This window comes from Leopardus geoffroyi, chromosome C2, assembly GCF_018350155.1.
Source record: "Leopardus geoffroyi isolate Oge1 chromosome C2, O.geoffroyi_Oge1_pat1.0, whole genome shotgun sequence".
Taxonomy (NCBI): Eukaryota; Metazoa; Chordata; class Mammalia; order Carnivora; family Felidae; genus Leopardus; species Leopardus geoffroyi.
In genome coordinates this window covers 156510178-156777500 of record NC_059333.1, presented here as the reverse complement: position 1 = coordinate 156777500, position 267323 = coordinate 156510178, and the positions used below count along the sequence as shown (strand labels likewise).

Below are 267323 nucleotides of genomic sequence, written 5' to 3'. Positions count from 1 at the left end.
TTGTTGCTTTTTCTTGCCTTTGTTTCCCTGCCGAGAACCTCAGGTACAACATGAATGGAAGTGGCAAGAGCAGACATACTTGTCTCGTTCCTGATCTTCTGAAGGAGAAGGCATTCAGTCCTTCACCATGAAGTACGATGGTATGAACATTCTAGAATAGAGCTTTTTATAGACTGAGATCTACTGAGATCTTCCTTTCACTTGAGGAAATACCTAGGTGTAGACTCCCTGATTGCACAGTAGGTATACGTTCAACTTTTAAATAAGTGTCAGTTCGTTTTCCCAACGTAGCTCTTGTATGGGACCATCTTTTTTTTTTTTTTTTAATGTTTGTTTATTTTTGAGAGAAAGAGGGAACACAAGCTGGGGAGGGGCAGAGAGAGAAGGAGACACAGAATCCGAAGCAGGCTCCAGACTCCGCGCTGTCAGCACAGAGCCCGACACGGGGCTCGAACCCACGAACCGTGAGAACATGACCTGAGCCGAAGTCAGACACTCAACCGACTGAGCCACCCAGGCGCCTCCAAAACCATCTTTTGAATCTCTCTTGTTGCACGTTATCTGTCGTCTCGGTAAGTTTTGGAAAGCAGGAGGACCCCCAAACTGTGAATTTTTGCTGCACCTTAATTAGAAGGCTTCCAGTGAACTGCTCAGCAGTTCTGTGACCCCAAGAACGCACAGTTCAAACGCATTCCCTCATAAGTTCCCTCCTTGTCCACTGCGTGAGCCCCGTCTGACTCCTCCTCAGTTATCCCCCCGAGAAGAGCCCAGCTGGACCACAAAGCGCATCACCTGAACCACTGTTCGCTTTATTTGCATGTGATGTTTTCATGGTGGTGTCATCAAAATTAGGAAGCATCCCTCCCTCCAACCAAGGCAACCATGGAGAGGAGGCTGCACAGTTCTCCTGCCTCGCTGGGCCCCAATCAGAGTCTCGTTTATCTCCATGTGATCAAAAAAAAACGTTCTGCAGGCTTCTAATGCCAACTTGCACACACCGCACACTGTGAACCCTAATGCCCATTCCCAGCGCTGACGTCAGCATCTTCGGCAAAGCACCGAGACCTCTGCAGGCAGGTGTCGTGTCAGGCTGAGCGTCCCCCTGCTCACCTCACCCGTGAGCCCTCTTTTTAGAATCTCTCTCTGCGGTTCCTTAGCTTCCCATAACCACAAAGATCTCCTTTTATTTTCTAAAATGGAAATATGTCCATTGTTCTGGCAGATTATGAAAGTGATGCGTGTTTGTTTAAAGAAACAAAGAAGCCTAGAAAGTATAAAGTGTAATTCTTCCTTCTATGAAATGACTAACATCAATAATAGCTCGATAAATCTGGGGAGAATTTTTTTTAATGGCTAACGATTTGGGGGCTAAGTTCGAGGTTTATCCTTCCAGGTTTTAAACATGCTGTTAGTAGTTCGTGTAGAGAGTCGGGGACTGCCATTGCCTTGGCCCCCCATCCCCCTCCGTGGCTGAGGAGCTCTCGGCGGCCACGTCCTACACTGAGGATGATTTCTACCGCCCTGTTGGTCAGCAGGTGCACAAAACACCCGCAAGGACCCGGCCAGTCAGCAAGTTTTCTGTAGAAAATGTTTCCTGACTGCAGTGAGAGAAAGCAGAACACATTGTCCCCTCTGTCGTGGAAGTGTGACTGGAAGAGAGAGAGAGAGAGAGACTGTTGGTCCTAAATGGGCCATAGACCTTCAAATTGTCATGAGGAAGTTTTCCAGTAGCTGCAGATACTGTGCAAACCAGATTAAATTCTGAGACATGAGACATCGTTACATATCTGGTAAGAAATACCAAGATGAATATGGTGTTTCCTCTATCATTCCAAGCTTTCAGAGCTCTCACGATTCAGTAGGGAACAGTAATAGGAGTGAAACGTCTCCATCTGACAACACAGAAACTTCTCAAGAGAGTACAAGTTCCTCTGGGCCTCCCACCTTTAAGTGCCCCTTGTGTCGAGAATCAGATTTTACCTGATGGCGTTTACGGGATAATTGTACCAGTAATCCCCTATTTCAGAGAGTTCCTGTGATGTGTCCTATTTGTGTGTCTCTTCCCTGGGGAGATCCCAGCCAAGTTACTAGAAATTTCGTTAGTCATCTAAATCAAAGACACGTTTGATTATGGAGAATTTGTGAATCTTCAGCCGGATGAGGAAACCCAATCTTTTCTGGGCGCCTGGGTGGCTCAGTAAGTTGAGCGTCTGACTCTTGATCTCGGCTCAGATCGTGATCCCAGGGTCATGGGATCAAGCCGTGCGTGGAGCTCCAAGCTGAGTGTGGGGCCTGGTTGGGATACTCTCTTCCTCTGCCTCTGCCCCCTCCCCCCGCTCTCCCTGGGGGAAAAAAAAAAGAATCTTTTCAAATAAACAGCTGAAAGCTCTACACATCTCTGCATCTTTGTACCTGCGGGTGCCATCTTTAAGGAAAAAACTACATCTACATGGAGTCACCATTTCAATAACTTGATATATATATATATATGTAATTCGGTCTAAAAAATAAATACATAAAATAAAAAGCTATTAATATATCATGGACATTTCTGCATGATAATAGGTATGTAGCTGAAAAGCATTCTTTTTTTTTAACTTTATTTTTTTTATTTTTTAAAATTTACATCCAAATTAGCATATGATTTCAGAGGTAGATTTCAGAGGTAACAATGATTTCAGAGGTAGATTCCTTAGTGCCTCTGACCCGTTTAGCCCATCCCGCCTCCCACAACCCCTCCAGTAACCCTCAGTTTGTTCTCCATATTTGAGTCTCTTCTGTTTTGTCCCCTTCCCTGTTTTTAGATTATTTTTGTTTCCCTTCCCTTATGTTCATCTGTTTTGTCTCTTAAAGTCCTCATATAAGTGAAGTCATATGATTTTTGTCTTTCTCTGACTGACTGATTTCACTTAGCATAAGAGCCTACAGTTCCATCCACGTAGTTGCAAATGGTGAGATTTCATTCTTTTTGATTGCCGAGTAATACTCCATTGTATATACACACCACATCTTCTTTATCCATTCATCCATCAGTAGACATTTGGGTTCTTTCCATACTTTGGCTATTGTTGATAGTGCTGCTGTAAACATGGGGGTGCATGTGTCCCTTCGAAACAGCACACCTGTATTCTTTGGATAAATACCTAGTAGTGTAACTGCTAGGTTGTAGGGTAGTTCTATTTTTAGTTTTTTGAGGAACCTCCATACTGTTTTCCAGAGTGGCTGCACCAGCTTGCATTTCCACCAACAATGAAAAAGAGATCCTCTTTCTCCACTTCCTCGCCAGCATCTGTTGTTTCCTGAGTTGTTCATGTTAGCCATTCTGACAGGTGTGAGGTGGTATCTCATTGTGGTTTTGATGTGTATTTCCCTGATGATGAGTGATGTTGAGCATTTTTTCATGTGTCAGTTGGCCATCTGGATATCTTCTTTGGAGAAGTGGCTATTCATGTCTTTTGCCCATTTCTTCACTGGATTATTTGTTTTTTGGGTGTTGAGTTTGATAAGTTCTTTGTAGATTTTGGATACTAACCCTTTATCTGATATGTCATTTCCATTTGTCGGTTGCCTTTTAGTTTTGATGATTGTTTCCTTCACTGTGCAGAAGCTTTTTATTTAAACAAGGTCCCAATAGTTCATTTTTGCTTTTGTTGCCCTTGCCTCTGGAGACGTGTTGAGTAAGAAGTTGCTGCGGCCAAGATCAGAGAGGTTTTTGCCTGCTTTCTCCTTGAGGATTTTGATGGCTTCCTTTCTTACATTGAGGTATTTCATCCATTTTGAGTTTATTTTTGTGTATGCTGTAACAAAGAGGTCCAGGTTCATTCTTTTGCATGTCGCTGTCCAGTTTTCCCAGAACCACATGCTGGAGAGACTGTCTTTATTCCATGGGATATTCTTTCCTGCTTTGTCAAAGATTAGTTGGCCATACGTTTGTGGGTCCATTTCTCGGTTCTCTATTCTGTTCCATCGATCTGAGTGTCTGTTCTTGTGCCAGTACCATACTGTCTTGATGATTACAGCTTTGTGGTATAGCTTGAGGTCTGGGATTGTGATGCCTCCTGCTTTGGTTTTCTTTTTCAAGATTGCCGTGGCTATTCGGGGTCTTTTCTGGTTCCATACAAATTTTAGGGTTATTTGTTCCGGCTCTGTGAAAAATGCTGGTGTTACTTTGATAGGGATTGTATTGAATACGTAGATTGCTTTGGGTAGTATTGACATTTTAACAATATTTGTTCTTCCTATCCAGGAGCATGGGATCTTTTTCCATTTCTTTGTGTCTTCTTCAATTTCTTTATAAGATTTCTTTAGTTTTCAGGGGCGCCTGGGTGGCGCAGTCGGTTAAGCGTCCGACTTCAGCCAGGTCACGATCTCGCGGTCCGTGAGTTCAAGCCCCGTGTCAGGCTCTGGGCTGATGGCTCAGAGCCTGGAGCCTGTTTCCGATTCTGTGTCTCCCTCTCTCTCTGCCCCTCCCCCATTCATGCTCTGTCTCTCTCTGTCCCAAAAATAAATAAAAAATGTTGAAAAAAAAATTAAAAAAAAAAAAAAAGATTTCTATAGTTTTCAGTGTATAGATTTTTCACCTCTTTGGTTAGATTTATTCCTAGGTATTTTATGGTTTTTGGTGCAACTGTAAATGGGATCGATTCTTTGATTTCTCTTTCTGTCACTTCATTGTTGGTGTATAGGAATGCAACCAATTTCTGTGTGTTGATTTTATATCCTGCAACTTTGCTGAATTCATGAACCAGTTCTAGCAGTTTTTTGGTGGAATCTTTTGGGTTTTCCATATAGAGTATCATGTCATCTGCGAAGAGTGAAAGTTCGACCGCCTCCTGGCCGATTTGGATGTCTTTTATTTCTTTGTGTTGTCTGATTGCAGAGGCTAAGACTTCCGATACCGTGTTGAATAACAGTGGTGAGAGTGGACATCCCTGTCTTGTTCCTGACCTGAGGGGGAAAGCTCTCAGATTTTCCCCATTGAGGATGATATTAGCGTTGGGTCGTTCATATATGGCTTTTATGATCTCAAGGTATGCTCCTCCTATCCCTACTTTCTTGAGGGTTTTTATGAAGAAAGTTGCTGTAGTTTGTCAAATGCTTTCTCTGCATCTATTGAGAGGATCATATGGTTCTTGTCCTTTCTTTTATTGATGTGATGAATCACGTTAATTGTTTTTGCAGATATTGAACCAGCCCTGCAGATGCTTGGTCGTGGTGAATAATTTTTTAAATGTATTGTTGGATCCAGTTGGTTAATATCTTGTTGAGGATATTTGCATCCATGTTAATCAGGATGCAATTGGTCTATAGTTCTCCTTTTTAGTGGGGTCTCTGTCTGGTTTTGGAATCAAGGTAATCCTGGCTTTATAGAAAGAGTTTGGAAGTTTTCCTTCCATTTCTATTTTTTGGAACAAAAAATATCAAGAGAATAACTGTTAACTCTTCCTTAAATGTTTGGTAGAATTCCCCTGGAAAGCCATCTGGCCCTGGACTCTTTTTTTTTTGGGAGATTTTTGATTACTAATTCGATTTCCTTACTGGTTATGGGTCTGTTCAAATTTCCTATTTCTTCCTGTTTCAGTTTTGGTAGTATATCTGTTTCTAGGAATTTGTCCATTTCTTCCAGATTGCCCATTTTATTGACATACAATTGCTCATAATATTCTCTTATTATTGTTTTTATTTCTGTTGTGTTGGTTGTGATCTCTCCTCTTTCATTCTTGATTTTGCTTATTTGGGTCCTTTCCTTTTTCTTCTCGATCAAACTGGCTAGTGGTTTATCAATTTTGTTAATTCTTTCAAAGAACCAGCTTCTGGTTTCATTGATCTGTTCTACTTTTTTTTTTTTTTTTTTTTTTTTGGTTTTGATAACATTGATTTCTGCTCTAATCTTTATTATTTTCTGTCTTCTGCTGTTTTTGGGTTTTATTTGGTGTTCTTTTTCCAGCTCTTTAAGGTGTAAGGTTAGGTTGTGTATCTGAGATCTTTCTTCCTTGTTTAGGAAGGCCTGGATTGCTATATACTTTCCTCCAATGACCACCTTTGCTGTGTCCCAGAGGTTTTCGGTTTTGGTGTTATCATTTTCATTGACTTCCATCTACTTTTTAATTTCCTCTTTAACTGCTTGGTTAGCCCATTCATTCTTTAGTAGGATGTCCTTCAGTCTCCAAGTATTTGTTACCTTTCCAAATTTTTTCTTGTGGTTGATTTCGAGTTTCATAGCATTGTGGTCTGAAAATATGCACAGTATGATCTCGATCTTTTTGTACTTACTCAGGGCTGATTTGTGTCCCAGTATGTGGTCTATTCTGGAGAACGTTCCATGCGCACTGGAGAAGAATGTATATTCTGCTGCTTTAGGATGAAATGTTCTGAATATATCTGTTAAGTCCATCTGGTCCAGTGTGTCATTCAAAGCCATTGTTTCCTTGTTGATTTTTTGATTAGATGATCTGTCCATTGCTGTGAGTGTGGTGTTGAAATCTCCTATTATTCCAGTATTACTGTCAATGAGTTTCTTGATGGTTGTGATTAATTGATTTATATATTTGGGTGCTATCACATTTGGTGCATAAATGTTTACAATTGTTAGGTCTTCTTGGTCTATAGACCCCTTGATTATGATATAATGCCCTTCTGCGTCTCTTGATACAGTCTTTATTTTAAAGTCTAGATTGGGGGCACCTGGGTGGCTCAGTCGGTTAAGCGTCCGACTTCAGCTCAGGTCATGATCTCGCGGTCCGCGAGTTCGAGCCCCGCGTCGGGCTCTGGACTGATGGCTCAGAGCCTGGAGCCTGCTTCCAATTCTGTGTCTCCGTCTCTCTCTGCCCCTCCCCCGTTCATGCTCTGTCTCTCTCTGTCTCAAAAATAAATAAACGTTAAAGTCTAGATTGTCTGATATAAGTATGGCTACTCTGGCTTTCTTTTGTTGACCATTAGCATGATAGATGGTTCTCCATCCCCTTACTTCCAATCTGCAGGTGTCTTTAGGTCTAAAGTGGGTCTCTTGTAAACAGCATGTGGATGGATCTTGTTTTCTTATCCATTCTGTTACCCTATGTCTTGTGACTGGAGCATCGAGTCCATTGATGTTTAGGGTGAGTACTGAAAGATATGAATTTCCCTGAATGGCTCAGGCGGGTGGGGCTGGTAGGGGCACTGATCGCCCCATCGTACTTTGGGATAGATTTATTTGTATTGCCACCTATTTCTTCAGGGTGGAAACCTAGAAGTAGACTTGCCGAGCTCTCCTATGGGCTCATCTGCTTACCTGCCAGTGTGGCGATGCCCAGCATGGCTGCTCCGCCCACCCCCAGCACTAGCCTGGCATTGGAGAGCACAAAATCAATGGCCGTGCCCATGCCATTGTCATAAAATCCTTCTTGCCTTTGCGCTCACCAGAGCCTGCCATCTCTCACCCGTGGACTGCACGCACTACCACTCCTCCCGATTCGCCTCTCGCCTGGTACCTTTCCCAGGGTCACCCACCAACATGGCCCCTTCACTTCCAGGACACCAAAAGCGTTCTTTTTAATCACATTCCATAGTACGAATATCCATTAATTAATTAACTTTCCATTATTAAATATTTCCACCAGATAGAAAAGTACTGAGAATCCATGTGTCACTTGAGTTATTAGAGAACGAGTTCAACTGCATAGAAATATTTTCGCCTATTTGTTGTCTGTCTTCCGATTTTTCTTTTGGTGATGTCTGTGTCGTGCACATTTTTATATTCACAAAGCTGAATTTATTAATCTGTTTAGGTCTCCTGAATTTTCAGAAAGGCATTGCCAATGTCAAATTATGAAGAAATTCTCCTGTGTTTCCTATTAGAACTTCTATAGTTCCAATTTTTACATTTAAATACTTTATCTTTTTTTTAAAACTTTTGCCCATTTTTAAAAATGTTTATTTGTGAGAGACAGAGAGAGAGAGAGAGAGACAGAAAGAAAGGCAGAGAGAGAAGAAGAGAGCAGACCAAGCAGGCTTTGCACTCTCAGCCCAGAGACCAACGTGGGATTTGTATACCACGAACCAGAAGATCATGACCTAAGCCAAAATCAACCTCAACCAACTGAGCCACCCAAGCGCTCCTAAATATAGGAATCTATATTCCTATCTTTTGGAATCTATATTCCAATCTTTTGGAAGTTTAACCACGTATGGTGTGACATAAGAATCAAAGCTTAATTTTTCTCCCCCAGAGGGCAGTCCATTTGGTTGACTCCTTAAATAAGAAATTTAATGTATCCCTCATTTGATTTAAAAAGCCATCTTTAATATAGGCTAAATTCCATCCCCCCGCCCCCCCTTTTTTTTTTTGAGAGAGAGAGGGATAGAGCCCCAAGCAGGAGCTTGCTTGGGATTCTCTCTCTCCTCCCTCTCTCTGCCCTTCTCCCCCTCTTGTACTCGATCTCAAAATAAATAAACATTTTTTTAAGTGGGGTTTTTCCAGATAAACATAGAGGAAGGGAGGGGAAAATAAGATAAAAAGAGAGGGAGGCAAACCATAAAAGACTCTTGAATACAGAGAACAAACTGAAGGTTGCTGGAGGAATTTTGAGTGGGCTAAATGGGTCATAGGCATTAAGAGGGGCGCTTGTTGGGATGAGCACTGGATGTTATATGTAAGTGACGAATCACTAAATCCTATATATTTCAGATATATAATATGTATCTTAATTAGGAGTTTTTCATGCTCTTTCAAAATGCGGGTCTGTTTTTCCCTCACATCTTCTAACTAATGGTTATTTGCAAACGTAAGTGTAATTGAGTTTTATGTATTAGTGCTTTCACCTATTAACTCAATTATCTTGTGGCTCACAATATTTTTTCTGGTGATTCCCTTAAGTTTTCCAGTTATTCAATACTATCATTACAACTAGAGATACTTTGTCTTTTCCTTTCCAATTTAAAAAATAAACTTTATATTTCACAACAGTACTAGGTTTATAAAAAATCGTGTACAGAGGGATCCCATATACCCTACTTGCAATTTCCCTTATTATTCATATCTTACAGTAGCATGGTATATTATGTTTAATGAACCGATATTGATAAATTATTATTAACTAATGCTTATACTTTATGCAGATTTCCTAAGTTTTTAGCTGATGTTCTTTTCCATTCCAGAACTAGTTACATCTAGTTGTCTTATCTCTTTAGGCTCCTCTTGGCTGTGACAATTTCTTAGACTTTCCTTGTTTTTGATGATGCTCAGCTTTGAAGGGTACTGATCAGGTATTTTGGAGAATTTTCCTCTTTTCCAATTTTTAGACCACGAATTTCTTTCTCTTATAGCCATGGAGGTAGTGCATCCAGTGCGATGTTTCGTAGAAGGGACAGCCGGCTTCCTTCTCTTCTTTGGTTTTCAGCTGGAATACCTCTGGACTGCCCCAGTACGCATTTTGAGCTGAGGTAGATATATTTGATGATGGTAATAGAATATTATATTCCTACGCTTGTATAGTCTTCCTATCCTGATTATAGTCAATATTATTTTTCTCAGTGTCTACCTTTGAATCGTTAAGCATGTTTTGTGTGTATGTGTGTGTGTGCATGGGGCGGGGGGAGGGTGGCGGGGAGGGTGTGGTATTTTGCAGGCTGCCTGTTTCCACAACCCAGCGACTCCCTTCTTGTTTCCGCCCCTGACCTTTGGAAATTTGGCAGTTCTGCTTCCTCTGCTTCTCCGAACCAAACTGGCACCAGGAGGGTTTCTGCCTCAAGTCCTGTCCATATCCACAGCTCCCGCCCTCAGGACTCGCATGTCTGCCGGCCATCTGAGGTCTGTCCCGCTGCCCCTCTGACTGCCCTCCTCTTTACTTGCTCCCACATAATTCTTGCCCGACGGTGGCCGCGTTTAGTAGCCCTCAGTGTGAAACCTGAAAAGTCTGTCTCTCTCTAAGTTTGGTTGAAAATGGAGTTTGCTTCTGAATTCATTGTTCTTGCTGTTGTTTTATGGCTTCCTAGAGACGACGAGAATGCAGACTTCTGCAACCACGCTCATAGCAAAAGTCTTAACGAAGTAATTTTTGGCCCAAAGAACACCCACTGATTTCTGGAACCAGGAGACAATTCAATCAGTCTTTGAACTCTGTCACACGCAGTTTTATTAGAAACATAGGGGGGATTTTGGAGAGAGGACAGCCGAACTTTGCGTAGTGAAATAGAAACTTGAATTGCCAATATAGAGAGCTTAATGAAGAGATAAGGAAATTCACTCATTCATTAGAAAATAATGGAACGACTGCTTTGTGCGAGGCATTGTGCTAGGCAGTTGGGTGGGGGTTACTGTTGCTGGAGTTAGTCTGATTCATGATTAGAATGTTGTGTTGCCTTAACCTCAGTTTCTTGGGGTAATAAAACCCAACCTTATCTACTTTGCGAAGATGCTGAATTGAGTTTCGATATATGAAACCACCTGGTGGGTTTCGGCTTTTCTGCCAGGGGAATTTGGAGCCGTTATAAACGCTTAAGGAGTAAAGTGTTGTGAACACAAAAGTGGGTGGAGCTTGTGTGTGGTTCACCTGAGCCCAGGAAGTCACTGACCGGTACAGAATAGAGGATGTCAGGTGGCTGTAGCACAGCCAAGGATAAAGATGGTCCGTGACCTTGACAGAGAGTAGTGTACAGGGAGATGCCTCGGGGACTGAGGCAGCACACGAATAACGGGAGCGAAGGTGCAACTGACAAAAGGAAGCGGAAGCGAAGCGGAAGCGTAGGGACCAAGAGTCAGGCGGGGCCTGTGGCCAGAGGCTGATGAACGAAGGACGTCCCTGAGGCAAAGATTAGGCCTTCTCATTTCCCCACACCCGGGGGCAATTTTCATTCGTATTAGGGGCCCATTTGCCCCCATTTGATGCCAAAGTCCTGCTCTGAGACAGGGGTTCCTGAAAACAGACTCTGAGATTCGCATACAGGGGCTTTCGTGGGGAGTCGACTTGGGAACAACACCTATGAGGGCATGAAGGAAGCAAGCCTGGACAGCAGGACAAACTGAACTGCAACGTGGTTGCATCAGAGGCCCCGGCCGGCCTTGCGGGGGGCTCTGGAATGGGAGAGGCCGCTCAGAGTCCTCCCACGTTGAAGCAGGAGCGCGAGCATTTGCTTCTGCGCGTTATCCAGTAGGAGGAGGGTAGGAGCTGCTCCAGGGAGGACGGTCCTGAGAGGAGACTGGCTCAGAGCTGCCGGCTGTCAATGCTCCTGGCAGCTGGTGTGGCGAGTGCGTCAGTCCCGGACGGGGCCGTGTGGACGGGGGCCGTGTGGACGGCACACCACGGCACCCGCTAGGCCCCTCAAGCCCAGCGGGAGGCAGCTCAAGACCGCTGCCCCTCAGGGCCCCACTTTCCCTTCGGTATCGTCTTCCCTTCTCTGCTGCTGTCCCCCACACCCCCCTACGTGGTCTCTACAAAAACTCCACAAACCTCTCAGCACTCCCTGATCATGGAGTGCCCGTAACCCCACCTACCTTTCATCGGCCTAGAATGTCCTTCCTCACGTCTTTTTTTTTTTTTTTTTTAATGTTTGTTTTCAAGAGAGAGATTCAGAGCATGCGTGGGGGAGGGGCTGAGAGAGAGGGAGACACAGAGACCGAAGCGGGCTCCAGGCTCCGAGCCATCAGCACGGAGCCCGACGCGGGGCTCGAACTCACCGACAGGAGATCGTGACCTGAGCCGCAGTCGGACGCTTAACTGACGAAGCCACCCACGTGCCCTTCCTTCCTCCCTTCTGTTTGTGGAAATCGTGCTCCTTCCGCAGGCCCACTTCACCGGCTCGTTGTGTTGTGAACTTTGAAATTGAATCCATTTCTCCTTCCCCTAAGGTCCCAAAACGTTCTGTTGTGTGTGTCCGGCCTGCGTTACGGTTGATCTGACGTCTGTCCCTCTAGCAGATTAGAAACCCCACGAGCGCAGGACTTCCTCCTTTATCCTGGTCCCCTCCCCATAACCTAGCATCCTGCCTGGCGCAAAACAGACACCCGCCACGTCGGACTTAATGGCGTCAGATGCTCCAAACTGTTATGAGGGTTTCTCGAGGAGAACCTCCCCGAAGGTCTGAAGAGCCTTTGCCAACGCCCTGTGTTTCCCCTTCTTGTTGGAAGAAGGACAAATGTATTTGTTCGGTAGGATCCGAGCGCCTGCTCTAGGTCACGTATGACAGAGCGGTTGCCTGTTGTTCTTGCCGTGGGGGTAAAATTCACACAGTATAAAGCTAATCTTTCAAAAGCACGCGGCTCAGCGGCCGTCAGTACGGCCCCGGGGCTGTGCCGCCACCACGTCTGTGGTGTGACGTCCCAAAACGTCACCCTGTTTCTGTCGTCCCCGCGCAAACGGCACCGAGCCCGCTCCCCGGAAGCTGGGCGTGTTGCAACGAGGAAGGGACGGGCTCCGGCGGGGAGAACGTGTAGCTGGACTCACCTTTGTGTTCCTGCCTTTGCGCAGCAGTCGTGCTGGCTTGTTTGTCGTGTTTCTGTCCCCGGAACGGGAAGAAACTTTCTTTGTGGTGTTCCGAGAGGGGCCCGTGTGAGTTCGAGTGTCACCAGGGGTTCCAAATCCCCCATCCCGAGGGGATACTCCCCAGCCTTGGGCCCGGGGAAGGAAGGCCTGACGGACTCGGGCCCACGGGTGACCGCGAGCTCGGGAGGAGGGATGGCAGCGGGGGGTCGACCGCACCCCACCCTGTCTGCCCCCGTGCGCGTGGAGGAGTCGAGGGGCAGCGAAGCCCCTGTGACCGGCCTGTCCTCCGGTGCCCTAAAATTTGATGAAACGAATACCGTCACAAGCTGTACCAGGAAATACTCCTCCTCTTTCTCTCTGGAATGCACTCGCTTCACAGAGGAAAGGAAACTGAGGCCGAGAGGAAAGGAATGCGCTCAGGCTCACAGGGGAACACAGGGCTGGATTCGCAGGCCGCCGTCACCCGGCGGAGGGAGGTCTCCTGGGGACGCTGCCCAGGACGTGGGCCGCCTCTCGCCGCTGTCCACCCCCGCACCCCAGTGCCCCCTTCCTCACCCTGCGTGTGCGCATGTGGTGGCTCCCCCCGCCGGGCCGGTCCTCCACACCCACGGCAGCATGGGTCCCCACCCCCATCAGGAAACGCAACACAAACCGGCTCCGGAGAAAAGGCTCTGGCCGACTATGTACAACTTTATTTTATCTTTCGTCTATAAAGGCAACATCGACTTACCCCCTTTAAGATCCCTGTTTTAAAAACACACTTTTTGGAAATGCACCCTTTATACAGGTAGAGCATGTAACAAGGTGTGAACTTACAGAAGCATTTGCAACCGGTGACTCGGTGAATAGTTTGCAAGACAGGTTTTTGTTTTGCAAGGGACTGTAGGTCTCTCCCAACTTGATTAAAGTCTTAATTCTGATTAAGTCTGTAAGAACAGAGATTTAACTTAACGGTGTCAAACGATTAACTACATGATTACAATGACTTGTGAGAAATGACTCAGTGAAATTTTGAATCGTCCAAAAGTTAAGAAGGAGGCCGGTATTTTAAAAGAGAGGATGACGTTTTTCACAACTTCGTAGATGCTTGACACTCCTCTTTTTTTTTTTTTTTTTTAATTTTTTTTTCCACGTTTTTATTTATTTTTGGGACAGAGAGAGACAGAGCATGAACGGGGGAGGGGCAGAGAGAGAGGGAGACACAGAATCGGAAACAGGCTCCAGGCTCTGAGCCATCAGCCCAGAGCCCGACGCGGGGCTCGAACTCCCGGACCGCGAGATCATGACCTGAGCTGAAGTCGGACGCTTAACCGACTGCGCCACCCAGGCGCCCCTTGACACTCCTCTTTATGCCACATCAGTAATAGCTTTTAGTTGCTTATTCTTGCCTCCCTTGACTGCAGGCACTTCACTGTCATACTTTATCAGCCCTTGTTATTTTTAGTTTCGAAGGCTCTGTTTGTAAACAAGTAAAAGCCCCCAAACGCCAGTATCTGCACCTATGTATCATGTGAAATCCGGATATCATCTGTTACCACAAACACAAAACGTGCCCACAAGCATATGAAAGTATGTTTGAATTTCCACAACTATGTTTGGATTTTTTAATGCCTTGTATTTCACGTTTGGACATCAGACCTTGCTAATGCCTTTGCACCACATCCTCACACTTGGAACCAGCATCGAAAGTTTGGCTTCCATGAACAAATAATCCTTTAAGATAAAAGAATCAAGATAGAGGTTCATTACTTCACTCTCTGTTTCTGCAGACACCCGGCTCCAGGGGATCTACCAACCTTCAGCTATATTATTAGAAAAACTCTAGGACAGCGTGTCAAAGTTTTCTATATTGTTCCACAAAAGCTAGAAAGTAATTAAAGGGCCCATTTTTCATAGCAAGAAGGAGCGATAGACTCCACCATTCAGTTCTGCGCGGGTCCCCCTAGACAGCTCCATCAGTGCAAGTTAGAGGGGAACGAATGGTCCTTCCCGCACAGTGTTATGTGTAACCTCGTTGAGATGCGGGTCAGAATCCTGCTTCTGCTTACTCAGCCCTGCAGGCAAGCCTGGGGGGGCGGGGATGCGGGGGCCCGGGTGTGCTCTCGCCCCCCACGCTCGCAGATGGCAAGAGGAGGAGCTGACGGTGGGGTGAGAGGCCCACGCGCGGCAGTGGATGGAAGTCCTCCCGCCACTGGCTCAGGAACCCTTGCTATAATACAAGTTTAAGCTCTTCCTTCGGGAGGCTTCGATCCGACTCGTGCCCCTTCGTTGCTCACAGAGCATCGTGGAGGTCGTGGTCCCCGGTGGACTGCGTGTAGGACGAGCTGGGAGTGTCGGGCGAGTAGAGCTGGAGGATCCTGCAGTATTGGCAGGGCACGAAGGGGCCCCGGCAGGTCTTGAAGAGCTGTACGAGGTACTTGCGGAATTTCTCCCCGAGGAAGAAGTAGACGACCGGGTTGAGGCAGCAGTGAACGAAAGCCAGGGTCTCCGTGGCCTGAACGGCATAGTCCAGGTGTCTCTCGAAGGCGCAATCCTGAAGGACCTCCAGCTCCACCAGGGTCTCCAGGAAGAGCACCACGTTGTAAGGTGCCCAGAAACCCAGGAAGAGGGCCACCACGGCGAAGACCATCCTCACCGCCTTGCTTTTCTTCTCGTTTTTGCAGTGCTGCAGGGTCCTGATGATCATGGAGTAGCAGAACAGCATGGTGCCCAAGGGGATCACCAACCCCAGAATGTTGATCTCCAGGGAGCTCAGCACCTTCCACGTCGTGGAGTTGAGAGAGTACTTGGTTTTGCAGTAGGTGTGGTTGCGCTCCGTGTAACAGGTGCTGAATAAGAAGCCTGGAAGAGAGGCCAGCACGGCCACGGACCACGTGGCCAAGCTGGTGATGACCCCGTAAGTCAAGGTCCTCGCTCTCAAGGAAAACACCGCGTGCACTATCGCCAGGTATCTGTCGATGCTCATGAGCATGACGAAGAAGATGCCACTGTAAAAGCCCACCAAGTACATCCAGGAAATAATCTTGCAGAGACCCAGTCCAAAAACCCACTGGTCTGCAGCATAGTAGCCCCAGAAAGGGAGGGAGAACACGAAGAGCAGGTCTGAGATGGCGAGGTTGAGCAGGTACACGTCAGTCATGGACTTGAGCCTCTTGTACTTGAACAAGACCAAAACTACCACAGAATTGCCCAGGAGACCGAACAGAAAGACCAAGGAGTAGAGAGGGGGCAGGAAGAGCCCCCCGAACGCCTTGACGCCTTCTTTGGTGCAAGGCTTGGGGATGTTTTCATAGAGATAGTAATTGTGATAGATGCTTTCATCCATGGTGGTGTCTGCTGTGTCCGTGGGGTTCATTTTCAAATCTCCAGGCTCCTCGACGCAGGTCTGAGCCCAACCAGAAGCTAATGAGGGAAGAGCAGACGCGATCTCTGTAGAAACAAAAGCAAATCGAAAAGGTGCTGACTACAGAGCATAGCGCTGAGTATTGTGCCCCGGCTCATGACACCCCCTTCCCAGCCTTCCCAAGTTGAAGGGCTCTGTTCCTCGCAGGGCAGTGCAGCCAAATAAAACAATCCTGCTGTTTGGAGTTAGCAGATTCCAAGTCCTAGCTCTGTCACTCCCCCTCCTGCTCTGGGGGCGGGGGGGGGGGGGGGCTTGAATCCCCACGCTTGTACATGGGGACAGTAAAACCTCCTTCTCAAGGAGGCGTTTTCAAGGATGCATTTCGAAACGATAGTCTGGGGTTACTGAATCATCTGCAGGACAGTTGAGATTCCCAACAGCCCCACATCCATGGCCGTCTTAGTGACTTAAAAGCAAAACAAAAACAAAACAGAAAGATTGAAAATCTGCGCGTGTTTCCCCTTCACATTAGAACTCCAAAAATTCAGTAATTGCTTAGGTAATCATTGGGCTAGAAGGGTGGCTCGGATTTTATATAAAAATTCCAATTCCTCCTGCAAGCTTGACATACATTTCGAAGCGTGCTCCCTGGTATTGTGCATTTAATCCCACTCCCCTGCTCCTGCCCGCCCCCCACCACACTCCCAACAAAGTCGGGTGCTCTAAGCCAAGCAAGCGTACTGAGCCACGGTGCAGGTGCCTCACGAAAGCTTCAGAGAGGTTAAGCGACTTCTGAAGGCCACACAGTTGCATGCAGAGCTCGTTCTTTGGTCCCCAGATCCCAGTGACGTGCTGGCACACCATGTCCGGGGAGGTCAGGAGGGGGCTCTGACTTCTGGTGCTTGCTGGCGTCTCTCGTGCAAACACTTGCCCCGGGGCGAAACCCCAGCCACCAACGGCCTCGGCCTCGCGAAATTCCCGAATCTCTAACAGCCTTTACCAGCCCCTGGGAGTTGGTGCAAGTCGGCTCTGGGACGCGCTCCCAAGTCCCACGCCATCCTAGAACACCATCTTCGATGGGAACGCGCCTGGCTTCCCGGGCCTGGTGGCGAGCTGCTCCCGGGCCAGTCGGACGCTAACGCAGCAGATGCGTGTAGAAGGCCCCGCGAATGCGGGAGCACTCAGGTAATTGCACTGTACTCAGACGGCAACGTGAGGCGGTCTTTTCGTCAACGCTGCACGCAAAAAATCAGTCCCGCGCACTGAATCCTAGCACAGTGGGAATCAGCCTGACAGATCTCGAGAAGGCACATCATGGCCAGAAATGAAATCTCTCCGCTTCCCCAAACACCCTCCTTTCCTATGCGAATTGGCAGGTGAAGAGGTTGAGACCTTCTTAAAGTTACATGCGTGCTCACATGCGGATCAGAGCAATTTAGGGATGACGGGCTTTCTGACTCAAGGCTATTCCTCTTCCTTTTTTTTTTTTTGTAAAGATTTTATTTTTTTTTAAGTCATCTCTACACCCAATGTGGGGCTCGGAACTCCCAACCCTGAGATCAAGAGTCACACGCTCTACGGACTGAGCGAGCCAGGCACCCCCTCTTGCCTCCTTAATGGCCCCCAATATTCCTGATCACAGCCCTTTCACATTGTTCAGTAACTCACATCTACTCCCTACCTTTTTCACCACCCTTACCACCACACACCCAGACACTCCAACCATATTTGGTTTCTCAAGAGAGGGATTTGAGTTTACTTCTGCAAACAGATGCAGAGGCATCTGAAGGATCTTGGAGAAAGTGTTGTACGATGACTATCAATCCTAGTTCGATAAATGACAATCCCGGTCTCTCTCCACCACTTTACCAGTGAAAACGGAAGGAATAGAAGAGGCTGAGGAGTTGGGAAATTGCCAGGAGAACAAGACAAGTAAACACAGCTGGTAGATGTTGGGGATTATTCCGTCAGCCTCATTTGATTTGTTGGTGTTTCTTGACCTGGGAGTCCTGACAGAAGCAAGCAGCAGAAAAAACTGTGTGTTTGATAAAAATTATCTGTGTCTTCTGAGCGTGTGGATTCGGGCCAGAGGTGTGCAGGGAGAGAGCCCCGCATATGTAAGTGCCCATCAGGCGAGGGCTTGGGGGTGTAAGTAGATGGGATGTGAGCTCTGAGCTGAGAGCCAGCAGCGAGCCCCAGGATGCCCGGGAAGCCCGAGTTGGAGGCACCGGGTGAGCGGCTGGCCCCCTCTCAGCACTTCCAAAGTCCACACAGCCTTCTAGAAAGCAGTGCGCGGCCTGAGGCCCCAGGAACGGCCCCGTCCCCACTTACCTTGCTTGTCCGACAGTGGTTCTGGGCAAGGTCCGTGAATCAGTGCCAGGCTTGTGCGAGAAGCTGAGCGCTAAGAAGGATGCCTTTGAAGGCGCGTGGCTTCCTGTGAGTGTGAGCTCTGTCCCTCAACCATCTATAACGAGTTCAAGTGGGTTTTTTTTTTTTCTGATAGAAGTGAGAAGCAGAAAGTGAGTGACTCGTAGTCACTTCCCCAAACTGAAAGCTAGGAAGATTTGCTGTCTGCTAGATCAAAGAGGAAAATGAAGTCAGTTTTCTTTTAAAAGAGAAACGTTGTTATGTTTTTAAAAGTGTAGTCGTTGGATTTTTAATGTAAAGAATTTCCTTGCGTAGAAATGATCTTTATGTTCTGGATCGGTGAGCTGTTTGTTATTTGCCCGTGGTGGGTGTGCGATGGCAAAGCGGCCGTGATGTGCCGATCCTCAAACAGGTGGGATCTGAGGGGGTCGGGGTGGGGGGAGGCCAGATCCATGCAAGAAGGGTCATCAGAGAAACATGTATCCAGATGCCTGTGTCTCAGAGAGAGGGCTTTAGTCAACCCCGCTCAATAACTTGTGTAGAGTGAGGGCCAACATAGCTTCAAGCCCCCTTTGCAGAAGGAGGACCCCTCCCCAGGCCCCTCCACCTAGAAATCGAGGAGCTTCCACAGACAGTGATGTCGGCAGAGTCCCTCTGGGTTTGTGTAGCAGTCACAGCTGAGGGGCTGACATCAGTCCTAAGTCTTTTGAGTATCATATCCTCAGCTTCTGCCAGCTTCCAGTGCTTTCCCTCTGTATGTCTACAGTTGCTTAACCCTTAGGTCTGGCTTAAAAGAGCCACAATGTCAGGGCCCCTGGGTGGCTCAGTCGATTAAGTGACTGACCTCGGCTCAGGTCATGATCTCACAACTTGTGGGGCCAAGCCCTGCGTCGGGCTCTGTGCTGACAGCTCAGAATCTGGAGCCTGGATTCTGTGTCTCCCTCTCTCTCTCTACCCCTCCCCCACTCATGCTGTGGGTGGCTCAGTCGGTTAAGCATCCGACTTTGGCTCAGGTCATGATCTCACCGTTTCCAAGTTCGAGCCCCATGTCAGGCTCTGTGCTGACAGAGCCTGGAGCCTGCTTTCAGATTCTGTGTCTCCCTCTCTCTCTGCCTCTCCCCCACTTGTGCTCTGTCTCTCTCTCCCTCTCAAAAATCAAACATTAAAAAATTTTTTTAATTAAAAAAAAAGCCACAATGTCATTTTTCCTAAGGAATTTGCATGAATAGGAACTAAAATATTGAGCCAGAACACTGTTTTATTGCCCTTTCATTATTACCCCTCCTAAAGAGTCTTTTCAGATATTTTTTTTCCTAATCATCTCCCCATGAAATTTTAATACCACAGCCCAACTACATATCGTTATGTAGTATGTGTACATCAATGCTTTATATATAAAAAGAGTAAGCTTATTTTCATCCCCAAGAACCAATTTTTGCATCCTTGAGGGCAATACTGCCTTTACTAAGAATGCATGAGTTAGCCAGTGGTTTCCCAGGGGTTCTTTGCCCCCAGGGCACCTGGCCAGTATCTGGAGACATCTTCTCTGGGGATCGGAGGAGTTTTTCCTGGCTCCTAACAAGAAGAGGCCAGGAACCCTGCTGAAATCCTACACGGCGTAGGACAGCCCTCCACAGCGAAGCTCTCCTGCCCACAATGCCAACAGTGCCGAGGCTGAGAGAGCGGAGCGAGGGCAGCATCCCCGGACCCTGAGAGAGAGCACCGATCCGTGGCCGAATTGGGGAACTCTGGGCTTGAGTTCAGGTGAAACACGGTTCCTTACTGGCGCACTTTTTGGGGGCTTTCCAAGGCCAATCTTGTGAACTCTGGAAGCAGATAAAGTACAAAACAAACAAACAAAAAAAAAAAACAGTCCCTAACCTATTTGATGGGTGAGTCTATGCCCACTATATAGGGTAACTTGTAGAATAAACACAGTTTTGGGTCCCGTCACCCTCTTTCTCTTCAGCGGTTTGCTGGTGGACGCCTTGTGGCAGAGATTACGGGTGTTTGCGAAGACCCTAGTGGGCAAGACCGTCACCCTCAAGGTCGGGCCCAGCGACACCACTGAGAATCAAAAACCGAAGTCCGAGACAAGGAGGGCATCCCGCCTGAGCAGCAGCTTCGGGTTTTTGCGAGCAGATGGCTAGAGGATGGCCTCACCCTCTCAGCCTACAGTAGCCAGGAGGGGGCCACCTTGCACTTGGTGCTTCACCTGTGCACCTGTGGCATCCCTGCACCTCCCCTCCGCTGGCTGGCCCTGGCCCGGAAATACAACTGGGGCAAGGTGACCCGCCACAGAGGTTCTGTTCACCTGCACCCCCGCGCTCTCACCTGCCGCAACACCAACAACCTGCACCCCGCGAAGGTCAAAGGAGGGCCCTCCACCGGTCCTTCCTCTGCCGGCAGGGCGGCCTCCTGCCCAGGCCCCAAGGCTCTGGGGCCTCAGGAAAGTTTCCCTTTCATTGACGTGAGCAGCAAAAGCAAAACAAAACCCATAATTTTAGAAATGCGGAGCCAGAGGAAGCTTCTATCACGGAATCACAGGCCCGGAGGGACAAGTCAGAGAGCCCGGGGCGCAGTGTGTGAATTGCGACAGCCCTGGACGAGCCCATCTGAGCACCCTGCCTCCAGGGTCTGGCCCGGGGGAGGAGCGTTGGGGCATCAGGGTCCTAGAACACGTGATGTCTGGAGGTACACATGGTCGTATGCGGTCACGGGCATCATTGGGTCTGCAGAGGCTCCCTTGAAGGCCAGCTGATGATGGGGCGCCTGGGTGGCTCAGTCGGTTGAGCATCCAACTTCAGCTCAGGTCACGATCTCACGGTCCGTGAGTTCGAGCCCCGCGTCGGGCTCTGGGCTGATGGCTCAGAGCCTGGAGCCTGCTTCCGATTCTGTGTCTCCCTCTCTCTCTGCCCCTCCCCCGTTCATGCTCTCTGTCTGTCTCAAAAATAAAATAAACGTTAAAAAAAAAAAAAAGAAAGAAAGAAAGCCAGCTGATGCTCCCCGACTGCACCTGCGTGGTGAGCATGCCAGCCCCGAGCGAGGAACGGCAGCTCCCTGTTGGGCTTGGATCCCAGGGCCGCTACTCGACAGCCATGTGAAGCTCAACCTTCTCATCTGTAAAAAGGGCTGTTACTGCGTGAGGATTGCGAGAGGATTCACGAGCCAATGTTTGTGAAGCACTTTGCACGGCTCCTACGACAGACAGGAACCAGTGGTGAAAATGAGGATAAAAGGCACGGTAACCGCTTTCTCTCATGAGCTGGCTGAGGTTGGCACGTTGCCCGTAGCCACACCTAGGAATCCAGGAGATATTTGGGTCTCGCCTCAGTGGGCCACATTCAGTGTCTGCGTGAGGGTTCGGGCGAAAAGCGGGTTTCAGGTGTGCACGTTGCAGAGGCTGTTGCCCTGGGGGAAGTCGGTCTTCAGGTTTGCAAAGTAATACCATTACTGTCCTGGAGAAGCACGAAGTAGGTTTCCCCTCCAGAAACGGTTTCAGAACTAAACAGTACCCCCACCCCCAAAAGGATCACGTTCTCAGGAAAGCCTGTCTCATAGATGGGGAAGCAGGAACCCAGAGAGGGCGTGCGGGACGCTCAGGGCAGCGCGGCCAGGGACAGCGTCAGGGCTGACACCTATACTCCTGACATTTTCGCGGACACCATCTCCCGCCAGGCCGAATTTCTGAAACCTGACCAGAGAGGCGCAGACCAACAGCACGCACGCAGGGCAAACCCTCCCGCAGGGCAGGGTGGGGTGCAGGCATCCAACGAGAAGGAATCGGTGACACGAGATGACAGCGCCCTCTGGTGTACCAAACCTGACTTCAACCCCAGACACAGGAAAGTATACTCCCCAGGCCAGGCACACCATGCCGACCCACAGGAACCAGCTTATCTGACACTGGACTCGGCTCCCAAGGCCTTCGGGAGGAGCTCCGTGGGACTCAGCTGCAGAGCAGTGGCAGTAAAGCATCGAAGATTCGACGTCAGATCTGCTGCACACTTTTCAAAAGAGAGAAGGCTACCAGGCAGGGCCACATGGGGCGCTGGACCCAGGGATGGTAACAGCAAGCTGGGGCTCTGGGGGGGGCAGCTTATGTTTGACAAGCAGGGTGAGTTAGTTTTCATGGGTCCTCTGCTGATTGGGTAACTTGGATAATTTGGGATCTTGGGCTGTCCTTAGTTGTCTGGTACCCGGTCCCCCGGTGATGAGGGCGTTCAGTGAACAGTGGCCCCAGAGCAGAGGTGCTGAAAAGGGGGTGCCTGCTTAGACAGGGGGACTGGTTGGCCTCTAGCCAGGGCCTCAAAACCGGATCAAGACAGCACTTAAACAAACAAGCTGTTTCACAGGGGAGGTCTGGATACACAGACGAAACTTTGGTAAGGAAAGAGAAAATTGCAAACAATTAAATTACAAAGTGATTTTTTAAAAATTTTTATCCTTATTTTTGAGAGGGACCGAGAGAGAGAGAGAGAGGGAGACAGAGCGTAAGCAGGGGAGGGATAGAGAGAGAGGGAGACACAGAATCCAAAGCAGGCTCCAGACTCTGAGCTGTCAGCACAGAGCCTGACACGGGGCTTGAACTCACAAACCATGAGATCACGACCTGAGCTGAAATCAGATGCTTAACCGACTGAGCCACTCAGGCGCCCCAACTACAAAGTGATTTTTAACGAGATAACTAAAAATCCCTGCACATTTGAAAATTAGAAAACACATTTTCATGTAACCTGGAATATATCATAATGGAAAATAGAAAACACTTGTAATTGAACAATAATAAAATATCACTTATCCAAAATTGTGGTAGGCAGCTGAAGCTGTCCCGAGAGGGAAATTTAGTCTTTAAATATTTACACCAGAAGAGAAGAAAGGATGAAAATTAATGAGAACTGTTCAACTGGAAAAAGAAATAGTAGAAAAAGGAATTGTAGAATAAATTCAAAAATGGTATAAGGAAATAAACAATAAACGTAAGAACAGAAATTAAACAAAATTTGAAAGTAAAATAAAACTCATTACAGTGTTTGAAAACACCAACAAAACTGACAAACCTCTAGGAAGATAGGTAAAGAAAAAAAAGGAAACAATCTTAGAATATAAAGGGAGATATACTGAGATTAGAAGGATAAGAAACATTATGAATGATATTACCACAATAGATTTGAAAACTTAGATAAGATGCATAAATTCCTAGAAAACGTATTTACCAAAATTGGCTCAAAAATAAATGCAAAATCTGACATCTTTTTAAAAATTGAATCAGCACTTTAAATGCTTTAGCACAAAAAAGTAAAAAAAAATATTCAAGACAGATGATTTTACAGGCAAATTCTAGCAAACATGCAAGGTACATATAATTCTACTCTTATGTGTCTCCCCTCGTCCCCCGGAATTACAAAAATAAGACTACTCCTTATTTTATGAAGTTAGCATAACCAAACTGTATGAAAAAATAAAATTACTCAGTTTCACTCATGAATATACTGATGCAAACATCCTATATAAAATACTGACAAACCAAATACACTAAAGTTGAAAAAGTACATAATGGCCAATTTAGTTCATTTCAGAAATGCAAAGTTGGTTTGATATTATAGAACCTATTAATGTAACTCACCACATTAACAGAATAAAAGAGAAAAGCGCTGGCACGGAGCACTGAACGAGAATAATATTCATGATTTGAAACACACACACACAAGCACTAGGACATTAAGAACAAAAGGGAACTTCTTTAAATTGATAAAGGTAGCAATTTATAAATTGTAAATAGCAAAAGCCATTCCTTTTAATTTTTTTTTAAGTTTTTAAACTTATTTTGAGAGAGAGAGAGAGAGCATGAGCAGGGAAGGGGCAGAGAGAGAGAGGGGAGAGAAGAATCCCAAACAGGCTCCCAGCTGTCAGCACAGAGCCCGATGTGGGGCTCAATCCCACGAACTGCGAGATCATGACCCGAGCCAAAACCAACAGTCGGATGCTCAACTGACTGAGCCACCCACGCGTCCCAAAGCCATTCCTTTTAAAATCAGGACCATGACTAGAGTGCCCACCAGCACCAGTTCTATCAGAGCTGGTAGAAAAGGACAAGATTTTAAAATAAAAGATAGAATGATGGGGTGCCTGGGGGGCTCAGTCGGTTGAATGACAGACTCTTGGTCTGGGCTCAGGTCATGATCTCGCAGTTCGTGGGTCCGAGCCCCGTGTCGGACTCTGTGCTGACGGCTCAGTCTGAAGCCTGCTTTGGATTCTGTGTCTCCTTTTCTCTCTGTTCCTCCCCTGCTCACGCTCTGTCTCTCTCTCTCAAAAATAAGTAAAGATTAAAAAATTTTTTTTTAAATAAAACAATGAATTCAACAAACTTGCAGGATACAAAATCAATATACAAAAAAACAGTTGCATTTCTATACACTAACGATGAACAATCTGAAAAAAAGTTAAGAAAACAATTCCATTTACAATAATATTAAAAAGAATAAAATACCTGGAATAAACTTAATCAAGGAGGTGAAAGACTTGTACACTGAAAACTGTAAAGCACTGCTGAAAGAAATTAAAGACGACACAGGTAAACGGAAACTCACCCCATGTTCATGGATTAGAAGACTTAATAATAAGATGTCGAACTACCCAAATCAACCTACAAGGTTAAGGCTATCCCTATCAAAACCCCAAAAGTGTTTTTTGCAGAAAGAGAAAAATCCATCCTAAAATTCATATGGAATCTGAAGGGACCCTGAAACGGTCAAACAACCTTGAAAAAGAAGAACGAAGTTGGAGTTCTCACACTTCCTGATTTAAAAACTTACTATAGGGGCGCCTGGGTGGCTCAGTCGGTTAAGCGTCCGACTTCAGCTCAGGTCACGATCTCGTGGTCCGTGAGTTCGAGCCCCGCGTCGGGCTCTGGGCTCATGGCTCAGAGCCTGGAGCCTGCTTCCGATTCTGTGTCTCCCTCTCTCTCGGCCCCTCCCCCGTTCATGCTCTGTCTCTCTCTGTCTCAAAAATAAACATTAAAAAAAAAAAAAAAACAACTTACTATAAAGCTACAGTAATTGGGGCACCTGGGTGGCTCAGCTGGTTGAATGACAGACTCTTGGTCTGGGCTCAGGTCATTATCTCATGGTTTCTGGGTTTGAGCCCCCCACCCCCTGTCGAGATCCACCCTGACAGTATAGAGCCTGCTTGGGATTCTCTCTCTCCCTCCATCTCTGCTCCTCTCCCTGATCCCTGATCGTGCTGTCTCTCTCAAAATAAATAAACACTTTCTAAACAGATGCAAATAATGTCATACTCCCCAGAAACCCCATGTGTGACCTCAGCCACCCTCACCTGCAAAACCCTAACATAACAAGGTAACTAGAGAAACTACTATGGGTTAAAGCCCAGAGGAGAGCTGTCTTCTTCAAATGCCTGAAGAGCTACTCCATCATCCGAGGTTACAATTCTTCAGGGCACATTCTCTGCATCACCTTCTACCCCACCCACCCAACACATACACAAACCACCAAATCCTGTCTCTGGAATAACCAATTATCTTCTTTCTACCTTTTTTTTTAAGTTGATTTATTTATTTTTGAAAGAGGGTGAGTGCACATGAGGCGGGGAAGGACACAGAGACAGGGAGAGAGAGAAAATCACAAGTAGGCTCCACACTATCAGCACAGAGCCCAACACAAGGCTTGAACTCATGAACCTCGAGATCATGACCTGAGTCGAAGTCGGATGCTCAGCCGAGCCACCCAGGTGCCCCTTTCTACCTTTCGGTCAGTCCTGGCTGAGTTTCTTCCTCCCGAGCTCAATGTTCTATCCCTTCTTTGCTACACACAATTGAGGACACACAATTGAGAAGTATAGACAATGTTAATGTCCCAATTTTATACACGAGGGGGATGATAAGTGAAAGAGAGTAACAGACACACAGTTACTACAGCCTTGGAGAGGCTGACATGAAGAGTCACCTTGAGGAGGGAATGAGAAAAAAAACATCCTATTCCTGCTGTCCCGACAACCCTCGGGGGGGACCCGGGAATCAGGAGGTGGCCGTGGAGACTAGGAAACAGGTTGCTGAGGGCACCGTGCTCTGTTGCTGCCATCTTTTTTGGTCCAGGGGAAAAAGGAGAAACCTTGTCAGAAAATAATGGCATCACGACGACCCCGACAGTGGGGCTTGAACTGCAAAACCCAGGCCTTTCAACAGGGAAAAATGAGACTGTTGAGAAGCAGTGGGAGAAACCCTGGGCCATATTCCTTCAGGGTCCCTCCCTCCTCACTGTTCCCGGATGTCAAACACGGTCTCCCCCATCCCTCAGGAACAATAACCCTTTCCTCACTCTCACCCAGCGTCCTCCAGCCCTGCCATTTCCCTGACACTCCCGCACCAACACCCAGTCCCAGAATCTGCTTAACTATGAGCACCGCGGGGCTACGGTAACGGTTGGGATGTATTACGCCTCCCTGAGTGCCAGAGTCAATGTGGAGAATGAACAATGTGGGATGAAACACCAATGGCTGAGCATTCACCTCATATCCATGTTGCCACCGTGGTTCTCTGGTGCCAGGAGATCTGAGACCATTCCGAGACAAAGAAGTGAAACCTAATATAAAACAAAGTGCATTTTTAATCAAAAAGCATTTTTCAGGGGCGCCTGAGTGGCTCAGTCGGTTAAGCTTCTGACTCCTGACTTCAGCTCAGGTTCATCTCACGGTTCATGAGTTCGAGCCCTGAGTCGGGCTCTGCTGACAGTGCCAAGCCTACTTGGGACTCTCTGTCTCTCCCTCTCTCTCTGGCCCTCCCCTGCCTCTCTCTCTCAAAATAAGTAAATTACTTCTAAAAATACATTTAAAAACCATTTTTCATACATTATTAATGGTACTTCAAAACATTATGTAGAGGCATGCCTGGATGGCAGTCAGTAGACTCTTGATCTGGGGTTGGCGAGTTCGATGTACATTGGATGTAGAGATCACTTAAAAGAAATTAAAATATTTGAAAAAAAGTTATGTAGAAAATAGTAACTTTTGCTTTTTTCTGAAAATATTTAAATTTTAATAACACAAAATGATAGTGAAGTTACTGTCAAGCAAAGATGCATGTTTGTGTGTGTGTGTGTGCATGTGTGTTAGCTTATATGTGTGTGTGCGTGACTGAATACATATACTTTGGGGCACAAAAATGATTACACAATGGCCTGAACTAATAATAAGCAAATACAATGAGAGCTATCCATGGTACAACACTATGTCTTGATCACGAAAGCTCTGCTCCTTCGTACCGTTTTGAAACTGGGCTCATTTCACTTTATGAGACAAGCACACATCATTAGCAGTTTTTTTTTTTAATATGAAATTTATTGTCAAACTGGTTTGCATACAACACCCAGTGCTCATCCCAAAAGGTGCCCTCCTCAATACCCATCACCCACCCTCCCCTCCCTCCCACCCCCCATCAGCCCTCAGTTTGTTCTCAGTTTTTAAGAGTCTCTTATGGTTTGGCTCTCTCCCTCTCTCTCTCTTTTTTTTTTTTTTCCTTTTCTTTCCCCTCCCCCATGGTCTTCTGTTAAGTTTCTCAGGATCCACAGAAGAGTGAAAACATGGTATCTGTCTTTTTCCGTATGGCTTATTTCACTTAGCATCACACTCTCCAGTTCCATCCACGTTGCTACAAAAGGCCATAGTTCGTTCTTTCTCATTGCCACGTAGTACTCCATTGTGTATATAAACCACAATTTCTTTACCGACTCATCAGTGGATGGACATTTAGGCTCTTTCCATAATTTGGCGTTTGTTGAAAGTGCTGCTATAAACATTGGGGTACAAGTGCCCCTGTGCATCAGTACTCCTGTCTCCCTTGGGTAGATTCCTAGCAGTGCCACCATTAGCAGTTCTAAGATGTATTTGAATATCTTGGTTTATTTAAGGAGAAAATGAAAAGGTTCTGTAATCAATAACTGAGTGCTGGAAAAGAATCACTCCTGCATATAATCGAGAAGTAGAACTGGTTGCTCAAGCTACATTGAACAGTCAAGTTTATCAGTGTCAGTCAAGCTACATTAAACATATTTTAACATACAAAACTGATTTTAGAATCATGAAACAAAGAAATGGATTTTCCACTTTGAGTATAACATCATTTGTTCATGAGCAAAATCTGCTCAACAACTAATTTTGCAAGTAAAGGAATAACCATATTAGAGTTATACTGTTAAAACTCGCCTATCTAATATGCTTGTTTTAAAATGCTTCTTTCCTCTAAAAGTTTCTGTTTGACGCTTCTATTGCCTCCAGAGATGACTGTCGCTCCAAACTGTCACATCTTCATCTGCATACTAGGGCCTCTTATGGGTCATGCGCTATGAAGTAATGTAACCAGTTTTCAGTTCAATCTTATTTTCTACCTAACATTTAGATTCAGAAGTTCAAAATGAGTTTGGACGATCCAAAGGATATTACCATTCTTAGATATGTGGGAAATTTACATATGAAAATATATTCCTTCTCAGGAAATTGAGAGTTAAGTTTCAAAATTCTTACATATGAGAGTGCTCAAGATAATCACCAACAATATCATGCCCACACAGCTTATGGTTTAGCAGTGATGGTTTATTATGACAGAGCTTGGAATATTTGGGGAGAATGTCTTACTGTAAGCTAAAACCTAGAAAAATTCACATACTTAGTTTTATGATAAAGGTATTACCCCAGTTGTCACATCATATGGCAGATCTTTATAACCGTTATTGCCCCCAAGCTAAAATGTAATGCTTCATTTCGGCAGTTATTTTAGGGACCACAGCCTAATTGATTATATGCATATATAGCCTTGTCATCACTGAGTTCAGAATTAAAAAGTTAAAATCAGATATAGTATACTCATCTGGAATAAATTGGGGGCACTTGGGTGGCTCAGTCGGTTGAGCACCAGACTTTGGCTCAGGTCATGACCTCACGGTTCCCGAGTTCAAACCCCACATCATGCTCTCTGCTGCCAGTGCAGAGCCTGTATGGGATCCTCTGTCCCCCACCACCACCCCCGCCTCTCTGCCTCTCCCCTGCTCGCTCTCTCTTTCAAAAATAAACATTTAGAAAACAAAACTAAAAAAATAAACTGAAGGGCACCTGGGTAGCTCAACTGGTTAAGTGTCTGACTCTTGATTTTGGCTCAGGTCATCATCTCACAGTTGTGAGATTAAGCCCCACGTTGGGCTCTGCGCTGAGTGCTGAGCATAGAGCCTGCTCGGGATTCTCTCTCTGTCCCTTCCCCCTTGTGATCTCTCTCTCTCTCTCAAAATAAATAAATAAACATTAAAAAAAAATAAACTGAAAGTCATATATGAAAACTAAATAAAATATTGATATTGGGTTGGGCCAATATCTAAGATTCTTTCAAGGAATCCAGTATTTTTGTAATACTACTAAGTTAAATAATTTTAACTATTCTCTATCCAAAAAGTGTACATTGAGGAGGTGCCTGGATGGCTCAGTCAGTTAAGTTTCCAGCTCTTGATATTGGCTCAGGTCATGATCTCACTGTCATGAGATTGAGCCCTGCATTAGGCTCTGTGTGCTGGGCATGGAGTCTGCCTGGGATTCTCTTTCTCCCTCTCTCTCTCTGCCCCTCCCCTGCTTATTCTCTCTCTCTCTCTCAAAATAAACATTTAAAAATAAAAAAATTAAAAAGTGTACAGTGAGGGGCACCTGGCTGGCTCAGTCAGTGCAGCATGTGACTCAATGTCAGGGTTGTGAGTTCGAGTCCCATGCTGGGTGTAGAGATTACTTTAAAATAAAATATTTAAAAAAAATTTTAATGTTTATTTTTGAGAGAAAGAGAGCGTGTGCAGGGGAGAGGCAGAGCGAGCGAGGCGGGCGGGGGAGGGGGGCAGTGGTGGACAGAGGATCCAAAGCAAGCTCTGCACTGACAGCTGAAAGCTTGATGTGGGGCTTGAACTCATGAACCGCGAGACCATGACCTGAGCTGAAGTTGAATGTGTCACTGACTGAGCCATGCAGGTGTCCCTAAAACAATTTTTTTTAATTTGTTTTAATGGTTATTTAGTTTTGAGAGAGAGAGAGGGCAAGAGAGAGTGGGGGAGGGGCAGAGAGAGAGAGGGAGACACAGAATCTGAAGTAGGTTCCAGGCTCCGCGCTGTCAGCACAGAGCCCAACTCGGGGCTTGAGCTCACGAACTGTGAGATCATGACCTGAGCTGAAGTCAGAGGCTTAACTGACTAAGCCACCCAGGCGCCCCCGAAACAAAATTTTTTTTAATGTGTACAGTGAACTATCACAGATGTGATGACGATGCCAGTGGTTTTCCCTGCCAATGCTTTTTTATACCACTAGTGCAAATGTCAACAGAGTAAAAAAGACAAATAACGTTTTTATATTATTACAAAAATAGTTTTGGACTTCCAAGCACACTAAACACATCTCTGGTTCCCCCAGATTTCCACATTGCACACTTTGAAAACTGTAGTATTAGGGTAATGAATTGTGTCAAAAGGTAATACAAGGTATAGTGCGGCATCTTCAAATTAATCCTGGCCACAATTTACAACATTGTAAGTAATCACATGTAATCTTGGGTTAGGCGAAGGCTTCTCAGATATATCACAAAAGCACAAGCAAGAAAAAATAGGTAAATTGGATTTCATAAAAATTACAACTTTTGTGCTTCAAAGGATACCATCATTAAAGTAAAGAAAGCCCACAGAATGGAAAAAAATTGCAATTCATATATTTGATATGGGACTTGTATCCAGAATACAGAAATGCTTATGACTCACTAAGAAGACAAGTAACCAAATTTGAAATGAAGAAAGGAGCTAATGCACATTTCTCCACATAAGAGATGCAAATAGCTAATAAGCACATGAAAAGATGTTCAACATCATTAGCCATTAGAGAATGTAAATCAAAACTGCAATGATTTACAACTTCACATCCACTGGGTTAGTTATAAACAAAAAGACAAATAGTACGAAGTGTTGGCAAGGATGTGAAGAAATTGGAACCTTCCATATATTGCTAGTGGGAAGGTACAATGGTGCAGCCACTTTGGAAAACAGTCTGGCAACTCCCCAAACAAAAAGAGTTACCATACAGTCCAGCAATTCCACTCCTAGGTATACAGCCAGAAAAAGAAAATCATATCCACACAAAAATGTGTATGTGAAAGTTCATAGAAGCATTATTCATGGGCGCCTGGCTGACTCAGTCAGCAGAGCATCTGACACTTGATCTCAGGGTTTTGAGTTCAAGCCCCACACTGGGTGTGGAGCCTGGGAAGGAGGGAAGCCAGGAAGGGAGGGAGGGAGGGAGGGAGGAAGGAAGATCATTCATCATAGCCAAAAAGGTGTAAACAATCTAAAAGTCCATGAAATGATGACTAGATTAAAATGTAGTATATCTACACAATGGAATATTATTCAGCTAATAGGAATAAAATACTAGTACAAATTATGTCATGGATGAGCTTTTAAAACATTATGGTAAGAGAAAAAAGCCAGTCACAAAAGACCAGACATTCCATTTACAGGAGATGTCTACGACAAAACCTATAAAGGCAGAAAGATTAATGGTTGTATATAGGCTTGAGGCAGAAAAGAATGAGAATGGTGAGCAACTGCTAATGGATATGGGGTTTCTTTTGGGGGTGATGAGAATGTTCTAGAATTGTGATGATGGTTACACAACTCCGAATATTCAAGAAACCACAGAACTGTACACTTTAAAAAGGTGAATTTTATAGTATGTGAATTGTATCTAAATGAAACTTAAATATAGGGGCGCCCTGGGTGGCTCAGTTGGTTGAGTGTCCGACTTTGGCTCAGGTCATGATCTGGCCGTCAGTGAGTTCAAGCCCCACATCGGGCTCTGTGCTGACAGCTCAGAGCCTGGAGCCTGCTTTGGACCCTGTGTCTCCCTCTCTCTTTGCCCCTCCCTTTTTCACGCTCTGTTCTCTCAAAATGAATAAACGCTAAAAAATTTTTTTTTAATAAATGAAACTTAAATATATACAAAAGTCAGCACCCTTATTATGACTTTAAGACACAACACAATCTACCCTTAATATTCCAGCCTCATTTCCTACTGTCTCCCCCTTTCTCTCTCCAAACTAGCCTCCGCCTCAAAGACGCCAAGCATGTTCCTATCTCAGGCCTGTTGCATTTGGTGTTTCCTGCTTCAAATATTCTTCTTTCATATTTGTATAATAAAATGTTCATTCCCTTCAAGTTTTTATCAAAAAATTACTTTCCCGATGAGACCTTCCATTGTTAAATTTCAACCCCCTCTTATATAAGATTCTATCAATCTCCGCTCCGATCTTTTCTCCTTGACATTTCTTAATATTTCAAATACTAAATATTCTATTTTCCTACTTATTTTGCATCTCATACTTTTAAAAACACTTTTTATGTTTATTTATTTTTGAGAGAGAGAGAGTGTGAATGGGGGAGAGACACAGAGAAAGGGAGACACAGAATCCCAAGCAGGCTCCAGGCTCTGACAGCAGAGCTTGAACCCACAAACTGAGAGACCGTGACCTGAGCCAAAGTCAGACGAGTCAGACTGAGTCACCCAGGCGCCCACGTCTCATAGTTGTTTTTTTTTTTAAGTTTTTATTAATTTAGAGAGAGAGAGTGCATGTGTGCACAAGCAGGGTGGGGGGCAAAGAGAGAAAGAGAATCCCAAGCAGGCTTCACACTGTCAGCATGGAGCCCCATGAGGGGTTCAAACTTATGGACCATGAGATCATGACCTGAGCTGAAATCAAGAATCAGGCGCTTAGCTGACTGAGCCACCCAGGCAGCCTGTCTCACACTCTTGAATAGAAGCTAAATGAGCACAAAAATTTTTGCCTGATTGTTAAATACCATACATCGAGCACATAGAATAGCATCACACATACAGAACCTCAAACTTGTACGTGGAGTACACATCTTTACCATATAAATGGTTTCTACATAAAGGTATTAGGAAAACACTAAGACTTCAATATTGGGCAAAGTGAAAAAAAAGATAACTCACAGAAAAGGAAATGCAATTAGTAATAAATGATTAGTAATAAATCACGATAGGATAATTTCACTATTCTATCCAGTGGACAAAGTAAAAAGTGGTGGCCTATCATTTTAGCTTACCATATTCACTATATTTTAAATGATAATGAAATCATGCTAATGCTATGTATCAACTGTCCTAAAATGATCCAGTAATCCCATTTCCAGGTATCTTTTCTTAGAAAACAATCCAAAGAGAAACAATTTTATGTGTTTACATGCTCACTGTAGTTTGACGTGGAATGCTAGAACAGTGAAATTCTAACAGTAGTGAAACACTTAAACTGAGGAACAACTGTATTCAGTGATTAAAATTATGCTTCTGGGGCACCTGGCTGGTTCAGTAGTAGAGCACACATCTCCGTCTTTGGGGTTGTAAGTTCGAGCCCCGTGTTGAGTGCAAAGATTAGTCAAAACTAAAAAATCTTTTACAAAATTATGTTTCTGAAGATTATGTGGTAGTAAATGAAAACGTTCATGTACGTAACGAAACAAAGCACACCATAAAGCTGTACTTGGTGATCACACTATATAATTAAACGCTAGCGACTTGATGGAATATCACAGAGCCACAAAGAAGTCGTGATATTGTACAGGGCAATTTGCTAATTTAAAACGTGCCTATGCTTTCAAATATAAATTTCTTCCCAGAAATCCAAGGGGTGACCAATTCTCCTACCTAAAGACTTCACTTTCGTTCACTGATTCAACACCTTATACTGAGCATCTTCTATGTGATTGGCAGTGTGCTGGGCAATGGGATTTAAAGAGGACTATCATCTCAGGATGAGAGTTCAGACGTTAGTGGGGGCGATAAAGAGACGGTGAAATAATACGGTATTCGAAACAGAGGCAGATAGAATCTTGTTCTACAAGAGGAGCTGTTTGTTGGAAGGCACAAAGCCTTCTGAGACCAGCTGCTGTCTGCTGGCTATATGTGCCCGATGAAGAGTGCATAAATAAAGACTTTCGCAAGGAAAAGACAACGGTGAGGCCAGAGGCAAGGAGTGGAGGGAGGCCAGACATCGTCGGGAGACGGTAAAGAGCTTCATGCGGCGGCAGGTACCCACGGCGACCGACAGGCTGAAGTTATCACTGGCCATCAGTATCCTTTTCGGAAATGGAAAGTCCTAATCCAGCCAGGAGATGAAGAGCACGGACAAAACCAGAATTCTGGCGGATGAACTACCGAATGCTTGCTTGGCGGCAAACGCCCTACTGGGCGCACATCTGCTGCCTGCTCCGATGCTCACAATGGCTCCGTGAGGTGGGTTGTCTCACCGTCTCCCGGACGTTGGCAGAGACACCGAGATACAAGCATAACGGCAGCCGCGGCAACATCACGAAGCTGTAAGTGACGGGAGGTCGACGCCCAGGGCCGGAGCTCTGAACTCTCTCTTGCTCACACGGGCTCTGGCCAAGAGGAGTCAGCCCGGCTTAGGGCTCTAGTTGGTGGTCAACTCCCGGCTCCTTGCTGTCCTTTGAGCTCCTGACGGTGTTCTTCTGCCTCCAAGGTCGGTCGGCCTTTTCCTCCAAGAATGCTGCTTCCTGGAACTGAACCCGAACAACTCTTCCAATCAAGGGAGGACAGGAGACCCCAGCCAATCGTCTCTTCGCACCCAGGGGGCCATACATCGGCCAACAGTTTTGCTCACACTCTGAAGAACTAAATAGGCATTATTTTCTAATTATGAACAAATGCGTCAGTGTTTAGTCAAGAAGAGGCCAACGTGGGGCGCCAGGGTGGCTCAGTCGGCTGAGCCACCGACTCGGGCTCAGGTCGTGATCTCAGGGCTGTGGGGTTCGAGCCCCACGTGGAGCTTTGCGCTGTGAGCACAGAGCCTGCTTTGGATTCTGTCTCCATCTCTCTCTGCGCAACCCTTCCTCCCGGCCCCCCGCCAGCTCGCTCTCTCTCAAAAATAAACATTTAAAAAACATTTTTTTAAGAAAAAAAAAAAAAAAAAAGACCAAAGTATTCATCGAAGGGCAAATCCAACCACTGCAAAGGGGATCGATGGCTGATTATTGATCTTAGTCCTCCCAGCCCCGTCCATAAACCCCCCGCGCCACGTGAAACCTGGGCCCCAACAGCCTCGTCCCCACCCCTCGGCCCGCCCCCAGCTACCGTCAGACACTCACCGGTCGGGGGACGGCTCAGGATCACGGGTCAGGGGATGTCTAGGTCCCGAGGCGGACGGGGGGGCCCGGGGAGAGAGGAGGCCGGGTCGCTCAGCGGCGGGCCCCCAGCAGGGCTGTTCTCCCGCCTTCCAGCGCTCCAAGGCCGGTGAGAGCCGCTGCCCAGGGCCCGGGGCCCGCCCCTCCCCGAATCCCGGGGACTCGTCACCCGCCGCTCCCCAGCCCCGTTGCCCGTCAGCAACCCAACGAGCCCGAAAGAGAACATGGCGGCGGTGGGCGGTTAACGGGCCGCGCGGGCTCTCAGGTCGCCGGGAGGAGCGCGGCTGAGCACGTGCTCAGCACAGCCAATCAGAGGCAAGGGAGAACTGACGGCCGCGTCTGAGTGGCTGGCCGGGAGGCGCGAGTCTCGCAGCCAATCAGAGCCAAATGAACGCTCAAGCCACGAGTGGGCCGTGGGCGGCGTCCTTCCACCTGCTGCGGGAGCCTCGTCGGGGGGACCTGTCCAGGGCCGCCGGCCTTGTGGCCGTGAAGGCCAAGAAAAGGAGGCAAGTCTTGGGAGTCGATCCGAGGCCAGAGCCACGGGAACATCTTCAGGCCCCACCCTTGTGCCCTGTCTGAGAACTACGGAAGTGCCCCGCCTGACCTCGCACTGTTCCTTCCGCCACAAACGCCCTCTTGCTTTCCATCCCAGTTGACCTCAGTTCTTCGTTCGAAGGCCAACTCGGTGCCACCTTCTCCTCTAAACCTCCACCAGCCTGGGAGCATCTGACCTGTAGTCGTCCTGCATGGAGACTGCCCTGCTTTGGGCCCTCTCCCATCAGACTAGGAGTTTGTGACACAGCCAGGAAGTGGAGGCAGGATTGCGAGGACTTTGGAGGTCGAGGCCAAGCTTCATTCACGCTGGGCTTCACAACCACCATGATGTGTGACCTCAGGGAAGGGAATGGACCTCTCTGTGATCAGTTTCCTCGTCCCCAGAAGGAAGATGGAAATGCCTCCAGTAGAGTTGTTGGACAAATTGAACTGTAAGTAAAGAGGCAGATAAACCTAACACAGGTTCTTATCACTTCCCTAACCTGAAGATTGGGAGAAGTTCAGGGGCTGAGGAGTGGGAGGGGGACTGATGGCACCTTCTGTTACCTACAGGCTCCTTGGGGAACAGGCACTTCCAGATTTGGGGCAGCTCAAGATGGCCTTGGCAGGACTGGATCCAGCAAATGGAAGCCCCAGGAAGTGTTCCGTAGCATGAAGAAAGTGGCTTGGGTAGGGGTGAGGTCCCCGTACCAGGAGGGTGCCGGCAGGAAGGAGGGCCCTCTGCCAGGTAGAGCTGAACAAGACCCCCTCAGACTTTATCCCAGACTCAGAACCTGCGAGTAAGAAGGGAACAAGTTGCCCCTCTGGGCCCTGAGCCCTCTTGGGTCTGAAATGAGAGAACAGGGCTAGACCTCTCAGGGGGGCAACTGGGTTACGGAGGGCAGCTCAACCTTGGAAGAAAGCCCCACATTCCCACACCCTTCCCCTGCACATCCTTGACCTCATGACCTTTCATCAGGAACACCTCCTCCCACTCCACCCGTCTGTCCCCTACCATTTGTCTCAGTGTTTCCTTCACTTTCCACCTACCAAGTACTAAATACTAAAATCCAGCTGCCCCCTCAGGACATTGACTTTTCTCTTCTCTAGAGTGGCTGTGCTTTTTCAAACACTCCTGGTTCTAAAGGATTTAGAGGAGAAAAAGATGGCCTTCTTTGCTGCTCATTTCCCCTTCCCAGTCATGTCCCTGTCCTCCTCCCTCCAACGTCCATCTCCTCCGAAATGCAGCCCGTCGGACTGTGCCACCTCTAGATTGCCGTCACATCTACCCACAGTCGTTCACGGAGGACTCTTCACCTGGCTTAAGCCTCACTCTCCTCCCGTTACTGTCCGTCAGGCTTTTCAGCCGTGAATGCCGACGTTCCCTCCAGTACCTTGGACCCGGTTCCTCAGCCTCATTTTCAACAATCCTTTCTGCATTTCACCCGGTCATTGTTAACTTTGCTGCCTCCCACACGTCCATTTCAAGCGTCCTGTTCTCCAAAAACCACTTTCTACTTTCCTGCCACGTGTCTTAATAGCTCTTCTGTCCGCCAGTCATTTTTCTCTTTTTTGAAAGAGAACTTTCTATTACTTCTAGGTACAGAAAATTCCACAGCATCCGCTCAGCCCAGTTTGGGGGCCAGTTCTTCAGCCTTGGCCTTTTCCAGCTTTCCAGTGGCGATGCAAGCCACCGACTTTGGACCCAGCACGCTGCCTCCCCAGGGACAGGGGATCGCCTCATGTCTGTCACTGGACTTGGTCCTGATGGGTTCCACCGGCTCAGCCAGAGCTCCTTTGTCTCCCAGGCTACCCTGCGTGAAGGCAACAGCGGTGCAGGTCTCCCCATGGACCCGATGTCCCAGCCTGGCCTTCCCCTTGACGATGCCACGGGGAACCCCCATCTTACCACACAGGGCAGCCAGGAAGCAACCAGTTGCATGGGATCCACATCAGGTGCAGTGACCAGCAGCTGAGCCTTCCTGTTTTCCACTAAGGTGGTGACAGTATTAACCCAGCTCAAAGGACAGGCAGCCTCTTAGCAGGGACATCCCCTTTGCTGGTAGCTTTCTTCTCAGCCCTGCCCAAGTCTCTTCTCTTGCTTTGTCTCTGGTCTGTATCTGTGGGTCAGCTTAAGCAGTTGAGTAGCTGTTTGGCGGGGCGGGGCGGGGGGGGCGGGGGGGCGGTGGTCCTAAGGCCTGGGCGAACTGGTAAGTCATCAGAGGCACTTTTAGACGTTTATAGAGAACAGCCCTTTGCTGCTGCAACCTGATGTAACGGGGCCATTTGACAAAAGGGTGAGGTCCCTTTTGGGCTGGATGTCCTGTCCGATGCTAAAATTCTTGGTCTTTTTCTTAAGCAGGGGATTGACCACTTTCTTGGCCTCCTGCTTCTTCACAACAGGGCCACCTTCTTTCCTTTTGGGATATGGGATGGCTGGAGAAGGGAGTGGTTCCCCACCCTTGCTGCCTGGAACCCTCTTTGTTTCTCTGCCTCCCTTCTGCCTAGTTATGATGCTGTGGCCTCATCACTAGAATTCACTTCAGTAATCATCAACTCCTTATCAACTCCTAAATCCTCTTACTTGGGAGAACCCCAACCGTAGTCAATTTAACTCTACTTGTCTGTCACCTGAGTCTGCTCAGCTTAATGTGGTGGGAGAAGAAAACAACAACTAGATCTGCGCAGACTGATCTCACATCTAGTTGCTAACTGTGAATCTTACATAGGCGCTTGCCCATGTCTAGCAGTCTCGGTAGGTTTCTCCCATCAGTTTTCTCCTCCATTCTCTGAACACCATTTCCTACCTTCTCTTACATCAGAATTCCGGCCTTCCTCCCGGTTCACCTTTGACCCTTTCTTGATTCACTGAGATATAGAACAGAGCCACCTTACTTTCCACATCTTCCAACCTCTTACACTGCATCCACATCACGTCCTCGTAAAATGCATGGCCCTCCTCCTCTCTTACTAAGGTCAACAACTGCTTTGTCTCTCTTCTCTGCTAGATCACTGCCGTGTATAAAAACAACTTTTCCTTGGCCCATCCTCCCCTGCCACTGCAACCAGTGCCTCTGCTTTCCTTACAGCAAAGCTCTTCAGAAGAGCTCTCGGTGTTTGTGGTTCTCCCTTGCCATTCTCTCTTTATCCAGTTCTGGCTTTATCTCTACAACTCGACAGATTCGGTTCGCGGGTAAATCACCAAGGACCACCATTTTCCCCAATACAAAACCGATTTCCAAACAAGTAAAAACATGATCAGCAAAACTGGAAAGTACAATGAAATCTTAGTTTCTGGGAAGTATGAAAGAAAAACTTATGGCAAATGTTCCATCAAACACACTGAAGTAGGGTAACATCTGCCTAACAAATTGGCAAATAGTCTTTTTTTGCGGGAGAGAGAGAGGGAGGGAGAGAGAGCACAAACAGGGGAAAGGCAGAGAGAAAATCCCACCCAAGCAGTGTATGGGAGTCACACGCAGTGTGGAGCCCGACACGGGGCTCGATCTCAAGACCGTGAGATCATGACCTTAGCCGCAATCAAGAGTCAAAATGCTTAACTGACTGAGCCACCCAGGTGCCCCACAAATAGTCTTAAAATATGAAAATTCTCATTGATACAGAAGATACAGGCAAATAGGCACTCATACACTTGTGGGAGGCCTAGGTGAGTCTATTTATAGGGAAATTTGAGGATATGTATTAAAAGCCAGAAAATGTACTATTTGACCCAAGAATTCTACTTCAAAGTAATTTTTCTTTTGGACTGAATCAGAGCTAATCCTTAAGATTAATGTAAAGGAAAGTCATGGCAGCATTCTTCTTCTTCTTCTTCTTCTTCTTCTTCTTCTTCTTATTATTATTATTATTTTGGAGAGAGAGAGAGAGAGCGAGAGAGAGAGAGAGAGAATGAGAGCAGGGGAGATGGGCAGAGGGAGAGAGAGAATCCCAAGCAGACTCCACACTCAGTGCAGGGCCCGACACGGAGCTCAATCCCACGACCCTGGCTGGGATCATAACCTGAGCCGAAATCAAGAGTCAGACTCTCAACCGACTGAACTACCCAGGCATCCCACAGCATTATTGAAACAGTGAAAAATCATTAATAATTTAAAGGCCAGGCCGAATAATATAAGAATGAATCAATTAATTATGGAACAGAACATAGAATGTTACAGCCTCTAAGCTGCTGATTTGGAAGTGCTCTTAAATGAGAACATTCTCCAAAGTAATCAGTACGTTCTTATACTATGTATATAGTATGATTCTAATTTTGTATCCTGTTTATGTATATATAAACTCAGACTCATTTATTTTTTATATATTATACACATTTACCTATACTATATAGAAACTAAATGATAATCTTGTGAATTATAGCTATTTTTCTTCTTTAAAACTTCTTTTTAGATGTTCTCAGGTACTGAAAATATCAGTGATGATGTGGAATGTCACTGGAGAACAGTCCCTCTGAGTTCCACGTGTGTACTCTTGTATCTCAGTCCTTCCTTTCATTGCCAAGTTCTTTGAAATAGGGCCATGCTCACTGTACTCACTTGTTCCGTCTCCATTCGCTCCTCATGCTGTGGTTATTCCCCCACTTTTGTCCGAATAGTGCTATTAAGAAGAGCCTCGGTCTCCTAATTTTCAAATGAAATTTCCACCTCTAGGTCCTTCCTTGAACCCAAGACATTTTACACTGTTTTCCATCATTTAATTCTCCAAAATCTGTACTCCTTTGCTCTCCAGGGCACTTGACCTCTCCTGGGTTTCCTCCCACCCGGGGTTTCTTCTCCAGCCCTTCCCATTCAAGGGGGTCCATCCGTGCTCGTTTTTCTTCTCATGTTGCGCACAGTGTCGGAATTTTTCGTTCCAGTGGAAGATTTACCATGAAGCCCGTAAAGTTCATCCTGTGGCCTCTCACGTGCAACTTGCATGGGCAACTTGGAGGGCCCTGGGAAGGACCTTAGTATTAAAGGATTAAGTATGACTTTCATACAGATATAAAGTAAACGTATCAAAGATTTCATTTTAAGCGTAATGGGGGAACCAGGCAGATGTCCTATGTGGTTCAAAGGAAAAAACAACAGACACATTTATAGATCAGAAATACTGAAATGAAGGTACAAATGGAGACAAAGGTCCCCGCACGGGGCAGGATTGGTTTGCATTTCAACATATAAAAATTCTCTTGCCTTGGTATCAGTTGTCTACAATTCAGCCTTGTTAAGTAGCTCCTGTACAATCAGAATCAGCTGATGCAAAAGACGTGTTGTGAGCAAGTTTTCTATGAAGCACAGATTTTTCTCTCCAGTACAGCAGTCTACACATAACAGTCATATTTAATAAAACAGACGCCAGTAAGATACCTAACTACACTTGGTTAAGGCTGCTCTCTTCCCACTTGGAGTTGGCACATCTCATGTCAGGAGCTCAGGGGTGGCCACGGAGGTTTTGGGGGACCCAACTAAGGGAATATTGAGGTAGGGATACACTTAGATTGGATTTAACAGGATATATTTACGTGGTCCCTCATCACTGTCGTGGTAGACGAACGGCTTCCAGCAATAGTCTTACTTACCTACCCTGAAGCAAAGGTGCAGGGTCCAACCCGGAATTCAGGATATTCCACGGCAACATCAACAACCCATTTGCCACCGACTGTCACCAACTTAAATAATATTTAAGGTCCTCAGATCTTACCCCTCAAATGAAAGAAGTGTGATACAGGGGTTTTTGTTTTGTTATTTTTTTCATATTTGACAGCAATTCGACAAATCTCGAGTATTTGCAAGACACATTATAAGGTATAAGCTGTGGTGCTGAAAGAAATTTATTTTTTTTCTTTTTTTTAAATCTTTATTTTTGGGAGAGAGACAGAGCGTGAGCTGGGGAGGGGCAGAGAGAGAGGGAGACAGAATTGGAAGCAGGCTCCAGGCTCTGAGCTGTTAGCACAGAACCCGACACGGGGCCGGAACCCACAAGCCGTGAGACCATGACCTGAGCTGAAGTCGGACGCTTTACTGACTGAGCCACCCAGGTGCCCCTGAAAGAAATTTTTCTAAATTATCAGTAATGAAAAGGTTTTGACCAACCATGCTGGAAGGAGGATTGAACTATCTCTCTATTCTCTCTGTAGAAAACATTTTAAGCATTGTTAAATGAAGAAGGAATCAGAGTATATGCAGCAAAAAAAAAAAACCCAAAAAAAACATAGGGGTTTTTATAAAAACACTGCGAACAACACAAATGATGTATTTTGAGGATTTTGTGACGTTTGTGGCATTTTTCAGCTTTTTCAAATTCATCATTTATTATGATTTCCTGTAACATGCTAAAGAAATATTTCTTTTTTGAGAGAGAAAGAGAGCACAAGGTGGGGAGGAGAGAGGGAGAGAGAGAGAAGAGAATTTCAACTGCCTTCCATGCTCAGTGCGGAGCCCGACGTGGGGCTCTATCTCAGAGCCATGTGAGATAGACCTGAGCCAAAATCAAGAGTCAGATGCTCAACCGACTGAGCCACCCGGGCCCCGCAAGAAATATTTCCTTATAACCTAATTTTGTACTTGTAGTTTTGTATTTTTTTCTCTTAAAGAGGGCCCCCCAATTGAATAAACTTCAGACCTACAAACCTACGTCCGACGCTGACCTCCAAATGGAATCATACAGTATGAAGCTTCTCAGACCGGCTTTTTTCATGGCGCGTATGCATTTGAGGTTTATCCGTGTCTATTTGTGGCTTGATAACTCATTTCTTTTTATTGCTGAGTAATAGTCCACTGTCTGGACGTACCACAGCTTGTTTCTTTATTCACCTCTTGAATGTCATCATGTTTTGGCAGTTTAAAAAAAAGAGGGCTACTCAAGGTGCCTGGGTGGCTCAGTCAGTTAAACGTCTGGCTCTTGATTTCGGCTCAGGTCATGATCTCACAGTTAGTGAGTTCGGGCCCCACACCGGGCTCTGTGCTGACAGGGCCAAGCGTGCTTGAGATTCTCTCCCCCCCACCACCTCTCTTCTCCCATCTAAATAAATTAAAGAGTTTGAATTTTTTTAAAAAAAAGGAGGAAGAGAAAGGGGCTGCTGTAAACATTTGCATGCAGGTTTTTGTAAGGACATTGGAGTTTGTGCCAGGATCATGTGGCAAGAGTGTATTCCGTTTTGTAAGAAGCTACCAAGCCGTCTTCTGCGGTGGCCGTACTGTTTTGCGTTCCCACTAACGATGAATGAGGGTTCCTGTGGCTCCACGTCCTTGCCAGCATTTGACGTGATCAGTGCTTTGGATATTAGTCGTTCGAATGGGTGTATGTGATGGTGTCTCACCGTTTAATCTGCATTTCCCGGGGCGCCTGGGTGGCTCAGTAGGTGAAGCGGCCGACTTCACTCAGGTCACAATCTCGCGGTCCGTGAGTTCGAGCCCCGCGTGGGGCTCTGGGCTGAGTGCTCAGAGCCTGGAGCCTGTTTCCGATTCTGTGTCTCCCTCTCTCTCTGCCCCTCCCCCGTTCATGCTCTGTCTCTCTCTGTCTCAAAAATAAATGAACGTTAAAAAAAAAATTAATCTGCATTTCCCTAATGACACGTGACGCTGAGCATATCTTTATATGCTTATTTTCCATCTGAATGTCTTCTTTGGTGACTGGGCGACTGCCGTGTCCCGACTGTCAACTCCAAGCCCATAGGAGTCTGATTATCTTCTCATCTCAAGTGACCAGTGAGTGGGTCCTTGTGAACCGTGATGCAGCCACCAGGGTCGGGGGTGAAATGGGTCCCTACTCCACCAAACCAACACTGTCCTTAAGAGGCGCCTGCTGAACGTGAGCAAATTACAACCCTCCTACTGGTAAAGTGGCTGTCCCACTGCCAACACCAGAGGGGGACAATACCTATTCCCCATCCAGCGGGGGTTTAGACGCTCAGTAAAGCCCTTTCCATCCATTATTTTACTTATATCTCACAGTGACCCTGCACAGCAGCGACTACAGCTCCCACTTTGTCGGTGAGGACACAGACTGAGACGTGAAATAACCCACCCAACGTCTCTAGTAAGCTAGCAAGTGGCGATGCCAGGGTTTCGTGGCCAGCGGCTGGACGGGGCCTCTCCTCCCCCTCCTTACGGATGCGGTTCACTGAGCTGCGGGAAGGACTGGAACACGTGACTGCCAGCGCGTGGCCACCTCAGGCCACTTCCCGCCGTTCGAGCCCCACAGCAGTCCCGTGAGGTAAGGCAGGGCAGCGCTCGGGGCCTTGACTTGCTCGCAAGTGGCAGACCCAGGAGAGACGAGACACAGGACAGGAGACGGTTTTTGGGACATCAGGAAGGTCCAGTGTCCTAGCATGGAGTGGATGAGAAAGGACAGCCCAGGAAGCGACCACTTCACTTAGTGGAGGGGCAGCAAGGCTTGCCACGAGGTAGGGCCTCGGAGAGCTGGGTTTGCTGGGCCTCAGCCCTCGGAGGTCCTTCCTGCAGGCCGATGACAAGATCTGGGAGAGGAGAGAGAAAAGCTTTCCCTGGATTCGCCAGCACCAAAACAGAGACGAGTTTGAGCGCAGGTTGGATCAGACCTCCCAGGGTTTGGGCTCCTCTCTGACTCGGGCAAGTTGCTGATCCTCTGAGTGAGAGGCAGAATGTCTCCGCCTCCGATTCCTCCACCAACAAGGCTTCCAGACGCCCACGGGCACGTTTTCCCCTCGGGATGTCTCAGCTCGAGCGTGTCCCACCTACCCCTGTCTCCCCCGGGCCTGTCTCTTGCTTCTCACCCTGGCCTGCTGCCCCTGCCAAAGGAAGCAGGCTCCCAACCTTTGGCCACCTCTGCTCCCTTATCACCCACCCACCCAGCCACCAGGGGTTCCTTATGGGCAGGGCTGATGGGCTCTGAGGGAGGGGGAGCGGCCTGGAGCTCAGCTCAGCTTGGCCATGTGTGTGTGTGTGTGTGTGTGTGTGTGTGTGTGTGTGGCAGGAGGTGATAAGAAAGCCTGTTGCCACATCCACCTTGTTCACTGCGGCCTCCCCAGCATGCCGAACAGTGCCCGGCTCATGGGGGCATTCAAGAAAAATGTGTTCTAGAGCAGGCAATGCATAGAGTGAAGTGACGGCAGAAGAAACCAAATACACAGTTAGTTGAAACTTATCTTGCCTACAAAATTCTAAATTCCTTACATAGACTTGTTTGTTCACTTTTCAACTATGTGCTGAGTGTTTACTTCATGCTGGACACTTCAGGCGCTGGGAATAGGGCAGCGAATGAGCCCAAAGGGGGAGGAGATGAAAACAAAACAAAACAAATCAATCATTCAATAAGCTAACTTAAGCTAATGATAAACGCCAACAAAAGTTGAAAAAGAAAACACAGGAAAATTCGGCAAATATTTGGATATTTGACCATTGAGCGAACCAACGGATGAATAAAATGGCGTGGCCAAAGCCCGTGGCCTGAGAGTGTGGCCATGGAAGTCTCCCCGGCAGGCATGGGCGGGAAAGAGAACATGCGTTCAGTTTCACAACGTGTTGAGTTTGCTGGTGACACAGATTCCTGGAGAACCGGTAAATGCAAACGTGAACGTTCAGGTTCACAGCCACATACACAGACGCGTGCATATCCGGCACGATCGAGAATAAAAACGCTTCAAGCAGAGGAGGAAAGAACCCAAACGAGGCGGGCGTGGCTCTTCGAAACTGGAGGGTGCTACGCGGCCCACGTCCCCACGGGGCACGCCGGCACACCCTGGGCCCCCCACGGGCCGCTCCTCTGTCTCCAGCACGATTTCCTCCTCTCGGTCTGCCTCGCCTTAGGGAAAATGTCCCGCTGGGAGATCTTTCCGGAGAGTTTACGTTGTGGTTTTGTGGAGGGTGTAGCAACACCACGGGGTGCTGGAGTCCCGACAGAGCCTGTTTCTCAGGGATTCGGCTGCAATTGGCTGAGAACCTCGACGTGCCGGCGCCTGCTCGGCGCCCCCCGCCCTTGCACGAGGGGCGTGGGACGCTGTGTTCCGGGTGGATCCCTCAGCCTTTCTCTCCTCGCTCCCATGACAGACCCGAACACTGTGGGCACATTCCTAAACCGAGCTCCCGAAGCTGACGGCACGAGCTCAGGCCAGCCGAGAGGCCCCGTCCTCCCCCTGTTCTGGCCAAGCGCTCGTCCCCGCGACGGCCCCCGACGGGCAACCGGTGACTCACCCGGCAGAAGGTGGTCCATGCTGCTGTGGAAATCCCTGCCCGGTGGCTCCTCCCTGCCCAGAACACGGCGCGAGAAATCACAAATTTCAGAGTCAGTGGGAGTTAGCACAGGTCAGAGAAAACACCGTGTCTTTAGCCTTCTGGAGCAAGCATAGTGCGTTCGACCATAAATGGAACTCTGGATGGATGCAGCCGTTTGAAAACGTGTTGGGAACGCCTGCCTGTAAACGTTGCCAAGATGAGCCTCAATCACTAAAATCGAGGTTGACATCTTCTGAGTGGAACACAAGGAAATTACCCCACCCAAGAAAACCAAGTTGTCAGGTCGCCTGTCCTAGCAGGCCCCAAAAGGGCTTGGTTGAACAGAAAGTGCATTCACATCACAGAACCCACCGGGCATAAATGTGCGAATACCACCCCCCCCCCCCCCCCCCCCGCTCCCCCGACCAGCCAAACCGATGTGTCTGTATGACTTTGGACTAAAAAGGTCACGTTCACATTGCTCAACGTCGCTGGAAGTATTTGTTCCCAAACCCAGCTCCAAACTCCATACATCTTCCTCTCCACCAAAGGGTTACCTTCTCAATCTCCTCATTTCTTCCAGAGGTGCCTTCATTCTAGTACCAGGCCAGGCACAGAGGGTCAAGAGTGAATGTAAATCATAACCCTGCCTTAAAATAGCGAAAACGATCTTCAAAAAGAAAAACAAAACTGGAGGTATCACAATTCCAGATTTCAAGTTACACTACAAAGCTGTAGTATTCAAAACAGCATGATCCTGGCACAAAAACAGACACATAGACCAACAGAACAGAACAGAGAGTCCAGAAATAAACAATTCTATGGTCAACTAATCTTCAACAAGGATGGCAAGAATATGCGATGGGAAAAAGGCAATCTCTTCAACAAATGGTGCTGGGAAAACTGGACAGCAACATGCAAAAGAATGAAACTGGACCCCTTTCTTGTACCACACACAAACATAAACTCAAAATGGATTAAGGACCTAAATACGATACCTCAAAGCAGAAAAGTCGTAGGAGGGAGCACAGGCAGTAATGTCTCTGACATCAGCTATAGCAACACTTTTCTAGATATATCTCCTGAAGCAAGGGAAACAAAGGCAATACTAAACTATTGGGACTACACTTCTGCACAGCAAAGGATACGGTCAACAAAACGAAAAGGCAACCTAGTAAATGGGAGAAGATATCTGCAAATCTGATTAAGACATATCTGATTAAGAGTTAGTATCCAGGGGTGCCTGAGTGAATCAGCTGGCTAAGTGTCCAACTTCGGCTCAGGTCAGGATCTCACAGTTCGTGAGTTCGAGCCCCATGTCAGGCTCTGTGCTGACAGCTTGGAGCCTGGAGCCTGCTTCAGATTCTGTCTCCTTCTCCCTCTGCCCCTCCCCTGCCTGCTTGCTCTCTTTCTCTCTCTCTCTCTTTCAAAATAATAATAATAATAATAATAATAAACATTAAAAAATGTTTTAAGTTAGTATCCAAAATATATAAAGAACTTATAAAACTCAACATCAAAAAACCTCAAATAATCCAATTTAAAAATGGGCAGAAGACATGAATAGGCATATCTCCAAAGAAGATATCCAGATGGCCAACAGACACGTGAGAAAATGCTCAACATCACTCATCAGGAAATGCAGATCAAAACCGCAATGAGGTATCACCTCATAGCTGTCAGAATGGCTAAAATCAAAAACACAAGAAACAAGTGTTGGTAAGAATGTGGAGAAAGAGGAATCCTTGTGCACTGTTGGTGGGACTGCAAACTGGTGCAGCCACTCTGGAAGACAGTATGCAGGTTCCTCAAAAAATTGGAAATAGAGGGGCGCCTGGGTGGCTCAGTCGGTTGAGCGACCGACTTCGGCTCAGGTCATGATCTCGCGGTCTGTGAGTACGAGCCCCGCATCGGGCTCTGTGCTGACAACTCAGAGCCTGGAGCCTGCTTCTGATTCTGTGTCTCCCTCTCCCTCTGCCCCTCCCCTGCTCATGCTCTGTCTCTCTCGGTCTCAGAAATAAATAAACATTAAAAAAAATTAAAAAAAAAATTAGAAATCGAGCTACCATATATGATCCAGTAATCACACTACTGGGTATTTACACAAAGAATACAAAAACACTAATTTCAAAGAATACATGTATCCCTATGTTTATAGCAACATTATTTACAATAGCCAAATTTTGGAAGCAGCCCAAGTGTCCATCGAATGATGCATGGATAAAAGAAATGTGATATAGGGGTGCCTGGCTGGCTCAGACAGTGGAGCATGAGACTCTCGATCCTCAGGGTCATGAGTTCAAACTCCATGTTGAGTGTAGAGATTACTTAATAAATAAAAATGTAAAAAAAAAAAAAAAAAAAAAGAGGTGGTATATACATCCGATGGAATATTACTCAGCCATAAAATAGAATGAATCTTGCCTTTTGCAATGACTTGGATAGAGCTAGAGAGTATAATGCTAAGCAAAATACATTAGTCAGAGAAAGACAAATACCATATGATTTCATTCGTATGTGGAATTAAAGAAACAAAATCAACAAAGGGGAAGAAAAAGACAAACCAAGAAACAGACTCTTAACTATAGAGAACACATTGATGGTTACCAGAGGGGACTTGGGGGATGGGAGAAATAGGTAATGGGGATTAAAGAGCACACTTATGATGAGCTCTGAGTAAATGTATCGAATTGTCGAATCACTATATTTACCCCTGAAACTAGTATAACACTGTATGTTAACTATACTGGAATAATAATAAAAAAAAGGATATAGAAGGTCCATAATGAGAAAACGAAGCCCATAAATTTATATACAAAAAGACAACAGTATATTTTTTTCTAGGAGGCATAACCATAGAGGAGGAGGTCCCTTTGTGGAAATGGCCCACAGAAGGCCTCGGCGAGATGGAAATTCAGTGAACACATGACATTAAGCTTGAAGAAAGATAATCTTATTTGATGGCTCTTTACAATCAAGAAAATAACATACTTTTTTTTGAGAGAGAGTGAGCTGGGGAGGGGCAGAGGGAGAAGGAGAGAGAGAATCTCAAGTATGTTCCACACCCAGGTGGAGCCCAACACAGGGCTCAACATTGAGATCATGACCTGAGCCAAAATCAAGAGTCGATGCTTAGCCGACTGAGCCAGCCAGTGGCCCTGTCATACTTTTTAAAGGACTGGGATGAGCACTGGGTGTTGTATGGAAACCAATTTGACAATTAATTTTGTCAAAAAAATAAATAAAATCAGTTTTGGCAAAAAGAAAAAAATTACTAATTTCTATAAGAAAGAAGTTGGAAGGGCGCCTGCCTGGCTCAGTTGGTAGAGCGTGTGGCTCTTGATCTCACAGTTGTGAGTTCAAGTCCCATGCTTGGGTGTAGAGGTTACTCAAAAATAAAATCTTGGGGCGCCTGGGTGGTGCAGTCGGTTAAGCGTCCGACTTCAGCCAGGTCACGACCTCGCGGTCCGTGAGTTCGAGCCCCGCGTCGGGCTGGGCTGATGGCTCAGAGCCTGGAGCCTGTTCCGATTCTGTGTCTCCCTCTCTCTCTGCCCCTCCCCCGTTCATGCTCTGTCTCTCTGTCCCAAAAATAAATAAACGTTGAAAAAAAAATTAAAAAATAAAAAATAAAAAATAAAAAATAAATAAAATCTTAAAAAATTTTGGCTTTTTACAATTAATGATATGGCATTTTGTGCATCTTAGGGGGAGCAAATGGCTGATGTTGAAGAGCAAGGCAATGAGGAGAGACCCCTTTTCTGAGCTGCACAGGCCAAAGCCAAGGCCGTCCCATCCTGGACACTATCATTCTCTACTTCAGCCCACCAGGCCCTGGCATCTCACCCCGGGTTGTTCTCGTATTTATTTTGGCCAGTGTGATATAAAAGGGAAGAAACTTCGACATTTTTTCCTTCCTTATTTTGTTTGCCAGGTTTTTTTTTTTTTTTTTTTAATTTTTTTTTTTTTCAACGTTTATTTATTTTTGGGACAGAGAGAGACAGAGCATGAACAGGGGAGGGGCAGACAGAGAGGGAGACACAGAATCGGAAACAGGCTCCAGGCTCTGAGCCATCAGCCCAGAGCCCGACGCGGGGCTCGAACTCACGGACCGCGAGATCGTGACCTGGCTGAAGTCGGACGCTTAACCGACTGCGCCACCCAGGCGCCCCAGTTTGCCAGGTTTTACTGATGTTTGTTTGGTGATCAGTGTGCAAATACCATAAATAATTTGTGTATGATTCTTAACATAAGCACCAACTGCTAATGTCATGTTAATACAATTTTTCTCTAAAGCATTATTCTAACCACCTTCCAAATTAAAATTTAGAGGCAATTTCCCCCCAAAAATGAAAATCGCAAGTCCTAGTATATTAAAATATTGGTAAGTTTTTAGGTCTTTTATGGAGAATTTCAGAATTTGATGACATAGCCAGTAAGAACGTTAATAGGGAAAACAAGACTGCCCAGTATAAAAGAGAATGTCATGGGTTCACAATTCCTATGGGTAAAGCCAAGACCAAATAGGTTTTTTTAAATTTTTTTTTTAACGTTTATTCATTTTTGAGAGACAAAGACAGAGCACGAGTGGGGGAAGGGCAGAGAGAGAGGGAGACACAGAATCCGAAGCAGGCTCCGGGCTCCGAGCTGTCAGCACAGAGACTGTTGCGGGGCTCGAACCCACTGAACGGTCACGACCTGATCTGAAGTCACACGCTTAAACAAATGAGCCACCCAGGCGCCCCAAGAGTTTTATTTAAGCAAACTTATACTTGGGGCGCCTGGGTGGCTCAGCCAGTCAAGCGTCCAACTTTGGGCTCAGGTCATGATCTCACAGTTTGTGGGTTCGAGCCCCGGGTCAGGTTCTGTGCTGACAGCTCGGAGCCCGGAGCCTGCTTCAAATTCTGTGTCTCCCTCTCTCTCTGCCCCTCCCCTGCTTGCTCTCTATCTCCCTCTAAAAAAATAAACATTAATTATAGAAATTATAATAATCTAACAAATTATGGAAAGGAAAATGTAGTAACTTTATAGACACCATCTTGACCCAACGATCAAAGCTAGTTGATAAATCATGTTGGTAACATGAGCCTCCTGTTAGCAACAATAGCAATGACAATGAAAAGAGCATATAATCTCTGAGATCGTCTTCCCGAAGAGTTCGAAACACCAGTTATTCATGAGGAAACCGAGCAAATCCCGAGTGAGGAATATCTGACCCAATATTCCTCAAAAGTGCGAAAGCCATGAGCAACAAGGAAAAATTGATGAACTGCTACAGATTGGAGCAGATGAGGGAGACAGGATGACTAATACTAGAACTAGTCCCAGGACAGAAAAAGTACGTTAGTGGGCGAATTGATGAAATCCAAAAGAAGTCTGTAGTTTAATGGTATTATACCAATGTTAATTTATCAGCTTGATCAATATGTTAATAGTAGCAGAATTTGGGCGAAGGGTATACAGGAACCATCGGTGCAATCTTTGCCATTTTTCTGTAAATCTAAAATAATTTCTAAATAATTTTTTAAAAAAGGAGGAGGGGTGCCTGAGTGGCTCAGTCGGTTAAGCGGCTGACTTCGGCTCAGGTCATGATTTTGCGGTCCGTGAGTTCGAACCCCGCATCGGGCTCTGTGCTGACAGCTCAGAGCCTGGAGCCTGTTTCGGATTCTGTGTCTTCCTCTCTCTGACCCTCCCCTGTTCATGCTCTGTCTCTCTCTGTCTCAAAAATAAATAAACGTTAAAAAAAATTTTTTTTAAATAAATAAAAAATAAAAATAAAAAAGGAGAAGGAAAAGGGGGAGAGAAAAGTAAAGGGAAGGAGGAAAATGCTGTTGGTAGGATTGTAAAATGGTACAAGTGTTACAGAAAACAGTATGGCAGGCCCTCAAAAAATTAAGAATAGAATTGCCACATGATCAAGCAATCCCAATTCTGGGTATATATCCAAAGAATTCAAAGTAGGACGTCAAAGAGATATTTGCATGCCTACGTTCCTTTCAGCATTATTTGCAATAGCCAAGAGGCAGCAACCCAAATGTTCATCAGTGGATAAAGAAAGAAAGAAAATGTGGTTTAGGGGCACCTGGGTGGCTCAGTTGGTTGAGTGTCTGACTTCAGCTCAGGTCATGATCTCATGGCTCCTGGGTTCGAGCCCCACATTGGGCTCTGGGCTGACAGCTCAGAGCCTGGAGCCTGCTTCGGATTCTGCGTCTCCCTCTCTCTCTCTGCCCTTCTCTTGCTCATGCGCTGTCTCTGTCTCTCAAAAATAAATAAATAAACATTAAAAAATTAAAAAACCAAAAAAGAAAATGTGGTTTATGCATACCGTGAAATATAACACAGCCATAAAAAAGAAAATCCTGTCCCGTGCTAAAGGATATTATGCTAAATGAAATAAGCCAGTGACAAAAAGACAAATACTGTATGATCTCACCCGTATGAAATATCTTAAGTAGTCAAAATCGTAGAAACAGAAAATGGAAAAGTGGTTACCAAGGGCTGGGGGAGAGGACAGGACGATTAGTGTTGAATGGATATGGAGTTTCAGTTTTACAAGATAAAAAAGTTCTAGGATCAGCTGTACGATAATGTGAATGTAGGGGACTTGGCTGGCTCAGTTGGCATGAGACTTTTATCTCCAGGTTGCGAGTTTGACAAGGTCCACACTGGGTGTAGAGATTACTTAAAAATAACATCTTAAAAAAAAAATAATGTGAATACACTTAACACTACTGCAGTGGACACTTGAAAATGGTTAAGATGAGGGGCACCTGGGTGGCTCAGTTGGTTAAGTGTCTGATTCTTGATTTCGGCTCAGGTCATGACCTCACGGTTCATGAGAATGAGCCCCCCGTCCGCTCTGAGCTGATAGCGAGAAGCCTGCTTCTCTCTCTCTCTCTCAAAGTAAATGAACATTTTAAAACATGGTTAAGATGGTCATTTAATGTGTTGTTACCACAATAAAAAAAAGATCTAGCAGATTAAAATTTCAACAACTGAAAAATATACAAACTAAAGATCAAGAACTCAATATATGAGTTTAAGAGCAGTGTAGACACAACTTAGGAGAGATTTTGTGAACTGGATTTTTAAAAAATCCAAAAAGGGACGTCTGGGTGGCTCAGCTGGTTAAAGGTCCAACTTTGGCTCAGGTCATGATCCCACAGTTGGTGAGTTTGAGCCACACCACGGGCTCTCTGCTGTCAGTGCAGAGCCTGCCTCAGATCCTCTGTCTCCCTGTGCCAGCTCGCTCTCTCTCTCTCTCTCTCTCTCTCTCTCAAAAATACATAAACATTAGGGGCGCCTGGGTGGCTCAATTGGTTAAGCCTCTGACTTCAGCTCAGGTCATGATCTTGTGGTTTACAGGTTCGAGCCCCTCATCGGGCTCTGTGCTGACAGCTCAGGGACTGGAGCCTGCTTCGGATTCTGTGTCTCCCTCTCTCTCTGCCCCTCCCCCCTCATGCTCTGTCTCTCTCTCCTTCAAAAATAAATAAACATCAAAAAAAATTTTTTAATACATAAACATTGAAAAATAAAAATAAGTAAATAAATAAAAGAAAAAAAACAAAGCTAAGAAAGACAAAAGACAGAAATATAGAAGCAAAGGTAAGAGATATGGATGATACAGGAGAAGACCTAACACTCATTCAATAAGACCCTAGAGACAGAAGAGGGAATGAGGCAGAGTCAATACTTAAAAAGATACTGTCTGGAGCGCCTGATTGACTCAGTAAAGCATCCAACTCTTAATCTCAGGGTGGTGAGTTCAAGCCCCACACTGGGCATTTAGAACTCACTAAAGAAGGAAGAATGAAGGAAGGGAGGGAGGAAGGAAGAAAGAAAAAACTGATAATTTACCAGAGGCAGTTTTACCACGAAGCTAATGAGATCTTTCAAAAAGAAAGAAAGAGGGGCGCCTGGGTGGTTCCCGTCAGTTAAGCTTCCAACTTCAGCTTGGGTTATGATCTCACGGTAGGTGAGTTTGAGCCCCGTGTCGGACTCTAGGCTGTCAGCGCAGATCCTCAGAGAGTCTCCCTCTCTCTCTCAAAAATAAATAAACATTAAAAAAAAAAGTTTTAAAAAGAGAGAGAGAGGGAGGGAGGAAGGAGAAAAGAAAGGAAAGAAAGAGTGAGGGGGAGGGGGAGAGAGAGAGAGAGAGAAAGAAAGAAAGAAAGAAAGAGCGAGTGAGGGGGAGGGGGAGAGAGAGAGAGAGAGAAAGAAAGAGAGAAAGAAAGAAAGAAAGAGCTGATAATTTTTACCAGAGGCAGTTTGACCACGAAGCTAATGAGGTCTATCAGAGAGAAAGGGAGGGAGGGAGGGAGGGAGGGAAGGAAGGAAGGAAGGAAGACAGAAAGAGAGAAGGAAGGAAGGAAGGAAGGAAGGAAGGAAGGAAGGAAGGAAGGAAGGAAACAAACCAAACAAACAAACAAACAAACAAACAGATAATTTCCCAGGGGCAGTTTCAGCAGTTCCGGCACGAAGCTAATGAGGTCTGTCTCCTGTCTCCTTCGAGAAGGAAGTCAGCCTCGGCGTGGTGGTCCTGAAGCTACAGGCAGGCCCAGGTCGGCCAGCGCTGTTTCTATTCAGCCACCAACACCCCGCGTCGGGTCTCGCTGAGCGAGCACGCATCTGACCGCAGGATGCGTGGACCGCATCTTCCCCCTCAACGACCGCCTTGGAGTTATTGACCCTCGTCCACGACCAGGTAGGGAGGATGCAGCCAGACAAGAAACCCCAGGAGCAGGGGGACCTAGGCTTGCGTGCCCGTGTTCCCTCGGGGTCTGTCTCTCTCCCCTCAGCACCCCAAACACACTGAACAAGGGACAGGAGGCAGTCACGACAATGAGCGATGAAGCTGAAAGAAATGTCCCTAAATGACCAGTAATCAAAACTAAAATTTAAACCAATCCTTCCAGAGGGTTTTTCCTTTCCCTCTGAATAATACGAGATTATAAAATATCGTTGCCCTACGAAGAGGCAGTTAAAGGGCCTGGGGACAAAAATGTATGGGGGAAAGTATTACAGAGATGTGTTGGCAGTTAATAATAAATGTTTTCATTAAATCTTGTTTTGTTTTGTTTTTTATTTTTTATTTATTTATTTTTTTTCAACGTTTATTTATTTTTGGGACAGAGAGAGACACAGCATGAACGGGGGAGGGGCAGAGAGAGAGGGAGACACAGAATCGGAAACAGGCTCCAGGCTCTGAGCCATCAGCCCAGAGCCCGACGCGGGGCTCGAACTCACGGACCGCGAGATCGTGACCTGGCTGAAGTCGGACGCTTAACCGACTGCGCCACCCAGGCGCCCCTTGTTTTGTTTTTTAAATGCTTATTTTTGAGAGAGAGAGAGCAAGAGAGAGCGAACGCACGTGCAGGGCAGGGGCAGAGAGAGAGGGAGACAGAGGCTCTGAAGCGGGCTCTGCACTGACAGCACAGGGCCTGACGTGGGACTTGAACTCACAAACAGTGAGATCATGACCTCAGCGGAAGTCAGACGCTCAACCAATTGAGCCACCCAGGCGCCCCTCCCTTTAATTTTGTGGTAACTGTGGTATTCATCCACATTTTAAAAGTTATAATTGGGGCGCCTGGGTGGCGCAGTCGGTTAAGCGTCCGACTTCAGCCAGGTCACGATCTCGCGGTCTGTGAGTTCGAGCCCCGCATCGGGCTCTGGGCTGATGGCTCAGAGCCTGGAGCCTGTTTCCGATTCTGTGTCTCCCTCTCTCTCTGCCCCTCCCCCGTTCATGCTGTGTCTCTCTCTGTCCCAAAAATAAATAAACGTTGAAAAAAAAAAAAATAAAAAAAAAAAAAATAAAAGTTATAATTAGTTGTGACTCCTTTTCCCTTTCTCCATATTCACTTTTACATCCATTGTACTCATAATTTTGGATCCTTGAAAGTTGTACCGGGTTCGGCCTCCACAAGTTTGTCACTAGTGGCCACTACAGGAGTAAGAAAGGGAATATATAGTTTCAGAGGTAGTGGGACAAAACAGAATAGTTTTCAAAAGCTTTAATCAAGCCGAAAGAAGTATGAAAGGAAGGAAAGGCCCAGGAGGACCGAGGAGCTAGAACAGTAACAAAGCACATAGTAAGGAAGGTTGAAACTCACTCAGCCAGCCTACTTCTAGGAATCTCTTTCAGTTCAACTGAAAGATTCTGACTTCGTAAAACACGACAGCAGAAGACAGACAGACAGGAACAACGACAGAACTTTGCTTTTCTAGAAAGAATAGAGTGGTACAAAGTGGGGGTGAATGGCTTCAAGAGATTTCCTTTCCACGAGAGACCTAAGCACTTACCCCCCTCACCCCTCCTTCACGCCCTTGTCCTCGGACACGTTGAAAAGTTTGGTTTTTGCTTCCCTGTGACAACTCTTTCTCCCCGAACGTATAGTGCTACGCTTAGAAAGGGATTTGATGTCTCCTAGACGACAGTGCCACGAACTAGCATTTAATACACCCAACAAATGCAACTGTTTTTCGTGCACATTTCTGTGAGTTTTGAGAAAAACTAGCAAAAAATCCAACCTGCAGCCCGCCGAGGCGCTTAATGCTCCCCGAACAAAAATTTGTAACAAATACCTAGCCCTGTTTTGTGCTTTTCTTCAATTACGTAAAAGGTACACTGTCCAGTCGTTCTGGAATTTGCTCTTTTCACTCAATATTATGATTTTCAGATGCATCGACACGGCTCCCAGTCACTCAGTGTGACTTCCACTGAGTAAACAGACGAAATGTACTCTTGTCTCCCACCATTGACAAGACACTTGGGGTGACCTCCTCCGAGCAACAGGGTCACCCTGGATGTCCCGATGTGCTAGAATCTCTCCACAGCGGATTCCTGAAGGTGGGACTGCTGGACCTAAGTGTACCCCCCGATCTCCAGCTTTAGAAGATACTGACAAATTCCGCCGGGAAGGGGCTATACTCCCACCAGCTGTGGGCAGCCCCGATTTCTAACCAACACTTGCTCTAAAAGGACTTACGTTTTTATCAAGTTGAAGGGCATAAAATTGTACCTTAATGCTGCTCGAGCCGGTATTTCCCGGACTCCTGGTAGAGTTGAGCGCTGTAAATTATTTAGCCACATCCTTTATCGGCTTGTAAAAACGAGGTTATGTTGGGACACCCGCTGGCTCAGTCGAAGAGTATGCGACTCTGGATCTTGGGGTCCCGTGAGTTTGAGCCCCATGCTGGGTGGAGAGAATGCTTCAATAAAACTTCAAAAAATGGTAAAAAATAAAAACCAGGCTACGTTCCCTTATTGATTCGTAGTTCTTTACGCTGGGTATCAGTTCTTTGGTTTGTCACACCCTCCCCCTGAGGCTCTTCTTTTTCTTGCAGTTTTTGGTATTGTTCACTGGGCAGGTTTCTTAAACATTAAAAAAAATGTACACACTTTGGCCGTAAGTACCGGCTGGTTGGCTGGGTGTGCTACCCTGGGTCGGCCTCACTCCCGGATTCTGGCTGCCCTTCAGCACAGTACTGCCTGTGGCCACGGGAGAGGGGCCAGAGTCCTGCAATGAAACAACTTTAGCCAGCAGGTGGCACCGCGTCTGTGACTGCAGCCCACAGCCTGCGGGGCAGAAGTACCCACACTGGACCGTCAGCACAAGGAGGCCAGGAAAGGCGATCCGAACTTTTCATTTAACGGAGGTTTTTAACGTAGTCACACGTATTGACTTCTCTACCGGTTACCTGTGCCTTTTCATGTGAAGATTCATGGATCATAAAAGTCACCTACTTTGTTAGAAAACCATCATGATTATCTAATTCCGGACCGTTTCCATCATCCCCAAAAGAAACCCCAGGAGGATGTTGATGATGTAGGAAGTCTCTGTACCTTGGGCTCATTTAAAAAATGTTTTACCTGGGCATCTGGCTGGCTCATTCAGTAGAGCATGCGACTTTTGATCTCGGGATCGTGGGTTCGAGCCCCACGTTGGGTGCAGAGATTACTTAAAAATAAAAGCTATAAGGGGCGGCTGAGTGGCTCAGCCCATCTGTGTCTGACGGGCTCACGTCGTTATCTTGCGGTTCATTGTTCGAGCTCGCTCTCCGGCGTGGAGGCCACTTCGGATCCTGTCCACTCCCCTGTCCCTCCCCCACTCGGGCTCTCTCAAAAATAAATAAAACCTTAAAAAAAAGACAAAAGGTTAAAAACCTTTTTTAATAAGTGTCTTACAAAAACAAACCCACAGCAGTCACTGCCAATCCCCCCCAAACTCCCAGCAACTGGAAACCTGCTTTGTCTCTGTAAGGTGCCTACTTCGGCTGTTTCGTGTAGGGGAAATGCTGTCCAGCTGGCTTCTGTCACATCTCCAAGGCTCACCCACAAAATAACGTGTACCAGTAGCTCATTCTTGTCTACGGCCGAGTAACAGTCCGTTGTAAGAGTACACATTTTGTGGACGCAGTCATTGAGACACATTTGGCTTCTTTCCACTTTCTGGCTACCGTGAACAGCGTGACGATGAACACGCACGTGCTGGTTTTTGCGTGGACGGGTCTTGTCTCGGACGTGCACCCACGAGGGGTCCTGCTCAACACCCAGAACCGCCAGATGTGTCCCAAAGCATTTGTAGCACTTCACCATCTCATCGGCAACGAATGCAGGTTCCAGTGACCTCCTATGTGGTATGGTAACTGGCTGCCAACATTCCAGAAGGGCTGCCTCAGGGGCCAGCTGCCTGCAAAGGAGCCTAGTCACCCCCAGGTTTGGGTCCCTCCAGCTCACCTCACTCAGTGGAAGAGACGGAAGGCCATGGGGGGCTAAAGGGAAGGTGATTTGTTCTAGTGCTTTCCTTCTCGGCACTCCCCGCAGAAATGGGTCCTGCCTCATTTTATCAGCAACTTTTCCTAGATCCTCCAGAGGATTAAGGAGATTCCTTTCCTTTAAAAAAAAAAAAAAAAGTGCACCATCCAACTTTTTACATTTGAAGAGCTTCCCCCATTGTGTTTGGCTAGAGGTCAAATGATAGAAGTGAGGGACCTGGAGAAGGAAACGGAGAAGAGGGGCTGGGACCCAGGCTCCACGACATTCTATTTCCATCTGGAGTCTTCAGGAAAGCTGCTACTCGGGAGGTGTCAGTTTTGAAGACGGGATCACTGGGGCAAAACCCCCCACTCTTTTATATTTTTAAATGTTTATTTTTGAGACAGGGCAAGAGTGAGTGGGGGAAGGGCAGAGGTCAGGGTAGGGGGAACCGAGGGGCTGAAGTTGGCTGAGCCGACAGCAGAGCTTGACTCACGAACCGTGATATCGTGACCGGAGCTGAAGTCGGACACTCAACCGACTGAGCCACCGGCACAAAAACCTTCCAATGGCCACTGCTAACGTGAGGTCAAGCGAAGGGAAGAGCAGAGGTTCCCTATGGCAGGCCCTCGAACAAGGGGAAGACCCAGCCGCAGCGGGGCCTCTGAACTCTCCCCACGGCGGGAAAGGGACACAGGACAGGAAGAACCCTGAGGAACACAGCAGATCACGGCGCACTGCCCAACTCCACCCAAAGGCCAAAGCTAGGCTGTTTGAGGAGAGACACAGAGCAGGTGAGTCAAGTTGGGGAGCACTCAGTTCCAAGGGAGCTGTGAACACACTGAGCTCAAGAAGTCTCTGTCCACCTGGGGTCTCTGGTCCTCTGCCGATGACGGGCCACTCGAGTGAGCTGCTCACTTTTTTCTCAGGGCGAAAGCTCAGCCCCCAGAGTTGGTTCCCATCATCCCAGGCAGAGGAGGCCGCCCCCTCCCTCAGGGCAGTGGCATGTGTGGGGACAAGGGGAACTGTGGTCACTGGGAAAAAACCCTTGTCCCTCTATAGAGATGTCTGCTCCTCAGCTCTTGAGAAGGCAGACCTGGGGCTCCCAGACCCCAAATCCCCCAGAACGCAGAAGTCCAGCTGTGAAAACATCTGGGCTACCTCACATTCCCTTTAAAAACAAAAAACAAAAAACAAAAAAACTAGGACCCACCCTTTGGAAAACCCTGCGTGGACCCAATCTGGCCAGACTGCAACTCTGGGCCACCCTCCTCACAGATTTCCTTTCTGTGGAGCACCGCACCCCCACACCCCCCGTTTATTCTGGATGCAAAGATCACACAGACACAGATTTCCATGGAAAAACCCTCTTGTTTATTTGATTCAACAAAAATAAAATAAGCTGCATAGGAACAATTTTAAAGTCCAAAGAGACACCAACTTTGTTTTAAGGCTGTAGTAGCTGATACAGCATCTCCTTGCTACCTTCTCCAGCCTTCTCTGTGGACCACAGCGATACATTCAGAAGCCTTGGTAGCTAACACACGACTTTTCGAACACTTTCCCATTGGCTCTTCGCCTGCTCATTGCCTGTCATGCCTGCAGCCTGCAGGATAGCATCTAAGATTTAAAAGTAAAAATTCAGAGGGTGGAAAAACCCACCCCAAGCAAAAACCCACTTTAAAGGTTTGGGGGGAAACCTTGGCTTCCCCACGCTTCACTTAATTGACGGGTTCTGCAGCACCCCTGTCACGCCCGTTCAAGAAAGTGTCAAAAGGCAGCTCCCCAGACAGGCTTGCAGGATGGTTTCTGGTGGGGAATACTCCTTTCATTAGGTCTGCCTTGGACAAATTAAAAGAGGAGAAAAAAAAAAAAAAAAAGTTTAACTTAGTCATTCTAACATCTGGCAACACGCCCATATTAATCTCTCCAATTCCGCATTCAACCTTTTTCACAAAAAACAAAACAAAACCAAAAAAAAAAAAAAAAAAAAAAAAAGTCACGTGTTCTACACTGAATTATTTTGCTGACTGGGCATGACAGCTAATGGACAGTATTAAGCAAGATTCATTAAAAAAAAAAAAAAAAACTACCCTCCCACCCACCCAATTATAACTAACATGCTAGTTTAAAAGCAACGTCCCGTACCCACCGCCCACCCTCGCACCTGCATTGATTTTAAGGGAAAAGAATGGGGGGGGGCCGGGGGGAGGAAAGAAACCTTACCACCCTAGAAACAAGAACATCCCAGCAACGTGAAAAATCTTCCTCTGAAGAAAACCAACTACAGACTGCTAGACACATAAAGGACTAAGACAGAGGTGGTTATTTAAAGAAAGTAAACGCTTTGCTACACACGTTAACATTCAGTCAGTGTGCTCCGAGACAGAGCCTTAAGGAAAATACTACCTGAGCTTGGGAGTTAATACAATCATTAAAAGGAGGTCTAAGACCGTGTGGATACACAAAACTTTTAGAACCATTACTGGTTAAGTGATGATGGAAAACATCCCACCAGGCTGGCTTGTGAACCCGTAAGATCGGTTTTAAAAATAGACATCACTGAGGTATTTCTTCACCACGACATTTTTAAACCCAATTCGTAGCAATTACAGTGGTCTTAGGACCCTCTCTTCCAACCGAAACAAAAATGGACTAGGGGAAGGAGAGAGGTGGAGACACAACACAGCATATCATGGTCATGTGCTTCGACTTCATCAAGTATTTAATAAACAAAAAAAAAAGAACAAAGGAAAGAACAACCCGTCAACATGTTACCTTTGGTAGGAAAACAAAACAATTAAACACAAAACAGAAGAGCAACACACACTTCACCCAGTCACTGTTCAGTAAAGCAGTGGCCGCTGCAAGGTCCTGGTGATGAACATCCCGCTGGGTCCGGAAAAGGTACACGTACAATCGTGAAGGCTAAAGGATTCCTGTTCCCTTCGAATATGTGAGGTTTGCAACTAGATCCTTAGAATTGCTCCTAAAAGGGTACATTTGCAGACATTCAAACTATAGATAAAATATTTTTCTCTTGAAGAGAGAAAGAGACCTAAAGGTCTTCATTTGCAGTTAAGTCCTCACACAGGTCAGGCGGACCAGTAGTTTCATAATACTGAGCGACCAGGTAATGGCGCGCGTACTTTCTACTGGGGTGGAAAGGCCAGATCGTAAGTAATACTCGGGACTGAGGACTACGCTGGCCTGAGTACGGGAATAACTGGTCTCAAAGTTTCTTTTCAAGGTCAATCAAACGTTTCTCCTGGGAGAAATCAGTTCTGGATTTAGAAAAACGTTTTCTTCCAGAGGCAGCTTCCCACCGCCTCCCCCTCCCCCCACCCTCCCAGGGACTAATACTATGCCTTTCAGAGACCCGTCAGATGCTAACATGAGGTAGATGACTTTCGCCACAAGTGAGGTAGCAACTAAACACGAGCAAATGGTGTGGTGTGGAAGGGGATGTGCGTCCCGTGCCGTTGGCCTGCAGGAAGCCAGAGAGAGCTCGAGTTCCAGGAGGGCCTGGCTGTAGGGCATCCTCACACGGAGTACAAGCGTTTGACTTTCATACAGCCCCAGACTGTGGGAAAATCAAGGAGAGTGATGTTTTCAATAAATACCCTAAGTACTTTTTGGCACCACTGGATTTTTGTTTTGAAACAGACAAACAAGCGTAGAACTTTGGCGTATCTTTCGCTATCTACCAGAACACAACAATTGTAGAATCTTCCAAAAGGGAAGACAACACATAAACAGTATTCTGCTGCTTCAAGCCTCAAAAGACTTCCCTCCTGAAATCATTAAGCTTTGGCTTAACTAGAACGAAACCGAACGAGCCAATCTCAAGCCATTCTCTTAGAACTCCATCAAAGTGCCTCAAATCTGGCGACTCTTTTGGCCCAACACACAATTTAGATTGTTTATGGTACCCTTGTAGGTGTTTCCCCAAATAAGTTAGACTTAAAGGGCATCCGTCAATCAAGGAGCTCGCGTGCACTTGGGGACCACCCGGGACCACGGGCTCCGGCGAAATCACCTGCCACCTGCCGGCCACACTAGAGCACAGGTTTCCCAGACAGCACTGCTTCTCGTGACCAAGTTTACAGAGAGAAGACTTTTTTTAATTTTTTTTTAATTTTAAAGACTAACACTTCTGAAATGTCAACTCTGTCAACCAAAAGTGGTTTTTATCCACGGTTTATTTAGCCATCTCGATACCCAAACTTACATACCCAAATCCAATTGGGATCTTGTCCAAGCATAAACCGACCTTGCGCCCCATGCCACCCTGCCACCTGACCAGATCAGACAAACATGGGGATTATTGTCTGAACAGCACATTTACTCATTAGAAACAGTTTATACTCCTTCCTCCTTCGCAGCACCCACGACCTTATCTTTTCACCATGTTTAAGACTCCTCTCCTCCACCCAATTCCTACCTACCCTAGCATCACCTCATAAACGGGCAGGAAATATCCAGTTAAAAACCCTTATTTTGAACAGCCTCACTCACACCAGAGTTCCAAATGTTGGCTCTTCTCCTCACTCTTTGATTTGGAGCATTCCACCTTGTACAACAAACACACTCCAAAGTGCTTCGCACCGATCCCTGTGGGTCAGGAGTCAATCATGGGCAGCCACAGATGGCCAGTGTTTTAGAAACAAAAGCTTCCCAAGTGTGACCATGCTTCTCAAATGGCAGCGATGCCCAGTTTTGGGTGCAGGAAGGTAAGGAGGTGTCCCGCCCCCGAGGGCAAGAGGCAGCACCTTGTACCTCCACACTGATTCCGGAGGGGGGACCTACTAGCTTTGAGCCTGCAAACTGGTCAGTCTATTAACTAAGACCCGATCATTTCGGTCCCGTGTGGAAACCCTGGCTTTACAACCAAATCCACAGAGAAATGCTAACTTAGCAGTTTCCCGTTACCGCCACTCACCAAGAGAAGTTCTCACTCGGGTCCCGCGAGCCCCCCACTTACGGGGGCCCCGGGAAGGGCAGATCAGAACACAGATGGGAGACTCAAAGGTAGTGACTACCTGAAGTAACTCATCCCAGGTTTCCGAGAACATTTCTAAGAATTTCCAAGACCCATTTCTTTAGAATAAAGTTTCGTAAGCATTTAAAACCAGTTGTCTTTGGTGTTTAAAGGGTGGTTTGTTGGGTGGTTGGGGGGAGAGGGCGAAGGGAGGAAGGTCAGCACCAAGTTATTCCAAAATAAAAAACAACAAAAATGTTTAATTATACAAACCCTTTACCAAAGGACTTAGAACCTAGGGACAAATAAGAGGCAACTGAATAGGAACTAGGGAAGGACTCAATACCAAATGCTTCAGTACAAGGCGGTTTTCCAAAACAGGATTTCCTGACGCCTCCTCCCCCTGAAACACAGCAGCCGGGAGGCAGCAGCTGGAAGCTACTTTCCAATTTTTGGATCCTTTATTGCATGCGGTTCTCCTTTATGAGTTTTTCCCCACATTGGTCATTCAGAAACCCTGCTCTAATGCGACGGGGAAGACCTAGGGTCCCCTGAAAGTGGCACATGTCCAGGAGACCATTGATTGGCTCGCTACGCTGCCCCCGGCACCCTTTCTTCCTCCGGGAGGAAGAAAACACATTTCTGCACATGTTAGCTCTTCCTGTTCGTTTAAAACTACGTCCATATTGCAAGGGTAATTTTCTCGTACATACGGGGACAGACGCTGACCCGTCAGTCCTTCTGTTTCGACAAGAGGTGTCCCCGTGAGCCCATCGTCAGAGACCACCTCTTCCTCCCGAGGTGCGCCACTCTGGAATTTGGTTCCTACTCAGCATTTGGGGGAATGCAGGGACCCACGTGGGTCCTCACAAGCAGAACGTCAGCTATACCTACTTCCCACCTGAAAGACAGGTAATGCCCAGATGCACAAGGCTCTGTACCCGAGTCCGGCTTACAACAATCCAACCCTGTAAAGTGACGGACGCCATCCCACAGTTCTGCAGTGGGAGCCTGGCTTAAGTGTTCATTCTTTGGTACCGAGAGAGGTTTCACAAAAGGCATTGCATCCTACGTGTTGGGTTGGGGCAATTTGGTTTACAAATCCTTTACATTCAAAGGCCTTTGGGGGAAAAAAAAAATCCACGTGAACCACGAGGTCCTACTGCGTGGCTCGGAAGCAGACCGCTCTGCAAAAGCGACCCGGGCAGAGGGTGCGGGGGTGAGCTGTTCCCGTCTGACTTTCAAACATTCTATTTCCCTGAACTTCCAAAGCAGGAAAAAAATTGTGCTTTTAAAGGAAAAGGTCGTTTCTTTGCCTACTCTTCTTAGGAAAAGAAACACTTCGCATTAACAGAACGACATTCAAGCCGGGGTCGGGGACTGACCTCCACCCTCCCTCAGAGTGCCGGGGTAGCCTGTTTCTTTCTCATGCTCTAGGTGGACTACCTCGGCACTCGCCTGCCCGCCCGCACACAAGTCAGCCGGTCAGGCAGGCCGGACACCCTCTTTTCTGAGAACGAGGTTGATTTTCTTCTTCCTTCCACTGAACTTTATAACCAACAGCAAACTAAGAGTACTTAACTTTTGAGAATACTTTTAATCCAAAATCCTAAGCTACATCTATTTTTTAGAAACCCAAGCGTGAGAAGAAAAGTTTCTTCGGGTGGTGGTTTATCACCCGCAGCTTTACTATTCTGGCGTAAGATGACTCGGACCCACAAACACGCAGGTGTACCCAACGTCCCTTAAAGGAAACAAGGGTCACATATCCTAAAGTATGAATAGAACAGTCTGCTTTTCTTGGCTAGCAAGCCACAGACACAGCCACAGTTTCTAGGAATAAGAAAAGATGCTGAACAGGATGATAAACACACTGAGGTATAAAAGGAGAACACAGAAAAGTTCTCTGTTGCAGCATTTAAAAAAAAAAACACACAAAAAAAATCAGAAAGTCTCCCAAAAAGATCAAGATCACACAACACAATCTAATCCCCAAAACACAGTATTCTCCAGAACACAAATACTCTATAATTAAGCATTTTTAAATCTTATTTTTCCACATTTTATAGTTTTTCATTTTTTTTTTTTACGTAGTTTTTTCATGTTTCCTTGGCTCAATCTACAGAATACACCCCCACCACACACATCCAGTGCCCCCCACCCAGCCACAGAGACGCCAGGCTTGTGCATATCACGCCCCACGGAGGGTCAGAGGGAAACGTGAACTCCACTGAGTGAGGGTGGGGAGGAGGGCAGAGGGCCTGCTGGGGAAGGAAATGCAAAGATTCATGAGGTAGATAGAAATTATCACGTCACAGGCTCAATCCCTGCAGAAAAGAGAAGTACATTCATCTGTAAAAAAAATAAAGATGAGGTAGGACTCAAGCAATGTTGTACTCTTCTTGTTCTCTTTCAACAAAAGAAAAAAAGAAATTTCCCTGAGACTGTTTCTTCTTTGAAATTCCAACGGAGACAGAGGGAGACGCGCACACCCCAACACAGAAGCCCAGAGAGCGGGATTAGAAGATGAGGATCCGATTGTTGCCAAAGTCCACCACCACGATCATCCCGTCGGGGGTGACGGCGATGCCGGAGGGGCGGTCCATCTGCCCGAAGCCGCTGCCCTGGGCGCCAAACTTGCACAGGAAGCTGCCGTTGGACTCGAACATCTGCACCCGGTGGTTCCTGGAGTCGGCCACGATGATGCGCCCCTCCTGGTCCACGGCCACACCCTGCGGGCGCAGGAACTGCCCGTTGCCCGTGCCCTCGGAGCCCAGGAAGCGCGCGGACTGGCAGTCGGGGTGGATGACCAGGAGCCGGTGGTTGTTGAAGTCGGTCACCACCAAGTGGCCCTCGTGGTTGAAGGCCACGCCCCGGGGGGAGTCAAAGTGCTTCCAGAGAGCCCCCTCGAAGCCGTACTTATTCAGGAAGACGCCGTCGGGCCCGAACAGCTGGATCCGGTGGTTCCGGGTGTCTGAGACCAGGATCTTGCCCTCCGCGTTCACCGCCACGTCCCAAGGGTAGTTGAACTGCCCGTTCTTGGTTCCCTTCTCGCCGAACTTGAGCAGGAACTGGCCCTCGAACGTGAAGACCTGAATGCGATGATTGTCCTTGTCGGCCACCACGATCCTGCGGGAGGCGTCGCAGGCCACGCCGGCTGGCCGGTCGAACTGCCCGGGCCGGGAGCCCAGGGTGCCGAACTTGTGGTGGAAGGCCCCGCACGGCTTGAACACCTGGATGCGGTTGTTGCTGCGGTCGGCCACGACGATGTAGCCCTCCTTGTCCACGCTCACGCCCCAGGGGCGGCACAGCTTGCCGTCGCCGTCGCCCTCGCTGCCGAAGCTCAGGCCCGGGAGTCCGATGCCCACGTAGCTGCGGCCCGACTTGACCACCACCTTGAAGGGGCTGTTCTCGATGTGCTGGTTGCACATGGTGACCGACACGAGGTGCTCGCCCTCCAGCTGCGGCCGGTAGCTCACCACGTACGTCCCGTTCTGCTGGTCGCTCACCTCGGCACCGAACAGGTTGCCGTCGGGGCCCAGGACCACGGCCGACATCAGGTCGCCCCCCGAGAGGCGAGGCTCCCCGTCGTGGTCGTAGCCGACGACGGTAAAGGAGGCCACCTTGCCCTGGAGCGCCCTCTTGAGGCCGTCGCCCGTGGCCTTGGTGAGGGGCGCGAAGGCCCCGCTGCTGACGAAGCCGAAGGACTTGATGGCCAGGTACAGGGCCTGGTCCGGGGGCGTGAACATGACCCGGTCATCCTCCTGGGGCTGCAGGAAGCCGCGCACGGTCTTCAGCTCCTGCACCTGGGCCAGCATGCGGTCCCGGGCCAGCAGGACGTCCAGCGCCCGCCCCTCCTCCAGGACCTGCTGCACAGCGCTGATGGTGCTCTCCAGCTTGTTGAGGCTCTGTCGCAGCTTCTCCACCTGCAGGTACAGGGACTTGGCTTTCACCTGGCGGATCTTCTCCACCTGCAGGGACAGAGCACGGAGGCTTTGAGGCAGGCAAGGGAGCGAGACGCACGGCCCGGCACCGGTCACTCCGACCCACACCTCGTGCGGGCGCCCGAGGACGGCTGGCCCGTGCTCTTCAGAAACGGCCAAACTCCCGGGACGGAGGGAGGCCGAGGAACTGTCCCAGATCACGAGAGAGGACTGAAAACGGGACTACGGCTTGCAGTGCAGGATCCTGGACCGGGGGGAGGGGGGGGGCACTGCTCTTAAAAACGGTGCTGGGGGGGGGGGGGGCGCACCCGGGTTAAACATCCGACTCTCGATTCTGGCTCAGGCCATGATCTCAGCGGTCGTGGGACCAAGCTAGGGCTTGAGGGCTCAGGCTAGGCATGCAGCCTGCTCGAGATCCTCGCTCCCTTCCCCGGTCCCGCCCGGCTCCCTCCACCCCTCCTCCACCGGTGTGCTCTCTCTCTCAAACAAAAACAAAAAGACCCCACGGAACACGGAGCAGGGACCGGGGGATCAGATACTAGCATGGTTCCAAGGTTGAACTTCCTGATTTTGAGTAACTGTGATGATGTAAGAGAATGCCCTTGCTCAGAGGAAATAAACACAGAAGTGTTGGAGGGTAAAGAGGCATCCTGTCCACAACATGCCAACTGGCTCTCGCTCGAATCACACACAGAGTGCACACGTAGAATGGCGAGAATGGGTCAAAATGTAAAATGATCAGTAAATCTGGGAAAAGGACATATGGAGTCCTCTCATTATTCCTGTAATAATAAAATCAAAATCAAAAGCCAAGAAGAGCCACAAAACAAATGCTTACAGAGCACCTGCTTTGTGCCAGGCACTGGGGGTGCATAATGACCAACAGAGAGTAAGGTCTTTGTCCTCAGCAGCAGGACCTCCCAGTGGACACAAGGCCAGTCTTGCACTCCCAAAGGGCTGAATTTTCAGTGCAGCCACAGAGCCTGCAATCTCTTCAAAGACTTCTCCCTCTCTCTACGGCCCCCGCCCCTGAGAGGAAGAAGGACTGTATGTGGAGGGAGTGAAGGGATTTGTTGAGAACCTAATTCAAGATTACAACCTGTACCCCCTTGCCCGGCCACATATCCCATCTCCACGGTTTTCTGCCTCCACAGAAAGGCCCCACACCCCAAATTTGGAGAGAAGTCTTTGGAAACCACTGGCCTGTATTTCCAAAGGAGCCCTTTAAATCCAAATTGCTGTGACCTACAAACCTGAAATCAGACCTGCCCCAAATAATCCCTGCTTCTGAGGGTCTCAAGCCACTCTACTTGGGGGCGTGGGGTTCACTCTGACCAATGAAAGAGCCACTTCTCCATGTTTCTGCATCAGATCAGCAAAAGTCCTCCAATTTAAAGTGATTTCCCCTGTGATGGGAATAAAGGTGCCACCCAGCTGACTCGTGCCATTTTGCAGACAGAATCACGACTTCTGAGAGCTCTGCTGATGACAATACCACAGAAAGACTATTTCAGAAGAAGGATCTCCTGCTGGGGGGAGGGCCTGGATTTCAGTCCGATCTTCCCTTGGTGGGGGCAATGATGTGATTTTTGACCCATTCATGATTTTCCATCTGTCGGCTCTGGGAGCAGGACACGTGTGGGGACAGATCCAAGAGCAGCTTTCTCCTTTGTTTTTGCGCTGGGCCAAACCTCTGGCCTTTGGTTTGGATCTCTCAACGAGGTGGCTGCAGCTAATCCCACAAGGTAGCCGAATCCCCTGGAAATGTGTAAGCCACAGGCATGAAAAAACATCTAGATACACAAAACCGGGTCACCTGGCACTCAAATCCCTTCAGTAATGCGTGATGCAAGAAAATTAGATGTTGTATAACAAAGACGTATCCGAGCAGAGACAGGCAGGAAAGCTTTGCTGGGAGGGGCGGAAAGGCAGTAATTAGTAAAAGAGAGTGGGACTCCCACAAAATCTGGAGGGCGAGGCATAAAAATAAAAAGTAAAGACAAATGGGACTTAGGTACCTGTGCTCCGAACGAGTGAGCTTGTTTCAGAGGTTATCGGAGAATGAGTTTTTAGAAATGAGGTAGAAACAAAGTATATTGCGAAAAGAGACTGACTCTTCTTCCAAATTTGCTTCTCCAAGACTAAAAACTTGCTTTCCAAGCCCCCTGAAAGAGAACTGCCTTTAGGGAGCGGGCAGGAGTCGGCCTCACAGGAGGGAGGGCACCTAAGGTGCGATGCGCAGAGAAACTCCTTCGCACAAAGGCCTTTTCATCAGCAAATCCTGAAGAGCGATTTGTGGCAGCGTTCCCCAGAGAGCTCTCAGGTTGCACAAAGCGGGCCCCTTTCAGTTATAATTACCAGTCGTGGGTGGCATGAACCTGGCTGACCATGGGGGCACGTGAGTGTCTGGAAACCATGTCAGGCCCACAAAGGTGCCTCCAGAAAATATGTGCTGAATAAAATCTTGAGACTTCTTCTGCCCAAGGATTCTTCACTTCTCATCAAAAGGCAACTGAGTCCTATTTCCTGAGAAGCCAGCAGAGGCAGAAAGCAATCGGCTGTGAGCTAACTAAATGGAAAATGCCATGCACAACTCCAACGCAGCCTTGCAGAACATTTTAGGGCATAGTGACTGGTGAGGATCACTTTCAGAAACTGAGATCCCATGTGTACCTTCACATAGTTCAGATGATTAAAACGAGCACGCACACACCTAAGTGCACCCTTTTTACTCAGCAACGTGTATGGTCTCATTCATGTATTAAGAGAGCGTGATTACAGCCGAACTGGCTTGAAGTTCAGACCCATTCACAGGCAACAGATTCTCTCCTCTTCCAAGGGCAGAGGGAAGATCAGAGGAGACAATGTTGGCATGAAGACTTGGGTGGGGAGACGGCTCCTTCCAGCTGATTTCATCTAAAGAGCGGGCACACGCGTGTTGCCCTCCCAAGTGGGAGACAGGGGGTCACTTAGTACAATTAGGCAGGACCCCAAAATTAAGGATGCTTCCCACCTGCTTGCTTTCATAACATTCTCGACCGTGCCCCCTTCTCTCGGTCTCCTTTTGAGGATACCCAACCACCTTCGTGGAGAACCTCCCGGCTTCCAGCTGGGGTCTGGAGGCGAGCAGACGCTCAAATCCTCACGGGTTCTCCGCAGCTCACTGAAAACCCACCGGCCGCGGAGGCCGGGGCAGGGGTGCACGAGCTCCCCTTACCTTCCACAGCAGCTCACACTCCCGTTCCTCCAGGGCCTTCTTGTGCCGCGCAGTCACGGCTTTGACCTCCGACTGTACCACCTTGGCCTTCATCTCCACCTGTTCCGCCACCGTCTGGGCCTGCTCGATGCTCAGCTGGAAAACCAAGAACAAGCTCACGGCGTTAGGAGGACCTCCGCTGCTCCGTGCAAGTCAGAGACCCAAAAAGCTCGCAGCCTGGGCCCCGGGACCACTTGGCCCGCTTCCCTGGAAAGAAAGCAGGCACGCAGGGAGAGAGCGCACCTGTCCGACATGGAACCGAGGAGGTGCGGGCAGGCACTGGATTTCCTCGTACGGGAAACGGCACCTGCACAGCGAGCGTCAGGACCCTTAAGAGCCACTCTGACACCGGGAGCCCAGGGTAGCGGGGCCCCGGCCGAAAACCGGGAAGGAGGATCGGACGTGACATGTGCCACTCCCCACAGACTTTCTGGCCTTACTGGCCACCAGGGAAGACCCCGCAGGCCGGCACGGCCCTCAGGCGAGGGTGTGGGGGAGCTGCAGGCCTCCCGTTACCGTCAAAGCATCAGCAGCTCAGCTCACTCTGGCCAGCACCAGCCCCAAGCGACCCAGGGGACTGTCTGCTCTGCCAGAGAAACCGTGCGCGCCCTGTGGTCAAGTCAGCTCGCCAGACCATCTCCGCACCACCCTGTGCCCCACCCTGCACCAGCAGCCCTAGTAAAGCAGCCAGTTTAATCAGACGTATTATTGTTCATAAAAAATTAATCAAGACAGAAGGCCCAGTGTTTTCATTAATATTACATGATGTGTCTTGAAAAGCCACAAGGATTTCTTTGAGATACCGAGCTATGAAATCAGGGATTCCAAACCGCTGACGGTGCTCAACAGGTCTTAGGGTGGGTGTCCCAAATTAAGAGGGGCCTAGAGGAGCACCAAGGGTTTGGAGCCTGGTCTGGGCTCAGGAACCGAGCACGGGCGCACCCTGGACCAAGGGAAAGGCAGGATAATCCACAGAGGGAGCTCAGCACAGCCCCTGGCCGAGTAGGACATCGTGTTTACCTTATCAACAGTGCTCAGCAGACCAACACTTGCAGCGGAACCTCAAGCATGCTTCCCCTTCATCCCATGGGCCTCCCGGCTCACAGGCACAGTCCTGCACCTAGGCCCACGCACACTGCCTGCCCAATTTTGTTTTTAAGTTGTGGTAATAGACGTAGGCCATAAAATGCAGTGGCATTTAGCACCTTCCGAGTTATGTAAGCATCACAGCCATCTAGCCCCGCACACTTCCACACCCACCAGGGAGTCCTCCACCTCCCTTCTCCCCACGGCGCCCATACTCTGCTGTCTCCACACCGCTGCCTCTTCTGGAACCCAACAACACATATGAGCACCCTTATGTGTAGGACTAGGCTTCCCTTTAAACAGTCGCTTACAACAGGGAATCCCCCCGTTAATGCTCTCAGTCTAGGTGACGTGCCAATGGCATGAAAGTCACACTCACATCGCAACTGCCTCCAAAGCACCCTTGCTTGACGTGGCTGACTGCTCATGGCATCCTCTGCCCCAATCCCTGTGAGGCCTAACAATCCACTGAGCTGATCAGAGGTGGCACTCGGGCAGATCTGGAATGCTCAGAGACTATCCGTGGCTTGGAATGCAGTCTCTTCCAAATTCAGCCTACATTTTACAACCCAGCTCAGATGCCACTTCCTTCCTGAAACTGGCAGTGAACGACCCCTTCCCGTGTTTCTGTTCCACCTTTCCTACCTAAGTGTCATTGCATTGCTTATCAAACGAAATGCGGGGCTAGTTACGCAGTCCATGATATGTTTTACCCGTGCTAATGTCTACGGCCATGGCCATTATTTTAACAAAGCACTAGGTAAGTATATTGGGTTCGATACTGTCTCCCCCAGGGGCACCTGGGCACTCAGTTGGTTAAGCATCCAACTTCGGCTCCGGTCATGATCTCATGGTTTGTGAGTTCAAGCCTGAGGTCAGGCTCTCTGCTGTCAAAGTCCACCTTGGATCCTCTACCCCACCCCCTGTGCCCCACCCCTGCTTGCATGCTCTCTCTCGCTCTCAAAAATAAATCACTATTAGGGGCGCCTGGGCAGCTCAGTTGGTTAAGGGTCCGACTTAGGCTCAGGTCATGACCTCGCACTTTGTGAGTTCGAGCCCCGTGTCCGGCTCTGTGCTGACAGCTCAGAGCCTGGAACCTGCTTCGGATTCTGTGTCTCCCCCTCTCTCTGCCCCTCCCCTGCTCGCTCGCTCTCTCCCTCTCTCTCTCTGTCTCTCCCTCCCTCCCTCTCTCTCAGGGAGCCTGGGTGGCTAGGTTGGTTAAGCCTGACTTCAGCTCAGGTCATGAATTTCATGGCTCCTGAGTTCGAGGCTCTGTGCTGACAGCTCAGAGCCTGGAGCCTGCTTCAGATTCTGTGTCTCCCCCTCTCTCTGTCCCTCTCCTGCTCACACTCTATGTCTCTCTGTCTCTCAATAATAAGTAAATGTGAAAGATCAAAAAAGGTTTAAAAAATGTAAATCAATATTTAAAAAAATATATTGCGTCCCCCAATTTCAGGCTGACGAGTTACGATGTGGTCATGTTGGACTAGAGGGAGTCCCAAATCCAATGAGGGAGCATCACATAAGGCCACGTGAAGACACAGACACGCAGAGAAAGACCACATGACAACAGGGACAGGAATTAGGAGCCGTGCAGGTACAAGCCAAGGAAAACCAAGCAGTGCTGGTGACTACCAGAAGCTTGGAGATGGCAAGGAGTGGTTCTTCCCTAAAGCCTTCAGAGCACAGCCACATTGACACCCTGATTTCGGACTCCTAGCCCCCAGAATCCTGCACGAATAAATTCCTATTTTAAGTCACCAGTTTACAGTAATTTCTTATAGCAGCCCTAGGAAACAGCAGCCAACAAACTGAAGCAGATGGAAATATCCAAATTACCAAACGATCAAAATTTAGACCGATCAATCACTGAATGCATACATACAGGTATCCTAAATGCGCGAGGTCGATTTCAAAGGTCTCAGGTGGTCAGGATGGACTCAGAAAACGGGAAACCTCACCAGACTTTTTTAAACGGAGATGATTTAGTGTAGAGAATCTGGTTAAACAGGAAGTGGAGAACTGTCAGGGCAAAGGGCATACGGAGGCCGAGAGGCAGACCGTAACTGGTAAGCGGCCGCCACCCCTGGGCCAGGAGGACACAGAGAAGAGACACGGTTACAAGCAGGGACCAGGGGCCAGGCCCAGCTCATTCTGGGAGTGGCAAAAGCTGGAAACTGGAACTAACCTCTGCTGCCAGGGCGAAGAAATGCCGCTACGAGCAGGAAGGCAAACGGAAGAAGGAAGTCCCTTTTCCCGACCTCCGGACACGCGGTTTGCAGGGCCGCAGCCCAGCACCACACGGCACAAGTGCGAAGGGGTCAGATTCCGTGCAGAGTATACCTTAGTAACCCACACACCCTGTTTTCAGACACGTTACCTGGCGTCCCAGTCAATACATGACCGAGGCAACCAAGCCTTTGCCCATAGATTTCTTAGCTTCCTCAACGGAAAGCAGAGGCGGCAAACTGCTATTTATACCAACGCCGTATCATATACTGACTGGTTCTCCATAAAAACCACAGGAAATGGAAGTAGCGGGCTTACGTTCCCGCAGGACAAGAACCTCCTGCAGGACAGAGCAAGGACCACCCTCTTTGGCTACGAGTGTCTATTCGCCTCTCTCCCTACAGTCTCCTAGCCAGGCCTGCTCCCTGCCAGGTCCCTAGCAGGCCCTCGGGTCTCGATTTCCCTTCTATGACAAGGACGGTTTCTTCTCTTTTCCCATCAGCTAGAAGGGGTACAAAGCTCTTACTGTAACTTGAGCGATCCCCAAGTGCGCAAGGATAGGCTCATTCCCTGGGCTGAGAGTCATAAAAGCCCTACGTGCAGAGACAAAATATAGCGTCCTTTTCCTAACCATGTGAAGTCCGGTCAAGCACTGCATTCCAAGATGTGCAGACCAGGACCTGCTGAACTACTTTCCATTATCTAAACAGGGCATTTGAAGGAAACAAGGGGCAGGTGGGAGGGGGGAAATGACAGTGGGTAAAGGGCTGGGTAAATTTCAAAAACAGAAACATTCAATTTACAATCAAGAAGGGAAAACAAAAATTACCCAACAAGCATGCAGCTAGAGAAGGAGGTTATTATTTTTTTTAATTTATTTTTGAAAGAAAGAGAACAGCGTGTGCACAAGCAGGGGAGGGGCAGAGAGAGGGAGACAGAGGATCTGAAGCAGGCTCTGAGCAGACAGCAGAGAGCCTGACGTGGGGCTCAAACTCACCAACCATGAGATCATGACCTGACCTGAAGTTGCACGCTCAACCAGCCGAGCCACCCAGGGACCCCAGAAAAATGTTATACTTTTAATTTAAAATGTTTATTCATTTTTGAGAGAGAGAGAGGGAGGGAGGGAGGGAAGGAGGGAGACACAGAATCCGAAGTAGGCTTCAAGCACTGAGCTGTCAGCACAGAGCCCAACGCAGGGCTGGAACCAATGAGCGATGAAGTAACGACCTGAGCCAAAGTTGGATGCTCAACTGACAGAGCTGCCCAGGTGCCCCTCATGTTATCTCTTAAACCTTTATTTTGAGAGACAGAGAGAGAGAGAGAATGAGTGCTCAGAACCATGTGTGAACGAAGGAGGGGCAAAGAGAGGGAGAGAGACAATCCCAACCAGGCTTGATCTCATGGGACCTGAGCCAGATGTGTAACTGACTGAGCCACGCAGGCATCCCAATGTTGTCATTTAGAGCTGGCAGGCTCAGTCTAACATCTGAAAACTGAGGGTCTCCATCTGGGTAGGCAAATCAGTGTGCCAGCCGAGTGCTGGTCACTCAGTGTGGAGGCCAACTGGGTTTCTGAGGGAAGAGTACAGAAAGCGATTAATGATGTCTGTTAGGGGAAACAGGGGTGGCCAGGTGACTGGTATCATTAGTGTCCCAACAGGCAGAAGAATACCAGAGAATGCCAATGTCACCTGCAAACTCACAGAGCACAAAACTGGACATGGGAGATACTGTAGTTCACTCTAAAATGTAATTTTATCACATTTAATACTTTGAAACTAAGACTTATCTTGGGGCGCCTGGGTGGCTCAGTCGGTTAAGCGTCCGACTTCAGCTCAGGTCGCGATTTCGCGGTCCGCGAGTTCGAGCCCGGCGTCGGGTTCTGGGCTGATGGCTCAGAGCCTGGAGCCTGCTTCCGATTCTGTGTCTCCCTCTCTGCCCCTCCCCTGTTCATGCGCTCTCTCTCTCTCGGTCTCAAAAATAAATAAACGTTAAAAAAATAAAATTAAAGTTTAAAAAAAAAAAAAGAAACTAAGCCTCATCTTAAAACTGCCAGTGGGGCTTTCCCTTTGTGAGGTTCATCTAAAATAAATGTGCGTATTACAATCAATGGCATCTTAAGTGCGATAAATACATTAATTGAAAAATCAAGGCTCCCGTTCTGAGAGCAACTTGTGTCTTGATCCTGATTATAGACATCTCTCCCACCCCAGGGGAGTCAGTGCACCTTACGACACCCTCTAATTACGTAAGTGACCAAAAAGTTTTACTTCCAGGAAGAGTCAAAGTTAAAGTAATAAAAGGTTTTAAAAAGCCCTAAAAATTGAGTGATCAGTCTTAAAACATCGATGAGGTACACTACAGACATCTTTCATGCTTCCTTCGTTGTAGATAACTCTAGACCCTTTGTCAGAGTTAATTCTCTATACAGGATTAAATAGAATTAATTGAAGGATTTGCTTCTGGGTGTTTTTTTTTTCTGGAACTAAGTGTCTCAAGCTAAATGAAAACAAGTAGTGAGTCTCTCAGAGTTATATCTCAGGAACCGTGGTCCACAGTCAACTGTACATCCAATACTTGTAATTTAATAATGGATAAATGTGCCTGTTTGAAGAAAGGGAATGGAGCTCTTAAAAGTCTTTTTATAAACAAAAGCTGGTAAGAAGGAAATGAAAACACACAAGTCCCAAGTTGTACGGAGTGCAGATATATTGTGAACGGTCATGGATACTCATGCAAAGGTAAGTAAGGTTGGTAAGAACTTAAATCTGACTGCAGATTTGGCTGTAGTATCCTTTACTTATGGGATGTGTTTGTGCTCATTCATTTCGGCCAAAGGAAGTTTCCAATCATAGTGCCTCCAGGTGCAGTGCCCAAGGAGGAATGAAGGATGCCAGGTCGATCAAGGGCCCTTCCCCGCAATTTTACAAATGGAGGTTCCAACCTCTCCCCAACAGGGAGAAGAGAGGAAAAGGAAAACTCTCCCCCTGAGGATAGCTTGCTGCAATACTGCAAGACTGGAAGGCATCTCCGTGTATGCCCACCACGTTCAACAGCAAGAACGAGGCCACCATGGAGAGAGGCAGAGCTAAGAGACCGAGTGCTGGCACCAAGGTCTGAGTCCCTGGACACCTGAAGCCCGATCCATCCGTGTTCCACCCGGTCCCCTGAGACTATTCATCTCCTTTCATTCAACTGCAACCAAGGATCCTCATGAAGACAGCCTGGGAAAAATGTCAATTAGGTCACGGTGCACTCGAGTCCCTCACATTTGTGTACACTGAGTGCACATGCACAAGAAGGGAAGGCGGGGGCACAGCTGCCTCCCCAATGAGAGGTCGTGACCATCAGTTTTGGACTCAAACTGCAATCCCCCCACTCGTTGCCAGTGTGACTTCTGGGGGGTTGCTCAGTCGCTTTCAAGCACAATTTTCTCTCTGCCAAATGGAACAAACACCCAAACCTCGCATACTGGAGAAAGTGTCTGTTCCAGTGGCTAAAGCAGAGTAGAGCTCAGGAAACAGGGACAGTTCATTTGAAATTTTTCTTTTAATGTCTATTTGTTTTTGAGAGAGACAGAGTGCAAGCTGAGGAGGGGCAGAGACAGGGAGACACAGAATCCTGAGCCAACACCAGGCTCTGAGCTGTCAGCACAGAGCCTGACGCGGGGCTTGAACTCAATAACCATGAGATCATGACCTGCGCTGAAGCCGAACACTTAACCGACTGAGCCACCCAGGCGCCCCAGGACTGTTCATTCTTACTAGTGAAAAGACAAGGCCTATGGCTGAGGAGATCTGGGATCTTAAGCATAACGACGAAATTTTGTTCTTCTATTTCCAGATCTGTAACAGAAAAAAATGTTTCTTTCATCTACTTTCTGCGTTCATTTGTATAAATTCATATAAAACAGTAGCCATCCTCAGCATTCCTTGGGATAGACTTTCCATAGCGTCAGATAGGGATGCGGCAGGGTGCATGGTCTATTAAAGTGATCAAACAAAACAGAAGTCAGGGAACCAAGGTAGTCCAGAAAGTCTGGATTAACTTACATTTATCTTCACTTATGCAATTTAAGAAAGTCATGCTTAGTCATCAAGCTCAGTCCTTCTAATTTTTGTGCTAAATGGTGCGGTATTTATCACTGTAGTTTAACACGAAGAGCGTTTACCCTTTCAACCAGGTAGGCAACTCAAGTCCAATAACGGAACTCAGCAAAAGGGTAGGGCAAAGATAGCCAGTGTGCACAACACCCACTTTACTCTTATCGCTACTACTCACTAATACTAGTTATCAGATGAAGAGTAACAGAAGCTCTAGCGAACGTGAATCAAAACGCCCCTGCAAATGGCTAAAATTAACAGCCCAGGAAATAACAGATGTTGGCGAGGATGCAGAGAAAGGGGAACCCTCTTGCACTGTTTGGTGGGAGCCAAACTGGTGCAGCCGCTCTGGCAAAGTGTGGAGGTTCCTCAAAAAAATTAAAAATAGAACTACCCTGTGATCCAGGAATTGCACTGCTAGGAATTTACCCAAAGGATACAGAAACACCGATTCAAGGAAATATACGCACCTTGCTGTTATACGTAGCAGCATTATCAATGATGGCCAAACTATGAAGAGTCCAAATGTCCATCGACCAATGAACGAATAAAGATGTGGTGGGTGGGTGGGTGTGTGTGTGTGTGTGTGTGTGTGTGTGTGTGTGTGTATATATACACACACACACACACACATACATATAGTACTCAGCCATAAAGAAGAATGAAATCTTGCCATGGATGGAGTTAGAGCCTATTATGCTAAGTGAAATAAGTCAGAGAAAGGCAAATACTATATGATTTCACTCGTGTGGAATTTAAGGAACAAAACAGGTGAACGTGTGGCGGGGGGAAAGAGAAGCCAACCATAAAACAGACTCTGAATTATAGAGAACAAACTGAGGTTTGCTGGGGGGAAGGTGGGTGGGGAGGCTAGATTAAATGGGTCATGGGTATTAAGAAGGGCACTTGTGATGAGCACTGGATGTTGTATGTTAAGTGACGAATCACTAAATCCTAAACCTGAAACTAATATTACACTGTATGTTAACTAACTGGAATTTAAATAAACACTTGGAAGAAAAAACACCCTGGCGAATGAAGCAGTCAAAAGCCTGGATTTTGACCAATTGAGAAGTGCCATGCAGCCTTCTAGGAAATCCCTATAAAAGGCGGGAGCATGCCTGTTTCAATTGTCCAGAATACAGATGCTATATCATGAGTTCCAGCGGCCATTTGTAGCCAAAGGTATGAATGTCAACACCTCGGAATGGCGAAGCAAAGCTGAAGGATTCCCCAATGACTTTCTGCACCTCTACAATAACTTTTTGAAACAGGAGAAATTAACGCCTTGCATATTTAAGCTACCACATTTGGGAGCAGAGTGAAGGCCTGTTACTCATGGCTAAACTCATTTCCTCCCGGGTTAAAACGAACAAAATCCTAAACTATGACAGAATGGGGATGAATAAATTGCTTGGGACCTGGAAAGCAGGTACTATCACAAGAATTTAAGAAAACACTTGACGGTGATAAACATGTTCCTAACCTTGACATAGTTGTGTTTTCATGGGTGAAATACACGTTGAATATATATGTGTTCATATGCTTTAAATACGTACAGTTCATTGAATATCCATTTCCCTCAATAAAACTGGGGGAAAGAAAACTGCCTCAGTCCCACCATAATCAGCAAAACACCACTATTCTTATTTTGGCTTATTTCTACTTCCTCCCATGATTTTTTTTATGCATCTTTACTTGTTTTGCATAATTTTTCCTGGACCAATTTCAGGGTTTCCTAGTTTTAGTTAACACTATATTATAATGTGATCCCAAACTCTATGAATGTAAGGGGCTGAAAAACCTTAATTCCTATTGTTGACCTTTCCTACTGGTACAAGCTGTACCTTCAGGATGTAGGACATGGCCTTGGAGATTCCTACTAAGAGGACGGAGTTCCTTCCATATTTAAAGCTCTGGATATTTTTCAAAACATGCTCTCCCACTCACAAAGATTACGTGTGGTGTAGTTACTCCGTCACTTATCCAAAATAGTGCTCTGGTGTCATTATGACTGGTTACTGCTCAGGCTGAATACACTTCTGTACTTTATATGAAGTGGTCAGGCTGTGTCTTTGCAAGGTGTCTGCAGTCCTTTCATTCCTTCACCTGTGTTGTCCTTCCTTCCTAAAAGTTGTGCCTACTGATTATGATCTTTTCAGAGTAACTATTTCTCTGCCCCATTTGCTAGTCTGCTGTTCTCCTATTAACATGCATGCATTTTGGGGGCACCTGGCTGGCTCAGTCAGAAGAGCATGTGACTCTTGATCTCAGGGTCGTGAGTTCAAGCCCCATGTTGGGTGTAGAGATTACTTACAAAAAATAAAAACTTTAAAATTATGCATAAGTTTCTTGTATTGCTTCTTTTAAGTGTATTTTGAGAGAGAGAGAGAGAGAGAGAGAGCGAGCATGCCAGCCAGCAGGGAAGGGGCAGAGAGAGGTAGACAAAATCCCAAGCAGGCTCTATGCTATCAGTGCAGAGCCGAGCACAGGGCTCAATCTTGAACCGTGAGACAGATACAGCCTGAGCTGAAATCAAGAGTCGGACGCTTTACCGACTGAGCCGCTCACGCACCCTCCTCGTTTCACTTCTAATATATCTACCTGCAGTTTGCATTTTCTTTTTTTAAAATACTTGTCCCCTTCCTTTCCATGTAATAACCCTTACTAGGATTTTATTTTGGTGTTTGCTATCATAATTTAAATCTCTTACAACTTCTCACTCAGTTTGAGGCCTTAAGTTATTGGCAAAAATAAAGCCGACTTCCAGAATATCTCCTGCTTCTTGAACCTGCTGACTTGCCAGTACACACACAAAGTATTTAAAAGCTCCCAAATGATGCATTTATTCAATAATATTATGAGTAAATGAACAACAACAAAAGAACAAAGAAAGGGTAAATGAACAAGTTGAGGACAGTTTCTTAGACCAACGATGTCCAAATCAAACTTAGCAACTTATTTTTTTATTTTAAAAAATAGTTTAAACACTTACTTCTTTTTGAGAGAGAGACAGAGCACAAGTGGGGTAGGGTAGACAGAGGGAGACATAGAATCGGAAGCAGGCTCCAGGCTCTGAGCTGTTAGCACAGAGCCTGATGCTGGGCTCGAACTCACGAACCAGGAGATCATGATCTAGGCCCAAGTCACCCCCTTCTTTATTTTTTAAATGTTTATTTTTGAGAGGGAGAGGGAGAGTGCATACACGAGCAGGGGAGGAGCAGAGAGAGAGGGAGACAGAGGATCTGAAGCAGGCTCTGTGCTGAGAGCAGAGAGCCCTAGGTGGGACTCAAACTCATGAATCGTGAGATCATGACCTGAGAGGAATCAGATACTTAACTCGCTAAGCCACTCAGTTGCCCCTCAAGCTTGCGATTTAAATGTCCTTGCAAAAGAAATGAGAATCTCTTACCCTGTGACCGGAATCATTCTGTATTTTAGTTTAAATGGAGTTAAGGGATGTATAAAAGGGTGTGTGTGTGCACCAGTTAGATGTCTACTTTAAAATAGCTTACCACTCCCCCAAATTTTATGTTAATTATGTTCCTCCTTCCTTCTCCAGTGTTCATATTAATAACAAAAATCAGGGGCATCTGGGTGACTCAGTTGGTTATGTTCCAACTCTTGATCTCAGTCAGGTCATGATTCCTGAGTTTGAGACCCGCATCGGGCTCCAAGCTGATAGCACAGAGCCTGCTTGGGATTCTCTCTCTACTTCTCTCTGCCCCTTCCCCACTTAACAACAAAACAAAACAAAACAAAACCAGCCTTCATACTACCTGCTGTATTCTTTAATATAAACGCTATTAAATGGCAGTGTATGAATTATGTGGTTAGGCCATTTATTTCATGAACTTGACCAATGCAAGAAACCAAGTGCCTGAAGCACCATGCACCCAAAGTAGTGTCCTTTCCTGGCATTCCAAGGCTGCTTCTTTACCCTGTGGGGAACCTCTCAGTATCCGACATCCTTTCCACTGCTTAGTGACCAACAAAGGAAAAAACACTTGTATACTTGCACACAAGTCTTAATTCTTAATTATGTCTTTATGAAAATAAACCAGAGCCTACCCTGTGCTAGCCAGTGATGGATTTTTCCAACATCTTCCAGGCGTACTTTATAAATGGTTTTTAGATTCATCACTGAGACAGGAACTCTACCTGAAGCTTTCAGAACTGTGTTCTTCCTTAAATACAAAAGCAGGGGCTCAGTTAAAAGCAAACTCCTCCTTGTTCTCACTAAATCAGTTTCAATGATGTCCTGACCTCCTAGAAGGAACCCATTTGCAAAACATTTGTTCACAATGAAGAGTGGGTCCCTACCAGTCTTCTGACGTTGGAGACGGTTTGTTTCTAAGGCTCACATGGGAACAAACTGACCCTTCAGCAAATGACTTGAGCAAAACTAACTTGTTCTCCATCTTTACCTCAGTTCCCCCTCCCTCCCCCAAAGGCATCACAGAGTTAACTCAGAGGGAAAAGAAGGGCCGTGTTTTCTAACACTCAGGAGACTTCTTAGCAGGTATGAACCTCTCTACTTTCATTAGAGGGCCACGACATAGTTTTAGGAATAGTCAATGTACTGAGAACCTGATAAGAACATTCAGACAGAAATGGTTGTCCAATCATACCCCAATCTTTGGATCACTGGCTGAGAGTAGGTTCCGAAGAATTGCAACCAAGAGCCCCAAAAGGGTGCGTTCCCCGCCCCCCACTCCCAGTTACACAGGGACCTTGAAGCAGTCAATTTACAATCTATGCAGATGATGTTCAGCAGGTATACCTAGATGTGGCCATGCAGATGATTAAACAAACTGAGCTTCCCATCTCATTCCTGCCACTTGGCTCCTCCCCAAAATGCCCCATTGAGCTCAGCAGTACTGCTGCTATTTGAATCTCACCCCTAGGTTCTTCTTATTACTCACAGCAGACCGTCTGCTAACAGTGACTGTATTCACTGCAGGAAGTTAAGCATGGCACACAAAATCCTCTGTCCGACTACTTCTCTCGCCTCTCCGTGAAATTCTCAAATTTCCAGTTCCTTGAGATTTCATCATTGCACTCACAGATCACAGGTCTCTCTTTATGTCTCTAGCGAATCATGACAACTCATTTTTCTTTCCAGAGTGGCTGATCCCAGAAAGTGGAGAGCACCAGCAATTCTGTGAATCATGTCTCAAGGACCCCAGAGTGTTCTCAATCTCCAAGGACAGAAAGGGGTTAATAAGATGAAGCCACAGTCTGGGGGGCAGGACCCACACGCAGCAGGTCTTGGGGCTCCCCAGGTGACGCTGACAGCAGCCAGGTCCAGGAGACACCAGCAGGGTAAGGCAACGGACGAAGTCCCCACTGCCGTAAAAAGGGGAGCCAGCAACCACTGCATCCTCAGGGATACAAGCTCACCAAAATGGAACAGAAATACAATACAACTATGCGCTAAAGGGGATGCTGACAACCAAGAATTTAAGAGCAACCAAGAACCACTCTGAAGGCATAGAGAAGAAAGTAGCCCGCTCTGGCGTTAGAATATGCCAGAAGTAGTCACTGCAGAAACAGACGCTCAAACCTCTAGTCACAGGGCTTGAATAACAGACAATCTGACTCTTCAGAAAGACCACTTCAGTATCATGCATAGGAACAGGATAGCTGCTGAGAAACTTATTAAAACCCAGAACTATCCTTCTGCCCCTTCCTGATTTTAACGTTATTTATTTTGAGAGAGAGAGGGGATGAGAGAGACAGAGAGAGAGGGAGAGAGGGAGAGGGGGAGGGAGAGAGAGAGAGAGAGAGAGAGAGAGAGGGAGAGGGGGAGGGAGAGAGGGAGGGAATATGAATGAATGAATGAATGAATGAATGAAGATGTGAACAGGGGAGGGGCAGAGAGAGAGAGACAGAAAATGCCAAGCAGGCTCTGCACTGTCAGCACAGAGCCCAATGTGGGACTCAAACTCCCAAACAGCGAGCTCATGACCTGAGCAGAAATCAAGAGTTGGATGCTGAATCGACTGAGCCAGGCAGGCGCCCCCCTTCTGCCCTTTCTTTACAGCACATGATCAATTCCTTACCACTTCCAAAAAAGGTCTTATTTTTTACACAATTCACTTATTCAAATGCTCTAAGAATGTGAACTTTCCATTCAATTTCTGCTCGATGATTAGCAATGTTTCCTTGACTTTCAAGCTTTTCCTACAAGGAAAACATGTCATGATTTTTTCTTAAAACCTTGTCTGGACCAGGCAATAAGATTTTAAGTCAATTCAGGTATGCTATCACTCAACGGTAAGAGAACTTTTCTATGGCCCAAAGTTACATGTGTCCCTTCCTAAACCCAAAGGGATGGAGACTCAACAGAAACAAGGGACTCAGTTACCAGGAAGTGACTTTTTATTGCTTGGGAAAGACTCTGAGATTCTGAACCTTATCTTAAACTTCTGTTGCTCACCTCTGTCTCACCTATAAATAAATAAATCTGAGCAGCGGAGAGATCTGCCTGGAAAGCATTAAGCGCCCCGTCTTTCTGCAGTCCCAGCTGAGGTATGCTAACGCCCACTTGTACTTGGGGAGGGGGCTGGATGAGAAAAAGGCAGATGATGGGGAGGGCAGAGGAGGGGAGGGAGCTTAAGCGTGCGCAACAAGCCCTGACTGGCTAGTCAACTTTGGCCACATCCCTCTTGGTGAACCCTCCCCCTCCCCAAGGGATTACTGCTGCATGGAGGTCACAGGAGCTCGGTGGGTCATTGTTCCCAGGCCCCCACACACCGGAGCCTGCCCAGTAACCTACACATGCCATCTGAGAGGGAGTGGGACAGGTCTCACGTGCAAGAAAGGACAGGGAAAGGGGGGGACTGACCTGGATGGCCTGGCGGCCCTGCTGTGCGTCGGCCAGCAGCTGGATGGTAAGTGCCCTGGAGTCCTGCAGCGCCTCCTGGAGGTAGATGAAGCTGTGGCCGCCGTGCCGGCCCATCGTGCACTCGCGACAGATGGGCACTGAGCAGGTGTCACAGTACAGATGCAGCACCTGGGGACCAGAGAGGGGACAAGCATTAAGGAGATTTGGGGCTAGCGGGGAGGGGGGCAGCCTCAGGGGTGCTCTGTGGATGCCAGACACCAGACACCCCCTTCCCACTTAGCAAGCACACCCCTGCAGCCAACCGCGGGCAGCGTGTCCTCCTTTCTTACCCCCTCAAGGAGAAAACAACCAATTCCCTCTTTCCACTCTGGTTTCATTCAGAACTTTAACCGAGACTCCAAAGGCAAAGACGAAACAAAACAATCCTCCTGGCATGAGATTTTCCCTAGGTCTCAGATTAATTGCCCAGAAAAGTTCTAAGACTGTACCTCCCTGGTCTGAGATTGGTGGCCCGAATGAAAGAATATACCAGAAAAATGTGCTTTGCCACCCCACCCTCTGGGTGTGTGAAACACAGTTAGGAGCCAGTATTAATCACCCTCACAGGGCAGCTCGCAGCCACAGTCCCCCCCCAATCGAGGAGATTAGCGCAAAGTGCAAAGCATGGTTCTCCCAGGCACTCGGGCAAGCTCTGGGCTTAAGCTTCTGGAACGAAGGCAAAAAGCTAGTGGTAAGGTCAGCCAGCTTCTTGTCTTTCTTCTTCCTGCCAAGTTGTTCCAAGGAGTTGACCCCGAGAGGCAGCCCGTGCTGACAGAACTGCTTTGTGATGTTCTGTATCTCCCTGGGGCCCAGCCTGCCGGGAGGGAGACACGGCTTGGCACAACCTTCACCTGCTGATAAATGAGGAGCTCTCAAGAGCGGAAGCTCCTTGGCACAGAAACTGGGCCAGTCGAGCTGTATCCTTCCACGGAGCAGGGCACCGAGCACCGCTCTCTGTCAACGTCTGGTGGACGGCTTTCGAGAGCAGGGCTTCCATTCACCGCCGGCATACCTGGGCTTGGGGAAAAGCCAGCCGACACGCAACAGGCAGGGAAGCGGTGTCGAGGGGCTGCTTTTCTGCACACAATACGCTTAATCCCCAGATGAAGACCAGAGGTCGAGGAGTCTTAGGGCCACACAGAAAGCAAGGGCAGAACAGGGCGGCCACCTCGAGCCTTCTGGAAGACCCGCCAGATGCTGGCTCTTCACCAGAGCACCGAGCACCTTACGAGGTCTTGTGGCGTCCAGGGTGGGAGACCCGAGGCCAGGCGGTTCTGCGCGGAAGCCCGGCCCAGAGCAGGCAGAGCGTTACCCGACTCGCAGACGGGCAGGGAGGGCCGCGACGTTCCCAGGAGAAAGACCCTCGCAGAAAGGAGCCCGGGCGAAAGTACGGATGCTGACTGTCTACTCTTCAGGTTGTTTTGTTAACTAACCAGACGCTGCTCCGAGCACATCCGCTGGGAGATGGTGTCCCCAGACAAGCTCAGGGCAACAGGCGACTCTGCTGAGGGTGCAGGGAGTCAGAAGGGGGCTGTGTGGTCCTGCGTGGTTTAGGCTGCTTCTCTAGGGACCACTGGACTCAGAAATCGGGGAAAGGCTTAGATTATGTTTCTTTTTTTTTTTTTTTTTTTTTTTTCAAAAAATTCTTTAAAGTTTATTTTTGAGAGAGAGACAGACCGCGAGCACGCACACGCACAAGCGGGGGAGGGGCAGAGAGAGGAAGACAGAATCTCAGCAGCCTCCAGGCTCTGAGCTGTCAGCAGAGCCCGATGTGGGGCTCGAGATCGCGACCTGAGTCGAGGTCAGACGCTTAACCGACTGAGCCACCCACTTCCTTTTCTAAGAAATGGTTCCGATGTGGTAAGTTTATGGGCCCCATTTTATAGGAGAGAAATGGGATCAGCTTTGTGACCAGACGAGGGCCAGTGCAGTACCCTCCCAGCAACCGAGGGCGACTGAAATTTGGTGACTGTAATTTGCCTCCAAGACCAATCGCTTTTTAAAGCGGGTTCACCATTTTAGAAATGATCATCTGTCTAATCTGATAAAGCTAAAATTTTCAAGCTGACCTTAAATGCTAACCAAAAGATGCTAAAGCGGATAAACTTGGGGGAAATTCCTGGACAGCCTCTTTTTATGATGTGGGGCTAAAGCACCCTCCCCTACCCCGTTTCAACAACTCAACCTCCTGCCTTCCCGTTGGCTCCCTCCATTTGTCACGGGAATAAAGGGGTCACTCCTATGCTCATGTGAAGTGTGAAAACCTTCCATCTGTAGGCTCCTTTGAAATTCGAATGGGACATGTCTCTGAACCTTCTGTCCTCTCTGCCCCTGCCAAACAGTAAGCAATCCCCTCTTCATCCCTTCTCTGGACAGCTGTGTGGACTGACCAGGGTCCCCTGGCTTTCTTCAGTCTCTGTGAACGGCTTTCACTCGCAGTGAGTAGGAAAGAACCTGAGGCTGTTAGCCCAAGCCTGGCACCATCTGGCCGTGGACGTCTGTCTATCCAGTCACCTGACCGGGCTTGCCTCGTCTGTGAAACACAAGCAGTCCAGCGAGGTGCCTCCAGAGACTGCTTCCATCCCTGAAATCCTGGGAACCCTACCTCGGGGACTGAACACCAGAAACCAAAAGTCCTTTGAAATAACTCTGGGCTGAGCAAGGAAGCCAGGCTCCAGGTGCCAATTGTGTGCCTGCAAGAAACCAAGGTGGTTCTTCTGGGTTTTTAAAATCCGGAGCCTGCAGTCCGTTAAGCGTCCGACTCTTGATTTCAGCTCAGGTCATGATCTCAGTTCGTGGGATGGAGCCCCAAGTTGGGCTCTGTGCTGACAGTGCGGAACCTGCTTGGGATTCTCTCTCTCTCCCTCTCTCTGCCGCTCCCCTGCTTGCCTGAGCGCACTTGAGGGCGTGCTCAATGGCTCTCTCGCTCTCTCTCAAAATAAATAAACATTAAATTTAAATCCACAGCCTGAATAATGCGCATAGGAGATACCTCGCAAATGGTAGGCTTTAAAGCATTCTGCTGAGGAAGAGGCCAGAAGAGAAATCCTGGTCCGAACAAGCAGCGGCAGGGTGCCCCAGAGCCCCTGGCACTGGGCCCCTCTTGATGCAATCCTGCCTGGCATCGGTTCCCCGGGACTGTGCCCAGAACACACCTGATTTCGGTCCTGGACCGTAGGCACAGCACAGCGGTGGGGCTGGCCCTGGGGGACACCCAGCTTGTTGGTAATAAAAAAGCTAAGGGCGAGAAGGGCGAGTAGAACAGCACAGCTCCACTGGTGCTTATAATTCATGAGCTATTGATTTTTCAAAGAACGGTATCCAAAAACTGGAAATCTGGTCGATTTTTATCAACTGTCTAGCTGAAGTTCGGCATAAAACTCTGGGAGGATTTCATGCTCCATTTAGAAGCTCCGAAGGTCGAAAACCCACAATTTTGGAGTCAACAGGTAAGCGTGCACATGGGTGCAATTCTCTCTGAAACAGCTCGAAGATTGTTTTAAAAGAATAAACTGGAACCCACGTCTTCCAAAGGACCAGAAGAGTGGCAGAGGCCATGAGGGGGAGAAGGAGTGGTCCTCTGGCGGCAGGAATTCTAGGGCCCTGGAGCTGCCTGTTAGGGGTTTCCCGGGCAGATGTACAACACGGCCCCTCCCACCCCACCCCTCCTCCTCCTCCTCTCCTCCACCTCCTCCTCCTCGGCCCCTCCCACCCCTCCCCCTCCTCGGCCCCTCCCACCCCTCCCCCTCCTCGCATGGCGACAATCTGGCTGCCCCAGCTGAATGGAGCAGGCTCGACCTCTGACCTTGCAAGTGACCACCCTCTTCCCTGCCCCCAGCTTCCAGAACGCCCCACCCACTGCCTTCCTCTCCCATAATTTCTAAAATACCAGGCAGAGACAAAGACCTAGGAATGTGGGCCCAGCGGGAGAGGAAGGAGAGAGGTTAAGGAAAAAATAAATAAATAAGAATACTCAGTAGGCAGGTTGGCCTTAGCCGGTACTAAAATAAAATGCTGTTAATGAACAAGACTGGGTGTGCACTTCTAGAATCTACTTTTTATACCACCTGTGTGATCCAACAAGAAACGAAGGAACGGAACGAACGCGCGCGCGCACGCGCGCGCGCGCACACACACACACCCACATGCGACTCCTATTAGAGCACCACGCATCTGAAAGGAGATTCCAGTTTAAAATACAACGACCCAGATCACTGAAGAATAGAAACTGAAAGGATGTCATCAAAACGCCCCAACCGAAATACAGAACTGCTGTATGCTGACGTTTCTGAGATTTTTTTCACATCCCTTAAAACGACTGGGGACCTCTGGCCTCCCACAAACTCCGGCCTGGACAAAAGGAGGTCACACCAACCACCCATGAGGGTTTCCAAGTTTCCCAGCATAGAAATCAAGGGGAGGATGGCTGGGCCACAAGCCTTACCTGTGTGTGTATGCCAATTAAAAAAAGGCAAAACATTAAATCAAGTTCAAGGAGTAGAGTCCAGCTCTTCTGAAACGAAGTCTATTAAGTAACATCAGAACCAAGTTTTACTTGATGTAGGGAAAATTATGCAGAATGCCAGTGCTCCCAAACCCACAGTCCAAACCTGAGGAAGAAGTCCCTCCTGCACCCTAGCCGTGTGCTGCAACCTGGGGGCCCCAGGGGCCCGGGAAGAGGGGGAAAGAAAGGAATCTGGACCGATTTTCATGCACAATCACTACCAGCTCCGGTCAGCAGAAGCCAGCTGAGGATAAGCTAAGGTGGCCAGGGAGGGAGGAGGAGAGGCATGAAGCATTTAAAAAACAAAAAACAAAAAACTGGGGGAGGGGGGTCTCCTGGCTGGCTCAGTCCATAGAGCATGTGACTCTCGATCTTGGGTTGAGTTTGAGCCTCACGCTGGGTGTAGAGATTCCTTAAAAATAAAATCTAGCATGAAGAAATTTTAGGGAACATATATGCCATTTTACTGCAAAAAATATGTAAGTGCAAATCATTTTTTTAAATCTCCCCCATTTCTCAATGTTTCTACTTTATGCAACCATCCAAAAATGTTACATTCTGTGCATAGGTGAATTGTTTTAAAAGACAAACAGAAGCATGTTATGCTAGCTTTTTTTCTCTTAAGCTGTATTAACTTGGAGAATGTTCTGGCTCAGGCTGCCCATTTTATAAATGCCTGCATGGTATGTTGCCTGTGGATATACCACAGGCTTATTCAATTAGTACCTGCTGATACAATTTTAAAGCCATTTCCTGATTTAAAAAAAAAAAAAAAAAAAAAATCCCGAGCAACTCAGTGTTGCACTTTCTTGTTCTTTATATACCTCAATTTCTTCAATTTGGTAATACGTACAATTGCTACATCACTTGATGTACAGGAAGGCAAATGTGCTTGCAAGTGTGGATAGTAAGGATTCTCCACCTTGCTAACTGTTAAGTCAAGTGAAGAGAGAAAGGCTGTCGAGTACCAGTTTCTGTTCCCGATGAGACCAAACGTACACAAAAAGCCAGCAGGGGAACACCAGATGAGACGGTCCGTGTTGGGACTGGGAGTTAAGATTCCACTTCTGCTTGGCTGGAAGACTTCAGTAGACACTGAGATTGAAAAGCCCAGAGAATTCTGCATCCTCAGTAACGGCTGCTAAGGAGATTGTCCTAAACACAAGGGCATGGATGGGGGGAGTGGGGCTGCTCGCTGGAGACACCTCTAGAAGTGGACAGTGAGGGGTCTCGGGCGATGGGCGAAGTACGGAGAGAGGTGTTAGGAATAAAAACGGCACTCAGTAGTCTCAGGGGTTATCATTCCAACACTCAGTGAAACAGACACTGGGGGTCCCGTACAAATCCACAATGCCCTTCCTGCAATTCCAAAATCCAACAGGCTCTCAAAACTGAAAGTTGTTACATAAGCTATTTGTCAGCAAAACCCAAACAGGCATGCAAATGATTTATGATTTTAACCTATACCATTTAGTATGAGAGTTCAAGCACTTGGCTGGAGAAATGCGAATGCCCATTATCTTGTGTTGTTATACAATATTTACTTTCTAAAATCGGAAATTTTAAATGTTGAGGCACATCTGATCGCACGGGTTAGGATATACGATCTGGACACATACTAGTGCCTGTCTGGCCAACGAGGTGAATGAAATCCATTTCCAAGTTAAATCAGCAACAGAATGAGTCAAGACTATGCCTAGTGGTGGGGCAGGTATCCAAGAACAGCCCAAACTGGGGTCAGAGCAGCCTGCTCAGCTCCAGACCAAAGTTTGTAAACTCCGTGGACAAGGCAAATTTGGAAAGGAAGCGCTGAAAGCAGAGGAAGGCCATCAGGCTCTAACAGCTTCAGACTCAATGCTGGTGCTGGTGCCACCACAGAAATTTGAAGATCAGGACGAGCTGTGTGCTGCTCAGCTGAGCTTTCTGTGCTCCCCCCCCCCCCCGCCCCCAAGCCACATAAAGGTTCCTTTCCCCATTTGTTTTAAAGTGATCTCTACCCCTGATGTGGGGCTCGAACCCACAACCCCGATGTCAAGAGTCACATGCTCTTCTGACGGAGCCTGCCAGGCACCCCTAATTGTTTAATCATGATATCACATTGTGTGAGAAAACATACATGGCAATTCTGGGGGTGAGGATGAGGAGAGAATGTGGCGGTGCTTCTGTTCGCCCCACTTCTGTCGCCTGCAGTATCTTCCCTCTCCGGGCTCTATCCCTCATGTTTCACACAGACAGTCAGGCTCTGCCTCAGGTGCCAGTGACAGACATGCCCTTGCTGGGCCTGCCTCCATCCTGCTTCCTCCCTGCGTTACACAGGGAGCTGCTCATAAACTCACTCGTCAGCGTCCGCCCCTGGGGAACCCAACCTGCACTCCTGGACTACACACGTCTCCAGGTCGGACTCCAGCTTGCAGGCTGGGCCTTGTTATCTCTGCCCAACCCATGCGGCCTGAGGCACATTCCCGGCTGACCATGCTCACCAAGACCACAGGCTTCAGTGCCCACAGCCCAGTCTCCCACACTTCCCGAAGGCTTTAACAAGGGCCCGCAGGCAAGGAGTATCTTCTCCACACTGCCAAGGGACACACCTGTGCTTGGGGGGTCCTCCAACAGATCCAAGTTCCGTGACATGGCACTGAGGGACACTTCGGAACACGCCAGAATCAACATGAAAAAATGTACATGTGATTTAAGGAATGCACTTGTTGTGATGAGCACAGGGCATTGTATGGCATTGTTAAATCACCAAATTGCACACCCGAAACTAACATTACACACTGTATGTTCACAGTACTGGAGTTAAAATAAAAACTTGAAAGAAAAAAAACACACTTAAGGAAAAAAAAAAAAAAAAAGGAACAAACTAGGTATTAAAGGGTGATGGGGTGCCTGGGAGGCTCAGTCGGTTGAGCACCCAACTCAGTCGGTTGAGCTCAGGTCATGATTTTGCGGTTCACGGAGTTTGAGCCCCACAGTGAGGTCTGTGCTGACAGCTCAGAGCCTGGAGCCTGCTTCAGATTCTGTGCCTCCCCCACCCCTCCCCCACTCTATCTCTCAAAAATAAACATTAAAATAAACGTATAAATAAAGCCACGTTTTTGGGGGAAAGAGGGTGATACAGAGAATTTCGGTGATCTTTTATTAAGCTTTCAAAATGTTTATTAAGCATTTAAGACATTAGAAATGTTTTATGAAGCATTTAGAAATGTTCGAGTACATTTCTAAAACTTTAATAAACTCAGAAGTGTTAAAAAATAGAATATACTGCATAATTTCATTTATACAAAGGCAAAACTAAGGTCAAAAAAACCAGAAGAGAAGCTGCAGGTGAAAGTTCTTCTATTATCTTGAGGAAAGGGGTGGTTACATAGGTATAGAACTGTCAAAATTCACAATGTACAATTATGTTCATTTTATGTAAGTTACACCCCCCCCCCAAAAAGGGGGGGAACCCTCCCACTGACCACCTAGTATCCTGGGGTGGGGTTTGCAGCCTAGACTTGGTGGTGAGGCGCCCATTGCTGAGGACCTAACAAATTCTCGCGCAGCCCCATCCATGAGGCACTCCAATGGCCCCCCACATAATTGACTTCTAATAGGTTGCTACCATTCTTCCCACAATGTTCCCATTAGGTATTGTTTTTCTTAAGTTCTATCTAGCAAGAGGCAAGTGTTGGAGTAACTCCCCCAGAGGTTTTGAAAAAATTAGAACTCTGAGCCCGATTTACAGCACCACAGGCGGCCAGCGGTCATGCAAAGCCATATGAAATCATCAGTGTCCCAGCTGCTGCCCCGGCATGCATCTGACCTCTGATGTACTAATGAGTGGCCCACACAGCTTCCAGCAGCAAATAAAAGAGATTTGTGCCAACACTGAGATCACTGCCCACGTAAATTATAGATTTTTAAACCAGACATGAAAAGATAGATTTGGTTGCCTCCAAGGTCACAAAAGCAAGGCACAATTTTAATCTGTTGTGTTCTGGACCCAAGTAGGTAGTGCTTGGGAGGCCGACTTAATAAAATGGCCAGACTCTGTAGGTGGTCATGTAACTCAGTCCTCACCTCTTAAACAGTGGGCAACATTGTGCACCTGAAACCTTTGCACTCCCTCAAGTAGCAAAAGGGGTTTCAATTGCCTCTGTGGCTGAGATCATGTGGACAGGTGAATTTAAAGCCAGGAAAGTCACTCATCAGCCGGGGAAAATTATCCCAGGGAGGAAGCAGAAATAAAGATTCAGATAATAACAAAAAAGGTTTTTAAATATTACCAGTCATATTTTCTCCCTCCAACACAACAAAATAAAAATTTCCCATTCTCTCCCCATTCCATCAAGTTCTATATTCCTGAGTAGCTGGACGAACACATTGATTGCTCTGCCCTGGGTAAGAGAGGCCCAACTCTCACTTTTCCTGATGGCCCAAGGTTACAGGGTCACGATCACTGACAATTTTAAGAGCGGGGTTTCGCTAACCAGGCACTGCCTCCAAATCGAAAGGTTAACCAAGTATTTAATCACTGTAGAAACTCCGTTTTCATCCAGACTTGTTTGCAGGCAGGTGTCATCTAAATTGGGAAGGAGACCAAAGAAGAAGGCAGCCGATGGCTTCTGAATTGTCAATGCAAGTGCCCAGGGCAACAGTGGCTAAGGCGTGCATGTCTGTGAAGCATGGGGATGTGTCTCCAGGCGCAAGCGTGGGCTTTTCCACAGGGCTCCAAAGCATCCCCGTTAAAACAGACACAACTCACAGCACCTCTTCTCCCCCCACCACCGCAGGAGTCACCAGAACCTTTCTCCACGGTTTCCTCTGAGTAAAAGGCACAAAGAGAGCATGAGCATGAGCAGAGGGGGTGCAAGCCAGGTCTCTAGTGGAACAGCAGGGGGCAAAGGGGAAGGGTTAGTCTTGCCAGGAAATGGATTTCCTTTTTAAACCCTTTTCAAGGTAGCAGTTTGTTAGGTAATTAACTTAAGCCATCCATTCCTTCTTCTCCAACAATAGGAAACTTGGTCCCAAGGACACCCCCAAAAGGCCAAAGGGGCCCTGGGCTGGCCAGAGCCAGGCCTAGCTAGGTGACGGACTTTAACGAGCCTCCTGCCAGGACACCTAGGTGGTTCTGGGGAGAGACCGTCTGACTTCAGCTCGGCTCACGGATCCTGTGGTTCATGAGTTTGAGCCCCACGTCTGGCTCTCGGCTGTCAGGGCACAGCCAGCTTTGGATCCTTTCTCCGACCTGTCCCCAGCTCGCGTGCTCGCGCGCTCTCTCTCTCTCTCTCTCTCTCTCTCAAAAAGAAACATTTAAAAACAAAACAAAACAAAAAACCCTATAGACAGCCTCCTGCCATGTGGGCTGGGAGTCACCCAAGGAACCAGGGATGGTTCTGTGATTCCCAGTTTAAAGGGCAGGCCTTCTCTTGGAGACTTTCTATCAATGATCTAGGGGCCCTAGGTAGGGCACAGGTAGGGCACAATGATCTAGGGGCCCTAGGTAGGGGCCCTAGGTAGGGCAGGAGAGCTACTGAAACAAGGTGAAGCAGAAATCTCAGATTGAGACCACTAACAAATATAAGGCCTTAAAAAGAAGGGTGTGGGGAACAGAAACCAAAGGCAGCAAAGGGTGGGACCAGGAGCCTAGACAAACCAGTAGAAACTGGTCCAACAGGGAGAAGAACAGGAAGGCCAGATTCCTATCTTGAGTAAGAAGGGCCCAGCCTGTGCTGGAACCACAAGGGACAGACAGGGATAAACCTTAAGGACTGCTTCGGCTGCCAAACCAGGACCGGCCCCTAGACCAACAAAGCCCTAGTCCCTTGGAAAATCACCCAGTCCTCTTTCCCACAAGTGTGCAGAGCTCTTCCAACAGCTGTGCTCTTGAAGAAGCACTCCTCACAGCAGGATTTGGGGATAGTCAAGGAACCACTGAGACCTACGCCGGCAGGATCTGGGGCAGAGAAATACCAACTAACTAGGAAGAAGATAAAAATCAGGAAAAAGATCCAGGTGTGGGGATGCTGCAGGTAACACCACTGGAGTCAAGCTCCGCTTTAGAAGCCTGGTGTTTTTGTTTTGTCCCTTCCCCTGATGAAACAATTTCTCATTACCATCATTTTCTCAAGTCTCAAATACGGAACTCCCTCAGAAATCCCACTTTACTCCAATAAAGGAAATCTTGTGGGAATGAGGCAGCTCTTCACGCTGTACCTGTGTGCGGTTAGCACAACCTCTGGGCAGCGAGCCGACCCCGACTCGGCAGGTAACGCAATCGGGGGGCCCCCACCTCCTGCCCTACACAGTAGTGAGAGACAGAACCCCCCGACGGGCCCACGGCCCAAGCAGACACTCTCGAGTTCAGCAGATGGGGGAAAGCCAGGCCTGCACGGATGAGGGAAAAGGAAAAAAAGAAAGTCTGCAAACTCTAACACTGAGACAAAGCACCAGGGGGTATCGGTTATGTGACCTAAAGTTTCAGGAGGAAAATAAAAGGAAAGAGTAGCCCTTCAATTGGTCTCTACTTGGGTCCTGAAATTCCTGGCTCGCTTGTCTGGCCTGGTGTTGTTGGGTTTTGGGTTGTTTTTTTCTTGTTGTTGTTCTTTAAAGTCACTCATATTCTGGCTAGCACCTACACCGGGCAACTGTGAGCTTTGAGGCAGGAGAAATCGAAATACAGTTGACCCTTGAACAATAACGGGGCTCAGGGGCACTGATGACTCACACGGTTGAAAATCCACCTCTAACTTCGGACTCCCCAAAAGCTTAACTATTAATATAGCCTACTATTGACCAGAAGCCTTCCAGTGGATTAACACATATTTTGTACATACAAGTATTAAATACTGTGTTCTTACAACAAAGGTAGAGGGGAAAAATCGGTATCGAGAAAATCGTAAGGAAGGGGCAACCTGGGTGGCTCAGCGAGTTAAGCATCTGACTCTTGATTTCAGCTCAGGTCGTGATCTCACAGTCTGTGGGTTCGAGCCCTGCGTCGGGCTCCACACGGACAGTGAGGTCTGCTTGGGATTCTCTCTCTGTCCCTCTCCCACTCCCTTTCTCTCTCTCTCTCAAAATAAATAAACTTTTTAAAAAAATCATAAGGAAGGGAAAATATTTACAGCACTGTACTGTATTTATTGGGGGGGAGCCCGTGCAGTTTCGTGTTGTGCAAGGGTTGAGTGTAACTGGCTGCGATGTGCTGTTACACATGTTACACAGGTTCTGGCCCGGGGGGCTTTTATTCCTTTTCTGTTCTACCACAGTAACCCCACCGCACTGAAAACTCTGCGTGAGGCACCGCCCAGAGTCTCGCTCGGGCTGGACTGTCCTCCTTCCTGTCAGCTGCGGAGAGCCTCCTGGTCTCCCAACACTTCCCTCCTGGTCTCCAGAGGAAGCCTGCACTCAGGCTGCAGACTCGAGTCTGAGTCCACAATACCCTTATGATGTGTGCTGTGTTTACCGCTCTTTTTTTACTATTTACACTGGATTTAAGGCTCTGGGCTAAGAGCTTTGGGAGATTAAGACAGACGAAGAAACTGAAGAAGCTTCCAGTCTCCTACAAATCTTGCTTGGGCCAATCTGGGCGGGGCCAACGTGCACGTGTCCAGGCACCCCCTGTAAATCTCCAACGTGGCTCAGTTTGGAAACCCACTAGAAAGGATCAGTACAACAAATAAGGAATCAACCAGATTATGTGTACTTGGGGGGCAGTTTGGAAAAACTGCCATCCAGAAAAGTTGTACAAAATAACTCCCTTCGCGGGATCTATTGTGGTTGCGTGGCCTTGGAGGTGGGGCAGGTAACCCTGACAAGGCTTCTGGGAAAGAACGGGACAGGAGGACAGAGACAGAAGATTTACGAATCCAACGAAAAGGAACAGCTTTAGCAAAGAAGCACGGCTGCTCTTGGCCCGCACCCAGGGAAGAGTCTGGAGGAGACGGGAGGGGAACACCAGCTGGAGGCTCATGGGTCGGAGGAGGAGGAGACGGGGAGCCAGGGACACAGGCTACGGTGACTGTCCAGGCATCCATCCAGACACGGAAGGAGACCAGGGCACAACTGGGGCCGCCTCATGTCGAGGAGCTCAAATGTCAAAGTGGTCCTTCCTTCTTCAACTCTTTCGGTTTTAAGCTGGCTCACTGAGCGCTACCTCTGCCCACAAAATGGGGATCACACAATCTCACAGCTGGTGGCTCAGAACCCGTAAGAGAAAGTGCATGAGATACAAGTCGTAACACAGACGACAGGGAAGGGAGCCTGGTGTAAGGGTTCTGGCCTGGCAAGGGACAGGGCAGGTTAAATCAAACTCCAGGAACAGGTTTGCAAGGCAGGGCTGTTAATGCCGTAAAGCCACTCAAACATCTCTGCCTGCTGAAAAGAATGTGAGAGATTCCATTCTCTTGGAACTGGAGACTGGAAAAAAAGTGTTCTGGACGATAACTGGGACCTGTAGAGATCCCCAACTTCCTGTGGGGCCACAGTGCCTGGCCACAAGGCCGGACAGCCAGTCAGATGAACCTCTTTCAACCCCCATCGGCAGATGTCATTCTACATTTCACGTGAACTCCCAGCCCTCGCACTGTGCCCTTGTCCTCAAAGAGGTTACAGTCCAGTAGGAGGGGTGAGTGAGTAAGAGGTCAGCAAGGACAGGACTGGGGGAAGAAAACCAGGAAACACTGGGCCTGGCATATAATCCCAGCAGACTTCCTGAAGGAAGGGAAGTCTGAGACTTTAGTCTAAAAGTGTAATAATGGGAATGGGTGGAGGAAAAGTTCCAGACAAAGAATGCTATCACAGGAGAGAGCGAGATACCTTCTGACTCTACCTTCCAAAGCCAAGAACTGCAGGCCCCGCCCGGGACGGGGCCTCTAGGGAGTGCCAGTTACCCCAACCTTTACACTTGGGTCCTCCACCTGTGTGCTGCCTGTACCGCAGGGTGGGGGTGGGGGGGTTAATGCCAAGGCGAGAAGTCAGCACTGAGCCCCAACTGGCCGGCCCGTGCTACTCAGCATCCCTTCCCTCTCCTGGTAAATCTCTCGTCAGGGGCCTCTCTGCTGTGTTCCCCAACACCATCATCCCTGAACCTGAACCTGAACCCGAACCTTCACTCTGGGACAGGGCCCGCCGCAGAATCCTTTCTCGCAGATTCTCCTGGGCCTGGCCTGCTGCCACTTTCCCAAGTAACCAGCAGGCTTGAAACGGGTTTCTCCCCAGGCAGGGAGCACCTTTCATAAAAGTCAGAGCCGATCGCAGCTGCCCCTCTGTGAAGCCCCGCAGGAGCTCCCCTCACCCACCGTGTCTGGCTGGGCCATCCTCCAGACTCCTCCGCGCTCCTCGGACACAAGCTATGCCTCTGCCCGAGAACGATGCCCTCACCCCACCCCTGCCTACCCCTCGGTTTGCTATTTTTCTCATCAAAATATGGAGTCTGTTTCCCCTCTGGCTTGAGTCTGGGCTGAACCTGTGCCACTGCCAAGTCAGGCTATGAAACAGCGAGGGGAGCGGCGGGGAGGGGAGAAGAGCCGATGTTTCCAAGGGCCCAGAACACCCTCTCAGAACCAGCAGCCGCACTGTGAGAAGCGCAGGCCCTCTGGCTGACAACCCCCACCGGATCACCACCAGTGAGCAAGCCACCTTGGCTAGCCAACCTCCAGTGACAAATAGGATGAAAAGACTTGCTCCACGGAGTACAGTACCTACAGAAGAGTGAGGAACAACCGATCGTCAAAATTCCATTAAGAAAATTTTTTTTGATGTTTATTTTTGAGAGCGAGAGAGAGCCCGTGCACAAGCGGGGGAGGTGTAGAGACATAGGGAAACACAGAATCCGAAGCAGGCTCCAGGCTCCGAGCTGTCAGCACAGAGCCCGACGTGGGGCTCGAACCCACGAACCCCTGGGATCATGACACTTATCCGACTGAGCCACCCAGGTGTCCCATCCAAACACCATTTTTATTTTATCTATTAACAAAGATAAAACAACTTTTCAGTTAGGTAAGAGCTGATGGCTAGACAGTTACTTCAATACCTTCAGCTACTCAATACCTTCTTTCCTCCTTGACTAAGGCCTAGGGGATTGAATAATAGGACATTCGACTTTCCTTCCTCACTCTGCCCATAGCTGATTCCATCAAAATTGAATCCACGGGTTCCATACCAAAGTCGTGGTCAGGCAGCAGCCACACAGGGAGAGCTAAATAAAAATTAAGATCCCCCAAACCCCAAGAGCTAGTCAGTCTCTCAGGGCCTCAATGTAGTAAGCATGTCCAGAAGCATTTTTCCATGTCAGAGACGGTGTCTATGAACCTGGTGGTCCTCCAGAAGTAACTATCCAGGAGAATGTGGTGGAAAATAAAACCACTAAAGTGGGAAGGGGAGAATGCAAAACCTCCAGTAAGTTTCCAAAGGGGCCAAACCTCAGACATCTTTCCCTGGGTCCTCCCTAAGCCAAAAGCCTCTCCTAGACTTTTGACAGAACTCCAGGGGCTCCTGGGTGGCTCGATCAGTTAACTGTCTGAACTCCTGATTTCAGCTCTGCTCTTCTAGTACGGAGCTTGCTTGGGATTCTCTATCTGAAACCCCCTCTCAAAAACAAATCAATACACTTAAAAAAAACCCTTAAAAGAAACAAAGCAAAACTCCAGACCTGACGTGCTTGTGGTCCAGAGCGTATCATCTTATTTCTCACCACTGGCCCAATGTGATCTCAGGAAAAGCTTTAACCTCCATTTCTTCGGGGCGGGGCGGGGCGGGGCGGGGTGGGGCGGGGTGGGGGCAGGATCTCTTCTCCAGTAAATAAGAACCTTCACAAGCTCTAAGCGGTATCTTTCTATGTTCAAGCCATCCAGCTAGGAATGAGACATTTCTTTGAAAAGACAGATGACTGGAGCGCCTGAGTGGCTTGGTCAGTTAAGCGTTCAACTTCAGCTCAGGCCATGATCTCACGGTTTGTGAGTTCGAGCCCCACGTCGGGTCTGTGCTGACAGCTCAGAGCCTGGAGCCTGCTTCGGATTCTGTGTCTCCCTCTCTCTGCCCCCCTCTACCGCTTGCACTCTGTCTCTCACATTGTTTCAGAAATAAACAAACATTAAAAAAAAAAAAAGACGGATGATTTATGGCACCATCTTTGAGATGGGAAACAAACTAAATGTCCATCATTAAGACTGGTTAAATAATTGTTAAGCAGATTGATTACTGGGCAACCACGAAAAAGAACGAGATGCTCTACACCCACGGAATGACCTCTAAAGCTACAGAAAAAATAAGGAAGGAGTAACATACATAGTATTGTACTCTTTGTCTAACGGAAGAAAATCGGTGCGAGTATTCCTTGCTAATCAAATCTATAGTGAGGAGTACCTGAATGTGCTTGGACATCACTGAATACTACTGTGTATTTTTCATCCCACGCCAAACTGCAGCATGTTTGTGTAGCTACTTAGACTCAATGAAATCGAAGTACTTTTTGCTATTCCCCTCACATCCCTAAACTAATTGCTAAGACAAGCTACGGATTTAGTTTACTACTTATATTAGTAACAAATAATACCCTATATTTACACAGTATAATGTGAAATGGAAAAGAACAGACAGAATACAAGTCAATACTCACAGTATGATCTCAATGGACGAGATCGGGCGCGTTCAGGGTGGTGTGGCCGTAGACCAGTATGATCTTAATGGAAAATGAAGGCATGCGCGGACTTTTCTTTTGAGCCACATTAACAAGAATGACATATATTAACATGTTGATACTTATCTCTGGATTAGGGTGACTAGCAATTCTCTATATGTTCGAAGTCTCCGCACAGGGCATACATAGGAGGCTTCAACGAAGCACAGGGCTCCCTCCCCTGAGGTTCATTTACCCAAACTTTGCCGGACCCAGAGTTTAATAATGGCAAATGTTTTCCTAGCTGTGCATTAGCGTCCGGCCCTATGACAGGTGCTTTACATACATTAATTTGTCCTGAACACATGGGGTAGCTACTGTGATCACCCTCTTTTTCCAGATGAAAAAACTAAGGCGTAGTTAGTAACCTGCCCAAGGACACAAGCAGAAAGTGATAGAGCCTGGCTTCAGAGCCAAGGTAGAAACCAGCGGGGCTCTGTGCTCGCTGCCTCTGTCAACAGTAACAACACTCCCTCCCCTACTGTTTTGAAAAGCTCACCTCTATCAACTTCCACCTAGCCTGCTAGGGTCTCATAAGCATACGGCATGGGGATTTTTATCTGTGTGCCAACAACCACTGCCAAAAAAAGTCAATCCTTTAATTGATTTTTTTCATGACTCCCTAACTCAACGACCCTCAATAGCTCCCCATTGCCTGAGAGTCAAGAATAAATCCCTCAAGTTTAACATGCTGGACTTTATAGCAATTCCCAAGGGACCCGAAGATGAACCTAGTATGATGAAACCTCTAGCCAAATGCTCCTAAGTGCTCACCTCTGAGGGCTCCACCCTCCTCCTGGCTCTTATGGAAACTCTTACCCTCTTCACTGCATTTATTCCAACCATTCTTCCTGGCCCCTAATACCTCGCATTTCTGTACAATCCCACCAGGCATAACCCAGAAATGGACACTCGCAAAGCTGGAGAAAACCTATTTATCTCCCAACTCCCCCTCCGGCCCCCCCCCAGAGGGAAGGAACACAGCTCTCGGTGTCCTTCTCCAGGATGTGCCCCCAGGGGCTCCAGTGTAGGCCACAACACTGTCCCTGTCCCTAATTTCACTCTTGGCCCCACAATCCAAAGGCTACCCCCAGGGGATCTGTGATCAATTTAGTCCAAGAGTGAGGGCCAATTGTCAAAGAACTGGGTCCAAGATGGCAGCTGGTCCAATACAGAGGCTTTGTTGTTACAGGTCCCTCAGGCACACTCCAGCAGGAAGGTTCCAGGCATCCTCTCTCCTGCTGAATAGCTTCTTGCAAGTGGGGAAGTGGGCAGAATATTCCTCACCCACTCCCAAACAAATCAGCTGTGGATGACGGTCAAACGAGCCTTCCTTTCTCTTGTTTGCAACTTTCATACACTCTTCTCTCGCGCTCCCTCCCCGTCTCTCTCACGTGCACACAACCACACACCAATGTTACTATCCTGTAATCCTTAAATTCCAAAAAATAAATTTTCTGTAACTGGCGCACAAGAGGTATTACTTTAAACTCCATCGCTCCCAAACCGGCCAGCTCTATTATCATTAGTAAAACTAACCAGAAGAGAAGGTGTGGATGACAACCGACTAAGAGGCTTCCAACAACTTTATACTGTAGCTGAGGGACTTCAGTTGAGGAGGGAGACCTACGAAGTCAATTCTGCACATACTTGTTACTGACTCGGCTCTTTTGCTAACTGCATCAGCTCTATTATCAACTGTGTCCCATTCCGAGTTGGAATGGGGGTGGGGAGGGAAATGAAACAAACCGAATCCAAAAGAACTTTTTCCTGTTGCCCCCAGGAAACACTGTCAATCAAAGGTTTTCAAATGTATTGGGCTGAACTAGTGACATTTCCAATCACAATTTGGGGAGTTTAAAGGTCTGTTTCACAAAAGTCCTATTAAAGAAAAAACAAAACAGGAAAGTGGAGGCAACTGTTTTTGAAAATAATTTGAAATGGATAAATAACGTTTCCTGCACCTCAGGTTTTTCTGACTCAAATGGGGCCGTGGGTGGGGGGTGGAGAAAAGAACTTGAGATTTCGGGATTTGATCAATGCAACATGTTAGGGGCAGAGCACAAGGTCAAAAGGAAATGATTAATCCCACAAGAGAAACAGGGACTGGCTTCCCTACAAAATCCTTATAAACAGGTCAAAAGATACTCTGTTTAGCAAAGTTTTCTCCCAACATGTATGTACTGAGTATCTCCTGCTAAAACACATCATTTTAAAACTCCAAAGAAAAGCTACACAAGCTAGTTTTCCTTAGAGGTTATTTTTATTTGCTGGCTACACTGCAGTTATTGCCAAAGGGGACCCAGAACTGAGAGAGAGAGAGAGAGAGAGAGAGAGAGAGAGAGAGAGAGAGCGCGAGAGAGAGAGAGCGCGCGAGCCAGCGCGAGTGAGTGCAAGGCAGGGGAGGGGGGAGGGAATGACCTCAGGCATCTGGATGAGTAGTACATTCTATGACAATATTCATTACTACAGGGAACCATGCTGATCATTAATGGAGAAGGGGATATTTTAGGCCTACTTAAAAGAAGTTACCACTCAAGACATACAATATCCCTTTGAAATGCTATGACATCAACACTCTGAAAGTACATAAATAGGTCAAACACAAGAGGAGGGGGAAGAGAAATGCCTTACAAAAATCCTCTGGGAGACAATTTTCCTCTTAGCTTTTCTCCTTCCCAATGCCTACTTGCTTTCAGAGAATTACGTGCAAAAATTTGCATTCCTAATCAATGATACAAATTTCCCTCTATATTCATCGCTTTGTACTACACAACCCCCGCCCCCCCGACCTGCCACAGGGTTGGCATTTTAAACAAGCTCAGAACTGCCTCAACACCTTTCTGCCCCATTATGTACCTCACCCCCCAAAGTAGCACAAATACAGAGAGTAGAACAGCTTCACCACCACAGGCCTCAGGGCCACAGGGACTCAATTCTCAAACCATCCATGCTAGGGGTGGTCTTGCTCTGCTTTTTAAAATTCGTAATAGCAGATGACTATCTTGCTTTTGAAAGGCACTGGAGACATCCCCCCAAATGTTTTGAGCCACAAAATCTTAACTAGATGGGAGCAACCCTCGATTTGTTGCAAAACTGTGAATGCGCACATCTTTCTGGGAAGAAGGTGAGCACATCAGATTCTCAAAGGAATCTCTAACTTCTTAAAAAAAAAAAAAAAGGTAAAGAATCAGCAGGCAATGCACTCTCAACTTCTAATTCCAGCAGGCAAAAAGTAGAGGAGGACGTCTGCTTATCTAGCTAAAACAGGCACAGGTTTAATGGAGGAAAAAGGGTTAGGACTCGGCTCTCCAGATCTCTCCAGGCTCCTGCCTCTAACCACGCTGTTTACAAATCAGTGGTGGAGGGGAAGGAGATCACAATGCCAAGTTTACAATCTAAGACAGGGAAGAGGACTGAGTCCCCTCTGCCTTCCCTATAAAAACAGGTTTAACCATCAAGACTTTGCGGCAGCCCCACAAGATCTGGTTCTTCTGACCTTGTCTATCCAAACTGAGGTTCATTTTCTAGTGGATAGCTTTTAAATTTAAATGCACATATGGGGCGCCTGGGTGGCTCAGTCGGTTAAGCGGCCAACTTCGGCTCAGGTCGTGATCTCGCGTGAGTTCGGGCCCCGCGTCGGGCTCTGTGCTGACCACTCAGAGCCTGGAGCCTGCTTCGGATTCTGTGTCTCCCTCCATCTCTGACCCTCCCCCGTTCATGTTCTGTCTCTGTCTCAAAAAAATAAATAAACGTTAAAAAAAAAATAAATGCACACAGAAGGCTCATCCTCACCCCCTTCCTGCCCCAGCTCTCTGCATAAGACCCCTCTGACCTCCCTGGGCCAGGATCACCAGAATACCAATTCCTAAAACAGGAATTCTTGAAAACTTTTAGATTTTTTAAATTCACGCTCAATGACTGAGCCACCCAGGCGCCACCTTGAAAAAACAATTTTTTAAGGTTCTATTTGAGAACGAGAGAGCACACAAGTGGGGCAGGGGCAAAGACACGGGGACAGAGGATCTGAAGCGGGCTTAGCGCTGACAGCAATGAGTCTGACGTGGGGTTCAAACCTACAAACCGCGAGATCATAACCTGAGCCTGAAGTCAGATGCACAACAGACTGAACCACCCAGGTGCCCCCACCTCCGCTCGAAAAATTGTAAAAAGCATCTTAACCCCTCCCCAAACCCAGACTGTAGCTGGAGGGGGAGCTTTCTGACTGGAGACGGGGGTGTGCATCCTAGGTTAAGCAGGGCCCCGGCATCTCCAGTGGGGCTTGGTATAGCCAGCAGGGGCAGGGCGGCAAGCTGGCTCTGGGTTTTCCTGCAGCCTTGAGTCCCAGCTTTTCCTCCACTGGACACCTCGGTCTGGCCAGGGCCCCAGGCTTCATTCCGCCTACCAGGACTAAGGGGCAAAAAGGAGGCGGATACTGGTATTTAAGAACTGCCCGGCAAGGGAAAAGTGACCCTGGGCTCCTGCTCACGGATGAAGTCAAGTGTAATTCTGGAGCCTCCTTTCCCAAAAGGAGCGATGAAAGAAGCAAATTATTTAAAAATACGCAGTGATGAAGAAGGGGCAAGGAATCAGCAAAAACCATCTCCTAGTTTCTTTGGAGACGCCCTCCCAAGCCTCTGGCCCCCATCCCTCCAGGGAAGACGAGTGGTTATCAGGGACAGAAGTGAGCAGACCAGCTGACTTCTGGAGGAAGGATGATAAAGTTTATGGGCCTGACCTGACAGAACTCCCTTGGCAGGATTCCTGCGTCCTTAGAGCCAAGAGGGCAGAGGACCGCACCCCACCCCCGAGGGCACCCCACCCCGAGGCGCACCTCTGTCAGAACTCCGGCATCTCAGATCTTTGCACACAGGAACCTATCACCGCTGTCACTATTCGGCAAAGAGGGAAGCCAACGCACAGAGGACCGGCGTGCGCAGGGTCACAGAATAAGTGAGCGGTATTGCTCTTTGCCACTCGTACGTACACCCAAACACCTCTCCGATACGTCCTATCACGAGTGCAAAGGGAAAGACAGAGCCCCATACAGAGAGCAACCTGAGCCAGAGAGACTCAGAGGCCAGTGTGGGAGGGGGCAGACCCCAAGCAAATCTGTTTGGTTGTCAGCACACTCATTTGTCACAGGAGGAAGGGGCCGCGCGGGGCTCACGTCAGAGCCTCCGTGCACGCTTGCCAAATGCACGGATACAGCGAGTCGGGCTCTGGGCCCAGGGCGTCCCCGGATCACCACGTGTCAAAAGCACAACTTATCGAGCCACAGTCCCACCTTCATTTTACAGACGGTGAAGGCCGAGGTTGCGCAGAGGTCCCACGGCTGGCGGGCGACAGACCCAGAAACCTCACAGAGGTAAGGAAAGGTTTGTCCCCGTGAGTAACCCCGAACGACTCCCCTACACCCTCGTGAAGAAAAGGCCAAAGCCACAAATGCTGACTGGTGAGAGAGCTAACTGCTTTGCGGGGAAGACTTAAAAAGAAAGGAGGGAGGTAGGGGGGAAAGCGGGCACCCCAGTGTGGTAGCAGGAAGAGGTGGGGACAGCAGCGAACCAGCCTCCCCACATCTTTGCAGGGCTTTTGTGGGTCTGGTCTCCCGCGTCTCTACCAAAACAGAATTCGCCCTGGGCGGTGGAGAGCAGCCCTGGCTGGCTGGGTCTCGGGGAAACAGCCGCGAGCCCAACATCCCAGCTTGGTCTTAGCGTTGCCGTGTTCCCCTCCGCAGCACGGTGGCAGCTGTTTTACTATGGTCGTCAAGTGAAAAGGGGACGCCGGGGAAAGATGTGTCCCATGTGAACCTACCTCCCTGCACTTGTCAAAGGCGGCTGTGGGGGAGGGGAAGTAGATTGGTTCAAGACGGCCTTTGCCACAGTAAAGCATTCGCATGAAACCACTGGACTTCGGGGGGAGGGACCTTATTTACAGACTCAGTCTATCAAAGAAAGACGGAGATGAGAAATACAGCACGATATTCACAAGACCAATTTTCCAAGGGAGAGAGAAAAAAACACAACAGTGTATCTCTGGGGGCCCCTGGGTGGCTCAGCGGTTAAGCATCCGACTTCAGCTGAGGGCATAATCGCGCAGTTCGCGATTTCGAGCCCCGCACGGGCTCTCTGCTGTCAGCGCTGTTCTCTTCCCCCTTCTCGCTCGGCCCCTCCGCTGCTTGCGCACTCTCTCTCTCTCAAAAATAAACATTCACCAAAATTGGCTGATGTTTTTAAAAAAGGACAGTGTAGCTCCGGAAGGATTATTTCCGAACCCCAAATGAGACCTGGGCGTGCGCTGCATCTACACTTAGCCACACAGCGAGAGGAAGGCCGGGCTGCTTTCTCGGAAGGGCGACAGTCATTTCCGCCTCGGCAGAGAGAAGGCACCCTTCCTCTCTCCTTGGAGCGGCCCCGAGACCCCCACGGCCTCCCAGCAGCCCCCTAAGTGCCCGAGCAGGCCCGGTGCGCCCGGGCTCTGCACACAGGTGCCTGGAGTGTCCCCAGGCGGCTCCCGCAGGGCTCTCTACGCGGGGGACATGCCAACTGGCAGCAGGACCGGCACCCAAGACCTGGCCAGGGACGGAGCCTGACACGCGTCAGCTGTGTGGACAGCGGGATGTGGAGCTGGATCCGGTCCCAGAGCGGCTAACCTAGTTCCAGCCGCTTTGTCTGTGGCGACAGTTTCCCTACGCGAGGACTGTGGGGGGTCCACTCCAACTCAGGCCCCCCAAAGTCACTGTCTTCATCAATGCGTCTAAGCTGGATTTTCTCCCCAATGTCATGGAGACTGGAGAACTCTGGAAATACAAAGTCACTTCTGAGAATGTTCTCCTTGACACTCTTTTACAAAGGCAGCTCAGAGGAAGGGGTGATACTACGGCCTGAAGTTGAATATACACCAAATACGAAGTTAAAGCGTCACTACAATCAAGGGCCACTTTATCTTTTTAAATTTTGATGTTTATTTTTGGGAGGCAGAGGGGAGAGGAAGGGCAGAGAGAGGGAGACACAGAATCCGAAGCAGGCTCCGGGTTCTGAGCAGTCAGCACAGAGCCCGATGTGGGGCTCAATCGCACAGACTACAAGATCATGACCTGAGCCAAAGTTGTATATTTAACTGACTGAGCCATCCAGGCGCCCCTCATCATATGCCTCCTTTAAAAAAATTTTTTTAACGTTTATTTATTTTTGAGAGAGACAGCGACAGAGTACAAGCAGGGGAGGGGCGGAGAGAGGGAGACACAGAATGGGAAGCAGGCTCTAGGCTCTGAGCTCTCAGCACAGAGCCCGATGTGGGGCTCGAACTCAGGAGCCGTGAGATCATGACCTGAGCTGAAGTTGGCCGCTTAGCCCACCAAGCCACCCACACGCCCCAATCAAGGGCGACTTTAAATCGGGGCATCTGATGATACACAGGTGTAATGACTCAGGTGCTATCACTGAGACAGGATAAGCGAGACATAATTTATGATTGACAACTGAGGGTTCCAATGCCGATACGAAAACACAAAACAGTGTGCTCAGGGACTCCCGTGACCTTAAATTCCCTCTCCTGGGCCGTCTTTTAAACCTTTTTCTCCAAAGGGCCACCTGCATTAGAACCCTGAGGCACTGGTTTAAAATGCAAATCCGAGCCCCGCCCTAGTTTTAAATAATCAGAATCTCTATGGGGTAGGGAGCCCCAGGGTTAAGCAACTCCTCTGTCCCTGTTAAATAGGGAAAGGCTGATTTAAACACAAAACAGAATGAAACGAAGAAATAAAACGAGCACTGGCATTCAGTGGGCCTTGACTAAAAATGCTTTTTTGCAGGAAATACTTCAAAAAAACACTGGGACTCTAATAGATGTTTGTTTCGTTTTTTCTTTATTTTGCTTCCAGGCACCTTGAGTTCTTAACAGAAAAAGTGCATTATCTGCAATTATCTGTGTACCATTAAATCTAGGTGGATTTATGGAGATCCTCCACAAAGGAGGGCCAGTGCTGCACGGGCAGGAGGGCCCAGGTTAACCCTTGCCTAAGTCCTGGTTGCTTTCTAGTTGATTTCCGGGTTGACTCTGCAACGTCCTAGCAAGCAAGACAGCAGAGAGAGAGAGTTCAGGGAGGTTCCAGTGGCCCTTGGGCCAAGAAGAGCCCTTCTCGGAACACTCCTTGTCCCAGGCTGGACTGGAACAGAAAACCCAGCAGGTAACGGGGACAAGCAGGCAGGCGGGAAGCTTCCCGGGGAAGATTAAACACAGTTAATTAAAACCCTGCAGAACGGGGGGCAGGGGATTAGGAGGGAAGGGAAGAGAGGGGCCTGCTAGCAGGAGAGGTGAGGCCTGCCCAGAGATTTCCTTCCCGGAGCTGTTTGGCAGCCAATCAGGACTAAATGCGCTGTATACCCCAGCCTCCATTCCAGGCTGACAGACACCCCATTATTCCTTACTTAAAGGCCACTCTGCAAGCCCATCCCAAGGGCTGGGCAACCTCAAGATGTTTTTTGTTGTTGCTCTTCATCAAAAATTAAGCCAACAAATGGGGCGCCTGGGTGGCGCAGTCGGTTAAGCGTCCGACTTCAGCCAGGTCACGATCTCGCGGTCCGTGAGTTCGAGCCCCGCGTCGGGCTCTGGGCTGATGGCTCAGAACCTGGAGCCTGTTGCCGATTCTGTGTCTCCCTCTCTCTCTGCCCCTCCCCCGTTCATGCTCTGTCTCTCTCTGTCCCAAAAATAAATAAACGTTGAAAAAAAAATTAAGCCAACAAAATAAAAATTAAGCTTACCGCTATCCAAAGACTCTGGTGAATGAAACACGGGAAACAGGGTAGGGCGAGATCACTCGGCCCTCAATGAGGGTCAGCAGCACACCTCTCCCTACCCCCATCCTGGGGCAGGCCAGATCAGGGGGGCGCACACAGCAGCTAGAGTGCCTCAAGGAGAGAGAGGCCCTGCCCTCTAGGCCCCTCAGTCCAACCCAGCTCTGGCACCCAGGGACTGCTTGCTCATTCACAACGCCTAACTTAAGCCACCACAGCCCAGCAATCCTACACAACTTCCCACCCCACCTCCCAATTACAGAAGACCAAGGCATCACCTTCAAAAAGCATTTATTAACCACCCAAATGCCTAGAATCTGGGTAAAGATTCATAGGGGCCTGGCCCCTGCCCTGGGAGAGGGTCATTTATGACCATTAAGGCCAGAGGAAGGCAGGCTCCCAGAGGCCCATAAAACTCCCAGGGAAGGAAGCGGGGATTAACCACTTCCTCCCGCCCCCTCTAGAAGGGGTTTCAAGCTCTACCAAATTGCGAGTGATTGGGGGTGGGGGGCGGTGGGGACGGAGACTTGGGCCAGAAGACCCTACACCCAGCCATGGCCCTCTGCCCGGTGACAGGACTAACTCTGGGGTTTCTCAAATTGCTTTGATTTTTACAGACGAGGGCTTTGTCGTCCTGCTGCCCCAGCAGCTCTCAGGCACATCCTAGCTGTGCAAGCCTCTCAACTCCTGGGCACGGGTCTGAACTCTGTCCAGGGAGGGACAGGGCACACACGAGGATTATGTGTTTGTCTGACAAGTACTATACTGCTACAATGGCTTAATTCTTTTACATAGTCATCAGCGAGACTTATTGAATCAAACACTGTCCCTACCCTGGGCACTTTACAACCCCCTCATCAGTCACTCAGAATTTATACTGAAATTCATTTCAGCAACTCTTACCCAGATCTAAGAAGAGCAGCTTACAAAGAAAGCCAATAACATCCCGAAACAAGTTTAGGTCAGGAAGGGAGAAGCATGTCAATGAGACTTCCTGGATGGAGTTTGGCTCTGAGCTTCCTGGCAGTCGAAGCAAAAATGAGCAACACTATGCAATTATGTCATTGTCCAGCCATCAGTTTGAGAGGGCCAACAACATTCCTGGCAGCAAATCCAGACACAGTAGAGGAACCTATAAATTCTCCCCTCCCCGGCAGCCCCAAGTAAAGAGCTACCAACACACAGAACCTGCTCTCCGAACTTCCCTTCTTCCCGAGCTGTGGAAATCACTGAAAATCCTTCCTTCTTGTGCTGGAGCAAAGTACATAGATACAGGTGCCCACAACCAAGTCGGATGTCTCCATGGTGTCTGTGTGTGGCCAAATTCCCCAAAACTGTACCCAAAACTCCTCTTCTAGAAAACCAAGGAACCACGCTGCCTATATTGTTGCCCAACCCCCCGAGGATGGTAATGGGGAGTTGGGGTTGGGAGGCGTCTCACTGCGAACCCTCACCAACACACCGGCCTATGGGGGGCACTGAGACCCCAGTGTTTGCATCAGTAGAAAGGAAGAGCTTCCTCCAGGGCTGGCATGTGGTTTCCACTGATGAGACTTGGCATTCATCTCCCCACCCCCTTCTGGGCTAGGACCTACAGGGATTAGGCGGTGCGGGAATCACAGAGGTTCTGTTCTGGGTGTTGTGTGTGTGCCTGTGACAAGCTGCTGTCACCTAGGAGGAACCCTGTGACAAGGATTTATAAGGACCCAAGCGCAGAGAGGAAGGGATCCTGTATGGGCCGTTCGGTCCTTCCTGATAGCTTTCAAAGGAGTGTCAGAAATAGAACTGCCATGAAAAACACGGCACTGTTCACTTAATTTCAGACAGACAGCAATATTTAGTGTAAGTATGTTCCAAGTATCGCGTGGGATAGACTCATACTAAAATTTTATTTACTGTTTACGAATTGGGCATTCTGGGGGGCTGGGCCAGAGCTGAAGCTGGCAATGCGGGTCAGGAGGCTTTCCGGTGAGTCCTGAGGGTCCCAGTGAGATGGGAGCTTCACTGGGAGTTTCTCATTGGCTTCTCATGGGGTTTTGTTTTGTTGTTTGAATGGGGGTGAGGGGGATTCTTCAGTTTACGGTTAGGACAAAAACTGGTTCGTTTAATCAACCAGGGGTGACTGAACCAGGAGGTGCTCCCCTGTCCCCACGCCCACTTGACCCCAGAGAAGTCCCCAGGAGCAGACACACAAGGCTTCGATGGCACTCCACTCAAGCCTGGGCGATCCACATTCCAGGAGGCGGCCATTCCCGCCCTTCAGGAGGAACAAAGAACCGGGAAGAATTCCGGCTGCCCCAGCCTGGGGGGTGGGGTGGTATCCAAACAAACCTGGGAAGAGAAAAGCGCCCCCAGCAAGGGGCTCTAGGAAGCCCACTCCTGCCAGAGATAAGGCCCAAGTAAAAGCTGCGGGGCAAGTATTAAAACTGGACCCTATAAAAACAGGGAATGTGATTTGGGGGCTGAGTCTTGAACCACGATGGAGTAAAGGTCAAGAGAGAAAAATCTCTAAAGGAAACAGGCCGAAACCTCCGAATGTAATCATTAACTTTATCTTCGGGGTCTTTGTATTCATGCTCCATACTGGCGTTTTACTGTAACCAATGCAAACAGTTTACCGTCCTTCAAAACACAGGAGGCGGGTTTTGTTGGCTTGTTTCTTAAACTACAGCCCCGGCCTCACCATAGATGAGGATTCCAGGCAGATTCCAATCAGGGGTCCCCAGCATAGAGCACGTGGGGAACAGGACCAGAGGGGAGCAACCTCTCCTCCCTCTGCATGCTGATGCACCCACTTCTAGAGGCACAGTGGACAGGACCTCCCGATGGCCTCGATGGGGCTTTCAAAGCAGCTCTGGGAGAGCCTGAGACAACTGCAGGATTCTCTTTCGCTCTAAGGGTAGAGGTGGTTCCAAGGGTGACTGTGTTCCCATGAAAGTCCCCTTTCACCATCCCAACCGCAGGTTTTAAATGGGGCCCTACAGCTCCCTGGAGCCTGTCTGAACTCTGGTAAACACTGGTTGAACATTTGCTTTGCAGATAAAGTTCTAATCACCAATGGATTCCTCGGCAAAGTGCTTCCAAGCTTTTCAAACGCCCACCTCACTCCTCAAAGGCCCCTGGGTCTTTCTTCCTGAAGTGGTCCTCCCTCCCCTGTACCTGGGGACCGCCCACCGGAAACCCCCCCCCCCAAGCGCACGGTGGGGAGGGGGCAGTGCGCTTCCACGCCTTGCAGCCTTGCCACCCTTACTCAGTTTCGACTCCAGATCAAAACTACCTCCTTCCACAGACCCAGTTCTCACTGGGGGCCAGAGACCATGCAGGTGTGTGAGCTAGACACGAAAAACAGAGGAACGTGAGATGGTGTCAGGCCATGAGGGACCCCTCCCCAATACAAAGCGCAAATAATCAGCTTTCTAAACTGAAGACTAAATAACTCTGCACAAAGGAAACTGCCTAAAACCTACCGCAAAGTTTTTGGAGAACATGTCCTCCAGCGAAAGGCAGTTCTGAATGGTATTTACAACTGGCCCATGAACTGCCCTGTAAAATTAAAGTTTCCAGGAAGCTCAAAACCAATTTTTTTTCCTCAAAGGAAGAGTCTTGGGGAATGGAAGCCAGCAACTGTCAACCTCCAACTGACCTGGCAGGCCCTGGAAAAGCCATGAACTTTCTGGAAGTGTTCACTACCAAGGGCCTAGACTCCAAGGACAAGACAGCAGTCGTCCCCCCGTAACCACCCCCTCTGGAAGAACACAGGAAGCCGCCGCTGTGTCATTAAGAATTCTCTCCACTGCATACCCTTTTGCAGTCCCTGAATTTAAAAATCAAATCGAATGAAAAAACTTTTCAAGCACAACAACCTAACCAAAAACACGTTAGCACTTTTACCATGTACCTTACTCACCATGATACCCCAAGTCCCCAGCAATTCTATCTCCCTTTATAGTTATGTTTTTAAGGGTCCCCAGAAGGCAACCTCTGTTCTGGTCCTTTGTGTCCTCAAACACCCGGAGAGAGCCAGGCACATGGCAGCCGCTCAAAGAGAAATGTGCTGATTGGATGGAATTCGCTTCCACATTTTCCAAGCAATCCTTGAGGAATCTGCCTCCCAGCAGGCATCTGCTCCTTGGAAAACAATGTGCCCTGACCATTTGCATTGTGGCCCTGAAACAGCAAAGGTTTGAAAGAGAAAAGGAGGGACTATGGGCCTTCGGAGGCTAAAATGCTTCAGGGTGAGGATTTTAGGGAGTTTTACGGCTATCCCTGCATCAGCAATAGAGCAGGGCATCAGACACTGCAACCTTCCATCCTTAGAGACTCATTCACATCCAAAGTCCTATGCCTTCCTCTAGTTTCGGTAAATCATCAATATCCATGACCAAAGCAGCAGGCCAAATTCTCCAAAGATTAGCACTAAAAGCTACTGCAGCAGGGGAACTTTCTGGGACCGTAGAAATGTTCTATCTTGATGGTGGTGGTGGTGGGGTATATAAATCTGTCAAGACTCATCAAAACGTGTGCTGACAATGAATGCATTTGTGCCTAAACTGTACCTCAGTGAAGAGGAGTAAACGACTTGTACTGTTTGTTCTACAAAGACACGTCGGGTTTACTATTAGACATAAAAAACAAAGCAGAATGTGGAACCATAACTACAGTATACAAATAAATGACACCTCAAAACACCTGCATCATTTGTGTGATTATGTTAACTAAATGATAGAGTCCTAAAGATAATGTTGCACAGGCATGATGCAACCAGTGATACAATCCAAAGTGTTAAGCAGCAGTGACATCTGAGGGGTGCAATTAACAAGTTATATTTTTTTTAGCCACTTAGGAGGAACAGCAGAGTCCATTAAAGACATCTTTAAGAGATCACCGGTAAAGGAGCCCAAAGCACCACCACTCAACCAATACAAACTGTGAGCCAGTTGGCTTTCACAGGGTAATGGCCTTCATATACCCTCTTCACACCTAGCCAACAGCTACTCTCAGAAAGGTTTTCCACAAATGTGAGGTTCACAAAAGAAATGGGACATAAGACCATTTGCTAACAAGACATTAAGCTCATGGGTGTAGATCCCACCTCATAGGATACACCAAGAATGCGTCCTAGAGTGAGATTAGAGACACAAAATGTAAACAAAGTAAAAGACTATCCCCAACCACACAAAAATGTAAAATGTCTACTGAGCTAAATAAACAGGGACTCAGGGACTCGGAGAAATCCTCTGCATACAGCTAATACTCAGTATTTATCCAAAATGCCAACAAATTGATTTTCTTGAAACCCAGGAGAGATAGGCCCCGGACCCAAGGCAATCCAAAGAGGAAACACAAATGGCCAATAAGCATATGAAAAGCCGCTCGCCTCTCGGCAATCGCGGAAATGCAAAGTACATGAGGAGGAGCCATTTCTCTCCCATTAGATTGATGGCCTTGGACGGTGGGGTGGGAAGGAAATGGGACTGGTGGGAGGCAGGATCTCAGGAGCAAATTAACATTTCAAATACACCTCTCACGGTGGGAGCAATTCCTTGGCAGGGGGCGGAGGGGGTCTTCCCTTTAGAAGCCACAGGGACTGGAGGATGTTCCTGTTGAATGCAATGGCCAAATGTAGAGAAAAATCCAAGTAAGAGGACAGCTACATAAATTCCACACCATGAACACCAAGTTCAGAGCACTGATGACCGCTGGTCAGTACAGGAAAACGTGCACAAGTTTTTAAGACTACATTCCTATAGGCGCGCGCATGTGTGTGTGTGTGTGTGTGTGTGTGTGTGTGTGTGTGTTCGTTCAAAAGTTTGGAAGAAAATGCACAGAAATCCAGGTCATACACTTGAGAAAGAAGGAGTGGGCACACACCTAAAACCATTTTTACACATAAATCACAAAGGTATTTATGTTCTTCTACAGTTATATCAGAATTAGACTTAACCAGTCCAGACTGTTCCTGGGAACAGAATACAAGGTAGCGCTGAGGAAAATTTCAAATCTCAATTTTCCATTCATCCAGCAACTACAAGCTCAGGATGGTGAAGGAGGAAGGAATGAAAAGGTCACACACAGTCTCACAGGCATATCCATATTCGCAAAAATTACAGCCTCAAGTGACAAGTGCTGTGAAGTTAAAAAAAAGAAAAAACAAATTTTGTTTTTCAGGGGTGCCTGAAACCCAGTGCCTTAACCCCGTGGGTTAAGCGTCCGGCTTCGTCTCAGGTCACGATCTCACGGGTTTGTGAGTTGGAGCCCCGGAGTCAGGCTCCCTGCTGTCAGCCCAGAGCCCACGCTTCGGATCTTCCGTTCCCCCCCGCTCCTGCTCTCTCAAAAATACATAAAGCATTTAAAACACATTGGTTTTTAAATTTAAAAAAGTCAATGTTGTTTTAAAAAAACAAATTTTAAAAACCCTGTTATCTCCCCTCTTCCCTTGTAACCCATCAAGCGTCTGCAAATGTTCCACGGTTTTTATTAATACGCACGCGTTCAGTCGGTTCCTGGTTTTCGTTCACGGGGGCAAACCGGTCTGCCTCCAGCACCAGGAGCTGGGGAGGAGCTCACGCAGTGAGGACCCTTCCAGCGCTGCCTGCGAGTCAAGGTACTGAACTGAGAAGGGCCTGGCAGGCAGGACAGGGACCTACAGGCTGGCTTTGTAGACTTTTGTTTTCTTAATCTGCTGGACCACCCCCCCCCCTCCAGGGCTTTACTTCAGACTTTCTGGGACCCCACACACAACACCCCTCTCCTCTCCATCGTGAGGCACAGAAGAAAACTGTCACAGGCCCCCAATGGGGACCCAAGAGCCTGAAACCCAATCTCTTCCCAAACCAGGGTCAAACATCCGCCCCCCATCTTCATAATTGGATCTTTGCACATGGTTTCTTAATTTTATTCCCACTTATTTATTTGTTGCTTTTCATACTTTTTTTGGTGGGGGGGGGAACTGGTTTTGCATCCACACACACACACACACACACACACACACACACACACACACACCCTTGGAAACAAACTCCATGGGGCTGGAACCAACAGGCCCGATGAACTGGGCAGACTGTCACTAAATTCAAATTTTCTGCTTGCTTTTGCAGCAGACCTTACACAGTTGACAGTGGGTTCAGCACCGACAGGAAGGCTAGAAACACCAAATATGAACGCCACCCTTCCTTGAGAGGAATTCTGCTTTCAAACTTCAAACCTGAAGCAGAACTTTCAGTCTGATGTGCCCAAATATTCGTACCGCCTTTCTTCCCACGTATTTGTAGGTTTCCAACACTGACATATATAATTAGCAATGTTAGCGTACAATTGCCTTAGTTAGCAAACAACCAACAGTAAAGCACAGAAGCGGCCCCGCGTATTTACCGCGCTGTAACACTTAGGGACGAAACCGTCACAAATCGTCACAAATCAGTAGCTGTTGTGGCAAGTCCCAAACGTTGTCTAGAATTAAGCACCATCTCTTGTTAGGACAGATATTGTTGTCCCTTCAGGATTGGTTTCCAGTTACCAACAAGAATAAACCCTAACACAAAAAACCCTTTTTCCCCCTAACTAACCTTCAGTTTGAAAGTGGAGATTCCTAAACCTTACTTCTTCCATATGACATGGGGATTCGCCCCAAGATTCCCTCAAAGCTCCAGATACTGAAGTTGGTTCATAGCCGACTAGAGCTATGATTTTTTTATTTGCTCCCATGTGGCTTCTTAAAACATTCCAATTACATTGGTAAAATAAATGTTCCTTTTAGAGTATTCCTCTGAATCCCCGAAAGCGCTGATAAAGCCAACGAAAACCACAGGGAATAAAAACCAGGGGGGACGGGGGTACCGGCTTCCAGTTGTGGGATGAAGGCCATCACGGGGAGGGAGGGCACAGCACCAGAGCTCAGCCCATGGTACGTGACCGTGTCCCGTGGTGCCAGACAGCAGCTACACTTTCGAGGAGCACGAGGACGCACACGCGTCCAATTGCTATGCTGTCCTCCTGAAACTAACGGAACGTTGTGCTCACCGTACTTACGCTTCCAAATGTCTTCACCTTGTATGTTCAAGCCACACTCTAATTTTTCACCAGAAGATACTTCATTTGATTCTCAAAGAGGCCAGCCCCAAGTCACCATCCCTGCAGAGCAATGGGGAAACTGAGGCTCGAAGGCACCCAAGGTCACCGACAAACCGGCTGGATCAGAAGGGGCACTGGGTGGGTGGCTCAGTCGGCTGGGCTCAGGTCCCGATCTCACAGGTGGTGGGTTCGAGCCCACGTCAGGCTCCGTGCCGACAGCTCAGAGCCTGGAACCTGCTTTGGATTCTGGGTCTCCCGGTCTCTTTCTGCCCCTCCCCCACTCACGCTCTGTCTCTTAAGAATAAATAAATATTACGAAAAAATTTAACCCAAAACACCACCACCACCACCACCAACGGGAGACCAGGGCCAGACGGACCTCCACCGGTCAAGGTAGTGCTGCACGTGTTCCAGGCAGGAAATGTCCGAAAACAGGAAACGGAGAGCCCCTCGGCTGGAGAGCATGCAGTGCGCCTGCTACCCTACAGGGGAAAAGTGCTCAGCCATAAAGAGGGAGGAGCCCGGGGAACTGCGGCACGCGGACAGTCCGCACTGTGCCAAGCGCAAACATCGTGCTGGAGAAAGTCTTCGACTCCGCGTCACTCTGTTTTCTGACAAGAGAGACAAAACCACGGGCCTGTGTCGTCTGAGACTGGAGGGAGGAGGCATTCTGGAAGTGATGAAACCATTCTGTATGTTGACTGCGCTAGTTTTCACACACTATGTAATCTTTTTTTTCCCCTAATGTTTACGTGCTACATCATCATCAAAATGGGAAAGAAATGTACACCAACAAAAGGTGAGTTTTGCAATATGTGAATTATGCCAGTGAACAAAAACAAATACCGAAAAACAAAACCAGAAAATCACCAGCCTAGAAGTGAGGCGTTCCTTCCTTTGCCTTCACTCCAAGGTGACAGGGCACAAACTCAGGGACAAACTCTGCACAGATTCGGCGTGAATTGCAGACAAAGGGGGGGGTGGGGGTGGGGGGTGGAAGGACATCTTCAAGGCTGAGGAGGGAGGAGACTCAGGGAAAGGGGTAGATCCTTCCCACAGCCTGTACTGAGCCTCCCCCCTCAGTCAAGATTATAACCGCGACGGGCTAAAAAGTCCATCAATCAATCACCGCGATGGGCTGAGTAGTCTGGTTCACACTGGGGAGACACCCAGGAGCCATCCACGGGTGCCCTGTCCGTGTACCAGGAGCAGCCCCGCTTTGGGGCCAGAACCAAGGCAAGGCCACGGGGGAAGGCCGGGAATCCCTCGTTGCCAAACTAGCTGCCACCAACCCCATGAGGAAGGGGACTGGGGGCTATTTTGCTGCTTCTCCAGGGCCTCCCACCTTCCCAAATCACAGTTCTCTGCGCGCATTTCACTTTTATTTAAGCTGTGCGATGACACCGAGTGCGACGGCCCGTCCGGGTGTGGGAGCAACACCAGCAGTGTCTCCTGATGGGCACAACACCAGTGGGAGAGCCGGAGGCCAGCCGGGCGGGGGCCGCCTGCGGATGGTGCGGCCTGCTGGCAGGAGTCAGCGGCTGGGTGGACAGAACACTCCCTGCAGGACAGCAGCTAACCTGGAGCCCATTCTGGTTCTCACCAGCACACGTCCGCCGCGGACTTTCAAGCAAAGTTTCAACGGAACCAGTCGGCTGGAGCCACCACAGGCCATGGCCCGTTGGGATGCCAGCTTTCCGGCTGAGCCGCTGTTGTCTCCGGCCTCACACCAAACTCCGGGTGCCCCCTCCCCGCCGTGATTTTTGGGGGGAGGAGGGAAGCGGGGACTGAGCAAACCGCACCTGGGTCCCGGCGGGACTCCGACAACGGGGGAAACCGAGGGAGAAAGGACGTGACTGTCTGCTTCTGGGTAACAGCGTCAGACTTTGACTTCTTGGCCCCAGAAGGCACCAGGACAGCACCTCCCTTTTTTTTTTTTAACGTTTATTTATATTTGAGACAGAGAGAGACAGAGCATGAACAGGGGAGGGTCAGAGAGAGAGGGAGACACAGAAGCAGAAGCAGGCTCCAGGCTCCGAGCTGTCAGCACAGAGCCTGACGCGGGGCCCGAACTCACGCGAGATCACGCGAGATCACGCAAGATCACGCGAGATCTGACCTGAGCCGAAGTCGGACGCTTAACCGACCGAGCCACCCAGGCGCCCCCCGCAGCCTGCAGTTTCGTAACAGTGGAGGGAACAGCTGCACCATCCCGGCCCGAAAGACCCTCCCGTGGGGACCTACGACTAAGACGTCCATGTTTCTGCTCCACACTTGTCCACACGTTCTCGTGGCTGCAGACCACAGAGGATCCTAAGAGACAAGTGTCTCCCAAAGAGGCAGAGGGCCCAGACCCAAGCGTGTGGAGGGTCTGAATGGGGACTGCTGTTGCCACCTGTCTACACCTGTGAAGCAGGCGTCAGAAGCATCCTTAGCCGCAAAATCTGAGGGTGGAGAGTTTTCATTCTACTTTTGAGGCTCTTGATCCTCGTGTCATGAGTTTGAGTCCTACGTTAGGTACAGAGATTGCCTAAATAAAGTTTTAAAAAAATAAGCATTTAAAGTAATTTCCACACCCAACGTGGGGCTCAAGCTCACAATCCTGAAGTCACGTGCTCCTCAGTCAGCCAAGCGCCCCCTAGGTGTGTCCATTTTTTTTTTTAATTTTTTAAATTTTATTTTATGTTGAGAGAGATGATGAATGAGTGGGAAAAGGGCAGAGAGAGGGGGACAGAGGATCTGAAGCGGACTCTGTGCTGACAGCATTGAGCCCGACGTGGGGCTAGAAGTCACAGAACCGTTGAGATCACGACCTGAGCCACCCAGCCGCCCCATGTCAACTTTTTAATACACACCGTTTTCATAATTATCCTAATTGGTCAAAGAGTATGAAAAGTTCCCCCAACCCACGGACATCTCAAGAAAATCTTTTTTAACTGCAAATGGTTCAGTCCACAAGGAAAAGGCTGGCCAAACTTAACTTCCCCGAAGTAACAAAGGATACAGTTGCGGACCCGGTTCGGGAAGGCAAGGGAGCGTCTGTCTTGTTCCCCTGGGTTTCTCACCAGCTTGGGGCCCCTCAAACTTCGCAAGGTATCAGAGCCACAAGAGAACGCCTTCAGGCTTCACAACTGACCCCGACCCGCTTACTCTCTCGTGTGTGCACGGCTCTGCTTCGTTCATATTCCATCAATCTTGACAGTGCATGCTACTCTGCAGAAGCGTGTCTGGAGAAATCACAGTCGAGAACTATCCCCTTTTTTGTGACCAAGCCCAGGACTTAGAACTTCATTTGTTAATCTACCACTGCGAGCAATAACTTTATCACCAAAGACTACCACACCTCCTTAGGGCATCCGTGCGGAAGAAAAAATGCTTCTTAACAAATTACAACTGGCTGCCAATGCTGGGGCCTGTTGGTCATTAAACTGGGATGACACAGATTTATTTAAAAAAGAACTCGGGGCGCCTGGGTGGCGCAGTCGGTTAAGCGTCCGACTTCAGCCAGGTCACGATCTCGCGGTCCGTGAGTTCGAGCCCCGCGTCAGGCTCTGGGCTGATGGCTCAGAGCCTGGAGCCTGTTACCGATTCTGTGTCTCCCTCTCTCTCTGCCCCTCCCCCCATTCATGCTCTGTCTCTCTCTGTCCCAAAAAAAATAAATAAACGTTGAAAAAAAAAAATTAAAAAAAAAAAAAAAAAAAAAAAAGAACTCATGTGGTAGGATCTGACGTTCTGGTAAGGAACGGAGATCAGCAGAAACTCCACATTTCGGAGGACAAAGTAAAATACCGGCCAGAAGTCTGTAGATATGCATGGATCTCCCCAAATCGCACCCAGGTTGGTATGAGAAAGGAAACCCAGGAGTTGGGGTCTTCAAGCTTTTCACCGCACTCTGCCTTCAGACCCAACAACAAGCAAACTATGTGACGCGTACAGGGGGGTGGGGGCGGGGTGCCTGGGTGGCTCAGATGGTTACAGCGTCCGGCTTCCACTCAGGTCCCAATATCATGGTCTGAGTTCAAGTCCCGCGTCAGGCTCTGGGCTGACAGCCCAGAGCCTGGAGCCCGCTTCGGATTCTGGGTCTCCCCCTCTCTCTGCCCCTCCCCTACTCACTCTCTCTCTCTCTCTCTCAACATACATCAAAAAAAAAATTTTTTTTAAATGAGGGAAGCAGGGCGCCTGGGTGGCTCAGTCGGTTAAGCGTCCGACTTCGGCTCGGGTCATGATCTCGTGGTCCGTGAGTTCGAGCCCTTCATCGGGCTCTGGGCTGACAGCTCAGAGCCTGGAGCCTGCTTCGGATTCTGTGTCTCCCTCTCTCTCTGACCCTCCCCCGCTCATGCTCTGTCTCTCTCTGTCTCAAAACTAAATAAAAACATTAAAATTTTTTTTTTTAAAAATGAGGGAAGCTGGGGACGGTATACGAAGGAAGGAATTACAGTGGAACAAGGTTTGAGTCAAACAGTTTCCGACGTAAACAGCCACGGGCATTCAACCCCCCATCCCTCCTGATTTTTCCGGAGTCTCGTCAGTCAAAATAGTCAATCTGGTTTCAGTCAGCTCAGTTTGTGGGTATAGACAAGACCTCAAAGGGAAAGGAGTAATTTAGTACTGAACAAGCATGAGGTCACAGGGACCGAAGAGGAAAGATGGACCAAGCTTCCTCTTGCAAATCACGGCGCGTGACAGGTCAGGCCAAGGGGGACGGGGGCCTGCGCCGGGCGGCCATCTTGCTCCCTCTCAGCAACTGAAATTCTTCACCAGTATCTTGCCTTCTTCCCAAGTCAGAGAAGGCTGGCCACGACCGCGTCACTGGCTGGGCCAAGCCTCTAGCTCTTTGTTAGTGTTTGGGGGGAGGGAACACTGGACCGCCTGCATGGTAGGACGCTTCCCAACCTTTGCCTGTCACGAAGAATGACACCGAAATGGTCCTTTATTCACGAAGAATGAATACGTCTGAAACAAACCCTGCCCTGCGTGAGGAACAGAGATAGGGACGTGGCAAGACTAAGCAGCGTTGGCACCAGAGGAAGGAAGAAAATTGGGGAGGGAAGGGTGACATTTTGGAGGACCAGAACTGTCAAATTTCGCTTCAATCAGGAACTTACGAATCCTTTTCTCTCCTGGCAAAGCACCTCAACCAACAAAAGCACTTCAGCCATCTCACGTCTGTATGCACGATGTTGATAAAATAAAAAAACAAAAAGCCAAACGAAATGCTCGAAACTTCACACGCGAGGACACAGTGGTTCCCGTTTTAAGGAGCGCTTTGAGACACTGTGTGTCCATGTTGGTTTTAGCGTCCTCCAATTGAACAGAGCTCCCCAAAAATAGCATTTATAAGTAGCTACGACAGGAGGGAGAATCAGGGTGGAAAAAGGGAAATTGTACGCCTCCAACACTCTCCACATTTCTTTATTCCATGTCCTAGCAATTAACTGGGAAACAACTGAAGCAAAGAGTGTTTACTAGCATCCACTTGAGAACTGCAGGGAGGCAGAGAGCTCGTCTTCCTCCCCAAGCATCTCCAGGATTCCAAAATACGTATTTCCTAGCATTGGAAGGAAAAGTTTTGCAGACCGGAACAAGCCTATGTCACCCTCAACCCAGTGTCGTTTGCTCTGTAGGAAGAAACGTCAGTCACAGAACACCTCTAGACGGCCCATGCCATCACAGCCTCCACGATTACTGGCACACTTTAGACGAGGCTATGCCTGTAAGGCCACCTCAGGAGCACAGGCTTGCCAAACCAGCCGTGGCCCGCGTCCCCGGGATCCGCGTTGCTAAAATCCGTCCCCAGGCACTTTGATGGAAGGCCCGGCACATGCCTCGGCTCCCTTTCTCCTGTGACTTTTTAAAAAGCCCAAGGTTACATTCAAGGCTAAGGAACTGAGAGATCAATAATGAGCATTTCTCGCCCATATATTTTCGTCAAGCATTTTTCTGTTTGTCTGTTTAATTCGAGAGACTTCAACCTTCAGGAATCTACCTGGTGAGCTGGATTCCAAGTGGCAAGTGCCAATCATTTCCAAGGAATGTATGGAAAGCTAGGTTGTTTGGGCAAATGGGGGAGATACGTGCATTAAGCAGACGCACATCCGCCAAATCCTGCAGAGCAGGTGGACGATGGGTGCACAGACACTAGAATGCCCTGAACAAAGTGTCCCGGATATACATTTCGTAACTTACACAGCTCGCACATACAGTTTCAGGGGTGCATGCCTGAAGGAGCTTAGGCTCCGGGAATGTAGGGTATATTGGGACCAGTACTGGTAATATCCCCGTTCACCATGACTCAGTCAAAGTAAGATACAAGACAAGAATTCATTCCTCAAAGTGGAATGAGGCTGACTTCTGGAGAGTAGTTTCCTGGGGAGAAAAAGAGCTCCCCCAGCCTAGGATGGATGGGTCCACATACAAGATCCTATTGGATTGGAATTCTAGAATTTATACTGATAGGAAGCTGTCCGGGTTGTTTTTTTTTTTTGTTTTTTTTTTTTGTCGTTGTTGTTCGGTTGGTGTTTTTAGGTCCAAGGCCAACTGTATCAGCACCTGCACCCCATCTTCCATACCGGAGCCAGGAAGATCGACACCCGCCCGCCCGGCCTAACTGGGAACAACACTGCCCTGGTCGGTTGGCTGAGATGCAATGTTTCCCGCGGCTCAAGATGGCAACCGCGTCCCCGCCACGTCCCCACCCCGCTAGTGACAGGGCCTCTCCTGGGGACGAACACGCTCGGATCCCACGCTGCTTCCCGCCAGTTACCGGGTGCCGACGCGCCCCAGCCGCCCCCGCCCCCGAGCTCTGAGCCGCCCGCATGGCCTGCAGCCGCCAAGGGCTCATCTCCCACACGACAGCACCACGACCAGGGCAACCGCGGGGCGCGCCCAACCCCTACACGCTGCGCCCAAAATGCGCGCGCCCCGACTCTCCAGGCCGCCTTCTCGGTGCCCGCGAGGAGAGGAGCGGCCGCTGAGGCTCCCGCCGTGCCGACCGCTGGCTGCTCCGCCGGGCCTGGCCGCCCCTTGGGCCTGGCGCCTGCAGGCCTCTGAACTCACCACTGGGACACCAAGCTACGGTGTTAAACGAGCCACGATTCCTTTATCGTCTTGTTGTTACATCCAATTATCTTCTTTGAGGTTTTACAGGTACATTTTAAGCCAAGTTCTGGAAACCTTGCCTACCCTAAGGAGGGTACCCTGGGAGGGGGGTGGAGTGGAGGGTGCTTAAGGAAAGCCCCGCCGGCCAGACCCTACTGGCCGCCTCCACGTCCCCGGGCGCCCAAAGCACCTTCCCGGACATAAAAGCCGGGAGAGGCCGGGGTCCCAGCCTCCTTCCCTAGGCCAGGCAGCGCCACTGGAAGGCGGGGGGCTCCCTGGACTGTTTGACCGGGCCTGACACAGAGGGCAATGGGCAAGAACTCGAGGGTCAGACCCCTGCATGAGCCTGGTGCTTTCTCTCCTAACACTCTGGCCCGGTGTTCACAGCACTGGTCTGTCACCTTTAAGCCCACACTTCCCAGCATCCTAAACGCAGAGACGACCAAAGGTCTAACCGTTCCTGTCCAAGATACCTTCTCTAAATGAAACCGGAGGGGACACAACTCCCCAAACGGAGAAAGCTTCCTGCTTCTAAAGAGCAGTTTGACGAGGGAATCCATTAATGCTTTGCCAAACTTGAGCCTAGGGTTGCACAACTTACAGAGCGAATCTTCAGGGCATCCCGGAGAACCACCAGGGCGAGGGGACACCTCACACCCGCCCACACCGTTTGAACAGTGGTATAATTTTAAAAGTGTATAAACCTTTTACAAGTCTGCCCACACGGAGCATCTTTCTGCCTTGGCCTAAGTAAAACGAGTGTAGATCTTTAACTGGAACATAAACAAAACCTGACGTCTAAACTCAGCTGCTGGGAGGGAGAATTCAACCGGCGCCCCCCAACCCCCAGGAGGGAGACTGTGGCAGATTCGAGACGCTCTCCCCCCGCTCCCCCCCCCCCCCAATTGACCCTAATCTTCAAGTGATTTGACTCCATCTTTTCATTCCGGGGCTTCAAGATCGGTATTTAGCTCAATCATTCATTTTTCTAAACGTGGAAGAGCATTCCCCGAATGTGGAAACTTGTAAGGTGCCTACCCGACGCTCAAAAATGAAGGAAAAGAATGCCCCCTAGCTTAATATCTGGAAGGAAACTTAAAATGCGGCGCCTACAACCAGTAGATTACAATTTCGACTTTTTTCCAATAGGAGACGCCGGCTTAAGGCCATCAGGCAATAGCTCCGCCCTCGTCCCCAAATAACAGGTTAGGAGTGGAGGAGGCGGCACACTGCGCAAGCCTCGGCCCCGCTCGGTCCCGGCACTCGCGCTCCCGGTCTCCAAAGCCTCCGCCGTCTCCCGCTTGCTTCCCCTGCCAGGCAGGACCCTCGCCACCACACACACCGCATCTCACGGGTTTGCAGGCGGACGGCGGCTTAAGTTACCGACCCTCCCGGCGGGGCCCGCTCCTCAAAGACTTTAGTCCCTTCCTCTGACGGGCCAAGGTGTAAGCGGAAGGCCTCACACAGTGCGCAAAGTAAGCGAGCGAGGTTCAGTCGACGGCCAAACGAGCGAAATCAAACCCAAAGCCTGCACCGCAGCCCTCGGACTCTGCGCCGAGGCCCCAGGTTCGCGCCGCGGCAGAGGGCTCCGGTTTTTCTCGAAGGGAAGTCCAGCCCGCGGCGCAGCGGGGTGGGGGCGCCTCCCCCCTCCGGGAAACCAATTCCCACACGGGTCGCGGTCGGGGCAGGCGGGGGCGGCCCGAGGGACTGTCGTGCCAGCTCGGTGACGCCCGTGGGCAAGGCCCCCCGACTCCCCCCACTCACAGGCGCGCACGTGCAAACCGGGTCCCCGCGGGCACACGCGCTGCCGACTCACAGCCGTGCGTGTCCGGGCTCACACCCCAGTCCAAGGCCAGTCTGCGAGTCCGACAAGCAGGGACGCGAAAACGCGCTGACGGAGGGGCCTCACGACCCTGGGGGGGGGGAGGGGGGGCTGTGCCTGCACCAGAGACCGCGTCTACACAGTCACACACACCTCACCTTCCATCCCGCGTCTTAACAGCACACACGTGTTGTCAAACAGAAATGAGGAAGTCAAAGCCCCCTAAGGGGGGAGTGTTCTCAGACCTCGGGGACCATCCAGGTAAGGGGGCGGGGGGGGGGGTTTCGCACACGCAAGCAGCTACACACACACACACACACACACACACACACACACGGAAGCTACGGCGGCCACGACCTGCCACTGCACCAAACGAGACACGGAGAAGAGGGGACTCCGCGCCTTCCGGGGTCCCTCGCAGCAAGCGCGCCGAGGCCAGACCTCGCCACACACGCTTCCCGGGTAACGACCTCCTCGGCGCCGACGACCGCCGCGTCGTCAGGGGAAAGACACGGAAGCCGGAGAGGACCCCCCCCCCCCACACACACACCCCGCTCCCTTCGCGTGGGGACACGGGGGCGGAGGTCCTCGGGGGGGCGCGAGCCCCCGCACCCCCCTCGCCCCCCCCCCCGCCGCCGCCGCCGCCGCCCCCCGCGCACTCACCTCGTCGTCGTGGTGCTGGCAGAAGCCCAGGCGCTCCGGAAACACGGACAGGATGGAGAAGGGCGCGCCGGGGAAGGGCGGCCCGAGCCCGAGCTGCTGCGCGGCAGCGGCGGCGGCGGCGGCGGCGGCGGCGGCGGGACCCGGCGGGCCGCGCTCGATGTAGTGGTCCTTGGTGAGGCGCACGCGCTGGTGCGCGCGGACGCAGTTGTCGCACAGGTGCTCCTGGCAGTCCAGGCAGCGCGACGAGGCCGCGTTGCCCTCGTCGCACGAGCTGCAGCCGTGCGGCCGGCGCAGCAGCAGCGCGGACGGGGAGGCGGCCGGGGCGCCGGGCGCGGAGCGGGGCGGCGCGGGCGGCGGCGGCGCGGGCGGGAGCGGCGGCGGGGCCGAGGCGGGCGCGCGCGGGTGCGCGTGGTGCGCGTGGTGCCGGTGGTTGCTGTGGCCGCCCGCGCCCGCCGGGGCCCCGGCGCGCCCGTTCTTGGGCTGCGGCTCGTCGGCCGTGGCCACCACGGCGTCGAGCAGGTTGCTGAGGAGGAAGGCGGACGAGGGCAGCGCGTCCATGCCCGCCGCCTCGGCCAGCACGACTTTCTGGTCGCACACGGGGCAGCGCAGCTTGAGGGGCTCCCCGGGCGCGCCGCCGCCGCCGCCGCCGCCGCCGCCGGCCGCCGGCAGCCGGTGCGCCTCGAGGCACGGGCGGCAGAAGGCGTGCAGGCAGGGCAGGACGTGCAGGCGGCGCGCCGCGGCCCCCGGGCCCCCGCCGCCGCCGCCCGACGACGTGGACGTCTGCGAGGACGACGACGACGCGGACGAGCCGGAGGAGAGCGGCGCCGGCGAGCCGCACATCTCCTTGCACAGCAGGCAGATCTGGAAGTCGGTCTCGGGGAACGAAGCCATTTGCAGGCCGGCTCGGAGGCGGGAGTTGGCCGGAGAGGAAGAGGAGGAGGAGGAGGAGGAGGAGGAGGAGGGAGGAGGAGAGCACCGCCGAGGCGGGTTGGGGAGCCGCCGACTCACTCAGAAACACGCATCGAGCGGGCCTGCGAGCCGGGAGCCGGCCCCGGGGCGGCTCGGCGCGCCCCGCTTCGCCGCGTCCCGTCCGCGCGCCGCCGGCCCCGACGCTGCGGGCATCAAATGCCGCTGCCCGGAGGCGACGCGGATTCCTGCCGGAGGACGCGAGGCTGCGTTGCCTTCAGGAGCGGGAGCGCCGAACAAGTCCCGACACGCGAGGGGCGAGCGGGGGCGGGGAGGTCAGAGGGCTCGCTGGAGCAGCCGAAGCGCGGTTCTCGCCAGCCCCGGGGAGAGGCCCTTCCCCCCCAAGGTGGAGTCCGCTGTGCAATCCGGGTCCCGACGGGGTGAAGCGGCGTTCGGCTCCGCGAGCGTTTGGTGCGTTGCTTTTCCTCCAACAGATTTAGTTCGTCTCTTCCCGGGAGAGGAAAGCCCCCCACCCTAGCCAAGGCGGCAGCGGCGCGACGCCCAGCCCGTGTGCCCCCGCGCGACGCCGGCCGCCCCGCCGCATGACGCGGCGGCCCGGGGCTCCTGGGTGGCCCGGCGTGCGGCGCTCGGGGCTGGCGCACGGCCGGGCGCGGCCTCCCCTGCCGGGCGGTCGGCCCCGCCGCAGCTGCAGCTAGTGGGGGCCCGGCCGCGGCCGCACGCGGGTAGTACGCACGCGCGCCCCACGCGCCTCGGTTCTCCCGCGCGCCCGCCTGGCCCGGCCGCGGCTGCCGGCGCTTAACACGCACGCGCGCCCCACGCGGCCCGGGGCCCTCGCGCCCCCGCCTCGCCGGGCCTTGGCGCCTCCCGCGCGCGCTCCTTCCCCTCCGGGTTAGCCGCGCTGCAGCGCGGGGCCGCAGGTCCCCGCGGGCCGGCCTGAATTATTCATCGGCAGGAAGATATTAGATGTACCCGCTGCCCGCTCCGCGCGAGCCGTCGTGCAATGCTATCCGAGCTCCGCGCGCGCCCCGCGCCCCTCCTCCTCACGTCCGTCCTCTCTGAAACCTTGGCAGCGAAGGGGGATCACATTTCCTTTGTCATCGGGCCATTTCGCCCTCGCCTTGGTCCCCCCTCCGATCCCGAGCCGCGGGGACGCAGCTTCCTCCGGGGCGCGCAGGAATCAGTGGAGCCGGCAGCAGCCCGGCGCGGTGAGCTCGGGAGCCGCGTGGCCCACGCCGCCGGCCCGCGTCATCTTCTTTCGGCGTCCCAGAGCGGGACTCGGGTGGCCTCGGCCGCGCCGCGCCTACTGGCCCTTGCTCGCGCCGTGCGCCCTGGCCTCCCGGGGCTGTGCACAACTCCCCTCCCCAATTCGGCCTGAGTGCGTGCACGCGCGCGCGTGCCCCCTCTTTCTTTGCTTTGCCGCCTCTTCCTCCTTCTCCTTCTCCTCCGCTCTCGGTACGCCGGTTATTGGGACTGATCGGAATTCGGAATCCTTTTAATCTCCAAAGGAGCAAACTCACTTCCGCCCGAGTGCTGGGAGGGGGCTGGGGGAGGGGACACAGGGGAGGGGGTTCCAGGCAAACAGGAAACATTAGCCCTCTCGGCACGGCTCGCTTTTGTGTGCTCCCTCCCTCCTCCCTCCGACCTCCTCCCTTCTCCAGGCCGCTGGGGAGATGAACGCCCCCGGGCTTCGGTGTGACGACCTTTGAAACCTTCCGAGCGAGGAGCGGAGAGCGACTCTTCCGTTTATTTAAAAAAGAAAAGATTTCATTTTGAATCCTGGTTCTACCGAGGCCGAGATCCACTGCCAGCGAGGTCTGGGTCCCCCCCCCCCCCGCCCCCGACACACACACACGCACACTTTTTTTTTTTTCCTTTTACGTTTTCTCAAGGACTCTTGCGTATGATCCCCAAACACACACTTGTGTGTACTACTGGATGCGTGGAATTTAACGAATCTTGAATTCTGATCTGCGGACGAGCCAGTTTCCTTTGAGTTTAATGGGGGGTGGGGGGCAGAGGCAGCGGTTCAGGGGAGGCTGCCCGGGGACGGCCCCGCGGCCATCTGGGTGGTTCCTCCGGCTGCCTGGGCAGTTCTGGGAGAGGAACTTGCTCGGCCCTGGAGAGAGGCTGGCTTAGAAGAGACAGAAGGCCACATACCAGGGTCTAGAGGGCGTCTGGTCTAAAGGCCAACGGGTGAACAACTGTCCCCATCTTAACACGTGGCGTTAGTGACATCTTGGGCCCTACCGGTAGGGGCAACTACCTGGATGAATCTCTAAAACGTCATGTTAGGAGAAGGAAGCCAAACACAAAAGAGTTCATACTGTGCGAGTCCATTCACAGGAAATTCTAGAACGTGCAAAACTAAGCCGTGGGGATAGGACCAGTACCCTTGGGGGTAAGGGATTTGGACTGGGAAGGGGGGGAGGATGGAACCTTCTGCAGTAAGGAAATAGAAATATACTGGTGTATACATTGGTCCAAACTTGTCAGTCTGCCATTTAAGATCTGTTCAAGATTTCACTGTTTGTAAATTGTACTTCAATAAGAAGAAAAAAAAATAACTTGGTGTTCAGCCTCAATAACCAAAATGATGAAGAAGGAAAAAAAAAAAAACACAACTATGTAAACATCCCCAGCTCCTCTGAGTTGGTTCATCAGAATTCAGGTAGTTTTCCAGGGAAAAATCAACCTGGAAAGAGCTCTCCAATCAACCCAGCTGAACAAATGTGCTTGCAGGCCTCAGGCTGCAGAAACCGCTCCCTTACAGGACAGATTCTTCCTGCGGCCCAAGTACTGTCCTGAGATGGAAGGAGCTTCAAGGGAGAAGAGCCTCACAGCCCCACAGGAAAGGCCTGGGTCCTCAGCTGCTCTTAGGAGCGCTCACCTCAGCCCCTGGAGTGAATCCGGGCTCAGTGCATACTCACTGGGATGTGTGAGGAGTGGAAAAATCATCATCAGAGGAAACCATAACATATGTTCGTTGTATGTCAATAAAACTGGAAAACAACGAAACAGAGCCCCCCCCCCTTTTTTTTTTACCATGAAATAAAAGTAAACATTTTATACTTTAAAGATGATGGAGGGGCCCCTCTTGGTCCCATCTACTGCCAATCTGAGTTTCTTTCATAATTTGAGACGCACGTGTAAACATGTACATGCTCACACATGAATCTCCACACTGCTACAGAATTTTCTGCCATGCTGGCCTTGCTCCAGACGTGTTGTGTGTATTTCTGGGTTTGTTTCTTTTCCTTTCTCTGGTTGTTTTTAATTCCTTTTTTTTTTTTTTTTTTTTTTTTTTTTTTGGTTTTGTTTTAAACAAAAACAAGAGGAAAACAGATGGGGGAAGAGAACTGCCAGAAGGAAGATGGCCCCAGAGGGTCAGAAAAGGGATGGGCCACCAGCCCCCTGGACTCCCTGTTGGATAGCCTCACCCTCAAGCATCTAAAAAGGTTTAAAAAAAAAAAAAAAATGCCAAGGGGGAAAGACTCATCTGTCCTCCAGGTCCTAGGGCTCTAAGCCAGTTTGCTAGTGGATGGCCCAGAGGAAAAGCCAGTTGAGACATCCTGGAGGAGCAGGAAGGTGTAACTCCAGGAACAGGAATCACACCTGACAGTGGTTGGCGGGCTAGTTTCCTGGAGACGATTCCCTAGAATAAACCAAAAAGAAAAGAAAGCAGGGAGAAAAAAGGTTTTGCTTCCTTATGGTGAAGCAAAACCTTTCTTTCCTTTCTTGAATTGGCAGGACACTGCCAGGAAACAGGGCTGCGGTGTAAATGGTTCATGCAGCACATTCCGAGTTTCCATTAAGACAACTTGCAGGAAATCGGGAAATCTTTGCAGCAAGTAATTAACCCCACTGCTATGGAAATACAGTTGAGGTTTTGAAATACGGTATAGCGATAAAGGACAAATTGGGATGAGACTTCCTAAGGCTATTGCTTACTCATGAGAGGAAGGAGAGCCACGTACCCAGATGAAGGGCCCAAGACGGTCCCCTGCTATAAACGAGTATTAAATTTTTCACTGCCATCCTAGCTAATAAACACCCTTCCTAAGCCAGCAGCCTTCCAGCTTTCCCTCCACTAGTTAACATCAGAAAGGGAGTACATGTTCTTTCCTGAGTCCTGAAAATACATCGTTTGTATTTTAACAGCCGCTTTTAAAAAGAAACCCGCCCTAAAAATAGGTGGACGGTAAATGTGCATTTTTTCTCGAATTCATCTGTAGTCCTGTTTTGTTTTCAAGGATGACACAGGACCTTGCTGCTGTCTCAGACCTGGGGTGGGGGGAGTGGTGAGACCACATTTCCATCATCTGCTTTTTTCATCTGGTCCTTTAATTAAATATTTGATGCATCCGCTGGTTCTGATGTCAAAATTGCACCTTTCACTCAGCATCCTAAGGGTACATTTACATAATTTTGAAGTACATAAATCACCAGAGTATTCTTTTCAGACATTAAACAAATATTACATCACAATTACTATTTTGAGCCATGCTGGGGGGAGGCGGGGTGTACCAGCTTAACAGACAGCTGTTGAGTCATTCATTGCCTGCCTCCTGCCAGTTGAGGTGGGGTGGGGGGGAGCTCTGCACACCTGGCCAACTCTTGACTCCATACCCTGACTCTGGCCTTGAGATCATTTGACAGAAGCGCATCAGCTGCTCTCAACAACCCTGAGTTCAGAATAGCAGCAAGGGAGGGGATATAGACTCTAGTTACCCAGAAATTGACAAGACTATGGTAGAGACACTTGAATTGTACACAGGAAAAGTAAAAATCGCTATGTAGCTTTAGTAGTTAAAAGTAGTTCAGAGCTCAGCTAGGCTTACCTCCCATCTCCACCACTCTGCTGTGTGACTTTGACCAAATTACTTAACCTCCCTGTGTCTCAGATTTCTCATGCTTGTAACGCGACTGGTGCAAACACGTAGCTCGTCAGGGATAAGTGAGCTATTAAGTGTACGATTTTTAGTATAGCACCAATGACACATAAATGCCCAAGCACATATTTAAATAGTAGCTTTTTGTATTTATTTTTTTAATGTTTATTTTCTAAAGCTTTATTCACTTTTCAGAGATGGAGAGAGACAGAGCATGAATGGCAGAGAGGCAGAGAGAGAGGGAGACACAGAATCCGAAGCGGGCTCCAAGCTGTCAGCACAGAGCCCGATGCCGGGCTCGAACACGCAGACCGTGAGATCATGACCTGAGCCAAAGTTGGTGCTCAACCGACTGAGCAACCGAGGCGCCCCTTGAACATTAGCTTTTTATCATCATTATTTGGCGAGTGCCTGCCACTTAAATCTATCATTGCTTCATCACTACCTTCCGCTGGCCCTCCACGTCTCATACAACCAATTGTGTCCTCCTTCCCCGCTAACAGAGTGGCCATCTCTCCTCCTGTCACTCTCCCCTCCAGCGCCCACTGTGGCCTGCCGTTTTTAAGCTGAGCTCCCAGCCTAGATTTTCTAAAATGAAATGTGTACCTTTCATAAGGGGGCAAAGAACAACAAAGGTTGTTTTAAAGACAAATATAGCAGAAAATCAAAGTATGTATAAATCAGGACATACTGTTAAGCCCGTGCAGCTTCTCATTCCAAATGCTCTCTGATTTTGTAGCTGAAGGTCTCTATGCCATTTAAGTTTTCCTTTTTTCAGCCCAGCCCTGACCCTCACTCATTCCACCTGCTCCAGATTTCAAGTGGTCCCTCTTACCTAAAAGTTAACTCAAATTGCTTAACCTGATGGCCAAAGATCTCTGTGCTCTGTCCCAGACCTCCCTTTCCACCACCTTTCCATGTAAACCCTTTCCACCACCTACCAATGGACAGCTAACACTGCTTCAGACTCACGGTCTGTTTTCTGTCCTGGCTGTTCTCACTCTGGGTCTCCCGGACTTCCAGAGCTTTTACTGAAAGCTGTGGCCTACTGCCTGTCTCCTGGAGTCTGGCTTGGGCCAACAGAATATTGCAGAAGTGACGCTATGCCTCTTCTGAGTCCAATCTTTTCTTTTTTTTTATTGTGAGGTTTAATTTATTTTGGGAGAGAGAGAGAAGGAGAGGAGGGAGGGGCAGAGAGAGAGGACGACACAGAATCTGAAGCAGGCTCCAGGCCCTGAGCTGTCAGCACAGAGCCCGACGCGGGGCTCAAACCCACGAACCATGAGATCATGACCGGAGCCGAAGTCGGATGCTCAACCGACGGAGCCACCCAGGGGCCCCTCTTTAACTGTATTTTAAAAGGGACTTTCTTTCTTTTAATTTTTATTTTTTAATGTTTATTATTTTTAGAGAGAGAGAGAGACAGAGACAGAGAGCAAGCAGGGGAGGGGCAGAGAAAGAGGGAGACACACAATCTGAAGCAGGCTCCATGCTCTGAGCTGTCAGCACAGAGTCCGATGCCGGGCTCGAACCCACGAGCCGTGAGATCATGACCTGAGCTGAAGTCAGACGCTCAACCGACTGAGCCACCCAGGCGCCCCACAAAATGGTTTTAAATAGTGCTTGTACCATTTTATATTTCTAGCAGCAAGGTATGAGAGCTGTTTTGGCCACATCCTCACCAAAGCTTTGTATGGTCAGTTTTCGTTTTTTATTTAATTTTAGCCAACATGGTAGGTGCATGTTGTGTCTCATTGTGTTTTGTTTTTTTTTAATTTTTTTTTGTTTATTTATTTTTGAGAGACAGAGAGAGCTAGAGCACGAGCAGAGGAGGGGCAGAGAGAGAGGGAGACACAGAGTCCGAAGCAGCTCCAGGCCCTGAGCTTTCAGCACAGAGCCTGACGCGGGGCTCGAAGTCACGAACCGAAAGATCATGACCTGAGTCGAAGTCAGACACTTAACCAACTGAGTCACCCAGGTGCCCCTCATTGTGGTTTTATTTGCATTTCCCTAATAGCTAACGATATTGAGCTTCTTTTCGTGTGTTTATTTGTAAACGATGAAAGTGTTCAAAGCTTCAGCCTCTTTTGAGGGGGTTCTTTTATTATTGACTGTTTTATTATTATTTGAGATTCTTTATATATTGTGGATATAAATCCTTTATCAGATGCCTGCTTTGCAAAGATTTTTCTCCCAGACTATTGCTTATGTTTGCATTCTCTTTTGTGTTAATTTAAAATTTTGAGGGGCGCCTGGGTGGCTTAGTCGGTTAAGTGTCCGACTTTGGCTCGGGTCATGGTCTCACGGTTTGTGAGTTCGAGGCCCACGTTGGGCTCTGTGCTGACAGCTCAGAGCTTAGAACCCGCTTCATGTTCTGTGTCTCCCTCTCTCTCTGCCCCTCCCCTGCTCACACTCTGCCCTCTGTCTCTCAAAAATAAACATAAAAAAACTTTTTAAAATTTTGATGAAGTCCAACTTATTCAATTTATTGATTTCTTTTATGGGTTGTGCTTTGATGATCTAAAAAATCCTTCTCTAGGCCTTGTTTTCCTCTTCTGTAAAATTGGGATAAAGATAGAGAGATCCTGGCTTTCTGGATGATTATGAGGATTAAATGAGATAATGCTTTAAAGTATTCAGCTCAGAACCGGGTACATGGGAAAGCTCAGAAAATGATGGTGATGTATGCTGTTATTATTACTAATTACACTCCCCCCCTGCCCCAGGCACTTTGATGCTGTATCACCTGCAATGTCATTACCCTCCACCTCATCTATCTAAACCCACCCATCCTGACTCACAACCCAGGGTCAGAAGTCCTTTCTCCTCCCTCCCCTCCCACCCTCACTGCATTTCAGCGGTTACCTCCCTTGTGAAATCTGCCACGTTTGCCTGTGGGAGGAGTTTGTAGGAACTGTGATCCCCAAGTTGTTCATGCCTCCCTGTGTCCTCGGTTTTTAGTAGTGTCCTCTCACAAGGACTCTGGCATAGCCATGTGATTTGCTTTGATTAATGGGACAGTAGTAAATGTGACAAAAGCAGAAACCTGCAAGTCTTTGAGTGTTTGACGCTCAGCCCTCTGCGGCACCACGGTGACTCAGTCGAGTAAGCTGGTTAAGCTTCCGACTTCGGCTCAGGTCACGATCTTGTGGTTTGTGGGTTCGAGCCCCGCGTCGGGCTCTGTGCTGACGGCTCAGGGCCTGGAGCCTGCTTCGGATTCTGTGTCTCCCTCTCTCTCTGCCCCTCCCCTTCTCGCACACGCTCTCGCTCTCAAAAATAAATAAATATTAAAAAAAAATGAAGCTCAGCCCTCTGGTTGCTCTTGAACCCCTGTGATCGCCTGGGCCAACCTGTTGGAGGATGAGAGACACGGAGCCCAGGGACACCTTCTCCCCACCCTGATGCCTGGCCAACTAACACACATGTGAATGAGGCTGTGCAGGACAGCCAGCCTCCAGCCTACCTGCCAACTGACGACGGGAGGGGGGACTTACCCAAGTCAATGCAGCGAGACAATGAGGCAATAGGTGACTTCACTCGAGGAGTGTTTACTGAGCACCTACTATGTGCCAGACTTTGGGAATTCACCGTGAAGGAGGAGACAGATGGTGTACACATGAACGAATGTGGAATGTGGAGTGCAAGTCCCAGCCGGGTCGGAACTGAGATGAAAGGGTGTGGATTTCCTAATGGGTTGATTGAGAGAAAGATGGGCACCTGGGTGGCTCGGTGGGTTAAGCATCTGACTCTTGATTTCACCTCAGGTCATGATCTCAGGATTCCTGAGCTTGAGCCCCATGTTGGCCTCTGCACTGACCCGTGCAGGGCCTGCTTGGGATTCTCTCTCTCCCTCGAAGAAAAGAAAAGAAGAAAAGAAAAGAAGAAAAGAAAAGAAAAGAAAAGAAAAGAAAAGAAAAGAAAAGAAAAGAAAAGAAAAGAAAGAAAAGAAAAGAGGAGGGGAGGGGAGGGGAGGGGAGGGAAGGGAAAAGATGAAAGAAAAGAGAAAAAGAAGAGAACAGAAAAGAAAAAGAAAAGAAGAAAGGAAAGGAAAAGAAAGGATGGGAAGGAAAAGAAAGGATGGAAAGGAAAGGAAAGGAAAAGAGGACAGAAAAGAAAAAAAAGACAGGAAAGGAAAGGAAAAGATGGAAAGGAAAGGAAAAGACAAGAGAGAAGAGAAAAGAGAAAGAAAAAAGAGAAAAGAAAAAGAGAACAGAAAAAAAGAAAAAAAAGAAAAGAGGACAGAAAAGAAAAAAGGAAAGGACGGAAAGGAAAAGAAAGGATGGAAAGGAAAGGAAAGAAAAGAAAAGAGGACAGAAAAGAAAAAAGGAAAGGATGGAAAGGAAAAGAAAGAATGGAAAGGAGGAAAGGAAAAGAGGACAGAAAAGAAAAAAGGACAAGAAAGGAAAAGATGGAAAGGAAAGGAAAAGAAAAGAGAGAAAAGAGAAAGAAAAAGAAAAAAGAGAAAGAAAAAGAAAAGAGAACAGAAAAAAAGAAAAGAAAAAAGAAAAGGATGGAAAGGAAAAGGACGGAGAGGAAAGGAAAAGAAAAAAGAAAAGAGGACAGAAAAGAAAAAAGGAAAGGATGGAAAGGAAAAGAAAGGATGAAAAGGAAAGGAAAGTAAAGGAAAAGAGGACAGAAAAGAAAAGAAAAAAGGACAGGAAAGGAAAGGATGGAAAGGAAAGGAAAGGAAAGGAAAGGAAAGGAAAGGAAAGGAAAGGAAAGGAAAGGAAAAGAAAAGAAAAAATAGAAAGACTGAAGTCAGGAAGCAGAAGAGGGGGTGACTCCAAGGTGTTTGGCCTGAGCGCTTGGATAAATGGCGATACTGGGAGCTCGAGCGGGTTTATGCCGGAATCCATACCAACAGGATCGCGGTTCCCGGGAAGGACCAACGCGGCTCCTGGGGAGATCGTGCCGGAGCTCCTCGGGGGCCCGTGCGCCCCCAGCCCCCGTTCCTCGCCCTGCCCTGCTCGGTCCCGTGTCCCAGAGGCGGCCTGGCACCGGCACGGCCCGGGTTCCGGGGTCGGCCGGCTGCCGAAGGGGTTTGGCCGGCGGACGGGAACGTGGGGAGAAGGGAAGCACCGGGCCCTTGCGCCCCCGTCGTCTCTCTCCGCCTGGGGCGGCCCCGCTGCTCCCCGGGCGGCGGCCGCCTCTCTTCCGCGGCTCCGGCACCGCGTCTTCCGCCAAGTCTCTCCCCTGGACTCTGGCTGTTACCCACACGTCGGGTCGTCCTGTCCTCCCGGCTCGGCCCCGCGAGGGGGGCCCGCAGGCCCGGGTGGGAAGCGGACACCAAGCACGACCCGCCCCGGGCGGCCTCACGGGCCCCGGGCGCTCACCTCGGGCTTCGCCCGCTCCGGGCCGCCGCGCTCCCGGGCCAGACGCGCCCGCCGTCCGCGCGGAGCAGTTTTCACGCCGCGTGCGCGCTCCCCCTTCAGGGCCCGGCCCCGAGCCGCACGCGGCCTCCCCGAAGCCGCTCGGCGGCGCCCCGGCCGCCCAGCCCGCCGCCGCCTTTGCCCGACGTGCGCCTGCCGAGGAACGCGGCTGCGCCGAGCGCGTCCCACCTCCGGGCCGGGCCGGGCACGCCGTCCCGCTCGCCGCTCACCCCGCTCTCCTGGAAGGCTTCTCCTCGGCCTGCGAAACCTGCTTCCGCGGTCCCGGCCGGGGCGGGGGGCGTTTCCGGCGGGTTCCCTCCCCAGACCCGGGCCCGGACGCCCGCGTCGCTGCTGCCACTCGGGTTCTGCCGGACCAGACCACAGCCCGCGGCACCGTCGTCCGTGCTCGTCCCCCGTCCCAAACCGCCAGCTCCCCGGAGGTGGGGGCCAGTCGCGCGCCGCGGGCACCGGTGACCCTTCGTCGCACGATGGCCCCGGGTTTCCGGCGACCGCAGGCAAGGGCCTCAGGTCTCCCCGTCTGGTTAGGAGCCTCTCAGGGGGACCCCTCGAGCGGTCTGTTGGGACCCACCTGAGGGTGTTATCAGGCCGGAGGAACCCGGTAAGTGTGGTCGTCAGACGTGAGCATGCTGTTCACTTCCCCCCACGGCACCTCCTTCCTCTCTTTCTTTTCTGTTAGCGTTTGTCTCTTCTTAAGCTTATTTAGTTTTACTCGTTTTTATTTTTGTTTACTTTGTATTTTGAAATCATTTGATTTTTTTATGTTGGGAGAGAGAGCATGTGTGCACACGTGCAAGCAAGGGGGAGGGGCCGGGGGAGGAGAGGGAGAGAGAGAGAGAGAGGGAGCACAAGAATGGGGAGAAGGGTAGAGAGAGACGGAGAGAGAAAATCCCAAGCAGGTTCCATGACGTCAGCACAGACCCGAGCCAAGATCAAGAGTTGGACATTTAACTGACGGAACCACCCAAGCACCCCTCCTATTATTTTTTTAAGGAATCTCCAAGTGCCAACATGGGGCTCGAACTCACAGCCCCAAGATCAAAAGTCACGTGCTCCACCAACTGACCCCGCCAGGTGCCCGTTATTATGCCTGTAATATGATTATACTTTAATACATATGTATTCCATGTACAAATGGATGTATTATACACAGTTAGGCTTGAACACCATGGGGTTAGGGGCACCGACCCCTGTGACGTTGAAAATCTGTGGATAACATTTGACTCCCCCAAAACGTAACTACTAACAGCCTACTGTTGACCGGAAGCCTTACCAGTAACATCAACAGTCAATGAACACATATTTTGTGTGTTATATGGATTATAAACTGCATTCTTACCATAAAGGAAGCTAGTGAAAAGAAAACGTTACTGAGAAAATACATGTGCAGAACTGTACTGAATTAATGGAAAATAATCCGCACATGAGTGAAGCTAGTGCAGTTCAAACTCCTGGTGTTCAAGGGCCGTGTGTGTGTGTGTGTGTGTGTGTGTGTGTGTACATAATTATATAAATATAACTTTAAAACATTTTTTTATTTTTGAAACAGAGAGAGACAGAGCGTGAGCATGAGAGGGACAGAGAAAGAGGGAGACACAGAATCAGAAGCAGGCTCCAGGCCCTGAGCCGTCAGCACGCAGCCTGACGCGGGGCTGGAACCCACAAACCGTGAGATCATGACCCGAGCTGAAGTTGGACGCCCAACCAACTGAGCCACCCAGGGGCCCAGTTTTAAACCATTAAAGTAATCTAGAGTAAACAAAAGCAAATATACTTGGTAACAGAAGAAGAAAAAGCAATCCCAATAGATGTTCCCCAACAATGGTGAAATTGTTAAGTATGGGATACTCAGTTAGAAGAAATGGTACGTACTCAACTAAAAGCAATGTAAATGAATTCTGTGTGAAAATATGGAAAACCACTTGTGATAAAGCATTTATGAAGAAAAAAGAATACAAAATTCTTCACAAGTTTTGATACTATTGTAAAAGTACATAATCTATGTTTTTTAAATTTTTTCTTAAAAAAACTTTTTTTAACGTTTATTTATTTTTGAGAGAGACAGAGCATGAACAGGGGAGGGGCAGAGAGAGAGAGAGAGGGAGACACAGAATCTGAAACAGGCTCCAGGCTCTGAGCTGTCAGCACAGAGCCTGACACAGGGCTTGAACCCATGAATCACAGGTTCATAACCTGAGCCCAAGTCGGACGCTTAACCAACTGAGCCACCCAGGCGCCACATATAACTTTATGTATCTAGTTGTTTTTCTCAACCATTTGGAAGGAGATATGATACCCTTCTCCTTGCAATCAGTTCCTTGTGCATTTCCTAAGAATACAAACATTATTTTACAGAACCCAAGTACACTTACCGAAATCCGGACATGTCACATTGATACAAGGCCGTTATCTAATCCACAGACTGTCCTGATAATGTCCTTTCTGGGCATGTCTGGTTTTGCCTTCCCAGGGCCCTGTGTCTCCTGTCCCCTTTAACCTGGCACGGAATCCCCCCAGACCCTTTGTGACACTGTCGAAGCATCCAGGCCCCTTGTCCCCTCCCAGGGTTCAAACACCCCCCAGGATTTTACCTCTCACTGTGCTGCTGTTACCAAATCTTGTCGTGCAGACCCAGGGGAGGGGGGCTCTTTTCAGGGCCTCGTAAAACCTTAAGTAAGCGACATGAACAAATTCCACCGTGACCACTATCTTGTTAAAATTCCTTAAAAAAGTGAACTCTTTGGGCCCAAAGGACCTTAACAAAAGCCAGGTTGTCCTGGTCTTTGCTGCTCCTCAAAGGGTTTTACGTGCCGTTTAATGATTTTTCGCGAATAGTTTTTCTTGCCCCTAAAGTTGGATTAATTGAATTTTAATTCGGTGGGACCACCCTCTAAAAAAAGAAGCGCGGGCTTTGCGGCTCTAGTTAAGGCCACGAGACCTAATTAAGACCTTCTCCAGCAGACTGGGATGTCTGAAGGGTGGAAAATCCAGGCATGCAGCCGCCTAAACCCACCTCTACTTTGGGTTGTAATGAAAAGAATCCCAGGGGCACCCGGGTGGCTCAGTCGGTTGAGCATCCGACTTCGGCTCGGGTCATGATCTCGCCGTCCGTGAGTTCGAGCCCCGTGTCGGGCTCTGTGCTGACCGCTCAGAGCCTGGAGCCTGTTTCGGATTCTGTGTCTCCCTCTCTCTCCGCCCCTCCCCTGCTTGTGCTCTGTCTCTATCTTTCAAAAATGAATAAACATAAACAAAAATTGAAAAAGAAAAGAATCCCCTTTTCCTTCTGGGAAAGGAAAGCCCAATGGCCTATGAAAGGAAAGCCGACCCCGCCCCATAGCATTCTCCAGCATCTTCCAGGCACCCTCTGGTGGGGGGGGGGGGGGGTGAGGTATAGGCCTAAATGGCCCCTGCGGCCCAGGTCACCCTCGGGTTACCTTCATGTTCCTCCATTTGTCCTGACCCTTTCAGAACTCTATTCTCATTTACAACAAACAAACAAAACCTTTTCATTTTGATTTTAAAAAACCTTTGGGGAGGGGTGCTTGGGTGGCTCAGTTAAGCATCCGACTTCAGCTCAGGTCATGATTTCCGGGTCTACGAGTTCGAGCCCCGCGTCAGGCTCTGTGCTGACGGGTCAGAGCCTGGAGCCTGCTTCCGATTCTGTGTCTCCCTCTCTCTCTGCCCCTCCCCCGTTCATGCTCTGTCTCGTCTCTCTCTAAAAATGGGTAAACATTAGAAAAAGAAAAAACCTTTGGGGCAGCTGGGTGGCTCAGTCAGTTGAGCGTCTGACTCTGTCTCTTGAGAGGTAGGTCTTGATCTCCCGGTTTAGGAGTTCGAGCACCGAGTCAGGTTCTGCACTGTCAGTGCAGAGCCTGCTGGGGATTCTCTCTCTCTTTTACTTATTTAGTCTTCACCGATCTGGTACTTAATAAGTGCCAGGCACTGTTACCAGAGCTTTACAAATATGACCTCAGAGAAGCTTCATAACAGGCCTCCGAGGTTCATGGTATTACACTCCCATTCTGCAGATGAGGAAACCCTAGCAAGAGAGGTGAGTAAGTTGCCTGAGGTCACGCGGGAAGGAGTGCCCCTGAGACTGGCACCCAGGCGATTAGGCTTTAGAGTCTGTGTGTTTCCCACCTTCCCTGAAGCCAGCTCCAGGAAGAGAGGGCATCCAAGTGGACGCATCACCAACAAACTAGAAAGCAAGCAAAGTGGGTCTCTTCCCAAAGGAAACCCATCTTTTGCCCAGTTTGAGAGTTTCATTGGTGTCATGCCTGGGCAGTGTCTTCACTGGGCCCTTCGCCAACCCCGCCCTCCCCGGGGAGCCCTTTCCACGGGGACAGCAGGAATCTTGTCCAACAGGCTCCCCAGTCCTACTAATGACTGTGGCAACAGGAGCCATGGGGTCCGGGAATTGGGAGGAGGCTTCTATCTTTGTATCCCCTCCCATCCCTGCCCATCTGCACATTCATTTAGCCCTGAGATGAGTTAGAAGCTCCCGAGATCTCCCCTCAACGGCACATGGGCCAGCCCCAACTCGAGACTCCTGTCCACCCTGCATCTCACCAGATGTGGGCCAAGCATGGACCGCTACGGGCCAGTGGTCTGTCACCTCTGTGGCCCTTCTCCGATCCTAGCAGGTCTCCTCCAACCAACATTTTGGCCACTGCCTGGGTCTGCTCCCCATATCTCCCGGGTCTTTCCCTGGCCAGTGTTTGCTGCGAAAGAAAGCCACAGTAATGACACGGCAGCGGAAAACCAAGTTTCCTGGGGCTACAAGGGCTACCAGATGGCTCAGTTGGTTCAATGGCCTCATCTTGATCTCAGTCCAGGTCTTGATTTCATGGTTCTGAGTTCAAGCCCCATGTTGGGCTCTGTGCTGGGCGTGAAGCCTACTTAGAAAAAAAAAAAAAAGGAAAAGAAAAGAAAAGAAGAGAGAAAAGAAAATAAAAAAGGAAAGAAAAGAGAGAAAAGAAACGAAAAGAAAGAAGAAAAGGAAAAGAGAAGAAAAAAGAAAAAAAAAGAAAAGAAGAGAAGAAAAAATAAAAAAGGAAAGAAAAGAGAGAAAAGAAACGAAAAGAAAGAAGAAAAGAGAAGAAAAAAGAAAAGAAGAGAAGAAAAGAAAACAAGAGAAGAAAGAAAGAAGGGAAGAAAAGAAAAAAGAAAAGAAAGGAAAGGAAAAGAGAAAGGAAAGAAAAAAATTGAGTTTCTCAACATGGAAGATGTGCCAGTTTAAGGCAGGGAGATTTGCATGTCTCGGTGCTTTCCTGTTGGTTGTTTTGAGCATGATGTGGAAATTGGGATGTTGGAATCCAAACAGACAGGAAAGGAAGAGCCGAAAGCTTTGTCAGAAACCACAGTTCTGGCCTCTGGGGGTACATCAGCTTGGGAAAGGGGTGTCAGGCATGAAAACAATGAGCCTCCAACTCATAAAAACGTGCGTCCAATCGTAAGGAATAATCAGAGAGGGGCGCCTGGGGGATCCGTCTGTTGAGCGTCCGACCTCGGCTCAGGTCATGATCTCGCGGTCCCTGAGTTCGAGCCCCGCGTGGGGCTCCGTGCTGACAGGAGCCTGGAGCCTGCTTCGGATCCTGTGTCTCCCTCTCTCTCTGCCCCTCCCCCCCTGTGGTCTCTCTCTCTCTGCCCCTCCCCCGCTGACCCTTGGTCTGTCTCTCTCTCTCTCTCTCTCTCTCTCTCTCTCTTTCTCAAAAATAAACATTAAAACAAACAAAAAGTAATAATAATAGGATAAATCCAGGTAGAGGAAACCCCTCCAAGACCACTGGCCTGGAGCCCTCAAAACTATCAATGTCCTGAGTGACCAAAAAGGCTCGCGGAATGTTCTGAATTAAAGAGGGCCCACGACATCCAAATGCCGCGCAGGATCCTGAAGCAGACTCTGGACGAAGGGGTAAAATGACGGAAGAGGGCACGGTGGGGGCAACTGAGAAAATCTAAATTTGGATTGTGTCCTGCTAAATAAAATTATAAATGTCTTGGGAGCTATGATTGTGTTTGGTTACATAGACAATGGCCCTGTTCGGAGAGATACAGTATCATTGTGTCCAGCATCTTCCTCTCAAAAGTTCACTAGCTACTTGAGTAAATAAATGAACGCAGGGGTGTGTGCATGTAGGAGAGAGAGAGGCAGGCTGAAGCAAGTGCCAGTAAAGTGCTAACAGGTGGATCTAGGACATAAAGGTGTTCACTAATAAAAGTTGATTACACTTTTGCACTTTTTTCGACACAAATATTTCATCTTTCTCAAAATAAAAGGGAGGAAGACAGGTGAGAATTCCGAAATGCAATTCATAGAACCTTCCAGAGAACCAACAGCAAGTAGTGACTTATTCTCTCCTTCCCCCAAATAACACAGGACACACACCCTGATGTCCACGGTCTTTCAGGGGAGTCACAGGCACCGAGGCCCTCTATGCCCCCCCAGAATCACAGGGTCTGAGAACTGAGACGCGTCCCTCACAAATGACCCTTTGCCTCCGGTTTCAAACCGCTGTCCCCCCCAGCAGCAGACACTCTCAGTGTGACAGAGACCTTTCCCGGTTTTATTTGTCTGCAATGTGCCCCCTATGGCCTGGTCACCTGCAGCAGTCCCCAGCCCCTCTCTGTCCCGCCCAGCTGAAATGAGCCTTCCTCCAGGAAGCCTTCTTTGAATTCTTGGGTCCTTGTCTCCGCCCTCAATTTGGCTTGGGCCTCTGGAGGCTCGGACCGCGTGCTCCGAACTCAACCTGGGCAGCGTGCCTCGGAGGGTACAAATCTGATTGAGAGGGCCGGGGTGTTTTACACCGTGTCGAGTGGAGAACGATCTATGTTTCAGCCACTGACCACAGTTTCCTGGACTGTGGTATCAAACCTCGCCTCCGGCTTTTAGGTGTTTCAGATTCGCTTGCGGAGAGGAGCTAAGGTACTATTTGTTTTTCCATTTTTCCAAACTCCGACGCAGAATACGTGAGCCTCAGCATAGGATGAAGAAGGTATCCGCCTCTTCCGTTCACCCACAAATAAAGTAAAAGAAAAGAAGCGAAACCAATGAGGTTAAACGACATAAGACGTATAAGAGGGTATTGAGATGAAATTAAGTAACGGACTAGAGACGTTTAAATAAAATAAACGAAATTAATTAACTAATGAAATGAACTTGGCCACACGAAATGAACATGCATGAAACAATAAGCCAAACAAAGTAAGGACACAGAATACACGAAATAAAAGAAAAGAAATAAAAGGTAAAATAAATACAACTCAATAAAAAAAACTAAATGACAAAAACAAACAGGAAGAAGAAACGAGATGAAACACATGAAGTGAATCAGGAAAACAGCGTAATCATGGAAGGAGACGGTTAGGCAGGCCCCCGGCGTCGCCCAGAGCTAAAGCTCGGGCCTGGGAAACGCGGGGTCCCCTCGGCTGCGCCCGCGCCCCGCGGGGCTCGCTCGCCGCCGACAGGTGGCGCCCTGGGCCCTGAGCATCCAGTCGGCCCGGCGCGGCCGGGGCCTCGGGGCGGCGTGCGCGCTCGGTGCGCCTTTGCTGCGGGACCTCGGGCGACTCTACAACCTGAGGGCTGTGGCCCCATCGGTAGAAGCGCACGCGCACACGCGCACACACGCGCGCACACGCGCGCACCCCCGCGGCTGCTCGCTCTGAGCGCCTGCAAAGCGTCACGTGGAGCTCGGGGTTCCTGCCGCCAGGGCACAGATGCGACTGGGTCACCCAATGCCTTCCTCCTCCTCCTCCTCGATGGAACGAGTTGTTTTATATAAAATGATTGAAAGCGCTAAATAAAGTGGGAGTTGGGGGGGGGGGGGAAGAACCTGCCCGGTGGCACAAAGGGAAGGGATATCCGTTCAGAAAGTTCCAGAGTAGCTACCTGTGGCTTTCCCGGGGATTCAGTGATGGCAGAGGACGTTTGCAAGCGGCCCTTCCAGAAGTCCCAGAAGTCCTCCGCCCGCCGTGCGGGGGGAGGGGAGGGGCGGGGTGGGGGTGGGGATGGGGACCAGGGGCCGCTCACATGCAAATGCAGCTGTGACAATCCGGCCGGGCGCCTCCGCGCCTCCGGGAGGCCAGGCTGGAACAAAGAATTAGCATTTTCTATATGTGAAAAGCCCGCATTCCTGGGCGGGGAGGCCGCGAGGGCGCCGGCCCCCCTCCCCATTCACACTCCGGACCACACAGAGAGCCTCTCGCGCCAAATGCTCGAAGGTTCGTTTCAGCTTTTCTTTTGACCCGAGCGATGCATACGAAATGTAGATATTTCCCTAAACGCCGGCTTTGACATTTAATGCGATCCTAAGTAGTCTGAAATGTGGACGGGATTAGGAGGAGGCTTGGGGCCCACAGGGACACTTGGCCAAATCCTCCTAAATCCCCCAGGACAATTGTTTGTCACCACACGGATCCCCTTTGCCCCAAATGAGGGGGCTAATGAACTCGGCTGCCTCCCCCCCGTGGCACCCCCACTCCTACCTCGGAGCCTGCGTCTCTGCCTTCTTCTTCCCAGGGAGAAAGAGGCTGAATGTGTCAATTGCTTGCTTTGTGTGTATCTGGGTTTCCTTACTTCAGGCTGGACCAGTAACCCATCCTTCCCGGGCCACTATTTAACTCACTTGATAAGGCTCAGGAGGTCAAGGATGCGGAGGCTGGGTGAACCTTGCGTTAAGTTAATAGGCCGCCTCCACCTGGAAAGAAGTGGGTCCTGGGACACTGCCAGGCCTAGAAAGAAAAAAAGTCACCCAAAATTCCGCTCAGTGGACCTTGTAGGTCTAGAACGATGTCTTCAAAGTACTTGCAACCCCAGAGGGGGAAGACAACAGCTGACAAGAAACAGAACATAGACCGTGCCTGAAGACGTGCCAAGTTCCACGGTGGGGCTCAACGAAAAAGCTCACCAGCCCAGAACATACCCGTGGTGAGCATGTCTGGAGTCAATGAAGACTTGGAGTTTAAGAGAAATGAATCTCCTCGGGGGTTAGGGCCACCGAGAGGCAGTGTGGGATGGCTCGGATGTTGTTGGCATGTTGGAACCGGAGGAGAGAGGTTTCTAGGGCGTGGAGGACAGCAGAGCCCGGGAGGTGGGAAGTGCTGACTCCTTTGGGGAGATGGCAGGGAACCCAGTTTGCGTAACGCGTGGGACATAAAGGAGGGGTCAACGGAGGCTCAGTGGGGTGGAGGAGGTACCATGAAGAGCGCCTTCAGGCCTTCCGGAAGGAACCCCTGGGCGGGATTCAGCACTGTGCTGTAGGCAGTGACCTGCGGGGATGAGGCAGGGAGACTTGTGACCTGGTGTCACAGAAGGTGAGGACCTGGGCGGGGTGGGTAGAATGGGATGAGAACACAGGAGGCCAGGGTTTACTGAGCAACTACTACGCCCCCGATCCTGGTATTAAAAACACGAGGCTCCAAATAGAACCGCTGATGCTGAGCCCCTCCTCGCCAAACTGAGCCTCAACTTACAGTGTGGGGTCTCCCAGAAACGGAATCTGAATCCAGTTCATGAGATCAGCACTAGTGAAGGCATCTGCCTGATAGCCCTGCCACCTGTAGGTAACTCTGCAATAACCAACCCTTTGGGCCAGCGTAACTTCCATCTTCCATTCCCTTCTGCCATCTTTCTTCTTTTCCCTTCCTTCCTTCCTCCCTCCCTCCCTCCCTTCCTTCCTTCCTTCCTTCCTTCCTTCCTTCCTTTTTCTTTCTTAACGTTTAGTTTTGAGAGAGACAGAGCACAGGCAGGGGAGAGGCAGAGAGAGAGGGAGACAGAATCTGAAGCCGAGGATCCAGGCTCCGAGCTGTGAGCGCAGAGCCCCACTCGGGGCTTGAACTCACGGACCGCGAGATCATGACCTGAGCCAACGTCGGATGCTTAACCGACTGAGCCACCCTGGCCTCCTGTCTAGTATTTTGTACAGGTCCCCAGAGCCCCTTTCTGTTAGACTGAATGCTGCCCAATTTGAATCGGTTTTTGCTCAAACTCAAACTTTTTAATACGCCTCAGTTTACCTTTTAACATTGGACACATCCAAAGTGAAGAAAGAAGGTAGTTTACCTAAGGAGCCCCCCTGCTCCTACCACCCGTCTGTAGACCTGCCCCAACGTGTACTGTTTCCCTAATAAAGCAGGAAGCGGTCTCCGCTCTGATACCCTTTAGATCGCACCGTGAAAATGGTGGTGTTCCCAGTTGGGGCCCGAGGCACTTCCAGCTACAAGGGCCAGTCCCTTGAAGCTCACTCCAACCCAGCGGGGAGGTGACTGTTAGCATCCTCATTTCACAGATGGAGAGACTGAGGGGCGAAGCAGCATAACTTGCTCCGGCTCAAACGGCCCACGAAGCCAGACCACGAAGTCATGGGTCACTTTCCTCCCCGAGGGGAACGGACTGGAGGCTGAGAGAGGGAACACTCAGGTGAAGGAGTGTGGACAAGGCCTGGGCTGAGCGGGTCGGAGGCTCACGGGAGGGGCAAGTGAACTCCCGGGTGGTGGATGCCCGCCGGCCAGCCGCACTTTGCGTCCACCGCCCCATTGGAATCCTCGCCGGATCCCGAGGAAAGGCACCCTCGTTTGACCAGGCGGGTGAGAACCCGAGAGACAGGACGTCATCCGCCCGGCCGCTCGGGCTGAGTGAGCGGTCAGAGAGTGGCACGCGTGTGCCGGACACGTCGGGGTGCGCGGTCACGACAGGACGCGCTGGCGGAGGCCGAGTGGTGTCCCCGCGCAGGCAGGTGGCGGGCCAGGACGCCAGGGGGGGACTCCGCGGAGTGGGGCTTGCGGGGAGCCGGCCTCGGATGCGAGGGCCGGGGGTGCAACGGACGACGGTGCCAGCCCTTCTGAGGGCTCACACCTTGCGGCTCGGGGATACTGGCGTTCACGTTCTCGCCGCTCTGCGAGTTTTGCCCTTTTCAAAGCCGAGTAGGTAGTACGAGCCTCTTCTCAGAGTTCACCTCAGGGGCGCCCGGCTGGCTCAGTCAGTTGAGCCTGCGATTCTCGACCCTGGGGCTGTGAGTTCGAGCCCCGCGTTGGGTGTAGAGATTACTTAAAAAGAAGATCTTAGAAAAAAGTCACAACCCTAGGAAGCGAGGCTTAAGATTGATGCCTACAACACCCATATCTGCTTACAGAAAACCATGCGCCACAGAAGAGGTACGGATCACAAGAGAGCCAAAGGGGGAAGAAACCGGGGACACCCAGGACAAACTTCAGGGAAATGGCATTTAAAGTCTTTTAGCGTATTAGGATTACCTCACGTAAGAAAGGTGGCGGTCACAAGCTGGGACAGGAAGGCGTGGCAGGGCGTCCTGGCTGACGCCAACAGCCACGCAAGGGCGGACAGCCACGCAAGCAAAGGGCTCCTGTGGACTCTGGAAGGCACGGCTGGGCCGACGAGGCGTCGGGGAGAGTGCTCAGGCTGGATGCTCACCGGCCCGGCCTGGCCTCCCCTTAGGGTGGGTGTGCAGGGAGACCCTGGCAGCGACGGTGGGATCTCTTTCCGGGCCTTCCCTGCAGCTAAGGGTGGCTACCTGACTTGACCGGACAAAGGAGATGTGAAACTGAGGTCTACTGGGGGTTTCTGGGAAAGTGTGTTCCTGAGAGTCTCCTGTGAGGACAGGTCGCCTTAGCCCTCCTCTTCTTGCCTTCAACGCAGACATAATGATGGAACATCCTGTGACCGGGACAAAAGCCCAGATGCTAAGGCCAACGGCAGGGAAAACTAGAGCGGAGTCCCCGAGGGCGTCACTGAGCCCTGGAACCAAGGCCGACAGCTGCCTATGTATCCACTTATCAAGCGAGAGAAAAAGAGTCTTCGTTAAAATTAACCGATTGGGGCGCCTGGGCGGCTCCGTCGGTTGAGCACACGACTTCGCCTCAGGTCATGATCTCACGGTTTGTGGGTTCGAGCCCCGCGTCGGGCTCTCTGCTGACAGCTCAGGGCCTGGAGCCTGCTTCGGATTCTGACTCCCTCTCTCTCTGCCCCTGCCCTGCTCACGTTGTCTCTGTCTCTCAAAAATAAATAAATGTAGAAAAAAAATTAAAAAAAAAAAAAAACCTATTGTGTACTAACAGCCCAATGTATTCTCTACTTAATACAGCAATATGGGGCCTCACCTGCTCACAGCTATTCCTGCTTTCCCACAAACCAAGCGGCAAGCAAGGAAAGTTCTCATTTCTTGAGATTTATCCAAAGATGTATTGTCCTCAAGTACAACGAACAGGCCTCTTCCCATTTCACACTACCGTGATCCCCTGGAATTTACCAATTTATAAGTTCTGTGGACTCACTCTCCGCAAATGCCCAGGCCTAAGAGTTCTGCCACCCTCCTGCAGCACGAGTGGGTCCCCAGAGCTGCTGCTGATCTGGGGCTGACGGCACGGAGTCTGCTTGGGATTCTCTCTGCCCTTTACCAGCTTGCGTTTTCTCTCCCAAATAATAAAACGTAAAAAGTGCAGAAAGACCCCCCCCCCCCCCCCCCCGCCTGAGTCCTTTGTGGGCAATGTCTAGTTACCTCCACAAACACCTTGTTCTGGTAGATATCCCTGATATCTGAAGTGAGTTCAGCAACAGAGTAAGTCACATCAAGTGTTGAGTAAATGATGTGCTGTTATCCAAACACTTTCCTCTCCAGGTGTGAAAATGGGGAAGTACAGAGATCAGCTGGGGTGTCATACTTCCCTGTCTGAACGTGGTCTCCCCACTGGGGAACCGAAGAGCTGTAGACAGCAAGGGACACTTCCGAACAGCAAGCCTGGATGAACCTGCCAAACACGGTCTCAACCAGAAGGTCACCCAGTTTTTTCTTTTTAAAGACTTTAAGTAACCTTCACACCCAATGTGGGACTTGAACTCACAACCCTAAGGATCAAGAGTTGCATGCGCCTTTGACTGAGCCAGCCAGGCGCTCCTCACCCAATTTTTCTAAACAAGTCTCTATTACAGCTTTTTTATCCCAAAGTTAATGTGTCGACCTTATGGACAAATTTTGGTCATGTCAATCCCATAACATATACCCGTCTCTCGAAAAGATGCAATTTTTAAAAAAAGTATTCTTTCGGGGCACCTGGGTGGCTCAGTCAGTTGAGCGTCTGACTTAGGCTCAGGTCATGTTCTCACGGTCTGTGGGTTTGAGCCCCGCGTCGGGCTCTGTACTGACAGCTCAGAGCCTGGAGCCTGCTTCGGATTGTGTCTCCCCCTCTCTCCCTGCCCCTTCCCCACTCACACTCTCTCTCTTGCTCTCAAAAGTAAACATTAAAGGGGCGCCTGGGTGGCTCAGTCGGTTAAGCGTCTGACTTGGGCTCAGGTCACGATCTCACTGTCCGCGAGTTCAAGCCCTGCGTCGGGCTCTGTGCTGACAGCTCGGAGCCTGGAGCCTGTTTCGGATTCTGTGTCTCCCTCTCTCTCTGACCCTCCCCCGTTCATGCTGTCTCTCCGTCTCAAAAATAAATAAAACGTTAAAAAAAAAAAAAGTTAAAAAAAAAAGTAAACATTAAAAAACTTTTTTATTTTTTAATTTTTTTAATGTTTATTTATTTCTGAGACAGAGAGAGACAGAGCATGAATGGGAGAGGGCCAGAGAGAGAGGGAGACACAGAATCTGAAGCAGGCTCCAGGCTCTGAGCTGTCAGCACAGAGCCCGATGCGGGGCTCGAACTCACAGACTGTGAGATCCGAACCTGAGCCTAAGTCTGAAGCTCAACCAACTGAGCCACCCAGGCGCCCCTAAAACACTTTTTAAAAAAAATTATTCTTTTAAGTAATGTCTACACCCAACATAGGGCTCAAACTTATAACCCGAGATCAAGAGTCACATGCTCTACGACTGAGCCAGCCAGGCGCCCCAGAAAGATGCAATTTTTTAACTTTTTGTTTGCACCTGCACAGGGCTTAGCAGTGAACCTGGGGCTCCCTGCCGACAGCCTCCAGAAGCGGGGCCTCTGCCTGAGGGCGCAGGGGAGGTGAACAAAACCAGTGCCCTGAACCGGCTTGCTCTGCATCTCTAATCTTGAAGCAAGTGATTCCTATCAGCCCAGTTGTCTCCTCTGAAGCCAATTTCACTGGCCCCGTGGGTTTCACTGTGCATTTTCTGGTCCTTTCAGTCCCAAGGAGGCAGAACACACATCGGTGTCCCTCCTCTCTGCCCCCAGGCCAGCTGCTGGGTTGGCTGCTCACCTACTGACAGCTGTGGCAGGTTTGAAAGCTTGAGCACTAAACCTCAGGGGCTAAGACGGTCCAACGGCTGCAAGAACAACAAAACTGTACAAGACTCTTCTGGTAAGACCGTGTTTTAATTGCCTATGACACAGATACATCACATAATGGCTCGCAGTTTAAGACTAAAGAAAAACAGATGAAAATGAGTTTGTGAACCCTTAATTTTAACTAAGCTTCCTGCAAAAAGAAAACCAGGGGTGAGAATCGTTTCAAAAGCGTGTCTTCAAAACTAGCACCTTTCACCATCTTTCTTTTATTCGTTCTGCCGTGATACAACTGAGAAGGCCTGTAAGTACCCCCCTGGTCTCAAGTAACAGTTTTCTGAGAGCAAAAATGTCACTTTCTGTGTGCAGTGAAAGCCGGCATTTGGATGGGCTGGACCGGGTGGACGGGCTGGAACACTGGCTTCTTTCTCATCTCAGACAGTGTTTTCACCGCAGGAAGCAGCTGATTCCTTTTGATGATCTGTAAGGCCAGCTGGGTGTTACCTACAAAAACACTTCCCATTAACGAAGCAGCATAAACACCATCACGCACAAAGCGAGCCATCAGCAGCGTGCAAGGGAGCCAAAGGTGGTCCAGGGGAGCAGCAGTCTGCAGCCGCTGCTGCACCCTGAAGCCACATAACACATCTGTCCCATCCCCAGAAACTGATTTCAGAGACACGGGGTGCGCCCTGGGCAAGAGCCCCACAGTGATTCTAAGATCCAGCCCAGCTCGAGAACCGGTCTCCGAAGGTAGACTGCACGGAAGAGGGCTCTGGGACCAGTGGGCCAGCCCTAATCACACCTTTCAGGAGGCCAAGGCCAGCTGGGTACCAGGCACTTAACTGCTGGCGAAAGCTATAAAAAGAAAGGAACCATGTAAGGATTCCCACGATCAAAAGGAGACACGACTCAGAACTCTTAGTATGTCTGTTTCCTTAATTTCTTCCACACAGGTCTCCTCTCTGCTTCACGCTGTCTTATATAGGGCCCGCAGCCGTTCTTCTCAGAAGCCACGTCCTCAAGGGTTGTGTGTGCTCAGAGGTATGGCCTATGGATTTAGGTTTGGATGATTCTCAGCAAAACTGGCTTACTGTAAAACTCACTAATGACATCTATGTTCCAAATGCTACAGTGTACAACTCTTAGCAACTGGCATCCTGACTCATGTTCTCATTTGGGCTGCCTAAGAGAAAGGTTAATTAGCAGGGATTAAACCATAATTAGCTGTCAGAAGCTATGCTTCCCTGCCTTTTCACAGATTAAAAACAGGGGCAGATATGGCTAACTCGCAAGAAGCAGGAATTTGTAAGATACCAAAAACTGCCTAGCTCCGGTTTTTTTTTCCCTAGGAGAACTTGATGGGTAATAAGTTCAAGGAAGGCCAAGTTTCAAATTCAAAGAGATAAACCAGATACCAAAAACCTGGGGCTCTTTGAAAGGGTCCAGTCCTGATTAGGGAGAAGACTTACCATTTTGCAGCTCTAGGTAGACTGCCAGTAAGATGGCTTCAGGGGGCACCTCCTTAGGATGGATCATTGAAGCCGCCTTTGCTCAAAACAAAAAAGACCCCCATGAAAAACCAACCGCTTGAGACAATCTCCAAGGAATGCCGAGAGAAGAAAAAAAAAAAGCCTACCAATGGCAAGTTAGCAAACTTGTGCAGCTCCTTCTCACAACAGCTCCTAGGAGCTACTACAGTTCTGCTCTGACATCTGTCCTTGTCCCTACAGATTCAACTACACATGTAATTTTTAGTTCGATGATTTTCCTTACGTAGGAATTCCTTTCTAAAAATATTGTTTTAAACGCTTTATTTTTGAGAGAGAGAGAGAGAGAGAGAACAAGTTGGAGAGGGGCAGAGAGAGAGGGAGACACAAAATCCGAAGCAGGTTCCAGGCTCCGAGCCGTCAGCACAGAGCCTAACCCTAGGCTCTGTGCCCACAGAGCTCGAACCCACAGACCGTGAGATCATGACCTGAGCCGAAGTGGGCCGCTCAACCAACTGAGCCACCCAGGCGCCCCCATCATGAATTCTTAATAGGGGAAAGCTTTTCTTCCCTCTTGGTTTTTGCTGCTTGGGATTTTTCTCCCATGTCTTGACTCTATTTGCTTTTAAGAAGGATGTCAGACATTTCTCATTCTACACTCCAGTCACTCACTGGTGCAGGTCTGTTGGTGGCTTTCACTCTAGACATCGTCGCATTTATATTCAAATGTGCATGTCCATTTGTGTTCCTAAGTGACCACTCAGTATCGTAGGCCCCGAGTTCCCAACCTAAGCAGTAAGAACTCAAACTAAAAAGAAAAAGTTGGTGACACAGGGGCACCCGGGTGGCTCAGCTGGTTAAGCATCCGACTCTAGATTTCAGTTCAGGTCATGATCTTCTGCTTCATCAGTCTGAGCCCTGTGCTGGGCTCTGTGCTGACAGTGTGGAGTCTGCTTGGGATTCTCTCTCTCCCTCTCTCTCTGCCCCTCCACAACACTCGCTCTCGGGGGGGAAAAAAAAACACCAAAAACTTGGAAACAAGCATACCACTCAGCATTTTTGATGTCCTCATTCTTGAGGACTGAAATAGCACAACTTTGTCCAATAAAATAATTTAACTATTTAAGCAACACGTTGTCCTTTTCTGGACCCGAGGGTCACATCTCCAGCTAGCAATTTCTCCCTGACCCGTCCTGAGAAAGGATGCCGGGCTTGCTCTGGGCCAGCCGTGCCGAGACCAGAGGTCTGTTTCCTCGGGCTGGGCCTCTCTGGGCTGCAGCCCTTTCCCCACCCGCACTATCGACTCGCATTTCCCCATCCAGTCTCGGGCGCTCGGGTGCCAGGCTGCTCTGCCTATATGCTCTATATGAGTGATCAGAAAGTGCACTCACATAGACGCTTCCTGACCAGACGTGGGCGTGCGGCTAAGACACGCTGAGAACCACAGGCGTGCAAACGGCTAACAGTAATCCACACAGATTTCCCCAAACGCTAGGGAGAGAGGAGAGCGAATGCACCGTGGGTAGGCAGAGAAAAATAGGTTTCTGGGGAACGGAGAGCTTTGGGGAGGTGCCCGCCTCAGTCCCCTCTCTCTCAGAATGGATATCGGAGAAGCAGAAAATGGGGAGACAGGACTTGCAGGCCCAGCTGTGGAGATGGGAGACGTCTGGGGGACCAGACGCTTGCACAAGGTCAGCTCCCGGCAGCCCCAGGAGCAATCTCGGGTGAGCAGGGACTCGCACCCAGGGCACACGACCCAAGTTCCTCACGAGTGAAGCAGGGAGGCTTTTGTTCCTCTCACCACCTCCCTGAGGGGCAACAACTCAGTTCAGGAAACAGAGTTCACACTTCCAGGCCAAGCCTCATACGGGCAAGAGCCTCTTCACAGCGTGCTGTGGGTGCTGCAACGTCCACTTTGCCTCCAGGTGGCTAGTTACCGCAGGTCATTTATCGTTCTCTGCGTGGACTACAGTCTGCAGCTTTGCCGCAGGTACGAGAATTCACAGCAGCAATTTTATGAGGCTTGATGGTGCTGTGCTTACTGGCCGTTCAGAAAGGCTAGTGGTGGGCAGGGACCCTCGGAACCATCTCCGCAGAGCACGGTCCTGCCCTCCCAGGCAGGGCGGGCCTCCCAATTAACACAGGTTCAGGCACTGGATTAACCTAAACCCCAAGGGACCAAAACAACCCCGCCCCTTCAGACCCAGAGCCAGCCCTGACCCATCTGTCTCTCCCAGCGTGGCAGCCGCCTCGGCCACCTGCTGCACGAGAACCTGAGCTAGACTGTGCACTCTGCAACTTGGATCAAAGGCCCTGTTTGCTCCAGTCATTGGGGTCCATGGGCACTCTCAGAAGGGTTGTTAAATACCCTAGCCTGCCACTAAGAGCAGTGAGTTTTTCAACTCCTTCCCCGTCAACTTGTGTGACTCAACTGCGAGATGACAGCACACACGTTTCCCTGGATAGTCCCATCACTTAACTTTTCTGATTTGGGATCAGAAGTGCCGACGAGATGCCACTAAGTTAACTAAATATCACTCTTGGCTATTTCGGCACGGTAAGGTTCTTCAATGCTATTCACAATATGGTGGACTTCCTAGGAAATTTCCAGGAGCCACCGTTATCTCTGGAGAACAGGTTCAATTTCAACGTCAGTTCCTCCGACAAGCATACAGGGACGTGGGCCCTCTCACGTGCTGCTGGTGAATATACCATTTGGCACAAACTCTCCGTATTTGAAGTCTTAGAATTCTGCATCGCTCTGACCTTGCAATTCCCTTCTTAGGCAGGGTCGTAGCATGCCTACCTGTTTACTGTCTTATTCCCATGGCTAACTGAGAAGTAAGTGCTCAGACACTTGCAGAATGATTATCCTTTTGAGGAATTACCCCTTTCTGAGTCTGTGACATCCCTCTGGAGCTGCCACTGGTGATACATCTTCCCCTTCTATAGGTAAGGGTCCGTGACTCATCCGGGGATGGGCGGGAATCCTAGAGGTTCAATCAAAATCTTCCCGGGGTCTTAGTGATGATGCACCATCTCAGCGGTAGGATTCAGGGGTGCATTTCAGGGATAGGCTGCCAGCTCTCGGTCTGAAGTCTCTTGCTTTAGTGCTCCAGCCCCACACTTCGTACCCTGCCGCCCCAAGACCAGTCTCTGCAGCTTCTGGCATGTCCTTCAACAGCTCTTTTATGCACATACAAAAGGTCCTTTCACTTAGCAGGTCTCGGATGTCATCATTTTGGAACACAGAGTTTACAGCTGCATGTGTTCGGCTATATGGATGCACCATTATTTAGATGATCCCTTATTTACATTGGTTTCCAGTCTTTTGAAGTTTTAATTATTAAAACCATCAGGAAGAACTCTGCAGTAAGTGCCTAGTTCATTTTCAATAGCTGATCGGTTGTTTACCTTGCAAGGGTATTTTTAAGCTCGGGAAAGTAATATTCTGATTTTTAACAAACTGACCAGAGCCTCAAACTCAGCAACAAGACCCACAGACTGCAAACCTTTTGCTGGCCTCACCTGGTGCAGACACTTCCGAGCCTTGTCGTATTCGCTCCGCAGACAGTAGGCGCTGCCGAGATTGAACAGCATCACGGTCCTGGCAGAGGTGACGGAACTGGGGTAGCACTGGGGGGCACGCTTCCCAGCTGGGGAGAAAGAGCACGGACCGTGCTGAAGAGGCCAGGGCAAGGGCAAGAGTGCCACCCAATCGCCCGCCCCAGCGGCTGCGCAGAACCGAGCTCAGCCCTATTTTTAGGCTGACAAATGAAGGACACAGAGGCTTGAGTCTACATCTCTGGGATGTGAGCCAGGCTACTTTGAGGATTTACGAAACTTCTTACTCACAGGATTCCATTGCTTCATTTTCACCTTTGTCCGATCCTACAAAGACAAGAAAACAAACCTGAGGGGGTAGGACAACACAGCGCATTTTCTAGAAACATGGTCTGTTTATGAAATGGAATATCCACTGTATCCAAGCAGTCTCTCAGTATGTTGCGGGAGGCTCTACTGGAGGGGACCAGCAGGTAGCCCCCTCCCCCCATGCCCGCATAATAATCTCGAATACAATGAATGCCAGTCTTGCTTCCTTAAAAACTGAGCCATGATTTAAAACTCACTTTTGAATGCTTCCTACTTTTCCCTGGACTGCTGAATCCCTCCAAAGAGAAAAATACAGTATGAGAATCAAAACAAATCGTTCTAGAGGTGCCTGGGTGGCTCAGTCGGTTAAGGGTTAGATTTTTTTTTTTTTTTAATTTTTTTAATGTTTATTTATTTCTGAGAGAGAGAGAGAGAGAGACAGACACACAGACAGAGAGCGAGCAGGGGAGGGGCAGAGAGAGAGGGAGACACAGAATCCGAAGCAGGCTCCAGGGCCTGAGCTGTTGGCACAGAGCCCGACGCGGGGCTCAAACTCTTGCACTGAGATCATGACCTGAGCTGAAGTCAAACGCTCAAGCCACTGAGCCAGCCAGGTGCCCCAAGTGTCAGATTCTTGATAATGCCTCAGGTTGACATCTTTCTCAAAATAAATACACACAAACGTTTCAAAACAAAACAAATTTTTCTAATACTACCATGCTTTCAAAAGTGAAAACTGATTTAAAATAGTCTCTCTTTTCTTTTTGGTAAGTAATCTCTACATCCAACACGGGGCTCGAACTCATGACCCCGAGATCAGAGTTGCACGTTCTACCAACCGAGCCAGCCAGGCACCCCTCTGTAATGAGCATTTAGACCATATGATAATCAACTCCCAGATCTACCCAACAATAATTACTACAAAGTACAGCCAAATTTGTAGACGGCCAACCTAAAATTTCCTTCCCTTTCCAACTGTGCCCTTAAATTTCCACACATCCTGAGTTACAACAGGAAGGCTGTGGAAATGGTGACCAGTTCTGATCAAATGTGTCCTCACGAACCTTGGTCCTGTTCATTTGAAGAGATGCCCAAGGAAACATCAGTGACATTCTCGGGGTTCAAGTGAGTAATGGCATCAGATATCCTGTCCAGAGAGATGAGGGCTTCTGCAGCATATAAATGGCCCAAAAACCTAAATGAAATAAACAGATCACATACACACAACACCCAGTGTATAACAAGCTTTGGTGTACATATGCTTCATGTATTTCACGTCTATAAATGGATTAATTAAGGGCTAAATTTTATCTCTTTATAAAAGTATCTTAAAATATACAACAATTGTTTATATTAGCTAAGCTGGAACAAATGACATGTGTCGATTCAGAAAGCAGCTGACAACAGGCAAACATACTGTTCTGTTTATGCAGAAAGTAACATCAACATGAAGCTCTGTTTCAGAATGAAGTTCTAAAACAGCAGCTCGGTCGAAGGATGAAGCCATCACGCTCTGCTGCTGGACGGGTCCAGAGACAGCGGAGGGCCAGACTGGACTGAGGCCAGATGCGGGTTGGACCAACGCTACTTCTATTCCAAAGGTCTCCTGCTTTGTCAAATCTATTTTATGCCCACTGACGTCAGGATGGATACACATCCTCCTGGCTTACAACAGCCTGCTTCTTCCAGTCTTTTGCTTACAAGATGATTTTTCCCTACGGTCACCTGATTGATTTTTCAAAAATAAAACAGGATGAGATATTTTACACGCTTGCTGAAAATCTTAATGACTTTTTCTACACGAGAACAAAACAAAACTTTTATGGATTTAAAGTTCTCCAAGTTTGGTCCTACGTTTCTATATCCAGTCACTATTCCCACCCCCTCAGAGATGGCTCTCCATCCCACCAGACAGTGTCCTGGGCTGGGCACACCCACTGCTCCCGGTGGCCTTGCCTTCTTGGGCAAGCCTGGCCTCATCCCCACAAGCCAATATCTACTCCTGTTCTTTTTTTTTTTTAAAGATTTACTTACTTAGGGTTTTATTTTTAAAGTAATCTCTACATCCATGATGGGGCTTGAACTCACAACACCAAGATCAAGAGTTGCAGACTCCACTGACTGAGTCAGTCAGGGGCCCCCCCATATTTTTTTAAAAATATTTTTACTTACTTAATTTATTTAATCTCTATGCCCAACTCCTTTTAAATGGTTAGCTCAGGTCTCACCTACTATAGCTAGCCTGCCCCAACTGAATCTGTCCCCATGAATCTCAAGCCCTCAAATTTTAGGCTTTTTTCAATATAATCTTTTTAGGGATTTTTTAATATGCATTAACTACTCAAGAGCTCTTTAATTTTTTATTAAGGAATTTCTTCTAAGTACCAGGAGCTGCAATGACTTTTTACTTTGCTTCTCCACCAAATACTCTAACAGAACGGACAAGTTTTTAAAAAATCAGTAACTTCAATTATATTTTGAAATAAGATAATTTGAAGTTTTTCTTTAGTATCCACAAGCCAGTAATCATTGCAAAACACAAACACACATATCTAAAGAACTAGTTCAAATTGTTTTCTGTGAATTTATTTCAAGACATTTTCCGTTTTTAGCCAAATGCAATGCCTTCGTGACACCCAGAGCCAAGAAACCTTTGACTACGTGTCCAGAAAGCAACAAGGAGTGAGGGGGGTCGAGCTGCTGAGCTGCCAGATGCAGAACGACCTACCTGTCTTTACTGGGAAGACAGACAGTGATCTCGCTGTTCACTAAGAAACCAACACTCAGGAAAGGAGAGTTAAGAGAATCAAAAAAGAAATGACCAGACATGGCTTGGCCAATCCCCTGAAAGTTGACAAATGAACTTAGAAACCCTCCAACAGAGGGCACGAACCTACTTGGGATTTATCTGAGAATAGGGACCACAATGTCAACCCAAGAATTTTAAGAAGCAGTGAGGACTTGGGTTTCATTTCTGTTGAAAAGAAAAACAGAACACTGCTCTCGCTCTCGCACTGGCCGAGCGCGTCACAGCCACAGCCTGAGCGCTGGATAGTGGCGATGGCTGTGGCAGCCGACCCGGCTGGCTGGGACTTTGCTGGGGCTTCACGGAGCTGGGTGACGGAGCCTCCCCTCAGTGGGAGCCCACCTGCCTCCAGCTGGAACTCAGGCTCCCTCCAGGCCTGGACGCTGGATGAGGTTTTCTTGCAGAAGGGCAGTTGTCTTAGGTCTGAATTGTGACAGTCTCTTACCTCACCAGATGCTCTCTTACCTTTTTTTTTTTTTTTTTAAATACAAATGTGTGTTTGGGGAACACTGGCCTGAAACAGCCTTAATCGATGTTAATTTTAGATGCTTGTATACAGTAATACGTTTTCTTGAAGACAAAAATAATTAAACCTTAGCAGAATTATTCCTCAGAGTACGATCTCACAATTCTAAGCACTGCACATTATAAACAAGACCACTAAAAAGCAAGAGTTAAGTAATTATATTTTGGAGATCGTAAGTATTCACCCACAGGATGAATGAGAAAAACAACTGTCCTAATGGTATGCAGAGTATTTGTGGCTTTGAGTAAAAGCCACATACAAAGATTCAGAGGACGCTGCTTCTCACTCAATTTCCATAAAAGGAAAGATGTGCTTTAGCAAATTTTAGAATGACAATGACACTACTAGTGAAGAGGCCTCTGCGGAGTTTGAATAAAACTCCTGTACTCAGAATGCTTGTTGGCCCCTTTAAACCGCAGTCCTGGCATCAGATTTATCCCGTTGAAGAAACTCCTTTCCGTGTGGGTCTTCTCCCTGAGGACTCCCTTTATCTTGGGGACCAGTATGTGGACACGCGCTCCAGACAGGCCCAGCAGCGGACAGGAGACACTGTGCAGTCCCCACTTCCTGACGCTCCGTCCAGCAGACGCTATCGCTGTTAATCCTTGAGGTACAAGGGAAAAGAGCCTAACGCGGAATCACCAAATTAATGCTTCAATCAGTTGCCTTGTCTAGATAATATATATCCCACCGAGGGGGCAAAAAGCAGCAATACGCACCAAAAACTAACGAAAACCTCCACACAAAACAAACCCGGACGCACAGGGCAAGCCACACTTACTTCAGGGATCCTGACAGCTTGGGCTGCTGAAGAAGTTTATCTGCGTGATTCAAAGCCATAAGGTTATCACCTAAAGCCAGAGCCACGTAAGCACTGCAGGCAAGTATGGAGCATCTGGAACACAAAAGGGAAGGGCTGAAAACCTGAGTTACAAAATTGACAGCAGCTGTATTTGTTATTTATTTATTTTTTTTTTAATGTCTTTTTTTTTTTCAACGTTTATTTATTTTTGGGACAGAGAGAGACAGAGCATGAACGGGGGAGGGGCAGAGAGAGAGGGAGACACAGAATCGGAAACAGGCTCCAGGCTCTGAGCCATCAGCCCAGAGCCTGATGCGGGGCTCGAACTCACGGACCGCGAGATCATGACCTGGCTGAAGTCGGACGCTTAACCGACTGCGCCACCCAGGTGCCCCTGTATTTGTTATTAAATAGGAAAGAAGGCCCTGATTATAGCTGTGACAATCTGGAAAGGAGGAAGCCACAGTTAAGCGTTAGGATGATGGAGAAACTATCATCTAAGGCACGGTGTGCTGCTCTTTACCTAAATCATCTTTAGCTTCCATCCAGCTGACTCCCATCTCTAACAAAATAACCAAAAGAATTACAATATATATTTTGCCTGTCAAAGAAATAATGCAGTTACGGGCCTAGTGAGAACTTACTTCCCACAGAACATTTAACATCCTGGAAATACAGTTACAGAAGCAGATCTTATTTTTTCAAACCCATTTCCTGAAGAAATACAATTAAGTTACTAACAAATCCACTTAGCTTCCTGTAAAGTGTTCCTCTCTGAACCTGTTAAGTCTATAGTTCTCCCTAAGCAACAGTATCAAGAGTAACTAAAAGAATTTCATTCACCTACACACTATGTGAATATTCAAGAAAGAAATCAGGCTGAAAAGCTACATGTGAAGATAAGAAAATTCAGGTTACACTGATTTTGCTAAGTTGGGCTGGAAAGCTAAATTTCTATTCGGTTTTCTACTTAACGGGCAGCTCATTTACAGCAGGTCTAGCCAAGGACTTGGCACTAATAGATCACTTGAATGTTAAACAACCGCTCTAAAAAGCAATCTTAAAATAAACCCCTGTCAAGTAGAAATGAGGTCTGAATGGCCAACCACAAGGGAACCAACAAAGATACAGGGTTTTGAGCTATGTTTACAAATTACAGTACATATGTGTATCATTAAGTGCATTCGGGTTGTGATTTCAGTCTAAGCAAAATGTAACCACTGCACCACCGCAGTTTTCTAGTAATCTGAAATCCTCTGACTAGAAACGGCCCTTCTGAAAAGCACAGTGGGGCAAATCCAGAAGTGGTCTACTGTTTCCGCTTCACTGGATGACTCCTGGTTTCTGGAAGCTTGGAAACTTGTCCACTGAAGGCAAAGTGCTCCCTTGGCATCGAAGAACACAGAAAGGTAGACTGGTCCCAGAGGAAACACAAGGAAATTGACATTTACGGCCTTAAGCCACAATAGTAGGACTGAAAGAGTGCCTAATGCGGTCCCTTGTTTTATGAAGGTAGAAACTGAAATCCAAAGTCATTAAATATATTCCCTAGCTTAGAGTGTGTGACTTGAGTCGGGACTGATATTGATCCCCAATTCACCGCCCTTCCCATCCGATCACATTGGTACTGTATCAGTTCACAGGACAGCCTACAGATAAAACAGAAAGGAAGGATTATGTTATGATTTTTCTAATGCATGTGTACCTATGCACACATAGGTACTCAAACTCGTCTTTTTAAAAGGGAAGAAAACAGGGGTGCCTGGCTGGCTCAGTCAGTAGACCATGTGACTCTTTTTTTTTTTTTTTTTTTTTAACGTTTTTATTTATTTTTGGGACAGAGAGAGACAGAGCACGAACGGGGGAGGGGCAGAGAGAGAGGGAGACACAGAATCGGAAACAGGCTCCAGGCTCTGAGCCATCAGCCCAGAGCCTGACGCGGGGCTCGAACTCACGGACCTTGAGACCATGACCTGGCTGAAGTCGGACGCTTAGCCGACTGCGCCACCCAGGCGCCCCGACCATGTGACTCTTGATCTCAGGGCTGTGAATTCAAGCCCCATGTTGGGCATGGAGCCTACTTAAAAAAAATAATAATAAGATAAAATAATAAAATATAAATAAAATAAAATGGAAGCAACCAATGTACTCCAAACATCAGAAGTTTCAATTTTCTAACTGAACTCCTAACTTAAAATCTGAACCCTGTTCACAGAAAAGAGTGAAAGCAGGCAAGGACTGTCATTCTCAAAGGGATATGTCTGTGTTTCCAGGAGCTGTCTCGACCAGCCAGGCTGCTCTGTGGCCACAGCCCCTGGGCAACATCCCCTTCCTCATGGGCCCAGAGGAGGGAGACCTTGGCTAGTTCTCTCCCCTATGCAGAAGCTCCTCAGCGCCTAGCTCTGTCCTGAGATTAAGGGGCACTTAATTTCCTCTTTTGGTTTATTTGTAGTTTTTACTTTATTGTTTTTTAAAAATTTGCCGTGAGAAAATTTTGCTTTAGGTTTGTTTATTTTGAGAGAGAGACAGCGCAAGTGGTGGTGGTTGGGGGGGGGGGGAGGGATGGCAGAGAGAGAGACAGTGAGAGAGAGGGGGAGAGAGAGGGAGGGAGAGAATATCCCAAGCAGGCTCGGCGTTGCCAGCACCGAGAGCCAGAACTCACAAAACCGGGAGATCACGACCTGAGACGAAGCCGAGTCAAGACGCCTCACTGACTGAGCCACCCAGGCGCCCTGTAGTTTCCATTTTAAAAGGGCAATGAATTCACTAGCCAGGTACGTATGTACTGCTGATGAAGACAAACGGCTGTTAAGGCCTGAGTCTCCATCTCCAGAGGCCCAAGGCCTCCCATGGGCTTAGGGCCTATACGAATGACCATCACAAAGTTTCATGTCCATTTTCATTCATGACTTGGCCGAAGGTCAGGGCAAAACATAAGCTCCTTAAAAGCAGAAGCCCACTATCTTTTGTCTCCTGCCCAGAGACTATCGCAACTCCTCAGCATCCGTGCAGGCGGTGTCTAACAGGTGAGGCCACAGCTTTCAGTGTTTTTTCTGACTCAGGCACCCAGACCTCTACCTGTCCTGCTGGGAGGCTGCCTCGAGGACAAAGCTCCCTCAGACAGGGGAATGTCCCACAAGCTGTGGGGCCTGGCGTCCGGGATGGCCACACCTCGGGGCGGGCTTGCTGGGAAAAGCCTGCCCCAGCCTCTCCCGACAGTGGGGGGCTATTACTGCTCCAGCCCCCTGTCAAGCCCACTTTGGGTCCAGAAATCAGTCATGTAAGATTGCAGCAGGTTCCTGTTGCCCAGGAAGTCCAAACTGCAGTCATGTACCAGGTACAATGTGGTTTCCTCAACTTTTACCTCTTCTCCCAGAAGGTATCGTGTCAAATCACAACGACGATCTTTCTTGTCAAAAATACTCATGTATGTGAAATTGGAACTCTGTGGGCTGGCATTCTGATCAAGAGCTGTCAGGACTAAGCAAGCATCACTGCACGAAACTCAAGCCAACATTTATGGCTCCTCTTTCCTCGGTGCCTCACAATCTGCCCCAGCTTCTCATCCTCCTCCTTTCATCCTCCTTTGCCTCTTAGGAGTCAACACTCCACTGTGCGTAATTCCTGCAGGGCTCTAACACTGCCAACACACACAGCTCGGTCTACCAAGCCCCTGGAGAACTCACTTTACTTTTGAGAGCTGCTACTTAAAATACCGAGCCCCCCCACCCCCACCCCTACCCCACTGCTTCCTCGAGTCACTGTCCAATCTGCTTTACCAAGCACTCAGTGGATCTGACAGGTCACCAGACTGGAAGAACTATACCTCAAGGGAAGAGACACAGAGCTTCTCCCGGCCCCTCTCCCCCTCCCACGGAGGGTCTGACACAACCCCACATTCTCTCCTCTGTATGCTGGAGGAGCTCGCTCTGGGTCCACAGACCGCCAACCCTCGGAAAGGAGAGAACAAAAAAGACAAGAAAAGAGAAAGGAAAGAAATGGGGGTGAGGACTTTCCTTAAAGCACCAAATTACAGCAACAAGCCATGTAAGACTGGGCATCAAAATCTGCCAAGCCACACACTCTGTGAGTTAAATGAATGTAAAACAAATGTCTGAAATCGTTTAACCCTTATTAAGAGAGGCTAAAATGGGGGTAAACTTACTCACCATTTGTCAAAGGAAAATACACTTACAAAGCAATCTTATAGCGAACATTGTTTGAAAAACTGGCCCCAAAAAATCCAATGAAGAGGGGCGCCTGGGTGGCTCAGCTCAGCTGGTTGAACGTCTGACTCTTGATTTCAGCTCAGGTCACGATTTCACGGTTTGTGGGCTTGAGTCCTGCGTCAGGCTCTGCACTGACAGCACGGAGCCTGCCTGGGATTCTGCCTCCCTCTCTCTCTGCTCCTCTACTGCCCGTGCGTGCTCTCTCTCAAAAATAGATAGACAAACATTAAACGCACAAAAAATCCAACACAGAATTTCTTCTGGGTCACCTCGGGTGGCTCAGTCGGTTGAGTGTCCAACCTTGACTTAGCTCACGATCTCACGGTTTGTGAGTTCGAGACCTGCATCGGGCTCGGTCAGCACAGTGCCAGCTTCGGATCCTCTGGCCCCACCTTCTGCCCCTTCCCGGCTTGCATACGCTCTTTCTCAAAAATAAACAAACATTAAAAAAATACAAACGGGAGCACCTGGGTGGCTCAGTCGGTTAAGCGTCCGACTTCGGCTCAGGTCATGATCTTGTAGTCTGTGAGTTCGAGCTCCGCGTCGGGCTCTGTGCTGACAGCTCGGAGCCTGGAGCCTGCTTCACATTCTGTGTCTCCCTCTCCCTCTGCCCCTCCCCAACTTGTGCTCTGTCTCACTCTGTCTCTCAAAAATAAATGTTAAAAAAAAAATAAAAAAGGATTTCTTCCAAGCTGGTTATGGTACTAGATTTTATAATTAAAAAAAAAAAAAAAAATAATAATAATAATGAGGGCGCCTGGCTGGCTCAGTTGATAGGTCACATAACTCTTGATCTTGGGGTCATGAGTTCGAGCCCGACTGTGCATATGGAGCCTGCTTAAAAAAAAAATCTTTCAGGGGCGCCTGGGTGGCTCAGTCGGTTAAGCGTCCGACTTTCAGCTCAGATCACCATCTCACGGTCCGTGAGTTCGAGCCCCTCGTCTGGCTCTGGGCTGATGGCTCAGAGCCTGGAACCTGCTTCCGATTCTGTGTCTCCCTCTCTCTCTGCCCCTCCCCCGTTCATGCTCTGTCTCTCTCTGTCCCAAAAATAAATAAACGTTTAAAAAAAAAAAAATCTTTCAAACTATTTCCATGTATTTACAATAATCTCCAAAATGTTAAACTTGTCAACTCTCAAATCTTAAGAAAATTTAAGAGTTAAATAAGTTTTTCACATTATGTCTTCCATAAACATTTTGCTTTCTAATAACAGTTTTCTGCAAAAAAGCTTACTCACACACCCCGAATCCAAAACAAACAGAAGCCCAGCACAAAGAAGCTGAAAAAAGGTTTTTTCAACCAAATCTACCATCCCAAAGGACCCAGTCCTGGCCTAGGCAGCAAATAAGATTCCTGAAGCCACAGACACAGCATTTTATACACAGGACCTGAAGACCACCCAACCCCATTCGCTTACTTGACAAAAAAGAACAGTAAGGCCTAGAGGGGTTAAATGATTTGTTAAATGGCTCGGTGGCCCTACGGGGCTTCCACAGAATGGCAGACGACTGAAGAATTATCCGAACCCTGCCAATACGAACCCTGCTGATAATGTGAAAGAAATGTCACACAGGCATGTTCCTTGTTTGGTAGAGTTGATTCTAAATGGACACATTTCAGTAAGGACCACATACTCGGTTCAAAAGATTATTAGCCATAATTCCGTTTTAGGTAGGTCTCATGAGCTATAATATAACCACTAGACTAAAACCAAAAACAAATAGGATTCTTTTTTTGTTTATTTATTTATTGTGAGAGAAAGAGAGAGTGTACAAGTGGTAGGTAGAGAGAGAGAGAGAGACAGGGAGGGAGGGAGAAAGAGAGAGGGAGGGAGAGAGAGAATCCCAAGCAGGCTCCATACAGTCAACATGGAGTCCAATGCGGGCTTGAACCCATGAACCCGGAGACCACGACCTGAGCCAAAGTCAGATGCTTAACCGACTGAGCCATCTATGCACCCCAAAATAGGATTAAGTACACTAGAACTGTCTGTAATATTTTAGTTATTAAGCATTTGTTTGATTCATCTTTTTCCCATAAAAACTGGGTCTTAAGAGGTCCCTTTTAACTGAATGGGAAATCACTCACTTAGTATCAGAGTCTAAATGAACTTATTAAAGTTCCTTAATTTATACTTGTTAAATAACTGGGCTTAATTAAATTTGATCTGAGCACTTTCTTTTTATCCATTTTTATAGTTTCTTAAAAAAAAAGACAAATTGAAATTTCACTTTCATTTTGTATGCTGTAATTAAAATTTTCTCATACAGACATTTCCCATGTGGGCCCCCAAATTATTTCCTATTATTTTTCAGTTCTGTTACACTTTTTTCCCCAAGTTCTAGACAGATTCCATTTCAGTTTCAGAAATTAAAGGTTCAGCTAATATCATAATCTCAGAATGAATAACAAAGATGCCCTATTAAATGCAGACTCAGTACATACCCAAGACTGCTATTAAACCACTAAGCAATAATGAAATGTTGGTATGTGACTGATCATATGAACTTACTTCTTTACTCTTAGTAACGTATTCGTATGCAAAAGAATTAAGCTGAGACCTTACCTCTTATCATATGTAAGTTAACTCAAAATGGATCAAAGACCTAAATGTAACAGCCAAAACTATAAAAGTCTTAGAGGAAAACATAGGGGTAAACCAACATGACCTTGGACTTGGTAAAGGATTCTGAGATATGACACAGAAAGCATGATCAAAGAAAAAAAAAATAGGTAAGTTGAGTATCATTGAAATGAAAAACTTTTACCTCAATTCTATTTTTTTTAACCTCGATTAAAATGAAAAACTTTTGTGATTCAAAAGCTACCTTCAAAACAGTGAGAAGACAACCCACAGAATGGGAAAAAATATTTGTAAATCACGTATCTGATAAGGGTCTTATGTCTGAAATACGTAAAGAACTCTTACAAGTCAACAATAAAAGGGTAATAACCCAATTACAAAATAGGCAAAGGATGTGCATGAACATTTCTCCCAGGAAGATACACAAATGCCCAACGAGCACGACAAGAAGCTCAACATCATTAGTCTTCAGGGAAAGGCAAAACTAACCCACCTCGAGATGCCAGTTCACACCCACTACAATGTGCAATCAAACTGCGGGCAAATAACGAGTGCTGGTGAGGATGTGAACAAACTGGCATCCTCACATACTGTTGGTGGGATTATAAAATGGTATGACCCTTTTAGGAAACAGTCTGGCAATTGCTCAAATGAGAAACAGAATTACTATGTGACCTGGCAATTCTACTTCTAGGTAAATATCCAAGAAAGGTAAAAACATACGCCTACACAGAAATTTGTACACAAATGCAGAGAGCAGCATTATTCACAATAGCTTTAAGACAAATAATCCAGGGGTGCCTGGCTGGCTCAGTTGGTAGAGCACATGACTCTTGATCTCAGGGTTTTAAGTTTGAGCCCCACGTTGGGTGTGGAGATTACTTAAAAATAAAGAAATAAAAAAAATCTTAAAAACAGACAAATAATCCAAATGTCTTCCAATGGATGAATGGATAAATAAGGTATATCCATATGATGAAATATTATTCAGCAATAAAAACGACTATGGTACATGCTACGACTTGGATGAACCCTGAAAACATTATCCTAAGTGAAAGAAGCCAGTCATAAAAGCCCACATATTACTTTGATTCCACTCATATGAATGTCCAGAACAGAAAAATCCATAGAGTTAGAAGGTACATTAATGAGGGCCGGGGAGCAGACTGGGGACAGAGGAAGGACAGCGAAAAGGGTGCCTGGTTTCTTTCTGAGGTGATAAAGTGTTCTAAAAGTGACTGTCGTGATGGTTGCACAACTCTGTGAATATACTAAAAACCACTGGACTGTAAATTTTAAAAGGGCAAACTGTAGAAATTGTAGGATTTTTCAGTTATATCTCAATAAATCCATTTTTAAAACGTAAGGCAAAGGGCACCTGGGTGGCTCAGTCAGTTAAACATCTGACTCTTGTTCTCGGCTCAGGTCACGACCGGGCTCTCTGCTGACAGTGTGGAGCCTACTTGGGACTCTCTCTCCCTCTCTCTCTGCCTCTCTCAAAATAAACAAACTTAAAAAAAAAACCAAAACCATAAGGTATCAGTAGACAGTAAATGTTTGGCTGTTTTTTGTTTTAAATTAGAAAGATTAAAAGAAAAGAATGCCTTTATAACTAATTGTTTAGAAGAAAATCATGGTCTCTCAAATGCATGTGGAAACATTAATATTTTAATCAAAGCAGAGAGCCAAAATATCAATCCTGAACAACTGTCTTCATTCTAAGATTCATTTGGACATTAGGCCTTTTAAAGACAAAAATGTCAGACTTTAAGCTGTATTACAAAGATGTAATCATCAAGACAGGATGGGACTGGCACAAGAACAGACGCTCAGATCAATGGAACAGAACAGAGAACCCAGAAATGGACCCACAAACGTATGGCCAACTAATCTTTGACAAAGGAGGAAAGAATATCCAATGGAATGAAGACAGTCTCTTCAGCAAGTGGTGCTGGGAAAACTGGACGATGACATGCAGAAGAATGAACCTGGACCACTTTCTTACACCAGACACAAAAATAAATTCAAAATGGATAAAAGACCTAAACGTAAGACAGGAAGCCATCAAAATCCTCAAGGAGAAAGCAGGCAAAACCCTCTTTGATCTTGGCCGCAGCAACTTCTTACTCAACACATCTCCGGAGGCAAGGGAAACAAAAGCAAAAATGAACCACCGGGACCTCATCAAAATTAAAAGCTTCTGCACAGCGAAGGAAAGAATCAGCAAAAATAAAAGGCAACCGACGGAATGGGAGAAGACATTTGCAAACGACATATCAGATAAAGGGTTAGTATCCAAAATCTATAAAGAACTTATCAAACTCAACACCCAAAAGACAAATAATCCAGTGAAGAAATGGGCAAAAGACAAGAATAGACACTTCTGCAAGGAAGACATCCAGATGGCCAACCAACACATGAAAAAATGCTCAGCATCACTCATCATCAGGGAAATACAAATCAAAACCACAATGAGATACCACCTTACACCTGTCAGAATGGCTAACAATAACTCAGGCACCAACAGATGTTGGCGAGGATGGGGAGAAAGAGGATCTCTTTTGCACTGTTGGTGGCAATGCAAGCTGGTGCAGCCACTCTGGAAAACAGTATGGAGGTTCCTCAAATTAAAAATAGAACTACCCTACGACCCAACAATTGCACTACTAGGCATTTATCCACGGGATATAGGTGTGCTGTTTCGAAGGGGCACATGCACCCAAATGTCCATCGATGAATGAATGGATAAAGAAGATGTGGTATAGGGGCGCCTGGGTGGCGCAGTCGGTTAGGCGTCCGACTTCAGCCAGGTCACGATCTCGCGTCCGTGAGTTCGAGCCCCGCGTCAGGCTCTGGGCTGATGGCTCGGAGCCTGGAGCCTGTTTCCGATTCTGTGTCTCCCTCTGTCTCTGCCCCTCCCCTGTTCATGCTCTGTCTCTCTCTGTCCCAAAAATAAATAAACGTTGAAAAAAAAAAAAAATTTAAAAAAAAAAAAAAAAAAAAGAAGATGTGGTATATACATACAATGGAGTATTACTCGGCAACCAAAAAGAATGAAATCTCGCCATTTGCAACTATGTGGATGGAAATGGAGGGTATTATGCTAAGTGAAATTCGTCAGTCAGAGAAAGACAACAATCATGTGACTTCACTCATATGAGGACTTTAAGAGATAAAACAGATGGACATAAGGGAAGGGAAGCAAAAATAACATAAAAACAGGGAGGGGGACAAAACATAAGAGAGTCTTAAATATGGAGAACAAATGGAGGATTAATGGAAGGGTTGTGGGAGAGGGATGGGCTAAATGGGTAAGAGGCATTAAGGAATCTACTCCTACAATCATTGTTGCACTATATGCTAACTAACTTGGATATAAATTAAAAAAAAAAATGTTTCTGAGATATTCAGCTAAAATAAACGGCATGTGAAGAAGCTGGCATAGAAACAGTATTACATATTTGTGAAAACCATGTGTGAACAAATAAAAAACTTCAAACACAGTTCCGAAATCTCAGAGCAGCACTGTCCAACAGAAATGTAATTGGAGCAGGAAATATAATTTTAAATTTTCTAATAGAGGGGCGCCTGGGTGGCTCAGTCGGTTGAGCGTCCGACTTCAGCTCAGGTCATGATCTGACACTCCATGAGTTCGAGCTCCGCGTCGGGCTCTGTGCTGACAGCTCAGAGCCTGGAGCCTGTTTCAGATTCTGTGTCTCCCTCTCTCTCTGACCCTCCCCCATTCATGCTCTGTCTCTCTCTCAAAAATAAATAAACATTAAAAAAAATTAAAAAAAAAAATAAATTTTCTAATAGAAACATTAAAGAAGGTAGAAGAAACAGGTGAAATTAGTTTTAACATATTTAAAATAACCCAATATACATAAAATATCATTTCAACATGTAATGTAAAAAAAGTTGCTGACACATTTTACGCAGTGTTGGCAGTGAGTTTCGAAACCCCTGGCATCACACATTAAACAGTGCGCCTTCCACGTGCTTGGTAGAGATGTGGGAGTGGCTGTGCCACCCCGTACCACAACCGTAGGGTCCACGGAGTACGTGGCAAGAATTCTCTTTTCGTTAAGAAACTGAGCTCTCCATGACATGCCAGAATGCGGAACTGACCAGGTATGAATCATTACTGGTTATATTTCCCAACATCATATATGTTTTACTTTTTGCAAAATTTCAAAATACCTTAACGTTTTAGTTTTTTTTTCAGTCATCTCTACCCCCAATGTGGGGCTTGAACTCAGAACCCCAAGATGAAAGTCACATGCTCTACTGACTTAACCACCCATGTGCCCCAAAACCTTAAAATTTTAAGAGTGATTAATTTATATACAGCAAAATGCATAACTTTAAGGGTACAATTTGATGAGTTTGGATATATACATGTAACCACTAGCCCAATCAAGATACAGAACATTTCTATCACCCCAGAAAGATCCTTCTAGTCAATTCTGCCCCACCACTGCTGTGATTCCTATCAACCTAAATTTGTTTTGTAGTTTTTGCCTGGCACAGAATGGCATAAATGGAACCATACAGCATGAACTTCATACTGCATGAGAAGAAAAACAATGGTTTTTTAAAAAAATTTTAATGTTTATTTTTGAGAGAGAGAGAGAGAGAGAGAGAGAGAGAGAGAGAGGGAGGGAGGGAGGGAGGGACAGTGCTAGTTGGGAGGGGCAGACACAGAATCGGAAGCAGGCTCCAGGCTCTGAGCTGTCAGCACAGAGCCCGACGCGGGGCCTGAGCCCACAAATCACAAGATCATGACTTCAGCTGAACATTTAACCAACTGAGCCACCCAGGCGCCGCAGAAACACAGAATGTTTTGAGATTCATTCATATTGACTTATCAATAATTTGTTGTTGATGTTTTGAGAGGAGAGAGAGAGAAAGCGAGCGGGCGCGCAAGAGTGGGCGAGAGGGACAGAGGGAGAAAGAGAATCTCAAGCAGGTTCCACGCTCAGCACGGAGCCTGACGCACAACTCAATCCCACAGCTTCGGGATCATGACCTGAGCTGAAGTCAAGAGGCAGACATGGGTGTCGGGGTGGCTCAGAAGGTTGAGCATCTGACTCTTGGTTTCGCCTCAGGTCATGATCTCCTGGGTCAGGAGATCAAGGCCCACACTGGACTCTGTGCTGCCGGTAGAGAGCCTGTGTGGACCTCTCTCTTTGCCCCTCCCCTGCTCGCACACATGAGGGTTCTCTTTCTCTCTCAAAATAAATAAACTTTCAAAAATAAACACATAAAAAAAGAGTTGGATGCTTAACCACACGAGCCACCCAGACACCCCATTAATTTGTTGTTTTTTATAGCTGAGTAGTATAAAGTGGATTACAATGTAGTTACCCATTCTCCTACTAATGGTTATCTGCACGATCTCTGGTTTTTGTCTATCATGAGTAAAGCTGCTATTACTTACTGTGCAGACAAGCTTTTATTTCCCTTGGGTAAGTACCTAGAAGTAGAGTCACCTTTTATTTGAAAAGGTTGTCACCGCATTTATTTAATTTAAGGCTGTAGAGCGTGTGTGTGCTTTCTTAACTGGATGAGACGGATGGCTTTGCAGAGCTCTGACAGATTCAGGAACTGAACAATATTGTAACAGCGTTCATCTGAGCTTCACAATTAAACTGCCTCGTTAATTTCTGACACATTTTCCTGATTTGGGGCAAATCTGTTTTAACTGAGAGAATATTTTTCTGAAGACTATCTTAATTCTAATACAGAATCTCACAATTCCTTCAAAACAGATCTGTCTGAAACTTGGTTAGAATGAGTATCTTTTGGAACCCATCTTCATTTATATAGAAATGAAAGAAAAAAAGAAAGTACTCGAGAGGCTGTGAACCCATACTATAAGAAGCAGCCATTAGAACACTCACGATAATTTACTGCGTATTAGTTATGCTGAAAATAGGAAATGAGGTTTTACATTGGTGTCTTGGGTATTACAGAGCACAAGGGGTCAAATAGAATAGTCCATAAAAACGAAAGTATACACTAGTCACACACTTTTCCAATCACATAAAAGAATGCAGGTCAGAAGTGGATGAAATCTCTAAGAATTCCATGATCTTAACAGCAAACCAATGTGCTCAGTGCCCTTCCTTCCACAGAGGACAGCTGGCCCCTGCCACGGAGCTGCCCTTTAACACGCCCAACTGCATTAGGAGCCTTTACAGCTTGGGAAATTACCCACAAATCTTTCACAACTCCTTCCCTGCACCATTTGTCTCCACATTACCATCACTGCTATCCTGCACAGCAGTTCTTTTTATGAATGTACCCTAAGGCTCCTTCCATCTTGTCCCACTTCCTTTCTCCCGTCTGCTCCATGAAAAAAAAAGGTTAACAGATTCGCGCAAACCCATCTTTACCTCCCTTTATGATGACGGAATTCCCCAGGGAGGCCCTCTGCCCCTTTCCACAAAAATAGGGAAGTAACGTTCTTTTCTCTAGAAGTCACCAGTCCTCCCACCAGGACACGTGGAAAGCCAAGAGCTGTGCCACGAGAGGTACAAAACTCTGAGAGGAAGTACGACGCCGTGCACGTACCCTTCTCTTTATGCCACTTTAAGAATGCAAGATTCATTTACACAGCTCTGCAGCCGTTCGACCATGATGGAATAAAATACTTGTTAATCGCATGCATCAGACAACCCTACGATTAATACAACACTCGAATAAATTTGTAAAAATTAAATCTAAAAACTGCTTAAGTGCTCTCGTCATTAAGGGTTCTCCTTAAGAACTGTGTCCAGTGATACTTACGGCAGCATTATGTGTAACATCAAAGACTGAAAACACTATCAACGGCTACAAAGAATGATACATGTCATATCCATAGAATGTAATTTTATGCCCCTATTATAAAGAGTGAAACAGAGGTTTGTCCCAATACAGAGCAATCTCTAAAGACACACTGTCAAATGGGAAAAGCAGGGTACAGAACAAGATGGGCACTATACAACTGTTAGTGTGCAAAATACCATAGGAATGCCTGGGTGGCTCGGTCGGTTAAGCGCTGGACTTTGGATTTTGGCTCAGATTGTGATCTCACAGGTCACAGGAGCAAGAAACCTGCCTGGGATTCTCCCTCTCTCTCTCTCCGCCCTCCTCGACTCATGTGCATGCATGCAAGTGCACACTCTCTCTCTCTCTCTCGAAATAAATGAAATAAAACTTAAAAAATCCCATATATCCATTTGCTGACATATGACTGAGAGATCTCACCGGAAGGACATAAAAGAAACCAGTCACCGGTCATCCCTCTGGAAGATCTTGGAAACAGAGGACTGTGATGGGTCAAATTTTACTTTACACTATGTCATTTTTTTTTTTCTTTTTAATACTTTACTTGCCCCGATGTGGGGGCTTGAACTCATGACCCTGCGGATCAAGAGTCCATGTTCTTCCAAATAAGCCAGCCAGGCACCCCTACACCACATAACACTTTGTACTGAGATTTTTACCATACAAAATGACCTACTAAAACTAAATGAACCCTTAGACGAACATGAAATACAGGTGGCTCCATAGAGACATCTCTAGAAGACATTAAGCAGTAATACTGGGGGAAAACAGTGTATTTTCTGGCAATAAAGCATTTTCCCAAATATCGTCTTGGCTGAACATGACAATCCACCTCCTCCTTACCAGCTCACTTTATACCAAATGCAGTTTAGCTTTACATAACCTGCTTTGTTTTCACACATTTCTACTCAGGACAAAAATCTAGCACAGTGAGTTTTAGTTATACTGTTGGAATTTGACTGCTTTCTAAAAATTCAATTTTAATTTATTCAATGGCAACCTTCTTCTGATATTTTGTTTGTGTTACAGCACTTTCACTAGTAATTTGTTACAGTACTTTTATTTTCTTGCTATCTTATCACTACAAGAGAATTCAAGAAGTTTTACTCTAAAGATTACTGAATAAAACATTTAATTATCTTTGTCAAATTAAAAAAAAAAGAAACAAAATAACCCCCAAAACACTACTTTCAAAATGTACCTTAAATGACCAACTCCCCGTTTCTAACTAAATTTGAAATTTAAGATTTTCCTCTCTATAATCAGAGGATTAATTCTTCCCTCCTGATAATAACACCCAGGCCAGAGAGGGCATTACTGCAAAGTGTGAATTTATGGTATACTTCAGCAGAGTAAAATAAAGAGATAAAAACTTGTCGTTTAGGTGAACATTGTGCGTGGCACCCCGAGCTCACGGACAGCAATGCCCTACTGTGAACACGCTGATCTGACAACATGTGATCAGAAAATGGCGCATCTTTATTTAAGTGGCGGGGGGGGGGGGGGGGGGGGGGGGGGGAGGGAGAAGAGACAAAATGGCAATCCGGCTGGCCAATCTTCCTCCAAAAACACTAGGTATGCAAGGAGGGGCATCACGAACATTAAGGAAATATCTTCCTTTCTTAAAGAGTTAGGAAAAAAACATATCCAGTAAGAAAATGAAAATCAGTTATTCCACCATTCAGGAATAACCACTACAAAGGTTTTGACACAGATCCTTCCCAGATTTTTTTTTTTTGCAAACAGACATATACATGTTATTTTATAAAAATGTCATTTTAAATGTTTACACATAAAATCTCAACATTCATAGTTCTGTTTCATGCTTTATTTTGAAAGTTAACTTAACTTAATCAAATGGACTACTACGAAAAATTAGACACAGGATAGATTCCGATACCTTGTTCATTTAGATAAAACAAAATTCTACATGAAACAAAAATTTAGACTGGTGGTTGTGGCAGTGCTGGAACACATGTGTGAATTATTTTCTAAACCTTGGAGGCAAGAAGGCCTTTCTACACAGTACATGAAATGGATAAAAAGTAAGAGCAGTGATAAATTTGATACTTAAAAAATGAAATTCTGGGTGCACCTGGGTGGCTCAGTCGGTTAAGCATCTGACTTCAGCTCAGGTCACCATCTCATGGTTTGTGGGTTTGAGCCCCACGTCTGGCTCTGTGCCTCCCTCTCTCTCTGCCCCTCCCCAACCTGCACTCTCTCTAACAATAAAGAAACATTAAAAAAAATTTAAAAAGGGGCACCTGGGTGGCTCAGTCGGTTGAGCGTCTGACTTTGGCTCAGGCCATTATCTCGTGGTTTGTGGGTTCGAGCCTTGAGTTGGGGCTCTGTGCTGACAGCCTGCTTCGGATTCTGTGTTTCCCTCTCTCTCCACCCTTGCCCTGCTCGTGCTCTGTCTTTCTCTTTCAAACATAAATAAACATTAAAAAAAATTTGTAAAAAAAGATAATACATTCTGACTAGTAGGGTTTATCACAAGATTGAAAGACTGGTTTAACATTTGACATTCCACAAATACCATTCACAATATCAACAAAATAAAGATTAAAAATAACATGCAGTAGCTGCTATGCTAACTTTTGTTTACATACTTACTTTAAGTTTTCTAATTCCTGTTTTCTCAATGGAGAGGAAGGTGGAGCTGGAATGAATTTATCTCCATCATGGCTTTTACTGCTAAAATAAAGACAGACTCTTAATTATGAACAGCAAATAAGCAATTAAATATAAAATGTGGTTGCCCGATCCCCACTCTCATGCAATTTTTTATGCCAAAAATGCAAAAGAGCCAAAACAACCAATGAAAAAATGCTTAGTAACTTGGTAACACCAATGTGTTAAAGCTATACTGTATTTCAGCTTTTCTCCAATACACAATATTGCTTTTAAAAATATCTAATTGTTGGGGTGTCTGGGTGGCTCTTTCAGTTAGGTGTCTGACTTCAGCTCAGATCATGATCTCGTGGTTTGTGAGTTCGAGCCCCGTGTCGGGCCCTGTGCTGACAACTCAGAGCCTGGAGCCTGCTTCGGATTCTGTGTCTCCCTTGCTCTCTGACCCTCCCCTGCTCATGGTCTGTTTCTGTCTCAAAAATAAAACATTAAAAAAATTTTTTTTTAAATTTCTAATTGTAAACAATATCTCTACAAAGGAGACTACTCTCGTATTTTCACACATTTCTCATTCTTCTGATTGCTTTTTTTTTTTGTATCAACTACAGTAAAAGATAACCTCTTGATGGAGGCGGAAAAAACCCCACAGTTTTGTTTCAAATTTTCTTTAATGAATGTATTTTTATAATAATCCAGAAAAAATGCTGGGAGGAAACACTTGAATTTAAAGGTGCTATGTGTAAAAATAACTTTATATATGATGGTGTTTTATGATTACTAGAAACTCTCTTAGTTTCTAGAGATTGGTATATAACATTTATACAAAAAAACCTAGAAATTAATAGAAATATTCTAGAGGTTAGTGATTTACGGTATGTTAAGACAAAAGGCAAAGGATAAGAAGAAGTGAGAAGTTTTAGGATTTAAGTATTTACTTTAATAAAAGTAAAAACAAAGCCCTATCTCTGAGTGCGAAAGGATTTCTTTACAGCTGTATCTCCCATCAATGAAAAGCTGTTTCTTTCCACTTTTCTCTCCCAAGGTTCTGTCCTCACTTGGCCTTCACTTTATTTCTCCCTTCCAGAAATACTTAACATTCATACTTTGCTTTCTTCTTATTCAAAACAGGGGATTTAGGAAATTCAGTCTGGAGATTTTAAGAATTCATCTGTAGGACAAAGGGGCTCACGAACGAAGTCCTGAGGGGCTTCACCAAAGGGGGTCCAAGGGATTAGAATACCTGCAAGTTTCGCCGCTTTCGCTGCTCTCCGTGTTCCCACCTAATTGGTTACTATTTTTAGACCCATTTTCCTGCTTCGGATCTTGCTGTTCTTCCGGTAAGAGCAGCAAGGCGTTTCGGAGACAGATGGCTGCAAACTCCATGCTGGCTACAGGAATGGCTGAAGACTGTCCATCGCTTGAAAGAGTAAAACCGAATTAGCTAAGTAAATAACATAAAAAGTAGTAAGACTTTTCTGTTATCGGGAATAAAACCAATAGAATTATGAATGAAAATGTGCCCTCTGACAGGGAAAAATTTGAAAACAAGCCACTCCAAGAGAATGCTAAAGCACCCAAATCCTAAACGGCGCATAGCAAGTGTAGGAAGCATGAATAATACCCAGTTGTATCTCCAGGAATGGGACTAGGGATGGAAAACAACTTGGAGGTGATCTGCAGTGCCCATGTTAACACAACAGAGGAGTTACAGATAAGGAAAAGTGTAACAAGGGCCAGGACAGGTATAGTAAGAACGGGAAAGAAAGGTTACACCTGAGCCTTGTTTCAGTTGATCCTCGTTTTCGAAAATGCTTTGTTTTGCCTTACAATATTTTTTTTGAGATTTTATGTTATTTTATTTTATTTTTTAAAATTTATTATTATTTTTTAACGTTTATTTATTATTGAGACACAGAGAGACAGCGCATGAGCAGGGAAGGGGCAGAGAGAGGAGGAGACACAGAATCCCAAGCAGGCTCCAAGCTGTCAGCACAGAGCCCGACGCGGGGCTTGAACCCTCGAACTGTGAGATCATGACCTGAGTCAAAGTCGGACGCCCAACTGACTGAGCCACCAGGCGTCCCTTTTTTGAGAATTTATAAAACTTTCTATTGATACACCAAACTAAACTTTATTAGGGGGAAAAAAAAGTGAAAAGTAGTAATAATTTTGAAATTTTAAGTCTTTAAAAATAGTTGAAATAAATTAACACGAAAATAATGTGTGCCAGATACTATTTTAAAACTTTGGGGTGGGGGGCTCCTGGGGGGCTCAGTTAAGCGTCCGACTCTCGATTTTGGCTCAGGTCACGGTCTCAGGGTTTGTGAGTTTGAGTTCCGTGTCGGGCTCCATGCTGGTAGTGTGGAGACTGCTTGGGATTTTCTGTCTCTGACTCTCTCTGTCTCTCTCTCTCTCTCCCCCCTCTCAAAAATAAATAAACTTAAAAAAAAAAAAAAAAAAACCTTTGAAAAAACTTTTAAATGGTAGACAACAATTTTATTTTTGGGGAAGGAAAAAAACAGCAAATTTTTTACAAAGCCTACTACTTTAAAAATAATAGCAACTCCAAATTGGAATCTTTCTTTTTTTTTTTAAATTTTTTTTTTAAACATTTATTTATTTTTGAGATAGAGAGAGACAGAGCATGAACAGGGGAGGGGCAGAGAGAGAGGGAGACACAGAATCTGAAACAGGCTCCAGGTTCTGAGCTGTCAGCACAGAGCCCGACGCGGGGCTCCAAGTCACGGACCATGAGATCATGACCTGAGCCGAAGTTGGATGCTTAACCGACCGAGCCACCCAGGCGCCCCGGAATCTTTCTTTATATAAGATAAAGATGTTCATATTTAAAAGCTATTCAACTGAAGGTTCTGCATGTGACAGCTTTATATTGCTTTGGTTACTTATGTATTTGTATTATTTTCTCCTAATACTAAGAATCAGGTTTAGGGAAAATACCTAAATAAAAAGCAGCAATGATACACTATATAAAATTTTAAGAAACATCAAGATGCCCTCTTCTGGACATTCTGAATAATGGAACTGAATAGACCGGGTTCTCTGAGCCATCAACATTCTCAGCACATACGTGACTAAACCGAAACCCTGTGTCAGACAATATACACTATGGACTTATATATGAGGCTCTGGTTGTTGAAGTAGAAATAAAACCTGGTTGCAAAGTGGTTCCTCCTATGAAAAATCTTAAGCATATTTTTATACATAAACAATATTGAGAAATAATATCAAATATCTACACTTTCTCTCTTTCTGCATAATACTTACTTATATACAGTATTCTGTATGGACTGTGATGCCAGAACTATTTTACGATGATAGCCTTGACCAACAATAGACTGTACAATTCCTTTCTTACTTGGAAGGCCTTTAGTTTCTTGTTCAGCAGTCTGCAAAAACACAAATAATTTCCAATTAATCAATGCAACTGTAAGACAGGATGTGAAAAATGATCTAATATTTTTCGAAGTACTCCAAGGAAGTTCCTATGATCCATCAATGTGGAGTTTTGGTGATAAAGGAAATATGTTCAGTACTGAAGAAAAGGATGGTTAATTAGTACATGAAGCGGGAAGTCTGTCATATATGCTATATTTTAATATGAAGTCTGAGGTAATTCTAAGGAAAAAAGGCAATTCAAGAACGACTTAAGCATTTATTTAGAACGATCTAGTTAGAATATCCTACACCCCGGACACCATGCTGCATCAGAGTAAGGAAACAGGAGAGCCACAAAGACTCAGAAAGGGAAGCAACTCTACTTCCTAGAACCCAGCGTGTCTTTCTTAATTGAAAGCATTAATTAAATTTTAACAACATATGAACTGGGACAAGCTACATGTTAACATTTACACGGGCACAATTCTTTCCTTCTAGAAAATCGAAATTCTAAAACCCTGTAAACATTAGACCGACAACAGTAAAAGCTACCTACACACACACAGTGTTGGGATGTCTCACGAACACAGCAGCATCACCTCACTACGAGAACTTAATGTGCCAGCGGCATTTACCTTCCCGTCATTCGAGGTCTCTGGGTTGCCTGCAGGTGGAATCCCACCCCGTCATTTTATAAAGTCACGCAGCTCTCACGTGCAGGAATAAACTGGAGCCGACCCATGTGAACTCGCAGAGCTAAACTCTGCCCTGCAAACAGTCCTTCTCTAAGCACGTTTCGGTACTGTTACTCACTGCTCCTACTGGAACTTTACTATAGTTGTACTTCCAGCCATGACTTCTGATAAAACAGGGATTCACTGTATCTTCATTTTAAAAAGAAAATATTACACAGTGCTTAAAAAATACAACAAAACTGCTCTGACTGGAAATTTTGTGTCGAGGGGGCAGCCAAGCAAGATCAATGAAAAATAACAAAAAGTGGATATTCTGAACCATTCTTGGAAGGCACTCCCATTCTGATTTCTTTTCCTATTCGTGGTGATAAATTTATGATTCATCCATACGTTCCTTCCCGATCCGTAAGGTCACACAAGATCACGCAAGCAAGATATGGAGGTGCAACAGATGAAAACAAAGACCGAATGGAACTAAAAATCCACAATAATAAACTTTCTTTTTTTTCTTTAATTTTTGTTAATGTTTATTTTTGAGAGCGAGCGAGCGAGCATGAGTGGGGAAGGGGCAGAGAGAGAGGGAGACACAGAATCTGAAGCACGCTCCAGGCTCTGAGCTGTCAGCACAGAGCCCGACGTGGGGCTCAAAACCACGAACTGCGAGATCATGACCTGAGTTGAAGTCGGATGCTCAACCGACTGAGCAATCCAGGCACCCCTTAACAGCCTTCTCTTAAATTGGTTACATACTCTCCCTATAAAGTCTGTGGTTTTTTTTAAATTAGCGCATCTTCTCTCATATATTATACCCATCCAAGTAAGCGTAAGCCCTACTTCTGCCAAAAGCAGTCTGAAGCAATGTCCGTCAGATAAACAGGACATAAATGATCTCCTCAGCATCACCAATTTAACAATTAAGTTGGTTCTTTTAAAAATATATATTTTTTCTTAACTTTTATTTTAGAAAGAGAGAGAGAGAGAGGGCCAGTGGGGGAGAGAGAATCTTAAGCAGGCTCCACTTAAGATCCCATGATCCTGAGATTGTGACCTGAGCCCGAATCAAGAGTTGGACACTCAACTCACTGAGCCATCCAGGTGCCCCAAGTTGTTCTTTTTATTAAAAGATGGATTTATTTCTGAAGGTACAAACTGCTTTCTTCAGCATTCCTTCTATCGCAACTCAATACATTTTATGGAATTTTATTTAGAGTTTATAATTTCTGCTTTTGGGATTATACTCTCTGGTTTTATTAGAGAGTGTTTGGGGGTTGTCTTAACTGCCTTTTAGGGCACTTCAGCATCCTTTTAGAAGGAAGAGAGAGCACACAGACAGATAATTATTTTTGGCATATTTCCTATTTGTAGCACAAACCGAATATTCTGACATCCACCAAATTATGGCAATTAAGTCATCTCCACCATTTTTTAAAAATTAGAGATTTAGAACTTTGCAGAATGGGGCAGTGACTTCATAATAAAATCCACAGAATGGAGACAGTCCGAAAAGTACTACTTCTAAAAATAACACCTTTATTGTTTTAATTTATTCTTTTTAATGTTTATTTATTTTTTAGAGAGAGAGAGAGAGAGAGAGAGAGAGAGAGAGGGAGTGGGGCAGGGGCAGAGAGCGAGGGAGACACAGAATCCAAAGTAGGCTCCTGGTTCTGAGCTGTCAGCACAGAGCCCGACAGCGGCTCACCAACTGTGAGATCATGGCCCAAGCCGAAGTCGGAAGCTCAACCGACTGAGCCACCCACGTGCCCCTAAAAATAAGTAATTTTAAAAGAAAATATTAAGATTTACTGTATTTCTCTACTCCCTGGTTGATGTAATTCCCTGGTTTCCAATAACTGCAAATGAGAGGCCTCCAATCCTTAAATTCATGAATGGATTAAAGAGAATAAACCATTCCTAGAGATTTTTGCTTTCAAAAGTACACATTGTGCCTAGAATTATTTGTCAATTAATTTAAGAATTACCAAATAAGAGGGGCGCCTGAGTGGCTCAGTGAGTTGAGTGTCCGACTTCGGCTCAGGTCCTGGTCTCACTGTTCGTGAGTTCAAGTCCCACGTCAGGCCCTGTGCTGTCAGTGCGGAGCCCGCTTCAGAGCCTCTGTCTCCCTCTCTCTCTGCCCCTACCTGCTAGCTCGCTCTCTCTCTCTCTCACAACGAAACAAATAAAAACATTTTAAAAATTAAAAAAAAAAAAAAAAAGAATGCTCCAATAAGAAAGTTGTCTTTTAAAAGGCAAATTACAATCAAATAAATCCTTAAAGCCCTTCGAGGACGGCACGCTTCTCTTTCCCCAGGGGGATACAGATCATCAGCCACTTAAATACCACGTGTGGGAACCGCCAGGCAAACATCCTTCCGCAGGCGGGCTTTGGCAGCGGTTCCTCAGGAAGTGGCGAGGGCAGCCGACGCATCTCGGGTCGCCGATGGCAGGCACACCTCAGGTGCCAGGCCACCCAGTCTCCACACAGCCAAGGAGCACGGCAAGGGCGGGGGGCGGGGAGGAAACGGGTCTTACGGGCTCTGGCGATTCTCATCCAAGCGGTCTTTCCCCCACCCCCTGCTGACCGCTCCCCACTCCAGATTCCCAAGGCTTCCAGCAACCACCACGTGCAGATAATCTAGGCAAGGACACCCACGTAAACCGGCCTCTTTCGCACAGTCACGGGGGACGGTCCTGTGGGAGAGGCAGAGTGTCCGTTTACCGGATCAAAAGGAAAGCGGCGTCGCACTCACGGGGTTACCGCCAGCCCTTTGCTACCCACCTGTGCAGGTGCCATTCTCACGCCCTCAGACGACACGGCCCCCGCCCCCAGCAGCCAGCGGACCACCGTCCCACCAGATACGACCCTCTCAACGACTCCACCTCTTTAATATGACTGCCGATAGAGGCTGCGATGCTTCAAGAGGCAGAATGTCAACAAACGACTCTCGGAAACGAAATCTTTTGTCCGCCTGTTAAAGGACGGACTACGTACGTTCCCTGAGACTTAGAAAGGGAATGAGGTCTCAGATGTCTCCCGGCGTTTGCTGCTTTCTCTGCAACGAGTTGGGGGATGGTTCAAAACGATGCCCAAGGGGCACTCACCCCCTTGTTGGCAGCAATGCAGCATTCGGCCAGCCGTAGCCAGAGGCGGGGATTTGCGTGATAAACCTGAACAGCTTCAATCAGACACTCAAAGGCAGCAAGAGGTCTTCCGATGTGAAGAAGCTGAATTCCACAGTTATACAGCAACTCGTACCTCTTGTTGGTTAGTAATGTACACATGGGTCTTCCTGAAAACTTTTTGCCTAGTGATACAAATTAGGTTAAGAAAAAACTCATCAGGTGAAAAAATGCAGTCACACTGAAAACATTTATCCCACGAAGTACTTGAATGCTACCTCGTATAATATCAGTGACCCCACTGTGAAGCTGTAACAGCTCTCTCCCAGTGATGATCGTCCCCCCCAACCCCACAAATATTCTCCAGAGTCATTTCAGTTGCCTGTGCTGGTGCAGCCAGACAGCAATCTTCCAGAAAGGCAAAGGAAAGAGACAGGACCCACGGACTCCTCTGTACCTTTTCCACCTTTTTAGAAGATTGCAGTTTTTTCTTTTATTTTTCAGAGAGAGAGTGTGAAAAGTGTGAGTGGGGTAGGGGCAGGGGCAGGGGCAGGGGCAGAGCGAGAGAAAGGAAAGAAAGGAGAAAGAAAGAAAGAAAAAAAGAAAGAGAAAGAAAGAAAGAAAGAAAAGAAAGAAAAAGAAACAAAGAAAGAAAGAAAGGAAGAAAGAAAGAAAGGAAGAAAGAAAAAGAAAGAGGGAGAAAATCCCAAGCAGGCTCCATACTGTCAGCACGGAGCCCAATTCAGGGCTCAAACCATGAACCGAGATCATGATGTGAGCCGAAGTCGGATGCTTAACCGACTGAGTCACTCAGGCCTGATTCCACTTTTTTTGTTTTTTTTAAACTTTCAGTTTGGTTAACCATTTTATTGTCATGTGCTTTCTTACCCAGAAACATGCAGCTAATGTTAGGGGGATTTAGCAACTTTTCTATGAACATAAAAATTACTATACTATACCTACAAAGACTATGGTTCGCTAACTTTTTCAAAGTTTCAGTCTATAATCAATAAAGACTACTTACAATTTTGGACACATTTTCATCAATTAGTTTTATATTTCAATAAGGTAAATAACTGCTTGGTTTTAAGCATTCCAGGTGAAGGATTCGTATTGTATGAATATTAAATAAAAGACTTCAGGAATTTGCTCAAAAAGATTGTTAGATACTACCAATAACCGCACATGTGAAACCTTGGAAATAACCTATAATAAAACTAGTTTAGGAGTGCCTGGCTGCCTCAGTTGGTAAAGCACGGGACTCTCTATCTCTGGGTCACAAGTTCAAGCACCACACTGAATGCAGAGCTTACTTAAAACAGAAACCAAAACAAAAACACCCAGCTTAGCAGTTGAGAACTCTCACAATCTATTTTGCTTTATCACGTTACCATACGTGACTACTCATCTCTGTATCCATGAAAAAGTGAACGTAATTTAGGTTTCCTTGATAATTACTCCTACCACCTTGTTATCTGAAGTAGCAATATCTACTAATCCCCAGAGTCAAACCTGTTGGGAAGGGTCAGTGTTAATTTTAGGTAGGCACATGCGGCATACATTTGGACCACTTGATCTCTCATCTACCTATTTATTTTTATTTTTTCTTTAAAAAAATTATCATTTTTTTAAATTTCAGTGTACATCGGGTACGGTGTTATATTAGTTTCAGGTATAAATAGAGTGATCTGACAATTGCATACGTGCCTCAGTGCTCAGCGGCTCTCTAGCGTCCCGCCCTCCTCAGGCGGTCAAATACGAACTGTCTTCCAGCAGTGAGCTCACCTGGATCAGTGCTGCCTGCACTGAGCTGTGCACAAACACTGTCGTTCTCCTGGAGGGCCTTTTTAAAGTAGAAAATTCCCAAATTGTGCTTGCTCATGGCAAAATGGATACAACCAAGATTATTCCAGAACATGCATCTCAAGCATTCACCTGAGAACACAGATAAATTTGTCCACAAGTTGTACTGTTGATACATGCCACACAAGAGTCAGCCACGCAATCACATCCGCTAGGCCCTACAGAAAAGCTCACGAGGCATTTGAAATTGAAGAAACGTCTGAAAATTTTGTAAGCTCCTTTCCTTTCAAAATCTTTTCTTACAGGTGATAAACCAACTGTGCACATCAATTTTGTTAGCCTGTTTAGTCTTCGTTTCCGATTCAACTTTTAATAATTATAGGCAAGTGATACAATAACGCAAAGGACAAAAAATATGTATTAGTAACATCATGTGCATTACATTCACACAAAATACTATGTAGAAACTGGAAAGAACAAAGTATATGTGGAAACATTTAAAACGGAAATGTATTCAATGAATAGCAAGAATACATGAAACAGAACACATAAAATCCTGCTTTTGCTTGTTAAACTTTAAGTCTCTGCTGTTCATTTATTTTTTAAATTTATTTTGAGAAAGTGCATGCGTGTCTGTGCACATGCATGCACAAGCAGGGAAGAGGCGTAGAGGGAGAGAATCCCAAGCAGGCTCCGAGCTCCGCTTGACCCCACGATTGAGAGACGGTGACCTGAACTGAAGCCCAGAGTGGGACGTCCAACCCAGCCACCCAGGGGCCCCTCCGCTGTTTTTAGTTCCTATGTCTTTACACATCACTATGGCTCGGCCGGTTAAGCGTCCAACTCTTGATCGGAGCTCAGGTCATGATCCCAGGTTGTGGGATCAAGCCCCACGCTGGGTTTGTGCTGAGAGTGCGAGCCTGCGTGGGATTCTCTCTCGCTCTCCCTCCTCTGCTGGCACCTGCACGTCGACACCCACGCACTCGGTCAAAATAAACATCTAAAAAAATGTATCACTATGGCTGAGCGTCTTTCTCCTCATGCTTCTTAGGCATTTGTGTCCTGTATTCTGCTTCTTTATGTTCTTTCCACTTTTTCACTTGGTTACAGACATTGTTCCTACTGGTTACCTGTTAGTATGCTGCAGAAAACTTGGGTCATGTCTGTTTCAAATATTACCCACAATGTCATTGGGTCATCTGTCTTGTGACCTGGTTCAGTGTGTGTGTGTGTGTGTGTGTGTGTGTGTGTGTGTGTGTGTTATGTTTTGTGTTTTTTTTTTATTTTTTTAACGTTTATTTATTTTTGAGACAGAGAGAGACAGAGCATGAACAGGGGAGGGTCAGAGAGAGGGAGACACAGAATCTGAAACAGGCTCCAGGCTCTGAGCCGTCAGCACAGAGCCCGACGCGGGGCTTGAACTCATGGACCACGAGATCATGACCTGAGCTGAAGTCGGACGCTTAACCAACTGAGCCACCCAGGTGCCCCGTGTGTGTTATGTTTTTAATGTTTCACGTTTTTACGTGGTTAAATTTAGTCATCTTTTTAAAATTTTTACTTATCGGGGCGCCTGGGTGGCGCAGTCGGTTAAGCGTCCGACTTCAGCCAGGTCACGATCTCGCGGTCCGTGAGTTCGAGCCCCGCGTCAGGCTCTGGGTTGATGGCTCAGAGCCTGGAGCCTGTTTCCGATTCTGTGTCTCCCTCTCTCTCTGCCCCTCCCCCGTTCATGCTCTGTCTCTCTCTGTCCCAAAAATAAATAAACGTTGAAAAAAAAAAATTATTTAAAATTTTTACTTATCTTTAAAGACAGAGTGTGGGAGTGGGAGAAGGGCAGAGGGAGAGAGAGAATTTTTTTTTAATATATATTTTTTAATGTTTATTTTCTTTTGAGAGAGAGTGAGAGACAGAGGCACGAGCAGGGGAGGGATGGAGAGAGAGGGAGACAGAATCCGAAGCAGGCTCCAGGCTCTGAGCTGTCAGCACAGAGCCTGACACGGGGCTCGAACTCAGATGGCGAGATCATGGCCTGAGCCAAAGTCGGCCGCTCAACAGACTGAGCCCCCCAGGCGCCCCGAGAAAGAGAGAATCTGAAGCAGGCTCCAAGCCCAGTACGGAGCTCACCTTGGGGCTCCATCTCACCACAAGATCATGACCTGAGATGAAATCAAGAGTCAGATGTTTAAGTGACTGAGCCACCCAGGCGCCTCTAGTCACCTTTTCTAAACTCTATGCTTCTTGGTTTGATCAAGTCTTCCCTACCACAAAATTAAAATACTCAAGTTGTTGTTGTTGTTGTTGTTTTAGCTGCTTTTATAATTTTTACATTTTAATCCTTCATTTCTCTGGGGTTTGTTTTGGTGTAATAAAAGCAATCTAAGCTTCAGGATTCCTCTTCTAAATTGCTTCCCAAATGCTCCAAAACAATTCATTGACAGTCCATCTTTTCCTCAATGATATAAATGCCAGACTAGACACAGAAAATTAATAATCAGGATATTCAATACTTAATACTAAAATCTAAAGGTTTTCTTCTGAGATTTTAAAATTAAAAAAGGATGTTTTAAAAAGACAAAAACTAGGTTTAGGAAAAAAGACAGTAGGAAATACGCTAAAATGTTTAAAGGAGACTGCCTCTGATAGTAGCACTGTGAACACTTTAAGAAACATTCTATTCCCAAATCTCTAATGAGCATATTTTGTCGGCAGCAAAACCTAAATTTCACATGTGAGAAGAAAATGAACAATTTTGAAATTAATAACTATGAAAAATATCAATACTCAGCAATCAAAAAGAATGAAATCTTGCCATTTGCAACTACGTGGATGGAACCGGAGGGTATTACGCTAAGTGAAATTAGTCAGAGGAAGACAAACATCCTATGACTTCACTCGTATGAAGACTTTAAGAGACAAAACAGATAAACATAAGGAAAGGGAAACAAAAATAATCTAAAACCAGGGAGGGGGACAAAACAGAAGAGACTCTTAAATATACAGAACAAACAGAGGGTTACTGGAGGGGGGGGTGGGGCAAACGGGTCAGGGGCACTAAGGAATCTACTCCTGAAATCATTGTTGGCACTATATGTTAACTAACTTGGATGTAAATTGAAAAGAGAAAAGAAAAATATCAGAAAATAAAACTGCTGTATAGAAATCTTTCCTATTACCTAATCTTAACCATTCACCAGTCAACCCACAGGCCCTGCTCCACACTCCACTGCAGAGCCTGACAATATCAATTCTGAAATCTACATCAAGACAATCCTAAGCAAAATTTTCTCAAGCATATTGAATTTTTATTCTGAAAGATCATTTCAGTGTTTGGGTGTTATGGGCTTCTGAGGGGAAATTTTGGCAATAAAAACAGCAAAAATGAAAATTTAGCAGAATTAAAAATGGGTACTTAGGGGCGGCTGGGTGGCTCAGTCAGTTAAGCGTCCAACTCTGAACTTTGGCTCAGGTCACGATCTCACGCTTCTCAAGTTTGAGCCCCATGTTGGGCTCTGTGCTGGCAGCACGGAGCCTGCTTGGAATTTCTCTCTCCCTTTCTCTCTGCCCCTCCCAGACTTGCTCTCTCAAAAAATAAACAAACACAAAAGTTTAAAAAAAAAAAAAGCGTACTCAGAATAAACAGAATATCCAAGAACATCATAATGGAACAAACTGCTTTTCTTCGTCTTTTACCACCCCACCAAACAGAAGAGGTAAAAGGGCAAGAGAGATTGAGTATGTTTGCATATGCCGTCTGTGCTCAAATCTGAACAGAATCTAAAACAAAATGTATCATAAAACTTACTCATCCTTTGCATTTAAAAAAATTTTTTTTTCATGTTTATTCATTTTTTTCAGAGAGAAGGAGACAGAGCATGAGCAAGGGAAGGGCAGAGAGAGAGACACACACAGAATCTAAAGCAGGATCCAGGACCCAAGCTGTCAGCACAAAGTCTGACGTGGGGCTTGAACTCACGAACCATGAGATTAGGATCTTGAGCCAAAGCTGGGCACTTAACCGACTGAGCCATCCAGGCGCCTCTTCTTTGCATTTTTATTTTTATTTTTAGAAAGAGGTGGGGGGGGGGGGGGTAGTGAGATGGACGCTCGAGGCACCTGGGTGGCTCGGTCGGTTGAATGTCCGACTCTTGATTTCCGCTCAGGTCATGATTCCAGGGGTTGTGGGATCAAGGCCCGCGTCAGCTCCAGGCGGAGTGTGGAGCCTACTTAAGACTGTCTCTTTCTCTATTCCTCCCCTACTCACACTCATGGCCTAAGATAAAAAACAGTAATAAAATAAAAATAAAAAATTATAAAAAATCACACTGAAGAGAAGTACAGGAGACAACAAAAGACGGAGAGCCAGAAATAAAACAGTGTACTAGAATTTTGTAATTTTCTTTTACCTGTTTTCATGAATCCTGGATGCTCAGCAATGTTTGAACTATTTAACAGCTTCACAGCTTTTCGATAATTGCCTCTTAAGTACTCAAAATTGCTTTTAAGAAACAGAGAGGGGGCAGACTGTAAAGAAAATATAAACTGTTTATATTCTGTCTTCACATGTGTAATGTGAGGTCACAATTGTACCACTATACTGGTATGTATTCAAGAGCGTAATTTAAGTCATGCTCACAAAAAACTATAGCTCCAAAATTTTCCATTGCTCTCAGAACCCCCAAAAAGAAATCTATCAGAAAGCACCTCATAAACTCAATTCAGAGTCTGCCTTAAAAAATCCATACACCATATATGTACGTCTATTAAACCACTAACTGGAAGCCAACTTAACGGCACTAACTAGGCCTTTCGTTTCAATGACGATTACAGAGACCGACGGTCTCCCTCATTTTTTAGGATACAAATAATCAAATGCTTTTCCAAAGAGGGATCTAAAACAGTGTCATTCTGTGGATGGAAGAACTGCCTATTTTCGAGAGTGAGTCTTGCTGTGGCAAAGGTCACATTTTGGGAGGCACGCGGAGCCTCACTTCTCTGGAAGCCCCGGGGTGGCACAAGCGTGCCCACATCTGCAGAGCGCACACGCAGCCACGAGGACCTCAGGCATCCCGGCCTCCTCACGCCTCACTCTAGCTCAGCTCCAGGCTTTCCAAGTCCTTGCTCACACTCTGCTGCCTCCTGGTCGCCGAGGACACAAGGGCTTCCAGGCTCGTTCCAGGCAGCAGTGCCCCCTCCTGATTTAGGTATTACTGCTAGTCTGCAGTGTCACTGCTTCTCTTCTCGTTTCTCTCCCCCCAGGACTAGGGCATCCATTAAGGCAGAAATCATGCCTTTTATCTCAAAACAGGTTTGGTAACGGTTGGCCGGCTAGTTAGGCCTTCCCCCCTTAGCCTGCACTCTACGCCTCAGACCTGGGCTACCATTTGTTCTCCTCAAAAATCACCTGAGCAGGGACCCGGTGGGTGACTAATCTGGGTCCTGCCTGGGATTCCTAGGGTCAATTTACCCGAAGTATTCCTACTACAAACCGTACCTCCTTATGACTTCATACTTAAAATGAACACTATTCCTGAAAGCACCGAGAATGTGTACAATTCTGTTTTTTCCCTCCATAGTCCTAAAAATCATGTATCAGTGGAGTGGACGGAAGGAGTACTGTGTCTCAAGTACTCTGGCATTAGTCAAAGTGAAGGTCAAGCCAAAGACCGTTTGGAAGGGGCAGGTTTGGGCTACAACCGAACCGTTCATCTTTAGCAAGTGGTTTGAGTGTAAACTAAAAAAATCCTGAGGTATCTAATAGTAAATGTTTGCGTGAATTATGATAAACAACTCCCAGAATGCTAGACAGCTATTTAAAATGGTGGTTCTGAGGGTTGCATACGAAGGGAAAATGCAAACTGTAATTTTAAGTGAGAAAAGCACTGTATTAAATTAGAGACAAGGTATGATCACTACTGCACAACTCCATGTCAAGGTTCTTACCTACTGGTAGATATACACTATATTAAGACTAAAATAAATTACTTAAAACTGGCAAATTAAAGAAAAAAAGAAAAAAGAAAGAAAAGTCAAGAAGAAACTTACATTTCCAGCTGTGTTCATGACCGACTTGATTTCCCTTTTGCATGCTTTCAGGGACTTCATTTGGATATAAGCTCTTACTTTATACTATTAAAAGAAAATGCTAGTGTGTAAGAACGATGCTAGATTTACACATGGTGAGGTAGCTTTACTTTCTAGTTAAGGAAATTCAACCCAACCTGTTTACAACATAGTTATGCCAGTTACTTGCAAAAGCAAATTTTAAATGATCTTAAAAGAATCTATTTTTACTGTACTCTCAGAAGACATTCTAAAAAACAAAAAAAACATGGTAATGGTAGAATAAAACTTATACCCAAATTCCAAGCAAAACTCCTAACAATTCTTTTATTTTTTAAAAGTTACTTTATTTTGGGGGCACCTGGGTGGCTCAGTCGGTTGGGCGTCCGACTTCGGCTCAGGTCATGATCTCACAGTTTGTGAGTTCGAACCCTGCATCAGGCTCTGTGCTGACAGCTCGGAGCCTGGAGCCTGCTTCGGATTCTGTGTCTCCCCCTCTCTGTGCCCCTCCCCTGCTCCTGCTCTGTCTCTCTCAAAAAATAAACATTAAAAATCAGTGTTGTATTTTCAGGTGCACAGTATAGTGATACAGCACTTCTGTAATTCCTACCAGTTCTTACGTGCCCACAGCTAATTAAGAATGAATTTTAATGGTCTACAAACTGATTTTACCATCCAATACACCCAGGCCATTTCTCTCAATCTTTTATCAAGGAATTAAAAGAAATGATACTGCATTATCATCTTAGGCAAATGTATTTAGAAGGATGAACATGCTTTTAAATTATAATACTCCAAAGCCAAAAAAACATACAGGCCTCGAAATATTTACTGCTTTCAATGATCTTCCACGTTCTTCATTATTCCTAACTATTAGTAACTACACACGATATATACCCTCTCTCAGAATTTACCCTACCTGATGTATCTTTGATTTTGCAGCTTCTATTAGGGCTCCACTTTCAGCTTTATGATTAGATCCGTCTTTGTTAGTGTTGTTACCAGTCTGTGGGTGGTGAAACAGAGTTAACTGAAATTAAAATTTTTTTTGCCATAATTTGAATCAGTGATTTCCAAGCGTGCTAGTCTGAATCACTTAGAGAGCATTTCCAAACTTCAGAATCCAGACATTCAGGTGTAACAGTCTGGAGTAATAGGCAACTTTTTTTTTTCTTAAGGAAACTCTACTTTTGAGAAGCCTGCACTGAGCATGATGATAGCCAGGTTTAAAAAGCACAGGTATTACTCAAGCAAAACTTGAGGTTATCCTTCTGGAACCCAGAACAGATCACGTCGTTCCCTTCTTAAAAATTTTCTCTGGTATAAACACTGGCAACATCATACCCTAGATGCCTAGCAGTGTTCAAAAGCCTTCACAATGAGACCCATTATTTGAGTTGCCAATCTCATCTCCTGATCTCCACTGACTTTTCAGGTATACTATACATTTGAGGTTGCCGGAAATTCCTCCAATATTCCACTCTCACCTCTGTGCTGTTTTCTCTGCCACGACAGTTACCCTGCTCCAGCCTGCTGCTTCTGTCTACTCAAACTATATCCTTCAAGGCCTAAATCAAACATCCAAACTTCCTTCCCCACCTTCCTCCCAGCCCCTGGACAGATGCTCCCCAGCTTTCTCCTCCCACACACTGGAGTTCCTGGAAAAGCGAAAACGTTTTCATTTTTGTCACTTTAATAGCTAGTAGAGGACACAAGCATCTGTTGAACAGAACTGCATTTTCTCAACTCTTATCAGTACTGAATATAAAAATAAAGTATTTTACCACACAGTGTTTAGGAATAATGCTAAGATGATTTAACCGAATTCTTTTTTTTTTTTTTTTCAGTATTTTTTTAACGTTTATTTATTTTTGAGAGACAGAGAGAAAGAGAGCATGCGGGCGAGCGGGGCAGAGGCAGAGAGAGAGGGAGACAGAATCCAAAGCAGGCTTCAGGCTCCAACCTGTCAACACAGAGCCCGACGCAGGGCTCAAACCTACAAACCGTGAGATCATGACCCGAGCCAAAGTCGGATGCTGAAGCAACTCAGCCACCCAGGCGCCCCTGAAGTATTCTTACCAAGTCTCTTATCAGAATATGTCATAAATGTGCATTCTTTCTAAAGAACTTTCATGATGAAATATTTTCTAGTGAAAGCTGCCTGTTGATCCAGCTTTGGGGTTTCTATTGTCTGAATTCTAATCTTTACACTCTGTAAACTTAGTATCTCACACATGCCAAGATGCTAACATACTGAGACCCTCGTAAGACGCTGGTAGGAATGTAAAACTGTGTGACACTTTCAGCCTCTGTACAACAGGCTGGCAGTTCCTCCTAAGATTAAACACAGAATTACCATACAACCCAGCAATTCCACTCTTGGACATGCACCCAAGAGAAATGAAAACATGCCGCCACAAAAACTTGCACACAAATGTTCACAGTAGCATCGTTTATATCACCAAATGTGGAAAACAACCCAGATGACCATCATCTGATGGATAAAAAACTGTGGCAAATTGATACAATGGAGTATGATCTGGCCATAAAAAGCAAAGAAATATACATGCTACAACTTGGTCAACTTTGAAAGTATCAAACTACGTGGAAGAAACCAATCACAAAAGGCCACATATTATATGAATGCATTTATGTGAAACGGCCAGGATAGTCCAAATTCACAAAAATGCAAAGTGCATCAGGGGCACCTGGGTGGCTCAGTCGGTTAAGTGCCTGACTCTTGGTTTTGGCTCCGGTCACGATCTCATAGTTCAGGAATTTGAGCCCTGCATCATGCTCCCCTCTGACAGCACAGAGCCTGCTTGGATTCTCTCTCTCTCTCTCTCTCTCTCTCTCTGTCCCTCCCCGCTTCCTCTCTTTTGCAAAATAAATAAACTTAAAAAAAAAAAAAAAAAAAAGATTTGTGGTTGCCAGGGGCTGGGGGAAGGGGAAAAGAAAAAGTGCTAACCGGGTACGGGGTTCCTTTTTGGGGTGATGAAAATGTACACAGTGGTGATGCTCGTACAACTCAGTAAGGATACTAAAAACCACTGAATTATACACTTTAAAAAGGTAAATTTTGTGGATGCGAATTATATTTACCTTTGCTTTTTTTAGGTCATTAATCAAAAAAAAATTTTTTTTTAGTTAAATAGGCTCCATGCCCAACGTGGGGCTCAAATTCATGATCCTGAGACCATGAGCCACACACTCTACCAACTGAGCCAGCCAGACTGCCCTCATTAATAAAAAATTTAACTCATCTGTCTCTCCCTACGTAGCCTGTGGGCCACCTGAGGGTAGGCATAATTCTTTTGATTTTCATTTATTAAAAAAATTTTCATAAACAACAACAAAAAAATAAGCTGTAACAAAAAAGATTTTTTTGAGGTATAATTGACATATAACATTATGTTTTAGGTCTACAACATAACAATTAGATATCTGTATCAAGTGTGAAATAAAGAAGTCTAGCTAGGGGCGCCTGCGTGGCTCAGTCAGTTAAGTGTCTGACTTCGGCTCAGGTCATGATCTCACGGTTCACAAGTTCGAGCCCCGCGTTAGGCTCTGTGCTGACAGCTCAGAGCCTGGAACCTGCTTCAGATACTGTGTCTCCTTCTCTCTCTGTCCCACCCCTGCTCACACTCTCTGTCTCTCAAAAATAAATAACATTGCAAGGAAAAAAAAGAAGTCTAGTTAAAACATCCATCACTAGACTGTACAATTACAAAGGTCTTTTTCTTGTGCTGAGGACTTTGAATATCTAGTCTCTTATCAACTTTCAAATATGTTATACAGTATTACTAATTAGATAGGCACCATCCTGTACAATGAGTTACATTTCAATAAAGCTGTTAAAATATTTAATAACCATAAATTTTAATCGGATCACCTTACAACACTCACCTCATTCTTCCCATTTTTGTTATTGTTACCCTGTGAAATCATTTTTTCTAGGACAGCAAGAAGATGCAAAGCTTTCTCAGCTTGATAGGTTAATATATATAGGTCTACAAGCAAAAAACACACTGCTTGGGCAAATTTTTCTTCTGGGGGAAAAAAACAGGAAAAGAAAAGTTACAATCCAAAGTAAAGCAAACATTTCAGACCACTCCTCTCCCCAGATTCCTAAAGAGCAAAGCCTAAATCTTTATTTTTGTTTTGTTTTTTGTTTTTAAATGTTTATTTATGTTTGAGAGAGAATGAGAGAGAGGGCGGGCGGACATGTGTGGGAAAGGGGCAGAGAGAGAAGGAGACAGAGTAGCCAAAGCGGGCTCGGTGCTCTCAGAGCAGGGGTCAAACTCATGAACCATGAGATCATAACCTGAGCCAAAGTCAGGCGCTCGACAGACTGAGCCACCCGGGCGCCCCCTAAGTCTCTTTATTTAAATGTGTGCTCATCCCCCAGAGCCATGAAGGGAAGCAACCTGCAATACCAACAATGCGATTGCAGTATTTTCCATCTGAAGGCCTCCCGTCGCTGGGTTTCTACTAGCTGATCCTCCTTTGGCAAAATATCTACCAACACACCAAATGAGGAGAGTCACTTCAGGTAGAAGGAAACCTCAATTCCTGTACCTGCTCAGCTACTTACTGGATATGTTACCTCTATATATCAGCGAGCTAATTTTCACACCTCAGCTGGCTGACCTGTAAAATGGGGAGAATACTTCACCTGCTTGAAGGCAGGGGAGTGAACCAGGTGATCTCTTGAGGTTCCTTCCAACTCTAACAAGGACTTCAAAGGAAGAAGAGCCCAATGAAGAGAGAAAGGGTAACCTGGTATGTCATAATACTATTTTCTTTTCCTTTCAAAAGAGAAGATAAAAGGAAAAATAAGATCTAAAAAAGGATGCTAAAATCAAGACCAGAAAAATTTAAAAGCCCTTAAGAGCCTTTTAACAAGTCTTCCCGATTCCATTCTTGTTCTTACTGAGCAGCCGGAGTGGAATCAATTGAAAACTAGAATCAACATGGTTGATGCACAAAGGTCATATATCTCTACGGGTTTCACACCACTCTTTTTAAGTTTATTTATTTTGAGAGAGAGAGCGAGCGAGCGAGCGCACTGTCAGCAGAGAGCCTAATGCAGGGCTTGATTCCAGGACCCTGGGATCATGACCTGAGCCTAAACCAAGAGTTGGACACTCAATCGACTGAGCCAACCGGGCACCCATCCCACCACTACTCTTAAAACACTAAGTCCTTGGGGCACCTGGGTGGCTCAGTTGGTTAAGCGTCTGACTTTAGCTCAGGTCGTGATCTCACGATCTGTGATGTGGAGACCCACATCGGGCTCCGTGCCTGGAGCCCGCTTCGGATTCTGTGTCTCCCTCTCTCTCTGCCCGCCCCCCCCACTCACATTCTGTCACTCTCAAAAATAAAAACATTAAAAAAAATTAAAAAACCGACGAATACATTAAGTCCTTACCCAGGCCACAGGACTTCACCTGTTCCTTACCTCGCTGCCTCTCATGTCACCTGCTACTGTTCTCCCCACCTGGCTCCAGTGTCAATGACCTGCTGCTCCTCTCACTCGGCAAACTCAAGCTCATCTCAGATGCTCTGTACACACTATCACCTCTGGCTGGAATGCCTTCCCCTCAAGAGTCACGTGGCTCACCTCCTCTCTTCACTCAGGTCTCTTACCCCAGGCCTTCCTTGATTGCCTTACCTAAAAACAGCGTTCCCAGTCCATCTCTACCCTCTTACCAGTTTTAGCTTTTCTTCATGGCATTTGGCTACCTCACAATACATACTTATCGTGTCGCTCTCTCTCGCGTTAGAATATAAGCTTAACGAGGGTAAACTCTGTTTCAGTCACTACATTATCTTCAGAACCCAGAACGGTTTGGGTCCACCGTGTATGCTCAATAAATACATGCTGTGTGAAGAACCAAGCAGTAAAGTTTTTAAAAATAACAATAACAATTTTCAAAGAAGAAGAAAAAATGGATCTGCCTCGGTGGCTTTATTCCACTTGGCCACCGTACATAGGAACAAGGTTTCATGAACGGTTCCCGAAATTCTAACAACCAGCTTCGTAGGGGTGCCTGGCTGGCGAGGTCGGTGCAGCGTGCGACTCCTGATTTTGGGGTCACATGTTCAAGCCCCACATCAGGTGTAGAGATTACTTAAAAAAAAAAAAAAAAAGCTTTAGAGAAAAATACATCTGAGGGGGCGTCTGGGTGGCTTAGTTGGGCGAGAGTCCAACTCTTGATTTTGGCTCAGGTCAGGCATGATCTCACGGTATGTGGGATCAAGCCCAGAGCTGGGCTCTGAGCTGACAGCACAGAGCCTGTTTGAGATTCTCTCTCTCTCTCTCTCTCTCCCTGTTCCTCCCCAGTTCATACGTGTGCGCACTCTCTCCCAAAATAAATTGAAAAAGAAAACTCCATCCGTGTCATCCTGGAGGTATAATTCTGATTTCCGGCCGTGTTTGCAGCATCTTCACCACGGGCATCTCTCCTGCCCAATCTGTCCAGCCACCATGCCCTCAGGACATGCGCAGGAAGGGAGGAGCACCTTGAAAATGCCTCCCTGGAGCCACAGTAAACAGCCATTCAACCAGCTGACAGCAAAAGGGGGCCCTGTAACTCTTCCCAAAGCCCCACAGAGGAGCCATCACACTCCACTTCTTATCCTGCGGGAACCACATTAGCAATCAGGTGTTTATAAATCAAGAACTGGCATTAGTGTTTTGAATTTAAAAGAAAGTAACCTAAAGAAAAAGAAAAAAACACGATCACCATTGAAATCTGACTGCTTGTGGGCTGGAAACAAACAGCCCTCTCTAACAACCACCTCCTGGATCTGGCTTTGCTGCCTTGTTTGCTCCCTCTTTTTTCCCTTGCCCATACCCTTCTTACTACGCTTACTCAAGGCTAGTAACTGCAAGATAATCGCGACACCAAAACCAAGTCTGTACTATCTACTCCAGGGATTGCCCACGAAACTGTGAGGGGGACAACAGACAAGAACGTACCACGCTGTCCCCAAACATCCCCACTCTTAATACACCGCTCAATAAAGAACGGATCAGGTACACGAAGCTGTGTTCACACAGCAAAGAAAAAAACAAAAAGCACGAAGTCTTTCCAATTAGCAACCTCATTTCTGATCACAATTTGCAAAAATCGAGGGGCAGGAGTGGGAGGAAATGGGAGAAGAAAACCTGGGTTCGTCTAAAAGTAAGGTCATTCTTACCTTTTTGATCTTTAGTGGCTAAAACTGGACACAGCTTTTCTCCTTCTTTATTTTTTTTTAATTAATTTTTTTTTTTAACGTTTATTCATTTTAGAGACAGAGAGAGACAGAGCATGAATGGGGGAAGGTCAGAGAGAGAGGGAGACACAGAATCCGAAACAGGCTCCAGGCTCCGAGCTGTCAGCACAGAGCCCAACGCGGGGCTCGAACTCACGGACCACGAGATCGTGACCGGAGCCGAAGTCGGTCGCCCAACCGACTGAGCCACCCAGGCGCCCCTCCTTCTTTCTTTAAATAGTGGCATGTGATTCCTTGATTTAACTGGGTAAGAAACTACCAGAGCCCCCTCTGAGTATGACAGGGAAGTTCTGGACTTGAGAGAACATACCAAAAGGTTCTATGAACTGGTAGAGCTTTTCGCCAACTGCTATGGCCTCTGAGTACTGCCGCAGATGATACAGAAAGACTGCCTGATTGTAATACAACATGCTGTTCTCCACGTCGTCTAAGCCATCCATTTCTTCGACAGCTGAGTGGACCTACGAAACAGTCAGCCAGGATATGTTCTCAAAACAGTAAGAAAATAAACAGAAATGAAAGAAGCTATGCAAGTAAACAGGAACACAGGCCAACATTTCTCACTCTGGATTTTTCCACGTTTTCAACAGAACTTCCAGATTTTAATTATTCTTACTAAAAATTATTTTATTAATAATAAAATTCCATTAAAACATTTTCATGGGACTTTATGTAGACAAGGCAAGGCAAGTCTGCTCCTTGCCACTGCGAAGAACGTTTCAACTGCCAACATGGCTTTTGAACTGGTTCCCCACTTTGTAGCCTTCTTGGGAGCGAGCAAAACTCAAAACAATCTTTCCCATGTGCACTATGTTACGCACTATGTATACATAAGCTTGATTCCATTTTGTAAAAACTAACCTAAAACTTAAACATTAACAAACAGCTAACTAACTACTTAACTATGGGCCAGACCTGCTACATTAAACATTTTCCAGAGAATATCTCATTTAATCCTTACCATACCTCAAGGACATAGACATTATCATTCCCATTTTATAAATAAGAAGACCAGCACAAAAAGCTTAACTATCTTGCCCAAGGCCTTATAGCTAGGAAGTGTATTTTCTGAATTTCCTCTTACGTTCAGGTTTTGTTCCCATAATTTAAGAAAGCAGATTTTTTATTTTATTTGAAATTTTTTTCTCATGTTTGAGAGACAGCACGTGCATGCACAAACAAGCACAAGCAGGGAACGGGCAGAGAGAGAAAGAGAATCCCAATCAGGATCTGCACTGTCAGCACAGAGATGGACGCAGGTCTCAATCCCACGAACCGTGAAGTCGTGACATGACCTAAGCCAAAATCAAGAGCTAGACACTTAACTGACTTGAGCCACCCAGGAGCTCTTAAAAAAACAGAATCTTTAAATAAACAACAAAAATAGGCTATTGATGGCTTTACTAAAACACTAACACCTACGTCTGATACCAGAAGAAAAAAAAGTAAGTTTGCATTGTATTATTTTTTAAATTTATTTATTATTTTTTTTTTAATTTTTTTTTCAACGTTTATTTATTTTTGGGACAGAGAGAGACAGAGCATGAACAGGGGAGGGGCAGAGAGAGAGGGAGACACAGAATCGGAAACAGGCTCCAGGCTCCGAGCCATCAGCCCAGAGCCCGACGCGGGGCTCGAACTCACGGACCGCGAGATCGTGACCTGGCTGAAGTCGGACGCTTAACCGACTGCGCCACCCAGGCGCCCCTAAATTTATTTTTATAAGTTTATTTATTTTAAGAGTGAGAAAGCACAAGTTGGGGAGGGACAGAGAGAGAAAGAGAGAATCCAAAGCAGACTCTGCTCTGTCAGTGCACAGCCCGATGTGGGGCTCAGATGCTTAACTGACTGAGCCACCCAGGGGCCCCCACACTCTGCATTTTAAAGCTAATGACTACCTGCTTATCCCCTCCCTAAGTTATTGCAGTAGGCTTGCAAATTTTAATAAAGTTTCATAGCCATTCTGTACTTTCATGTAATACACAAAGCTGGAATTAGTATTAAAACTAATCTTTCTTTGTCACTATGAAGATTGGAATAAGTTACTGAGCAATATTAAGTAATTAATTCTAAGACTGACGTTCCCCTACATTAAGCAGTGGAACTTTGATATACATGATGAACTTAACGTTTTGCTAATGACAAGGTACCAGAAGTTTCAGGACACATAGTGATCTGTAACCAGACATCTGCAGACTTCAGTCATAACGCGTAAGCCTGACAGGGAGGTACAAGTGTTACCAACTGGTCCTCTCTGACCAACAGCACGGGCATCTCAGTGAATTCGGAGCTTCTGTATACTCTTCACTTACCAAGTCACTATCTTCCAATGATTAAAAATAGTCTCTGTAGGGGCGCCTGGGTGGCGCAGTCGGTTAAGCGTCCGACTTCAGCCAGGTCACGATCTCGCGGTCCGTGAGTTCGAGCCCCGTGTCGGGCTCTGGGCTGATGGCTCAGAGCCTGGAGCCTGTTTCCGATTCTGTCTCCCTCTCTCTCTGCCCCTCCCCCGTTCATGCTCTGTCTCTCTCTGTCCCAAAAATAAATAAACGTTGAAAAAAAAAGAAAAGTCTCTGTAGAGAAAACTCAATTTCCAAAGAAAGACAATACTTCTTGGTAGTAATGTAATGCAGAGAGAATGAGCTAAGAAAGGGTTAATTCTTAGCCAGAAAGGGGGGTTTTGGACAAATTAAGGAATTTTGGATTCAAAAAGGATTGAACTTGTGACATATATAACCGCCACACTTTCTGTGATTCACGAAAAACATGAACTTGTTTGGCTCTAGCCCAAACAAAAACTATTCGTTAAATGAAATAAAGCATAATAGAAGTGGAATGGGTTGAAAAGGTATGTATGTAACTGTGCCCAGGGCATAGGACCTTGAACAGAAGTATGATTTAGAGAAAAGTTAGGAGACACGGGTATAAACACTTCCAGGAAACATAAGACAGTGGATTGCATGAGGGGTATTACAGAACCAGCCTTATTAAGAATCAAGGCTGGTGAAGGGTGCCTGGTTGGCTCAGTTGGTTAAGCATTTGACGTCAGCTCAGGTCATGATCTCATGGTTCCTGACTTCAAGCTTCATGTCGGGCTCTGTGCTGACAGCTTAGAGCCTGGAGTCTGCTTCGGATTCTGAGTCTCCCTCTCTCTCTTCCCCTCCCCCACTCAAGCTCTGTCCCTCAAACGTTAAAAAAAAATTAAAAAACAAAAAGGTGGATCATTGTTTAAAAAAAAAAAAAAACCACCTCTGATTCTTGATTTTGGCTTAGGTCATGATCTCATGGTTCCTGGGATGAGCCCTGCATAGGGCTCTGCCGTGACAGGGCGGAGCCTGCTTGGGATTCTCTCTCATCTCTGTCTGTCTCTCTCAAAATAAATAAATAAACATTAAAAAAAAAGGCTGGTGAAAGGATTTTAAAAAGCAGTTTTCTTGGCTTAACAGGAAGCTTGCAAGAGTCTCTTTCTTATTCTAAAAAAGGTTTTGGGCAGGGGCACCTGGGTGGCTCAGTCGGTTGGGCGTCCGACTTCGGCTCAGGTCATGATCTCACAGTCTGAGTTCAAGCCCCACGTCGCGCTCTGTGCTGACAGCTCAGAGCCTGGAGCCCGTTTCAGATTCTGTGTCTCCCTCTCTCTCTGCCCCTCCCCTGTTCATGCTCTGTCTCTCTCTGTCTCAAAAATAAACAAAAACATTAAAAAATTTAAAAAAAAAAAAAAAAGAAAAGGTTTTGGGCAGTGCATCTGGATGGCTCATCAGTTAAGCATCCGACTCTTGATTTCAACTCAGGTCATGATCTCAAGGTTTGTGAGTCTGAGCCCCAGGTCAGGTTCTGCACTGACAATATGGAGCCTGCTTGGAATTCTGTGTTCCTCTCTCTCTGCCTCTCTCTCAAAAATAAACAAACATTTTTTTAAAAAAATTAAAGGAATAAAAAAATAAAAAAGATTTTGGGGCACCTGGCTGGCTTAGTTGGTAGAGCATGAGACTCCTGATCTCAGGGTTGTGAGTTCGAACTTCACATTGGGTGTAGAGATCACTTACAATCTATAAGAAAAACTCAGGGTGCCTGGGCAGCTCAGTTGGTTAAGCGGCCGACTTCGGCTCAGGTCACGATCTCACGGTTTGTCAGTTCAAGTCACATATCGGGCTAGCTGCTGTCAGTACAGAGCCCACTTGGGACTCTCTGTCCCCCAGTCTCTCTGCCCCTCCCCAGCTTGCTTGCTCTCTCTCTCTCTCAAAATAAATAAACTAATTTTAAAAAGTGTTAAAAATAAAAAGAGTCAGAAGGTCTGGGGGTGCCTGGATGGCTCAGTCCTTAGAGCATGCAACACTTGACCTTTGATTGTAAGTTTGAATCCCACATGTAGAGTTTACTTAAAAAAAAAAAAAAAAAAAAAAAAAAAGTCCAAAGGTCTGGTTTGAATCTTTCTCCTACTTTTCCTGGCCACATAAATTAAAATCATTAGGCTCTCTAAACCCCAGTTTTACAACTGCAATTACAAGGACCTATCTCAAGGGTTGAATATGAGAATTATAGGAGATAAAACATAAAACGCATTTAATATGGAATTTGGAGTCACATAAGAGTTTGATAAATATTGGCCATTTTTCTTTTTCTTTTTTTTTTTTTTTTTTAAAGTTATCTCTACGCCCAACACGGGGCTTAAACTCCCAACCCTGAGATCAAGATTGATCCAGCCAGTAAATTACTTCACTCCTGTAATCAGGAAGAGCCTGAACAGGTTACTTATTTCTAACAATACCATGTATAGGGTGATACTGTAGAGTATCTTTACTCCTAAAAAAAATTACAAAGAACCTGGAAGGGTCACTTACTTCTAACTAGGTCACATTTTAGGGTGATACTCTACTGTATAATGGTACCCAGGAACACAGGACAGGGGCTCAAAAAGGTCTCAAGACCTTGAAGCAGTTCAGAGGCACAGGCCCTAGAGTCAAAGGAGACTGGGTTCATGGAGCTGTTTTCGTTTAAGAGCTTTGTGTCTTTGGACAATTTACACCAGCTATCTGTACCTCAGCTTTCCCATCTGTAAAATGAGAAACATCATAGTGGCTGCTTTATAGGACTGCTGGAAAGAGTGAGATGCTGCAGGCAACGTTCTCAGCAGGGCCCTATTACATAATAGGCAACAATGTCTGCTACCCGATCCTACCATCATCGTCATCTTCGATAGCCCTCTTGACTACCAAAGCTCTAACCCTGTGATGTGAGAGATGTTGCTGTTATGACCGGTGACCAAGGCAAGCACCAAACCATATATAAATCAGAATATCTTCTATTTAATCAATGAATCATCTCCTGATCCAAAATGCTAAAACAATCTCACATTATTATCATCAGATCTTTGCAGTCACAAGAAAGATAATCTCAGCAGCTAAGCTTCTTCATAGATTTCCACTTTAATTTTCCTTCAAAATTCCAAAGCTCATTCAAATTTGGTAGATCAGTCTATTCTGTTCAAATTAGAAAATAAAATTACACAACATACGTTTCATTTCCTGGAATAATAATTTTATACAAATAAAACTAATGCAAGTTGTTTTAGACACATTAGAAGTTGTGCTACCAATAACAGACAAGTCATATTAATTTTCCTTAAGTATTTTTACTTCACAATTCAGAGAATATCACAACATTTTTATAGCTAAATTCATTTGTGTATCACCTGATTCTTCAGTTGGTTAAGTGTTTGTCTCAAACTGTCTGTTGTCATTTGGTTACTTTTAAAAAACTCAGCCACTGCTGTATTCAAAATTATTTTATAATCGTCTTTGTTCACTTCTTGTAGGCAGGCAAGGTGTTGCAGACAGGCATCATAATTTCCAGCCTAAAACAAACCAACAAAAAAAACACACACACAGACAAAATTACCTATTACCTTTAAGACATTCATTTCCAAATACGTTTCATTCGTCTCTATTTGGAAAACTCTTTAAAAAGACAGATCTAATTCCCCAAGTATACTAATTAAAGTCACTGAATAAAACAATATTCATGTCAATTAAGAAACTGGGATATGTCAATTATATCTCAATAAAGCTAGAAATTATAGATATTTCTCAAGACTCACACTCTAACACCACTATGTGTGTAAGTCATACATAGACACATAAGTGTATCATATACCTATGTACATGTATAAAACCACATCTCACACACACACACACACACACACACACACACACACACACACACACGTATATAGGTATATATTGCTAGCACGGTATAACAGCTGAGGCTAGCCCAAGAAAGGTAATATGATTTAATTTCTAATAAATATGCTCTGAATACCCAAGTATCAAATTCTTCTGCTTACATGTATGTAACCTGATAGTCAAATAAGGTTTTCTTTCATATCGTTTAACATCAGAAAAGTTAAAGTTTTGACAAGAAACTTCTGGGGTTCTATTTTAAAGAACATGCAAGAAAGAGCACCGAACAAAGAATTGAACTGAAAAGACTGACCCATATAATTACAAATCTAAGTTTAAAAGACTGAAAAAAAAATAACACTGTAACAGTCAACACGTTTATGAAACACAAAAACTTGGGAATGGCTCAAATTACTCTCATTCCTTTTACCATATTTAAACTCCCAGTGTTTAAAAAATTTAAATAAAACCTACTCTCTAAACTTAATTCTTGAGTTATTACAGAACAAAAGTTATAAATTTAAAAATTCGTTGTGAAAAGATTCACATTCGACAGATCCTAAAGACGGAAACCGAAAGAAACTGCTGCTTACTGTGAAAGCCTGGAAAGCACTGGTGGACAACTCCTTCTCTTGATCGGTGATCCCAGAGGACTGACTCGCCCCTTCATGTTTCTCTGCTCCCTGATCTGCAAGCACACAAGTTTTGCAGTTCTTTAGAAATAAAGTTGTACAGTGAGTGTGCCCTGGTTTTCTTCCTGTCTTCTTCCTAATGAAGTTGCTATAGTTAGGGCGCTCTCAATTACCATGACTTATCAGTGTTATAAGGAGTTAGAAGTCACTCCTCCAGAAACTTAAAGAAACATTTCCCTTAGCCATGGTCTGGCACAATGAAAACCCACCACCACGTATGGAAGAATCACAGCTCTGTCCATCAGGACTGAGAATGTTGCATTCACTCAAAACATATTAGATCTGCCCCCGAGCAATCTATTCCAAAGTCCCACATATTCAAGAAACTATGCCAGGCTCTGGAGACACAAGAAGATTATAAATGCATACACAATACCTTCAAAAAGGTTATAATCCAGCTGGAATATAATAACATTTAACAATTAGAAAACTACATTGCTAAGAACTCATAGTTAATTTCCAGGCCAAGAATGCTTTCATAGGCTTAGAAATCCAAAAGCCAACATTAACACATTTAAAAAGCTTCCTTGGGGGGAACTGGGTGGCTCAGTCGGTTAAGCGCCCGACTTCAGCTCAGGTCATGATCTCGTGGTCCATGAGTTTGAGCCCGGCATTGGTCCCTGTGCTGACCGCTCGGAGCCTGCTTCAGATTCTGTGTCTCCGTCTCTTTCTGCCTCTTCCCTGGTTGTGTTGTCTCTCAAAAATGAACAAACATTAAAAAGAAATTCTTTCTTAAAGCTTCCTTAACATGGTTAAATATCTATATACAATCTTTTTTCCCAGAAGTTTATTTTATTAAATTTTAATTTTAATTAATTTATTTGTTAATGTTTATTTGGGGGAGGAGGAGCAAAGAGAGAGGAAGACAGAGGATGTGAAGTGGCTCTGCACGGACAGCAGCAAGCCGATGCAGGACTCGAACCCACGAACCATGAGATCCCGACCTGAGCAGAAGTTGGACACTCAACCAACTGAGCCACCCAGGCACCCCTAATTTTTGATAGAGAATCCAAGTGGGAAAGGAGGGCAGAGAGAAAGAGAGAATCCCAAGCAGGATCCACACTGAGCGCTGAGCCCAGCAGGGGCCTTGATCCCATGACCCTGGGATCATGACCTGAGTCGAAATCAAGAGTTGGACGTTCAACCCATTGAGCCACCCAGGTGCCCCAAGTATCCATATACACTCTAAGATTAATGATTCCTGCCCCACAATTTTGTATTTTCAAAATTAATTTTTTATTTGAAAACAGAATTCCAAAATAAGCATAAAAATCTCTGCTAAATCAAGTCTAAAACTACTCCAGTTCACTACTCTTTTTTTTCAACGTTTATTTATTTTTTGGGACAGAGAGAGACAGAGCATGAACGGGGGAGGGACAGAGAGAGAGGGAGACACAGAATCGGAAACAGGCTCCAGGCTCTGAGCCATCAGCCCAGAGCCCGACGCGGGGCTCAAATTCACGGACCGCGAGATTGTGACCTGGCTGAAGTCGGACGCTTAACCGACTGCGCCACCCAGGCGCCCCTCCAGTTCACTACTCTTAACTGCTCTGACAAATGCTTCAAAAAAATACTTTTTAACGAAAGCATCATCGATCCCAACTTTGCATGGTGCAGTCACATGGTCTCAGCTCTTCTTGTTCACCAGGGATCTGTCTCGACTAAGCCTCATCTATATATTGTGGCAGATGATTTTGGGGAGAGGGGCTGGCAGAAATCATGCTTTTCCTTAGGATTTGGGGCCTTGATGTCAGAGAAGTAACAAGAAGCTAAACCATGAAATCACACTCTGGAGACAACAGAGTTTCCTCTGTAAAGTTACATAGCAGTAGCCATAAATCATAGTTCCCATTCCACACTAAGAAACAAACCTGAGCTTTTGAAATTTTTTAAAGGAAAGAACTGGCAACAAAGTTATAAAAGTTAATAGGAATAAATACTTCCAGGTAACCACATCTACAGAGCCAAAAAAAAAAAAAAAAAAAAAAAATTCAGCATCTAGTACATCAAGGGACCATAAAGAATGTTAAATCCTTTAACTCCATGTTTGAACAGATTTCAAAATCTTTCAGCCCTTTTCACATTTATTCAATGCCATAATAATAATTAAGGCACTGGGAATGGGAACGGCAGGAAGGGGAGGAAAGTGACAGTGCCTTGAAAGCTATAGCAAACTGTAATGCTGATTATTTTAACTTCATTTAATCTCAAATCAATCACAACATTTCTTGCTTTGCCCTGAGGTACTGAACTCAAAATACAACTTGTACTTAATAAAGATCAGTCTTTAGGGGTGCCTGGGTGGCTCAGTCAGTTAAGCATCTGACTTCGGCTGTCATGATCTCACGGTCCATGGGTTCGAGCCCCGCATCGGGCTCTGTGGTGACAGCTTGGAGCCTGGAGCCTGCTTCAGATTCTGTGTCTCCCTCTCTGTCTGCCCCTTCCCTGCTTGTGCTGTGTCTCTCTGTCTCAAAAATAAACAAACATTAAAAAAAAAAAAAAAAGATAAAGATCAGTCTTTAGAAATGGTCTTTTACTATTTGAAAATTTTCCCACTTAGAAAACTTTCTTTTGATTTAAAAAACTAACAAACAAACAAACAAACAAAAAACACCAGGGTACCTGGGTGCCTCAATCAGGTAAGTGTCTGACTTTGGCTCAGGTCATGACCTCACAGTTCCTGGGTCAGACCACCGCCTTGGGCTCTGTGCTCAGAGTCTGGAGCCTCCTTCAGTTCTGTCTCTGTCTCTCTCTGCCCCTTCCCCACTCACACACACTCTCTCTAAATAACATTAAAACTTTTTTTTAAAAAAAGGACATTCTCGGGGCTCCTGGGTGGCGCAGTCGGTTAAGCGTCCGACTTCAGCCAGGTCACGATCTCGCGGTCCGTGAGTTCGAGCCCCGCGTCGGGCTCTGGGCTGATGGCTCAGAGCCTGGAGCCTGTTTCCGATTCTGTGTCTCCCTCTCTCTCTGCCCCTCCCCCGTTCATGCTCTGTCTCTCTCTGTCCCAAAAATAAATAAACGTTAAAAAAAAAAAAAAAAAGGACATTCTCCTACATAACCAACTAAAATGGTCACATTAAGAAAAGTAACAATAAATCAATAATATCATCTAACAGTCAATTTCCCTGATTGTTCTAAGAAATATCTTATCACTGTATTTTTCCCTCCCAATCCGGGTATCAATCAAGGCTCACATATTTCCCTTAAATAGCTTTTGTTTCTCTTACTCCAGAGCACTTCCTCACCTGCTGCTGTTCCTCAAGTCACCACTTGTTTTAAAGTCTAAGCTGGGGCACCTGCGTGGCTCAGCCGCTTAAGCCTCCAGCTCTTGGTTTTGGCTCAGGCCATGATCTCATGGTTAGTAAGATGAAGCCAAGCTGACAGCACGGAGCCTGCATGGGATTCTCTCTCTCCTTCTCCCTCTGCCCTTCCCCCCACTCATGTGCTGTCTCAGGATAGAGAAAGAAAGAAAGAAACTTAAAAAAAAAAATAAAGAGTCTAAGATAGTTACCTTGTAGAATGTTCCACATTCTGGGTTTATCTGATTGTTTCCTCATGCATTTAGTCTAACATTTATGGCAAGAATATTATATATGGGATAATAAATATCAGTCATTTTTAACATTAATTTTTTTGAGAAACAGAGAATGGCGGGGGGGGCAAAGGGAGGTAGGTAGGGAGAATCTTCAGCAGGGCCCACACCCCAGAGCAGAGCCTGAGAGAATGGGGTGGGGGGCGGGCAGAGGGAGGGAGGGAGAATCTTCAGCGGGGCCCACACCCCAGAGCAGAGCCTGAGAGAATGGGGTGGGGGGCGGGCAGAGGGAGGGAGGGAGAATCTTCAGCGGGGCCCACACCCCAGAGCAGAGCCTGAGAGAATGGGGTGGGGGGTGGGCAGAGGGAGGGAGGGAGGGAGAATCTTCAGCGGGGCCCACACCCCAGAGCAGAGCCTGAGACAATGGGGTGGGGGTGGGCAGAGGGAGGGAGGGAGAATCTTCAGCGGGGCCCACACCCCAGAGCAGAGCCTGAGACAATGGGGTGGGGGGCGGGCAGAGGGAGGGAGGGAGAATCTTCAGCGGGGCCCACACCCCAGAGCAGAGCCTGAGAGAATGGGGTGGGGGGTGGGCAGAGGGAGGGCCCATCTCACAACCATGAGATCACAACCTGAGCGGAAGTCAAGAGTCGGACACTTAACCAACTGAGCCACCACGTGCCCCAACATTTTAATTTTGTTTAAAAAATCTGCCTTTTGTTTTAAAAAGGTGACTTTTATGTTTCCATCATCTCCCAAAGAATAGTCTGGCTTTTTTAGTTTTACTCACCGACAAAAGCCCCACGCACCATTAAGGGAATACCAACGGAAAGTAATAGGACCACTGCATAAATAGGATGCACGGGCTGCAAACACAGGTACGTGAGGGTGATGCCATTGTTGATGACTCAGAATAAAAAATTCTTTAGACTGTCAAAGTCTCACAATATTTGAATTTATTTACACAAGAGTTTTTCTCAGATAGAATTGTTGCTCCGGCCTGGAATCTAGAGACCTCCAAAGCTTGAACCGAGGTAAAAAAACGGAGATAAGAAAGCCCTTTTCGGAGTTATTGGGAGGCTTCGCTGAGAATATACGTGAAGTGATGAGAATGTATCCGGCAGAGTAGGTCCCCCTCTGTGGCATGGCGGTGCAGACTTTACTGTTCCAGCACACAGATGGGACCCGGGAGCATGGGGAGGAAGAGCCAATACCTGGAACGGAAGCAAGGAGACCAAAACTCTCGTGCCACTTCCGAAATTACACAGTTGATACCAAGTGGAACTGGGGCAAATATCAGTTTTCCTAGTTACTGAAGAGCATCTGTATTAGATGGCTTTTAGGGTGCCCTCCAAGTCAGAAATTCAGTACCCCAAACAAGCTTCTATAAAGCAGTGGATACGTTTGTTCACAAAGCAACACGATCCAACTCAAGTAGCAACGGAAGACAAGTCTCCAAGTGGGGAGGTAGGGCAGATCATCTTGTCCCCCAGATTTACGATTCAATAATTCCTACAAACACTACCCTCGCCATCACCGCAAGCTTCCCAGAAGACATTGTTCATTCCTTAACCTTCACCGTGAAGAAACGCACAACACTCGCCTGAGTCTTTTTTTTTTTTTTTTTAACTGTGACAGTATGGCTTGAATATAATAAATTCAGGCCATACATCCAATTAATAAATAGCTGAGAGACCATAAGGGTCAAGCATCATTCTAAGTGCAAGGGATCGACACATGAACCACACAGACAGGGCTCCCGCACTTGTGAAACTCAGAGGTTCCTTGCGGAGATAAGATGCAAATCCGTGATTCCGGGTGTGACTAATGCCATGGCAATAACAAGGGCTGTGAGAGGGCACAGAGACGGCAAGTGAGGTCGGACCTAACTCAGAAGTCAGGTATGGGAAGTCCTGAGGAAACAGGGCTCCAAATGTAAACTGCTTGCAGCTTTGAAACAACCACCACTCCTTCCGGCCCCGGCTAAACCAAGTTCTAGCTTGAGATACTATCTGCGCCTCCATTCTACACCACCTGCGACTTCTCCGCAATTGTAACAATAAAGCTAACATGCTTTGAGGGCTCACAAGGTGTTAGGCATGTAAGCACCTCAAATAGGGTAACTCATTTAATCTTCAAAGCAAGCTCTCAGGAGGGGCTTCTTTCTGGGTGTGTAAGGAGCCATTAAACTATGTACATTCATGATGTGGGCATTTTTTTTTTTAACATTCCAAACACAGTACAGAAATACAAAATGCTTCGTGAATTTGCGTGTCCTCCTGCACGGGGGTGGTGCTAATCTCTGCGCTGTTCCTATTTTAGTATATGTGCTGCCGAAGCAAACACTATGTGGGCATTTTTTTTTTTTTTTAATTTTTTTTTCAACGTTTTATTTATTTTTGGGACAGAGAGAGACAGAGCATGAACGGGGGAGGGGCAGAGAGAGAGGGAGACACAGAATCGGAAACAGGCTCCAGGCTCTGAGCCGTCAGCCCAGAGCCCGACGCGGGGCTCGAACTCACGGACCGCGAGATCGTGACCTGGCTGAAGTCGGACGCCCAACCGACTGCGCCACCCAGGCGCCCCTATGTGGGCATTTTTGAAACTATCTAGAAACCTATATTCCAGGAGCGTTCCAAAGAACCAGTCCTGCACAGAGCTGACTCTGGGAGCCGTGGCCTGGTACATCCTGGCCGTCAGCAAAGATTCCCAACTGCCCTCTCTCAAGAGGGCAACACGGTGCAACGAAAACCGTACAAACCTTGGAATCAGTCACATCTTCAGTCGGCCTCCCCTTGGCCACCTAACTCTCTGCTTACAGATGCTAAGTAAGCACTGGCTCTGTCCCCTTCCTTCTGGCAAAACAACCAACAATTCTGGCAGTTTCAAAAACACACATATATGTATGTATGTATATACATATATACATACACACACACACACACACACACACACACACACAATTCTGCGCTCTAAACATACAATTAACAGTGAAAACAGCTTTAGCATGACTTGATCATGGAACGGCCCTTAGATCACCGTCAAATCCCGGTAGACTGCACATTCTTGAGAATCGCCACTTAACATCAAGAACAAAACATAACCTGTGCTAAGTGAACTTATCTAAGACTTAGATCTGCCCTACAAAAAAAAAAAAAAGGATTCTGGTATCTGGGTCTTTCAGAAGTGTTACTTCTGATACAGTTAGCAGACAAAGGGCGCCTGGCTTGCTCAGTAGGAACAGCACGCAGCTCTGGATCTCAGCGCCGTGAGTCTGGGCCCGACGATGGGTGTAGAGACTACTTACATAAAACTTAAAAAATCATATAAAATGAAACAGGAAAAAAAGTTAGCAGATAAATTAGCATTTCACTTCTACTTCAGCATACAGATAAATAAGAATTGAGTCCTTATAGGGGGGAGGAAAGCTAACAGTTTATTGGAGAAAAGTTTAAAAGGACATCGTTAAACAGTTTTTTCTTTAGAAAGCCAAACAATGAGTTATTGTTAACCCAACTGTTTACACAATACATCTGTTTTGCAAAATTTTCAGGTGCACAAGAACAGTAAGGAGCCATTACTTTTAAATGTGTAAAAATGGGACCCAGGATTTCAAAGCTCCAGAAAGAATGAGTTTAGATTAAAGCAGAACACTATACCGCATATGTATCTGTCATAAAATTTTAACAATGAATACAAAACTTTAAAAACGTTTAGGAAAACCAGAGTGTTTAAAACATTTATCTTCCCTCCCAAGGAAGTGCATTAAATTTAGACCAAATGTCAAAATTTCTTAGTCTGCCATCAAGTTCTCCCCGCAGCTTCTTCTAAAATGTATGCTCTTGGGGCACCTGGGAGACTCAGTCAGCTAAGCGTCTGACACTGAGCTCAGGGGACAGCTGAGACGGAGCCCCGCACCGGGCTCTCTGCTGGCAGCGCTAAGCCTGCTTGGGATTCTCTCTCTCCCGCTCTCTCTGCCCCTCCGCCGCTCACACATGCACGTCTTCTCTCTCAAAATAAATAAATGAACTTTAAGAAATAAAAAAATCATAAAAAATAAGATACACCGTCTCTAGGTTACTTTTTAAGTTTTTTTTAAGTTTATTCATTCATTCTGAGAGAGACTGAGAGAGCACACAAGCTGGAGAAGGGTGGAGGGAGAGAATCCCAAGCAGGCTTGGTCCTCCACGCTGAGCCGGTCGAGGGGCTCGATCCCACGAACCCTGAGATCACGAACTGAGCCGAAATCAAGAGTCGGATGCTTAACCGACTGAGCCGCCCAGGCATCCCTCTAGGTTACATTCTTTGACAGGCCCAACTGCCAAAAAGTGATTTATAAATACTGTAAAGCAAGGGGAAATACCCAACAAGTCACCAACACACTGAAGAGTTTAGGCTTCTACTCTGCATCATTACCCTCTAGGAACTAGAAAAGTCTCCTACAACCTTCCTGAGAAAGAGAAGCCAGCTTTAAGATAAATAAACTAGACTCTAAGGCTTACAAGAGAGTCTGAAATTCCCATTTCTACAGACGTTTTGGAGAACAGAGCTCAAGAAACAGCCTTTTACCAGTTAACCATTATTTTATCTGCATTTTAACTTCAAGATAAAACTTTGAAACAAAAACACTCCAATGGGATCACTATTTTTGTTTCCCTTGTTATCTTTCTCTACTTTTCAAGTTTCCTATAAGGCATGGGTGTTATTTTTGTAATCAGGTTTTTAAAACCCAGATTATTTGTGACTGCGGAGTTCTTACCAGAAAGAGTCTGCACATAATTCCACAATAGGTCTTTATTTGTCCAAAAGTAGTCTCCGTTGCCGATTGTAAGAGAAAATGGCCCTTCATCCTTAAACCTGACTTTCCTTCTGCTCTGGCCTAACGAACATGGCTGAGCTTCTAGGCGTACAGGGCTCTTAGGCACACAAACCCGGACACCCTTTAAGCCAATAGGCTTCATTTTGAACCAAACAATCGCCTTTAGGTCTGAACTAAGTCGAAAAGAAACACACTGCTTTTCCAAAACTGAAAAGTCAGTTAACTGAACGCACAGATACATTCCAATACAGAATGTTAACAATTCAAATCTGACTGCAGGACGTTCTTCCACACAAGCTACCTTTTCAAAATATAGCTCAATGATTTTCAAGAAAGGACATTTTTTCCTAAGGAAAAAATAATGTTAAGGCCTAAGGAAACCCACTGGTACACTCACAAAATAGTGCTGATTCCTTTGTGAAGGCAAGTTTTAAAAAAGAAGGACGCCATCCGAAAGAAAAATAATTCACGTCTGCCAAGGTCACCATAAAGTTCACACACCCTATGTGGTTTCCTATCACTTGGACAAGCGTCTCTGATTTATCAAAACCCTATATATAACAGCTGATTAGTATACAGCTCAGAGAAACACTATGTGACCAGCACTGCCTCAGACTTGAGCACTCTGTCCAGCACTACAGAAATAAAGGAAGAGAATACCAACGATCAGTAACAACATGCTTTGGGGAAGACAGACAAAGCAGATCTCTACCACTGCTGAGTATCTTGGTTTTTAATTTTAATGTTTTTTAATGTTTATTATTTATTTTTTTAATGTTTATTTATTTTTGAGACAGAGACAGAGCATGAACGGGGGAGGGTCAGAGAGAGAGGGAGACACAGGATCCGAAACAGGCTCCAGGCTCTGAGCTGTCAGCACAGAACCTGACGTGGGGCTCGAACTCACGAACCGCGAGATCATGACCTGAGCCGAAGTCGGACGCTCAACCGACTGAACCACCCAGGCGCCCCTAATGTTTATTGTTTTTGAGAGAGAGAGAGAGAGAGAGAGACAGATCGTGAATGGGGGGAGGGGCAGAGAGAGAGAGGGAGACATAGAATCCAAAGCAGACTCCAGTATCTCAGCTGTCAGCACAGAGCCTGAAGCAGGGCTCAAACTCAAACTGTAAGATCATGACCTGAGCTGAAGTCCGACGCTAAACCGACTGAGCCACCCAGGCGTCCCAAGATTTATTTTTTAAGTAATCTCTGCACCCAACCTGGGGCTCGAACTCACAACCCCAAGATCAAGAGCTGCATACTTCACTGAATGAGCCAGCCAGATGCCCCTGCTGAGGAGTATGTTTTTATTTTCGTATCTGAGACTAGTATTTATTTATTTGCTTTTTTTTTTTAATCTTCATTTATTTTTGAGAGAGAGACAGAGTACGAGTAGGGGAGGGGCAGAGAGAAAGAGGGAGACACGGACTCGGAAACAGGCTCCAGGTTCTGAGCTGTCAGCACAGAGCCTGACGTGGGGATTGAACTCACAAACCAGAGATCCTGACCTGAGCCGAAGTCAGACGCTCAACCACTGAGCCACCCAGGTACCCCTTTATTTGCTTGTTTTTGAGAGTAGTTTTTATATACAGAAAAGAGACCGTTTTTTAAATATTAATACTTCATTTATTAATGTTACAAATTCAGAAAGTGTAGATTTTCCTTACACTTTTATATTCAACTTAGACTTTTCTTTTTAAGATTTTCTTTTTTATAATATTTTAAAGTTTATTTATTTTGAAAGAGAGCGAAAGCGCGTGTGCGAGCAGGGGAGGGGCACAGAGAGAATCCCAAGCCGACTCTGCAGGGCCAGCACAGAGCCTGACATGGGGCTCAAACTCATGAAACTGTGAGATCATGACCTGAGCTGAAATCAAGACTTGGATGTTTAACTGACTAAACCACCCAAGTGCCCTTAAGATTTTATTTTTAGGGGCGCCTGGGTGGCTCAGTCAGTTTAGCTGTCCGACTTCGGCTCAGGTCATGATCTCGCGGTTTGTGGGTTCAAGCCCCGCGTCCGGCTCTGTGTTAATAGCTCGGAGCCTGGAGCCTGCTTCGGATTCTGTGTCTCCTCTCTCTCTGCCCCTCCTCTGCTTGTGTTCTGTCTCTCTCTCAAAAATGAATAAATGGAAAAACAAATTTTTTTTTTAAAATTAAAGAAAAAAAAGATTTTATTTTTAAGTCATCTCTTTACCCAACGTGGGGCTCAAAGTCACGATCGGAGATCAAGAGTCTCATGCTCCTCTGAGTGAGCCAGCCAGGAGTCCCTCAACTTAGACGTTCTATTTGGAGTTCTAATTTTATTTATTTATTTTTTTTAATTTTTTTTTCAACGTTTATTTATTTTTGGGACAGAGAGAGACAGAGCATGAACGGCGGAGGGGCAGAGAGAGAGGGAGACACAGAATCGGAAACAGGCCCCAGGCTCTGAGCCATCAGCCCAGAGCCCGACACGGGGCTCGAACTCACGGACCGCAAGATCGTGACCTGGCTGAAGTCGGACGCTTAACCGACTGCACCACCCAGGCGCCCCTGGAGTTCTAATTTTAAAGGGATGTGATGAATGTTTGATCGCCTTTACAACGTTAAACGCTCTTCAGACATAAAATTTTAACTACCTTAAATATTTCATACATTCAATTTTAAGTACAGTTGACTTAAAAAGATAATTTTCTGAGAACTTAAATCTGAAAATTAAACTTATGAAAATAGTGACTGAGGTATTCTTTAATGTCCATGCAATAATATAGTTAAAATTAAAATGAAAGTTCACAAGTATAAATCAACTATTCACTCAACTATACATTTAAAATTGGAGAAGCACCTGGTTGGCTCAGTTGGTTAAGCATCCGACTCTTGGTTTTGGCTCAGGTCACGATCTCACCGTTTGTGAGATCAAGCCCCACATTGGGCTCTGTGCTGACAGCACAGAGTCTGCTTGGGATTCTGTTTCTCTCTGCCCCTCCCCTGCTTGCACTCTTTCTCTCTCAAAATAAAGTAATTAAAAAAAAAAAAAAAAAAATTGGAATCCTAAGACCAATATATTACTCTAAATTCCTAAACATTAACAACACTTAAAAGCATGAAATGTAGGTCACTATTACATCAACTCCTTATCCTAAAAACTAGTAAATGCAAAGGATGAATTTTCAAGTTTTTAACATTTAACATGCCTTTCTGGGAAGAATTATAGTTCATCCCCAGTTAATTAATACAGGAGAGCTGTTCTTTACAGAATATCAGCAAATAAATGTCAGCAGTAATGGAACTAGAAAAAGTACCACCTTGCAGCCCCCCCATGATACAACTGATCACCAATGGTGGATGTTTATATTATTCTAAATTATTATCCATTAGATTACTTCTAATTATAATTGGAAAAAGATGTTCCTATCACTACTTTACCAAATTGACCAAACTTGGCATCACTAACGGTGGACAAATTGAAACTGACATCATGTACTTTATATAAAGTATACAGAATCACCTAAAAATATACAAATATGGTAAATCTAAATCTAACCAAGCCTGAGAAGTAACTTTCAGTTCACAGAAAATACAGAAGACAAGGACCAAGGACAAGGATACCAGGAAGAAACAATCAGACAAATCCGGAATGTGGGGTATTATACAAGACAACTGACTTCGTCTCTTCAAAAAATCACTGTCATGCAACAAAACAAAACAAAACAAAACGAAAAGGGAGATACTGGGAATGAAGACACTGAAGAGACCTAAAAAATATAATGTGTGAATCTTGACTGGATCTCAGTTTGAAAAGCACAGCTGGTTTTCCTAACTGATTAGTTTCAGGTGTACAACATGTTGATTCAACTCTATATTACTTGGCACTCACCACAATAAGTGTGGTCACTGTATTGTTGACTCTCTTCCCTGGGCTGTACTTTTCATCATTTTGACTTAGTATTACCTTATAACTGATACTTTGTCAGGTAAGTACAGCTTACTTTGGGCAAGTTTAGTATATTTAAATAGTAATTTCTAAAGTATGACAACGGTTATATAGGTGAAAGGCCTTATTTAAAAAAAGTGCATGGTGAAATATTTAGAGATGAAGTATCCATAACTATTCAACATTGGGGCGCCTGGGTGGCCCAGGTGGTTGAGCGTCCAACTTTTGATTTCAGCTCAGGTCACGAGATGGAGCCCCGCATCCGGCTCTCGCTTTCCACACTGAGCCTGCTCGGGATTCTCTCTCTCCTCTCTGCCCCTCCCCCCAACTCACGCTCTCTCTCAACATAAATAAACTTAAAAACAAAAGAAATATTCAACATTAAGAATTTTAGCTAGATAAAGAAGAAGCAACTACGGCAAAATGTAACAATTGTTAAACTAGGTGGTGGGTATATGGATACTCATTTTTTCAATTTTTTTGGATGTTTGAAATCACTTGTAATACGAAGCTGAAAAAATACCAAATATGCAGATTCCCTACTGAACCCTGAAGAAAGCAAATGGCAGGGCAGTACCACGCAGTTTATTACCTCATCTGCACACATATTTTATTTTTATTTTTTAATTTTAGAGAGAGAGAAAGCATGGAGCAGGGTAGAGAAGCAGAGGGAGAAAAGAGAGAATCTTAACCCATGACCCTGGGATCATGACCTGAGCCCAAATCAAGAGTCAGATGTTCAAATGACTGAGCCATATATATTTTTAAGTCAGCGTGAGCTTGGGTAGGTGTAGAAAAGTCTGGAAGAACACATAAACTCAGTATTGGCTACCTGGAGACAGGAATTGGGTAGGGGCAATAGAGGACTTAATAGTTTTTTACCGGGGCGCCTGGGTGGCTCGGTCAGTTGAGCGTCCGACTTCGGCTCAGGTCACGATCTCGCGGTCCGTGAGTTCGAGCCCCACGTTGGGCTCTGTGCTGACCGCTCAAAGCCTGGAGCCTGTTTCGGATTCTGTGTCTCCCTCTCTCTCTGACCCTCCCCCGTTCATGCTCTGTCTCAAAAATAAATAAACGTTAAAAAAAATAAAAAAAAATATTTTACCTTATACATTTAATAATAATAATAATAATCAGTTTTGGGTGTCTTTAATAAAATAAAAATAGCCTTGGCTTAAAACCTTCCCATTTGTGGGGCGCCTGGGTGGCGCAGTCGGTTAGGCGTCCGACTTCAGCCAGGTCACGATCTCGCGGTCCGTGAGTTCGAGCCCCGCGTCGGGCTCTGGGCTGATGGCTCAGAGCCTGGAGCCTGTTTCCGATTCTGTGTCTCCCTCTCTCTCTGCCCCTCCCCCGTTCATGCTCTGTCTCTCTCTGTCCCAAAAATAAATAAACGTTGGGAAAAAAAAAAAAAAAAAAAAAAAAAAAACCTTCCCATCTGTTTGTTCTTCTTATCATTTTTATGGCCATCCTGGCTTAAAATTTTAAAGGTATCTTTGAAAGCTGATTTCATATTACCCATCAGGTCAGGCTCTATCTTTCCCTTATTCATAATATTATCAACCTTTTTCTACGAAGCCTACTACAGCCATGCCCACAGTCCAAATTCTCAGCTAAATTCAAATCTAGGATTTTGTGTCCTAACTCCAGCCACTTCCTCCTCTCAGATGACCATAAAAATCAAAGTCAAATAAGTCACCCTAAAACACTGTTGGTACTTCCTTAGTAAAAAATGAAACCAGTTTCACACCACTTTTGTATGTCATACAGGGACACGGACCTCGTGAGCCCCCCACTGCCCCCTTGAACCTTTGTCTCTGGTTGGTCTCCATCCGTCCTCCCTCTACAATTTGGTCTCATACAAATCAGGGTGGGAGAACTGCCGGCCCATCAGTCACTGAGAAGCCATACAACCCAGAAGCACGGGTAAATTTGTCTCCCGTGGAATGAGTCTTTACCAACTAGAAACGGGAAACAGGAGGAAGCCGCACAGCTAAGCTGTGCCTTTTTTCTCTCTCACATGGACTATCCTGAAGTGCAGTGTCTCCCTGCAGCCCTTTCAGAAAAACCCCACATGCAAGCGGCCTGTGCTCTCTCAGCTCAGGGAGGAACAAGAGCCAAGTATGCAACACACCGCACCTCCCTCGGCCTGGCTTTCTCCTCTCTCACCTCTACTACTCTGCGTTGCACCTTCCAAACTGAGAGCACTTGAATTGGGTTCTGCTTCTCAAAGGATGTGAGCTAAAACAAACACCCGACCTCAGGTGAGGCACACAAGCAACAACCCTGTGAGTAAATAAACTAAAACGCTATTAAAAGTTAGAGGGCGCCTGGCTGGCACAGTCGGTGGAACATGCGACTCTGATCTCAGGGTTGTAAGTTCGAGGCCCACATTGGGTGCAGAGCCTACTTAGAAATGAAATCTCACGGGCGCCTGGGTGGCTCAGTCGGTTAAGCATCCGACTTCGGCTCAGGTCAGGATCTCGAGGTCCGTGGGTTCGAGACCTGCGTTGGGCTCTTGCGCTGACAGCTCAGAGCCTGGAGCCTGATTCAGATTCTCTCTCTCTCTCTCTGCCCCTCCCCTACTTGTTTTCTATCTCATCTCTCAAAAATAAACAAACGTAAAAAAAATTTTTTAATAAAATGTTAAAAAAAATACATAAGTTGGAAAACTGTTAGGACCCCCATTTTGCAAATGAGAAACTGAGGTTCAACTAAGAACCTTGTGTAAAGAGTAAGCCTTTCTGCTTACCAACTATACCCAATCAGTCACAAGATGTTACCTCTAAGAGAGTGATTCCTTCTCTACCCAATCCATTCTTAACAGGGTCCTTGCTCTCAGTTATCCTTGGTCCTCTTACTTCCTTTTCTTACAATATTCATCACAACTTAAACTCACAAGTATTTTTTTAGTTTACATGTTTGTCTTTCATACCATAAGCTCCATGATTACAGAGATTATGTCAGTGCCTGGCAAGGCAGGCCACGGGTAAATATTTACTGAATAAATTACTATAACACTAGCCGCTTTTAGCTAGTCTTTGGGCTTCCGGTCTCGTTGCACTTAAACCTCCCCCTTCCCACGCTGTGATCAGGTCCCTTTCTTACATGCTTTCATGGGTCTCTTTTCTTACCCTCCGTGACAAGGGCCCTGAGCTCAGGAGCTCAGAGATGAAGCAGCATATAAGCTAGACCATGAGGGGCACCCGGGTGGTTCAGCCGGTTAAGCGTCTGACTCTTGATCTTGGCTCAGGTCGTGGTCTCATGGTTGGTGACTTTGAGCCCCACATCTCATTAGGCTCTGTGCTGACAGTGCGGAGCCTGCTTGGGATTCTCTCACCCCCTGCCCCCCTCCACCCTTCCCCTGCTCGGCCCTCTCTCTCTCTCTCAAAATAAATCAACTTTTAAAAAACGTTACTAATATTAAAAAAAAAAAAAAAGCCTTTGAATGAGGAGCGTGTTTACCAAAGAGAAAAGAAAATCGAAGGCACTACCACTCAGCAGCTCAGAAGAACAGTATGTCCAAGAGTCGTTTCTGGGGTGAAGAGGTAGGTGCGCGGATACGGAAACGTCGGCTGGAAACACATGGTGAAGTTTCACGAAGGACATGTAGGAAAGAGGATGCGATGCCCACGAGATGGCATAAGCTTAGAAAGTGTACAGGCATCGGAATGCTTGGCTGCAATTAGGGTCTTAGACATCAAAAGACAACCGTGAGAAGAACAGACCGGACACGAAGAGAGAGGGACGGCAGTCAGAAGGCGGCCTCGCGCGAGGGAGACATCAGGAGACAAAGGCTAGAATCACAGCAGCTGAAGCGGGGACGGAGAGGAGGAGGCCAGATTCAAGGAGACCACGCTGAACACTCGGCTGGATACCAACGTAACGTCATCTAGGTGAGACGTTTCCTACGACGTGGCTACGTAACGTCATCTTAGGTGAGACGTTTCCTACGACGTGGCTACAAAGCTTCAGCCAAAGACACGGCCCCGAATCACCGTGGGCCTCGTTCCTCCACTACATGCGTTACGCCTCCACTTTACGCGTGGCACACGTTACCAGATGGGAGTGCCACCCAGCGGCGCTGTCCTTACGGACTAAACAGGACACGTCGGAGGCACGGAGCGAGTCATATCCGTTTCTTCAACATCCAACACGGTGCCTGGGGCCCAATCTTCGTGAGTGAATGAAGGGAAAGGTACGAGAATACTTCACGGCAGGACTCGGAAACCGGACAGGCCTTAGGCCTTTTTTAAAAAGCTCATTCCAAGCAAGCGCAAGGAGATGGCCAAGCAGGAACCGTAAACCCGGGGCACAGAGACGCTGCCTTCAGTTAAGGACGGAAGATGTCGGACAGCTTGGTCCGGCCCTGGACAAGCCACGCTGATTTCCCGCCTGGAACATTCTCGCTATCCAGCCTGCCCCATTCCATACGGTCACTCTGTCATTTCATGGGAGTTTCTGCTCAGATACCACCCCCACCAGAAGCCTCCTGGGACCAGCCTACCTAACATTCTACAGCACACTCTATTATCCTCAATTTGTAAACTTTTTCTCTATGGTTTTCCTTCTCAGCAGACTGCTGCAGAGATCTTTTAACAAATTTCCGATAGTAGGACTGGCTCACTTTCGTTTCAAATCTAGTCCGACCATCAGTCATTGAGATCAAAACCTTCAGAATATTGAGATGGGCTTTTTACAGTGAAATCTTTAGAAAAAACAAAGTGTTGACCACTTCTAAGACCTGCGAGTGAAGTTCTTCCAATGAACCTGGATGCCACAGAGAACATTCACTTCTTACAGGAAACATACGGCAGACCCTCCCAGAGGCAGGCAGGAATTATACACCTTAACGGAGAAGACTCTAGGAATGGGGTACTAATCCATAAAGAAATCAGTCGAAATTAAATGAGCTAACCTTGAGGAACTAGGGGAAAATAGGTCCTAAGCGCAAGGTATTAGCACAGAACGAAGAGAGACACTTCAGTTTCAGGACTATTTAAATAAATAGTTTTCACAAAGCTAACTTCATAGGACATCGCTGACCAGAGGCAGGCTCACGTGGGCGAAATAGCCCAGGTGAGCCCTATCCTGAGCCAGGGGACATAAGGCACCCGTGTGCTGCGGGGTGATCCGCCTTCCCCCCCTGGAAAACCGAAAAGCCCGTGAAGTGGCTACACAAATGTAAGTCCGATATTCCGGCGAGCGGGGCAAAGGCGGTCGGTGGCGGCTTCATACTGCACTTACGTAAAAAAAACTACCGGCCATGGGGCCCAAAGACTCACGTTAGGGGCGGCCGAGGGAGAGGACGGGGGAGAGGAACGCACACCCAAATTAAAGTCACCCTCGGGTCCCCACCCCCTAGTCCCCACCTACTCAGCGCCAGGGTCCGCCCGCCCCGGGCGTGGGCGCCTCACCTGCAGGCTTGTCTGCAGCCATCTTCCCACTCCAGCTTGGGTTCTTCCCCGCGGGTGGGTGGCGTGGCCTCGACTCCAGCTGCCGAGCGGGCCGCGGTCCTGGGCCTCGGAGAACGACTCTGTGCCCACCGCGGCTCCGGGCCCCTGAGTTCCGGCCTGGGGAGTGGGTAGACGGCGGGCTGAGGAAGTGACGAAGGCTAGTTCGCGTCGTCTAGCAACAGGAGACGGCGTCTCCAGCCGGCCTCCCACCACACTCGGCTTCCGCTCCGCGACATCCCCAGACACGCCACTTCCGGGGGCCGCCGCCCGTGTGGGAACGGCGGCCAGCCCCGCCCCACGCTGGCGTCGTCCTGCGCGCTCCGCCCCCGGCGGCCAGTGCGTGTGCGTGCGCGCGCGCCCGGCCGGAAGTGCGCTCGCGTGGAGTTGTGGGCGCGTGGTGGGTTTGCCGGTTGGGATCGTGGGCTGAGTGCCTCTTGCTTATCGTGATTAAAATACCTTGGTGTCGGGGCTCTCGTCCCTCCCGCAGTTTACGTAAAATAGCATTAGTAACACCTGTCATCTGTGCGCTAAGCATTGCCCCTTGCACTTGGCCTGTAAGCTCTCGCTGATTTCTCACAATTCTGTGAGAAGGCACTGTTGCAGTTGCAGTTTGAAAAGAAAACATTTTAGAATAATTTTAGCTTTACAGAAGATTGCAACCGCGATGCATAGAGTTCCTGTATACTCCTGACCTAGAGTCCCCTGTTGTGAGCCTCTTAAATTTTGACTAAGTTACCGTGGTACGTCTGTCACATCTAAGAAACCACCTTGATTGGTACCTTACTATATGAATTTCACCAGTTTTCCCCGATGTCTCTTTTCTGTTCCAGTATCCTGTCAAAAGACACGACATTACACATATTCATTATGTCTTCTTAGGCTATGCTTGGCTGATAGTTTCTCAGGTTTTTCTTGTTCGTGACAATCTTGACAGCTTTAAGGAGTACTGGTCAGGATTTTTGAAGAATGCTCTTTGATTTGGGTTTCCCAATATTTTGTTCATGGTTATGAAGCTGGCACCCAGACCTCCAACTTGTCAATTCAAAACGTTAGTGGTCATATTGATGAAGTTTTGGGGCGATGGTGGGGTCTGGAGCCGATGGCCAAGAAAGTCCTTGAAGACGTCTTTGGTGCAAAAAGGTGATTTTATTAAAACATGGGGAGAGGACCCGTGGGCAGAAAGAGCTGCCCTGGGGTTGTGACGGGTGACTGATTATATATCCTCAGGTAGGGGGGAGGTTAGGGATAGGTTAAGACTCTAAGGAATTTCGGAAGCAAGGTTTCCAGGACCTTGAGAGGCTAGGTGCTGTTGGGAAAACACCATTTATTACCGTTTAGTAAACCTCAGTCATGAGACCCAGATATACATCTGTATATCAGGGGGCCATAAGCTTAGAATATGATTGCCAGCTTATATCTTGGGGGTGTTGAGATAAGGGAAGTCTCCAAAGGAATTTTTGTAACGTTAAAGTAGACTTACAGGTTCCTGGGGGTCAGGATGATGCTAAGCCAAGATTCCCTTTTGTCCCTAGCAAAGTGTCGTCACGGAGGCAGCTGAGCTCCTAGAGGGAGGCCACTGTGCCTATTTCAAGAACTTGTCAATGGGCTGTAGGCAGTAAGGGAATTTAAAATTTCGTTTGCCTTAGTTTCCCACGTTACCATGGCCAGCACTTAAACCCCTTTCCTTTGTTCTTGGGTAGCCAGGAGTGTCCAAGAAATATCACACATATTCCACCTGGGGGCCCGGGGGTGCTGTTAGCCTGTACTTTGCCCTCAGTTTGTCTTACGCTCCCTCATCAATGTGTCCCCGGGCACGGCCGGACCAACCAAGGAACACATAGGCTTCGGCTCCAGGGGTATGAATGCCTGCTTTATCATTCAAAGCAATTTGTGGGACAAGTAGTTAATCCGCACTACGCTACAGATAGATACAATTACCAAATGTACCTAGTGAAATCTTAAACATGAAGAATAAAGGCATTTTTTAGATTCCAAGTCTCTTGACATGGAAAAGACCTCCAGGAGACCAGATAAAGCGGCACCAGGACACCTGCTAGTATGACTTCATGGGCCTCCGATCAGTGGGGTCTGCCATTTCAGGATACCCCTGCCCCTGTTAGCTAGGACCCAGCAGAGGAGTTACTCAGATCAGAGTGTTCAAAGCTCTCAGCAGAAGGGAGGAGGGGAAGGGACAAAAACAGGGAAGGAATGTGTTTCGTCTTGCAGAACCAGGAATTCCAGCCAAGGAGACTGCCCAGCTGGGTGTTTCACCTGATAGCCCCTTAGGTGAGCCAGTTTGAGCTGGACTGGAGCTGAGGATCTTACACAGAAGCCCCCCTGCATTGTCTTTTTTTTTTTTTTAAGATTTTATTTTGAAGTAATTTCTACATCCAACATGGGGCTCGAACTCACAACCCCCAGATCAAGAGTCACATGCTCTACTTATTGAGCCGGCCAGGCACCCCATTTTTTGTTCATTATTATTTGTGTCCCCCTGAATTGTTTTGAAGTTACTTTTAGCTCGTTATAATACTAAGATCTCCTCCTATAGGTGGGGTTTTCTGCCATTTTTTGAGCATCCCGATATGCACTAGCCCGTTAGCATGTTAGGCGTGCACAGTTGGGGCAAAGAGCCTGAGAGAATATGTGTAAGTTCTTTAATGTATATGCGAGCTCCCTGCCCTGCCCCCTGAAAGCCTGAATAAAAACATCCTGTGCTAATCCCACGGGAAGACAGTGCTTTGAGAACTATCGGTCTCCTTCCATGTAACAAGTGATAAAAAGTTCTTTGCCTTCAGCACTTCTTTGGGTGGTATTCAAGTTGATGCACCCCAAGGGCGGCACCCCTTGATTTCAGCTACAGCTAGACTAAAATTATGGGTTTTTAGGTGGAAAACCACAGAGGTGACGTGCTGTTCTCATGTCAAATGGAGAGAGCATCCTAGCAAAATGACGATGTTACCCTTGATCACCTGGCTCGGGTGTCTGCCAGGCTTCTCCGCTGTAAAGTTACCCCCACACTTTACTCTTGGGAAGCGAGTCATTACGTGCAGTTCGACACTCCGGTGGGGGAGTGGAGGGCAGTTTAGAACGTCCTACCTCCTGCAGTAAGGCGTGTATGTAGATAGATTACCTTCTCTAAGGGAGATCTGTCTCTTCTCCCTCATTCAGTTACTTACTCAGTCATAAACTTTATCATTATGGACTCATGAATATTTATTTTATATTGTGTTTACGATTCAATATTATGCTATTTTGTTGCTGAAATTGTTTCAGCTTTCTTATTAAAAAAAATTTTTTTTTAATGTCTATTTTTTGAGAGATTGACAGAGTGTGAGCAGGGGAGGGGCAGAGAGAGAGGAAGACACAGAATCTGAAGCAGGCTCCAGGCTCTGAGCTGTCAGCACAGAGCCGGACACGGGGCTTGAACCCACAACACCGAGGTCAAAAGTCGCATGTTCTTCCAACTCAGCCAGCCAGGCGCCCTTCTTTATATTGTTAATTATAAAAGTTATATTTTATCATATATATAATTTGCAAGTATCTTCTCCCATCTATGACTTGTCTTTTTCTTGGTTGAGTCCTTTGAAGCAGAAAAGTTTTTAACTTTTAAAAAAAAAAATTTTTTTTTTTAATGTTTATTTATTTTTGAGACAGAGAGAGACAAAGCATGAACGGGGGAGGTTCAGAGAGAGGGGGAGACACAGAATCCGAAGAAGGCTCCAGGCTCTGAGCTGTCAGCACAGAGCCCGACGCGGGGCTCGAACTCACGGACTGTGGGATCGTGACCTGAGCCGAAGTCGGACGCTTAACCGACTGAGCCACCCAGGTGCCCCGAAAAGTTTTTAACTTTGATGAAGTCCAGTTTATCTATTTTTTCTTTTGTCAACTCTGCTTTTTGCATCATATCTAATAAACCAGGTCATGAAGATTTATTCTTGCTTTCCCTAAGAATTTTATAATTTTTTAACTCTTTTTAAATTTTATTATTTTTTTAATGTTTATTTTTGAGAGAGAGAGAGTGAGCAGCCGAGGGGCGGGGTGGGGGAAGGATAGAGGATCCAAAGCAGGCTCCATACTGACAGCAGAGAGCTGAATGCTGGCCTTGAACTCCTAAATGGTGAGATCATGACCTGAGTGAAAGTCAGACACGTCACTTGACCAAATGAGCCACCCAGGTGCCCCTCTTTTTTTTAAATATATATATTTTAATGTTTACTTATTTTTGAGAGAGACAGACAGACAGAGTGCAAGCAGGGGAGGGGCAGAAAGAGAGGGAGACACAGAATCCAAAGCAGGATCCAGGCTCTGAGCTGTCGGCACAGAGCCCAATGTGGGGCTCAAACCCATAAACTATGAGATCATGACCTGAGCTGAAGTTGGACGCTTAACCGACTGAGCCCCCCAGGTGCCCCTAAATGTGTTTTTTTTTAAATGTTTGTTTGTTTGTTTATGGGGTGGGGAGAGACTGAGACTGGGAGAGGGGCAGAGAGAGGGAGAGAGAGAGTCTCAAGCAGGCTCTGTGCTCGGTGCAGAGCCCAATGCACAACTTGGTCCCACATCTTCGAGATCACGACCTGAGCCCAAATCAAGAGTCGGATGCTTAGCTGACTGAGCCACCGGGCTCCTCTTGGCTCTTTTTAAAAAAAATCGTAGGGGCGCCTGGGTGGCGCAGTCGGTTAAGCGTCCGACTTCAGCCAGGTCACGATCTCGCGGTCCGTGAGTTCGAGCCCCGCGTCAGGCTCTGGGCTGATGGCTCAGAGCCTGGAGCCTGTTTCCGATTCTGTGTCTCCCTCTCTCTCTGACCCTCCCCCGTTCATGCTCTGTCTCTCTCTGTCCCAAAAATAAATAAACGTTGAAAAAAAAAATTTAAAAAAAATCGTTTTAGCTCTTACATTTAGGTCTTTGACACATTTTGGATTAATTTTTATACATCATGCCAGCTAGGGGGCCAACTTCATCCTTTTGCATGTGGATACACAAGTTGTTCTTTTAAACTGCTACATTTGGGGTGCTTGTCATATAGCAATAAATAACTGCAAACCGTCTCCCGATTCTTCATCCCCCGTCTCGTTCAACCAACCAGCCAGCCAACCGAGTCCGTGGATTTTGCCTCCTCCATTCGATGGATGCTTCCGTTCTCACTGCCACTCTCCCAGGTCATTATCACCTCTGAGACAAGAGCCACAGCAGCCTTCTCATCCAGTCTCTCCACTTCTAGGATGCCTTCATTTAGCCAGAGATAGGTTTTTAATGCTAATCCGATCATGTCCACTTCCGTTTAAAACACTTCACTGCCCTTAGCACCAAGTCCAAACTCCTGAAAATGGGTTAAGACCCTTCATGACCTGCCTGTAATCCCTTTTCAGCTTCCACCCCATCCACACCCTCCCTTACAGCCAGTACCCATTTCCTTCCCTGAAAACACGGGCATCATCTCTCCTCAAGAAGACGTTCCTGACTACCCAAGGCTGTACTAGTAATTTTCTTTCTTTTTTTTTTTTTTTTTTAATGTTTATTCTTGAGACAGAGAGAGACAGCATGAATGAGGGAGGGGCAGAGAGAGGGAGACACAGAATCTGAAGCAGGTTCCAGGCTCCGAGCCATTGAGCTGTCAGCACAGAGCCAGACGCGGGGCTCTAACTCACAGACTGTGAGAACATGACCTGAGGCAAAGTCGAATGCTTAACCAACTGAGCCACTAGGCACCCCTGTACTAGTAATTTTCAAGTCTTCTATTCCACTATGGAAACAATCTCTTGGTACGAATCCCCTCTCCATCACCTCAGCTGTAATCTCCAAATACTGTCTTTAAATATCATCATTGTACTTAGGCTTCGCAAACATGCCAATATCCACAAATGCAGCATGACTTAGACCATGAGAATTCCTCAGTGTATTCGGGGTAGTGACACTTTTGCATGGTCTTTTACAGTTTCATAAAGAGGTTTTGCGTTGTTTCTTTTCGTCCTCAACATCCTCGTGATATGGATGTGGATACTCAAACCTATTTTTTGGATGAGAAAACTGAGGCTCCAAGAAGTAAACCAACTTGCTCAGCTAGTAAGTGTCAGAACGGGCACTTGAAAAGAGTTCTTGGACTCTTGATCTGGCTTTTTTTAAGGGTGCAAAGAGTTAAATGTCGTTATTCCCATAATCAAACTTCTGATGGAAACTACAAATTATTTTGCAACCGACTCATCACAGTGAATCGTAATTGCCAAGAAGTGCTACAGAGATGTGAAAGCATAAACTTCTGCTGGTTTTGCACCAAAGCAGTGACATCCACAGGGATGGACGTCAAGCTCCCATCCCAGCTTCACTTTTTATTCACTGGATATTCAAATCAAGCTTCTAAGGGAAAACTATTTGCTAACCGAAAGTGTGCCACTAACCTTTGATCCAAATCTGGTAAATTTTGTGTGACCCTGAAATGGTTCCAAACAGTGCTAAACACTCACTTCAGGTGCAAAACTTTAAGGAAATGCCAAGAAATTGAGTAATCAAGACAACGTTTTAAGGCAATATTTTTACATTGATTTATTTTGAGAGAGCGTGCGTGTGTGCATGCACAAGTGGCTGGCAGGGGAGACGTAGGGACAGAGGGAGAAAGAGAGAATCTCAAGTAGGCTTCATGCCCAGCGTGGATCCTGATGTAGGGCTTGATCCCACAACCCTGGGATCATGACCTGAGCTGAAATCAAGGGTCCAACACTTACCCAACTGAGTCACCCAGGAGCCCCTAAGGCAATATATTTAAAAATCAGGAGTTAATATATTCATGTTGAATAATACGTCAATATTTTAAGTAAAGATGGGATCAGTATTACCCAATTTTCCTTTTGCCTCAGGTTCCAATGTGTCTCAGCACAGCGTTGTTACTGATCCAGTCATACTAAAATTTTTGATATTTTCTTCCTTGTGGATTTTTTGCATTCATTTTTATTTAAAAATATTGTATTAAACTATTATTTATCTTGATTACTTACTGAGTTTTTGGTACCCCATTAAATTTTGCACCCAAGTCCACTGCCTCCGTCTGGCCCCATATCCAAAGCCTATGTCGCCAGAGTGGAAGAGAGTGGCATCATCCACTTCTGTGAAATAGTCTTTCCTACTCCCTTACACGCGTGCAAGCTAGGATACGTTTTGTTTTTTGTAGAGTCGGATGTACAAGTTAGTTTTATTTTTAAAGCATTTCATTTAGAGTTATACCTAGTATATGGTGGACAATGTGTGTACCACACAGGATGCCCAGTTAAATTTGAATTTCGGATAAATACTGAAAATTTTTGTTATATGTATTCCAAATTTTGCATTGTTTATCTGAAATTCAGATTCAATTGGCATCTAGGGTCTCTCCCTCCCATCCCCCAAACCTGACGACTCTAGGTATACCGGAGTGGAGAAGCATTTTAAAAATAAATACGAGGAGGACACGTGGGTGGCTCAGTCGCTTGAGCATACAGCTTTTGATTTTGGCTCAGGTCATGATCTCGGGGCCGTGGGCATCAGGCTTCTTAGGATTCTCTCCCTCCCTCTCTCTCTCTCTCTCTCTCTCCCCTTTTGCTCCTCTCCCCCACTCGCACATGCTCTCTCTTTCTCTCTCTCAAATAACGTAAATAAATAAGAGGAAAAAAATGAGAAACAAAGGTTTTTTTTGGAGAGTGCGCACTTGTGCACACACATGCGCATGGGGGTGGGTGCAGAGAGGGACAAGGGGCAGAGGGAGAGAGAATCTGTTTTTTTAATGTTTATTTTTGAGAAAGAGAGGGGGGAGAAGTGGAGGTGGGGGAGAGGTAGGGGCAGGGAGAGAGGGACAGAGTTTCTGAAGCTGGCTCTGTGCTGATCGCCCAGAGCCCGATGGGATGGAACTCGGGAATCCCGAGATCACAACCTGAGCCAAAGTCCAACGCTTAAGCCACTGAGCCACCCAGGTGCCCCAAGAAAGTTTAACTATAACTAGTGAAGGTTACAACCAGTGGATCGGATCCTCTCTCCCTCAGATCTCATTTTTGCTCTTGGCTCTGCTCTGCTCTGCTCTGTATCACGGGTCGCTCCTACAGGCTGTTTCCCAGGCTCCCAGGTGACCTGACTCCTGGCTAAGCCCAGCCAATGAGAGGCATCATTGGGGAATCAGAAGGCAATCAGGTAGTCTTTCTGGCAAAGGCTTCATCCCCAAACGGGCTTGGTTTTGCTCAGTGACCCCTTGGACTCCATGAACATCCCCCACCCCCCTTGCCCTTCCCTGCTTGCTCCAGGAGGAGGCAGTACTGGGCCCTGCTCTTGCTAAGGTCTGGGTTGCCTCACTCCCTGGCCAGGTTTCTCAGTTCCTCCAACCCATTCCTTGTATTAGATTCCCTCTGGGGTTTCCTCCCCTGTTTTAAATGCTTAGAGTGGTTTCTCTTTTCCTGCTTAGACCCTGGCCAGTATAAATCCTTTGGCAAAAGACTTGGAAACAACCTATTAAGTCAGTCGTCCCCTCTCCTCCCATGCCCTCCTGAAGGAGGTCCTTTACTCCTTTGGGAGGAGTTCTACAAAGTCTGTTGGCATTTAGATTTGTATCTTTATCGTGAATTCTAAGCCACTGATATGTAAATGTCAGCTATTGCTGGTAGAAGTCTTAATGGCATACATGGAATTTTCACAATTCTATCTGGTACCTTTCTTGAAGAGAATTAATTCTGGCAACAGCCTAGTGTTTTTCATGACTCTGGCGCCATCTGTAGTGAACATTTCTAATTTAAAAGTGAAGAAAAAATACATGTATGTTCAGCATATTTTTATTATGCTCTACAATATGAATTTGAGATTATTTCAATTATAAACATGTGAAAATTGAGTAATGAGAGTTTTATCATCACCATCGTAATTGTATTTCATAACACACACACAAACGAAGAATATGACAAGTTTATTTACCAGTTGGATTTAACAAAGTTAATATTTGCCACATTTGCTTTGGATATTTTTTTGAAAAATATGCAAATCATTATTGGTGCAGATGAGTCCCATTTATATTCCCGTCCTGATTGCGTTTCCCTTACTCTCTTCCCACTGGTATTGACTACGCTGAAGATGTGTCCTTCTCGTCCGTGTATCCATGTGTTCTAGTCCGTGTTTAGAACACATACACGACACTGAATTAGTCATTTAACTTTATATAAGTATTGCACATGTGATATTATTCCGAAACTTCCTTTTTTAAAAATTTATTAAAAAAATTTTTTTCTTAACGTTTTATTTATTTTTGAGACAGGGAGAGACAGAGCATGAACAGGGGAGGGTCAGAGAGAGGGAGACACAGAATCTGAAACAGGCTCCAGGCTCTGAGCTGTCAGCACAGAGCCCGACGCGGGGCTCGAACTCACAGACTGCGAGATCGTGACCTGAGCCGAAGTCGGCCGCCCAACCGACTGAGCCACCCAGGCGCCCCTAAAATTTATTTTAGAGAGAATGTGTGAGATGGAGAGATGGGCAGAGGTAGTGAGAGAGAGAGAATCTTAAGCAGGCTCCACGATCAGTGTGGAACCCAGTGATGGGGCTCCATCCCCAACCCCGGGGTCATGACCTGAGCTGAAATCAACAGTTGGATGCTCAACTGACTAAGCCACCCAAGCGTCCCTGAAACTTGCTTTTTTTTTTTTAAAACTCAATATTATATTTTTGAGATAGAAATGTATATATGTTTATAAAATATACAGTATTCATGTAAAATATGTTTATATCTAGATAAAATATATTTTTAGATATACAAAATATTTATATTCAATTATATTGTGTATTTTAAACTGCTCAGTACTCTACTAGATAATTGTTAATTCAGTATAGTTGTGTAGCATGATTCCGAAGCAAAAGTCTCATAAGTGATACAGGCATTAATTACCTCATTGATGGAAATCTGCAGGTACGATGTTCCATTGCTAGATAGTGACTCAGCAATGTCAGGATGCAATTTGGCCTCCCTGGGATCCTTTTTGTCTTCCCCTGGTGGTCCCAAGATAACTGCCACAGCTGTGCCCTGGCCTGACACTATCCAGAGCAGGAAGGGGATGGAGGGGGCAAAGAAGACTTTCTCCTTTCTAGCCTTCTTTTCTTTAACAAAAAAATTTTTTATGTTTATTTATTTTTGAGAGAGAGAGCATGAGTGGGGAAAGGGCAGAGAGAGAGGGAGACACAGAATCCGAGGCAGACCCCAGGCTCTGAGCTGTCAGCACAGAGCCCGACGTGGAGCTCGAACTCACAAACTGCAAGATCCTAAGCTGAGTCAAAGTCAGACGCTTAACTGACTGAGCCACCCAAGCTCCCCAGCCTTCTTTTCTTTTCTTTCTTTCTTTTTTTTTTTAACCTTCAAAAGAATTTTTTATTAATTATGAATTGGCCTGTGTGTTGAAAGCTTTTATTATTTTTTTAAATTTTATTTTGTTTAATTTACATCCAAATTAGCATACAGTGCAAGAATGATTTCAGGAGTAGATTCCTTAGTGTCCCTTACCCATTTAGCCCATCCCCCCTCCCAGCACCCCTCCAGTAACCCTGTTTGTTCTCCATATTTAAGAGTCTCTTCTGTTTTGTTCCCCTCCCTGTTTTTATATTATTTTTGCTTCCTTTCCCTTAATGTTCATCTGTTTTGTATCTTAAATTCCATGTATGAGTGAAGTCATATGACTTTTGTCTTTCTCTGACTAATTTCACTTAGCATAATACCCTCCAGTTCCATCCAAGTAGTTGCCAATGGCAAGATTTCATTCTTTATGGTTGCCGAGTAATACTCCATTGTATGTATATACCACATCTTCTTTATCCATTCATCCATCGATGGACATCTGGGCTCCTTCCAGACTTTGGCTGTTGTCGATAGTGCTGCTATAAACATGGGGGTGCACGTGTCCCTTCGAAACAGCACACCTGTATTCTTTGGATAAATGCCTAGTAGTGCAATTGCTGGGTCGTAGGGTAGTTCTATGTTTAGTTTTTTGAGGAACCTCCATACTGTTTTCCAGAGTGGCTGCACCAGCTTGCATTCCCAACAAGCCTTATTTCCTAATAGAGAGGTACCTCATTTCATCAATTGTAAAGCACACTTTTTTTTAAGTTCTAAAAAAACAAAAATTCCGACATTTAAACTGGCAATGCTTTCTTATCCCTTAGAAGTTTTGTTTTATACTCTTAAAAATGGCCCTTTTAAACTTAGACATAAATCTTTTTTTAAAATAAAGTTTATTTATGGGGTGAGAATCCCAAGCAGGCTCTGCACTGTCAGCTCAGACCAGGATGTGGGGCTCGAACCCACAAACCTCGAGACCATGACCTGAGCCGAAACCAAGAGTCGAACGGTTTAACTGATTGAGCCACCCAGACGCCCCAAACTTTGACATAAATCTTTAAAAATTATCCTGGGTATACAAAACAGGAAAATAGAAATGAAGGAAATTGGTGTTTTCAGAGGGCCTTGTCACCAGAGTTCTATTCTAAATCACTTTTTAAATCAGCACCTTCCATGTCCGTGTTCTCCCCCAAGATGTTACCCTCTGTGCCATCAGGAACACGGCCGGTGCAGCGTCTCCTCACAGAGTGTGCCGTGTTGTCTCAAGAAGACCCATTCTGGGGACACCTGGCTGGCTCAGTCAGTGGAGCGAGGGACTCTTCATCTCGGAGTTGTAAGTTTGAGCCGCATGTTGGGTATAGAGATTACTTAAAAATAAAATCTTAAGAAGAAGAAGGAGGAGGAGGAGAAGAAGAAGAAGAAGAAGGAGAAAAAGAAGAAGGAGAAAGAGGAAGGGGAGGAGGTAGGGGAGGAGGTGGAGGAGGAGGAGGAGGAGGAGGAGAAGAGGAAGAGGAAGAAGAAGAAGAAGAAGAAAGAGGAGGGGGAGGAGGAGGGGGAAGAAGAAGACCCACTCTAAAAGTTGTCATTCTCGTACTTTCTGGATCTTACCAGAAGATGTCACAAAGGATGTGTTTTCAGATCGTGTTTGTACACACACACACACACACACACACACACACACACACGGAGTGACAAACACACTACAACAGCCATCCAATGACAGTGCTTGTGGGATGCTATCAATTGTGAGAAATCTGCCGATTTCAGAAATGAAAGCTTGCGTGCCTTAGAATCAATGAAGTGTGGTGGGTCTTCCTAGCCTCTCACCCAGTTGCCCTGAGCTCTCTTTGGCACAGGTGGTTGCCTCCCTGCCACTGCATCGATTACTGGTGAAAAGACAGGAGTTTGCAGCGCGTGCCTTGGATCTATCACATTGCATTCACAAGATATTTCTGTGAGGGATAAAGAAAATCAGGATTTTATTAACTAGGAGGAACCTGGAGTGGCTGCTGACAGGACAACCTCTTATCACTTTACCTCTATCTGTTCTTTTACTGGCGGACATTGAACTCCTCTCCAATTTTCATTTTACAAAGCAGAACTCACTTTTGAACAGACGTACGATAATAAGAGCTCCTCTAGGACACATACTCCACAGTGGGTTTTAGTTGAATAATGGCGTACCCATATTTTTGGAATTTTTACTGTCAAACTTTCCAAACTTCCCCAAAGCAAGAGAGTACAACAAACCCCATGTGGCCATCCCCTAGCTTCATTTAACCACAAACCTGTTTCATCTGCCCCTTCCCCCTTGTTAGGTTTTTTTTCCTGGAATATTTTAAAGCAAATCCCAGCCATGGTTCCATTCACCTCTAAACACTTCAGTATGCAACTCAAAAAGAAATCTCCGAGTATTTTCTTGCATGACCACAATGCCATTATCACATCTAACAAAATGCAAATGATTATTTAATATCATTCAATTACCAAGCCATACTCAAATTTCCTCAGCTGTATAAAAAATTCTTTTTGTGATTTCTGTTTAGAATCAAGATCAAACAGGATCTGTTTTATTTGGTTGTTATGACTCTTGTGTTTCCTTTAAGTCTTTTAAGTCTTATGTTTCTCTTAATCTAGAACACTCCCCTCCCCTCTTATTTTTCCTTTCATTGGCTTGTTGATGAAATTAGAGTCTAATATAAAGTCCCTCCTTTGAGATCTTGTATATTGCTTCCTTGTGGACTGAATCCTTTATGCTCAATATTTCTTGCAGACTACGGGTCAGTTTTAAAGGTTTGAATGCATTATTATCCTGATTATTACTTAAAGATATTATTTTTGGGGTGCCTGGGTGGCTCAGTCGGTTAAGTGTCTGACTTGGGCTCAGGTTCATGAGTTCGAGTCCTGCATCAGGCACTGTGCTGACAGTTCGGAGCCTGGAGCTTGCTTTGGAGTCTGTGTCTTCCTCTCTCTCTGACCCTCTCCTGCTCACACTCTGTGTCTCTCTCAAAACTAAATAAACATTTTTTTAAAGACTTTATTTTTTAAGTAATCTCTGCACCCAACGTGGGGCTCAAACTCATAATCCTGAGATCAAGAGTTCCATGCTCCACAAGACTGAGCCAACCAGCCAGGTACCCCAGTTTCGTTGTGTTATGATTCAAATTTTTTTTTTCCTGAAAATCCTAAGTGGTGCTGTGTACTTTCTGTATCCTTACCAGGAGGCATGCGATGTTGGTTGTCTCACTTCTCATGCCATTAAGATCGATCACTGGATTCAGATAGTGACAATCTGGTTTGTGTACATTTCCTATCAGTTTTTCTTGTAGTTATTTTAGCCGCACTAATGACTACTGCCTGAGTCAGTTATTTCACCAATGGTTGAAACAATTTTCTAACTTGGACTCTGCTGCGTTTGTTAACTAGAATCAGGGCTAGGTGAGTGACTGCTTAAATTTTCTGCCCTGGGCATGACTCGCCTGACCCTAGCCCCAGCTCTAGCTAGAATTCTTCTATACTGAAACACGTTCCCTTACACACGGGGATATTAGGTCACATTGCAGTTCTACTTACATTAGAAAAGCAGAAGTGTTTAGTTCTTTCCCTGTAATTAACAATTTTCAGAGGAATAAGTTGATGTCCTGGCTATCTCCAGGACTATTTCCTTTCTAAAAAATTATTCTCAAATCATGACTTTTTATATACCCAATATGTTTGGGGTGCCTGAGTGGCTCAGTCAGTTGGGCGTCCGACTTCGGCTTGGGTCATGATCTCACGGTTTGTGGGTTCGAGCCCCGCGTCAGGCTCTGTGCTGACAGCTCAGAGCCTGGAACCTGCTTCGGATTCTGTGTCTCCTCCTCTCTCTGTCCCTCCCCTGCTCATGCTCTGTCTCTCTCCATCTCTCAAAAATAAATGTAAAAAGAAAAAAGTTATATACACAATGTCTTAATTAACTGCAATCCTTAACCTTTTTTTTTTTTTAACGTTTATTCATTTTTGAGACAGAGAGACAGAGCATGAATGGGGGAAGGTCAGAGAGAGAGGGAGACACAGAATCTGAAACATGCTCCAGGCTCTGAGCTGTCAGCACAGAGCCCGATGCGGGGCTCGAACTCATGGACTGCGAGATCATGACCTGAGCCAAAGTCGGACACCCAACCGACTGACCCACCCAGGTGCCCCAATCCTTAATCTTTTTGAAATTAAAAATTTTCCATGTGTGCCTGTGGGAGTACAGGACCCCAATGATTGTTTGTTGTTATAATTTACCACACCTTGAATTCCCTAATTTAGCTTTGTTGTGTATGTGTTTTAGATACACCTTCACGGTCACCAGTTTCTTTGCTCATTCTTGCTTCTTTTTTTAAAGAAATAGGTATATTGAGATATAATTCATATATCATGCAATCCACCCACTTAAAGTTTACAGTTTGGTGTGTTCTAGTATATTCACAAAGTTGTGCAACCATCACCACTATCAAATTCCACAACATTTTCCTCACTACTCACAGAGATGCTGCACCCATTACTAGCTCTTTCCTGCTCCTCCCACACCTCCAGGCAATCACTAATCTGCTTTGTATCTCAAACTGACTATTTGACGATTTGCCTATTCTGGACATCTCATATGAAGAGAATCATACAATGTATGCCTTCTATTACCGGCTTTTTTCCACTTAGCATAACGTTTTCCAGGTTCATCCAAGTTGCAGCATGTATCAGCACTCTATTCCTTTTCATAGCCAACTAATATTCCACTGTTTGTAAATACCATGTTGCTTTATTAATTCATCACGTGATGGCCATTCGATTATTTCTACTCTGAGGCTCTTATGAATAAAGCTACCATGAATATCGATGGGCAAGTATTTCTGTGGATGTACGTTTCCATTTCTCTTGGGCGTATATCTAGGAGTGCAATTGCTCAGACTCAAATGCTGAATCTTTTCAGGAACTTCCAAATCGCATCCAAAGTAGCTGCACCATTTTACACTCCCTCCAACAGTGTGGGAGGGTTCTGCTCTTTTCATATCCTCATCAACACTTGTTATCATCTCTTATTTTATATCTTATGGTTTTGATTGTCAAGTCTGTGATGACTAATGATGTTGAGCATCTTTTTATGTGCTTATTGGCTGCACATCTTTCTTGGAAAAATGTTCAGATCCTTTGTGCATTTTATTTTTTATTTTATTTTATTTATTTATTTTTTTCAATTAATCTCCATGTCTAACATGGGGCTCGACACCACGAGTCACATGCTCCACCAACTAAGCCAGCCAGATGCCCCTCTTTGCTCATTTTTATGTTTTTTAATTAAAAAATTTTTAAATATTTTATTAAATTTTTTTAAAATTTATTTTGAGAGAGAGGGAGTGTGGGAGCAGGGGAGGAGCAGAGAGAGGGAGAGAGAGAATCCCAAGCAGGCTCCATGTCATTAGCACAGAGCCCTACACGGAACTCAATCCTAGGAACCATGAGATCATGACCCAAGTCAAAAGCAAGAGTCGGTTGTTTAACCAACTGGGCCACCCAGGTGCCCCTAAAAAATGTTTTAATGTAATCTCTACCCCCGATGTGGGACTTGAACTTACAACCTCAAGATCAAGAGTCACATGTTCTACCGACTGAGCCAGCCAGGTATCCCCTCTTTGCCCATTTTAAAATCGTCTTTTTATTGTTGAGTTGTATAAATTACTTAAATATTCTTCACACAAGTCTTTTATCAAAAATATGATTTGCAAATATTTGCTCCCATAGTGTGGTTATCTTTTCACTTTCTTGATAGTGTCCTTTGAAGTACAGAAGTTTTAAAGTTTTAAAGATTGGGATATAATTGGCATATGACATTATGTTAGTTTCAGGTATACACTATAATGATTTGATATTTGCATATACTGCATACTGATTACTACTACAAGTGTGGTTAATATCCATCGTACACAGTTACAAACTTTTCACTTATAATGAGAACTTTTAAGATCTACTCTCTTAGAAACCTTCAAATATGCAACATATTATTAACTAGACGCCATGCTATACATTATATCCCCAGAACTTATTATTTATTTTATAACTGGAAGTATGCACCTTTTGACCACTTTACCCATTTCGCCCATCCTCAACCTCTGACAGCCACCAATCTGTTTTCTGTACCTGTGAGTTACATTTATCTTTGAAGATTCCACATATAAGAGGTACCTGGGTTGGTTGGTTAAGCATTTGACTCTTGATTTCGGTTCAGGCTGTGATCTCATGGTTTCTGGGATAGAGTCCTGAGTTGGGCTCTGTGCTTACAGTGCAGAGCCTGCTTGGAATTCTCTCTCTTTCCCTTTCTCTCTCTCTCTGCCCCTCCCCTGCTTGTGCACTCTCTCTCTCTCTCTCAAAATAAATAAACAAACTTGAAAAAAAGATTACATATATAAGTGAGGTCATACAGTATGTGTCTTTCTTTCCGACGTTTCACTTAGCATAATGCTGTTAGGGTCTACCCATGTTGTAAAAGTTTTTAATTTTGAAGCAGCTTAATTTATCCATTTTTTCTTTGTTGCTAATGTTTTTTGTGTTATATCCAAGAGTACGTTGTGAAATCCAAGGTTATGAAGATATACCTCTGTGTTCTTCTAAGAGTTTTGTAGTTACAGATCTTACATTTAAGTTTTTGCTTCATCTTGAGTTAATGTTTATATATGGTCTGCATGTGGATATCCAGTTTTGCCAGCACCAACGTTTGAAAGAACTATTCTTTCCTCAATGAATAGTCTCGGTGTTTTTGTAAAAAATTGACCCTAGGGGCGCATGGATGGCTCAGTCGGTTAAGCTTCCGACTCTTGATTTCAGCTCAGGTCATGATCCCACAGTTGGTGGGATTGAGCCCCCTGGCTGGCTCACTGACAGCAAGGTGCTTGCTTGGGATTCTCTCTCTTTTCACACTCTGCTCCTCCCCCTGCTTTCTGTCTCTCTCTCAAGATAAATGAACTTAACACAGTTTTCCTTAGACACATGGGTTTGTTTCTGGGCTCTCGATTCTGTTCATAGACATTTGTGTCTACCCTTAAGCCGGGACCATACTGTCTCGATTACCATTACTTTGTACTGCCTTTTGAAATAAGGATGTGTGAGTCTTCCAAGGTTGTTCTTTTTCAAGATTGTTTTGGGCTTTTCAGAAGTTCTTGTGATACTATATGCATTTTATCTTGTTTAAGTTTTATTTATTTATTTTTGAGAGAGAGAGAGAGTGCACTTGCACGAGTGGGGGAGGGGCAGAGAGAGAGAGAGAGGAGAGGGAGAGAATCCCAAGCAGGCTCAGCTCTGACCCTGATGCAGGACTCGAACCCATAAACCATGAGATCATGAGCTGAGCAGAAGTTGGACGCTTCGCCAACTGAGCCATGCATGTGGCCCAATGCTATATGCATTTTAGAATCAGCTTGTAAGTTTCCATAAAGATATCAGCTGGTTATTCTGATAGAGATTGCATTGAATCTTAGATCAATTTGGGGAGAATTGCTGCCCGTATAATATTAAGTCTTCTGACCCATAAATATGGGATTCCCCCCCCCATTTATTTAGATATCCTTTCAACAATATTTTGTAGTTTTCAGAGTATGATATTATACTTGTTTTGTTAAGTGTATTTCGAAGTATTATATTCTTTTTGATGCTATTTCAAATGGAATTATTTTCTTAATTTCATTTCTAGATTATTCATTGAAAGTATATAGAAAAAACTGACTTTTGTATTCTGCAACTTTGTATTGACAATTTTGATCCAAAATTGACCTTTGTATTCTGCAATTCTTGCATTCTGCAACTTTCATGAAAATTGAAAGTAGTTTTCCATGTAATTCCTTAGGATTTTCTATATACAAGGTCACATTGATGAGGTTTTGGAATGGTGGGGGTTCGAAGCTAACGGCTAAGAAAGAATTCTTGAAGACCTCTTTGGTGCAAAAAGGTGATTTTATTAAAGCACGGGGACAGGACCCGTGGGCAGAAAGAGCTGCACTGGGGCTGTGAAGAGTGGCTCATTATATACCATGGAGCTGGGGGAGGTAAAGTCAAGAGAAAGTTTTTTTATTAAAAAAAAATTTTTTTTTTAATGTTTATTTTTGAGAGACAGAGCATGCGTGGGGGAAGGACAGACAAAGAGGGAGACAGAATCTGAAGCAGGCTTCAGGCTCTGACTGTCAGCACAGAGCCTGAACTGAGGCTCCAACTGAGGAACTGAGAGATCATGACCTGAAACCAAGTCAGACGCTTAACCGACTGAGCCACCCAGACACCCCAAGAGGAAGTTTCTTAAAGGGGTTAAAAGAAATTTTTGTATATTACTGATTCATTAAAAAAAAATTTTTTTTTTTAACGTTTATTTTATTTTTGAGACAGAGAGAAACAGAGCATGAACGGGGGAGGGCCAGAGAGAGAGGGAGACACAGAATCTGAAACAGGCTCCAGGCTCTGAGCTATCTGCACAGAGCCTGATGCGGGGCTCGAACTCACGAACCCTGAGATCATGACCTGAGCTGAAATCAGACTGAGCCACCCAGGTGCCCCAAAGAGATTTTCACAAGTTAAAGGAGACTCACAGAATCCTGGAGGCCTAGCTATGGCCAAACTAAGGTTGTTTTTCCCTCCAGCAAAGCATTAACATGAAGACAGTAGGGAGTTCATGGAGATTAGGGTATTGATAAGATTACCTTTTTCTTGTAATTTTTTTTTTTAATTTTTTTTTTCAACGTTTATTTATTTTTGGGACAGAGAGAGACAAAGCATGAACGGGGGAGGGGCAGAGAGAGAGGGAGACACAGAATCGGAAACAGGCTCCAGGCTCTGAGCCATCAGCCCAGAGCCCTACGCGGGGCTCGAACTCACGGACCGCGAGATCGTGACCTGGCTGAAGTCGGACGCTTAACCGACTGCGCCACCCAGGCGCCCCTTCTTGTAATTTTTAAAGATATCGTAAACTGATGGAGACTCAGGTCCCATCATGACAGTTAGCTCTATAAGTTAACCGTTGGTTTTCTTTCCCTCTCCTTTGTCCTTGGGCAGCCAGGAGTGCCTGAGGAATATCACACACGCCCCACCTGGTGGAGGGTGTGTGGTACTTTGCACTTGGCCCCTAGTTTGCCGTGTGCTGCCGCATTTACTTCATCTGTGGATTCGATACAGTTTTGCTTCTTCCTTTCCAACCTGGATGCCTTTTTTTCCTGCCTAATTTCCCTTACTAGAACTTCTGTTGTAACTTTGAACAGAAATAGCAAGGGTGGACATCCTTGTCTTATTCCTGATTTTAGGGGGAAAACATCCAATCTTTCACTATTAGATATTATGTTATTTGTTTTTGTTTTTTTTTTTAATTTTTTTCAACGTTTATTTATTTTTGGGACAGAGAGAGACAGAGCATGAACGGGGGAGGGTCAGAGAGAGAGGGAGACACAGAATCGGAAACAGGCTCCAGGCTCTGAGCCATCAGCCCAGAGCCTGACGCGGGGCTCGAACTCACGGACCACGAGATCGTGACCTGGCTAAAGTCGGATGCTTAACCGACTGCGCCACCCAGGCGCCCCATAGATATTATGTTATTTGTTGAGCCGAAGTCGGACGCTCAACCGACTGAGCCACCCAGGCGCCCCTGTTTGTGAATTTTTTTTAAAAAAAGTTTTAATGTTTATTTTTGAGAGAGAGAGTGTGAGCGGGGGAGGGCAGAGAGAGAGGGAGACACAGAGTCTGAAGCAGACTCCAGGCTCTGAGCTGTCAGCACACAGCCCGGTGTGGGGCTCGAACTCACTGACCATGAGATCACCACCTGAGCTGAAGTTGGACGCTTAACTGACTGAGCCACCCAGGTGTCCCATTTGTGAGTTTTTTATAGACACTCTTTTGTCAGGTTCCCTTCAGTTCCTAGTTTGTTGAGTGTTGTTTTTTTTTCATTAAAAGGTATTAAATTTTATCAAATGCTTTTTTGTGTCCATTGAGATTATCCTGTAACTCTGTTTTCATTTTAGTGACATGATATATTAAAATAATTGTTTTTCAGGTGTTAAACCAAACTTGCATTCCTAGGATAAATCTCTCTTGGTCATGGTGCATAATTTTTATATGTTGCTGAATTTAGTGTGCTGGTATTTGAGTGACATTTTTTCCTCTTCACACGCTTTAATTCCCACTTTTATGTTTTCTTTTGTTTTTTTAAGAGAGAGACAGGGTGCACGTGAGTGAGGGGCAGAGAGGGAGGGAGAGAGAGAGAATCCTCAGCAGGCTGCGCGCTGTCAGCACAGAGCCCGACATGGGGCTTGAACTCAAGAACCACGAGACCATGACCTGAGCCAAAGCTGGACACTTAATGACTGAGTCACCTAGGCACCCCAGAAACTGGATGTTATTAAGTTTATTTATTTATTTAAGTAACCCTTACACCCAACATGGGGCTTGAACTCACACGCCCCTGAGATCAAGAGTCGCATGCTGTGTCAACCGAGCCAGCCAGGCACCCTGAAGTTGGACATTTCATTTTATTTCGATTAATGGATTAATGTTTAAAGGTTTCTTTATTTAGAGAGAGACAGCAGGTGCGTGCATGTGTGTGTGTGCAAGCTGGGGAGGGGGCAGAGAGAGAGGGAGAGAGAGAATCCCAAGCAGGCTCCGAGCTGTCACTATGAACCTCTACACGGAGCCCGATCCCATGAACCATGAGATCATGACCTGAGCTGAAACCAAGAGTCGGACGCTTAACCGGGACATTTTAGATAATACTGTAGCAACATTCCCGGTAGGGCTTATTGTTGTTATTTGCTTATTTGTTTAGTGACCGGCTGGATTGTTTTACTGTAGTCTGTTCCCTCTCCTTCCTCCCCTTTCCCTGTGGTAGCCTCGACTGTCACCCTGGGGCTGGGGGAAGCCTGCTTGTCCACACTTGTCCTGGATGTGGAGGGCTTGGGGGGGCTTTCTTTGATGTCTCTTCCTTGGGCCACACCACTGTTAAACTCCACTAAGCGTCCACTGGCTACTCTATTATTTTCAGACCTGGTGCAAAAATTGTTCCCCAGACTAAACCAATCAATTTCAGGCTCCTTTGGATAGATTTTGAGCGCAGTATTTGAGTTTATTCTGATCCCAGGCAGGTTCCTCCCAGCTCTCTTTCCCAGGTTTTCTCAGGGAAACCAGCTGGCCTATACTTTGCCTATGTGTCCAATAAATGTGTCAGTCTCCCCCCAATTGCCTTTCACCACAATCTCCCCTGTTTTTCAGAGAACCCTCAGGCTTGAACTTCTCCACATTGGTAGCAGATGAAGTCAGTTCCTTTGGAAGAGAATAAGAGCTTTCTTTTTCCAGCCTGCTTCTTCCCTTAGGCAAAATCTCTGAGCCCTCACTCTGAAGGGGGGGATGGGGACAGCAGCACACTTCTCTCCCAGTGACACTGTTGCCTTAGGAATTGGGCGCTCAGTAGCGAGGGGGCAGTAACATCACGTTCTCTCTCGCCTCTTCCAGCATGGAACCATCACCTGGTGAGCGGAGGCGGGACAATCAGAGCCCTGCAGATTCTCAGTGGTGCCACGTCGGAGGTAGAGCCTCAGTACTGGGTGTGGGATCTGGGCCGAAGAAAGGAGCCCTCGTTTCTCAGCCACACTCACAGGAGGTTAGCCTCAGCATTAGGTTGATGGGGACAAGATGAAACTGGCGATGTCCTGCCCCAGGTAGGAAATAGCCCTCCAACCGGGAGCTGGGGGGCGAGGGAGCCCTGTGATCTTTGTTGGCTGTGCTAATCTTGAGTGTTCATCTCGCTGAGTTGCGAGTTGGGGGGAAGAGGGTATATAGGTTTCACCTTAAATACCATATACTCTTGGAGCGCCTGGCTGGCTCAGTCAGTAGTGGAGCATGCGGCCCTTGATCTCAGGGTTCTGAGTTCAAGCCCCATACCGTAGGGTGTGGAGCCTACTTAAAAAAATTATAAATACGATAGTGTTTGTATTTATTAAGTTTTTTGTTTGTTTTTGTTTTTTTAGTAAATGTTTCTTCATAGACTGTCTGTCCTTGGGACCATTTCTAGAGATTAAAAAAAATTTTTTTTTTTTTTTTTTTTTTTTTTTTTTTTTTTTTTTTTTTAAAATTTTTTTTTTTTTTTTAACGTTTATTTATTTTTGAGACAGAGAGAGACAGAGCATGAACGGGGGAGGGGCAGAGAGAGAGGGAGACACAGAATCGGAAGCAGGCTCCAGGCTCTGAGCCATCAGCCCAGAGCCTGACGCGGGGCTCGAACTCACGGACCGCGAGATCGTGACCTGGCTGAGGCCGGACGCTTAACCGACTGCGCCACCCAGGCGCCCCTAAAAAAAAATTTTTTTAATGTTTATTTATTTTTGAGAGAGAGAGAGAGAGAGAGAGAGAGAGAGAGAGAGACAGAGCATGAGCGGGTGAGGGGCAGAAAGAGAGGGAGACACAGAATCCAAAGCAGGTTCCAGGCTCTGAGCTGTCAGCACAGAGCCCTACGTGGAGCTCGAACTCACAAACCGTGAGATCATGACCTGAGCCGTAGTCCGGATACTTAACCAACTGAGCCACCCAGGTGCCCCACCAGTTTTTTCTTTAAGTTTATTTATTTATTTTGAGGAGGGGGAGGGGCAGACAAAGAGAGGGAGAGAGAGAGGGAATCCCAAGCAGGCTCCTCACTGTCAGCTTGGAGCCCGATGTGGGACTCGAACCCATCAATGGGGAGCTCATGATCTGAAGCAAAATCAAGAGTCCAATGCCCAGTCCACGCCCAGCCAGCTGAGCCACCCAGGATCTGCGTTTTTTTAATTTGTTCCTTTCTTGCATTTGAAGTATTCCTCGCGAATGTCCTTGTCTGAGCCTCTTTCCATGGTCCGTAACCACCACAACTGCAACCAACCCTTCATAGCATTGTTCCTGTCTGTCAGTGTTACAGAGGCCCACCCATCCCCCTAGTTTCTTGTCATCAGCCTGAATTAGACTAATTTTGGTGTCTGGCACAAAGGGCCTCCACCAACCTGACCTGCATAGACTCATCTCAGGTGGAAGCGGACAGAGATGGGTTTGGTGCTCGACTAAGGCTTTGGCAGCTGGTGCCAACCCCACGGGCCGGGCCACGGTGGGTGAGGCCGGTCTTCAGCGCCTCTGGCAAAGCAGTAGGGTCGCCCATCACCCCCCCCCCCCCGCCCCCAAAGCAATTGCCTTCTGTGGTTTAGGGTGGAGCCGAACCTTGCGTGAGCGTGAGCTCGCGGCTCGTCAACTCCAGGGCAGCGGCAGGGAAAAAGTAGACGATTTCATGGGTTTTTTGTTATTTATATATATATATATTTTCTTTTTTAAAAAAAAATTTTTCTTTTTTAACGTTTATTTATTTTTGAGACAGAGAGACAGAGCATGAACGGGGGAGAGGCAGAGAGAGAGGGAGACACAGAATTGGAAACAGGCTCCAGGGTCTGAGCCATCAGCCCAGAGCCTGACGCAGGGCTCAAACTCCCGGACCGCGAGATCGTGACCTGGCTGAAGTCGGACGCTTAACCGACTGCGCCACCCAGGTGCCCCTGTTACTTATATTTAAAATAATTTCCACCGGCTTTACTGGTGAGTGGGTCCCCGGTGTCTTTACGTTGCTTGTGCGAGTCTTCCCCTCCACCCCAGTTTCGTGCACTACACCCCTACTTTCTTTGTTCCGTTTCCTTATTCTAGAAGCCCAGCGTATGTTTTAGTTATCACTTTGTTAAATTAACCTTTGTTGAAGAAATGCAGACACACAGGTGAGGAGCTGTGGTTCGACAAAAGATCAGGAAAGAAATTGAAATAGGGAACGTTGTTACTCACAAGGCCCGGGGGACCTGCACAGCACGTGTCGAGGGGCCACTTGGGAAGGCCAAGGTCGGGTGCAGGCAGAGAGCTACAGGGCCTGGACCACACACGTTTATCTCTGGCCGTGGGTGGGGGGGCTTCAGGGGTCCTGGGTAAGGCCGGATCTCGGTCAACTCAAACACCAAAAGCTCCATGGGGAGTCTTTTTTTTTTTTTTTTTTGTCTTTTTTAACGTTAAATTTTTTTTCAACATTTATTTCTTTTTGAAAGACAGAGCCTGAGCAGAGAAGGGGCAGAGAGAGGGAGACACAGAATCCGAAGTAGGCTCCAAGCTCTGAGCTGTCAGCACAGAGCCTGCCAGACTTGAACCTACGAACTGTGGGATCATGACCGGAGCCGAAGTCGGGCATTCAACCGACTGAGCCAACCAGGAGCCCCATGACTCTTTTTTTAATGTTTACTTTTGAGGGAGGGAGAACAGAGAGTGGGGAGAAGGGGCAGAGGGAGTGGGAGACACAGAATCTGAAGCAGGCTCCAGACTCCAAGCTGTCAGCACAGAGCCCCACGGTGGGGCACGAACCCAACTGCAATGCAAGATCATGACCTGAGCTGGAGTGGGAGTCTTAACCCCAGGCGCTCCTTCACAAGGAATCTTATCTAAGGGGTGCACAAGGGGAAGGCTCTGGAGAGAGGAGAGACTGTGGGTCACAAGCACTGTTGAGGAAGTCATGTCAGGAACTTATAGTGGCTTGTGACTCTTCAGGTCATTATCTAGGGCATGTGGTTGTATGGGGGGCTAATGACAGTTAGGCTCCCTTGCAGGCAGCTTGGTTAAACAAAATAAATGCCAAGGCAGTGATAGCATGGATAGCTTAGCTGAACTCTTGACATATTTCTTATTAAAACATAATGCAACAATTTACGCATTTATGTATTTATTTTTATTTGAGAGAGAGAGAGAGAGAGCATGACTGGGGGAGAGGGGCAGAGGAATAGAGAGAGAGAGAGAGAGAGAGAGAGAGAGAGAGAATCTCAAGTCAGATGCAGTGCTCGATCTCAGGACCCTGGGATCATGACCCAAGGGTAAATCAAGAGTCTATTGCTTAACCGTCTGAGCCACCCAGGTGCCCCAATGCAATAATTTTAAACTGCTTCCCTTTAAAACAGTATGAAGTAGGGGCGCCTGGGTGGCGCAGTCGGTTGAGCGGCCGACTTCAGCCAGGTCACGATCTCGCGGTCTGTGAGTTCGAGCCCCGCGTCAGGCTCTGGGCTGATGGCTCAGAGCCTGGAGCCTGCTTCCGATTCTGTGCCTCCCTCTCTCTCTGCCCCTCCCCCGTTCATGCTCTGTCTCTCTCTGTCCCAAAAATAAATAAACGTTAAAAAAAAAAAAAGTAAAACAGTATGAAGTATATTTGATAACAACTGTTAGATATGATAATTTATTCACACCAAAATATATTATTTCTTACACCAAATCTCACATTTACAGAACCACACCTTTTATTTTATTTTATCCTTTTTTTTTTAAGTTTATTTATTTATTTTGAGAGAGAGGGAGAGAGAGAGACAAGAAGAGAGAGAGAATCCCAAGCAGGCTCCACACTGTCAGCACAGAGTCTGACTCGGGGCCCGAACCCATGAACCATGAGATCATCATCTGGGCAGAAACCGAGTTAGATGCTTAACTGACTGAGCCACTCAGGCACCTATCCTATTCTATTTTTCAAGTAAGGTCTAGGCCCAAAGTGGGGCTTGAACTCATAACCCCAAGGTCAAGGGTGGCATGCTCTATGAACTGAGCCAGCCAGGCACCCCAGAACCGTACCTTTAAAATAAGACTTCATTTTTAACCAGTTTTAGGCTTATATGGAAAAGTTGCAAAAATAACTCAGAAAGTTCCCACATATTTCCTGCTTAGTTTCTTATCTAACACCTTGTATAACCCAAGTACAGTGGTTAAAACCAGGAAATTAAACTTGGTGTAATACTATTGTGTAAAGTACGGAACTTGATAGAATTTCAGCAGCGTTTCACTGCTGTCCTTTTCCTGTTTGGGGATTTCACAGAGCACAGAGCTGTTAATTCTCCACAGATTCTTGTAATCTGTGATGATTCCATAATCTTTCCTTATTTTCCAGGACCTTGACATTTTAAAGAGTGTTGGTCACGAATTCTGTAAGATATCCATCAATCTGGGCTTGTCTGATGTTCTCTCATGATTAGAAGGAGGTTATACAGTTTGGGCAAGAAGACCATAAAATGACTTTTGTCCTTCTCAGTGTAACATATTTAGAGCTTATGACATTGTTACATTGTTACATGCTAACCTTGACCATTTGGTTAAACCTGTGAAGCTTCTCCACGTAAAATACTGTCTTCCTCTCCTGTTCAGAACTATCTTGGAGTAGATACTGCAAGATTATCTAAATATCTTTTTTCTCCTCAAATTTTGCCTGCTAATTTTACCATCCACCGTGTCTGCAAGGAATTAATACAGTGGTACTTGCCTACTATTGATTTTTCTATTTCCCTCTTCTTTCTACATCCATCAACTGGATTTTTCTGTAAGAATTTTTTCTCATTTATTTATGTCAGTCTAGATTCATAATAGTTATCTTATGTTATGGGTTATAATCCAGCACCATCATTTATTTATTTTAATGCTCAAATTGTTCTGGCTTTGGCCATTCAGAACTTGTTCTGTTTGGTTCCTGCGTCTTCTTGAGAATTCCCTTCCAGTTTTCAGCACTTCCTTACTTCTGGCACCACAAAATATTCCGGATTCATCTTATTTTTTCCCCGCCGCAAACCTTGAATCAACCACTCTCCAAGGAATCCTGGTCCTTTTACTGAAGAATGCTGTATAGAGACCAATATCTGCATGCTAAGTGTGCTCATTGCTACTGGGATCTCATTGCTTCTAGGCTCTTTCCATGGAAAAAGATGTAGGAAAGTCATGTATCTCTACTAACCCATGCATACACACATATCTGTATGACCCTATCTGTATATGTATTTTAAGGGGTGCCCGAGTGGCTTAGCTGGCTAAGCACCTGACTTTGGCTCACGTCATGATCTCACAAATTTCAGAGTTCGAGCCTCACATCTGGCTGTCTGCTGTCAGTGTGGAGCCTGCTTGGGATTCTCTGTCTCCCTCTCTCTCTGCCCATCCCCCACTTGTGTTTTCTCTCTCTCTCTCTCTCTCTCTCAAAAATAAATAAACGTTAAAAAAAAACCCACATGATTTTATGCTGATACTTCTGATTCCAATCCAAAACTAGAGGGTTTCTTGTTTGTAACTTTTTTTTTCCAGTGGTGGGAAACCAGGCTCTCCCTTGTATACAATATTCTTACTTATTTACTCATAAAGTACACATAAAGTTGTGTCAGAATTGTTAACCCACCTTTGAAAAGCACATTTATTATCTAGATGACAGCATTTATGTAGTTCTTTTTTGTCTTTAACCTTGTATTATGCAGACAAGATCCTGTTTTCCAAGGTTCTTTTCTTCCTCCCCCCTTCAGTGGGATTTTGTGTTTTATTTACAATACAGGTTCACGCGTTACTGTTTGCATTACATCTTGGATTCCCACCACATCCTCATTATAACTTGTTTATTTTTTGGAGGGGAAAACGTGAAGGGCTTGTGAAGCATTACTATCGTTCTGTAACAAAAAGATATTCTCGAAGGAGTATAACTCTGTCCTCATCTGTATTACTCCATTCCTGTTCTTCTCTCCTTTTTACCCCTTTCCAATCACCCCTTGTAGCCAATTTCTTTCTTTTTTTTCTTCATGCAGCTGTTTTTTAAATAATATTTCTATTTTTAAAGTTGATTTATTTTGAGAGAGAGAGAGTGTGCAAGAGGGGAGGGACAGGGTGGGGGGAGAGGGAGAGAGAGAATCCCAAGCAGGCTCTGCCCTGTTAGCACAGACCCCAATGTGGGGCTCAAACTCACAAACCCTGAGACCGTGACCTGAGCCGAGGTCCAGCATCAGACACTTAGCTGACTGAGCTCCCGAGGTGCCCCCAATTTCTTAAATTTCTACACATTCCCTCCCATTTAAATAGTGTAATATGTGAATGTGTCTGGGGTAGACTGTTAGCCACCTCTCCCAACTTGTCTTCATTTTCCAAAGTCAGATAATTTCTGATTTTAGCTTATCATAAAACTGCTTGGATCAAATATTCCCATTTTCCCACTCTCCCATGCAGCTAGATACAGTCACATGACTAAGTTCTTGCCAATGAGATGCAAGGAGTTAAAGTCATATGGCAGTTTTTGGAAAACTGTTTTAAAAGACTGATACATGTTTCTCTCTCTCTCTCCCTCTCTCTTTTCACCCAGTATTTTATCCTTGTGCCCAGAATGTCAATGTGATGGCCGGAACTCCAACAGCCATCTTATACCATGAAGACAAAAGTCTTGGGATGGAGGAGTGAAAAGCTTGAAGAGCCTGTGTTCCTGATGATGTCTTAGAGTCTCTAGACTGCATTTGTGTATAGATGTATATGTTCGATGATGAAACCTTATCACATGCAAGGCTTATGATTCATTTTTTAAAGAGTTTATTTTTTTATTAAATTTTTTTAATGTTTATTTTTGAGAGAGAGACAGAGCACGAGCGGGGGAGGGGTAGAGACAGAGGGAGACACAGAATCCGACGCAGGCTCCAGGCTCCGAGCCGTCAGCACAGAGCCCGACGTGGGGCTCAAACTCACGAGCTGTGAGATCGTGACCTCAGCCGAAGTCGGACGCCTAACCGACTGAGCCACCCAGGTGCCCCGGTTATGTAACTGTCTTCAATGTTCCTGCACAATCAATGATAGTTGAGAAGTTCCGTGAACCTTCTACAACAAAGCAGGCTGTTCTGCCCAACGTACACATGAGTTCTGGGGCCTCATTTTCTCACCCACTGCTTGTCAGGTGTATTGGTGAATGTCAATAGTCGGTTCCAAATGAAGGAAAGCCAATCATCCCACTAGGCAAATCCAACAGTTTTTTTTTTTTTAAACATATCCAGGGGGTCCAGAAGGATATGAGTTGAGTCTGGAAATAGCACATCGATCAGCAGCATTCTTTGGGATAGAGTGAGGTGCTAGCTTCAGAACCTAAAAAATCTGAGGATAGATGCGTGTGCTGGTGGGTTGCCAATGGAAAAATGCCGGTAAGCCAAGGTCACATTAGGCCTTCCAGAAGCTCCACTGCCCCTCCTAGGCCCATGCCTCCTGTGTGTATATATCAGCCTGGATATGTGCAGGGCCAGGTGACCCTCATTAAACCTGGGGTTAAACAATATACACTAGGGCTCTGGGGCACTCCTCAAGTACCCTCAGCACAAATAGTCTTCATTCATGACCCTTTCTGACCTCAGGTCAATACAGCTGGTCCAAAACATTCCTGAATTAAGAGCTGGGGGCCCAGAATAAGGCTCAGTGCCTGTGGCCTCTGGATCATCCAACAGATTCTTAGGCCAGAAGAATGGCCTGGTTGCAGGGATGCGGGGTCAAACCTAGAATCATCACTCATGATCTCTACTCTCAAGACATGCCTCCCACAACCTTTGTCCATTTCTACAGAAACTGCTAACACCCGCGTGGTCCTCAGCTGTCTACATACTTCCCACATATGTGGCTCTCGTTGCAGATACATTGGACAGTACCAGTGTAGACCTTTGACTTTGCCTACCCACCCCTAACTTGAAAACATACATTTACCATCGACCACTAGGTGGCACCCTATCCCAAACTACCGTAGACTACACCAAGGGTAGGCATTTTAAGACCCCATTGAGAATGCCTGATCTGACCTCCCTCTGGAGTGTCAAGTTTAAACGATGTGAATCCAGTCTCAATATGAATTAAAAGAGCCTTATAACAAGTAACCATCTAGTGAAACTGGTTGTGGTCTCTCACTCTGTTCCTCCCTTATTCGTTCTGTATTGTTTACTATATGACTTTTTTTTTTCCTTATGACTTCTATCTGGACTCATCCACACCAATCTCATGTGTGTCCTCCTTAGTTCAGCTGGTTTAGTGTCAGAACTTTGCCAACTGGGAGTGGCCTTCTACCTTTTGCCCTTTCGTTTGTCAGTAAAACAGAAGAACAACAGGACCACGAATCTTTTCCCTTAGGCAAGTATAGGGAGGCCAACGCCATACTATTTAGAGCAAGCAAGGCCAACCGAAATGAATCAAGGTACTTTCTCTTGTAGGTAACTTGGAATGTTCTGGTTCCTTGTTACTTTTTACCTTCCTTGGATGATTGTCACCATGTTTCCTAAGCCCTACGAGCAGCTGGACCTTGCTCAGGTGCACCATAGGCTGGAAAATCTGACCCAATGGTCCACCATCTTGTCCCATTGCACTTGCAGACTGAGAAGCCTTGCCGTCTGATTTCCTGTTTGTTTCATGTCCCTGTCATTCTTGACTGAAGGCATTTTCAGCCCACGGTATATATCAAGACCCCTGTTTGTTTTTTTGTTTTTAAAAAAAAATTTTTTTTAACGTTTATTTTTGAGACAGAGACAGAGCATGAACGGGGGAGGGTCAGAGAGAGGGAGACACAGAATCTGAAACAAGCTCCAGGCTCTGAGCTGTCAGCACAGAGCCCGACGCAGGGCTCGAACTCACGGACTGTGAGATCATGACCTGAGCCGAAGTCGGCCGCTTAACCGACTGAGCCACCCAGGCGCCCCAAGACCCCTGTTTGAACTGTACACTCTGGGAAGGCAGACTTCTTTTTTTAATTTTTTAAATGTTTTTATTTGTTTTTGAGAGAGAGAGAGAGCACACACATGAGCCAGAGAGGGAGAGAGAGAGAGAGAGAGAGAGAGAGAGAGAGGGAGAACCAGAATGTGAAGCAGCTGTCAGCACAGAGCCCGACATGAGGCTCAAACCCAAGAACTGTGAGATGATGACCTGAGCCAAAGTCAGACGCTCAACCGACTGAACCACCCAGATGCCCCTTTAAAATTTTTTTTTAACGTTTGTTTATTGTTAGAGAGTGTGTGTAAGTCAGGGAGGAACAGAGAGAAAGGGAGACACAGAATCTGAAGCATGCTCCAGGCTCTGAGCTGTTACGACAGCATAGAGCCTGACACGGGGCTCAAACCCACGAACTGTGAGGTCATAACCTGAGCTGAAGTCAGACGCTTAACCGACTGAGCCACCCAGGCGCCCCTCTCTTCAGCTCTTTTGAGAGAAAACTGAAACTGAGAAACCAGCAAGCTAACGAAAAGATACGTAAGGTTCATCTACTTTTGGTTTGTGGGATTCAAAGCAATTCTTGTTTTCTGATCTCAAACCTCAGGTTTATCTGTAGATAGTCATTGGTACTCACGATGCAGGAACAACGTAAGGCTCTGCTTTGTTCAAAGTTTGGCAAATAAAATGACAGTGGCTGAGGTCAGGTATGTGAAGTCACTAGGCAAACTAGCCTGTCACCTTGACCCAGGGCAACAACAAGGTTGGCCCAGTGATGATATTAGGAAATGAAAAGCAACAGGTCAACTAAAGGAACCGTGGAAATAAAACAACAAAGGGAATGCAGGAAGATTGGGAAGTAACGGCCAGAAGGACACGTCCAGAGGCGCCTGGGTGGCTCAGTCGGTTAACTGTCCTACTTGGGCTCAGGTCACAATCTCACTGTTCGTGGGACTGAGCCCTGTGTTGGGCTCTGTGCTGACAGTGCGAAGCCTGCTTCAGATTCTCTCTCCCTGTCTTTGACCCTCCCCCATTCATGCTCACTCTCTGTCTCTCTCTCTCTCTCTCATAAATAAATAAACATTAAAAAAAAAAAAAACCAAAAAAGTACAGGTTCAGCATAGTCCCGGAGAAGCAAATGTCCCAGATCCTCCAATGTGGTTGCCCTTCTTTGTGGCCGATACATTATTACGGCTGCTATTTTCACCTAGGCCTCCTTTTCTTTATCTGTGAAATAAAGGGGTTAAACCGGACAATGTAGGGAGAAATGTGAAAGACGGTTGAACCAGAGCAAAATGATTACTGGGCGCGTTCAATGGAAAAACAGGCAGGTGGGATCTAAACCCCCTTCTGGGTTATCCAATTCTGTGAAGTGTCTGTGCTTTTCATTGTCCTTGAGCTCTTTTGTATCTGTGAATTGTAGATGGCTGGGAACAGTGCCAATGGCTCTTGTCCACACACACACAGATACATTTTGATACGTGGAAATACCATAGAATTCCCTTTCTCTTTGAGTTTTTCCAACTCAGCATTATTTATATGTGTGTGGATCTTTGAATTTGAACCACCCGTAATGTCTTAGTCGTCCAACTTGTCAATGAGTTCACTATCATCTCTGACCTATTCTAGTCTACTGCATGACAGCCATGAATGTATCCTGCTTCAAAAACGATCCATTGGGGCGCCTGGGCGGCTCGGGCGGTTAAGCGCCTGACTCCTGATTTCGGCTCAGGTCGAGGTCTCACGGTTCCTGAGTGCGAGCCCCGCGTCAGGCTCTGCCCTGGTGATGCAGAGCCTGCTTGGGATTCTCTCTCTCCCTCTCCTCCCTGCTCCTTCCTCACGTGTGTGCTCTCTCTGTCTCTCAAAATAAATAAATAAATAAACTTCAAAAAATAAATAGATGAAAAACCATCCGTTAACAATTGCCCAGAAGTCCAATGATCGCAAGTTATTTGGTCAAGAAACCACACAACCACTTTGTGCATGGTTATAAATACAACTATAATTATAATTGTCACCGGGAATATGGACACAAAAGATTAAGTGCTAAAGAGCAGTGGGTTTGCCAGATACTTTAGGTGTCTGCCTTGAGTCGTGTACAAGCTCATGGTTCAAGGTGCTTTCCAAACCGAAGTTTTTTAGGCCCGGCTTGTACCTGAGATGATTCAGGGTGAAAAGCCTCTTCCATCACAGAAACTCTTTGCCTCAGCCACGCTTTAGTAAGATGCCTTTGCCACGTGCCATCCGTGTCCGCATGGGGCTTTCTGCAGAGAGAAGTGACTGTGGCTTACTGCCCGGAGCGGTCTCAACCAAGATGTTGCAAGAAACGATGGTGGGGTGGGATTTGGGGTGGGCGGGCTTGACAGGATGTGTACACGCGGGAGAAGGAATTCTGACGGGAGTCTTCACAAATCTGGAATAAATCTTAACTCCTTAGCCGATTCTATAATCTGAGGCGAAAGAATTTTTATAGACGCTGGGTATCTCAGCCTGATTCCCCTGAAGTCAGGCTTTGCCATTAAAAATTATGTGTACGTCATTTATTTGGGAATGTGATCCTAGGCGAGGGATGGAGGAAAAGCCAATACCTGTGCTCATTTGTGCACGTTAGGGCTTGGAACTGGACAGATGGGACCGTTCTGTGCAAGGCCCCCCCACTCCCAGCCCTAGCAAGACAGCCGAGATTTCTCCAGCTTTCCCTTCAGAGGGAATATGTGCGTTTGTGTGGCTTATGGCTTGAATCAGGCAGGCGCTCAGTTGTGGGCCCAATAGCCTGCTCTGCAACTAAGCCTCGCCCTGTAGCTGCCCTACTTCAGATGCTTGGCCCACCCTGCCACCATGCATGCCCGGTCACGTGCATGCCCAACTAGCCTTGGGCTCTCAGGGCCCTCCAGGCATCTGCGGCTCAGACAGTCCTCCAAAGCCACCTAGCTTCTGGGGAGGTGGGTGCTCCCACCCAGAAAATATTTCTGAGGCAGCAGCTTTAAGTGGTGAGCGTCAGTCCCCATTTGGACTCCCGCTCCCAAGCTTCCCCAGGCATCGAGGCTCCCAGATGTCAGTTACTAGAGGGTACTTGAGTATCTCTCCTGCCCAGCCTTAAAAGGCAGTCCAGACTCCTCCAGCTATGTCTGCAGGGGAATATACACATGTGGGTAGGTTGAGGCATGAAGCCAGGCACCCCTCACAGCCCCCTCCGTTAGCTGGCCTCAAGGTACACGGTCCTGTTCCAGGACCCTGGCCGCCCTAACCTGTGCAGCTTGTACATGCACAGTATGTATTCTGTTAGTCTGGCCAGGGAGCCAGGACCCTCCAGACCTGGGCACCTCGTGTCAGTCAAGAATCGCCTGCACACCTCCAGGGCGAAGAAAGTGGGTACTAAGGTATTTTGTTTGGATGGTTCTATATATATCACGTGGGTCCATCTGGTCTCATGTGTCATTCGAGGCCAAGGTGTCCTCATTGATTTTCTGTCTGCACGATCTATCCACTGATGTGTGGGGTGTTAAAGCCCCTACTATTATTGTGTTAATGTCGATCTCTCCCTGTGTGGCTGTTAATATTTGTTACAAATTTATGTAATTACACGCTCCTGTATTCAGTACATTGATACTTACATTGTTATATTCTCATGTTGGCTTGACCCCTTTGTTATTAGGTACTGCCCCTCTTCATGTCTTGCCTTTATCTCCAAGTCTATTCTGTCTGATAGAAATACTGCTACTCTGGCTTTTTTTTTTTTTTTTTTTTTTTTTTTTTTTTTTTTTACTTCCATTTCCATGGACTGTCTTTTTCTGTCCCTTTACTTTCAGTCGGTATGTGTCTTTACGTCTGAAGTGAGTCTCTTATAAGCATCGTATGGATGGGTCTTCGTTTTTATTTTTTAATCCATTCGGTTACCCTCTGTTCTTTCATTGGAACATTTAGACCATTCGCATTTATTTATTAAAAAAAAATTTTTTTTTTAACCTTTATTTATTTTTGACACAGAGAGAGACAGAGCATGAACGGGGGACGGTCAGAGAGAGAGGGAGACACAGAATCGGAAACAGGCTCCAGGCTCTGAGCCATCAGCACAGAGCCTGATGCGGGGCTTGAACTCACGAACCGTGAGATCGTGACCTGAGCTGAAGTCGGACGCTTAACCGACTGAGCCACCCAGGCGCCCCTACGTCTCTCTTAATGAGGCATTACACATTATTACTTTTAATCGACCTACCTTGCTTCTAAATGTATCTTCTTCGGATCATTCCTGGGCAATATTCCTTTTAATTCCCTTAGATTTGGCCCAAAGAGTCGAAATTATTACTTGGAAATTTAATCTTGTAGGTTTTTTTTTTTTTTTTTTTTTTTTTGATGGTGGTTATTTGGCATATGGTACATATGTATTTGGTACATGAATTTTAGGTTGTCTGATACACAGTTATTAAAAACTTTTAATTGTAGCCTTTATTTATTTTTTTCTGGAAAACGTCATCCGTTAGTATGATGAAGTGTCCTCCATCGTGTTTAAGTCTTTTTGGCTTGCATCGTCTGACATCAAGATAACCACCTTTGCATTCTTATTGTTTCATTTGTCTTGTGTATCTGTCTAGTCTTATTTATCCTTTCTGAATCACTTCGTTTAAGTGTTTCGCCTCTAGGTGACTTTTGAGGCATCATAAACCATACCAGAACTTAGTGGCTTAAATCAAGAGCCATTCAGCTCATAATTCTGTTGTTTGGTTGGCGCGTGTCGTCTGGGCTGGCTCAGCTAATCTCTGCTGGGCTGGCTCATGTGTTTGAGGTCAGCAAGGGGGCTGGCCGGTGGCTGGATTCTCTGAGATAGCTTTGCTCACATGTCTAACAGCTAGCTGGTTGTCGGCTAGGCCTGGGAGAGTGACTGGGCCATGTGTCTTTCATAATCCAGCAGGCTAAACTGCACACTCAGAAGTCACAGGGTTTCAAGTGCAGCACGAAGGGACCAGCCCTGATGACTGAAGGGTCACTTGCATTCCAACTGCTGATGCCCCACTGGCCAAAGCAATTCACAGCAACAACCCAGACTTAAGGGCTGGAGGAAAAGACTCCACAGCTTGATGGGAAAGATTTTGCACACGGCAAAGTCACAGATGAAGGGAGGGTAAGAATTTGTGGCCAATTTTATCATCTATCATATCTAGGTTTTCCTTTGCGAGTCAACATAAGTCTTCTCCTTTCAATGGTTGATTTAAACCCAATTATACGTATGATTGTTATGTTCAATCTAAATTTTGTCACACTTTTCAGTGCTTTACTTGTTGAGTGTATCATTATTTTTACTGTTTTTCCCCATTTGGCCTATTTGTTCTTTTTAATTTTCTTCCTCCTTCCTTCCTTCCCTTTCTTTCCTTTCCTTTTTTTCTTTCTTTCTTTCTTTCTTTCCTTTCTTCTTTCTTTCTCTTTCCTTTTCTTTCTTTCCTTTCTTCCTTCCTTTTCTTTCCTTTCTTTCCTTTCTTTCCTTTTCTTTCTTCCTTTTCTTTCCTTTTCTTTCTTTCTCTTTCCTTTCTTTCTTCCTTTTCTTTCCTTTCTTTCTTCCTTTTCTTTCCTTTTCTTTCTTTCTCTTTCCTTTTCTTTCTTTCTTTCTTCCTTCCTTTTCTTTCCTTTTCTTTCTTTCCTTTCTTCTTTCTTTCTCTTTCCTTTTCTTTCTTTCCTTTCTTCCTTCCTTTTCTTTCCTTTCTTTCCTTTTCTTTCTTCCTTCCTTTTCTTTCCTTTTCTTTCTTCCTTCCTTTTCTTTCCTTTTCTTTCTTCCTTCCTTTTCTTTCCTTTTCTTTCTTTCTTCCTTCCTTTTCTTTCCTTTTTTTCTTTCCTTTTTTCTTTCCTTTCTTTCTTTCCTTCCTTCCTTCCTTCCTTCCTTCCTTCCTTCCTTCCTTCCTTCCTCCTTCCCTCCCTCCCTCCCTCCTTCTCTCTCTCTCTCTTTCCTTGAGAGACAGAATCTTAAGCAGGCTCCACATCCAGCCTGGGACCTGCTGTGGGGCTTGATCTCATACCATGCATGCAATCATGACTTGAGCAGAAATCAAGAGTTGGATGCCCAAATGGCTAAGCCACCCAGGTGCCCCTTCTTTTGGTGTTTATGCATATATTTTACCTTATTTATTTTGTATTACTTGATTTTATTTTACACTAGGTGGTGGGCACAAAGCAATCCTCTTAATAAAGTTGACAATTAGCTTCACTCAGAACATTTTTAATAACGCACATTAAAAAAAAAGTATTCATCTTACAAATTGTTCTGCAATCCAAATATACAATAGCTTGGAAAACAACGTTTAGAAAACAAAAGCCAATGTAAAAAGACAGATTAAAGCAACTAGAGCAGTACAGGTTTTATATGGCTCTGATCTTACAGTTTCCTTGCTGCATCGTCAATGTCAGAAATCTGTTCCTTCAGCTGGCTCCATTGCTCAGGATTTAAAGAAATACCTTTTCTCCCTGGTTTCATTTCACCTTCCGGATCCACCCAAGATTCTCTGACATCAATTAGGACTTTCCCTTTAAAGTCTGGAACACTGACATACCTCGTTTTCCCAATCTGAAACTAGTCATCATCTCTGCTGCTGCTCTGCTTAAAGGATGACAGGGCTCTTCAAGTCTCACCAGTCTTTGGCTTTACAGGTTTTTCTGGAGTAACTTGCTTTTCCTGCTTTAACTTTTTGTCAACCTCACTGTCAGAATCAGTGCCAGAAAAGCTTGCAGAAACAAGTTCCTTGCAGCGAACAGCCTTCTGCTCGCTTGCTTGTAACTCTTTTTTAGGTAAGCTTTAGATCAGCATGGAGCCCAACGTGGGGGTTTGGGGGTTGAGCTCACGACCCTGAGATCAGGATCTGAGATCACGACCCTGAGATCAAGTGTGTATACACACTTGAAGGTTTACCTTTTTTTTTTTTTTTTAAATTTTTTTTTTCAACGTTTATTTATTTTTGGGACAGAGAGAGACAGAGCATGAACGGGGGAGGGGCAGAGAGAGAGGGAGACACAGAATCGGAAACAGGCTCCAGGCTCTGAGCCATCAGCCCAGAGCCTGACGCGGGGCTCGAACTCAGGGACCGCGAGATCGTGACCTGGCTGAAGTCGGACGCTTAACCGACTGCGCCACCCAGGCGCCCCAGAAGGTTTACCTTTTTACTAATGCCTTTTTCTTAATTATTTGGTCTCCTTCTTCCTTCCTTCTGCTATTTGGTTTGTTAGATTTAAATGACATTTGATGGTATCATTTAAATAGCTTTTGATTTCCATCACCCACTCACCAATCAGATTACTTATTCTACTTTTCCTTTCTGATATTTGCAATGTACTATGAAATAGATCCAAAAACTAAGATAGATTAATGGACAGATGGACAGAGGGATGATTAGATAGATGTGTGATAAAGACAGATACATGTCATAATAAGATGTTAATGTTAGGATCTTGTGGTGGATATGTAGGTGTTCTCTTTAAAATTCCATACTGTTTGGGGCGCCTGGGTGGCTCAGTCGGTTGAGCGTCTGACTTCGGCTCAGGTCATGATCTCACCGTCCGTGAGTTCGAGCCCCGCGTCGGGCTCTTGCTGAGAGCTCAGAGCCTGGAGCCTGCTTCGGATTCTGTGTCTCCCTCTCTCTCTGACCCTCCCCCATTCATGCTCTGTCTCTGTCTTGAAAATAAATAAACATTAAAAAAAATAAATAAAATTCTGTACTGCTTAAAAATTTAAAAATTAAAGCGTAGGGGTAAAAGAACCTAGGAGCCAGCCTGAAGGTGTTTCCATTGGCCAAATCCTTTTTTTTTTCTGTACCAGTAATAATTTATTTTTTTAAATTTTTTTCAATATATGAAGTTTATTGTCAAATTGGTTTCCATACAACACTCAGTGCTCCTCCCAAAAGGTGCCCTCCTCAATACCCATTACCCACCCCCCCCCCCCCAACCCTCAGTTTGTTCTCAGTTTTTAACAGTCTCTTATACTTTGGCTCTCTCCCACTCTAATCTCCTTTTTCCATTGGCCAAATCTTAAACAAAATACAGTATCAAAATACATAGTGATAGGAATAGAATGGATTATAATCTATGAGTCCATGATGATATGAACAAATTTATAACTGAATGAATAAGTAAATAAATGGGAAAAAAAGAAAACTCTCCTGTAAACTTACTTACAGGATAATGCCAACTAATAAATATGGGGGGAATGAGGGATAAGAAAATTTCCATTTTGCAATCATCATAGCAATAATAGGTTCAGGGAAGAATCATCAAAGCAAGAAAAAAAATCAGTGGAAAAATGTTTAAGGAGGAACAATATATTTATACAGTCTCAAAGTATAGTCCCACAAATTACTTGTTAATTACAAAGAGAAAATGACTTTTCCAGGAAGAAAAATGGTGGACATCACCTTCAAAAATTAGCGTTTAGGGGTACCTGGCTGGCTCAGTCGGTAGAGCGTGCAAGTCTTGATCTTGGGGTTAAGTTTGAGCCCCATGTTGGGTGTAGAGATTTCTTACGAATAAAATCTTAAACAAATTAGGGTGTATTACGAGTGTAAAATTTGTTAATAGCATACAAAGCTATGCACTACGATGTATTTCCTTACTTGCTCAGTCTTTTTTCTTAGAGTATCACTGCCATTCTTTTCTTCTTCCTGATACACTTTTTTCTGAAAGCTCCATCATATCAGGTATTGTGTCTAATCCCACCAATCTTCCTTTCTTTTTTTTTCTCTTTGGGACCTTCCTTCTGGAGGCCTTCATCCTCCTGCTTCAATCTGGGCTGGCTACTCTTTAGGTCTGTTGCACCACTGCCCTTTTAGGCCTTCCCTTAACTGTTCTCTTCTTATAAACCATCCTCTGTGAGAGTAGAATCAAGACCTCCGTAAATATATACAATGCATTGATCGATTGGCTGCAGAATGCTCTTGATTTAAATTTTGCTTGGCATACAGTAGGAACTCAGAGATACTTCCTGAATGACTTAGTATGATCATCCAAATGTTACAAATGCTTTGTACCATGAAGTTTACAGGTTTGTTTTTTAACACACGGTCATAAATATTAAATAAGCAAAGACAAGAGAAATTACGCATACTTTGCGTATATGCATAATTTTCTTACAAGGAACTCAAGTTTGTTTAGTATGAAGAGGTCCTAGTAACACTTACTGATTGCTCTCTGAATCTGAAACAGAGCTAATGAACGCTGCAGGGAACAGACGAGACACATTCTTGTGTAGCTGTAAAAGCAAATTCACAGAAAAGTCGGGGTGACGGGGTGATAGTGTTCCTTGCTCAAGCTGAAATGCTTAAACAAAGATTGGATTTTAGTCTTGAAACATGCCCTCACTGTTCAGATACTCATAATTTTCAGCTTTCCCAAAATACTTACTTCTATTCATTTTTTTCAAAATAATTCTGATACTTTATTCTTAGAAGTTATCTTACCCACGTAAAGCGACTCTCGTCTAGGAGAGACACTAGGGGCAAGGGGCAGTAGTTATTTAAATAGCTGTGAATGGTATCAGAGAACTGGCAACTGATGGAAACACGAACAGCAGTATTTGGGATGAGAGAGAGGGCTTACCTAGGGAGTAACTCGAGATAAAAGGTTTAATAGTTTCCCTATTTCTCTTTAAAAATTTTGCTGCTATGTGGACAAAATTTACATACCCATATGTGACACATGAGTAATTTTCTTTTTTTGCATACGTGTTGCATTTTTTGGAAAGTTAAATATGCAAACAGATTAAAGAGACAAATATTCTCTATTACATGTTGCAAAAAAACCAGTGCTCCTGCCCCACACCATTTTCTGCTTTCCATTCGTTACACAGGAGACGTAAGGTGACATCCTTGCTGCTCCTGATTTCATCGTCTGTTTCTACTTCTCTCCTACCCTTGAGGCCCCTGTCCCTTACCTACGCAACACTCTAGAGTGTGGAGTAAGGAAGTAATGACATCTCGTTTACCTTCTGCCCTTTACCCTCTCACTCTTCCTCTCAGCCCCCAAAGGGCTTCTCTTTCTTGCAGTGCACGAACTTGCCTTACACCAAACCGTTGTCCTATTTACTCTTTCATTCATTCATTGTAAACACTCTCTTTTGTGGCCTTATGGGCTTGGTTTATATCAGCCTCTTTCCTCCCAAACAAAGCTGGACTCCTCCCAAAATAACAAGTGCTTACTTTCAGGCTATTGTCTCAATATGGACTTCAAAAACTCTTATTTTGAAATTCAAACCTGTTTTCATCGGGTTTGCTCCTTCCAAAGATGCAAATATTTCCACTGGTTCAATCGGTGGGGTGACGATGGGCCCACCAGAACTATAGATTATCAGGGAGAAAAATCTACTGATTTAACGTCCCCCCAAAACATTACACTGAGGCTACTATAC

General features: G+C 46.6%; 3 protein-coding genes, 3 long non-coding RNA genes, 2 other non-coding genes and 1 pseudogene across 21 annotated transcripts; 5 read left to right on the top strand and 4 right to left on the bottom strand.

Annotated features, from left to right (window-relative positions):
* The window catches only part of LOC123610426, a 19077-nt pseudogene extending 16818 nt beyond the window's left edge, over positions 1–2259 (top strand).
* A 7046-nt stretch (positions 2260–9305) lies between these two features.
* LOC123575855 lies at positions 9306–16049 on the top strand. The gene is made up of 2 exons (XR_006701038.1): positions 9306–9420; positions 15122–16049. It is a non-coding gene; the product is annotated as an uncharacterized LOC123575855 (long non-coding RNA).
* On the bottom strand, positions 14049–35649 carry CCR4 (C-C motif chemokine receptor 4). Of its 4 annotated transcripts, XM_045436701.1 has the most exons (4): positions 35373–35645; positions 26695–26768; positions 18133–18372; positions 14049–15887 (listed from the first exon to the last, which is right to left on the bottom strand). In XM_045436701.1, the coding sequence occupies exon 4, from the start codon at positions 15811–15813 to the stop codon at positions 14731–14733; it is 1083 nt and encodes a 360-aa protein (XP_045292657.1). In that variant the 5' UTR covers positions 15814–15887; positions 18133–18372; positions 26695–26768; positions 35373–35645; the 3' UTR covers positions 14049–14730. The 4 variants fall into 4 exon arrangements, with proteins under 4 accessions (XP_045292657.1, XP_045292659.1, XP_045292660.1 ...); XM_045436703.1 differs by lacking the exon at positions 18133–18372 and having other exon boundaries at positions 35373–35649; XM_045436704.1 differs by lacking the exons at positions 18133–18372; positions 26695–26768 and having other exon boundaries at positions 35373–35649.
* A 27354-nt stretch (positions 35650–63003) lies between these two features.
* TRIM71 (tripartite motif containing 71) lies at positions 63004–129496 on the bottom strand. Its single transcript, XM_045436693.1, has 4 exons — positions 127994–129496; positions 85341–85508; positions 71032–71166; positions 63004–67841 (listed from the first exon to the last, which is right to left on the bottom strand). The coding sequence occupies exons 1-4, from the start codon at positions 128882–128884 to the stop codon at positions 66390–66392; spliced, it is 2646 nt and encodes an 881-aa protein (XP_045292649.1). The 5' UTR covers positions 128885–129496; the 3' UTR covers positions 63004–66389.
* Positions 129497–153466: 23970 nt separating this feature from the next.
* CNOT10 (CCR4-NOT transcription complex subunit 10) lies at positions 153467–226370 on the bottom strand. Of its 10 annotated transcripts, none has more exons than XM_045436690.1 (19): positions 226066–226370; positions 208292–208386; positions 207212–207373; positions 201836–201986; positions 198148–198290; positions 195161–195247; positions 194224–194307; positions 192585–192702; positions 188164–188313; positions 186361–186563; positions 182456–182577; positions 180411–180587; positions 179156–179236; positions 162872–162985; positions 159823–159953; positions 158741–158776; positions 158414–158541; positions 154868–154943; positions 153467–153899 (listed from the first exon to the last, which is right to left on the bottom strand). In XM_045436690.1, the coding sequence occupies exons 1-19, from the start codon at positions 226085–226087 to the stop codon at positions 153748–153750; spliced, it is 2232 nt and encodes a 743-aa protein (XP_045292646.1). In that variant the 5' UTR covers positions 226088–226370; the 3' UTR covers positions 153467–153747. The 10 variants fall into 10 exon arrangements, with proteins under 10 accessions (XP_045292646.1, XP_045292645.1, XP_045292648.1 ...); XM_045436689.1 differs by having other exon boundaries at positions 162872–163006; positions 226066–226345; XM_045436692.1 differs by having other exon boundaries at positions 179156–179233; positions 226066–226345.
* On the top strand, positions 177767–188445 carry LOC123575849. Its single transcript, XR_006701037.1, has 3 exons — positions 177767–177891; positions 178817–178826; positions 188435–188445. It is a non-coding gene; the product is annotated as an uncharacterized LOC123575849 (long non-coding RNA).
* Positions 205479–205551, top strand: TRNAR-CCU. The gene has a single exon. It is a non-coding gene; the product is annotated as a tRNA-Arg (tRNA).
* Positions 214166–214268, bottom strand: LOC123576273. The gene has a single exon (XR_006701285.1). It is a non-coding gene; the product is annotated as a U6 spliceosomal RNA (small nuclear RNA).
* A 2137-nt stretch (positions 226371–228507) lies between the features above and the next one.
* Positions 228508–254885, top strand: LOC123575848. Of its 2 annotated transcripts, none has more exons than XR_006701035.1 (3): positions 228508–228752; positions 247922–248127; positions 254589–254885. It is a non-coding gene; the product is annotated as an uncharacterized LOC123575848 (long non-coding RNA). The 2 variants fall into 2 exon arrangements; XR_006701036.1 differs by lacking the exon at positions 254589–254885 and adding an exon at positions 248577–248621.
* Positions 254886–267323: the final 12438 nt, after the last annotated feature.

Excerpts from the sequence above, each read along its gene's own strand:
- TRIM71 (XM_045436693.1), bottom strand. The coding sequence starts at position 128,884 with ATGGCTTCGTTCCCCGAGACCGACTTCCAGATCTGCCTGCTGTGCAAG. Across the intron at positions 85,509-127,993 it reads GCCAGCACCACGACGACGAG|GTGCTGCATCTGTACTGTGA; the intron begins GTGAGTGCGCGG and ends TCTGGTCCCCAG. Across the intron at positions 67,842-71,031 it reads AGTGTGAGCTGCTGTGGAAG|GTGGAGAAGATCCGCCAGGT; the intron begins GTAAGGGGAGCT and ends CTGTCCCTGCAG.
- CNOT10 (XM_045436682.1), bottom strand. The coding sequence starts at position 216,883 with ATGAAGCCTATTGGCTTAAAGGGTGTCCGGGTTTGTGTGCCTAAGAGC. Across the intron at positions 159,954-162,871 it reads AAGCTGTCAGGATCCCTGAA|GTTTTTGGGCCATTTATATG; the intron begins GTAAGTGTGGCT and ends TATTTCATTTAG. Across the intron at positions 153,900-154,867 it reads CTACCTAGAGCTGCAAAATG|GTAACACCCAGCTGGCCTTA; the intron begins GTAAGTCTTCTC and ends GTGTTTTTGTAG.
- CCR4 (XM_045436703.1), bottom strand. The coding sequence starts at position 15,813 with ATGAACCCCACGGACACAGCAGACACCACCATGGATGAAAGCATCTAT.